Source organism: Apostichopus japonicus, chromosome 4, assembly GCF_037975245.1.
Source record: "Apostichopus japonicus isolate 1M-3 chromosome 4, ASM3797524v1, whole genome shotgun sequence".
In the NCBI taxonomy this organism is placed as follows: Eukaryota; Metazoa; Echinodermata; class Holothuroidea; order Aspidochirotida; family Stichopodidae; genus Apostichopus; species Apostichopus japonicus.
This window is the reverse complement of record NC_092564.1, coordinates 11,325,261-11,613,483: the sequence shown is the minus strand read 5'-3', so window position 1 is coordinate 11,613,483 and position 288,223 is coordinate 11,325,261. Positions and strand designations below refer to the sequence as shown.

Below are 288,223 nucleotides of genomic sequence, written 5' to 3'. Positions count from 1 at the left end.
ATGCCTATTTTGCAGACACAGTGCTAATCACGTAAAGAACCCGAGCAAAGTCTGGGCTTTCTTTATCCTCGCGGTTGGCCATAAAAGGTGATGTATTTTTTTTTCTCGTTAATCTGTGCAGGGTTCATCTGGGGTAAAGTCCAACTCCGTGAATCCTTTTTGTGTCATGATGTAATTTCGCTTTGGCATTAAACAGTTGAACTCAGCCCTTATCATGACACTGCCATTGTGGTTTTCGAAAGCTTCATGTAATTAGCGTTCTCGTTTATGAATTCAAAATATATAATCCTATATGGTAGGGGGAGGGACACAAATATGTTTAATTTAAATCACTGTAAGCAGGCCTAAAGTACCGGTACCACACAGCAAAAGATACCAGACGACGAAATCAAACGGCGCTATACTAAGTAGTAAATTGTTACGCGTTTTATTAGTACGGTAGCTACTATATGCCATCGTAATGTATGAACGTACTAACGACAACCCACTTTCCGCCTTCGATTTTTTTAATAATGAAACGAGTCGAGTGAAGTTTTGCAACTTTCATGATGTTTATTCGCTTCTTGAGAAGCCTCATTTCATTGCATCTGTGCATCATGTCTACTTCACACACACGAACGTATAACACATATAGCATACCTCTCACTATGCAATAACAACAATCTCACCATGTACAGTAGAAGCCTTTGCAAGAAACACTGCGTTAACAGTGTTGTATCACTGATCTGTACACTAACTTAGTGTACAGATCAGTGTGTTGTATACAAAAACCTTAGCTGGCCACACAGTCACAGAGTACATCATACATGGGAACAATCAATGGAATTTGGACAGAACAGTTCGTCGACGTGTCTCGCTGGATTCAGTTTGGTTGAATTGATGCTGCATCTACGGTGAACGGTAGGGACCGTTTGTTACATGCATTTGTAAGATTTGAAATTAATATCAACCGGTTCGTTAAGAAAATAGCAGTCGTATTTGCCTTATAGTCATACCTCATTACTTTTATGTAGGGAGACTCATTCGCGTCGCTGGGCAGACTCAGAAGAGTCTTGTCCCGTACATACATGATGGCTATGACCCTTCAATAGGAGGGTTCAAGTCCAAGGCGTATAATAATCCCCATTAAGTCCATGATTGCTTCGAAATAATCAATTACTAACAGCTTCTTATATGACTTCATCATATCCTGGACCCAACTTAAGCTGGCCGTTTCACGCCGTCTTCTAACCTTGAGATGAAAACGTTTTACAATTTTTTTAAAGATTTACCAGTCCATGCTTATGTAACCCACTTAAGGGCATTGAAGACTCGCCCAAAACCGCATGCCACCCTCTGAAATAGTTAATTTTCCGTTGCTTACAAGTGAAGTATTTTACTTGTCGCTACAAAATGCAGACAGTAATGAAACGTGATACCTTGTTATCTTTTATCTATACCTGAGATGTCCATCGCTGCTATGTACACTGTGTTGTGGATACTGACCGTAGCTGTATGTACTGACTGTACACTAGTGTCTTTTTACCCGACGGTAGCAAGCTGTGTGTGTATTTTCTGGGATCGATTGTGGTGTCTAACACTTTTGTTACACCTCATTCGAAGCTAGGTCAGATTACCGGCATTAGACGTTTCTTTGTGCGCGAGTCTTCACACGCTTTAAGGGTTGCGTTTCAACAGCATTTGTCCTACCCTTCAGTTATATTGACTCCCTTCGATTTATTTTGGAACGGACTGTATGGAGACAGAGAAATGATCTTTTAAACGGAAAAAGGTTGTAATTGACTGAAATTTGCTACAGGACAAGAGGTTAGCAAATCAGTTCCTAGAGATGTTCTTGACTAATAGACCACTGCAAATACGCTAGTGCAGAGATTTATCACACTATACACAATACAGTATGTACGTCGACTCCACATCTATGAGTCATAGCCAAGATCTAACTGCTAACTTGAAAAAACTTGAGTGATTTTAGTGTACAAACTTGTGGCACATTTTCAAGTAGGCTATGCGCAAGCAACTCAGTCTCGGATTGTCACGTCCACTTCACATGTTTAACTCGGAACACTGGGTTGCTCTTTAATAATCGCCAACGCGTGTAGAGCGCCTAGAAATTGTCCTGGAAGCTACAACCGGAAACGAATGATGTAGCCTATATTTCTGTTTTGCCGGTAACAAAAGCTGGTTTTCTTCGGATTGAAAGTGGAGGGGCGGTGGCTCATAATTATAAATAATTATTTAGTTATTGTTATACTTAATAAAATAGGAAAAGAAGTTAATAGCGAAAAATTTGAAACGCAATTTATTTGATCAAACATGCTATCTTAGTAAAAGCGAAAAAAAAAGAGTAATCTTGTGAAAAGAACACAAATCATATACAACCACTCAATGGCTAGTATACTGCACCGTAGTTTCTTCATTATCACTAGTTCAAGCTAGCGCTCATTGATACTTGGCTTCGCTGTGTATTCGACGTTAGTGTGTATTATACTATACAACTGAATTCCAGATGCGCGGCTGAACGTGCTCATCTCTCATCCGACACTAGCACGTAGTGTAAGCTGGCCAAGCTAAGATTAACAAACAAGATTGCCAGCATCAGCTCTCATTGATGGGTCGTAAGCTTTCTGGTGAAATATTGCAATTAATGCAACATTCGATTACTGGTTTGCGAGCTTGAAGATGAACAATGGGTGCTCAGTAAGATAATATTTAGTATTGCTACATATTCACTTTGAAAATGCTTCGTTTTTCGAGTTAAACAACGAACCCACCCTGCAGTTGGCTTATCTTGGCTAGGCTATGTACAATAGTTAGGTAGCGCAACAATACTAAATGTTAGGCTAGCTCTGATTGGTGCGCAGTAGTAATAAAAGTGTAGCCTAAATTCTGTCTACATAACTAGCCTATACTAAGATATAGGCCTAAGTCCTCAGACGATAACATCACGCTATGTTCATTCACGACCATCGAAAGTCATGAACGTATATGGATTCAGCATAGTTTGCCCTCTCATAGGCCTAGGCCAACACGATGATTATTTTAATATGCTCTGAAGTCTGATGAAGCCCAACAGTAAAGTTATGACTAGCTTAGTTAGGCCTAGGGACAGCTTCATTGATACGAAAATTGAAATGTGCCTTGTAATATAATATATTTATATAACCTAAGTTTGCTGTATGTTTAGAATGAAAGTGGACGTAGCCTAGGTCCTGGTTTCCTATTTATACACAAAGTGGCTATTCTTACGACTAGTCGTAAGAATAATTTATAAATACGCATGCGCAGTTGCTATAACATGGCTATTTTTACGACTAGGAGTACTATTTTTACGACTAGGAGTAACAATAATTTCCGGTTAAGGTTAGGGTTAGGTTAGTGTTTAAGGTTAGGGTTACCCCTACTACCTGCGCATTTGCTTTATTTACTTTACTGCGCTTGAATTCGCCGAATTCGTAAGAATAGTTTATAAATAATTGCTACGACTAGTCGTAAGAATAGCCACAACCATTTTTACAACCAGGAGTAACAATAATTTCGGTTACGCATTCGCAGTTACTTTAACGTGGCTATTTTTATGACCAGGAGTAACAACAATTTCCGGTTACGCATGCGCAGTTGCTTTATTTACATTACTGCGCATGCGTAACCGGAAATTCGCAGATGTCGTAAGATTAGTTTATAAATAATTGTTACTCCTGGTCGTAAGAATAGCCACGGCCTATTTTCTTTCAACATCTTCAATGGTGTAACCTGAGCCCTAGGGTAGCCACCCTAGTAATATCCAATTCTGGGATTTCCTTGCAAAACAAGCACAAATTGGTCAGCACTGAAGATTATACCTCCAATTTATCAAAAAGATGTCTTTGAGGTATATCTTGTATAATTTAAGGAGGTCTGTTGGCTCAAACAGCAGGAAAATGATGACAGGAAATCATACAATTGTAGTTGTACTTAGGATTGGGTAGAATCCTTCTAAGAGAAGACACGTGCCAAGAAAATAAATCAGTCTTTACAAAATGAATATTTAATTAATCTTCTCTCATCTTGGACAATTGCTGAATTTGCAGTGTATTACATGTACATTAGCAGTACACATTTATAAACATACTATTGCAATATGAAAAATATCACCCCCTGGCATTTTTTTGTAGATAAATAAAATTGCAAAATTTACCAGGTTTTAAGCAAAGCTTGACAAAGGGATCCTTTGACATCTCAAATGTTAATAATTTAAGCTTAAGTCAAGATTCTCTTACAGTATGTCTCAGTTTGAGAGTTAAGCTAAGGTCCAGAAGGCCTTAACACTCGGTTCTTACTGTAAAGTGTAAGTTAAATTCTAGTTTTTACAATCCTTTTGACAAAAGTGATGAAAACTGACAGGACATGAGTTGGATATGCATGCTACAGAAATGTAATAAGCTTCATTACGCACTAAAACACATCCCCAGCCATGTTCACCCAAAGCAATATCTGAGATTTCACATCGAGTATGCAAATATTGCTCATGACAAGCACGTTTTTTAATCCATTTTTGAGGTCATACTGACAAAGCTACTGTTCATAATTCACACACTTACATACCCAAGCTGATGTCATATAATTGTCCCAAGTTTACATTTTACAGCAATTTGATAATTTGCATGTAAACCAAATCATTTATGCACAATGTTTGGAGTATTAAAATTGCAACCTGCAGCATGTTGCATCAACAGAACTAAAACATATAAATCGTAATAAGTACTTTCAACCTAGCCTTGTACATTACGTGCACTTGTTATGTCCTGTCAAAAACACATCAGACGTACTTAGGAAAGTACAGACCACTTCAGTTACAATCTTCAACATTGTATTTAGTCATTGATAGTTACTGTATTACTTATAGATCAGACACCGTTCTGTACTACTGTATATACAGTAGTTGCTATCGATACTATTGTTCGCACACTTTACATGTATACATGGATAGTCAAACACATCAGTTGTACTTCAGTACATGTATGGATTGTTTCAATTACGATCTGCAGTGCTCATTGTATTGACAGTACTTAAAGTGAGTACAGTAGATGCCAGTTGCTAGGTCTATAAGATTGTACACTATACACACTTTATACATGTACAGTAGGTACGGGAAAACACATCAGTTGTACTCTAGTATGTATGGGCCATAAAAATAATAATGATGTGCAGTGCTAGTACATACAGTACACATAAAGCATATCAATCGATTTGTGTATGGACCATTGCAATTTCATTCTGCAGTTCTAGTAAATTAGTGTTTGCACAGGTTATCTGGGTACCCAACCGACGCGGAACTACAGTACGTACCCGGTTCCTAATTTATTACCGCAATCCTACGCAGTGTTATTTTTTTTTTTTTAAACCGATGGTTAGGCAAGATTTTCCCATTGACTTAGTGTGGTGTTAGGCTACCATGTGGTCGAAGTTACAGCAATATTAAAAGTATTCCATGGATATCTTATAACTGCGTCACAATTTCAGCAAATAAACAGATGGTTAGGCTAGATTTCCCTGTTAACTTAGTGTAGTGTTAGGCTACCATGTCGTCAAAGATATTTAAGCAAATATGAAAGTATTCCAGTATTTGTACAGTGTGTATCAGCTCCCTTCTACAGTACAGTATAGTACAGTCTGTATCAGCCCCCCTTTCTACAGTACAGTACAGTATGTATCAGCTTCCTTCTACAGTACAGTACAGTACAGTACAGTATCTATCAGCTCCCTTCTACAGTACAGTCCAGTATGTACAGTATTAGCTCCCAACTACAGTACAGTCCAGTATGTATCACAGGCCTCGACAAATACAGTAGCCAACTCGCCAATGGCGAGTAGAATTTTCGACTGGCGAGTAAAAAATGCATTACGCTCAACATTTTGGCAAGTGGCTCATTTGTTCACTGCCTTTATACGATAGGGTTACTTTTAACTTGCCTTCTACAGTACAGTATAGTATAGTACATTATGTATCAGCTCCCTTTTATAGTACTTAGTGCTCAATCTTTCTTCTTAATCCTTTTCCCAGACTTGCTAATCTGAACTGAACTACAACTTGAATTACGAGTTGAGCTAACTACAGACTGGGTGTTTACTACTCCTGGTTATGAACTTGGAAGATGTTATTGCCTGAAGGAACTGTTCTTTGAAGAAACCGGTGAACTTTTGGCATTTTGTATTGCCATCTTCTCTGGTTGTCTATTGCATTTTGAATAACTTTACTGTACGGACTGCAATTACTGTTCATGACACCTTAGTGGTCAGAATCGCTTAAGATGCAGTCTCAGGGGCAGACAACGCCGGACGATAAGGGTACCAATCATGTAGTAGCAGATGACCAGGTATAGTTTGCCTTCCTCATTTTTCTTTTGTGCTCATGACAGTTGTAACTTTTGATTTTCTTTTTTGTGAAATTTTATAAAGTGGTTGTTGCAGCTTATAGTAGCTTCATGAGCATAAAGTATTTCACTCTGTTGTAAGTGTTACAAAATATGGATTTTATTTTGAGAACCTCTGTTATGCTTGATAAACAAAACATCAACATGTAAGCTTTGCAGGTCAAGCAAGTGTAAACACTCAGGTGCACCTGAATATCAGGAGCTCCTGCACTGTATGCAGACAACTATAAATACCTCCAAGTAAGCATACTGTAGAGTTACAAGCATAGATTTACAGCCTTGCTTTATTCTGTATCGTAGAAGTTGTACTGTGTGCAATTATGCACGTGTAGTGACATGGTTTTCCTTCATTGTTTAGGAGAAGAGGTATGGTGAGGTCCTACTGAGGAAGCGTGGCTGGTCAGATGGAAAGGGACTTGGCAAACGGTTACATGGTAAGTATATAAATCTGCAGAGGTATTAAAAAAAATTTAAAAAGGAAAATGTCGGACAACTTTATGTCATACAAGTCTGCAGTTAGACAGTCTTTATCGGAAGAGCTCTCGTGTCTAGAAAACAAGAGTGAGGAAAATAGATATCAAAGATCAGGTGATGGATTGTACCCTTACGAGGTTATCCTTAGCTCTCGCCATATCAGCTTACTGCATGATTGCCCAAAAGTATGTAGAGATGCCGAAAAATAGTATGTTAACAAAATAAAGTGAAAGTATTTCCTTGTTGTTATTGACTTTACTGGTGGACTTTTAACTGAAGTCAGTTCAATTGTGCAACAGAGCCATAAAAATTTGCATGTTTATCACCCAGACTATTTTATTTGGAGAGGGCTAATGGAAGGCTCAAGTTCCTGTTCTTAGCATGCCATCAGAATAAATTAAATAAGGACACGTAATTTCTACTCCTAGCATACAAAAGAGGAAATCACGAGTTGTAAATAAGTAAAGAAACGGTATATTTGATGTAGAAGAATTAGCCTACTTTAATGTCTGTCTTTATTCCTATAATATCGGTTGAGTTACCTGTAGACAAAACTGAGAGAGGAAGGAGACTATGCTGCATTAGAGCTCCAAACTGATTTATGAATAACTGATTTATGAATATTGTGAAATGAGACGAGATCAAAGTTTTTAGTTCAAACAGTCTTAAATGCAACAGTGCATACTGTATATCAACCCTTGATTTTATGCTGGTTTCGAATAACATGGTATATTTTGTCTACGAGTGATTAATTCTAGCAAATGCCTAGATCTACTCTACTACCTCGGTCTTGAAGAAAATATACCGAGTTTGAAACAGTTTTTATGCCTAGGTGACATAATATGATTGGTCTGTATCTGTGTGGCTGGAGAGTGGTTAATAAATCAAACGTTGTTCATATGAAAGCTAAGTGGTAGAGAGCTGGCTGCTACAGTGTATGTACCATAGACGTGATCAAATTTCATATCGATCGAGTGCTCTTCGCAGAGAGAATAGAAGGTATTGAACTTAATTAAGAAACTAATAAATTTTGCTAGAAATTTCAACCATATGTTTTTGTTTTGCCAAATGATAGCCAGGACTAATTATTAATGAGCTAGAGGAGAGAATATCTGGCTGAATTGAAGTAAGGGATAAATTATATTGTTAAGGATGAGAAGTTTGGGGAGTGACTTCAAATGCTACAGTAGCTGCAATTCATATCAAATGCATAAAAATCAAGGCATTTGTCTTTGGTTGAAATCCAGTTTTCCTCCTAGTCAATTTGATCCTGTCATTCCCAAATGTGAGGGGGGGAGGGTGGGGACTTCATGGTACCTAGCAAGTAAATTTAGTAGATATGTTCATCATGTGGTTGATTATAGACAGATGTGGAACAAAAGATTGATTTTATTATCTAGTTCTCCAAAATCTGGAATTTGAAATGTAAGGCTGGTTTGGAATACGGAAATGTAAGGGCTTTTAAAGGTCGGTTGGCGGTGAACCGGTATTCTTATGGGTGAGAAGTTTTACTCATGAATGTGAAATGATACATTTGCATTGTTTACATGTATGTCCTACTCAGTTTCATACACTAAAACCAAATATCCTTGTTGGTACTACTCTAGATATGTATTTATGGTCAAAGTTGAGGTGAGTACCAGAACTTAACTTAATCTTGGTTGTTTTGGTTGGTATTAATTAACAGCAGTTTGTGAGTTGTTTGGGGGAGGAGGGGTAAGTATATGCAGCCCATTTCTTGTCTCTGTCTCTCTCTTTATTTTTTTCCCTCTTTTTTTTTTTTTTTTTTCTGCATAATTTTTTCTCTAGTGATGTTAGTCGGTTGCACAGTGGTGTGGTGATATGTTACAGAGCGTTGTATCAGTTGAAAAAAAAATGAAAAAAAGAAAGTCAGGATTGCTTTGTGCCAGGAATGTCATATTGTAAGTGTGTGACATATATTCATTGAGCAACTAAAAATAGAAATATTCATTTTGTAAACAATTGTAATCCTTCACCCTCATGTAGACACTTACCTCTACCCAACATTGTTTGCTTTTTTAACAGTTCTCATTTGTTTGTTCAATATCTTTTAAATGCTTTGGGGTGTGGGGGGGGGTGAGTAGCATAGTGGAACACAAGTGAGGTGCTTCATTTCATTAACACCAAATTTAACTTTTGTGGGGTTTTGAGGGGTGTGGGGTCATTCAAATCAGAAATGTTATACATGTAGTAATCGTCATTTCATGGAAGGACCGAAGCGTTTTTGCTTTTCGCTTAAACTTGTACTATATTTAATCTTTTCTTTTGCAGGTTTTTTATTAAATTTTATCATGTGTAACTATTGTCATATGAATTGAATGTTTGATACTGTTGATGCAGAACGCTCATACCTGTTTTTTAGGTATACATAAACAGTAGGACAATTCTGCTACAGTAATCATGTATACAAATCCTACTCCAATTCAGACACTGCACACTTAAATAATACTCAGTGATAATGCATTGTATTAACTAAGGAAGTTGCCTGAATAAAGACTTAAAAATACAATTTTAAATTGTGCAAAATTGAAGTATGTTGAAAGGGAAATTTCACTGCCACCTTACTTTAATTATATCACAAGAAGTGAAAATTCAGTTTGGAGTCAACTAAAAATAATTTTCATATGTCAGTGATCTCAAAACTGTTGTTATTGTAATTTCCATGGTAAAAGGTGATTTAGCTTTAATGCTGGGGAAAAAAATGTTTTAGCCACGTGTGTAGTTCATGCCTCACAACAGTTGTAATCACACAACCTATACTCTCCTCCCACTATCTCTCTCATCCTTCTTTTAAATGAAAACAGGTGTGCACTATAAGTCTTGTATTTTGTCTTCAAATTGACATATTTCCAAAACTACAAAGGTGAAAAACTATCTGTAATTTTTGTATTTTTTCAAGGAATTTGGGAATTTCATGATTTGTTTGAAGTTTGAGGTACTGCGTATGGTACAGTGGACAAGTGCTGGTCACTGTGAATTTCAAGGCTTAAAGTAATATTAACGTTGGAATTATTGCATAAATTGTGCACCACCTTGATGCGTGCAATCATGGATTGATTGTGAGCTTGCTGCCTGGAGTTAAGCAATTTGCATGGAGGTAAAAAAAAATATTGCAAAACTTATTCCAATATTTTTGACAGTTTACTCCCCCCACTGTGACGGTTCATGGCTTCACCATGGTAGTGGAGCATTTTCCCTGCCGTTAAGTCCTGAAGTTAGTATTGCTGTACGCTGTCTGTGTGCAGAACAGGACAGACAGTTTGGAGTTCAACAGGATGCATGCAAAGATTAGCACAGTTTACTATTGCCATTTCATTTTGGAATTTTGCTTACAGTATTGCAGTATCAAGACAATACTTTTGAAACTAAATGTTTCCTCATGCAGGTGATTTCTGCTAGAATCTGAATTTTACCAACAATTTATTGATTGTATCTATCAATGGCCTTATGCCGATTCCAACTTCTCGAAGCAGTGATCAATTTCAGCATCGTTGCATTTCTCATCGTCGCTTGTACAAATCGGCTTTCTAGCTGAACCCAAAACCTCAAGCGTACTGTAGCTAATACGACAGATTTATGAAACTTCTGTATCGATTAAAAATCCCATAAGAAATGCGATGCATGCGTAGTTTATGTCAAAATGACAAAGTGAAGTGGCAGGATAGTTCATTTCATTTTTTCTTTTAAAACGAAAACAAGAAACCAACCAAAACATTCTTGTTCCTTTGGTACCATCGGTTCCGTCAAGTCTCCTCTCTCCATTCTTTTGCCTTTTTCGTTTACAGCTGTGGATACTATCCTTGTGCCTCCATGGCACTCAATAAGGTTGATTTCCATGCACACACTGTGCTTATATCCCATTTCTTTGCCACTGCTTCCTTTATTTTTTTATTTTTGCATTTATCAGTAGGCTGTATCTGTTTTTTTTTTTCCTTTTTTTTTTCTTTCTCTCCTTCACTTCTCCTTCAGTGTTCCCTCATGCTTCTTTTTTTTTCTTTTTTTATCCTCCTACCCATATTTCGCTATTTACCACTTGTAGTATTAAATAAATGTTTCCACCATGTGTTTGTGGAAGTTTTCTGTTTTCTGTTTGTATCTTTCTCTCTCCTCAACCAAATACCAAAAAGAAAAGAAAAACACAACAACCTATTTTTCACCCTATCCATCCTAGTTTTTTTTTTTTTTTTTTTTCCTTTTTTTTTTCTACGTGTGTATTAACTATTGCATCTGGCCGTGAACTAAACTTGCATGTAATTGGGATGTGACATTCATTATTCTGTAGATGGAATTTACCAGCAGGGCCTGCCTATACCGTAATCCATCATGTATTCTCTGTATTTTTGACCTGACCTTTATCTCTCTCTCACTTTCTCTCCATATGGTATCATTTGTAAAACAAAGAAATAACCAAAGCATGCTCAGGACTACAATAAAAACAAAAGAAAAGAAAATGGATTTTTTTTTATATATTTTTTTTTTTGATTAAACAGACATTAGCCCTGCATCTAACATCCTATATTAACACACTTCATTTATAGATTTGATTTTGGCTATTAATTTTTTAACTTACTGGTTTTTTGTTTTTTTTTAATCGTTTTTTGTAGTTCTTGTGAGCTTTTTGCAATAATAAAGCTTTCAGTTTTTTGGCTATGAGGTACAATACACTCTATTTACCCTTGATATGAGACACAATGTTGACATTTGCGTTACATGTTGCAATCACAGCTTTCTACGTGTGGAGCTATTTCTTTAACGGCTAACGTTTAGGGCGTCCTCAATTCAAGATGGTGCCATCCCTCTCTATTTCTCGGCCTGGAGACGGGTTTGAATGCTCTTCCTGTAAGTTTTGCTAGGATAATTCTAGCCAGAATGTAAAATGTACATAATGGACCAGAAAATGAACAGAGAATGATTCCCTGTGAGTCCAGTTTACCTCAGCTTTGGTCATATATACTAAACCTGTGCACATTGTAATACAGAAGTCAGCATGTGCTATTGTACCTTCTCTCATCTACATACCAAAACTGTCAAAATGATCGCTTTGTAACTGACCTTTGTTTTTTTCCTGCATTGCATCTTCTCTCTGTAGTCTTTGTTTAACTCCATGTATGTTAGACCTCATGCGATGACAGAAAAAAACAAAAAAAAACAAAAAAAAAAAACAGAAGAGTCAAAAAGTAAGAACTGTGCAGAAAGTTTGAACCTTTTCATTTCTAGCCTGGAATTATTTGTGATGAGTTCTTAGATATAGTGACAATGTATTATTTGGTATCATTTCATATGCTATCGTCTGATCCATGTATATAATGGTATGTTTTCGTACTCGCCTCTTCATGTGTCTGTCTATACCACGCTTCCGCTGATATGTACCGCTTAAAATACAGTAGTTGGTTTAAAAACATCTTGCACAATTTACGCCGACCCCAAGTGATAGAGGTCATTTTTGTGGTGGATCAGGGACGTGGGGTGCAATAACCATATCGTAATTATTGGACTGGGCATACTATATATATTACCATCATGTGTGAGTTGTATTCATCACTTTCACTGATTTCATAAATGAATTTTGATATTGTAAAAAGAAAGGAAAATCAGGCAGGCATGATTCCCAAATTTATGAAAATGAAAGGACCGTACTCATTTAAAGACTATTTGTTCAAACTTTAACCAAATACTTTAGTTGGGGATGGGGGGGGGGCAATAATTCGGCTAATTTAATAGGTTTTCTGTCACTGCGCAGCCCTAATTGCTTCCGGTCTCTCTTAAGTTGTCCTGGGGCCTTGTAGGATTCACTTTTAGTTCTGAAGGAAAAGAGAAAGAAACTTATTGGATATATAGTTCTTTCAGATTTATACAACAAGGACAAAAAATTCTGCATTGAGATTATACACTTAAGTGTGTGCTGTGGATGTTCAAAAGACATAAATAATCGGGAAAATTAGGCAAAAAGGGGTACCTTTCAGATAGTCTTTAGACCGTTATCAGTAAATTTGTTAAAAATAGCACTATGAATGGTATTTGAAATAAAGCTTCCTAATGTAGAAATCCCACCTTTCCTCATCGTGAACAATCCCCGACTGATGCAACATACTCTGTATGACGCCTTTTTCCTGAACGATCATCACGGGTCATTGTTATCGGATGCAAGTCAAACTTCATACCTGTATGTGTCTTTAATCTAGTCATCATGTAGTACAGTACTAGTACACTCATTTGCACTGACTTGGCAGTACAGTTTATATACAATATTAATGCTAAAAGTATGGGCTTGTAATGCTGCAATTTGGGCTCACCAATTGAGCTAGGATAACATGTTTGTATGTCTTAATGTAGTGCATGAGGAGGGCAGAGGAACATGCCAGTTTTTGGAGCATCATCTGCTTCTTAAAATGCGGTTGTAGTATCTTCTTAATGTTCTTACCCTTCTATTCATATAAACCGTCTCATCATTTTGCTGCACACTTCTATCTTTCAATTAAAAACAACTTCCCATTTTGTAGATCATATCCTGGGCTAACAGAGATTTGCAGCACAAACTTTGTAAGATATTATTGCACACTGCACATACTTCAGCACATAAAAAGTCAGCCAAACTTTGCAGTGAATTTGTGAAAGCAATTTCCAAAGCCTAGACAAATTAATAAGTTTATTATTGTTTCTAGGTTAACATGCATTGTATCGCAGTAGTTCTCTCAATGCATTAGTGATGTCGAAAAATTCAGAATTTTTAGCAAACTATAGAATTGCGACTCGGTACGACTCGGTACATTGCGACTTGGTTTGTGGCAAATCTTGAAAAATTATTGGACGGCTAGGCAAATTAAAGATACAACCTGTTTATCTCTGTTACGGTACAGTATGTGTTTTGTGTAATATATGAGAAAAGAAAAAACTTTTGAGTACAGTAGAATCTGTTCTTCAAGCAGCTGGTCAAACAGTTGTATGACTTCCATTTTGTTTGGTTACACTCTGCCGTTGTTAACACAATTGCATTTTGTATCTTCAGGTTGTCTACAGTAGATCAAAATTTGCTGCAAACTTGCTTATCGTGCTCGGGTAGTACTAATACAAACGTATGGTACCTATAGTAATAGTATTGTAGAAATAACACAAAGTAATTGCCCCAAGTACTAACAAGAATTCAAGACTGTTTACTGCATAATAGTCTGCTGAAACATAATTGATTTCCAAATAACTTTTAGATATGTGATATTTCAAGAAAGCAGAAGCAGGAAAAAACGTTATAGGACAGATTATAATCTTTTGTTGACTTTGATATTTTCTACATATTATATGTACATATACTGTGCCCATCTACTCCCTGGAGCCCCAGTATCTTGAAGTGTTTGCCTAGACATTTTTAGTTTATCATAATTCTGCACATGTTTTAGCACCTTTTGGAATTTTGAATGAATGCTAATCATTATTGTATAGTTCTGTTTTGTGAAGGAACTTTTTTAACCCCATGTAAACACCTGAATGCATACATGTACGTAGACGAACACGACTGGTGGTAACCTCTCATGTTTCTGTCTCTCATCCAAGAGCTACTTATTGACTACTGTAGCTACTGTAGCTTGGAGGATCATTAGTTGCTTCATTAACATTGCCAAAAACCAAGGCTAGATAGACAGATTTGATTTGGACTGTTCAAATATATGATAGCTATCTGCGTTATTGCATTTACTATACTGTACATAATCTGTACAATTATGATCATTACCTACTGTGCATGTATTGTTCCTGCAGATCTCTAGTATAGATAAATTACTAAATATATCCATAGTGTTATAGTGTAATCAATGCATTTACTGAAACTCTTTTTATGTTTTGCAAAATTTGAGATGTCTATTTTGTAACATCCCTACGTGCATTAAGGGAAAAAAAGGGAAAAAAAGGAAAATTGTGGATTCTTAAGATGGATCTGAGAGTTAATCCTTCATGCATATATACACCATTCAGGGTTTTCATTCGGAGATGTTAATTTCAAATTTTGAAATGAAAGCCCTTCCTGAGGGATTTCTTAGAAAGTTCCGTTTCAAGGGTATGACTAGTTCGTCAGTCACCTGAAGGAACTGCTAGTCTGAAACAGTTGTCTCACAAGATGTTTGTCTAGCCTTAGTTCTTGGTTCATTCAGATACTAACACTACCTTGTTCATTCTCTGTTGTTTGTTTTTATTTTACATACTGAACACAAAATTTAAAACAAAGAAGAGACTCACTGCTATCACAGATCACTTTATTTGCCAACGTTATATATATATATTCAAGCTTGCTTTCAAACACAGTTGATTATTAACTAATTATAACCTGAATTGTTGTGTCAGAGTTTTATGACGCAGAACTTATTTATCTTTAAATCTTTTAGCTTACAGTGTGGGAGTCCATTCACTGAGGTACTGTACCATTGAAAGCAATATTAATTTATAATGTAATAAGACCTTATGCCTCATAGTACTGTGCATATCATAACAATTTTTTTTTTGTCTAATGCACTGTTTATCGTAACATAACACTTCTAAATGAAACCGAATAACAAATCGAAGCTTGCATCCATACTTTGGCAGGTACAGTACAGTAGTATTGTTGCAGACGTACAGTGTATATATACTCGGTATTGTACACATGTCAATTTTTTATTTTAGTTTTGCTTCCTCACTACTAAGCTGCTGTTTGCAAAAGAGAGATTTTGCTGACAGGTTCACAGTCATTGGTGAAGGGGAGGGTGCAAGCAAGGTTGGTTTTTAAAAATGTTGATATCGAACAAACTGTAAATGAGAGCAACGATTAGTGCAAATACTTGTACTGTTCAAAGATGTTCAATGACAGCATGCTACAGACATTTCATTGGCAAGTATCTTTGTCAGGGAAGGTTTACAGTCATTTCCTGAGCCCCTTCCAAGATAAAGTATCAACCTGTAAGTGGCAGCAATAATCATTTTTAATCCTTAGGATTCATAGAGCTCACCAACGCTGTGGTTGAAAAAAATGTCTAAGTACATATTCTACATATATGTAGTTGTCCTAAAGTAAATGGGATATTTCCTGTGATATATCCAGTTTCCTTACAATTCTACCGTACGACCGTCAAATTTAGAACAAAGTAATTGACTGCATTGTTGCTCACTTTTCCCTTTCTCTCTTCAAAAGCATTACAGTACCAGCAATTTATTCTCCATACATGTATCTATCATCTCTGGTTTGATAAAGGTTATTGCTTGCTTGCTTGCTGAATAATGAATGAATTCAGCTGACATGTACTAAATAATTGAGAGCTTGTTAAGGGTATCACGAATACTATCCATGGGATAAATTATCTCAGAGAGGTTTTGAAAGCTCATTAATCCATGTTCATAACAACAATCACCTCTTCTCAATTAGCCAAATATAAATTACCTTCCATCTTCTACAACTATTATGATTACCTTTGCGATCTACTTGACTTGAATATAAAACACTCCTCACACAAAGAGCAATCATTTCAACCAATCAAATATCTCATAAAAATCCCAAATGGGACCAATATTTTTTCCATCAAAGAAAGATAGTAAGTTTTCTATGAGGGTGTGAAATACTGTAATTGGCTTGCAGGCTTGAATTCTTCCTTGCACAGCTTTTAATGCATTCTCAGCTCTACAATGTATCTAATTATATAGTGTTAATATCTGTTTGTGTGTGTGTACCATATATATGTATAGCCTCTAGTGTAGTGTTGCTTCTTCGCTCAGTTCTCCCTGTGTGTTAAAAATTAGAAAGCTGTTTTGCGCTGTAGTTGTTCAAAGGCTGTAAACTTTCCAATCCTCTGAACCGTGCTGTAGACAAACGGTCCGTAGATGAGGAAAAAACTAATATAGAAAATATCGAGTTGCTGGTTAGTGTAAATAGTAGATTAAATTAAATTTGAATTATGGGCAAGTCTGACGTAGCCGCACACTTTGGAGAGGCTTTCAGCTAATATCACTGAGTATGCAGGAAGCTTTTCGACAATTTATTTGCAGTAGATGCTCACACAACTGTCACCGCTTATGACAGCTCAAAACTTTTTTTTAAAAATGGGGCTTTCGCTTTGTTTGAGATGAGTAAATATCATCCATGTTTATTGGTTATATTGTAAATTCATAAAATAACCCTTGCTGCTATCAAATATATTTTCCCATAAAATATTAAAGTCATATTTTGAGTGTTTTAATATCATACTGCATGTTTTGAGGCCTGATTGTAGACACACCACACAGTTATATTGATGCCTCGTTTCTTGCATCAAAGCAGAATTTCATCTCAGCGACATAGACCCAAAGATGTTTTTACCTCCTTTCAAATTTTGTCAAGTTTTCTCTAGTTGTGCATTGCTACTAAAATCGTTTTGGTTCGCAGCCACTCGAACTGAAACCATTTTGCTTCAATAATTTATTACCAGAATCCTCCTCTATTACAGCCCACGGTGGCTAAGTGAGGATTATATGCTGTACGGGGTAAAGTCCAGCAGTATTCATACACGTGTACAGGATGCAGCTCTGTATAAAGGATAGACTGCTAATAGTGGTAATTGGTAATTGAACCAGCTCTGTGTGTTTCAATTTGTAACTCATCGTCATCTATGCTTTGACAATGATTAATCTAAACTTTTTCATAGAACTTGTTTTTCCAACTTGGTACCTTAGTACATCAACAAAGTTCTTTGTTATAGAAGAGAATCAATTAAGCTTGCTCATCATTGTGAGTAGAGTACAGTAGACATTCAAATAGATTACCAGGCCCTCCAATTTGGGCACAGTATTAAGAGGTAGATCATTAAACTCTGTTGTTCTTAAGCATTATCCAGAATGGCAGTTTGAAGTTGTTTGCATATTGTTTGTTTATTGATTTATGTAGTTGTTGTTGCTTAATGCTATCCTAATTCTATGATCCTGTTTAAATGGACAAGACCGATATAGTCAGGTAGTACAGAAGCCAGTTACATTCTGAGTATGAATTAACCATTATGAGGTAAACTGACAAGAAAATCATTAGCACTAAAAAGGGCAAGTGTTTGCTAATAAAATGCTTCCAGATAATATGCAGACCAGTTAGTGTTGCATAGTAATTGTACTGCAGAAGTACTGAAACACTCATTATCATACATGTGTGTTGTACATACCGAAACCCAATTACGGCATTAATTAATTAATTGCTCGATACAGGAATGAGTGGCAAGAATGCTTTATGGTAAGGGCCAGTATCCTTTTGTTGCACTCAGAAAATGCATGTTCAACGCTAACATTTGCTTTTTGTTCATCAATTGTGTTATTTTATTGCCTTTAGTGCTGATGATCATGTTGAATGCTCAACTATTTTTACAACACTTAAGATGAACTGTGAACGAGTTCTCTATGCAATGGTTATGTACTGCCTGCGGAATCTGTACAGTTCTTAATACACATGCTGCAGTTTATTCTAAATTTCTAAGCCATCAGGAAGTAGTTACAGTAGCCAATTAATTTGGTGCACATCTTTCCTCTTCCAAGGTACTGAAGGCAGTGTATATACTTAGCCATGTGAAATCTGAACAGTAGACTACAATATTATAGTGGAGTCGTGATATCAGGATAAAGTTTGATTTGGCTCGCGAGTGTGTTTACTGCCATTGAATATCATTTCCTGCCCAGAATCATTCAATGAGGAGTGGCTTCCTTGAGTCTGTTAATGAAAAAGAAGAAGAAGAAGATCAATATGTTTCAATTTCTGATTTGCATTAACCTTTGAGGATTATTAATTATTACTAGTCTCTCCCTGTTTCTGTGTCTTCATTTTAAACATATATTTCCCTTCGCACTTCTGTGGTTGCTGTACTGTGCTGTGTTGTGTAGTATATTTTTTGTTAAGTAATCTGAAGGGTTTGCACTGTGGCAGTATCAGTTAAAAAAAAAAAAATGTGGAACATGTAATAACATGTGTATTTTAGTACTGTAAACATTCAATAGAATAGCAAGATTTGTGATTTCAGTTAAATTTTGATCCTATGGGTTCAACATTACGCGTCCATTCAATAGGATGTTTTACTTATTTGTGACAGTTCTCATTAGCATTAGAAGTTATCGACTTTAAAGTCAATGTTAGTGTTGGTACTGTAGGTCTTTCCTTACTTTTTGCTTGAAAGATATTCAGCATGTGTGAAATGTGTTATATGGTTACCTGTAATTAGATTTTCCCAGTATTTTTTTTCTTTGTAATTTTGATCCCCATCTGGATACTCCAGACCTCTAAAGGACTGCAAAATGTTAGACTAGGTGATTAGTTTGTCCATGCTAAAAGCTAATGAGGTTGTGGCTTAATCACAATGCCCAAAAAAAATTGACACACTGTATTATACATGTATGTGCTGTTGAAATATTGACTGTTTTGTTCCCTTCTTAATATTCTTCACCTTCTTTTACTCTGTGAATATAATGGTTCCACGGTAGTTTAATAGTTGTTTCATGTCAGTCTTGAAGTGTGAAGCAAGTTGTTAAATGATGCATGGGGTCATTCCATTTTCAGCTCTTCAAAAAAGATGTCCAGTGGATTAAAAGAGAAGAAATATTATTAAGAGTGTGCTGAGACTCTTTGCTATCGAGTGTGAAGTTTTCATGAATAATTGAATTTCAGTTGCTGCAGTTATTGTGGTGGTAGCTTCTGAGTACGACCAACTCAGTACAATTTACAGTACCTGTACCAACACTGATTCCCAGGTGACATTGTAAGGATTCAGTCATATTTAATAGACTAAGGAAGTAGGAAGCTTGAAACAAGTCTCTAATTAACAGATAGTGAACAATGTCCCAGGTTAATAAGTGAGTCTCGAGAATGCCCAAAATATATGCGCTTGTTTCCTGGGTCGAGCTGTCATGCTTCATACAATTCGAAACCAAAAACGAAACCAAAAAGATATATGTCGTTTGAAGCACTGCGCACCTAGTCATGAAAAAAAGCTGTTGATGTAGTCAGAGATTCACTTATAGTGTTGTATTTTTCTTAATGGTCAGGAACCATTCATATCCTCCAGACAAAATGGTTCCCCAAGTACTCTATGTAATTTTAGAAAGAACTCATGTTACTGTACATGTATGATTCCGAACAATCAGTACTCGGATGTTGATTCAGTCGGTTGAGTCCCTACAGGGGGGCCTGTCTCCCATAAACCATGGGGCACTTCACTCGGTGCATGCAAGCCAACACTAAATATGACCAAAGGATACATCTAGTTCGATGTGAACTTTCTTTGCCTATCTGACCATACCACAGTCCATTAATTTGAGTAGCTCTAGGCTCATGTAGGCTAGGCTACTGTACTTTAACTGTGGCAAGATGAAGTTTTTTGACTCTTACCTTCGTATAACCACTTGGCCAAAAACAACTTTTGTTAATGTTCATGGTAAGTCTTCTTGAAAAGCTATTTGGAAAGAGCTGAAATTATTTTCGGAAACTTTGGACAGAATAGATTCTAGTTTAATATGTATTGTGCTGCAGTCTTTCGTCAATTATTAGTATCAAAATTACTGTAGCAGGGTTCAAAACCATTTGCATGAATTCCAATTAGAGCATGTAGTGACTACACACTTCCCTTGTAAAGACTGTCCAAACAATTATATAGTGCATATTGTTACTGTAGCTAGTGGGGTATGACAGATCACCCCAAAAATCACAGGGAGGCAAAACATGGGCCACATGCTCCAGCTTTAACTGAGGTTAATGGAAATCTCTTGTACTGTACATGTACAGGATGTAAGAAATAGTAGTATAAAATTCATCGATCTGAAAATTAAATCAATGAGTACAGTAACCTCCTACACTATGTTGTTGATTTTTTCACTGAACATTGAAAGACAGTACTTCATACTCAGCGGGACCTTCCAGCTGCTGTAGATAGATGTTATTTGGTTTGCATTGATGTGAGAGGTACTGTACTGTGCGTTTAATATAAAAGTAGGCTAACTGTGTGGGGTGCCCCTGTATTATGTACATCCTGTCAAACTATTAATTCTCCGACATCATGTCTCTGTGCATTGCATGTGTCTGCATGGGAATGTAGTTTGTATTATTTTCAGGAAGGATTGCATCAGTGCAGTGAATATAGTTTGTGTGCACATGTGTACGTAGTTTGGTGGATGTTCCTTCACAAAGTGTATCTATCCTCTAACTATTAATGCAGTAGTACTCTTATATGTATTATGATATAGTCCAGCTGTTTCTACATGTGCTGTTAAGCTTGAGTGAACAGCTGCACCTTGTGCTGTAAATGTCAGGCTTATTTAAACGCTGGATTAAATATCAATCAAACCGAATGATAACAGTTAAAATCATTAGCCATCTTTGTTGAGAGGCCATGCAAATTTTATGAGAAAGTTATACAACTTTACATTTGGAGGGATAGGGCAGTAACTGGGAGCATTTTACATGTTATATGTTTAATACATTACACATGTGAATGTGATGTCAACATGGACTATATTCGTATTTACTATAAAGATCAACACTACTAAAATGTTTTTACGCTGTCTGGTATATCTGTCATGAATGGCTTGCAGGCTATCTTCCACGGACAGTCGAATACAAACTCAATGCCCTTTGGATACAATATATACTAGATAAAGTCATAGAAATTCAAAAAGAAATTTGATTGAATGGTTATGAATGTACTGTAGGATGGTTCTTGAATACAAAAGTTGTTAAACTGTTGCGGTTTGGAATATTAGACTCCATCTCTCAAGGAACCATGTTATATTGATTCCCGTCAAAAAAATTGATGCATTTTATCCTGGAAGGAGAAATTGGTTTGTTCAATTAATATTTATCCACTAAGACTTATTCAGAATAATTTGGGAGGAAATTGTGTGTTCAATTTTAGAAGTTACTGTATTAAAGGGTTCCAACACATTTAGTTCTTATGACAATATATTTCTTCCCCTTCTTACATGGTGCATTGAAGTTTATTTAGACATAATAAGACTGTTCTTCTGTATTGACACTGTTTTCTTGCTGCCTGTTTTATCAGTGTTAAGCTTGTGTTTTCAGCCTGAATTGTGTGTAAAATGGAATGTCTATGGAATTAATGTCTACAGTAAAACTTAATTCGTAAAAGTTAAATTTAATTTCTTTAAATACCAAAGACAATTGCCAAGGTCAAGTAATATTAATACATGATGTAACGTTTAAATTGATACCAATTTTATGATCTTTCAGAACTCCCAAATAAGCAGCTGCCATAGGTACTGTACCTTACTTTCATTTGTGTTATATTTCATGTGTACCAAATCCCAAATGAAGTGCATGACCACGCTTTTGCTAACATTTTATTATTATTATTATCTACATTTTTTTTTATTCTCAATGGTTATGGAGAAGGAACGTTAGAAATGTGATCTTGTTATATGTCACAACAACATCATTTCCATTTGTGTTCTAATATTCATCGCTCACATTCTCTGCTTCATCATCATTGTCTTATTTAAGTGCTTTTAAGCTCTCTCAAACTCTCTCTTCCCCCCTCTCCTCCTTTCCTTCTTCCTCCCACATCTCTACGTAATTAATCTCCGTTATTTCTCCGACGATCAGTTTTTTTCCCCACCTCATCACTTCCAGAAACTGTTTGATCACTGGAGCCTTTAGGTGACGGTTTTACTAATCATCCAGCTTTCCGATGGTCTCATTATCAAGTAATCCTCTTCTAAAGTTCTCTGTTGTACAATGTCAGCCAAGATGCCAACATTGTTTTTGTACCATGTGTTCTCTCTTTTTAGAATGTGTCTCATGTCTGTTTGGTTGTAACCATTAAACCTCCAGCACTTTTCAAACCTTTTCTCTTCATATTAAGCAAATTACTTTCCTAACATATCATGCATGCATGGAAAAAGCAATAAATATGGAAATTGACCTGCATTTTTTTTTTCTGGAAAACTCATCTGTATCCTGACGTATTGTACATTTGATACTGTTATTTATATATATTTTTATATATGTAGCTAGTTACTTGTAGCTATTCAGTAGGGCTATTTTGGTGCTTGGGTGGTGTACAGTACTGGTAAATTTAACCAAACAGTCATTGAAATCTAAACCATACTGCTTTTGTTGTGAGCTAGTGGAGAGCTTCATGCTGACATACTGTATATCATTTTTCTTGTAGCAATGGTAAAGTGCATATGTACTGTATGAAGGAAACGCACTTTGTATATAATGTAATCTTCATTGAATAGCTAAAGTGTTTCCAAATACTGTACATAATGTTTGTTTCAAAACTGGTTTAAAATTAAATTACTACTTGCTGACATGGATTTGTAAGTTCTAACTTTCAAATGGTGATGGAATTTGCCAGTCTTTTGCATGTTATGGTCTATGGGATATATTTTAGAAACAAGTTTATTAAACAAAGGAAGAATCTCTCATGCAGTATGCTGATACATGTAAAACTTAAACCATATTTTGTCATTTCTGCAATTACCACTGGTATTTGGGAGGATTTAGTTTGCATTTATTGTTCAGTATTTACTCTGGGTAAGGTGAATACATACATAGCACAGCATTCTACAGACATCACTATTAAACTATACTGGGCAATTGAACCACTTTTCTTGTTTGCATTGTACGCAAAGAATCATTAACAAAAAAATTATGATAAATAATTGATTAATGCTGTGCTTACTGTATATTATATGTACTGTAGCTGTTAATATTAAATGTGTCATGTGGTGAAATCTTTTGATTGAATCTTCAATATACTACATTTATTTTGATTTACTGGATAGAGTTGGGCAGTTGATTCAGAAACATATTACTGTACAATGTAGTATGAACACATAAACTCAAATGACCCAAAATATTTCTTAAACTATTGTATGGAGTCCAACTATGACAACACACTTGCCCTAGACACATTACAGCCAGTATTAGGACTTTAGAGCTGCCTGTGTTTAGGGTTTGTGTTTGCAAACAGTCTTGTAATAAATAAATCCAGATGATTGAGATACCATCTTGTCATTTGCAAAAAAAAAATATTTTTGATCAACACTCAAATGAATTAATGGATGGTGGAAAGATGTACAGTCCTGTTCAAGTACTGTTCAACACAACACAGTGATTGCATTTGGTACTGAATGGTCAAACCAGATGTTGCTGTCTTGAAGTTTAGCAGATGTGCTGAAATTGATAACAGCTTAAGAATGTTTTTTCTTCTTCAGTTAGAGCCTTGTGATATGAGGTCATCCTGCCAACAATCATTATGACTGAAACGCACTTTCGGGGGGCCATTTAAAGCTGCATTCTAGATCAAAGTACAAATTTGATAACAATTACAGTTTACAGTATATATTGTGCAATTCCATCCCATAGGGACAGGTTTATGCATTAGGAAACAATAGTCTTAGGTTAGGGAGAGTGTATTAGCACTTTTACTTGCGACATATTTATGACAAATAGTAAGCTTGAGTTCTGCAAGTAAATTCAACAAGTAAATGCTTGCTTGGTAGCATCCCTCTTGTTTTATAATTTAGTGAATTACATACAGTAGTTTCCAGTACAATTTGCAAAACTTTTCAAACTAAGCTGTGGCATAACAGTGATGCAAACCAAGGCAAAGATAAAAGAGGAACAAACAGCAACATAAATAGTTTTAACCATTAATGATAGCTAATCTTATTTTCTACTGGAACATACAGTACATACAGGATTTTATTCAACTGTACATATTTTCATAAAACTCTTAAACCCCCCCCCCCACAAAAAAAATAACTAATTTCTTTTGTAGACTGTACAGCTTTCAATATTTGTCACTTTATGGAACAATACTTTCAGTGAGTGGAATAACTAAACTTGACATGTTCTCCCTCAGTGATGAAAGCAGGGCAAAATGTTTGGTCATTAGGATATTTGCTATTTTATCCATTGCTATATGACTTTAAATACTGTGCACATAGAACTGTATAAAGGGAATTTTGACATAAAGTGTTCAGCTGCTCTATTTGTTATAAATTGCACATAAATTCATTAATTCTCACTTTTGCAATTCTTCAAAGCTGTTTCTATCACAACTCTTGCTGTTACTCGCTGAATTTGTAGCATAAGATTCGGTTAGAATTGGTTAGTACACCTTAAGGTCATCAATCACGTCATCACAAGTAATTCTTTGATCTTCTGGTACATGTGCAGACTGTCACCACCTCATACAGTGAATCAAAAAGTCAAACAAATATATTGCTCACAAGTGTATATACTGTAAGGTGTCTAACAGGCTAATAGTCACATCGGTTCACACATTTTATCATCTTATAGTGTATTCTATCACCTACCGAGCTTCCTCCATGCAATGAGATAAAATAAATCAGTTCATAGTAGTACTAAATTCATTATAGTAAACCTTTCCCTTACAACATTGTATTATAATTGTGAAGGTATCGAAGTAAGTTCTTCCGAAAGTGATTTAATTTACAGAAATCCTTCCAAGCTCTGAAAAGATTTCAAGACACATGTTTGTGAGTAAAACGTAGCATTAATGTTTGACATCTGTATAAATTCGCTCATCGCATTCCAAGTTAACTTTGGTACAGTATGTACATTACTTTATGCTTCTGAAACTGCTTCTGAAACTTTATCTTCTTTGTTTTGGCAAATGTGAAATAAATTGTGGTCAAATTGGGATGGGTAAATTGGTAGTGAAAATAATAATATTTAAATAAAATGAATTTGCATTCGATATGAAAATTAACCATGTTTTGGCTGCTCTCCTATGGTGTTCACTATAGACGGGTTATAACAAAGGAATTAAAGCAAAAATAATCATATTTCAAATAGCACATTTGGATCGGTGTTCACATTCAGTGTTTTAACCTTTTGGGTATCAGTCTGCTTGACTGCATTCACATACCTTAGTGAAGGTTATAGGTACCAGATTAATATTTTACGGGGATACAGCTTGCAGTTCAACTGGAATTTGGCATTGCTAGACCTTTAATTTAGTGGTAATTCAAATTTGTGTTCCTGAAACATTTGCCAAGCAGTTTGATGTAAGCCTTGAGCAGTTTTACTGTAAGTTGACTTCCAAAAATACCAAATTGAATTTTAGGAAAGATAGGACACACACAAAGTATTCCACATCATTTTCCATTTTTTCTTAATTAAGTATTTATTGATGAAACTATTAAATGATAGCAACAGTCTGTCTTGGAGGCTAATTATACAGTCGAAGGGACAGGACATTGTGCAAGTACAATTTTTTTAGAAAGCTTAATGTTGAATTGATTTTGATCTACCTTCGATGATATCCATTGCTTAAAGACCATAACAATGTACAGTCGGTCATTAGTTTGACTGGTCAATGACTGATCTCATTAGGGCAATTGAGCTGGGGGAAAAAAAAAAAATCTGTTTTCACTAGTTTATTTCAATCATTTAACCACAGAAATAAGTTGCATTTTGATGAAATGGTAACTACAGGGAACATTGACAGCTAAGCAAATTTTTCAGATGTATCAGGTTTCAAGGATTAATCAGAATATTGTAATTGCTAAAAGTAAAGCTATTGAAGAACATTTTCCCTGATGACATTGACATAACAGACCTCTATTGTGATCCACTTCCTAGAGTAAAATAGTTGAAGGTTTAGCCAGCTAATATAGTTTACATTCAATCATATGAAACATATCTCATATCATATTTTCCTCCATAATATAAATTTTGTATTGTCTGCCACAGGGAGGTATCCCTTGACATGAATCTCACAACTTTACTTCATAAAGCTATCCATTCACATTCATCCATGGAATAATCAAGAAAATAGCACATGTTATCGAAATGAGACAGTGGCACTTTCAGTTTATTATTGTCTATGGGGAATTACTGTACAGTAGTAGTTGTGAGAGCCTGACGGGCACACCATACCACAAGGCAAATGCCTGATGTGCATCAGGTAGCTAAATTGAATTTCATTTTCACTCAAATCTTTGTTAATGGTTTTGTTGACACCCTTTATGCAAAAAAAGTGCTTTCAAGGTGCAAGAGAGCTTAAAAATTTTACTTGAAATAATGCAGAAACATGCAATTTTTTGCTGAAGTGCAAATAAATGATATTTTGTATGTTTGTGTTGTGTTAAATATTTTTATGTAAAGTTCTGTTTAAGACTGTAAATACTAGTCACTGCTTAAAAAAACAACGGCTAGTCTAACGATTGAAATTTGAAAGCAGAAATGTATTCCTGTTATCTGATCCTCCATGTAGAAGCTGCAATTGATGTATACTGTACAACATTTGAGAATTTGTCCCTTGATGCAATGTTGGTCATATACTGTACAGTACCCTGTAGTGAAAGTGATGTGTGACTGGTCTGAGAAAAAGTAATTTACTGTCCTCAAAATGTAACACAGTTATTTATGGGGCTGGGTTTTTAACTGATATCCCTTTGCCTAAATTTATTTTTAACTTGGTGTTAATGTTACCTATCGCTTTATTGGGTAGAGGCCAATAGTAAATTTCTAAGAAGGTTAACAATTTGTGGTAGTTGTTATAAAATCTGTTGACCTCTATAGAGTTCTTTGCAATGTAAAGACATTAGGGCAACACATTTAGGTGAAATACTATATCTTGCTAACTTTGTTCAGGTGTTTAGTGCAAAATCTTTGCTGCTAATGTTGATTCTAACCCAGCAGAGTTTAATTTGGCAAATTTTCTGAAAGTTAATCAAAAGCATCAAGGAATTGATAGTCTGTCGTTAGTACTGATGAAACTTAAAATTTTACAGTACAGTAAGACTGTTTGTATGCCATATTGTGTATAAAAGTTTGAATCTCTAAACTTCATCTTCAGAGAATATTGTGCGTGACAGTACAGATCTTATAATAATCGAAACTGGTACAATTTGCATAAACTGCAAGCTACTGTATCGTCCAATATTCAGGAATCATTGCTGTGTTTGAAATATCTAAACCAGTAGTGCAAGTTACAATTCTCTCATGCATCTTATAATTAAGATAACAATATTAACATTTTAATCATGCCCCAAGATCATCTCTGTTCGCCTCATATGTACATGTCAGATTTTTGTACTGTAGAAACTGCAGTGTCTCTTTGATAGTAATATTCTTTCGTACATTTAAATCTCATACAACATCCTTATATAAAAATTTTATTGGACAAGTGATTAGATGTTCATTAGCATAAACTGCTGTTATTATTATTATTTTTTCTGGTGTCTTTCACATTAAGTACAACTTTTATGATTATATATATGTATATGTATATATGCTATCTTTATCCTGTATTTAATAGCACTGTGTGCATCTGCAATACTGTAGTTCCATAGTTTTCTTTCATTACTTCCAACACATAAGTTTGCTCACTGATTTATTAACATCCCATCATTTTCAAGCAAATATATTTACCTAAATTAACCTTGAATGCCTTTAGTGAAACATTCTTAAAAGACAAGTGGATTTCATGTAGAGTATGGATGTATATATGTGTACTGTATGTTTCCATACATTTCTTTGCAAATTACTGTGGTTATGTATACACCCCAACACTTTTGCTCAACCTTGCATGGTAATGCCGATGACACTAACCCTTTAATACAGAATGAGATTTAAAGTATTTTTGTTTCAGTCCTTCTTCCCTTTCTTGCTAGCAATGCACCAGTATAGTATAGTTTTCCATGAAGACTGTGGCAAATTGCTAGTTTGATATTTTTTTTTGTCCATAGGGAAATTCACTGCAGTGCATGTGAACTTCCTTGTTTTAGAGTGGCCATTACATTTAATGAATAAATGCTTACAGAGAGCATCCAATACTCCAAATGAAATATCACAAAAAAAAAAACCTTGAGGTGTGCGATTTTGTTTTACTTCCATGTTGTACTTTTTTGTGTTTTACTATAATTTTTGTTCCCAAGTTTTGTTTGGTTTTTATTAAGGAGTAGGAATGCTCTTTCTGTTGTTTCATTTCGTTTGGGTTGTAAGTTGCCAGCCGTTTCATCCAAGGGTGAGTATATATACTGTTAAAGTGTTTGGTGACGGCATTTGCTGACCCATAGTCCAGTACTCTCAACCTTGCACACCTTTCACATGCATGTACTGTGTACATCCTCAGTTCTCCTCCTCTAGATTGTGTCACCACTCAGTAATTTTCTCGTTTCTCCCACCTTGCAGGTGATGTTGAACCAGTGTTTCTGTCTCTAAATCAGGGTGATGAAGGAGACTCACTGAATCAACTAGCAGCTCAGGTTAGTTTTCAATTTCATTTTAGTGTAAGGCACTCAATCCCTTTCAGTGCATGGCTCAGATGTGGGAATGGCAAAGTTAGTCATCCACAAGTTAGACCTAAAGCATCACTGGCCATCACATTCCCATTGCACCAGTTATAGTGTTGTAACTTTCACCAAATCAGAACTAAGTCCCAGACGTCACCCTTACTGTTAAAAAGCAACCACATAAACAAGTGAGTGTTTAATGTAAGTTTTAACTCAAAGTTATAAAGCCTTGCTAAATTTGGGTGGGGGTAGGTGGGAAGGAACATGGATCAGTCATTTGCCCAAGGTTATCACAAACTTCTTTGTAAGAACTGTGCTTGTTCTTAACCATCAAATTGATCTTGTGCTCCCTACATATAGACAAAGCCACGTTCTAAATATACTTCAAGTAAATTTAACAGGAGTGTAAGTTCATATATTCAGCTATCTTGATTTAGAAAATTCAAGATACAGGCTGTAGGAAAGACATCTTCATATAAAAGCAATGTATAAATATGTACTTCATAAAAAGCCATTCAAGAACATTTGATTTACAGGAAATGATACTGTCATAAATTATTCTTCTTCATAGATACATGAGAAGTGGCTTGAAGAACCTACAAACACCTCAGAGAATGGTGAGACAGAAAATCAGCCCAGCATTGAGAAGGTATCTGATGGTTCTAGCAATATCAGGTAGGTCAGAGATCATTAGAGGCAGGACAAACAACTTACAATACCTAGCTATCAACCTCAACCGAATTATCATGTGCTGGTGCAAGCATTGCACTGGGAAAGTGCACCAAATCCATCATTGCTGAAACTTTTCATTTGCAATTTGATAAGAGATGCACACATTGAAATTTTGCTATACCACTAACTGTACTCAGTTAAAATAAAAAATAAAATAAAGCTAGAAATTTAGTATAAAGAAATTTGAGATATTTGAAAAGAAATTTACAAAGAGGACCATGAACTCTTTTTGTTTGAAGTAATTTGCAAACAAACATTTGACTGAAACAGCAAATTGTACTGGTAATGGTGGTCAGATTTATTTTCCTATGTTTTTACAAGCTTTGCTAACGGGGTGTGTTGGGTTGTTTAGCTGAGCAAGTTTATAAGGGGGAAAGTTCTGTATTTTAAAGTAAAGAAAGCGACTTTGACCATATTTTACAGAAAATGATTCTATGATAAAACAGTAAATATGAATCTATCAATATTTCAGGGGGATATCAGTATCATCAATGTGAATAGAATGATACTGGTAAGAAATCATAAAACAAATATTCTCTTAACCTTTCACAACATTACTCTGCTAGTAAAGAACTGCACAATTATTAAGACAGAGCTTGGAACTAATGTTTTACAATCCAAGACCATAATAGTTAACTAACTTAAATCCCACTTAAATCCCAACTTAAGTCCCATTAGCATGGTGCAGAGTTAAATAAAGAGGTATGTAACGCAACATGCTAATGCTACATTGTCCTACGCACATGGCTTTTTAAATACTAGTTTTGGGTGAGATGTTCTTACATGCATGGAAAAGTATTAGAAACAACAGAATGAATTTGTATGCTGATAATATTTGAAGCCTTGTAAGCCAACACTTATTTTTCTTTTTGCCTGATACATGATCCTAAAAGTCCATAGGCAAGGAATCTGGAAAGAGTTAAACCCCATCCTTAACATTTGGTAGAACATGAACACAATTACATTTGATTGCTGGTTCTGCTGTCATCAAAATGACAATGAATGTGTCTGAAATAATGCAGTGGCCTCTGATATCATTGCTTCAAACAGTCACAGCTTCAAACAGTTTGCATTTGTTGTGGTTCTATGTTGATTATACGAAGATTTTATGCTAGTGAAAATGATAAAGCGATCTGTCCAGTTGAATGGGATAAAGATACTTGTAAATAAAGAAAGAAGCACAACTTCTTCTCAAAAGAATACAAATTTCTTCCAATCCCACAGATGATTCAATTTGTTTGAAATCAAATAAATCATAACATAACAACATTTACATTACAGAGATTTTCATGCTAAATATAGTCAATGTAAAAGTCCCTAACCCATTTCTGGATACATTCTTGCATATGCAGAGCTCAGTGAACACAAAGTATGTTGTTTATCAACAATTACTTGTAAGGTTACTTTCTCCAGTGGATACAGTAGATAAAAAAGTTTGCTAAATGCTTTCATTTGTGTGCACTCAAATATAATAACGCTTGGCCTTGTTGACAACACATTTCAACATAAAAGCATCACTGTTTTGATTGCAAATGTCATAAGTTGAGACAATCTATGAATTTAATCTTTTCATCTTTTTCATCTCACAGTATCTTTGTTTTTGTAATTTCTTGTTGTAAACTTGTTTGCTTTTCACGTTTGACCAGTTATTATTTTTTTTTAGTGCAATGTTCATACATCGTCAAAAGTAGCCATTGAAGCTAAGTTTTTTAATCGACAGTGCATAAAGAGTTATTTACTTACTACAGTGGGAAGGGGAAGAACTGGACGGGTTGGGCCAACTTGCCAAATGTGGTTGGGGAAAAAGAAAACTTTGTTCAGCCTTGAATAAAAGTTACCAGTAAAATTCCATCAGTTGGTAATTGTTAATGGTAACTTACTACAGGAGTTCATAAAAGTTGTGAACAAGTACTAGGCCGTTTAAGGGCATGTTCTTGTGTCTTTGTGATCTATAAGTAATATTTTCTATACACTTTAAGGGCTCAATAAAATCAGGTAAAAGTGCAGTATTTTTATTCTTGCATTTCTCTCTAGGCTCTGTTTTACTATACATTGATTTCCAACATTCAAAGCGTATACATAGCCTACAACAGTTTGACAGAGGTTATGTAAGGGAGGTGTATACTAATACAGTAGCATGCATTGCCTTATATCTAGACTAGCATATGTGGTAACTAGTCTACGGCAAAATTTCTTGCTTTAGAATTTGACAGTAATTTTGTTGTTGTATATTATTTACAGTTTTCATCATTTGATTTTTTGCCGTATGTATTATAGGCCTATCACTATAGGCTTTTGTTGTGCACCAGCCAATGTGATTTCAGGGTTCATTATAGCTAAGTATTTTGTGTTCCTGTAGAGGTATTTTAACGTGCATGTTGTCATGGAGGAGTGCAAGGACGCAAGTTTTCTGAGCGGATGCAAACACTTTAAGATGTGTCCTGTGGGAAGCAACTTTAAATCCTAGTAAAAATACTGGTCTTGTTGAATAAATATGTGAGAGAGCAATTGAACAAACAAGTTTGATATAAATACACTCAACAACACCTTACCTGCTGTTGTTTTGGAGAAAGATGACCTTCATGATGATTTTATTTTCCTTGCCTTCTAGTGAGAAGATACCTGCTATAACACCAAAAGGTAAAACCCCTGGTAAGAAACAAGGGAAGAAGAAGCTGATGAAACCACTCTGGAAATGTGTTCCACCACCAGATGACTATACACCTCGTCCATCCGCTGAAGAAATTCTAGCTAATCAACTGATCAGTGGTGAGAAGATTGATCCAGATGAATCTCCTACTGAGAAGAAGGAGAGGGAAAAGACGAGACTAGCTAGAAAAAGGTTACTTGCTTTTGCACAAGGCCAAAGGTCACCTATTGTGACACCTGACAGGGAAGATACTCAAACTACTAAGCAACAAACTTTACCTGTAAATATTTCTGAGAAATCAAGAAAAAGGATCTTGCTAAAAAGAAATTTTCCAACTAAGGACAAAGACGATAAAGTCATTAAGAAAGAGGACAGTCAAACAAACACAGATAGTACCAATGATCAGAGCAACAAGCTAGTGTTAAAAGAAAAAGAGAATGTAGTACCTCAAGATGGTGAAAAGAAACCAAAGGTAGAATCTGTTCTCAATTTTGCAGAACGGTTACATGAGATTAGGTCAAAGGTTCCTAAAACAAATTTTGTGAAATCTGATTTGTTCCATCCTGCCAAATTAAATGACAGTTTACTTAAAATAAGTAATAATATATGCTTAAAACTTGAAAACACTTCTCAGGGAGATAGCAGCAACATCAAAGACAGTGAAACTGACAAAACTGGAACAGCATCAAAAGAAAAAGAAGGACTAGAACTTGATAAGAGTGAAGAAAGTAAAGAAGGTGATGTTAAAAATGATGATGATAATGATGTTCAGGATGAAGCTGAGTATCTTGCTGAGTTGGAAAAGTTCAATGCAGAATTGTTAGAGCATATGTGCAAGGAACAGACCCTAGGGGAGCCAGCTGAGCTCAAAACTGTGGAGGAAGGTTTTGTTGCTGTATTGAAGCAAGATTTACAGACAACATTGCCGTGGCCTCAATTTATGATTCAGACAACAACAGAAGAACCAAAACTTACATTCAGTGTCAATCCTTTAAAATATGAATTTAAGACCAAGAAAGCTCAAGGGGAGAGTGAGGTTAAGGGAACATCAGGTAAGAAGCATAAGAAAAAGAGGTCCAAAAAGAAGAAGAGGAAGAAGAGCCGAAAGAAAAAGAAGAAAGATCGAGGCAAAGACAAAGAAAAGAGTCCGCGAGATGCTGCTGCAGGCAAAGTTGACAAGGGGGAAGAAAAAGAGGAAGAGTCATCACAAACCAGGAAAGAAGACTCAAGCAGGAAAAGGAAACATTCTAGTAATCGAAGAGAGGATGATACCTCAGATGATGAAAGACACAGCTCCAGTAGGAAATACAAAGACAATTCAGATTACTCTGACTATGAAAGAGGAAGAAGCAGACACAGAAGTGGACGCAGTAGGTCAAACAGCCATTCTTCAGACAGAGACAGCAGATCAAGGTACAGCAAGAGAAGGAGAAGTCGCAGCTGGTCTGATCACTATCATCATAGTTCTCATCGTAGTAGGAGCTATTCCAGGTCTCCACGTTACTCCAGGTCAAGGACAAGGAGTTACACAAGGAGTAGAAGTCGGAGTTACTCTAGAAGAAGCTACACCAGGAGCAGAAGTAGGTCTTGGTCTAAGGATAGATACAGATCCAGAACCAGGAGCAGAACTAGGTCTCCATCAAGATCACGGTCCTATCTCAGGTCCAAGGCTAAACCAAATGTAGTGAAGGCTGGTACCGGTGCAAAATCTGATGCCTCTGGCCCTGGCAACAAAATGAAGGAATGGGTCAGAAAAGCATTGAAAGAATCAAAGGCAACTGATCCTAGCCTGAAGGTAACAAAGCCTTCGGTTCCTGTTGTTCCAAAGCCCAAGGAAAAAATCAGCGATCTCATTCAGACATTGCAGAACTGCAAGGATGCCACTCAGGAACCTATGGGCCAAGGGAAAGGAGTTGTTTTGACCCAGAGTAATACTGGAAAAACACATATTACTGGTAAGACTGTTGTAGAACTTGACAAGCCTAAAGCTAATAATGGAAGTAAAAAGAACAAGACAGAAAATTCTGCAGATAATGGAACTAATCAAAATGAGGCGGAAGATGGTAACCTAGACAAAGATAGTATGATGACAATGGACCCAGCTGAACTTGAAAAGTATCGAGATTTGCAGGAAAAAGCACGCCGTCATGTACAACAGCAGATGCTTCAGGCTCAAGGCATTGTCCCTAGCACTTCTGAGGAAGAGACAGAGATGGATACTTCTCAGTATGTTCAAGAACAAGGATTATCTCAGGAGCATCAACTCTTGCAATACATGTCTGCAGCAGCAGGCATGCAATCTGAAGTACACCAAGATGGCCCTAGGCCACAAGGTTTCATAGGTCCAATTCATCCAAGTATGCAAAGTCAGCTGTCTGAACAGTCTCAAGTTATGGTCACCCCGCAGACATCATTAGCTGAGCAGCTTGGTGTTCGTCTTCAAGGTATGGTCCCAGGTCAAGCTGTTGTTCAAGTGCCTCCAGGATTAAGAGCTGGAAGTCCAGCACCTGCACACCTTCTCCGTCTTCCTGTTTCCAGTCATTTTGGCCACTCTCAGTTAGGACTTCTTCAGATGCCTTCTGGGTTAGATGTGAAGACATCTACTGCTCATTCACCTTCTCCTGATCCAGCATCGTCTCCTTCTGGTAGTCATATCCTCAGATTGACTTCTCCAGTTGATGGAAATCATGGTTTATTTGCTATGCCAGGAAGTTCACAACTTATTTCTGGCCAATTACCAAGTTCGATGGCCTTAGCACAATCTAGTCCAGTTAGTACAACTGTTTTCCGCCTCCCAAATGGTATGTTGGTACAAGCAGCTGCTCCAAGACCGTCAGTCACCCCGTCTCCAGTTCCAACTGGCATAACTTCATCACCAAGGCTGATTAGATTACCAAATGGTAGCATCGCTTTAGTTCAGGGTACCCCAAGACTACCAACAGCAGCTGCCTTTGGTCAAAGCCTACCATTAGTCAGACAGGCCCTTCCGATGGGAGGTACCCCTGGACCTTCGATGGTTCAGAGGATTGCAAACATGCAAATGATGCCAGGTGCAATGGCTGGTGTTCCAGGGATGTCTGGAATGTCTGCAGTTCCAGGAATGTCTGGAGTTCCAGGGATGTCTGCAGTTCCAGGAATGTCTGCAGTTCAGGGGATGTCTGCAGTTCCGGGGATGTCTGGAGTTCCGGGAATGTCTGCAGTTCATGGAATGTCTGCAGTTCCAGGGATGTCTGCAGTTCCAGGGATGTCTGCACTTTCAGGAATGCAGGGTCTAGCAACTATGCAAGGTCTTTCCTCTCATCATGCAGCAGCAGCAGCAGCAGCAGCAGGGATGAGTGCAATACCAGGAATGTCAGCACTGCCAGGGATGTCTAGATTCCCAGGTATGTCCACCCTTCCTGGAGGAATGCGGCTTATGACTCCACAGTTGATGCCTAGAGTTCTCCCCCAGTCTATGCTAGCAAGACCTGGTCTCCAGATGTTCGGTGGCCAGCAGATGATTCGACCACCTGGACCTGGGGTTGCTTCTCTGCTGGGAAAGCCTCTTATCAAGTCTGCTGAAGCTAAGGGATCACCAGCATCATAGTATGTGCTCTGTACAGAAGAGGGGGTGGGGGTTGGTGGCATCTATTTGGAAGGGACCATTGGGATGGAAAAGGTTTAGATACAGTTTAGTGATACACAGTCTTATGAGAATGTATTTATCGAACATTTTCTGAAAGACTAACTTCCAGAAGTTGCTGGAGTACATTTTATTGCTTTAACAAATTCTTTTATGGTTTAATGCAACATAGTTCTAGTTGCAACATTAACTTTTCTATGTAAACCTGTAGTGCAAGTGCAATTTGTTTTCTTATTTTGTCACTAGTTTTTAGTATGTATAAACACCTAAGATGCATTTAATGAAATGTTTGTAACTGTTTGTGTGAAGTCCCCTGAGTTTCGATAAGACCTTTCCTTATTCAATGGGAACCAAGTACTGATGATCCCACACCTTTGAAACTAAGGAGGTGTAGAGGGAGCACTTACAAATACACAAAAGGGGAAATTGTGTATTAGTAAAGCTCTGTTTTTCAGTAGTTCTGTGCATGCCTTTCAAATGCATATTATTTCATAAGTTACAAATAAGGAATGATACCAATACATGAAACGTAGCCCTTTAGTGATCCATTTCTCAGAGGATGTGTCATTAAAGTCATATTTCTGTTCTACTCATACAGTTTGAACAGCGTCAAGTTTATCATAATAAATTGAAGATGGTCAAAATTTCTCAAAACTGTTTCTATGTGCCACTCTTGAACATGCAGGTTTATTATGAGTTTTACCATCGCAGATTTGTATGTCTCGTCCTAAATCATGTAATAGGCAGCATACTAGAGAAGTGTTTTGCACAACGTTATGTTGCGTTCCTCAATCCTTGCAAAAAAGTCACATTGTGATAATATTGTTATAGGGTGGTAGTTATCAATACGAAGAGGACAACATAGGCTGGCAGGTTGCAAATCCAATAACCAGGGATTTTAATGTTAAGGCATAACTCTATACTTGAGGTGTATCTATTCCTGTCCACCTTGCAAGCAGTTTCCAGAATGATGTGTCCTTTCTGTTCAGATTATGCTAAGAATATTTAACCTCAAGTGTCATCCCTTCAAGTTGGTAAGGTAGATATATTAAGCAAACTTTTAACTAATTTTTGAAATAGAGAGATGAATATTCACATGCCATGTTAGAAGATGATTTTGAGTATTATTTGATCCTAATATTCTGACAAATTTGGGGAATATAAACCCACAAAACTATTTCAGATCTACTTGCATCAAGCATAGATGAAGATTGTTGCTAGATTGTCTAGGGAAATCCTTGCTATGACTATCCAGCGACGCAAAATGTCGGTTTGAGTAATTTTCTTGAATGGATTTGCAGTAGCGAAATGATTTGATCCATATCAATATTTAATTTGTTTAGTGTGAAAATGTATAAATTATCTTAATTATGTTTGGTCATTTATCTTTCTGCGTAATGATTCAAGTGTTTATATATTCAGAGGATGGGATACTGCAATTGTCTACAAAGCCAATTGTTCCTGCTACTTAAATATGATTTGGCAGCATCTGCATAAATATAAGTGCCAAGAAAGAAAAAAAAACAGTTTTTATCTGAAGATAACTTGTTCAATAAATGCAGCTATGTCAATCGCAAACTCTTCTTACATTATTGTTAGTTACAACAGTATGGAAAGACATTGACCTCCTTACCCAATGTGTAATGATGACGGGAGTGGTTTCAGGTAGGGGGACCCCTTTTCTAACATTTATTTGAAACTTCAAATTAGTGGTAAACAAAATTTTAGCAATGAAAGGACATGATGGAAGAATGTTGTCTTAGTGCAGACCTTACTTTTAAAGCCGTTTTGTTATGCACTGCTTCTTCTGTAGTGGTTTTGGCTTCTATCCATTCTTCTCCCCGAATCTCCACTTTCGAAAAGTGGAAGGTACCAGCTGGTTAATTGTTATTACCTTGTGCACGTTTCTTTGCTTGGGTAAATAAGTGTTGTTTGGTAACACCGAACGGCCAAGCGTATTTTGCTTTTATCAGGAAATTTGGGTCACTCCATGATTTCCAAATCTGTTACCCTATCTCTGAAATAACACATCTAACAACGACGGGCATAATCTGATCGAAGTACTAAAAAAAAGTCAAGGCAATGAGAAACATCTGTTATTTTATTCCACCATAATAAATTACATGGGTTATTTGTTGGGCAATTATGAAATGATTTACAGTATAAGATTTTACTTTAATACGGAATCAGGAGGTGCGGGATGGTACACCCACCCCTCCCTCCCCCACCCCCATTTCGTCTCCACTCTGTAAGAAACTAAACATGATAACTAAAAGAATACATCTTTGTCGAACTACCATAGGCCTACTCAGTATGTTTGATCCAGCTTAGTGAGTGCAAGAGCCCTATCGGAATTGGTAGATGCCAAAGTAAGTAATCCTTGTAAACATTGTAACCCCAAAACGAAAGCTACAAGTAGCCTGTAAGTTCTCCCATGATTTCTTTGGTCAACATAGTCTGACCATTCAGTTTAATTTTGTGAACGGATCCAATAATAAACCAGAACTTCAGCAATTCATAAATTGTTATCCAGGCGATGAAATTTGCTTCAAAGAGTTGATACTCTTTTGTTTGGGTGCTTTAAACACACCCAATAGGCCCTTATCAGTTTCCACACTCTGAGCTTCACTGGGTTAACAGGGTATCACAATTCTAGTCTGCAATTGCCCCATTACTCTGTAATTTATACTAGATGGCTTTGGCATTAACTCGTGAAAATATTTTACAGTGTATACGTGTCTCATACGTTAACAGTTATTAAAGAGATGGTTAGTGGCAGAGCTGATTTGCTGGCTAAAAATTGGTGAAGAAAATATCCATTTGCTCATAATGTACATCTATGTGTCTATAGTTCAGCTAGAACGACTGTTCTTTATGGAATCTGGATATTGAAACATTTTGGCTACTGCTAAATCCTTACCAGTAAATTACTATTGGTTGATGCCCACAAAGTGAGTGCTACAAATAAGAGATGGAAACCTCTGATATCTCTGGTTCTCAGCTAATTCCTGGACAAATTTATCTCACTTGCTCTACATTATCCAAATATGAGGAAACAATATGGTATGGAATCACAATTTAACTGGCAAATTAAGTCTGGTTGGTAATGGTGTCAGTGACCGTATCCTAACGAGTATAAAGCAAAATCAACATTGTCAGTTCAATTGCCATGATGACATCCCTCACTGTGTTGTTGCCAGATGCATTCACAGAATATTACAACACTTTCGCGATGCGTAAGACTATTAGGATTGTTTATGAGCCAAACATGCTGAAATTTGACAGCAATTTCATTTAGCAGTCAACTACAGACGTACATTGGTATATAAACCGTTAGGGCTGCAGCTACGAGAGAAAAGCTAAGTAGGTCTATTATTTAAGACGATCGGTTGTTTTCATACATTTAAACCGGTCTATGTGTCATGTGTAAGTTTATAATGAAACACCATGCACGCTGAGAAAGCGACAATTACCCTAAATAAATGTTCCAATCAGAAAAAAAACAACGATATGGTATGACAACTACAGTTCCATAAAGCTAGCCACAACAGATGGGAACAAATGGGTTTTATAGTAATTTAAACTCCCTCAGTCACAACCAGAACCATATATCTGGCTCTGATCAGAACCATGCTATAATGCGGGTAAGCCTAGCCCTATATATAGGGTAGGCATATTAAAATTCCATGTAGCTAGACCTGGACAGAGCATTCCAATGGTATACTACTTGTATGTGGCATAAAACTTCCTATAGCCACACCTGATCATGTTGATTGAATGTTTACGGTAGTAAACTAAAACCCTTTGTACCCAATCCTGAACTGAGCACGGTAAGCGTATGGTATAGGTACGCTCAATATAGCGTGGTTATTCCTATTTGATGTTTCAGCGGGTTTTGTTCACAAATCTCACACTTAATATTTTCTATTGCACGATTTGATCTGACAGCCTCGGGTCGGGATTACTTTGATTAACCCAATCCATATGTAGTTGACTACGGTCAAGGCTTAGAGCAATACTGTTGTGATGCAAGTGTATCATTAGGTCATAAAAAAAAAGATGTTTCATGCTCCCTTCCATATAATAATTAATGATATAACTGAAACTGGTAGGTATACTATAACTATAATGTACCCAAAATGAACACATATGGCACCTTATTAAATGTTCGGTAATTAAATTTTTAAAAATGACAATGTCATTTACACTTTACATCGGCCTACAAGAGCAGGAAAATAATCTCCGGAGAAACGAAACAAGATGGTAGCTTAAAGCTAGCAACATTTACATAATGGGCAACAGATTGAAAGTACGATCAACCCAAGGCATATTATGTTCCTTTAAACTGTGACCGCAGTAGGGAATTTTAATTCTACAATATATTCTTGTGTATGACTCTGTCCATTTTTAACGTTCAGATCAACGTTGGGGAAGAAACGGAAATTCATAATTACAAGCAACAAGCTAACCGGACGTTTTGCATATAAGTCATGGGTGTCTATAATTTTAGCAAGGGGGGAAAAATCTAGAGGTAGTACTGAAGTCGGCTGTCGTGCGAAGTCACCGTATGTCGATAGATATATCCTGTAATAGGAATGAAGGCATTGACTACAAGTTCATGGTATAACTGCTTGTCATTGACTAATACTTGGTCAGTGACTACAACAAGTGGAATTTTGTTTCTTCGGTCAGATTGTAATATTCTGACGATACTGTCGGATATAACTGGATGTTTGTTCATTGCACTGTGACGAAGAATTATTAAAAATCTTGATTTCCGTAAGACTGTTCCCAGGTCTGGAGAGAAAAAATAATGATATTACAAAATTGGAAGAACTTATGAAGGGAAATGGTTGGAATCGATTAGTGTTTTGAGTCTCTGTAGATTGTCAAAGATGCAGAACTACTCGATCCGCTCAGATAAATGGTTTAATCCGTCTCTTTGACCAACTTTGACCAGCTTTTCATCTGCTCGTTGTGAATTAATTCTACTCTTGTACTTATGCCATAATGAGATTTGTCTCGGATCCAACGCGCCTGCCTCCCGGCTGTATCCTGGTCGTTTTCATCTTGTTATCATGGATGAGGATTAATGCTTCAGAATTACCAAATGCTATGAATCTTAAGAATGGCAATAATAATAATTGCAATGAATCTCCCAGTGTTCTATTCGGTCCAAATGGGTAAGCTCAGCTCTGCATATTCCATATTATATATTGTCAATGGTTCATTTAAGACTCGGGTAGAAGAACGCATGTTTCTTCCTAGCTGAACCTCGACGATGAATCATGGTGTTCTCCAATATATGTATACATGCATGCTTTGACTAACTCCTGAAAATGACACTATTAATATTAATACTATCAGCCATACGTATTTTCATTGAAATCAATATATATTTGACATGATATTGTTTGCGAATTAACATCATACTGCATTGAGTCGAGATAACATGCGGTTGCCTAATTGTAGAGACATAAGGCGAGTTCTTAAAATTAATTCATATCTAATTTGCATGTTATATCATTATTTGAAGTATTCAAAACCTACAGAGAAAGAAAATCTCTCATACCAAAGCCTACTTCGAACATGTTTACTCTTATTTAGACTTAAATAAGGTTATGATTGTTTGAGGTTACATCATCTTGTTTATGTTCCATATTATGCTTCTAAGCATCAGGCAAGCCCCTCACCCTCACCCCACCTCCAAAACAAAATAGACGTGAAATGATGCATTCTCATACATATTTAAGCTATCAATTAGGTATTTCTATAATTAATTGGGTCTACACGCAATGATCTGCTAATAACTGCTTTCAATTGTTTGTCAGTGTGGTGCCAAATGGGGTGTGTGGGGTGTACACTTCAACCCATGGATCCTCGTCTGAATTCAATCATTATTGCTCGTCTATGTTTCAACTGTAGGCTATAATTCGAGGTCAGTAGTAGACCTATTTGGTCGAACATTTAAAGCAGGTTCACACCTCACATACATAGATATCACAAACACACACACACAAAATAGAGAGAATATTTTCTTTGAGATAAGTTGATGATTACAAGTTCATTTTTTTTTTCAAATGAAGAAATTTGGGGGATACATAAATTAAATTTATAAAGTAAGTAAGTTAGAAATTTTGTGAAATCGATTATCTAAGGATTCTAGTATGCGTTAAGAAGGTTAATTTTTCATATAATTGTAAAAGTTACAGTACTCTACGTCCATAGCCAAGCGTCCGCTTGCTTGATTCTGGAGTTAACAAGCTGCCGTAGAATGTGAAGTTCAGTAGCACTTGTGCATGTTATTCCCTCGAGGCGCCGGATATTCCATTTTGGGGTGGTCTTGGGGGACCCTTCATCCTGACCAGTTTAATATCAACATATCTGTTTGAAAAGGTAATTGAAAGATAGCGAGCAACATCATGTTCCAATGATATTGGCATGTATAAAATAGGAAAGGATCAATTCTTTATGTTGAAAAGTAAAGTAGCAAATGTAAGATATATAAGACACAAATTAAAATTACTCACACACAAAATTGTTTCTTATTTCTCGCTTGCTTCTATACATAGGCTTAATCATATGCATCGACCAAAGTGATATTAAACATGATATTTGTCACGTGTAGGAAATAGTCATTTCCTCTGGGGGCTTAACAATCACCGTTAATTAGTCAATTCACGCGTTTATATATATATAGCGGCATGCATGGTTTGAATAGCATTTATCTTTATGATTAACGCTATTTTTAACTTGCATATGCCTCTGTGTGTAGGCCTAATTATTACAAAGATAAACGGTATATAGCTTACTGGCCAACTACAGCTCTTTGGACTTGTGAACTTCGTGTTGTTAGAGATTATGGAATACCAAGTATTCAATTTATATTAACCATTTATTTTATTAAGAATAAGTAGTGCCTGCACACAAATACGACATTCGTCTGATATGTGGTATCACCACTTCATGTTTGAACCAGACCTTCCAATTTTCATGCATCGTTACCAGATGATTGAACTACAAATGACGGTATTTTGAGGAGTGGCGTCGTAGGATACACTATTATTGAAATATGACTTTGAGATATGTGAATGCATCATTTAATTGTTGTAGATGTTATACACCTAAGAAGGCACCTATTTCAAACATAAACAACGAAAATCTTTCGCAAGTCAGCGAATTTAAAGGAAAGTCAGCTGCAAAATTCACAAAAGTATAGCCTACCTGGTTTGGAATTGATGAGCAAAATACTTAACTTTTGCCTCAACATGCATACTCTACCATAATCTACCATGTTACTAGCATCAGACAGTATACCTTTAACGTAGAGAGCACCACCTCCCCCACCCGCCCTCTCCCCTACGTGATGAATATTATAAAATGCTTGTTGTGTAATTAGAGATGTGTAAAAATTGGATCTCCGAAAACTTGATTATTTTCAAAAATGGTTGTCGTTTTGAATACTCTGTAGCGGAAGCGGGTGTTCCACTTGATTTTATTTTGTTGCAGAGGGTTATTAATCCCCTCCTCCAGAAGTATACGTAGTCGTGTCCCTGCTTGACCGTCAAATGGTGAACCAACAAATTAGCCAAAGGTCTGCCTATTTATAAACTGAGGTGCACCCAGTAAGCTTAAAATAAGCAAGTCATGCAAGCGATTCTTAATTTTAGCAGAAAAGATGTCAATACTTTCTTGGTTATCGACCTTAACCTTCCTAAATTAATTCATGCATCCGATATTTGCGTTGGCTGATTGGAGGATACTCAGGTGACGTCATAATTTTGCATAGCAACACCGATATTTATACCAACAATTGTACGCTGTCTGCATCTGATGAAAACATTTTACATTTGCCTACATCATCACCCAGACGGTTGATATCGTTTTGACTGATCTAGTTTATAGCTATCATTACCTTTGCCCGGTTCATATACCTTGTTGTGTAATACGTCGTCTGCCACACTGTCTGAGGTATTCCGTAATCCCACGTGTGAGTGATGTCCTATGTGACATTGATCGGCCACTCCCATAGAAGTAACAAATCCCTGTCATTTATTAGACACTTTTTGCCCAAGATATCTGATGGGACGTACATTGTCGAGGTGACTCTGAAATGAATTTCGAACAAATTGATGAAAGTGGTCGGCATGCGTGATATTTCAAAGTGATATTTCTATTTAATCCTGTTCTTATGATACAATATAGGAGAACGAAATATTACAACACAGATTTCTTACATTATCACAATATCAGCGAAAGTTTACTCTCATTGAATCGTCGTTTTGAAGTTAAATACCATCATTTAAAACTCTTTAACATATTTTGGTTTCATCATTTTTTTTTTCCTCCAGAGATGAAGAAAAACTGATCTGTTGTACAGGCTGGCTGTTGCTGGATGGTAAATGTGTGAAAGGTGAATATGGATCATTTATAAACATGAAAAGTTACTTATTTATCTAATTTGCATCATAGTGACATCATAGCTCAAGTGAAATTATGTGTAAATATGAGAAAAAAATATGTCTTTACCTTGAGTATTACGCGGTTGACTATAATAACATTCATTAAACGCATGATAAAATATGACAAAAATGATTTATCAATTCAAAACGTCATTATACATGTGTGATTTCGCTGTAGAGGACCGAAAGCGAGTGTTAAAAAGATTTATTATAAGGCCTTCTTTTGTTAAAGGATTCTGTATTGGCCCCAAATATGCTAGATATTCAAATATGGTCACCTTTGGTCAAAATTCTTGAAATGTTTTCATTACAACCGTTGAGGAAATTTTCCTCACTGGGACATTCAGTCATCTTGTGTGTTCCTTAAAAATGTCTGAGAACGATTTGGAGAGTAAAGACCTCAAGGAAAATACTTTTTGAAAACTTCTAGCAATTATAACGTGCTATAATTTGTGGACAATACTGACTACCTTTAAGAACAATTTTGCTGTTTGATCGAATGCCCTTTGATCAGTTTCTCATTACCTAAGCTCATTTGTATTCCAATTTGAAACAGAATATAATGCACCATCGGGAATGTCATGTCTATAGTGACATTAAAAGGGACGGTGACAGGAACGGGTGGGGGGAGGGGGTGGGTTACGAGATTGACCCTGTGTAATATGGGTGCATTGCTGCAGGGTCGCTCGTTTCACCACCGTCTTGTTCAATTAAGTGATTGATGGTAACCAGTGACCACATACCGATATTCAGGTTATGACTTACCCTGAATCGAACGAATAAGATGTGTAGGAAGGTTTGTGTCACTAACCAGTTTAAATTAGTCGTATTACTCAGCGACATCTAGAAGCCAGGCTCATATCCTGTCTGGGTTAACTCATAGTAATACACGACGAGTGAAGTAGTAAGTGGGATACCCGAGGTGACCTGGAATATTATCAATAGCTCCTTGAACCCACATGGAAAGTCAAAATTAAATTAATATTTCAGGGATTTTCCCGGTAACATGTCGGAGTTTATATACATGCTTACATCGCTTGTATACCCTGCTGATTAAAGTCCCCTCCCCCCCAGCCCCCCCCCTTTTTTACTCAATTTAACTTTTGTTCTATCAAACCTGTTACAAACCTTTAAGTGATATTGCTACTAATGTCCCTCCTCCCTATACAATAGAAGAACAATATCCCTATAAAGGATGAGCAAATTGTTTCTTTGTACTGTACGACAGAACATGGTACTGTCGTCAACAACCTTTGTCTGACGTCAACGTGCAAACCACCCAATCAAATGTATTTATCCACCAATATTAAACTATTGTTTATCTACAGGGTAGAGACCAAAGTTATGCATCTTCTCCATTAGGTTCTTTACAATTGATTCGTCTACAAGGTTGGCTGCATATGAAATTCATAATGTTTACATCTTTATAAAACATCGCCATCACTGCTGTAAGCACCTTTGCTCTATTAATGCACAGGCTTCACCCTGTTGTACTGTACTGCACCCTCAGAGTGCATTCAGGGTGATTGCGTATCTTTTCACTTTATTTATGAATAGCGCCGCGTATTTGTTCGTCTATTCTGTAAGTATTGCCGTTTCGAATGAGAGGGTAATGTTTTATCAGGGAAAGTCGAGCAAAATATGATCATTTATCAGTTGTGCGAATCTCTGCTGAAAAGTTTGGGTTTGCAAGTCAAATGGGTACCATAAGGCTCTCTCTCTTTCCCTCAAAGAGAATCGATTGACATCAAATATAAGAAGAGGAAGAACACGAAACATCTTTGTCATATTACTTTGTCGTTCCATCTTCTTAAATTCACCCATGCAATTACTCACATTTACTCTATCCAATCTGCCGTCTCTTTACTTCAGTATTTCAAGCTTCTAAGCAAGAATGCAACAGTGCAGCGTGTCCATGGGGAAGAGTATGCTCACCCTTCGGTGGCCACAACTGCGCATGCCCCAGAGGAAGACTCTCTCTCTCTCTTTCCCTCAAATAGAAGAAGAGGAAGAACACATCTTTGTCATATTTCTTTGTCGTTTCATCTTCTTATATTCAACCAATTACTCACATTTACACTATCCACTCTGCCCTCTCTTTACTTCAGTGTTTCAAGCTTCTAAGCAAGAATGCAACAGTGCAGCGTGTCCATGGGGAAGAGTATGCTCACCCTTCGGTGGCCACAACTGCGCGTGTCCCAGAGGAAGGCGGGGTACCCACTGTAAAGACTACTGTAAGAAAGGATACTACGGATGGGGATGCAGACAGACTTGCTCATGCCAAGACGGAGATTGCGACCCCGTAACCGGAGCTTGTGACTACGATGGAGAGGTAACAGAGAGATTGTATAATCATGATTAAGGACAATTAAAAGATGCATAATTGACAGCTTAAAAAGGTGAATGCGATAAGAAATAAGGACGTTACTCTAGTTCAGCTAATAACAAGGGAAAGTTTTCTCTCACCCACCACATACGCATTGACTCGACTTTTCTTTCTCTATTACTGTTAGTACTGTCCACGCGAGATATATCTTACGTAATGATTACGTATAATAATTGACGTATTTGATTTAATGTATAGTATACTGTATTTAGATGTGCTGTGCTGACACAGAACGTGTGTTCGTTCCACTTAGTGAACTGATGATCATGTATGATTACATGTTACGTCTATACTACTACTGCAATGATATGCAAAGACTGTTATTACATAAATAGAAACTGATCGTTTCACATGTTTTCTTTAGCAGATTTTAAATTCCTTTATCAATCTTTCAAAATGTACTTTCACTGGCCTTGCATTTCTATTCACGATATTTCTGTTAAACCACGTATATAAACTCTGCAGTTAAACATAAGTACATTGCATTTTTACGTAGCATAAAGGACGTACTTATTAAAAGTTTTACACCAGAATTGAACACAGTTGTGTGAGTAGACATAAATTGCAATACACGATCAATAACCAATAACCAGGATCATGTGTATCGTGTCTATATTTCGGTTCACACATGGTACTTTATTTGAGGTAACGTCTTCATAATCACATTAGTTTAATGTATCAATGTTAGGAGGTTGATCAGAGTGGATCAAGTTCCTTAGTTTTTGTATATCCCCAGGATATCTGTCTCGAGTGACTTGTTTTAAAATGTACACCGCTGCACGATATTTGTTTACAGTTTATTAGTGACTATATACCTTGTATTACGCCACATAAATCTCGCATAGGATTGGGTAATAATGAGGGATGATGGATGGGTGGACCAACCAACCAACTAAGATTTTAAATATCTTGGATTAACCTTCAGCAGCTCGCTTACTTGGAATACCCACGTGAACAATATGGCATCAAAAGCTAAACAGAGATTATATTGTATTCGTAGGCTCGCCGGTTTTGGCTTAGATTTTGATAAGCAGCTTTGGCTTTTTCAGACAATGGTGTTGTCTTTCCTTGTGTACTGTGGCCCAGTTTGGTTATCATCCTGTTCTAATGGACAATTAGACTACTTGAATAAATCCATCAAGTTGTATTCTACCATCACCGATGATTTTATTGATCGTATAATACGTCAGTGTGCTTCTTCTATAGTCGAGGATTCTGATCACCCTCTCTTTGATTTTTACATGAAACCACGTAGATTTTACACGATCCCACGTATGCGGACAGAACGGTTTAGGCGATCAATTTTACCTAGAAGTATTAAGACTTTGAATTGTATGATACATAGATAACTTTTTTTAACCTATTTTTGAGATGCTGTAGTCCATTTTATTATATTGTCATTTTATGATGAATATCAATAAATTTTACTTTACTTTACTTTACTTTTAAGCATTCAATCAATGAGACAATGGATGTATAATTACTGTTTACTGCATTATTACTTTTTACTTTTTGTTCCTTTGAAGCCCAACGACGATGATGAAGAGTCCTCCACTACTATGACAAACCGAGCTAGTAATAAAACGGCGGGATTTTGCATCTCTGGTTGCGGGCTGAGGGGAGCTCTTGGCTGCGTTTGTAACGGTGAATCTAACAAATGCGAATGTCCAGGTAAACTATAGAGTCCGCATTCCTGCTTCGGTTTACTCTAATATTGAGTTCAGTAAATTTGAAAATATGCCGGGATTCATATGCTCATGCAGGACCAACTATTTGAAAATGTTTGTTCTTTTCTTTGAATTTGCCTGAAAATAAGCAGAGGTAAAAGTGGATAGATCTATTGGGTATAGGCCTTATGTGAACAAAATGCTACCGACAAAGCCTTGAAGAATTTAGAGTTTGTCTTAAAGATTGTATACGAAAGTGTGTTGTCTACGAAATTGTCACAGGACCCCAAAACGGATTAGGAGGCCTTTCACCAGTCTCGTGTACCTGGGAAATATTACATATAATAATTTAAATCATAATATTAAGTAAGCACAGAAATGCGTTTATTCACCTTAGTAATATTCATATGTTTATGCTTATGTGAAATATTGTAGCAAAATGAAACGTACTACAATACATGTTTTAAAATATCAAACTAGCTATATATTCCTGTTCCGTATGATATTTGTAACATCAACCGCAAAGGAACTAGACAGAATAAGTTGAAAGTAAATTATTCATCTAGCATGTCAATGTAGAAAGCTTATTTGTCATACTGTAATCAGAATGTCATTAAGTCATCAACCATCCTCTTGTCCTCTACAGGTTACATGGTTGCTCTTTTGGTTGTATCTGTGTTTACTTGGGTTTCTGTTGGGAGTGTCATTGCTGGTTTCTATCTGAAAAGAAACGGATTCGTCCAACCACTTCTCGAGCGTTATCGCAGGTAAATTCTAAGATTTCAATTCTAAGATTTCAATATTTCAATAATAAGATTCAATATTTCAATATTTCAAAATTCTAAGATTTCAATATTGCAACGCAATAAAGTACTGACGGCATTGTTATTGACTTAAAGTAACTATAAATCACTACATCTTTTCTTTTCTTTTTTTTGGTCTTTTCCTCTCGATAGGAAATCAGAACGTTATGACGAAGGAGCCGATGATTCGGGTAAGGTTTTAAACTTCACTTGGATTACTTAATAACACATCAACGATTGTTTTATTCATCCACAGGGTCTACCGACCCTCACAATTCCTTTTCTAAAGTCTCCATTGCCCCGATGTACTTCACGATGAACCATATCTCATATTTCAGTTTATGTGCCATATCTATTCACTACCGAACAGCTCCCTCATACATTCATTATAAGCATGATCAAATTTTCAAGAGCTTTGTTGAAAAAGGCTACCAGGTGAATCTTGTATAAATACGAAAATGGGAATGAAAGATATTAGAAGTAGCCACTTGACTAATTAATCATTATTTAATTAGCTACTCCAGTCAGTAACCTTTAGCACACTGTCAACAAATGAAACTTACTGTTTAGGTTCTGTTGACTTAGTTTATATAAACGCCTGAATACTGTGAGGCGAACGATCCGGATCGACATACGATGATTTGTACTGTAAAGACAACAGAATAGTTATGTTAATTATACGAATGCAAATGTATATAGCTGTTCTTGTTAAACTTTGTCAATGCAAGTGTGTATTCACATGTGTATACTGATATGAGAATAGCCTGCTTTATCACATCCCTATGCATTCTTGTACTGATGATGAGATATTCTACTCGATTGACAATTTGTGCAAGAAATATTACCACACATGCTCCCCAAGTGAAGCCTTATATTGGTTCTGAAATTGGGTGGGTTGGTGTGCCTAAGCGTTAGGGGGGGGGGGGGGCGCACGGGACACAGGGCACAATAACATGAGGTGGATATTTTGCGTTGCATGGGAAGAAACATATTCTTTGTTTGAGTGGGTGTTTGTGTATGTGTGTTAACAAATATTGTATGTCACGGACTTCTCTAACAACTTTTGTAAGTCCTATGAACATAAAACATCCTGTTCTCGAAAGTTCAGGGAGGTCAACGGTAACAACAGCATTTTGCAATAAATCGCCCACCAAAATAATAATAGTAACGCATTGATCAATCCCAGGAATCCACTTTCAATGTAACTTAAGGCAATGTTGGTTAACAATTAAGTCAAAGTCACGTGTACAGTGAACATCGCCGGTTAAAAATGGCCAAATTGCTCCCTATCAATCTCCGAAATCAACTTGATTAAGGAAACAGGAAGGAAGCAAATCGATCAGATTTGAGGATTTTCTAAAATGGTTAATGTTCAGTCTTTAGAATCGAGAGTTCCCTTCTTACTTGCCTAACAACATCTTACAGTTGCGATGAATATTCAAAAATACGTGTTTACTTGGTATAATACTTATATAGGTTTTCGTTGGTCTAATCGTAAATGCATATAACACGGTACAATGTCAGTTTTTAAGATTTTCAAGCTTGATTGCCAAGTGATTAAATCTTTTGGTGCGAGTGCAAACTACAGCTCTGTTGAGAGAAAAAGAAGTAACTGCTTTAGAATGTCCGTATATAACAATCGGATGGAAGAACGATATAATGTTCCTAATGGTGAAAGGTATTTGTCTTGACTTTTACAGGATTTAACACAGACGTTGACCAAACGACGACGGTCCTTCCATGGTGTGACTTTCCTCCTCCGATAAGTCAGAGAAGTTCCGGAGAGTATCCTCTTTTAGCCCCGCTGTCCGTTTCACATTTATTTGGTTTGTCATCTTACGTCACTCGAATTTCTCGAGATTCACTGCCAAGATCAACCTCCCATAGCAGCGAAGAGGAGGAGGAGGGAGATGACGAGAGTGGTGACCATGATTACCTGAACATTCCAGAGATAAAGACAGAGGCAGACTCTGATGGAGAAGAATACTCACAACCCTACGAGCACCTCGACCATTTGTCGAGGCAAGGGTCTGTCCATAGTCAGTACGCAATCAGGCCAGACAACTGCGAGTCATCATTCATGGTTAGAACTTGGACTGAGACGGAAGATAGACGAAGCGACGAGAACTCTTACGTAAACGAATCTGTCTTGAAATGGAAGAGGCGGTTCGCAACGAGACGGACCTTCCTCTCGAGGCAGCAACAGCGAAGGTTGGCAGGAGCAGGATGTCCCATTACTCCTCTGTCATCATCATGTTCAGATATGCGGGCTATTATCTCTCCAACCAAAACTGCACAAGAGAATAAACGTTTCAACAGAAAACCAACATTAAAACCAAAACCAGAATTGATCAAATTTAAAATGTTAATGGATATAGAGAGAAGAAAACGTGGTTTAAGTAGAACAAGAGCAGTTAAGAGCTGTGATATAATTCATCCCCCTGAAGCAGATATGAATGTTTCACTCTCCGAGATCAACTCGATTAAGGACCCAGGGGAGGAGGCAAGCGATATTTCACAATATGAAAGGACTAGAAATAAACGAATTCGGCATCTTCGTGCTGCTTTGCTCAAAAAGGGATTGTCGGTCCCGGATTCTGTTTCACATCAAGATAGACATATGTTATTGACACGATTCGAGGATGAAGGGATGGCCGAAGATGAATGTGATGGGGAACATGAACCTATTTATGAAAATGAATTAGTTTTAAAACCAGCTAGACACTCACGCTTGAACAGTATGCAGACAGAAGGACGATAATCTTTCGACAACCTTTCAGCAACTAGCTTGGCTCATATTTAATGAGTAGTAACATGGTTAAAATCTGATGTGATTGTGTCAAGGCAATGTACAATATGTAATATGTGAAAGTAACAAAATATCTGATGAGGATGTCGAAGGGTTCAATTCAATATAGAGAGCATCTTCTCTGATGAAAAGAAGATGCAGAATGACGTTGATCTTTCGACAGACTTCAGTAGATAGCTTGCCTCCTTTCTATGAGTAGGCTAATGAATATGTATCATGATATGATGAATCCAAGTACAGTATGAAAGATGTGAAAGTAACAAACATGATATTCGAGATCGTATCTTGTTGAGGATGTTGAAGGGTTAAATTATGAATCCAAAGTGGCGTTCTCGTCTTGATGATATTATATTTTTCATGTCAAATGAGCAGCAAGGTTTAGAGAATGATTTGAAAAATTATCAATGAACTAAGACAAGCATTGAGCTTTGATGCAAGATGCTAAGATATTTATCGGTGGCCAACACATTAGTGATGTATTTATAATTAAGATTTTCTGTTAGTGTATAAAACTGTAGCTTTTACTCCTTGACCTGAGGAAATCGTGTTTGAATTTGCGCCATAATTGTAGTTTGCGGTATCAATGAAATATATAAAGGAGGCGATGTCTTCGAAATACTGACACAAGTTATATTGTGCAATATTCATGTTGCTTGTATCATTATCTTTGAATAAATATATATATATATGTATGTATGTAAATATATATATACATACTTCCTTTACTCGCCTGAAATGCGTCAAACTGTAAAGTAATCATAATTTTAAACCCATAAATTGTGTGGGAACGAAGTGCCTGATTTCGAGAGGTCGGGATCTAGTCCTTATATACGTTACTTAATAATATACTAAATACGTTGAGCAGTCTATGAAAGTACTTATCTACGTTTACAACATTTATATAAATACAATTTCGAGTTTATAATAAATACTTTCTGTACAACATTAAGTAGTCTGTCTTCGCTAATCACCTTAAAAGGAATGCAAAAGTTCGGAAATATATATCAAAAGTTTATTTTACCAAAGAATGCATTGCTAACATTTAAATTGACTGAATCATGGCGTATCATCCTGTTTCAATTATAGATTTTGTCGTGCCTAAAATAATTGTCTCAACTGGTGTTTTAATATATCTCACAGTTTGAAAAAAATCTATATCACATTTTTCAGTATATTTTGTAAAAAACAATCAATACTTTGATAACTTTATCTGACTGATATAGTCTTTTATTTTATTTCATTTTCCTCTTTATTCAATTAAAAACACATAACAATTGAAGATTTTTTACTATTGTTCTCTTTCATCATTCTTGAATTCGTAGATTAGCAGAAACTTTGTCTCAATGAGCTGCTAATCCATTATGCATTTTTCAAAAATTGTTTTACATGGTTGTTTTTAAACTCGTTGCAACTATAGCAGTTTTTTAAAATTAATATTTATTATATTATTTTCTGTTTCAGCCTTTGATTTCATGGTCAAGTTTAGCCGTTTCTTGAAATGTGTCAGGTTATGCTCCGTCGATAATTAATTCGATTTGTTTCGTTGTCAAAACCAAAAATCATGGAGTCATGATTTGCATAATAATACATTGCATACTATTCTACATGAATTTAGGCTGACGTACCCAACTTTGAAGCAAACAATTATAGAAAAATATACCAACAGGTTTATTATGAAGTAATACATTCATGCAGTGAGCATAAATCATAGGTAATTGCATTGTGCCTTCTACTGTATATCAGCCATCGATAGGCCTATAAGCATTGACAGTTCTGTGTTACTATCTGTCGGTGTTTAATTACTTGGTATGTGCAAGGTTCTCATATCATACTGGTATGTAATATTAAATTACAAAAACCTATTTCAAAATCCTTACCTATTTTACAGCTTCCTTATTTCTTCTATTCAATATTTCATACATCGGGAGTATTTTCTTAATTAAAAATTCTGGGATTATAACTAAGGCACTACCATTTTGTGCCTATGTCGGTTCACGATAACGGACGCATTGCGTCACAATGGAAACGGTATGGCAGTATTTACCATATAACAAATTTCAAAGCAATGTTAAGGACAGTACCCACGCCGATATGATAGATACGGGGACAAACAACGTAACTCACTTCATATAGGCCTACATATATATCCATATTAAGTAGATATCGTTCGGTCCCAACCTGCGTAGATGGGTTCCTCTTACGTCGCCTACTCAAGCCCTAACTAACAATAGAACCCTACCGAACGATCTTGAGGGATGGCTCAATACGCTCTTATGAAAGTACATGTCAGAACAATAGAGGACCATCTATGCTGTTTCCATACACGCAACCGCTCTAAGTTAAAGATGGCGCACATCTTACGTCACCATGGGAACGGCTAACAGTATTTGTATTATAACTCATGCTCAGCTATTGTCAGAACATTGGGCCAGGCGATCAGTGCTATTTTGTTCATATAGAGATGCACTTTCTATCCGATGTACACTAACACTAGTAACAGTTAATCCTGTGATAATTAGGTGTATAGACACAGGCACTGAGTTATGACGTAGCTACGTATTTAAGTCTTACTGGACTGCTTTAATGCAAAATGACATAGGTACGTTTATTTTTCGTCGTCTATGCCGGCTCCGACAGAGTACAGTGAAGACGCGGAAGGATGAATGAATACACTTCAACGAAAGTACATGTGACAACAATACATGTCTTTGTTGCTGTGAACCCTTCCGACTCTTCTTACGTAATATGGCGAACTCATTATGTCACCATGGAAACTTAATTCATGGCTGACAGTGGTTGGCATATAACTTTTAATGCAGTGGCGATCAGGACACTGCGCTAAGCCGTTAAGCTAGATACGGACAATTTGAGCTTTAAGGTAACATAATACAATATTAACTACACTCCTTTAATTCCCAAAGTACATCAATGATATTATTGTATTTCGTCTTTTCAAGCCTTGACGAACAATGGAAGTCCGGAAGGGTGAATGAATGAATACACTTCAACGAAAGTACACCTGAGAGCAATACATGCTAAATATTTTGTTCTTTGAAACCCTGCGATCCTTGTAAGTTTACGATTGCGCACGCATCACGTTACCATGGAAACGGAATTCATGGCTGCCATTCGCACTCATGATGACTATGAAAAGGAGTTTTACATCATATATGATTTCATATATCACCTTAAAATGTGCCTATGTTGTTTTGTATAACATTTTAGTGAATATACATTTTGTAGTGAAACACAGATGGAGAAACAATGAAGTATTAAGCATTAAAAGCCACTTGTGTTGCCACCTGCAATTCTGGGATCATTTTGACCCCTTTGATACAATGGCAATATAATCGGATTAAATGTGAATTAGCGACTCTCTCGTCATCTGCTGCAGCTAAAAGCTGCAATGAGCTCTCACACCCTCATAAAACCAGTATAGCGTCAGCCGTGATAACTTTTAACTGAAATAAATGTTGAAGGTGTGCCGCTAGGTGTCGCCGTCAATGCTACCCGAAATGGAATTTTGGCAACATATTTTCTTTTCGGAACTATTTTCACTCCTCGCAGGGAAATTGTTCAAACATAGGTAGAAAGTTAAAGTCGTATTATACTTATTATGAACCCAAGACTCGTAAAACGTTTTCATAGATGAAGCTGTAGATTTGACTTTTCAGTCATTTTATCAAAAAGGCCAGATAGTTATCTGAAAATAAGTCGGCTGAGCATATCACTCTGAGGAATTTTTTTTTTTTATGAAAGCGCCCGCACCCCTTGGAAAGGGTAGTCATACTTAGTTTCTATGGGCAATACATAGATAAATAGTCAATCACGCAACTAGAACATGAAAAGTAATTTAACCGACTCTCAGGTAGGTCTTGAGAAGGAGTTATATCCGGAGAAAGCGTATAGTTTATTCATTTCTAACATTTACCTCCCCCAGTCACGTATGAACTAAAATAAGTTTTGGAGTAAAATCCAAACGATGCTGAGAGCGAAATTCCTTAACTTTGGATGGAAATTCTGAAGTTCTGGATATCCTTATCGCTCAAGACAGCATCGCAAGAATAAAAAATAAAGAAACAAATATGCTCAGCTGTTTTCAGAGCATTGGGCCAGGCGATCAGCGCCTAGGTGTGTTATTTTGTTCATGGAGATACACCCTCTATCCGATATACCATTACAGTTAATTCTGGGATAATGATATGTATAGACTCTCAGGTAGGTCTTGAGAAGGAGTTATATCTGGAGAAAGCGTATAGTTTATTCATTTCTAACATCTACCCCCCTCAGTCACGTATGAACTAAAATAAGTTTTGGAGTAAAAATCCAAACGATGCTGAGAGCGAAATTCCTTAACTTTGGATGGAAATTCTGAAGTTCTGGATATCCTTATCGCTCAAGACAGCATCGCAAGAATAAAAATAAAGAAACAAAAATATATACAGAAAACCTCAATCCCAGGTGGACCATTTTGTGTCCGTCTTGTAACAGGTTTGACGTTTTAACCAGTCACTGGACACTGACTGTGCACGGTTTGAAAACTTTATGGTCAATTTGTGTAAAAGATCGGGTTTGTTAATGAGAGTACCTACTGGTATACTTATCGATGAAACATACGCGACTCGCATTTACTAATAATAAATCAACTGTCTCGTATTGAATTCCCCTAGGCCCGTATATATGAGCCATTTATATATTTTTGTGTAAGAGAAATAAACATATATGCAATAGATTTCGTAATTAATTAGTTTAATTTTTCAGAACTCACAAAATACTTTATTAATAACAGTAGTATGATGATTCCTGATATTTACTTCATACTGCTATTTCATAGATACTTGAAATTGAAGTTACTTCTTTCCCCTCGGTCAATATGTTATTTATAGTTTGCATTTTACAATACTTTATATAGGTAAGTCAAAATATAAAGTATAGGCGTAGCCTGCAACCCTTATAAACTATCTGTAGTTTGCCACAGATACTGACAATGCAGACAATCTTAATTATAGTACGTTTAATTAATAATTCACAATTGATAAGATTATCTTTAGAACAATGTACTTTGAACACGTGAATTGTTTATATACACATGTAGGCCTACTTAATACGGACTGAAATCAATGCCTAGTGACCCCCTCATATACCAAAAAGAAAAATATATATAAATAGAAAATTAATTTGAAGAAAAGAACTATATATACCTCATGCACCTATATGAAACCACAAAAATACACTTTTCAAATCATATACATTGCTTGCTGTCGGTCGGTCGGTCGGTATACAATATTGACTCTAATTTCTGGTGGCTATGCCAGACCTCCCAAGTGATATCAACATAAGGTTGTAACTGATCCAAAAATAGCTTTTCTAGATTTGTTTCACCAAATAGACGCTAAAATAACTATTCGTTTCAGTAAGTTTTGAAACGTTGTCACCGATACTTGTTAGCTGTTTATATAAGCGACATTTTAATCACATGCAAACCGCAAATGGGAAACTTTCATAATTACGACAAGCAAAGGGGGGGGGGTGGGGGGGCAAACATGCTGTAGTTAGATTCTCTTATATGTAACACTTTCATTCATATATCACGTTCATAATACGCTTTCATTGACAGATATAGAACACCGATGACGAGCGTTACACTATATAGTAGAATCACAGTGACTTAGTGGTACGGATTTAGATCTGTTACTCTAAGGCCCTGGGTTCGATTCCTACCTTCATCTGATGAGTCCAAAAAGGACGAAACCGGTCGTGAAGAGAAATTTGTCTGGTTTATTGATCTTTAATAGTTGATTATATATCCCGGGCCGAATCCCGGTGGAGGCTGCAAAAAATTTCACTGTTCTTGGTTTTTCAACTCACTACAATGTTTTTACTAAACATATTTTGCATATGTTGCCGAGACAAAAAGGTTTTAGTTGAAGGATTTTATACTTCGTTAACTCTTAATTCTTACGCATGAAGTATGCTTTCATCTTCATTATAACGGTGTGTGTCTTTTCAATTCATCTTGGTATCATATTCAACACAGAATACAGTGTGGCAACATAACCTCCTCAACGAGTCAACGCCGAATCGTATCTCAGAGGAAAATGAGTCGAAAATATGGATAAGGTGGCGCGGAGTAAAGCAAACATACTCCAGACATGTAGTATTACATATCTGCTACTGTTTGCTGACTAATCATAATTTATGAATATTCATTTTTTTTATATCACCCAACAACATGAAACGGTGTATTAATTTGTACATTTGGACTCTTTAACCAAAGATAACGTTAGAATTTAAAACAAAAGGTTAGTCATATATAAAGGGAGAAGAACATTGAAGCCAACTTCATTGTCATACAAGTCTCGTTGCAGCCAAAGTATTACGACTAACTAGTACTAGGCCTCAGTCAAAAATAATAATTAGAATTATTATAATTATTATTATTATCGTAACTCAGGGAATTGAATCCGTTTTTATGAATGTCATCAAACTAAAACTTATTATTTAATATAAATCAAAATGGGTGACTCGGGTGAATCTGATGCTGGTCAGACGCTGATTGTTCTATTGAGTGTACTAGTTATTCTTGGTGTCTTGGTTTTTATAACCGTTTGGGGAGTTCAAGGCAATGAGCTACCGATTTTCAGGTCCTTTGGTAAGTATAAACACGTCAATATATACTATTATTTATTCATTAACCTTCCACATATTTTGTTGGTGTTATATTTTTTTATCATGCATGCAAAAACTAATAAAGGGGGGTTGTGATAGAATGTAACAAAAGTACACATAATAATTGGCACAAGAAAACCAAATGTTGTTTATAAGTTGTAATGACCAAAGCAACAATCAAGAAAAGGAAAACAAAAGGGAAATGAATGTAAATATAATGCATGCAACAAGTTGAGACTGTTGACACATTTTAGTCATTACAAGAGTCGAGAAATGCTTACTTAGGCCTAAATATAAATATATATATACACTCTTTTTTTTGTTTGGTGTGGTAATGTGTTCATTTTCTTTGCGAGGCGTTATTCTACGGGATATCGCAACTGTTTTCCGTGGTGCTCATTTATCGTATATGTGCAAGTATGGGTGGCTAGATTAGTTTAGGTTAGTGTAATACCTGAGGTAGCAGCGACGGATCAAGCCACTTAAGAAAATGTGTCTGTGGTCCTTTGGGAGTCTGGGAGAGACCCCCGCCACCTCCCCCCGGAAAAATATATTAAATGTAGAGGTCAAAACGTGCCTTCTTAGGCATATTAAGGCTACAATATTAAGGTCTATAATTATAGGTCCACGCAAGGTGGTGCTTATAACTATTATTAATTTCATCATAAGGCATGTGCCACATACTAACATAACAGCAGATAACCCTAAAAAAAGGTTACTGCGTGGGAAGTGCAAAGAAATATTGGTTGGATACTGAACGGTAATCGAAACAATGTCCTGCAAAACATGACGTGTATCCATAGGTAATGATCTGGTTCGAATCCCGTTTCTAGCCCATAACTTCTTTGCGCTTTCAGTCTCGACAGCAGGTCTTTAACTTTATCAGAATATCTTAAGTTTGGATCCCTGAGTAAAGGGCGGGCATGACATCGGTTTTTCATTGACATGCAAGCGTTGGTGTTAACAAGTTATGTGATTATTCTGATATAACCATCTCACTATGTGTTATAACATTGTGTCGACATATTCTCACTAATTGTCAGGCTAGAATGAAAGACTTAAATAAGAAGTGTATATTGCAACGCATATATGAAATGATGAACTTGCTGTAACATATACCCTCTCTTGACCATATACACACACGGTGTGTTTGCTATAGTTTTTGTAAATGTTTTCATTATTATTATTTACGTCGAAATGGTCAGCAGTTGTACAGACATTTTCATGAAAAAAGTGAACTTGAACCGTAAAATATACAAGCCTTTTTTTCAACGTTATCTTCCCCTATAACAGCAAGTGAAAGCAAAAGTTATATATACGTAACAATTTCATTACTAATTAGTAATAATTATGTATGATCATAACTAACATATCTATAGTGAATTCTTCCAATTTTATTTTTAAATGTTTTATTTAACGTATTAAAGATTTAATAATCGAATTTTAAGACAAGAAATTCCAACTATTTCATACAGGGAGTGAAAATATTTCGATTTCTTGTTGTGATATATATAGCAATATCGCAGTACCTAAACTAGCTTCTCCATGGTGGTATCTGTCGGTTATGCAGACTCTGCATGGTCAGCACAACATATTGCTATTCCATAGAATGGACTAGTGATTGATCTACAGTCTTACTGACTCGTACAATACTCGTTCCGGAATTGATAATTATTCTGATCATGTTTTCTTCACTCTTTCCTTTCCCGCATCATTACTCATAACTGGTACCGTCCGTTGCCATGGTCTGGGTTATACGTCATTCTTTGTAAAAACGGAATGACCTTAAATAAAAAAGTTTCCACAGGCCCGTAGCATGGCCGGGACACAGAGGCCGCCACCCCCCCCCCCCCTCACTGCCCCTCTATGACCCAGGGAGACTAACGTCCCTCGTCTGTACAGCCATGATGTATAATGATGCTGCACCAAACGTCACAAGTTACAGGACACAACTATTGTTCTCTCCTGTTCGTGCCCCTCCGAGTCAGTATGCTGGCTACGTGGCTGCTTATAACCTGCTTACAATCGTAGCAGGTGTGGATATGTACCATATTCTAACGGATGCAGCTAACCGGTTTCAAAAGTAATGCACGTCCGCTATGCGGGCAACGTGACTGCATACGTTTCCAAACGTTCGATTTTAATATGGATTCGCAAACTCTATATCCCAGATGCCCAGCTTTATCATTTATGCAACAGGTCATTACAAAAGCCTAACGTAGGCCTATACTCTCATATCGTTAACTCATATGGATATATAATATAGCTAGTACTCATAGAGCATGTTTGTTACATTTCATAAATGTTGTCTCTGGGGAAGAAACGGACACCCTTATAAGGCGCACTGCCTGCGCTCAAGGAAGCAATCATAATATATATATATAGCCTTTGTTGTGTGGGAGGGGCCGTGCCAGGGGACTCGGGGGTGTGATCAACCTAGTTTTTTGAAATACAGCCATTTCCCAGTGATAACATTTCTTATGTGATTGATATAAAAATCACGAGTATGCGAATTCATAATGTTTTTTATATATGAATAGCTAAACAAGACGTCAGCGGGGCAGGTCATGTGCTCATGACAAATTGTTTATCTAGCATATAGTATGCGATAATTTATACTTTAATTAAAAAAAACGAAAGACCGATTATATAATCAAACGTATAGTATATACGTTGCTTTTTACTGGCAAGCATAAATGTGGAATCAAACTGTCACGTATGTTAGTGCATGATTCACCTATTGTACAGTTGCCGAAAGAACAGTGTTGTGCAGCTCTCTGTACATAATACATTGTTCATATTAAAATGAACAATGAAGCAACGATGCTGTAATCTCTTCTATCTCTACGATTATTTAATCTACAATTGACCTTGAATCTATAGCCATTTAAGAAGTATTAAGGTAAACTAACTGATAAATATAATTTGTATGACTATATACCCGTGGTCATTTAGGACATGAATATTCACACAATAAATAACAAGCTTGGAAGCAGCAGTTCACTCGATTATGAATACAATTAAGCTGTCCTTGACCTTGAATAGGACAACAAAAAGTCCCGCCTATTAAGATCACGTGTAACGATAAATATTACAAGGGTGCCGTTTGGTCACTTATATGCTTGAATATTCACTATAAACACAAAGTCGTCGGACTATTATAGGTTTTATTAATTAGATATCTTAGTTATGAGATAACCACGAATACGGTGCAAGGACATACAGACATAATTATGTATAAGAAGAGGTTGAGACTATAAAAACGCAGTTTCTACCCATCAGCTGGATTAGTTTGGTCTTAGCTACTGTTTGATACAAACAGAGACACCAAATTAAAGAGCAGATTTCAAGCAAAGTTTCTGTCAGATTCAATAATATTTATAATGGCCGACAATGAGAACGGATCGATCTCTAGTGTTCAAGTAGTAGTGTTTTTATGCATTTTAATGATTTTAGGCACTACGGGAGTCGTGTTATGGTATGGACTTACGGAAGGACTTCCTATCTTTCGTACCTTTGGTAAGCAGAGTCTTTCGTGTACTTTATTATAGACATACTGAAATATAACAGTAGATAATTCAATCTAAATAGTGTCCTGCCAAATCATTGGCCATCTATGAGATGTCATGGTTAACGAATAACTTACTTTCTTGCAAGTATGTATTGCCACTCTGGATCTCAAACCTTAGATAAACTCACACCTATAGTCTAAAACTTAGGCAATACGATACTTTGTATAATCCATCATATTACTGAGAATTTATCGACAACATACCTGACGCTCCTGCCTGCATGGTGTTCACTACAACACTGTAACTATAACGAGGTAAGCTTTTTAAAAATAATAAAGACTACTTAGTTTTCCAGTCTAATGGAAAGGCCTTTGCGAGCACAGTATATAAATACAATATATATCTTATATAGTGTATACCGATGTAACAATATCGCATTGCTATATAAACACATGATACCTTGATATTAGTTTGTTAGGGATATGAATTGTCGGTCTACTTGCACGCCCTCGTTCCGCTCCCCCCCCCCCACCCCATACCGCTACCTCTTTTGAACAAGTAGGCTATATACATGAACAGGCAAAGGTGCGCTGTCTGTTACAGATATATTATAAATTAATATAAGCATAACCAAAGTTAGCATCAGGATTGTTCCTGGTGGGAAGTTAGGTCCCTTGCTGAAACAATTGCGTAAAACAGAGATTGAAACTATGATGAGATCGTGACAGGGGACAAGTTGTGCTTCATACTTCCTATACGCTTTCAAAGTTTAAATCGACTAAAGGTTGTTTCAATTTTAAAAGATTTCTTTGCAGAGAGAATCAATACAGAAGGAGTTAACCGTTGAGCAGGCAGGAACTCAGTAATGAAATTTGGTGAATGAGGAGGGGTAAGGGGGTAGGAACTGAAAAGGATTCATGAACGAACGACTTATTATAGTATACTTCACTTCATGATTTTACTTTGCACCACTCCTTCCTTCCGAACCCTCCCAACCTCCCCACCTCCCACCCTTCCATACCAGCCATGGCGTGTATTATGGTGTATTTATTATGTAAAGTCAATAACATGTATGTTTGCTATTACTTATAAAAGTAAATTACAACCTATTTTAATAGAGTGAATTATATTCATGACGAAAATTGAACTGAAAGTGGTTTGATTTATTTTTTATAACATATTAAACTCACTTATGCGCAGAGGACAAAGTGTATGTCAAACATATTGTTTGTTTTTGTAACATATCAAACTGACTTATTCACAGAGGACAAAATATATGTACAAACAAGTTGCATCATTGCGATGGAATGCAAGATACCAAGAACACTTTAAGATTTCCAATTCCGATTAACATTCCAAATGTATTACGTTTTAAGGATAATTCTACAAGCTGGTTATTAAATGAAAGTAAAGCTTTTAAAGAACATCTGTTGTGATAACATCTACGGTAAACAACTCCCGGAAGAACCTAGGTTACATTCAATCAACCACATCTCGTGTTTAGGGCCGCAATACTTTCTCCTACGTATATGTTACATTGGATCCCACTGGAATATCACTTTAATGCAATTACCTTACTGTTTATTGCTACACCAAACAATCATGTCCTGTCGTATGATTGCACCAGTGACTTAATGACATAGTTACATGAAACAATAAGGGACCGATGAAGTTTTCCTTCACATGGCATCTTGTTCGCGTGAACGTTATACTACCCGCTTGTATTACTCAAGTTGCTATTGCTAATATGTAAAGACCCTCTGAAATTCTGTTACCTATCCACAAAAGTACCATAGCATGAATAGTAAACTCAATATGTTTGGTATATGAAAACAGAGGGGCATTCACTGGTTTGCATTCGTTAGGGGAGGAGAGGGGATGGGATGTTATGTCGTGGGGGAGGGATATTAGGAGGAGGGATGACCACTCCTCCCTTGGTTACATTTTGTGAAAATGGAGGGTGCTTGGATGCAAAATGTACGTAAGTTCCGATTAAGTGTTGTATTTTGTTTCCATAGTTACAGACTTGATCAATGTTGGACTTAGAAGGAGATCATGCTAGGATCGAAACGTCAGGCCTTCTCTAACTTTATTAGCCTGTGATGTTTTTAAAGTGTTTCAACCCCTTTATGATCCTCACGCAACGTCAAGGAACAATATGGAGTCTGTTCAAACATTTGTTATAGCGAGAATAGTTACATCAAAACTCAGACAGCTTGTATAGTTAATTACTTCTGTGACGTCAGTCGCATCATCACTTCAGTGTTGTGTAACATTTTGCCCAAACGTTTTCTTAGTGTAATGTAAGAGGAAACACCCCTTCTTCATCCCGCCCTCACCCCCTTATATATTTGATAATTGTTAGTAACCTCAGAACATAAGGAATGTAGTTAATTTGAAGAGTACACTGCAGTTAAAGACATACTTAGAAAGCTTTTTCGAAATGTAAATGAAGGGTGGTGGACGAGGGGGGGGGTAGACACTTTCGCAAGGGCGGCGGAAGCACTTTTAATCTGGGGGGCACCGACATCAAAGGGCACTTTGCAGAAATTCGATTGGACTGATGCAGCCTTACATTTAGTACCCATTATAACTCTTATTGTATTATCTTATTTGCGTATACACATCACTCCATCAACGCCCCCCCCCCCCACCCTAAAGAAAAATATGCATACTAGCACTGCAATATCCAATGTGCAAAATGGGAAACAAGGAACAAGTTTTCTTTTGAGACAAAATGAGGTGAAATCATGCTAGTTGCTAATGTAGGAATCTTCGGAATTAGAGTTTATTTCTCGTTAATATCTTTACAAATTTTTCCATTCGAAATAGCTTTGAGTTTGACCCACAGAAATTCATTAAAAGTCAGGGGCGTAGCCAGGATTTGCAAAGTTGTATGCACGACTATGTGAGCGGAGCGCCACCATCAGTTGGCGCGGAGCGTACAAGAAAATTTTTGGTTTTACAAACCCCTCAGATGGCCCGGAAACGGCCCTTCCCGAGTGTTCATTCTGGTTCCCTGGCCTCTTGCTAACTTGAGACACCTCAATTTTTATGTAGAAAAAGGGCACATTTTTAACCTGAGGAAAAGTGGGGGGGCACGTGCCCCCTGTGCCCCCCCCCCCCCGGTTCCACCGCCCTTGCACTTTCGGAATTCACCTATCGGATGATCCATTGCAGGCTAAACTCCCGTGTCAAATACTGTAACAACTAACGGTCGGAATTCTCTAATTGTAGAAATATCCTCAAGTAATTATACAATTCTGTCTTTACACTTACCCGTATATAACTATTTCATCTGAATTATTTCTAGTAATAATTTCATGAATATTCATCAAAATAGTGACCAATACCAAATGAAAGTAGAAACTCTGCACACTTATAGGTCAGTCTTGGCTAAACTCAATATGCAAAATTGATGGGATAAGACCAACGTGTGAACGACGAATTCCTTATATGAATTCTTATGCCATCCTAATTTATCGTGTGGACTGCTTGAGTGATTATTAATAACTGAGCACCCCTTCGTGACCATTATAAGAAGGCTGTCCGTCTCTCTGTCCATTTTACAAGTAACGTTTTCATTAGGCTAATCTTCTAAACGCATCGATTTGGGTCTGAATTGATCATTGAATATACCGAATAAAGCTGTTTGATTTGTAGAATTACCTTTGTTTTAATTGGAATTTTCAATTTACTCAATATGCCATCTGATAAGGAGGTAGAAGTTTTCGATGGATACCATCCATTCGGGTACACGGGAATAGTAGTAACAATTTGTCTCTTAATGATACTAGCTGTTATTGTCGTTGTATTATGGTATGGCCTTACCGAGGGAATGCCAATCTTTCGTACTTTCGGTAAGATGTTTATGTTTTCATTTTTGTGTTTGTTATGTATACGTGTAAGTTGTATCCTAGGCGATAATGGTATCCTATGGACCGGGAGCCATTGTTTGGAAAACATGAAATAAGTCACGAAATGGCTTGTTTCCATTATTGTATAATATTTACAGCCGGAGAAAAATGAAGGTTTACGGTCTGATATAGCATTTAGCAATAGACCAACGGTTTTAAAATCGCTACCCAATCCCTACGCCCTTACCTCCTTGGGCCATTAGTCCCCCCCCCCCGTTTTTTTATTTTATTTCCTCATATTGAAGTGCATTGCCTATTAGTTAGTGGATAATGGTGTATTGTATACTATACATCAAAGCATGTTACGATATTTTATTCATAAAAGGGAAACCTCAGTTAGCAAACTGCTATAGCAACTTCAAATAGCCTATGTAGGTAAATGCATAAAAGTCAGAGGGCCTGATGATTCGAGGATCTTCTTCAAAGACAAATTGGGAGCCATTGCTTTTGACTTTAATACTGTTACTTCTTCAACTGATCTGTCTATAGGTAACTCGTAGTGGAAACTATGGTTAAAGATGATTTCGTGAGTACTAACTCACGGTAGTTTGACATCTTTGTTACTATTTGAAGAATTGGAAAGATAATCTCCCGCTGTCGAATCTCGGAGAACAAATATTTTTAACTTGTAATTGAAGCATAATTGAATCATCTTAAACCTACTTTAGACTGTACTAAAGCAGTATATATTTGCTGTATGTGTTTATGAAACACACACATCAATTATTATTGGTATAGAGCTGGGCCATGCTATTGAGGTCGTTTGTATTAGGGTTGCTATACGGTTGTGCATGAAATCATAGAATTATTAAAGTAACACTGGTGGATAAATTCCATTACATACCAGAATGGCTAGGAATTTTCTTCTGCTATAACTTATGTCATAACTTCATCTTTAGAGCATTTTTTTTGTGTCGTGGAGATACAAGATATTTAAATATGATCATATTTTATGAATGCAACTGGCAACAGCAGAGTTAGTGATGTCATTATGGCAATTGAGTTGAAAAAGTCTATTATTGTCCACTGGAAGATGAAATAATCTACTTCAAGACTAGTTGCACGGCATTGCTAACATTCATATTGAAGAGAACATTGACAACTATGCAAACGTCACATTTCAAGCACAAATCAAGACAAAAATAATGAATCCTGATAACAAGAGAGTAACGATTTTGAGCCACAACTGTCAAAACTTCATCACAGACCAGCTTCTTTCTTGTCTAATGAACGCCGTTTACCGATGAGTTAAAAAAGCAGCTCAATTGTTTATCTGGTATAAATATATTACACACAAATAACAATATAGAGTTAATGATTGGAGGCGAGGGTATTATAAGGTCGAGGTGGTGGAGGGGAGGGGTTACAGTTTCTGTGGGACAGGAAATCCCTGCCGCCGTGATTACTCCTCAGACTATAACAAACTTCCATGGAGTCATCTTCACTCTAGTAGTGAATCCCACAGCTCACGCTTTAAAGTTACAAGGTTTGCTCCCTCGGTCAATTGGTCGATGGGTCTTCTTTGATGACTTGGATTCTCTTACGATACTGAAATGTTTCTCTTTTCCCTCATGATGTAATACTGCTTTATCAAATGGAGGTGCTTATGAATTTGTATGTAAATGTATGTGCAGGGAGTATGTAGGAGGATGGATGTGTCAGCACTGATTTACATAGACCAGAGCGATCCGTATCTAAGTCGTGACATCGGCAGTGTATTAATAACCTCGACTTTCTGCAAGATGCACAGTATTGTCCAGAAAGGACCTGCAGAGGAATGGGGGAATGGTCTGGGGAGGAGCTGTGTGACAAATCGGGAGTATGTTTTTATTGGCATTAACTGAAATAGCTAATTATCGTTAATGGTTAACTTTTATATAGTTAACAACGTTAATAGCAACGAAAGTAACACTGTAGTACTATAGCTGCACACTAGAGTGACTTCGCGGAGAATTCAATTCTATCAGCTATATTGTTAGGAAGCTCGTAGGCAGCGTACGTTAAGCGATAGGGCCAATTAAGGGGAACGAGGAAATATTTGAATAAAGAAGAATGAATATTCATTTTCAATTTTGTAACATGACTTTACAATGGCTTAAAAAAAGGGGGCAAGATGTTATTATTTTCATAGCGCCCTTCTTAGAACCTGGTTGTGGGTATTAATTAAATTTGAATAATTTCATGTAGTAATGTCTAAAATGGGCAACCATGTATGATCAAGCTCGCGATCAGTGTAAGGGATGTTTTGGATTATTACCGGGCATATCATTTAAAATGTAAACCTAAAAAATTGAGATAAATTAATGTGAATAACCACGTCGATCTATTTAGGTAACCAGCTGGTGATCAGCTGATGTTTAATAAATCCCTGTTTTTATTAATTCAACCTTACAGTAGCTTGTCTTAACTTTGCTATCTTTAACAAACCAAAGGTCATCTAGACACCACACAAGCTGCTAAAAGCGTGTTAGCATTATCAATCTGATAAATCAGTACACGTATTAATGAATTATTAATCAAGGTTATAAGATAAATTCCATTACGTGATGCTTGTATTTGTGATAGTGGGAGATTCATACAGAATTACCAGAAATACCTTCTGAACTTCGTCGTCTATACAACTGCATCTCTTCTGTCAAAATTGTCGAATTTAACTTTATTGCTTAAATTAATGTCACCTATAGTCATGCTAATGGCCTATAGTTGTTTGCGATTATAGAATATTATCGGAGAAGTAGAGATATTGATAATTGTGTTCACCTTTATTAATAACATTTTCATAATATCGTTACTTCTTGAGATGATTCTACACTAAATGATCTCATGTCCCTGTTTCTAAATTAATTTCTTGTTGGTATTTATCAGGTTAATTAAGATGGTAAGGATGGAAAAGTTTCGAAGAAATTCGGTCAGCATAGCTATGTATAGACACAATCAAACATGGCGTCATGTTCATTGAACCATTTCTCAGTTCCAGAGCTCATACACTAGGAGTGTCGTCACGTGATGACAATCATGTAAAAGAATCATGATACATATTCATAAATCTCTGAGTGAGGCCACAATTTCGCGAAACTGAAGTATGTAGTGTTAAACGCAGTGCTCGTCAACCATTCATATTCGTGTTTTCGGTACGTTACTTAATGCGGTAGCATGTAAGTTAATTACAAACATGATAAATAAACTTAAAATTCAAAGTTCATTCTGTCACGGTGAACTGCCTCGAAATAGCAACCTTTGGATTGTTCCGTGGTTTCGATAAGCATCTGTTTGTTTGGTTACCGTTTCAAAATCAGCATTGAGGATAACGGTTATATTGTACACTTTAGGATACACGGTAACCTATACATGATTTTATCGCTGACAAAACGTTACACAAGTAAGTTTGGTCTACAATTATACTGTAGCGTACGACCGAAAGCAGCAACGTGATTGGTTACATCTTCACTGCAGGTGACGCACCATGACTGGTCACTGTTTCCTATGCATATACAAGCACGCTGTACTACTGCACTGGGCCAGAAGTCAGTGGGACAAACGTATCAAGTTTGTTTATTGATGGGGATTAATTATTTGCTTGATAATTAAATGATTAAGCTCGCTTTTAAAATTTAAAAGATTGTTGGCAAGCGTTGTATTGTCTTTGGTGTGGCTAAACAGGCACAGGCACAGGCGAACAGGCACTGTGCCATAGGTTATATGATGTTGTAATAGATGTAACAATAGTGGAGTCTCTATACGATGTTATAAATTGTGAACCGTAGAGACGTCGAGAACCAGGTCGGGTCTCGCTATGATATTATGTCACAGCACCCACGCATTTCACTCTTATACGGTATATTATGCAAATCAAAAAACATATTTCTCCGGGCCTCAAATTAACCTCGTGCTGTAGTCTCGCACTCCCCCCCGTCTCGCTCTTACCCCTCCCCACCCCCCCCCCACACACACACACCCTGTCGTCTTTGCACCACTATCGAATTGTTCTTTACCTGTCATTTGGTAACAAGTATGTATTCCAACAATGCCCCGATTAATGTCTTTACCTCGAACAAACCCAATTACAAAGAACAGGACACCTTTGTTTTGATTTGAATTCTTCATTCGTTTGATCCCTGCGATTTGGCCACAAATTTTGGCCAAAACGGCACATTATCACCGTGACTGTGTGCTTAATTATTACAAAGTATAGTATTGCAAAACAGTTTGTTGAGACCTTCGAGATTGAATGTATATATAATGGGGCAACTGGCAATATCGTTACCAGTCGTATAGTCTTAAACCGAAGCGTACTGCTCGGCTATGACGGTTTTTCACGTAACGACGGTCGAGTTGAGTCGGCTAGGCTCGTGATCCGTCGGGCAGTTCGCGACGAGCTTATCGGTCAATGAACATTAATATTGCTATAGCAACCGAAGAAATCTATTATAGGCTGTCAAAAAAGTTTCGTTTCTGCAGTTAATGAAAATAACTTCCTTTCATAAATTCATTTCAGATTGATCAGGTATGACGGAGTGCCGGACGGACACAATGGATCGAAGCGACGTATGGTGCTAGAAATGATGAGAAACAACCATAAACAGAATCAATACGAAATCAATATAAAATATCAATAATCATACAGATGGGATAATATACCAATAAAGAATCTAGTTTCTCATCATTTGATCGAGAAGATTTCTTTCGGTTTTCATCTCTCTCTCAATTTCATCGACATTGGCTGGCTTTTCCTCATCTTCATCGACTCGGAAGAAACTAGAGATCAAATCATCCAAGAGAAATCTTCATCTGCCGATCAGCTGTAAACCTTTATCGCAAAAGAAAAAACACATTAAATTTCATCTACCTTGAGTAAAAAAACGTAAAGATGTATCATCCCTGAAATATATTTATTATTTCGTTTTTGTAACATGTGTAATGATTAGAACCTTTAATTCTATATAAATGTACGTACTAAACAGTTTTACTGAGAGTTTTGGATTTGATTAACAGTTGCATGTGGAATAATTTCCTTCTGTCCACAAAAGGAATTTCTCCAGTTAGAGAACAACTGCCAAATAACATGATTGGTATAATGTGGCTTTATCAGCCACAGAGAACGATATAAGCAGGATAAGAAAGTTGATAAGATCTCTCATCGTTAAGAGCAGACATTTTAGGGTAGTGAGAGGATGATCCAGATGAAATATCACCAACTAATATGAATTCGTCTTGTTGCTTATGTTGACATGTTTCTTGGTATAAAATCATCTCGAATATATTGTATTTTCCGGGCGGTATATAAATGATGTTGATTAGCAATTTAATTTTCATATTTAATATCTATATGTATTCAAAAGATAATACAATCAATGGTTTGGATTTACTACAGACATGATACAGGACGAAACAAAATAGATAGGTCTGTAATTATTTTAACAACTGATGTTTAGTCACAAACACAAATAAACCAAACAGTTTCTTCAATATTTCCTAATCAAGCAAATCGGTAACATTCTGGAGAGAGAATCTCACCACCTTAATAGTGTCCCCTCCCCCACCCCCTCCCTACTCCCAATGAATAATTGTAATAGCAGTGTATAGGTGAAATAAGTTGCTTGTGAAGATTAAACAAAGGACGTGGGAGATGGAATAAGCCAAAAGTACAGTGACATGGACCCCCCCCCCTCTCCTCCCCTCCTCTTCTCTCTTCTCGATAGCTTAAATTAGTGACACAACTATGATGAACACGGGATGGACTGGACTAGGACACATTTTCTCGCCCCAATACCCCCCCCCCCCCCTTCACAGTATACGTTGCATTACAAAAATTCTGCCTAACGTTGTTACACGGACTAAGAAATTCAATTTTTTCACCGATGGATTCATGTAAAATCTTTCATATATAGCAAAGAAAATCATTCATGAGTTTGTTGAAGAATCCTTTGGTACCTTTTTAAATCATGTTGATGTATTACCTGCAGCCTTAAGACAAACGTACGACTTTATACGGGGAACTTCAAATTATCGAAAGTGACGAAAGAATATATTAATATTTTGCCTTTTTTTCCAGGTTTTTGTTTTAGTTACATTCAGTATTTTTTACAGATAATTTAAAGGTCAACAAACCCTTGATAACTATTTGATGTTTCACGAGATCTAACGATCTCTCTATAACATAATTATTCTTTTGTTGCTTGTCAAGTTTTAAATTAATGAGTTTAATAGGAAGGAATGATATGGTATGGACTTTTATTACGACACTATCATGAATATCCACGAATTTTTGAATGTATATAAGATATAGAAAGTGTAAGAAATAAAATCCGAAATCAGAGCCCCGGTGCTTTCTTTCATTTCTTTTTTTTCTTTTTTATAAGGGAGAGGTGATGGGTATAAGGGTGGGGACCGTAGAAGGGACACCGCACTAGTCCCCTCAGAAGTGATGGACTCTACTAGTAGCTTCTAGTGATCTATAGTCAGTAGATCAGTCAACTAACATTTAGTCTGAACCGTTTTAAATTTCGCAATGATATATACGGAAAGTTCCTGGAAGGGTTTATTTCAGGGACTTTCCAATCGCAAATCTAGATGACGTCACCATGTTATGATGACTCGAAATGTTTTAATTCACAACATCGTCACCCTATCCGGTTCCTGTTCGCAGTTTTAGTATCTATATACGTTAACGCACTGACCAACCTTGCCCCACCCATCCCCTCCCCCTCCCTACCTCCTCTCCCTTCCCTCCTTCCTCGTAAGTTCCTCTCCTTTAACCCTAAATCAAATTTTCACCGACGAAGAACTGTAAACCTGGAATACAGTACAAGTAAACATTAAAAAAATCATCTGTTGTGTATGTATTAGTATTTGGGTTGATATTGATGTCCATACAAGCCTTGTTTTTCTTTTGTAATTGGGAGGGGTTCGGTTTGTGGATGTTATCGACTACCTGCCGGGGGGGGGGGGGGTATACAAGGAATCAAGGGTGCTTACATGTGAATTTAGTGAGATCTTTTGTAACTTTTAAGGAACGATTGTTTGCAAGATATTTCAACAGGTCAATAATAATTTTGTTAGATGTGACCACGCTTTCAGAGATAAACTTTTACGCATCTCATTATTTACATAAGAAAACATATTATGAGCTATTTACAACAAAGGGGGAAGCATCAAGTTAGGTAACCTAAACCGACTACATATATTACTCCCCAGCGTATATATTGCGGAACAAAGATTACAAGAATGTAACCGAAAGTAAAATTAACGTGAAAGACAGAAAGGTGTGGAGAGAAAGGGAAAAGAGGGTTGGAAGTTAGCCCATGAGGCTGTGGATGCAACGCCTTCGCACCATTCAACCTCATGGGCTCACCATTCAGCAAGAATATGACTAACTTTTCCTCTGCCCCCCCCTTCTCCCTTTGTTCCCTCTCCCCCCCCCCCCCCTCTCCATCACTCCTCTTCTCACAGCTCTCTTCCACCCCTTTTTTACTTTCTCTCCACACCTTTCTGTCTTTGTCCTTCTCCAGTTTATTCCCTACCCCGTTCCTTTAATCCTCCCTTTGTCCCTCCACTGTTTATCTCCTACCTCTCCAGTCTTCCCTTGTTGCTTTCTTCTCTCCATCCCTTGTCTACTAATCCCTTACATGTATCTCATCGTGTTCACCGTGCTCATTAACCTGTCTGTATTCTGTGCGTGTTTGTGTCCCTTCTGTTACTGTTACCTGTCATTTAGCCTCTGAAGAAGATCCTGCTAGGATCGAAACGTCAGGCCAACTTACTTTTACACAATGTGATAATCTATTACATTCACTCGCATGATTACATGGTATGAAACTACAATAGTCTGTTATAATCTATTTCACGCACTCACATTATGACATGGTATGAAAACGTTTCTTCATAATCACTGAGCTTTCATCTCTATAAATAGAACGGTTCATGACTTATGTTGTCATAGTTACACAAGGTACTAAACTACGCCAATAATTTCAAACTATATACACAAAAGTGAGGCATAGTTGACGTTGATCGGTATGTCCATAGCCCATAACAGAACGTCTATAAAGTACAGGATATTGCCTATATAACAACACTTTTAATCATATATATATATATAGTATACGGTCTCTTTAAATTCATACAATTTACACAACCGTCGCCGGTTGGCCATTTCACTCCTTGCATGATTTTGGCGAGGTTATTTACACATAATACAAACAAAACGAAAGTCTAAGATCCGCTGTGCAATATATATAACGTTATACCTTCAAGCTCTCACTCACTGTATAGAGTCAAATCTATTGAAACACGAACACCGAAGTCAATGATTAATTTTATGTATATTTTTTACCCGCACGAGTCATTCCTATCTCAGTTTAGGACATAAATCACGTCAACATATCTATCTCCTCGCCTGAAGGAGCGATGCATCTAAGTGACGAATTTTAAATATGTTCTGAAAGACGAGGGCAGATTTTAGTCCTTCTGAACAAATCTCTCGATCGATCGTTCAGGCTTTCACTCTTAGCAGGTTTGTGCTTTGATTTTTAACCGGAGATAATCCACTCACTCGTCCGGCTATATATATATCGTTGTTGCTCAAATCTGATCTCTGCCTCTCAAGATGTCGAGCATCGGTAGTGGTGATCTAGAGGAGGAAGACGAAGAGGTTGCTGAGATATGGATGAAGCCAGCGTGGCAAAGAGGAAATAGACCAACATACATAGTTGTATTCTGTGTTTTCATCATTGCGTGCGTATACGCGACAGTGATTTACTTTGGTGTGACGATGCCTGGACCGGAAGGAGAAGGGAGAGCTGGAAGAAGATGGAGAAAGTTCCTGTATCCATACAGGGTGAGTGGAAAACTTAGACTGGAAATTATCAGTCACAACTGGTTATTATCACCCCCTCCCCCCCCCCCCCAAAGAAAAATCTGATTCAACTATTTTTTTTTACTTCATTCTATATAGTGGCAGATTACAAAACTCAATCTTGTACCGATCATTGTGAATAGATAAAAAAAAACTCACGTTAATCATACCGATCACATTGTAAGGACAGTCATTTTCACTGCTTTTAGGTCTTACTCAGTCCCTTAATATCGATAGAGTGTTTTATTCTATTTAATCGCTATCTAACCACATGACTCTTGAAAGTTATCCAGAGGTAATGTTTTAATGAACGGAAACACCATCAGCAAGATGAATACACTACTAGGTTAGCTTTAAGCGATCCAACATCTCATTTGAACACTTACCGTTACTAGATTGAAATACTCGCTACATACAGACATGTCATCATAAGAAAACATGTATATCTTTAAGAATTAATATAAAGAGATGCCTAGTTGAATATATAGTGTATACTTTAAGGCCGATGGTGAAAATAGATGCTAGAGCATTAGAACTATAGTTTCCTTTTAAATGATATTGAAGGTACTTATTACTGAAGTATCAACACGCAGTAATGAAAGTATTATTTTGTTTGTTCCTTTATGAGACATCTGGAACAGAACTGTTTTGCCCTGTGATAGTTCTAAAGATTGTTGGGCCTAACATATACTCTCTTCGACCGAAGAAGATGCATTGCTTAATAAACAACATTCGGTCGATATAGCATGCATGATTAGATGGAGAGCTTTCTTGAAACCGAAGTTGATACCGTATGACGGTTTGGTTGCTAAGCAACCTGATGTGTCTGACTATATGTACAAAGACAGTACTTGAGATGATGTGCTCTAAAACAACAAGTTTGAATAAACATCATATTAATCTCCATTACAATTTTAAACAAAAATGTCTTAATTAAAAAACCGTATAGCTATGGTCTTTGCGGTTTTATTAGCAGGATATTAACTGTGACGAGTCGGTTGGCTGGGTTATCAGCAGGAATGTTAAAGAGGTGGACAGTTGACTAATAGTATTAGCAAGCAGGAATATTAAAAACGATCTGTCGGCTGGATAATAAGCAGGAATGTTAAGGACCATCGGTTTCCTGGGTCATGTACAGGAATGTTAAAGACGGTCGGTCGGTAGGGTTATAGGATCGAATGGTAAAGGACCGTAGTTCAGTTGGCCCATAAGTCATATTCAAGGAGATCTATTAAACACGGTCGATTCTGTTGGCTATCAGCAAGAATGTTGAAAACAGTCGGTCGTTTCAGTTGCAAGCACGATTGTTAAAGATAGTCCTCCGACCGGACGTTACGTCGGTTCTGTTGCAAGCAGACATGTTGTAGTACATGATACAAATTCCAAACTCAACTTTGCGATAAAAGTTTGGACTTTCATTTCTATTGCTGCATAATGGATACAGGTCTCTCAGACCCTTATAACCATGGACTTAACCATGGTGTACATCGGAGGGAGGGGACGTAATCACCCCACCCCCTCACTGACAGACGAATATTACAGACATCCATAGTGTACAGTACATAAATACATATGACTTTATATACAGTACAAACCTTAGTATTTGAAAATCATTCAACTTGGTTCAAACGTTGCAAAAATAAAACAACATTTTGCATCTAAAGCTCCCCTTAGACACCCCCCCCCCCTCCCCAGTTCGACATAACATATTATCTAAACATCTAAATATCATATCCCCACTTCCTGCTCAACCATCACCGGCCCACGCCGACCATTTAATGTTATATTTGTTTGATCATATATAATGATGTGTTTCGAAAGAATATTCAGTGCAAATCGTTTCATTGTTGTTTTTTGTTTTATTACTTTCATCATTCTGTACGTCCTTCATAAATATTATAATTCTACAATATTAGAATATTCTATAAATCATAAAGGAGGAACAATTACTGGAATACACATAACATATCCAAGAGATAGAATGGGGGGGGGGGGGGGCGGGAGGAGAGATATAACATTAGAGTTTGAGGAGAAAAAGGGAAAATAGATATATTTTTAGCATAACATCGCTTCAACAAAATTACCATTGACTTTGTAGCCTGTACGTGCTTCCTAGATCTTTCTGCATATGTGCAATTGAGACCAAGTGGTTTACTTTCTATTACAAGTTAATTGTCTATTAAAATGCTTCAAAGTAAACGCTGAATGTGTTAGTATGAGGTTATCAAGGCAGAGGTCATGCGGTGAAGCATTTACCAACGACAAGCTTACGTCAGTAATCGTGTGGGATGCAGTTGTATAGTGTTATCGTTAAAGGGATTGTTACCTAAGATAACATGGGAGCTTTGTTTACATTCGCTAAGCCTGTTTATATTTCTGTCGTGTTTATTTCCTTTCTGTCATTATATTTGGTGTATGATTAAAGAGCCCTGTAATCTACGGGTGTATAATTAATTTCCAAAGAAACTAGTTACAAAATTTTAAAATCTCTCATTAAAGTAACAAGCACGAAAGGTGTCTTTGGAACTGTTCAGGTGGATTGGACATGCATAAAGGCTTGTAGCTGTTTACCACATCTGAGTTAGCATGGCGGGTTGTAGCACAATGCGGAGGGTGCCGTAGACGGCTGTTGCACCATGCATGGCATAACCATGGAGAGTGTCAGCAGCATGGAGAGTCCATGGGAGGTTGTAGTACCATGACGTTACCATGGAGGGTTGTAGTACCATGCAGTTGGCATGGAGGGTGGTAGCACCATGAAAGGTGGAGGGGTTCTAGTTATATGAAGTTATCATGGAGGAATGCTGCATAATGGCGTATCCATGGGTGGTTTTACCACCATCGAGTTACCATGGAGGGTTGTAGCATCGTAGGGTTTCTAAGGACGGCTTCAACGCCGTGACGTCACCATTTAAGAATGCAGCTCCATGGAGTTACTTTAGGTAGGGTAACATCACCATGGAGGTACCATGGTGGTTTTAAGAAACTACTATCGAATGTTTTAACACCATTATGTTACCATATGATGGACGGCTGCAATAATCATAGTGAAACCATTAATGTTGCAGCAACATGGATTTAATCACTATGGGGAGTTGTTGGACGATAGAGTTACCATGTATGGTTGCTGCAGCTCCATGGAGTACCATTAGAGGTTGTGTTATGTAGTAATGTATCACATGTCTGCCCTTCACCTGTGTTACATCATCGGTTGCTCTATAGATCAGTGAGTTTCATGTGATTGCATGTTAATATTGTCACTATTTCAATTTTTTTTTTAAAACAGACCATGGTATTTTATAACCCGTGGCATAACCTTTTTGAACCAAATGTGTTTCACATACCACAATAATGTGACAATGATAAGTATATGTCATTTTGTTTTTGTTATTCCTTTACGCCATAGATTCCTGAAGACGACGAATGATACCGTTGGATTTTTTCAGACATTCTCCAAGATTCGCGAAGCGATGAAAACTGCCATTTTTATAGACCTTTAATGAGATGTGAATCTGGTCACTTCACACGTGTTTTACTGAATGAAATTCAAGAACCTGAATGGGACTCCTAATCATTGAGAAGAAGCTATGAAGGTACTGATCAATGAAGATAGAGTCCATTTGAGTTAAGCAAGACTCGGTTGATACAATTGCGGGGGATTTCAATTTCACTTTCTCCAAAATTCCACGAAACGAACAAATTACGCAATAAACTTTTAAATGTCTCTGTATTGCAGAATAAAGATTATTTGTTTTACTTATATAGAGACGTTCGCTTAATGACGTCAACCCGGAGGGTATATATCCCTTGATGAGTGTTGCCTACGACATATACGTGGCGATTCATGATCTTTGTATGCTAAAATAATAGTTTCTGAATTTTCTTTAACAATCTACATGTTTAACTGTGTTTGTTTAACTATATTTTATTCTTCAATAAATGTAATATTTTGCAGTAATTCTCAGTCGATTCCTTCATCGAAAAGAAAAAGAAACACATCAAATTTGAATTCGATTACATGATGAAAATATTTCCGTTTCATTCAAGTTTCATTAAAATGTCACCATTAATAATTCCTATCATTAACGCAGTCCTTCTTCGGTTTAACATGTAAAGTAGCGATTGAGGGAGGACAGGGCAAATGAATCCTGTTATCCTGTTGTACTTAATATTACATATTTTAAGAGGAATCAAGAACAATACTGAGGCCGGTTTTAGACGTGCATGGGGTAACACCGCGAATATACATGGGTTAGGGATCTATGTAGCCCCCCCCCCCCCCTCATACATTATGATTTGGAGAGAGGGATAAACATTCGCGTATATTTTATATAAGACTATATGGAAAATGAAGATATGATATTGAGGTAGTGATTAGATACTGGTGCAGCGCCAACGAAATCGGCATAAGGCCATACCTGTTATGTTTGAAAGCAAATGTGCCCGGAAATGAAGGCCCTCCTACAGAGGAAAGATATGGAAACTTATGGACGTTGTAGCCTATAATTATTAACGGTTTATAGTAAGGTACTATTTTGTCGAGCTGATCAAATGTTGAGAGTGTAATAAATATATATTTGACCGATATCACTCTTTCTTTCTACTGGCAATTAAGTTGATCTTTAACATGTGATCTGTATAAAGTGTCTTCTCGTTGACTCGTCCCCTCCTTTACCGACCAACATCCGCCTCCCCCTCCCTCGTCCCCTCCCCCTCTCTCTCTCCTCCTCCTACTCCTAATTCTTCTACTCTTCTGCCTGCTCCTCTTCCTCTTATTCAATTATACAGGGAGCGGGGGGGGGGGGGCGGAAGGTGAGCGCCCTGAAACTTTTCCCTGATTGGCAAACATCATGACCTGAATTTTTGGTTAAATTTGCCCCGAAAAGTAGAGAGCAAATGGCCTGAATTCGACACTTACTTTTATTTGGGGGGGGGGGGGGGTGATCTTCCAAACCTCTCGCCCCGTACGCCGATGGGCATAACTGTTTGTCCGGTGAATTTTATTCATTTATCGAACATTCACAAGTAAGGAACTAGATTACAGTGTTTATCCTTTAATCCTAATCCCAAGTATAAATAAAGGCGATTGATTTGGTAGAGTGGAGTTCGATCCGAAGAGTTGATGTAAAAATGAGGCAACCTCTCCCCTAGTAAAAATATTGACTTGATGAGCTTGCGACCTGATAAAAAGAAAGGTGTTATTTTTGACGGTTTAAAGGCATTACTTCAGCAATTTATAAATCAGTCACTGATTTTAATTCATTTCGATCACAGTATTCGACTACTTTAACGGAACCACAAAAATATCAGAAACCGACGTACGCTAATAAATCTAAAAATGGCGAAATTAGAGACCGCATTTACAGGAGCTGAAAGTGGGAAAAAGTCAAACAATGGAAGTCACGGATATAAACTTGACAATTCTTGTAATTTACCTGCCAGCTCCCTTACTCTGATATGTCTGTTGGTTATACTTGGGTTCATAGTGTGGATTCTTTACGTTGGTTTAACGGACACGTGGTAACGGGACGAGCTGGAAAACATATAAAGAAAATTCTAACCGAAAAAGTAAGTAAAACAAAATTTAACAAGTAGCCTTTAAGTAATTTATTTCAAGCAAGATATCGGAGGCCACGACTGTAAATAACATTTCTAAGATTGCAAGATAGGGCGAATGGCTGAAATCCCCGGCAAAGAGACTATATGATTTATTTGACATGTGCACGCAAGAAAATCATTTGCAATCGAGTAGAAGGGTGGTTGTGGGAACTAACATAAAACTTTACATTTCGCTACGTTGTTGTGGGTTTGCATATTTTATGTAAACATTGACGGTTTAAGTGTTAAACTTTGGTAGATCGTAATTTTCGGTCAAGGTTTGTACTACGTCCATATTTTTTATCATATATCTTCTCGGAAATATTATTTTCGTATTCTCGAATTCAAAATCTTATATGCAAAACCTTTTGTTGAAAATTTTTGCTTGTACAAATCAGCACTAAAATCATCATGTTAGCTATATATAACTACAAATACTTTATTTAGACCAACTTTGGTGAATTGACTGACAGATTGACCCAAACCTATAGCGAATGTTATTCTGAAAATAGACGGTTTGCGATTGCTGGAATAAGCGTAGAACAGACTCTACGAATTTCCACCATATGAAGATTAATGAATACTGATATGTTGTTTTTACTTTTGAAAGAAATAACCTGTATTATACTTCCTTAATTTATCGAAATAGACTCGTTCAAACAAATTCGTCGCTTCTTGAGCAGACCATATAAAAGTCTTTAGACAAACACGAATCTAGTTGATGATCTACTCAAGTTAAACACGCCTTAAATTACTAACAATCAATTAAGATGAACGCCAAACTAGATAATAGGTTTAGCGTGTTCAACATGTTACCCCGTATACTTATCCATTTACATGTAATACATGAGACTGTCTCTTATAGTTTAACGAACAACACAACTTGGGCGAGAAAATAATATATAGGTGGACAAAAAGGAACATGGCGAAGTTGAAAATGAACCCATCTCACTCACAAAGTGGTAATATCGATAAGAGCAAATCGACTAATTACCTAGAAAATAAACCCAATGTAGGGACCAGTCTGATTGTGTCGCTTTGTTTCCTATTAATCGGTTTAATTTTTGCTTACATTTTGTATACCGGACTGACGCGAACCGATACCACGGATTAGTGAAAAACCGAACCTTTTACGAATGTAAGTATAGAAACAGTATAACCTAATTAAGATTAGTAGGATAAGCACATAAGGGTGGTTAGTTGCCATTTTATCTCTTGTCGGAAACTAGACTTGGGATAAATATTAATGGGATATTTCAGCGGTGAAAGCTGATATAACAGACTGTTTACAGGAATTGCTAGGAATGTTCGTCATCATTGTTTAGGTCCTACTACATTGATATATCATTCTGTAGTGTGGTAATATACAAAGAAAAACATACTACAGATTAATGCATCTGGCAACAGTAGAGTCAGTGATGTCCTAGTCGTGGCAATGGAACTGACAAGTTATTTCGTTTAACTGTTCAAAAACTTAATGACGATAACAAAAGGCATATGGAATTATAAAATTTCTTACAATGAATTTCTAAATTTAAAAAAGAAATCCTTGGCAACCGTGCAAACAGTCCCAATGTATCACATTTCTATGTATAAATACATTTAATAGCAATATTACTATAAAAGGAAAGTAAATCTTTCGAAGAACATTAAGCGTGATGAAGTCACATACCACCTATCATGTTGTACCTTATACGTAGTAATGGGGTTTTCAGGTGTAAAAAAGAGGTTCGTATGCAAACATCCATATGTAGTGTCAGTTGGGAGGACGATATTAACATTGTGTTTTCAAATTAAAAGTAGAGAACAATTTATCATCCATAAAAGTATCGAATTTTCTGCAAACTGGATTTGCTACTAACTGTCGGTACACGTCACAGCAGCCCTCTCCTTGGTCAAAACCAGTCTTTAGGCCAACAAATGAAGAATAATCTCTAATATTCTTCTTTTTCAATTCTTGGAGCTCGATATCAGCACTATATTTTATTAATGTCTTATCAGATTCGATCAAATGTCCACATCAATGGTCTGTGAACTCTATTAAGTATCTATAGCAATAAGCTCATAATTATTTCTCAACGGTGAACATCAGATCCGTCCGTCAATGCAACGTAAGATAGGTTCAGTGTTTCTGCTATGAAAGTGTGGTAGGCCTACACACAGTTTACCTGTTGAACGCTTTTCTGGGAATTTAAGCCCAGCTTTTACTTTTATACCATAGACTTTTAGACTTTCGGGCACTTGAAACATCAGTGGCCGATCAACCAAAGTAGCTGGGCAGTAGCGCACTTTTGGTCATGGTCCTCGTCGGCAATATAAAACGCAATATACTTAACAAATATCTAAATTCCTCGAAATAACATGTTTGCATTCTATTAGAAACTCAAATGATTTGTATTAGATATCATATATGTAATTGCGATGTTGCGGTATGAAATTAAAGGAACATTGGTTGAGTTAAAACAAAAGGATTAACATTAAAATTTTATAACAGGACTGAAGAGCCGAAGTCATCATTGATTAAGACTTAAAGGAGCATCCCAGACGTTTAGCATTGTCTTAAACATGAATATATCAAGTATCTGAGTATAGGTACAAACAAGATAACACTCAAATGTCCATTGTTTCATTTATTGATTGATTTGTTTATCGGTTCGTTGATTGATTTTTTGATATTTGTTGCAATTTGGCATAGCAACAAAATTCTGCTTAAAGTCAACCTTTAAATCTTTTTTTTTTGTGACATTAATGGAAAACACTATACTTTTTGTTCAATCTTATCGTTATGGCGGCGAGTTCATGTACATGTTGCAATTCCACATTTAAAAATTTCATAGGATAAATTGAATCACGTTTAGATCAAGAAAAAAGAAGGCGGGCCGCATTATTTGGGTTGTTGTGAGTTTTTATTAACAGGCAGCAGAAGATCCGCGTGCGAACCGTCCTATTGTCCACCTGCGCTCCGAAGCAACAGGAATGTCCGCAAATCTCTCAGAGCAAATTATAATTAGTCCGCTACCCAGAGTTTCATATTCCAACAAATGCACTAGATATACGAATTAACACCCACTATCTGAATGCATAGCACTGCGTTTGTTACACAAGACCCTTGCATATCATGAGTTAATGTTAATTCTTTGAAGTGTTTCATACATAATCCCGCTGTGTAATAGGTTCGTAGATATATTGTTCCTATACGATCATTTAAGAAATTTCCTGGCGGTCTTCAAGTCAAGTTTCTTTACATGGTTTGATGACTATATGATCAAACACAGTTTACTCTCAGCACGGTTAGAGTCAACAGTTACACTTTATTTTTAAGTTGACGGTTGATGAATCTGAAGTACCATTGTTATTATATCCTATATTGAAGTTTCCTTTTGTTCATGAGTCTTAATTGGTATATAAATTGTGTTTCAATATGTTTTTCGTGAACGCACTTTGCAGTATTTGTACCTAAATTGGGCTAGTGTTTACGTAACTGAATGCAAAGTCGTTTAGCTATATCAATATTTATTTCTGTTGCTATTTCAGGTTCCCTGAGCTACCGTGTGGTGAAGACAACAACTGCTTACAAAATCGCGTAAATAAAAGGTTCTCATCCCATCAAGACAGAAATAATATGCTTTTACGTTTTGACAATATAACAACCATAAACACCGGGGTACCAAATGACCAGCAAAGGAACAAAGACGGATGTGAACTTAATTTGCATATAAACGGAGGGAACTACAGAAAAACTGTTCATCTATGAATTTTACTAGCCGTTCGTTGCCGTGGTAGCAGCAGCGCACTATCATTTCAAGATCTTGAAAATGATGGCGTGATACTTTTATAATGAAAGAAGCAGTTTAAAGTACGAAACTGCCTCAGGAAAAATGAGGGAGTTGTAGCTTTGTCTTTACTACATATGAAGCTAAATTAATTACACAATTAATTATGTTGTATATATCATATGGCTATATACCGTATCTACAAAAAGAAAATTAATTGTTAATATTTTTAATGTTGCCGTCTATGAGTAATTACATCAGTAATAACAAATAATACAATGTCTGCCTTAGGCAAAGTTTTCTTTAAGCTATTTTTTCGTTAAATGTGACTTTTCTGTTATTTAGGCTATGCTGATGAAGAAAATATATCGCCGAGACATTACATAGCGTAATATTCCAATATTCCCGTTCGTTTTTGGTAGCCGTTTTGGCAAAGGCCTCTTGTTTATGCTATACTAGTGCAGGATATGGCATTTTATTTTATCCCGAGTATCAGAGTACAACTATACTTGCACAATTACACCTAATGATATCATCCTTTTGTAACTTTCGTAAAATCGTACAGATCGTTATAATTGTTGTTTTGTTCACGATAATAACATACAGTATTTCACTAAGGTAGTGTGGCCCAAACAAACAATTTTTACTGCCACCTTCTTTGTATGTAGGTGTTGTGTTTTTGATAGTTTATATTGACATTTAAGATTTGAAGTAGGTTTTTGTGCCGGCTGGGGAAAGAAATAAATTTTACTAACGATTCTAGCCCAAATTAAATACTAGATTAAAAATACCAAGACAGCCTCCCACCAAAAATCAGTTCACCTAAACGTTACTTACGTATAAGGTATACCATTTGGGAAATTTATAGTCTCTATACTAAATTTCTTTTCAGATAAGTAGCCTATTTGTCACAGTTTAAAAGGAATTATAAAAGAATACCTACATTTGGAACTGCTTCCTCACTATTTGAGAGAAATCCTGATTTAGTTAAGCTAATGAGGTGGATTGTTGAGATATTTACTATACAAAGTATGGAAACTATCAAAATTCACGCACAAAGTGAGTCTAACATAATAGAACAGATGAAAATAAAAATTAATATATAGAAATTAATGAATAAAAAGAAAAAAGAGATAAAGGTGTTGTAAAATAACTTAAAACGATTGCAAAGAACTATCATCGACCAATTTACAAGCCTTAGTACAGAATTCGTTTTTTTTTTCAATCGTGTTAAGCTTATATACTACGGTGTGTTTGTTTTTGCCTCTGCATATGTTGAGTTTTTGCAGCGCTGCTGTGACTTTTCAAAACATTTGACCAAATGTGTGAACTTTTATGACTGTGCGACATATATTAAAATTCTGACATTATACGAAACTATATAAGACTGTGTTGACTAAAGGCAAACCTTTATTGAACCACGTGATTCTTTACATTATTAATGTAAATTAATTTAGCGGGGAAATACCTCCACACATGATCATCCAATTACAGTCTCGATGTACGTCCTGGACTAGCGTTGAGAGTGGATCAAATCTCTTGGATTTCGTGTCATGTGTGACTTGGGTGATCCACAACCCCCCCCCCCCCCCACCCTTCCCCTTTATCGTGAATGATAAGTCGTCAAATGAAGAGACAGCAAATAAACCAGGGACTGTTTGGGGCGGGGTAAATGCGACGTGAGTTTTTGAGCTCATGTATATTTTACTGATTCAATAATTAACCGAATAAGCAGAACTCTTAAGCAGGCGCGGATCCAATGGGTCAGTGTATATACCGCCCCCCTCCCCCTGGCTCCCCATCCCAGCCCACATAAAATATTACATGTGGTTATAAGCTGAAGACCTTGCGTGTAGACCTAATTATAGACCTAATTTATAGAATATGCCTCAGAATACACCACTGCACATCTAAAAGAAGAACATCTGGGGAGATCCCCATACGCCCATAAATGGGGAAATCTTGGATCGGCCCTGTAAGTACAGACAAAATGATAAAATTAGTTAACATTCATTTTCTTAACACCGTCCATCGCACGAGCAATATATAGCCTATGTTTGATAACGTTGCACTATTGACGATTGTCTCAAGTGTATAAACCCACATGTGAAATTCGCCGCATATTTCATTTGTTTTTAGCATTGGCTCGGGCTCAACCCTGTTTACGTTTGTTCAAATGTATAATTTCACAACCCTGATTATAACAATTACAACCTATAAAACCTCGTAATTTCATGGGCTTTACTGATAACGAACAAATTCTAAAGAACACGAACGAGTCCATAGTCAAAACTATTTTATATAGAATGTTTCCCCGAAAGGTTGTGAGGGCGGTAGTAAAGAACTTAGCATGCATAGACTCCTGATGTGTGACCTGATTAATTCACTTTGGCTTCGGCTTACATTACAACTGTATCCTACCGTGTTGGACGAACCTAACCGTAATAGTACTAACCGACTTTGCAATCTGGGTTATAGTCATTGCCGACTTTTGCAATCCTCGTTCCCCCTCACAATTTGCAAGGTTGGTAAGAGTGACTCAATAGTTTTCCCTTTTGGGAAACTAAATACGTACGGTACAAGTTTATCACACAAATCTCCCGAAACGTTGTGAAACAAATTAATGAGCCACGCGTACTATTTAAATAAAATTATAGATATTTTGCCTAGAAACCTCTTAGAAATAAATGTAAAATCGAATTTGAGTTGAAGACTAGCTCCCTCTATACAAACAATACTTCGTGACTCAATCCGTTGTAATGCTCAATGAATAGGCTCACTAATTTTAACTAAATTACATGTTAACAGCTGTATTAATTCCTTGAAGCGACCATGTAATCAAAACTAAAGACATCCTAACAACTTAATAAGTGCATTACCATCTCTGCAAATGTGCTTAATATACCTGGTGTTGACTTTCATATGTGCAAGCCAACCCTATATATAGGTAAATTTGGTTACCATTTCTCAGCTCAAATTGTAAACTATACTTGTGTCGGGTCTTACAACAGAACATTCTGACAAACATGCTTTATATACATGTGGCGGATTCCAGGATTTTTCGAGAGATGGAACCCGGGAGACGAGTATCGGAGCTACTCTTGAAATGTCTACACAGAAATATCGGTGCAGAAGAAAAAACAACGATAAAAAAAGTATAGGCTAAGGACTGCATGTGAATCGTGCGTATGTTTTCACTTTGTGTAACATGTTCGTGCTTACACAAGATGGTAATAAACAGGTACACGATAACGTACCATGTGACCTTTTGGCGTTCCACAATGTGGAACGCAAAGGGTCCACAACAACCTTCATCGTTCTCATGGGATATTGCAAATCAGATTGGAAAGCGAGAAATTGAGGATACAGATAGAGAGACTGAAAGAAGGCGAAAGGGCCCGGTGGGGGGGGGGGGGTAACTTTCTATGCAATTCTTTATGTAACCGTGTCAGAAAAGAAAGAAAACCATTAAATTATAGACTTCCGGACATTCCACTGTTTCCTAAAAAAATTAAACATAAACATACTAATGAATAACATTTCATGTTACAATAATTAAAAAACAACTTCACACCCGATTCTTTTGCAAAAGTTTGCTATAGGCTAGGTATCTCCGCCATATGAAAATGTGGTAGGTCTATATAATGGAACCTGTTGCCCTTTCTTGGAAGAGCAGGGAGTTTTCTCTGCACTTAAAACATTTGTTGCGACATTGCTAATTAAAGCAGCATACCAATTTAGTATCTCTAATTGCTTGAGTTGATGACAGGATATTTAGCACTGCGAGCCCCATTAATACCAGACGCCTGTATAACGCTTACAATTAGCATAAGACTCCTTGAAAATTGGCGCTTATTAACTGGATAAAATGGATAATAAACATTAAAAGAACATCTTTCCTTTAGGAATATGACCTTTGAGGTCACCAAGACGTTTCAATTAAATCATAAATAAGAACTTTTAATCCTAAATAATGATCAACTTATATTCGAAGTCATATCTCAGTTTGTGATAGAGGTAGTATTATCCTGTCCTGTAGCATGATATGCGATTACTAACCGTGTTATCTTCTTATCGGGGAGAAGATTGCTTGAGCCTGGACAAGAGAAGGCTGGTCTTCTTCAAGACATATTTGTTGTAGGTCTTATTATCATTGTTTTTAATGTTACGTGGCAACGAGGGCAGAATGATCTTGAAGAACGGGGGAAACTCTGCTTTGGCTGTCATATGAAGTAAGTCCTATACGTGAAACCATAACGAGAAGAACTTACTATTCAGCAATACCGTTACGAATGGAGGTTTATAAGTCTCGTCAATTTATGAACCCTAGTTAATCATTAAGTCACGTATATTAGCAACACTATATGAAGTCAGTCAAATGAATGAATGCCGAAAATGATAAATTTAACAGAAAACTTTCCCCATCCTAGATACGTTTGCGCAATAAGAACTGCAAAATGACTAATATTGTTCAAAGAAATTATCATTTGAACATATACACTGTGTATACCATTCGACAATGTGAAAATACAGCTCGAAAATTGTTTCTTTCAAACTGAGCAAATTTAATTTGTTTTAGTTAAAAATTAAATGGTTCTAGTAATGCCACTATAGTTATTTCAGACATTAATTATTTATTTGCTTCGTTCCACTCAGAGGGGCTTAATTCAGAATTGTAGTCTCGATGTGCTAAAGTCCAGGGACAAAAACGAACAAGAAAATGAGTGCTCGTTACGTTTTTAGAGCCATTCCGGTTTTTTGAAGATGTGAGAAATCTCTGGAATACTCATTGATGACTAAAATTATTGTTGGCGGTGACGATGTTGATGCAGATATGTATATCAATATTATATAATTGTATCATAAATGTTACGTTACATTACTGTTTTGTTCTGTTAATTGTCTTGTCGTACGGTTAGTTGTTTTATTATACTGTTTATTGACTGTTCTGCTTTTTTTTCGACATGTACAAACAAAGGCCTTGAGTGTAGTACATCAGCATATATACATACAGTAACAAGCTTTAGTTTCTTGACTTGTACGCTTAGCCACAGTGTAAACAACCGTACTCATTATATTCTTATCTCTCCTTTAAAGTATACAAGTTTGTTTTGTTTATTAGATGCGTTGTCTTCTGGAAAGCGAGAGAGAGAGAGGTGAAGAGAGAGGGGTGGAGGTGGGGATGGGAGGATTCAGTGGTGGTGGGAAGGGTGAGGGGTGGGGTTAGGTAATGATACATGACATATTCATTCATCGTCGCCAATATTTTAATATTAGATCCCGGGAAGGAGTGAGATGATTGTGCTCTGTGCACATTGTCTTTAATATCCAATATGCTGGTACGACCACGGTGTAAAACATATTTTAGTGTATGGTTATGTTACTCTATATATACATAATGAACATGATGCATTTTGGTATTCAGAAGACAATTGAGCTTCAAAAACCCACCTTCTGCTTCATACTGTGAATTGAAGGATTGTTCACCATTTCTTTTGTGTTTTTTGTTTGTTAGTAATGTAGGTAAATACCTTCTTTTGAGTTGATCTTAACACTGGCCTGTAGCTATGAATTATGAGATGGGATGAGGGGTGGAGGGGGGGGGGGCGGGAGGGTGTACGAAGACCTGAAGGAGGGGAATAATATTTGCGCAACGTAACTTGTGAAATATTTCCACACATGGTTAGGAAATTATTCCTCCCCATTTGAGAAACTAAGGTAAAAATAAAGGAGGTTTAGATGCTAAATTTTGTCATTATTATTAGACTTGTGTCTCCAATTCTCTGTTTGGTAAGTCGTGTAACGCTAAATATGATGAATACATATTTATTGATTAATTGGATTCAAGATCACAAAAAGTGACAAAGGTCACGAATTGGAGATTGCACGCTGGTATAAATTTCCTTTATTTGTTGGTTTCTTATCGAGGTCCAAAAGTCACCTCGTATCGATTTACAATGGTGTCATCAGCGAGATAACAACGTTACGTAAATCTTGACATTTACTACAGTAGTTTGGTCCTGACAATTTAGTCCAGAGAGGTATTGACAACAGACCTTTCGACTCGAGCACACCTTGACGCATGTACGAATCTAAAATTTATTGACTTATGCAATAAACACAATCCCGTCGAGTCGAACGCAGAATTAGTTTCTCTAAAGTACATCATGGAAAAGAACGAAAAATATGAAATGAGTGTTCCAGCCGAAAGTTATGAGAGTAAAACAAAGTCGAAAAGTGGCTGGACAACTTTCTTCATCGTACTGGGGGTGCTTATTGTTGCTACGGCTTTTATTTTGGTTTGCTACTATGGATTCAGGGATACGTCTGAAGACGCGGAACCTCTTGAGGGAACCCCTTCATCCTCGCCGGAGATAGGTGGGTGTATTACTGTTAACGTCTTTTTAAATGTCAAATATTTTGCTTTCTCACGTGTTATTGAAAACTTTGTGTTAACATGCAAAATTAATTATATATATTTTTATTTATATATATATATATATATATATGTATATATATATATATATATATTTATATTACATACATTTATATATATATATTTATTTATATTTGCATATATATATATATATATATATATATATATAACAAACATTTATATATTCATATATATATACGGTTACATATATATGAATATATAAATGTTTGTTGTATGTTTTTTGTACAATTTTTCATTTTTCCTGCCTTATGTATGTGTTTCCACATTTCTTTGTTGACGTTAGGCGGTAACTGTCGTCTTCCTATAACATCCGGTCCATGTGAAGCCTACATGCCCCGATGGGCATACGACCCACTTCGAGAAGAATGTGTAGAATTCATTTACGGAGGATGTGAAGGAAACGAAAATAATTTTATGACCAGAGAAGAATGCCAAGAGATTTGTCACGGACAAAGTAAGTTGTCTCGGGACAAGTCACAGGTCACGAAACTCACGTGACCTGTATGATATGTATTCTGGGGAAAATATGAGCTTATATTCTGATGATGTCACACTTTTGCATATCATTACATAATAGACGAACTTAACAAGATTTCCGACACCAAGGTCCAGAATAATGACACTGATGTCCAATGATTCTGTTTACCATCGTCCAGGATGAATCTTTGGAGCAATTTAGATGCCATTATTTGTAAAGGAAACGTCAGGTTCCCGTTGAAAAAATACCGAGATCCCAATTTTCATCAAAATGACTTATTAAAAAACTGATAGTCTTAATGCCCTTTTAACTTGTTAATGCTTCATTACAATATAAGGAACATGTTCGGCGGATCACTCACCGCGAAGTTTAACATTGTTATAAGGGACCGGACACCAAAGTTGTAGATAGAAGTGTTTAGATGAAAACAATGGTAGCTATAATTTCCATAATCTTAACCACATTTGTATAGTATAAGCTTTCATTTGTTTAGCTTAGTTTATTTAATGTAAGACATTTGGAAGAATGTCTGAATTTATTTTTCGTTTCCCCATGCCCCCTGTATCAGTGGCCCGTGGCCCTGCCCAACCCCTCTTCCGTCTCCCCTTAGTTTCCATCCACACGAAATCCCGTACCAACACTGTAATATGAATATAATGGGTGCCCTGTTTGACCCCTAGGAGGGGGGGATCAGTAAAAATGCACGGTATTAAAATAACAACAACAAAACCAAGAGGTAGAGCAACGATTGGTTTTTTTTAAAGGGGAAACGGTTGCTAAGGGGTTGATATGTTGTATTGTCTGTATAACACTGTAATAGCATACAGAGAATGGTACCCAATTAAAAGTACTTTAACGAATTGCTCGACAGTGGAAGACGTATGTACACTTCCGGCTGAGGTCGGTCCCTGTGACGCAGTAGAGCTCAGATGGTACTTCGATACACCCTCCGGGAAGTGTGACGTATTCGAATACGGAGGTTGTGAAGGAAATGGCAATAATTTCAGGAGTGAAGATGATTGTGAGAGCAGATGTGGAGGTGAGAGCTAAAGAGGTTGCTCATATACTTCTCAAGTACCATGATAATATTAATAATAATAATAATAATATCATAATAATAATAGTCAGCAGTTATGATTACGACGATTAAGCGACCACAAAAGTGGGAGAAACCCACGAGGGCTTATGGATGACAACTCACATACGTCATCATTTGTATATATCTTGTTAATTTTCTCTTTGTGCATAGTGTAACTCAACGTGAAAGTTTGATATTTCTGAACTAATACAAAATTGAATATAGCATAACACTAACAGAAACAAGATCAGATCAAAGTATATGAAATGTATAAAGCAAGTTTAATTGTTTATTTCGACAGACATGGGCGGACTGCCACCTACGTGTATACAACTACAAGACTCGATTTATTCAATGAAAGATGTTTCTGGTATATTTGGAACCTCTACGGACCTCAATGACGTTTGTCCTCCAGTTAGGACAGGTAATCTTAGAGAACAGACTGCCTTGCCGACAGGACACTTTGCTTCAAACCAAATTAACATTGGGCCATCTCCAATACGGTTGTTCCCTCATTCGGGTAAGTGTAGGTTATATCACATTTAGTAAATGTCTTACTAAAGAAATTATCATGTCTTATTAATTATGATTTAGCTGCATAGTCGCATAGCAGCATATTCACATATTGAAGCGTTTACGTATTGTTATTAACATTATTTTCACTATTTTCTATCTTTTCTTCATGGGAGTCTTCTGTTTTGTTAAGCCAGCATAGGCTTTTCAGAAGACTTCCATTCACATTGTAATATTTATGTGAAAAAAACAAATAAATGAATGAATATCATTCGTGGTTACATGATAATGTTCCGCTACCTTTCCAAACGTTCACCTTAAAACTTTCTTTAGCTCACAGATTAGGAATTATGTTGCATACTGTACGAGTTTGTTAATGAATTGTGAACGTGTGCAGAATCCCACTGCTGACACCCACCAGTTGGAAAATCTATATAGACTTATGATACCACTGTTGCATAACGTTATTGAGCGCGAGGCCAGAAAGTAGTTGGTATCTTTCCCTGGTAAAGCTTCTCTGGCCATTACTTGTATTTAAATGATATAGCTTATATGCAGGCGAACACAAGCCATAAATATAAACAAACTCACCCGACAGCATCACCATGCATCATCACTGAACAACAATATTGACAATAGCATCAGCCATCGACAATAACGCTCATAAATGTGAAGTGATAAAGAGCAAAGATCAGGCTACAGTCTGCAGACTTTTCATCTATCAGATAATTATATTTGTTTGGTTTTATTTCTCCTAGAAAGGACTAATTCTACAACTTAAACTCATTTCAATGTACACATTATCATTTTTTTTCAATTGTGTTATGATGTCCAATATAGCTATATATCGACACTATTTAGTTACACACAACTTCTTAGGAAACGTGTTATGATAATACAAGCGCGTTGAAAGAAAGAAGAATGACTATATATTCTTTGTTGAATATTCTACACAGCTATCATGGACGAGAGAGGGATAATATATGAGTCTTACACCTTAGACAGATGGACAGATCCCGCGAGAACCGATGAATTTTATCAGCTGACACCTGGAAGGGACGGTATGCCTTGGGATAAAATAACTGAAATTGGAGGGGGCATGCAGCAGACAAATTCTGGGCCAGATGGATCTCCACTCTCAACTTTCTCTGGTATGTAAAAATAGGAAAATTAGTGTATTTCTCATCAGTTCTACGTGAAAATGAGATTCGGTGTTTGAGTCAAACCATTTTTTTTTGGTAAAGAAAGTCAGAAATCTCATCATTATCATGTAAGGTGCTATAATATTGATATTTAAGGTATCTGTACAAATAGATAATCTTACAAACAGTGTAAAAATGAACGAAACTATACCGACAAAACTGTATTATGAATTCAGGTATAGCCATTCATGGTGAAGACACAGTAATGCAAAAAAAAAAGAACAATTACACCATGATGGCAGTGTAGTCCACGGTCATACACTGATGTGTTATAATTAATACAGTGAAAGTTGATTGGAAAAAACAATGCAGTCCATCACACATTACAGCGACATAACACATGTAGTGCAGTGAACATTGCAACGTAATAGTATTGCATTACTCAATGTGTCACAAGGTGTCACTCAAAAATAGAATGTTACACTATGAATGAAAATTTGACCCGGTGTATCGTATATTTCTTGAATTTTTATTATTGTCATGATATTCATCTAATAATGTACGAAATAGGCACAAAATTTGTAAAAATGGAATATAAAATCTTCATAGACATAATTTATTATCTTCCAAAGTCCAAGAGATCTATCAAATCGGTTTTTGTAGCATCATATCAGAAAGCTAAAGAAGGCGAAGAGATATCAACTTTTCCTGATAAATTTTGAGATCACTTGACAATTTATTGTTTATAACACAAATATATACTCTAATAGTTACTATATTTGTTTTCTTACAATGAGGTGACATAAATGTTGCAATCTCAGGGGTTATTGGGTTAGTTATACTTCAAATTTAAAATATGGCATAAGTTTGTAAACTCGTAAATTGTAGAAGTTGTGCCCTAGTGAACACAGTCTTAACGGAAGAACACCTTCACGAGTAGTCAAACAAAATCAATTGTTATATTTGGGCACGCGCATTGTTTTAATCAAACATATATTAACCATTCAATAAACTGTCGTGCGTCGGCGGGTATAGGAATGATACCACGAGATAAAGGCCATCGTGAGGAAACATGTACGTCCTCAAACAATACTCAAACACAAAGTCAAATAAACAACTTTGACTTCTATTGCTTATTAATAATCCATTAAACTCACCATGCACGAGTTAATTGCATGCAGTCCATGGTTTGAGAGCGTGATCAATCTATAGAATGACAAATCACTTTTCCTTGATCACGTAATCTCCAGGAGGCCTGACTCATTGTTTATTCCCATGCAGTCTTATATAAATTCATTTATTTTGTCTGACATTACAATGTCAAATCTCTAGATTGGAAGTCAGTTCAATCATATCTGCAAACTATAAGTATGCATTACACAGGTTAAGTTTCCTTCCCTTGTAACGAAATTACATTGCACTGACAATTACCGTGGTCCTGAAGGGACACGTGAGATGTATTGTATTATTATTATTATTATTATTATTGTGATACAATAAAACGACATCACAAACCAAAAGTGGATCTTTTAATAGAGTAGACGACTTGCAACAAATTTGTGCCTTTTGACAGGAAGTCAAATTGTTGAGTTTTCATATAAACTTGACAACAAGTCAAAGACAAATTACTTGTCAAAATTTTATTTGTAAAGCTGATCTAGCCATTGCAATCTTTAAAAAAAAAACTGGAGTCAACTTGTCGAGTTGCTGTGTTTTCCATAAATAGAAAACAGATCGAAATTAGGAAATATGTTTTGATTAAGCCTTTGTCTGTAGAGTAAAAAGTAAGTTCAAGTCTTGACAAAACAAACAACAATTTAAGCTGTCGACAGGATGTGTTAGATATGTTTAGATTTGTTTACTTTGCAAATTTAACAGTGTTTGAAAATCTAGATCGGAATAGGCCTATAATTTTTCTTCTTGAGATGCTGTGTTGTGCACATTAAATCTATAAAGCTCGTCTGTCATAATTCAGAACCACAGTAAGTGGGTACAGCCATTTTTTTGACAAATTAAAAACTGAAATAGAATTAACCCGGGCATCTTCCGTACGGCTGCCATTGTGATTTGGCACGGGTGTAGTCGTATCTTAGTGATGGTGGTAATGGTGTAAGAGTGGCGGCAGAGGTGTTAGATCGTCCTCTTGGGCCACAAATGTCTTTACACCATCGGGTTACGATTGGTATTGTCAAGGATCTGTAAGGAGTGGAACAGTTGGAAGGGTATTCAAGTCATCTTGTAATACACGGTACAGGGGGTGGATCCAAGGTTTAAATTGTATTATTGATTGATTTGATTTTCAAAATCAAATTCACTTTCAGGATTGACTGGTATTCGAGTCGGGATTCAAGATTCTGGCGATGCTGAAATGGTTGATTTCGATATTATGTATGCTGACTTCATGTATCAAAACGATCAAGGCAGTTTAGAGCTACCATTGGTCAGAGGTAGCGCGATGCTGACCCATATCTTCAACAATGCAAACCCTATCATTACACCATATTGTCTCACCGCCATCAACGGTGAAAACGTGAGCTATGAGTGTCCAGAGGAAGAAACAAGTACGTACATATCATGGTCCATGCGCAGAATAGAATGTTATCTTGCAAAGTTAAAACGTTTGTCACAATGTAATTTTTAGTTGCCTGTGTTACCCACTGGCGGATCCAGGGCCTTTGTTTGGGAGGGGCCAAAGTGGCATTAGAGTGATATGGGGGAGGGGTCTAAGGAAAATTTGCTATTGCTGAATGCCCTCAGATGCAATTTGGTGAGACAAAAGTGTACAATGGTGATGTTAATTTACTTCTAAAAAAATGTTTCCCAGGTGTAATTTTCTAAAATATTTATAAAACAAAGTTGGGATCATCTTTCTCAAGAAATTTTATTTCTCTATAGGTTATAAATTTCTTACAACCAGCCTGTAACTGCAAAATGGTGTTATAAACTGTAAATCCTCATGCTCATACATTTACATAGCTCCCAACTCTTGAGAAGGCAAATGCTGGTCCATGCCACGAATCGCCGTCCTGGGGGAGGGGTATAAGGAACTTTTGATTTTTTTGGAATCCTGGTGATGCCTACATGTAAAATGGTGGCTTTTGTCACCCAAAATTTTCTGAGAAATATGCATTTTTTTGTGTGTAACATCAATAAATTGAATAGTAGGTGATAATTCATTCTTTCCCGTGGCATGAAAATGTTCGCTGCTCGCCCCAATGAAAAGAATTATAGGCTAATTTGAGGTTCAAATGATGCTGTAAAGGAGGTTTTATACTCTATTATGCTAAATGCTAAAGAAATGATGGTTGCTAAGTCAAAATTTGATGCATATTTTGTTATGTATACTTGCCAATTACAATGCGGTTTTTTCGGACGCTTGTGCGGGTCAGCGGGTTTGGGTGTTAGAATGCGGGTCTAATTCCCGCGAATTACGGGTCAGTTGGGAGCTCTGCATTTAATTTTAAAACAGAAAACGAAAAGATTTAGACTAGTCTACCACTGCTATTCCTCTCGATTTTTTTAATTTCCAATCATATGATTTAGCGGATGTTCGGAAACACTTTTTGGCTCACCTTTGGGGGGGGGGGCCATGGCCCCCCTTGGCCCCCCCCCTTGGATCCGCCAGTGGTGTTACCTGTTAGATTTATATATATTATTACCTCCGTTTCATTAACAAAGTCTGTTAAAAGTATCTCTTTCGAGATCCGGCTTTAGGGATCACAAATGATTTCGAGTTGGTTAGCATCGCCATCATGTTTGATCTATAGAGTAAGGCAAAATATGTCACCAAAAATAGAACTAGTATTGTTCGATACCGACGACATACGCCTACAGTGGAATTACCACCTTCCTTACCGGTTTAAAACCTCTGGACATACAATCAGACAATCAGCGTCCATAGTCTAGTGGTTAGGTGTCCACATATAAAGCGGGATGCCCGGGTTCGAATCCCGGTGGAGGCTGGAAATATTTCACTGTTCTTCCAACTCACTACAATTTCAAATACGTATACTTTTATATATATATATATATATATATATATATATATATATATATATATATATATATATATATATATATATATATATATATATATATATATATACAACTATATTTCCATTTCCTTCTTCTCCTTCTTTTTCTTTATTTACAAATGTGACTGCTCTGGGTTAATCTCCTCAACGTTACTCTCATGTATAACACAAACTATAAAATTCATTTGATTTCTAAATATATGTTTACTTCATGTCGACAGAGGCTGACGATGGCACTGCCTATACTGAAGTGTCGTGTAATAGCGACGAGGGTGTCTTATCCCTTGTGGTGCACGCAACTAAACGGATTCCTATGCTCACAGACGTACAATATGCTGCTGCCGTCGAATCAGAGTAAGATTTCGTATTAAATGAAGCAATCGGGTTTAAAAATTGATCATCATTATAAACAATACTCGCCCAAAAAAATGGCTTATTCAATCCTTTTATGAACTTTGGAGCTAGGAACACCTACATATTCACGATTGTGCCGACATCGCAATGCTTTTAATATTTCGAAAATGTTCAACAAAAATTACCGCAAGCCCTGTTTCTAAAGTATCATTCAACACTCCTCATATTTTTTTCATTTTTCGACTGCGTACAATTCCATTCTCTGTTTTGCCACTAATCTGAATTACTCTGAATTTTTTTGGTCTCCTTATAATTCATCATCTTCTTTGCTATTCGTTGCACCTCGTACATTGTAATTGTTTAATATTATATCAGTAGAAGCATTGAAGCATTGAGCATTGAAGCATTAAACCCATTCGTACATAGTAATTGTTTAATATTATACCAGTAGAAGCATTGATGCATTGAAGCATTGAACCCATTCGTATATTGTAATTGTTTAATATTATACCAGTAGAAGCATTGAAGCATTGAGCATTGAAGCATTGAACCCATTCGTACATTGTAATTGTTTAAGATTATACCAGTAGAATAATTGCAGCATTGAGCATTGAAGCATTGAACCCATTCGTATATTGTAATTGTTAAATATTATACCAGTAGAAGCATTGAGCATTGAAGCATTGAACCCATTCGTATATTGTAATTGTTTAAGATTATACCAGTAGAAGCATTGAGGCATTGAACCCATTCTTACATTGTAATTGTTTAATATTATATCAGTAGAAGCATTGAACCCATTCGTGTTTCGTTCTCAACCTGCAGGTGGGATTCCTCTAGTCAAATGAAGATGTGTGATGAAACTGTATGCACTTTGGCCAGTGACGGTATGACTGTTACCATCAACATACCGGATGCAAATGGCACGATGGCGTTCGCCATTAACATCGTGAATATGTTAGTGATCCCTCAGAGCGATTACACCTACTGGTACATACCAAACCCAGCCCTTACAACCTGTGTCAGCACTCCCTCGATGGTTACCATGTACGCTGGTAAAATGCCCGTGTGGTTCTACGGTACCGCTACCATAACAAATGCTCAGTGTCATGGAAATGACTTATCAGATGCCATGGTTGATGTCACACTCTCACTGAGCAATGCTGCACAGTTTCTGGACGAAGTATGTATATTGGAAATGCTGTTGATGCCAAACACATGTCAGCCCCTCCCCCTGCTCCCTCCAAAAAACTCTTAAAACATCATCGTAATCATGTTTTTGGCAATCCACATAAAACCAATAATCATAGCCAATAGATTTTCCTATACTTCTGTAAAAATATTTCAAAATTAAAGACATTACATGGTTTCCATCTCCCACGGTCTCGTTCTTTTTACTATAATTCTGGAAAGACAAAAACTTGATGCGTTACTATGAAGTTAAGAATTATTGTGATAGGATCCCTCCAGTAGTTTCCCCGACCAACATGAGCTGTAAACTAATGAATGCCTGAAATTGTCAGAAAAGTATAGTTTTGGTAATATCTGTCCCGCAGAAAGAAAGAAAAATAACAGGTGGGTCCATGTAGGCCCGTATCATTGCCATTTCCTCGTGGTAAGAACATTTAGCAACAATTGATAAGTATTTAAAAGGAGAACAAGAGGAGATAGTATACTTATATCATCTTGTTTTACTTCACCTCTAGATTGATTACATGTTAGTCGCATCTGATGGTTGGACGGCTGATCATGAATGGATCCCCTGCACCCCGGACGTTTGCCAATTGATCGATGGCGGGATGAATGTCGTCTTTACGTTAACACCCACTAGTGAGGTCACTTATTTTGCAGCCAACGTACATGGTCAGTTTATAATAAAGTCAGAGCCGTGGAACTGGAGGCGTCAACCAAAAGAGGTACGCTTATTCAAGAAATAAAGTTAGTTAGTTATCAAGTTATCAAATTAACTTTGATCGAAAGCTTCGTTTTACTTCCATAACATGGCTTAGATACCCTACTCAGGCCTAGATATACCCATTGTGAGCCATGATGTATTATGGGGTATGGAACACGCCAATCAGTGCATTTCCCATGAATTCAAACAAATCTCTAATTTCATTTATGAAGCCAGTTTGTTTTTGAGGTATTGCAAAAGTTTCCCAAGTATAGCCACATCGTTTAGGGCATCTTTCTGGACTGAGCTTCATCTAACTGAGGTCACATACTTTCGGATATTTTCAATGAATTTTGCCCTTGCAATAAATATATAAATACCATATATTATAGTGCTGTTATCATAAAATAAAACATGCTCAAGAGCACTGTACAAAAGAACCAAAACCTGGAATATAAAATTACCCAACTTAAGAAAACCTCAAAGTAATAACAACAGCAGTAAAAGTAAAACATGCTCAAGAGCACTGTACAAAAGAACCAAAATCTGGAATATAAAATTACCAAACTTAAGAAAACCTCAAAGTAATAACAACAGCAGTAAAAGTAAAACATGATATAAGACAGGGTATAATAAACCACAACAAAAAGAACATAAAAACATAAATTAACATAAATATGGCCACTGTAAAGTGAATAAAACAATATAATGTGAATATGATTAATGCCCATACTCGAGTCTAATAAGTCTATCTTAGTCGTTATACATAGCTGGGGTGATGTATGGTATTGTATTGGACACAGTTGGCAATGGTATCAGTCTCGTAGCCAGGCTAGGGTATGTGAGACGTGTTCCTCTACCTCTCTACATACAGACTAGTGTGTCTCTCGTTTGCCGAAACTACGAACATAGTCATGATTCCCAATATCTTATCTGCAGCGATGGAACAGGTACAGTACCTTGCTGAAGGTGGTGTCCGTACAAACTAGTATATATACAAAGCCATTTAGGATGCTTTATTAGGCTATGACTTATAGCCTATTACATATAGCAAACTTTAATAGACCGAATGGTGATACACCATTTGGATTTATTTCACTCAAATTACGAGACCCAAATAGTGTCCCATCCTATTGCTCGTTCCCTTCTCTTAACCAACTAAATATTCTTTGGTGTGCGGACATGTTTGATTTAAATCGCCAGGTGTATTTTTTTACCATCCTATTATGCGTATATATTTGCATATGAGCGAATGTCGAAAATTCAATAACATGTCGTTGCAAACCAACGCTTGCATGCTTGAAAACTTATAACTCCCAGCAAAAATACCTTGACCTACACACAGTAGAAGTGGATCCTCTCAAACGTTTTCGCTTTTTGAACCAATTCCCACAGGGTGAAATGAGGGAGGGTAGAGTGGTTTGAAGGGACGTGATAACAGAGCTTTATGTAGCATTAAAGATGACACCCTGGTAAAAGGCTTAAGAATTTAGGTCGGCTCTGAAGGCGATGAAAGCGGATGGATGCATCTCGAGTTTGAAGCCAATCCGTGCATCTAAGCTTAGCTGTGTACCTGGCTATTGAAACAATAGTTGTATCTTACTTTAATATTACATTCAACTTCTTTTTTTTTTTTTTTTACACGTTAGATAAAATGTCCGTGGGTTCCAGAGACCACCCAAGATATTTCCATTACAGCAAAATCTTTCATATTTGAACTAAACGAACCAGGAGGACTTGGTTTAACCAATACTCGGAAATTTGTGGCTTATTTCGACAAGGACATGGTAGTTGAAATCAATGATGACGGGTTGTTTGAATTTGAACCACAAGCCGGTGGCATGTTTACTGGACATATGCAACTTGTCTATGCAGGTAAATATCAAACAAGATATATTCAACTTAGGAAACAGGGAATTGTTCATGGAAAACGGCCAATGTCCCAAAGTTGTTGATATGTTTTGATTAATTGTACTAACTTCTAAATGGATGGGGAGGAGGCCACGTGTTAAAAAGAATTCGCAAAATTGTGTGTTATGCATATATGCAATTAGCAGATCAAGAAAGGCTAAAAAAATGCTCCTTAGCAAAATGTTTTCCAAAGTGTGTGTGTGGGCAATTTCAATCATTTTTATTTGCGTAAGGTACCGCACTTTCCAAAAAAGTCAATCAAGTTATAGAGCCTTGGTAAGAGATTAGTAGTTACTATACAAAATTGATTCACTATCAGCCCATCAATATATATAAATATATAAATATATAAATATATAAATATATAAATATATAAATATATAAATATATAAATATATAAATATATAAATATATAAATATATAAATATATAAATATATATATATATAAATATATAAATATATATATATATATATATATATATATATATATATATATATATATATATATATATATATATATATATATTATGTACCGTTACGTACTGTTAAAGTGTTTGATCTTAAGCGTCCACAGCTATTTCTTTACCAGTTTGGTTGCTTTTAATCGTTGCTAGGTACCAGTGCTAAAGGGGACTACACGATGGCGGAAAGATTAGATAAATACGCAGGGGTCTACTCCTATAAACCAAAGACACGTTTTTGTGTGGAAGGAGACGTCGGACGAATTAGCTATGATTGGAATAAACGAGGAGAAGATTTCTTCGGACAGAATCCCAATCATGATTTACTAATGGTAGCACTACCTCATCACGTGAGTATTATGTAATTAAAATTGATGTCAAAAAAATCAACGAAACTTGCGCATGGCCGGATCCACGCTATAGAAAGACTACTAATTTATTTGCGGTTTTCACTACAGTTGGATAAAGAAAAAATGTCAACCTACGCCGGAAATAACGGCCACAAAGCAGTCAACGGTGGCGGACTGGCCACACGGGCATTTAGGCATGCCCGGTGGGCCGGTGGCTCGGTGGACCGGTGAGCTGGGGAGCGTGCAAATTAGTACAACTGGAGTACAAATCCATGAGTATGAGTACGGAAAATGTACTCAAATACAAGCACAGACGCTAGCACTACAATTCTTTGGAATTGTGTGGACCATTGTTATTCACATGTTCGTTTATTAGTATTAGGCCTACTCATCATGTATCCTCTTTCTTTCAGGATGAGCAACTAGAGGCAAGTAACCTCATAGATACCCCATGGGGGTTTAAAGGTCACGTGGGAGACCGATGGATCCTGGAAGAAGAGCTCCCGATATCAAGCCTTGAACCAGATATGGATGCTGTGAACAGAATCAAGAGTACTCCTGACCGTTTGAATGTAAGTAAATTGGACATTGCTATCGAGTTAAAACTAATACTTTGTACTGTTACTTTGTAAATGTTGACGGTGTTTGGAGAGACGTGATATAGGATTCTTGAACCTTTTTAATCCTTTGGGATCTCATGCCAGGACCTTACTATATGATAATGTTGTAGCCGTAAAGATCATGCGTAAAGATCCTTAGACAATACTTTTGCACCATCAAAATAAACTCTTTTTTCAAATTCCAACCACTTTGTTAACGAAAAATAATATGAAAGTCATACAGGTTCCTTACATATGAGATACCATGAAAAGGTAGAAGCAACGCAGAGGAACGGGGTGGGGAGTCACCCTTTAGTCTTGTGCTAGAAGAAATTCCTTTGATATACGAGAAACGTTACGTCCTAAGCAGATCCTTAGATCGGCCTATCTATGGGTAGTAGAAGAATAACCCTTTAAAAAGAGGGTCACGATTATTTAAGCATTCTCTTTAGGTTAGTAGTAATAGCAATGGCGTTCATTCTCTCCTATTTCTCCCCACTCACACACACATGCTCTCACAAAAGAATACGGTAGCCACCCCCCCCCCCCCCTCCTCTCTCTTCCTGAAATTGAAAGTCGGGTTGAACAAAGAACAAGAGAATGAGACAAGTATATATTGGCCGTTTCCCCAACAATAATAAGTTGCTCCGTTCCAATCAATTTCCAAACCAATCATCATATCCACTGGTACGTACTCTTTAATTTCAATCGTTTTCTACCCAACAGCACATTCTCGCGTCAATTGAAAAAGACGCTGCATTTGAGACGCTGGTGGAGGATTGTACCAAATCAGGAGCTCAAAGTTATTGGGCGGGTAAAAGTATCTCTATGGTAACCCGTCTAGCAACCATATCCAGAGCCTTTGGAACGAATCATTATGTGGAACTGGATGAATCCTTGCGAACATGCCTAGATCTTTGGCTTGGCATAACGAGTGGTCTACCAGTCGAAAACGTGTTCAGGTATGACTATCGCCATACGATAACCCTCCGCCCACACTGGAAACCTTTAGAATAGAGGTCCCTTTATGATACAATGGTGTTTGGGAACGGGGTGCGCTTGGGTGTTGGTGGGGTGATATGTTGACGTTAATTTATTCTCCGAAAAGTCAGTTAACATACTCTTTGTTGTCATATAATCATGGCTGCTAATGTTTAAGCTAAAGACCAAAGAGACTGAACAATGCTTGGTCTCTCATACACATTTTCCTTACTAGGTATGATACTGTGTGGGGAGGTATGTACATGCGTAGTGCTGGATTAAACGAACCTATCTTTCCTTGGACAAACTTTGGCTTTGTTTCCTATGCGGATCACCACTTTCATATTGGATATTGGATCTACGCTATTGCCTACTACGCTAAATATTATCCAGAATGGGCTAACAAAGAAGGTGAGTATAACGGACAAGTTCTTCGGAAGATGCTGACGTTACTAAAGACTTACTTTGAACTACGATCAGAATGACTGCAACTTAGTCATTATTTTAGACGTAGGCCTTTAGTGACTGAAAAACAATTCTGATCGATCCCACGGGTATCATACAGTTTGGGTCTTTACCCTCTGCCCCATTTTCTTCAGTACACTTTCTTTGAGATTACACATTTGTCAATGCAGAAAATTAATATCATAATTGTAAACTTGAGCTGTAAATTGCCGCCCATCAAACTACTCTCCCCTAAACACAATAGTTAAAAAGCAATAATATTATGATGACACGTTTTGACGTTCCTATTTACTGAACTCCATTTCTCGTTTGGCTGCTCTGACTTGCATGACATGAGACTTGCTTTATGAATATTCAAGCCACTGTATCAGTTGAGTGTAGGCTATATATATATGCTACAGAATATATATGGTACAGAGATGCACAAGGTATGTGAATAAATTTATTCATACTTAAATATTATATATATAATATAAGAGCTGAAAAATTTGTTTCACAGCCCTTCTTGACACACAATTAGACGGCACATTTTTGCTAGTTGAAATTTGTTGTGATTTCAAAAACTTTACTCGCACAGATAACAGAATTCGCATTACGTCACTCGCCAGAGATATCGGGAATCCAAGTAAGAAAGATGTGTATTTCCCAACTGTAAGGCAGAAGGATTGGTATTTTGGATCATCATGGGCTACTGGGATCGGTGGAGGCGCTAGACAAGAAGAATCAGCTAGTGAGGTACGATTTTTCGACTAATGATGTAATCTTCATTATCCCCAAATATGCGCCCCCCCCCCCCCCCCACATCCCTAAAGAGAAAGGCCAATTGTGGTCAAACAGTTCCATTGTCAACCACACAGCATTTACTTCTGTTAAGCAGTCATGATTAAAATGTTAAGATATTTTGTAATTTTTAAGCCCCCTTGAGAGTTTTACGTTTTTAAAACAATGCACTGGTGACCTTTGACTTAGACCTCTGATGGGGTGTGGGGGCGTGCCGATGGTGGTAAATCGTAGGTCAACGATGTCACGTTGTTTTAATATTTACAATCCCGCAACAAATGTTCGCAAACACTTCCCATTGATTAAACGCAATGGGTATACTTGTACGAAGTCATCTGAATTGCCACATAAGAGGAAATTATTTCAAGTGGCTGGAATCGAGGCTTGTTGAACTGATCAATTCTACTCAGTAATGTTGCTAGACAAACTAGCTCATTAATAGCTAAATAGGGAAGAAGTTGGTAGACAATTTCGGTCAAAATTTCCTTTGATGAAAGCTATAACAATAGTCAAATGACCCGATGCAGGATGATGGAAACTCACGTTACACGCAGTCTAGTGAAATATAAATCAATCTTGTGGATGAGTGACGAATTCCTATTCTGTCCCATCACATCCATCCCTTCCCTTCCTTGTACATACCTTTGGAACTGTCCACTGGACATCATATTCTTATTTTCCTAGGCCATCAACTGTTACCACGCCCTCGGTGCTCTTGGAAGTGCTATGAACGATCCCGTTATGGAATCGTTTGGCCGTCTTATGTTGGCAACTGAGCTGCGGGCAGTTCGTTACTACTGGACCGTCCGAGAAAATAATCGCCACATCTTCCCAGAGCCTATAAAGAAGTACGGCGTTCTGGGACAACTACAGGAAGATGGCATATTTTACTACATGATAAACTGGGAGTGTGATCCCGACCAGTTCCCACAGCGTCACGCGTGTCTCGTAGGAATACAATTGATACCAATTATGTCCATCTCCCATTGGTATGTGGACCAGGTAAGACCCCAGCTTTACCAGAAGTCACTTGGTATTTGGATATTTGGACCTCGACATGCAGGCAAATACATGTTTAAATACAAGTAAGGTCCTATTGGTTTAGAGCGATATTCCGCATACTATAGGGTAGGACCCAAAAGTTGGTCGTGAAAATTGTTCGAGACCAGGCCCTCCTTACTTTCATACCTCATAACTCTCTGATGCCTTTTTGATTCTTTTTTTCAGGAATGGGCCAACAACGTGTACAATATTTGCAGTTGGGCGATTGATCCTAGCTCGGCCCCAGGAGGTGACATGATAGACCAAACTTGGGATACGTCTGAGCCAGTCTCCACAAAATGGGGGGCTTTCTGTCAAACAGTTATGTCCAAGAAAGACGAGACAAGCCAAACGGATGCCGTGGAGTACACAGTTAACCTTGATACCGCAGATTTAGAACCCGGAAGTGGTTTGGCTAGTAACTTGTTGTTCATATATGAATCATCATAATAAGGAGAGGATCATACAGTTCTCAAGAATATTGATAACATTATACTCCCCTAACACACACTCCCCCCCCCCCCCCATCCCCAAGTATATTTAAGGTTCCATTATGGCTGAATTGGATACATTAATTACAATTCTGAAAACAGAATTAGTTTGTTTTGACCAACAGCTTATCAGCAGACGTGTCAAGAGCCACACCGAGCTCTTAAGACAATGTCAGCCGACCCTATTATTAAAATGTCGAATATACCCCCATGACCCACCCCCCCCCCACGTCAGGCCTGTTTTCCAGGATATATCCCTATCATACTTCTAACACTTCCACTAATAATACGCGTACTAAACAAATCGTTCCAACAATCATTATACCGGAGCTATCGAGAAAGTGATTCCATGGCCTACCACAGATTCATTACGGTTTTTCTTTAACAACCAAAGTTTCTCTATCTTTTGAGCATCCTATATTTCATACTGCCTTCTTACATGTGATATTAACAAAGTTATTCTTAAGTTATCACTATATGTCATGATGTCAGCGGGATTCGGTTACATGTTTCAATTATTTTTGTTTCAAAAAGTACTATGTTGCTATTTGACTGATTACTTCAGAAGAGAGGCGATTACTTCCATGGGTTCCCCTCCAATTGTAGTTTCTTGTGCCTATGAAAGTTGAGAAATTAACCGGAGGCCAACAAAATATTTCAGCCAACAATGCATCAGCTAAACATGCAAACGTATCATAATTTAATATAATTTTTTTTTTATCTTAAGTAGAACATATGAATCAAATGACTAGTCAAAGCAACGACAACAAGTGTATGACAAACTCATCATGCCATGTTTAATTAATTAGTTTAGATAACACCTCATTAGTTTGTCTGTCTTTCTCTCTGTCATTCTTTATACAACTGAGGATCAAATACATAATTAGTTTAGATAACACCTCATTAGTTTGTCTGTCTTTCTCTCTGTCATTCTTTATACAACTGAGGATCAAATACATAATTAGTTTAGATAACACCTCATTAGTTTGTCTGTCTTTCTCTCTGTCATTCTTTATACAACTGAGGATCAAATACATAATTAGTTTAGATAACACCTCATTAGTTTGTCTGTCTTTCTCTCTGTCATTCTTTATACAACTGAGGATCAAATACATAATTAGTTTAGATAACACCTCATTAGTTTGTCTGTCTTTCTCTCTGTCATTCTTTATACAACTGAGGATCAAATACAACTGAGGATCAAATACAGGAATCAAATAATGACAAACCCTTTGCAACGTTTGATTTTTAAGACTTATGAAATCATTTATTTCAATGCATTTTATTCAGTATTTATTTAATATGACCAGCTTTATGCCAAACAGAAATATGAAGATAATTCATGTTAAGTTTCTGACATGAATGAAAAGCTCAAGATTTACTGGAGAAAACCATGGAAAATATGACACTAGGGTTAGCAAAGCTGACCTTGGAAAGATCAAGGAACCTTTAACTGATCTTTCAACCCTATTGAGAAAGAGGAGTTCCCTCTCTTTCAATACCAGTCAAATGCAGAAATATAAAGATTTCTCACACAAAACATCCAGCAGACTCAAGATAACCATCATTTTGCACCAACTACTTTAGAAACAGACTTCAGTATTTTCAATATTTTCTATATTTCCCAACAAAATTCATACTCCTAAAAAATAGTCAAGCACTCAATTGTACCATTAAGGTATCAAGCAAGCAAAAGCTGATCTTATATACTCCTTAGAGCAACAAAAAAAACCTCATAATTTTGCAAGGTTCTTAGAGAGTAAACTTATTTCATGATAAGTAAAACACAAAATACTTTTCTGCTGATAATGACAAGAACGCTGTGCTTAAAAACTTAATTTTGAGCAATTACCGTTTATATTTTCATCGGTGTCTAGCTAACTGACGTCATTACGAAATGTTTCATCTGGCATAGCTCATGTAGCATACATCATAGCATCTGGTATAGCCTACCAAAGTGCTACACAAAACAGGCAAATTGCGACATAATTGCGAGTTGCATTGATGCTAAACTAGATGAATAATTTATCTGGTATAGCATACCATAGTACATAGCATCTAGTAAAGCTTACCAAAATGCTACACAAAACTGGCAAAAATGCAATATAAATGCCAGTTGTGTTGATGCTATACTAGATGAATAATTTATCTGGTATAGCATGGCACATAGCATCTGGTTCAGCGTATCAAAAGTGCTACGCAAAACTGGCAAGTTGCAACATAAATGCAATTTTTGTTGATGCTATACTAAATGAATAATTTATCTAGTATAGCATAGAACATAGCATCTGGTACAGCGTACCAAAAGTGCTACACAAAACTTGCAAGTTGTGACATAAATGCAATGATGTATAGCAGCTAAAAAAAACGGTTTCAGCATATTATGAGAAAAAACTCATAAACCTTAAACCAATTACATAAGAGCAGAACATTAAATTATTCCATAGTAGCTTTAATCATGTATTGTTTGCAACCACATAGCCATATGAAAACACAATTAATCACGGTCTGCTTTTCTTGGTGCCCGAGTGTCAAATTTTCCAAATGTTCCACTGATAGTGGTTGGGTATACTTCTTTAATACCAGATACACAAAAATTAATTACCAAACAAAGCTCTGATGAGAAGTAATTAGAGTTAAAGGAGTAATTAGTTTAATTAACAGCTGATCACACCATGTGTGGAATGGACAAGATACTTGGTAGCATTAATATGAGACTGTTCGGTAGTGTGAAATATGCAATGTACGTTATCTACATGAGAATAGGATTGTATCTTTCCAGCAATGAACCGTAACCATCTCCTTAAAACGGTAGTAATTTATATTCTTCCAGTCTGACCATTGACAACTCTTTTTACATCTGTTGTGTTGAGTTCCCATTCCAAGTATTATTTTCATCATCTTTGTCGTCATCTCTGTTTAGTCTGTGAATATTTCCCTCTTGTCTTGCGATCGATCCACCCTCTGGCTGAGGCGGGTTTCTCCTCCTGGCGTAAGAACTTCATGAGATGAGAGAAGAAAGAAGAAAGAAAAAAATCAACAAACAAAACATGACAACCATAGAAAACATTTTCTGTTAAGTCAGGTTCCTATCACGATAACTTAAGAACTGTTAACAATAAGATTAACAATATATTGTAGTATGCAGCAAACACATGCTAACATATATTTTGACACCTGACTGTATATATCCCATGAGCCCTGCTGCAAAAAGATAATCTGCTGTAGCTACAATATACCCCACAGCAGCAGAGACTGATTTCAACAACAAGCAACAGACATTATTGCTACAGACCAGCGCTGTCTCATGTGTGTAACTGGAGAGCACAAAAGAATATGTCCTACACAGCCTGACTGGAGGACGCTACCGCTCCCCCGAGCCCCCTAAAATTGATATGTTGCCTATACTAGACAACTTTATGGGACAGGCCAAGTGCACATATTGCTAAAAAAATTGACAAATGATCTCGCAAAGTGACCGGCCTTTGAAGACCCAATTGTCTTTCTTACTCCATGAATATATATATATATATCATACTCTATAAATATGTCTAATGTCCTGAACTTAACAAGGTTTGCTCTACTTTTGTCAAACTATCTACCGTAATACTTTTGGCATCCTGTCCTAACTTGTTGTTTGCATGGTAGTACACAGCTGTTTATTTCTTCTTGAATGATTTCAAAATACTAGTGATTGCTGCCCTGCCAAAGGAAAATGTTGTAGCTGAGGCATGCCAACATTTCTTTCTTCACATTCTTAGAGATGACCTCTCTGGTGCTCAGGTAGTCTCAATTTATTACATTTTTTTTAAACCTTATCTTTTCCAAGGAGCATGCTTAAGTAAAAGAGTATTAAACCATATCAATATGACATGCATATCATATCAATACTGTACATTTTTGCTCTTGTACTCACCTTTTGGGTCTGGCACCCATGGTGTTGTAGTGATCTGCCTGCGGAGGCTCTTGTGGACTGGATGAAGTTACGTCACCAGAGGCGGGGTGTTCTGTCGGTGTTCCAAAAATAAACGTATATAAAAAGTTCCAAAGATAAATGATGGGAGCAAGAAGCAGGGCTATTAATCCGCCTCCACTTGCCACAGCTGTCGATGCGCTTGATCTCTGCGACCCCTGTTAAAACAGAACGATATAGACATTGTTACCGCAAGCCATTAATTCATTTCTGACATTACTTCCCGAGGAGATACAATATAGAAAGTCACCCTCAAGCAAACATTTAAGTTGGAAATTAGCATCACAAATGAGCACAAAGCTCTAGCTACAGATTGGTACAATAACTTTGTCTGGGAGAAATGATCCTGTGAACACCAGAGGGTTTATCCATCAATGTGCCCTTTTTGTTCAAATGCCTTAAATTAACAACTTTAGAAAATGTAGGACCCAGCATCCTGCACTATATTCATGCTCGTCATCCTTATAGGAGCATTCCTGACAAATAAATATATTATTATGTTGAATGCACGAATCTTAAAAGCCTTTAGTAACGCACTGTTAACCTGTTGGACTTAAGGGGGTACAGCTGTCTTGTACAGAAAATTATTATGTTCTGCACCCTATCAGGTTATAAAGACATAAGTAAACAGCCAGTGTAAGGGCAAAGTTTTTAACAAATGCTTCAAGGCAATCTGGGGTAGTTAACAAACCCGCAAGTTGATCCATCAGTTTGCCTGTCTTTTACAAATTTCTCCTAGAAATCAACTCACTTCTAGAAAGCAGTTAAACTTTTTCTGGACTTACTGGTAAAATGATAACTGCAGCAGATGGGGCAAGCTGCAAGTCCAGCAACGAGGTGTCCATGTCACTCGTGCCAAACTGACGTCTTGGAAAAGCCGTAGACATGCTGAAGTCTTGAAGGACACTGCCAACTTGCTGAACGTAAAAAAAAAAAAGAATCTTTGATACAGCCTGATGGTGACTTTCCAAACCGGAAGGTCGTATTGCACAAGTTACAAGTAACTGCATTTTCTGTTCCTACCTGATTCATTAACTTCACTTATGCATTTATATTTCTGTGCAGACAGTAAGTGAGTACTTTTCCTTCACCAAAACTGGTGTAAAAATGCAAATTCAAGACTTAAGACTACACAGGGAGGAAAGTGAATGGATATACCACAAAGCCTCTCCACAATAAAAATGGAATGTTAGCTGTTGCCAAAGCTACTAAATGATAACAATTTTCTTATAAGTCATTCATCAGAAATGGCCTTTTGCAAATTTTAAAAATTTCTCAAGAAATGCACTTTTGCAGCAAGTTAATATTCTCACCTCGGCGACATATTGACGAGCTTCTCCTAGTGTTGCTGAAGATGGGAACTGATGGAGAATCTTGCTTCCATCAGGGAGGCGAAACTGAAGCCTGGCCGTCTCTCTGCAAAGATAATCAAGATCCAATAGAGACAAATTCATTTCCCTAGTTGTATTTTGATTGGTAATTTCAGTAAACAAAACTGAAAGGTTTGTTAAAAGATTTTATTTGACAGAAACAATTTGATGCCAATTGGTGCAATGTAGTATCTTTCAAATTAAAGCAGTGGCATGCACAAGATTTCAAAGGTGAGGGGGGGAGGGGGTAAATTCTAAATTATCCCATACTGACTTATATATAAAGGGCATAAACCTTTATGGAAAGGTCAGAGGCAAATGAAGGATTTTATAAAGGAGAGGGGTGTGTGACCCTCCCATCACTGAAGCCAACTTTAAGTAGAGGGGTCTGGTGTCTTCCTGAGATAAAAGTAGAAGTTTTTACATCAAGTGGTGCATTCTGAGGCATGTTTAGCCTATATTTAGGTTAAAATACATGTTTCTGATAATAACTTCTCTAGAATTTCTGTGTGAGGTTGAAAATATGGGGGGTGGGGGGAGGGATGTGTAGACAACTAAGTAGTCCACCATCTAATTCTTCCCCTACTGAATGAAAAAAGCAATCCCCAGAGGCCCAGACTAAACCATTTCTCCCTGACTGTTACTGGAGATAACCCACATCAGAGCGACCTGATAAAGTGCTCACCGGTTGGCTGCTGCCCTCGCTATATCATCTGCCCGTTGCTGCTCAACATTTGCTTCCTGCGTTGCTGTTTTACGTTTCTGTTCCTCATTCCTGGCAGTGGCAAACTTGGCATCCTTCTCAGCTCGATCTCTTGCGATCTGCTCTCGAACTCTCTGTCTTGCTATTTTGTCTTCCATCTTCTCCCTCCTCTTCTCTACCGCATTCTGTCTCAATTCATCCTCGGCCCTCTGCTGTTGGGCTTTCTGCATGGATTGCCCCACCTTTCGCCTCTCAAGCTCCTTCTGCTTTAAGGTCTGTTAATTAAGTATCAAACAGTATAAAGCCAAACGTAAATTATCCACGAAGGGATTGTCAATTGTTTCCAAATAACTATCTGCTGCAAAAAATGAAAACAAAATTGATGTTGAATGATTTAAATTCAGATCATCTGACACGACTAAATTCTGTGATCCAGAAAATATTTCAAATGAGGTTGTTAATTTGTTCAGGGGACACTGTGAGATTCAATGATTTGACTCGCAATGCAACTCAATGTGGGGCATCATAGAGTGTAAAACTGGGTCCAAGTGATCCCCTTGACCTTGGGGGCCACTTGATCTTTGGGATACAGTACTACGTAGGCACTTACCTCCCAGCCTATCAGCTAATCCAGCATTGAGGATTCCAATGCAAGATGCTCCTTTTCTAGTGAAATTTGGACACTACATGGATGAAAAATGCACTCTATAGTCAATGATTGCAGGTGAGGCAAGGGGAAGGGAGTTAAGAGTGAGGGGAGAGTTACCATCCAACAAAACAAACTTTCTCACAAACGATCTACAAAACATACTTCTTTCTTTTGGGCTTCTTTCTTTGCATGAACCTCTTCCATTTTCTTCCTTAACCGTGCAGCTCTCTCTTGGACACTCTCTTTCTCCTCTGTCGGGGTTGTCACTGGGACCTCAGGGGTGGGTGAGACTGGAGATGTTGTCTCTAATAATATTAAAAAATTGTTTCTTGTCAACAGTTCAGCGGCAAACTCTGCAACGGTACTAACTAGTATTGTCAAAACAGAAGCCATTGGTAATCATTATTTATTGCCACAGGTTGGAAGTGTTTTCATTATATCTTCTCTACAATATACAGAGTAATATTAAAACATTCGATCTGTCGACAGAGCGTTGATGACAAGCTGTCAACGTGACTGTCAAGTTTGTTTCCATTGCCTGCCCAAGAACCATTACAGTTGGCTGTCTCTAATTAACATAATGTCTCTAATTAACATAAAACCATCATCAACAACTACATGTACTCTAAGCAGAGCTTTTAGCATTGACTGGGGATAAGAAACTGACAAACAGTTCATTGGCATGACCAGTCAAGTTTCAAATACATACTGTATTTTGAAGAAAAAGTAAAAGAAGTTGAAAACTATGGATATGCCTTTGGCATGCCAATTGTGTAATTCATATGCAAAGCTGTCTGAAGTCACCACCCATGTACTCATAAATTACTCTCTGATCAACTACTTCACTAGGATACCTTACTTGGATCAATTTGTAAATAACTTCAGTAACAGTCTCTTGATTTTTTTGTGTAAAGATTTCAGCAAACTCAGGCTGGACAAAAAATGGGCAAAAGTTACTCTAATATATTAAGCGATTTTCAAATTTTACTTCTGAGCTCCGGCTTTACTACTTGCATTAATTGATTTGTATCGTGTCATACATTAACCTGGAAGGAAAGTACAAGCTTGTTTATTGCCTTATCATGGTCCTCAAAAACAGATGTTGCTAGTAGCAACAGCACATTATTGTATACTTTTATTGCATTGATGAGCACAAAATGGGTGCAATTCATGTCTTGACATCAAGTAGACTGTGATAAGGAAACAGTAGTACCTGTCTGGGCGGGTGTAGTCTGTGAACGCTCAGGCTTTGAATTTTTATCTGTCGTTGACGTTCCTTGTCCTTTTTGGATCTGCAAACGAGAAAATGAAAACATATATTGAACCGCTAAATGACCCTGTTGTAGAATATAATGAAAGCAACAGAAAAGAGATTCACCTAGCAGTAGAACACAAAAGATTAATAATTATGCAATATTAACTAGAAATTTGATAAATATACAGTAGTAAAGAAACATTTCTGATACGGAGAAGCATCTAAAACTCTGTTTGACATTCGGTACATATACAACAAATGACAGGAAATCATTACACAAAGTTCACTGAGGTCATAGGCTTCCATCTTTCATGAACTTGGTGCATGTTCAAAGTCCTTGACTACTGGGAAAGTTGGAAACTACCACTGTGCATATAATTATGGCTTTAAATATGGACAAATAGTACACGGAACAGTACTAGAAGATCAACTTGTTTTCTTCCAGGCATCCCGTATCGAATTGACCGTCCAAAGCAAATAAGGGAACTAACCTTCGCAGCAGCGTTGATCCTTTCAATGAATCCTGGAGCATCTACTTGGCCAGCTGTAGCTTCTAGGAGAACGCCATTTTCTCCAGATATAAATGACACAGAAGGCACAATCAACACAGGATCTGAAAGTTTCTCTTATGTTAAAGATGGTTGTTGTGTATTAACATGTACAGTACCATTTTGCCTTTTATATGCAACAATTTGAGTTCAAGTTATGGTGTTGAATATAAATACTGTAGTTTCTTGTTGCAGTTTCACATTGAAGTGTTTTACTAATTTTTTGCACTAACTAGTGTCAATTTCAAAACAAATTGGCTTGAACACTTCCTAATACGCAAAAAACAGGTTGGCGATTATTATTCATGTCACTCTATACAGTAGTATCGTGGGAAGATTCGGAACGATAAAGTAGGTAAAGATAGTCACTCCCCACGAAGAAGCCATGGGACTTAAGTACATGTACCATGTGATGAATGTTAGCACCACTTGATCTGACCTGGCACTAGAACATGTATGAGCAGAGTTGAAGTCCTGAAACGTGTTTAGTTATTCTGCATAGCATCACTTCATGGCTCTCGTTTCAAAATGACATCAGTACATGGCTAAGGTTGGTCAAGTGACAACCATTTTATCTGCTATTAAAATCTTCTCCAAAAAGGGGGAAATTTCTTATTCCAAATGTGGATGAAAATGAGTTATAATTTCCTAAAGAGGAATGATGAGATTAATCTAGCAGAATTGAATTACAATTCAAAATGGATACAGGCAAAGAATGTTATCATAAATCATGGTTGCATGTCACCTTTAATATTCTCTCATACAATAAGTAAACCTAACATTTCAAGTACTCCTCGAAATAACTTTCAGTTAAATACTTCCTATGTTTGTTTCACCTCTAATTGAATACTTTACAGTGAAATGAATCTTTGAGTTTACACTCTGGAGGAATTCATCCACCTGTTGATCTCAGGATTTGCATTCATATTCTAGAAAACATCAAAACATACAATTATAAAAATGCTATTCATACCACTGATGCCAAAGGTGCAACTTTTCCCTCTTTGTTCCATCTTATATCAATTATTGTTTGCACTTTTATATCAAATTTTCTCTATCTTTTGTCTAAGTTTGGCATTCATACAGTAGATTAAGAAAGGATACAGCATTGGGAGAACATCTTGCACTCTGAGCTGTAAACGAGAAAAGAAGAACAAAATGTGACAACTTGTTTAAAGTTTAGTTTCATTCATAAAATTACAGCATGGACAGTGTGGTTGTTGTACCTACAGGTCAACCTTTCCACTTCAGTCAACTTCACAATCATTAGCAATTACAGTATGACTGTGACAGGCCAGGGGCAGCAGAAACTGTAGACTGGAAAATCTCCATTCTTTAAGAAAGGTAAATTTGTGAGAAGAGATGCCCAAATTTATGCCAAAAGCTGTAGAGAAACTTTAATATGACAACTACAGTACTGCTGAACAAAACAATACTTTAGGGCTCAACATGGTGGCCATTAAATAACAGGTCCTGCTAATGTGATACATATGATATAAAATGTAACAACCATTGGTGGACCAGCAGTTATAATAAATTTTGAAAAGAGGTATTTATTTCTTATTGCCAAAGGAGCATGTGACTATACTGTATTTGGTACTAGCACTCAATGAAATATATTTATTACGTTGTGTCTAGCAACTGCTTGGAGACGACAGCTTGAATTTTGTGGCCTGGCACAAGACATACACATCCAAAGGCATTCCAACCAGTTTATGAATGAAATAACTTAATGGCAAAAAAAATTCAAAAGCTGAAATCTTGCCGAACCTTTAATAAACAATATGATTTGGTAAACTAGCACTTTACTCATCAAACAACAAAACTTAATTTTAAATTATTTTTTAAAGTATTCATTGCAGGAAAAAGAATATTCAACCCTTAAATGAGATGAACAATACCTGTCTTTTACAAAACGCATAGCAACCAATCCTAATTTTTTACAGACTGTTGCAACTTCCGGGGATTCCCAAGTTTGATCCATCTTCTTGGAATCATCTGAGTCATCTATAGACATATTGTGGAAAGGGAAAAGAAGTTTGGTTGAGCCAAAATTCATACTGTACATCCCATATTTTTTAACTATTAATATTGTTTATCTTGTGTAACATAATTGACAGATTTTTGCGCCAACAGGAATAATGAAAATTAGTGAAGACTAGATCACTGGTTACAGCAGCACTGTCGTTGACTTAATTTGGTACAGTTCTAAAATCATACATTGCTTCTTTATGCCAATATATATTCCTTTTACAGACTTGCCTTTAATATTGGATGATAAGGTACAAATAGGGAGAATGTGACAAACCCAAGTAGTCAAGATAATGATACAAAGGCCTAGGACTTAAGTCTGGCTAGAGGGTTGGTTAAGGGCCTAAGGTCGGGTTTGCGCAATATTATAATAGCTAACCTAGTACTTAGTAGTATAGGCTAGGCCTATATTACGCTATATTAAAGTACTTTTAGTGTTAAATAACAATAGGCTAATTCACCTCTTATATACACGACAAAAAGGGTGTTCCGCTTCTTCGCTTCGGCTATGCCAGCAGAGATTTCTCCTTCAAACCACTCCATCTTTTCTTTGGCAATCAGCTTGGAACGATTGTGACACCAAGTTCGAATTAATGCTGCTTAATAATGAAGTACTGCTGGTTTCAGTGCACAGAAATTCAACAGTTCTGTGGACCAATGATACTGTACCACAATGATTTTACAATTTAACAACACGTAGCCTACACTGAATAAAAGTGGCATGGGTTTTGCGACATAAACATTCAGACTTGTCTAAGTCGTTTTTTGTGTGTGTGTGTTTTTTTTAAATATATTTTTTTTGAAGAGTAAAATGACTGTCAATGCCATTATAATTAACTTCCAATGGCATACTGTTGTGACGGAAACAACAAGACCCAGAGTTTTTTAGGGCTATGTCTATTTTGGTTTTCTAAAGTTTAGATAACTTGTCCTACTTTTGTAGGCCTACTCATACAGACCTGATGTCGACTTGCTAGCTTATAATTGCTGTAAGGTACCATCATGTACTACTGTACTTTATGCGACCTGATTGCTGCGGACGCTGATGGTGGATGGTTACAAAGGGGATCAGTACAGTGGAAAGAAACCTTTTCACGTTGGGACTTCTTAATAATTCCTCGATAGGCATAATATAAGCTACAGGGACGGATTCAGTATTTTATAAAGGAGGGAGTGTGCGCGCTGGAGTATTATAGGAGCCCACACGAATGTAGGCAGGCTCGTACGTAGCCAGCAAGTTTGTGGTGTGACGAGAATCGAAAAAACATGTTCCTATGATAAGGTTAAGATCATTTAAGTTATCTAATATGATTATTGTATTGATATGACTTTTCATGACTTCATATATAGCCTCTAACTTCTGCTTGTGGGATCGAGAAGCCTACTGCCATGAAGGGGACCCAGTGGCGGCGGAACCGGGGGGGCTTGGGGGGGCTCAGCCCCCCCAATGAAAAAGTTGAGGGGGCAAATGCATGATAAGCCCCCCCAATATTTACCAAGGCTCCGAAACGTGCATCTGCCCATTTTTCAATGCATACTTGTCGATCTGTCCGATGCACACGTATACTATATAGGTGTAATAATTTTAGTAATTGCTGGGGTCCCTCGGACCGTCCCCTGGCTATAGACTACATTGTCACCCAACCGCGTCTTCAGGCCCCGTGAAAAGTGGAAGCAGTTAGTGTGAGTACCGGTAAGCGTAACACAACTTCGTCTTAGGCCAATGACTTGCCTCATTTCAGCCAGTTCTCCAACATCCCCTTACTTAGTGGCGGAGCGTCCATATATACAGTCAGGGGGCGGATCCCCCCCCCCCCTCCTGATGGACTCAAATGGACTGCTGGCGCCCTTTTCAGCTTTTCACTACTTTTAACTTATTCGCGATTATTGACTATTTTATTGCGCTCTCATATACCTATTGACATTTGTCATATTCTGTTGGTGTAATTTTCCGACAAAATGGCGACGACACCTATTTATTCTCCGTTTATCTGCAAATTAGCAAGGCCCGGAAAGGGTCATTTCCTGCAATCTAGGGAGTAACTTTACTCAAAAATTTTCTGTACGCTCCGCGCCAACCTGTGGTGGCGCTCCGCTTAGATAGTGTCGAAAGCGCCCCTACAGACCATTCTTGCCCCCCCCCCCCCTAATCAATACCCCTAGCTCCGCCACTGCCCTTACTACACTCAAAAACGTCTTTGCGAGTACACTACGAGTAATAGCTACTCTCTTAAAACACCATCGAATATACAAATTACAATGTTTTTACAGACTTTTACGTGCAATCTGAGAAATTGCAGGCTTGAGACCCATATTTTAGGGCTAGGTATTCGCAGCATAAAACACTCGGGAAGTGCCGTTTCCAGCCATCTGGGGGTTTAAAAAAACCCAAAATTTTCTTGTACGCTCCGCGCCAACCGATGGTGGCGCTCCGCTTAGATAGTCTCCACACATTAGCCCCCCCCCAATAATTTTTCCGTTCCGCCGCGCCTGGTAGTAGTAAGTTGAGTCTCGTCTATCCGACATGCTCAGTGATTAACCTCCGCCACGTATGACGATCTTGCGCAGGGTTTATTGCTTCCTAGAAAAATTGTTAATCTTAACGTCCTTAAATTGCGACTTTATTTTTCCAAGCAAGGTAGTCACGGGCCTTCCTACTGGTTTAGCAGTATGTCTCGATACTTCATCAACAGTTAGGTCAAAGCAGTGGTGGGCACTAATTGGATCTTGCGGGTCACACGGACATTTTGCACGTCATTTGCGAGCCACGAATACTTGGGGATACACCTACACAGGGGCGGCGATCTGTTTCAAATATTGGGGGGGACATTGGCTTGGATGCAGGGGAATTACTATCAAAGCGGAGCGCCACCATTGGTTGGCGCGCAGCGTACAAGAAAATTTCTGGTTTTGATAACCCCCCAGATCACCGGAAATGGCACTTTTCGGGCTTGAAACTGACCAACCAGATGTACACTTTTGCCTGAGAACCAAGTTTTTCCTAATAGTTTTTTTTCATTCATAACCTTTTTTTCAAGATTGTCACCAGTCACACATCATGTTCGACCTCATTGCATCTCCTGTGGATCATTGCTTTTGTAGGTAATTCTACGTAACGCCCCACAATACCCATCAGCCCCACCTTTCAAGGTTTTAAGCCCATTATTTGTTCAGAATTTGAATAATAAATTCACTTCAAAACATACCCATAATGTTGTACAAAATTTCATCTATGGACAACCAATATAGAAAAACCCCCTCAACCCCTAACAGACCGGTCAAAATTGCACGAGAAGAGGGAAATATGATGAAGAATGTTGGTCAAGGAATTTTCGCAAATTCAGACACAGTTAAATTATCGGTGTACAAATATTAAAACCTCTTATAACGGTTACTATAAAACTTCGATATCATAAAAAATACCCAAAAAATATGCTCGAGGGGGGGGGGCGATCTCCACTCTTCATACCCCCCTTGGCTACGCACCTGCGGTTAGAAATCTTGTAGGAAAGAGGCCAAATGGAAACCCGGTGAACCCATATCGATGTGGATCATATACGTACTTACACAAGATGCAAACCAAATTTCATTACGGATGCGGTCCGTCTAGCTATTCATTTCGAAAAAAAGTAAAAACTACTTTCGGTCATATATAATAACAAATTGTGACACGGTTAGACAGGCGCCTTGCGAGGAATTTGCCAAGAGAGGGGCAAAGCTTGTACCCAGACTTTCTAAGTGTAGCGCCTCCATTAGTTGGCGCGAAGCGCAAAAGAAAATTTTGGCCGAAAATGCCTCCCAGATCGCTGGAAATGGCACTTCCCAGGCATTGTAAGTTGCATCTAAGCATTTTCTATTTTGAAATTACTAGCGATGCCATAAAAAAATACAAAACATATGCTTAAAAAAGACTATGCCACCAAATATTGGGGGGGATATTAGATACTATATCCCCCCACCTAAAATATTGGGGGGGACATGTCCCCCCCGTCCCCCCCATGATCGCCGCCCATGCACCTACATCCGTAAAATGGGAATCTTACATTGTGTGACCAAAAATATATCAGAAACTTCTGCAAGGAGCCAAGGATGGTGTCCATGCCTTACTTCTCTTTTGTGGTTTATGCCAGGGGCGGATCCAGGGGGGGGCCCGGGGGGCCCGGGCCCCCCCCCCCTTTTTGAAAATCCTGATTTTTTTTTTTTTTTTTTACCGCGTTCGAGGGAAAGGGCCCCATGCGTGATCAGTGGCGTAGCTACGGGGGGCCTGAAATTGCAGACATGAGATCCATATTTTCAGGCTAGGTACATGCTGCTAAGAATACTCGGGAAGTGCCGTTTCCGGCCATCTGGGGGTTTGTAAAGCCAAAAATTTTCTTGTACGCTCCGCGCCAACCGATGATGGGGCTCCGCTTAGATAGTCTTACGTTCAGGCGCGGCTGGACCAGTCAGACCCCCCCCCCCCGTCACAAATCCTGCATCCGCCCCTGATATGTCATTGAATATTCCACAAAACAAATTTTTATGTCCACAAAACTGTCAAAACATGATTTTCACTACTGGTAGAGATATAAAATATTGGGAATTCTGAATTTCCTGCAAACATGCGGCTGTGCCTGTTCAATACTCACTACTGTATCGCCTTAAAAAATGATGAGTGGAAATAGTTTCTCCAGGACCGTATCGTATCGTGGGTATCGAGTGCGTCTGATATACGAACGTACGTAGTACGTACGTACGTACGTCTATGATGATATGCACTGTACTGTACTGATAAAAACATAGGTGAATTTCACTCCATGGGAGTGATCACTGAGCACATTCCGGTATAAGAGTGAATTTCCACTCCATTGGAGTAAATCTTAACTCCTAATAGAGTTATATTCACTAATATTAGGAGTGAGGGTTAACTCCAATAGAGTTAAATTTTACTCTTAATTTGAAGTGCGCCGAGTGATCACTCCAATGGAATGAAATCCACTCATTTCTTTTTAGAGTGTTGCTAGATATATGAAGAAGAAATTTACATACCAATACATGTTATCGGTCATCGATTGGCACAAAAAGCCAGATTCTGATGACAGCTGCCTCAAGAAACCCAATAAATGGCCTAATAAGCACCGAGCCACCAATGTGGACCATTACCAAAACATCGATGCGTGTTAGTCTTCCACCCCCTTCCTCTAATGCTATTTAAGTCCACATGTGGGCATATCCTGCAAATCTACCGGTAGCCCACAGGGGTTTGAGTTGGGAGAAAGGCCTTGACAGCTTGAAACGACAAATGATGCCATCTTCCGTCAAGTTAAAAGTCTGGCTGAGTTGGCAAGGCCAGTCAGCATGAAAGAGAAAAAAACTTTTTTTTGCATTTCTGTCACCAAAGTTGCACATCTTTTTGGTTGCTATTTTGCCTCACAGGTGCCATCTCCTGCGATCTGGGGGGTGCTGAAATCTCAAATTTTCTCTGTACGCTCCGCGCCAACCAAGGTGGCGCTCCGCTTAGATAGTAAACTCCGCCCCCCACAAGAAAGAACAGCCCCCCATGGCCCCCACTCAAAAAATCCTAGCTACGCCACTGTGCGTGTAATTTTTTGTAAAATAAATTTGCAAAAAGAGTACACCATCATTCTGATAAAGTGAAGGTGAGAGGGGCACTCTGACTGCATCAATAGTCTCCATCTGGAAGGGGCATCCAAGATGAAATGGCCTGGAGTAGCCTGGTAAAAAGTAGTTTGCATCACCACCTACTCCCCAAAGACGTAAATCCCAGCTCATTGGTCGAAATTGCAAATATATGCCCGGCAAACCATGAATACATGATTTATTGGAAATAAATTTTACTCAAAACTTTCACGAAAAGTAGCACCAGATTGCACCGAGGACCTCCATATTTTTTGAAATTTTCCAAAGGGGAGGGGGGCACCCCCTCCCCTTAGACCCCTCCCCCAGGACGACGATTAGGCATTTCCAATCTGGGCCCCCCCTTCGGCGAAATCCTGGATCCGCCACTGTATGCATATACCGAAGTACCTTATCCAGGCGCGTATCCAGGATTTTCTAACCCGGGGGGCGCGAATTACTATCTAAGCGGAGCGCCACCATCGGTTGGCGCGCAGCGTACAAGAAAATTTCTGGTTTTGATACCCCCCAGATCACCGGAAATGACACTTCTCGGGCTTGAAAATGACCAACCAGATGTACACTTTTGCCTGAGAACCAAGTATTTCCCAATTTTTTTCCCATCCATAACCTTTTTGAAGATTGTCACCAGTCACACATCATGTTCGACCTCATGCATGTCCTATGGATCATTGCTTTTGTAGGCGATTCTACGTCACGGCCCACAATATCCGAAAGCCCCACTTTTCAAGGTTTTAAGCCCATTGTTTGTTGAGAATTTCAAAATTCCCATTTCTCGTGAATAAAAATCACTTCAAAACGTACCCATAATGTTGCACAAAATTCAATCTATGGACAACCAATAGGGAAAAACCTCCTTGAACCCCTAATAGACAGGTACAAATTGCACGAGTAGAGGAAAGTATGATGAAGAATGTTGGTGAGGAAATTTTCGAAAATTCAGACACAGTTAATTTATTGGTGTACAAATATTAAAACCTCTTATTATGGCTATTGTAAAACTTGGTTGAAGGAGCAGAAAAATATCAGATATTTCCGATATCAGGTATATCGAAACCGAACACTACACACACAGGCGTAGGTCCCGTAGGAGGCGGGGGCTGCAGTCCCCACTCCCCCCCCCCCCGCAACCATTTTTTTCGGGAACTTACTGAAAGAAAAATAAATAACAATGAATAGCTTAAAAATTATCTCGTTGGTAATTAAAATAAAGTTCTAAGCTTGGCCGACATTACTACTGTAAAAGAGAGTTTTGACATAAATGGATCTGTATGCTTTTTCTCCATCTATATATACATAAGACATTTGGTTGTTTACATTAGCATCCGGCGGTATACTGTGCAACTTTCACGGACCGTGCGGTACACGATGCCATGCAATGTAATGACCGATGGTTGCTTATATGATATTGGCATCGATATGTTGAACGCGCGCTTTGCGCGCGAAATATTTTGGCTTTTTTTTCGGGCAAGTCGTTACAGCCCCAAATCCAATTGGGCTACGCCTTCGACTACACACATAGACATTTTTTGAGGCTGTTCATCGTGGAACAGGCATTTCAATGCTCACTGATATGATGTTATATAAGCTCTTTGCTTTACAAATTCGAACAGGCGTGTAGCGAGTAATTGCCAAGGAAGGGCGAAGCCTGTATGCAAACTATCTAAGCGAAGCGCCACCATGAGTTGGCGCGAAGCGTACAAGAAAAATTTTGGCCGAAAATGTCTCCCAGATCGCTGGAAATGACACTTCCCAGGCCTTGTAAGTTGCATCTAAGCATTGTCTATTTTGAAATTACTAGCGATGTCATAAAGAAAATTTGCTCGGGGGGGGGCGGTCGCCCCCTTCCCGAAATGCGTCATGCTCCCGACGACCCCGTCGAGTTCAAGACCAGCCACAGTTGGTTCCATATAGCACAATTGTACAATTGTTTTAGGCATCCATACACACACACGCGTTATGATAGACCATATATAGTATTTATATAGATACATTAGTAAGAGAGGAACATGGAAACGTCAAAAATGGAGTTGTCGGTGTAAGGGGTAGGGTGAGGCGCACACCCCTCCCCCCGTAATCCTTGATTTGTCACTGGCTACCCTGTGTATATAATAGGGATCAGCGCTTTAACTATGACTGTTCCTCTTTCTCTTCCCGAAGTCTTGGCTATCTTCTACTCCCTCCTTTTCTCCTTTTTCTCTCTTTTTTCTTCTTCTTCTTTTCCCTTCCTTCCTCTCCTCCTCCTCTTTTTCCCCTCCTTTTCCCTTTTTCTTCTCTTTTTCTCTCCTCTTTTCCTTACCCGGGGGGCGCGCGCCCCCAACGCCCCCCTGGATACGCACCTGTTATCACAATTGCAGAGCTTAGGCGTGAATACACACATCCACAGTATGCATATATTTCCTTTATCATCGTCAAACACTTCGCCGAGGGTCGCCTGCGGTTAATGTTATCGACAACGAGATGAATGAACGTGTAAGTAAAAATAGCGCAATCTCAATCCTTCTATAAGGACATTATTCTGTCCTGCAGGACGCAATTAAATCAATATGCTACTTAGCTTGTTTTGAAAGTATTGCTTTCCCAGAGGTGTAGCCTATAACATGCATGATATCATATAGAAACTAGAACTTTTCTTATATATTTTTTATCTTGATGATTTATTTGAGATTTAAATCTCAACCATTCACATTCGCATATGAAAACGTTCGTTCGGTTTTGTATACATTTATTAAGTTCATAATTTAATTACTAGTAATAACTACTAAATTTAATCAATTTTAACAAAACATTTCGAAACTTAGCCTATACAATGCGAGTAAAAGGAAAATTATTCAATTTCATTGTGCTTCGAAAATCACGGTCAAGGGCAAAACACATCATGAAGTAAATCATAGAAATAACAGCATCTTTACAAAACACACATAATAAAAATAACAACAACACAAAATATAAATATAATTACATAGACGATATTGAATGCATATATATGTCACGGTGTGCCACGGTGTGCCACGGTGTGCCACGGTGTGCCACGGTGTGCCACTGTACCAAACATCGCCCTTCGTTGTGTAAGCCTCGGCGCTGTATCCCCACACTGTGTCCCCACAAATCAACGATAACTTGAAGTTTTGGTTGTAAGCAAACTAGAAACTATTCTACAAATTAAACGCCCTCGTGTATAATGATTGTGCATTTGCCAAATGCTTTCCACCAAGAGAGCCTCGAAAATATTATTACGATTCGTTCCCCCATTTAATTAACTGTTGCTAAATCATATATTATTTAACAAAGTTAGAACAACATTCAATGTTATGAAAGCTGTCGATTTCATCTAATTAAAAAGAAAAGCTTACAAAAATATTTTTGGAAAAAAAAGACTGTGTAAGGCTTTGCTTTGCGAACCCAAATATCCTACATGGTCAAGCAGTTACACATGTAGGTGTCTTTGCTCAATTTTGTTATTCCTCAATAAGACAATTTGAAATGAAAGCGAGGGCAACAATATCACACTTCAATAGATGCAGGTATAAACTGCCATACTATTTGAACTTTTAATTTAAGCCGAACCATATGGTATATATATAATGATATTTGATATTCTATGTGAATGGAAGACTTTTTAATGGCAGATGACCTACTAAATAAAAAAAAAACAGTTTCAAGTTGTTGTTATTTATATACATCAAGAATCGAATTTATGGCAATGATGTCACTAAGTATTAAGTTTAATTGAATATTTGCAATTTTATCGTAAAGCACTTCCCTGTATATTTATTAACTTGATATAAAACGATAGAGCACCAATGCCTAAACCCAGTATAAATCGTTTTTTTTTTCTTTTTTCTTTGTGGTTTCATAGGATGAAGGCATACAGCGGAACCGACTTGATATAATGTAACATAAAATTAAATTTCATGTCAATTTTTTAAAATTAATTTTTGTTATGGAGTTTGTGTTATAATGTTTTCACCAATTTCTCTCCAGTATATGTATATATTTATTATATTCAAATGGGGAAAACATTATATAAGCATAGCGTTTCTTTTTTTCCCCTTTTCCATGCATTTTTATAGCTTAAATATTGTATATAAATGATCATGATGAATGTTTTTCTTATCTTTGTATAGCTGTCTCTCTAGTTTTTGTATTGTTATATCAAAAATATTCGTTTATGCTTTGTTAAACATTCATGTATTGTACAGAATTGCTGGAAATAAATTGTCCGTCATTGTCATTAAATTCAGCCGGTTTGGGATAATTTTCCAGTGCTAGTATATACCCACTCTATACTGTTCTCTCATGCTTTAAAGCACTCGTCAGCGTCAACAGTTCCCACAACCTTCATTATGTTAAACACGATACTCGTACACGCTCATACTGTCAGTACCAGTGCTTTGAAGCGAGACATCAAGTGCAGTATGGAAAATGTCCTTATCGAAAATCGACTTACCCATCCGCGGGATTATCTACACACCAAGGAACAGAAGAATGGAGGCCCAGGGAGTTGGGTGTTGTCACTGACCGACTCGAAGACTCCTACTCTAATTTATGTGATTGTTTCGGGAAAATTGGAAGATAATTTGGGGTACAAAATTTATTCTAATGTTTCAATGCTTAACAAATACTGCACTTTTTGTGTAAGTTATGCATATATTTAATATATTTAATATCCTGCTGAGCATAGTCATACAAATACAAGTCTATGAATTATCGGCTTGAGAGTGTAAGGTAAAAGTCAGGAATTGAAGCGAAGCCACGTTTCTCCTTTCTTCTCGATCATCCGGTATAGTATACCCGTCTGTTTTTTGTCAGATTTCTGGGAGATTGCGGTCTTTCCGTCTATACGTGTTCATTGTCTGATGTAGTAGGTAATTCCAGTAGTTTATTTAGTCGTTGTGATAACAGGGACGTCAGACGAATATCATTGACGTACTCATGAGGTTGATGAACTAGTCTATGGTAATCCATGAGGACCTCAATCTGGCCTACGTATCGCATAATTTCCTTCTCTGTCAAGTAAATAATATAGAAAAAATAATTCTGAAAGTATTCATAGAAATATGTATACTTATATATTATCTAAACAAAGTATAGAATGTAAAGATATTTTAAAGGATGCCCTTGTAAGCAAAAGAATAGATAAGTTCGAAACAATTGAATCACTATATTAGTTCCCCATCTTCACCCTCCTTCACACTCCGCTAGCCCCCCCCCCCCCCCTCCCTCCTCTTCCCTCCGCATTCCTTATATGCCGCGATAACAGAAGTTGAAATGTTTCATCAAAAGCATTGATTTTATATCGAAAATGTAAATTCAACCACCAAGATACATTCTAATGACATTGCAGTAGGATTACAAAACAACATTCCTTAAAGTCAGCAAGCTACTGATGTGCACACTACATATATATAAGCTTGGCTGTGTTGGTAAGTATAAGATTCCACCTCGAAAATAAACTTCGAAGTTGAGCACAAAGTGTGGTCTTGCCCCTTGGTGCAGAGGTAAGGGGGTGGGTACTTACGATCCTCTTCTATTTCTGACAGTTTTTCCTTCATGGACGTGATTATATTGTCAACATTCTCGTTAGATCCTGGTTGAAAAGTAAAGAAAGGTTATCAGAGGTTTGTACACAGAAAAGACTTACACTTACTGAAACTAAACAGGTTTACTTTAGAATGACTCAGTTTAAAACTTTTTACCGATTTTGGTTTGGCGTTGCACACGTAAATACCTCCCCACCGTCCTTATGCATCCCCGTATGGGTATGTACACTCTCAAAACTGTTGGGTAAGACTTTACCCAAACTGGGTATTACTTTTCACTCAACGCTGGTTCCATTATCCATATCATAAAAGGGTAAATAGTGCCCAACGCAGTTACTTAAAAACTTAACCCAGAATTTAAAAACAATTTAAAAAAAGGCAGCAATAAAACCTTTCCCTTGTTCGCTAATTGGTGACTCATTATCCAATCATGGAATGTTTTCACAGTTTAATTTGCATAATTGGAGAAAGAATGTGTTAATACAATGGACGTGCACACAATTTTAAAAGAATTGTTAATACTACCATAATCCTTTTCACAAGCAGGCATTTTTATGACGATGATAGACTCCTTATTCTTACAATAATCATATATCAACCATGTCTGATTAACATATGAATTTAAAAGCAATAACAACATCTAACAACAACATGAGTATAACAACCATAATAACAAATCTCGTTTAACATGTAAGCCATGCACTTATACCCGTATACACACCATTAACATCTAGTTCTACAATATTAACCTTGTATAGCTTATATGGTGAATGTTGTAACATTTATAACATGCATTCAGTCATGGCATTTCGTGTGATGTGAGCAGTTGGCGTTGATCATAGCATACCGTAAAGCCCAGTACCTGTATTGGTTGGTCCATTTTCATTTTTACGATAGTCTTTAGTGGTAGCACTCATCACAGTTAAGTCCCTGTTCTCCTGGATTATAGAATAAATGAAAATGATGAGAAACCTTCTAAAACTTCGTGATACCAAAGAACCTAATAATTACATGTTACCCATTGATATGGAATGGGGGGGGGGGGGAGGGGTGAATTAGGCACTTATCTTAAATGTTTGTCTAATGGATAATCCGATCCTGCAAGTTCGTTTGGCGTGAAATTTTGTCATAATCTTTGGCTGTGGAATCTATAGTTATAAAAGTATATAGATGTATATTAAGGAGACTCAAAGCAAAACGTCTTATATCGTAATTGATATATGAGATATACCTGTCTGCACAAACAACTTCCCCAAACATCTTATTCCATTTGCGAGATATCACGAATTTAATGTTTCTTCACATGTAAAATGTTGGAGACTTGATCAAGTCTAAAGATGACATCATCGACCCACGTGTGGATCAATTTTGTTTTTCTTTTTTTCTTGGCAATGTTTATTTTCTATAATGGAGATGAATTTTGCAATTGTTGAATCTAAAACAATAAAGCTCTTAAGCTGATAACTTACTGATGGCATTGATTTCGGGGTCAACACTGTTAACATTTCAGCTTTAAAATATGGAATTAAATTAAAACAAAGAAGAAAGTAAAAGGTCTCAGATCCTAGTGTCACAATTATATCACTTATTTACAATATAACAGCTCCCAGACACGACTTTTAAGCTATAGGGTATCTCCAAGCAGAGCAAGAGTTTCCTTTAAGTGTTTGGGGATTTGTTCTTATAGCAAAGATCTCTGCCATATAAACTAAACGCCGATGGTTGGGCTTGTGTCCACTTAAATATCAAAATGGGAAAATACCTGCAATCTGATTCAACAATACTGCCATCTTTATTTGACAACATTTTGCCGAAACGATGAACAATGTTCATTTTCTATTGTCTTCATTGATTTTGGTTTAATTTTTAATGTTCCCCTAAATTATAAAACGCTTATCATGCATATCGCTTACTATTCTTGTAATTATAATAGCAAACAAGTACGTGGACTGCTATACGAAATGATCATATTAATTGATATGTTCATGAGTAAATTTCTCTTGTCAGTGTACGCTTTTTGCATGTGATGACTTCACAGCCTCTGATAATATAAATATATTATACTGGAGAATAAGAAACTACAAGGATCTTGATACTTTTATGGCGGCTTATAGACTGATTTATGAACAGCTGGAAAAGAAGAAGAAGTGATGTAGGCAAAGTACAAATCCATAGCATCATAGAACAAAGAGTAACCCAAAATAATGCAGCTTTTACTGAAATAAAGTACTGAGACATGTTCGTAACGATGGCTTCCAGACGGTCCATCTACTTTAATCGACTAGATCCAGGCTATATCTGCTTAGAACTTGTCTTTATTATATTACAGTGTTACTATTTAAAATGAAATATGAGGACTAGAGTCTATACCCTTCTTCTCGTTTACGATTCGGCTGACATGAATTTAATTAGGATACAGCTTTTGCATACTGATTCGAGAATCTAATGTATCAATTAAAATACGTTTAATACTGGTATCCTCATCCAGTTAATATTGGTGAGTATATATATATGTTGCTGAATGGCCATAATAATTTATATGTAAAGCCCTATATATTAATATCAGAGGCAGAAAAGCATCACGAAAAATCGTATTATGTGGCAAGATAAATTCATCATGTGTTTGTATATGATACTCTTACAGGGGCGAAATGGGATGGGTGATTGGGGAGTTTATAAAGGTATATATAACAAATTAATAATAAGTAAACACTTATACGCTTTAAATGAAATATAGTATTAAATAAAAGGTTGGAACTGTGTGTTTGGCCTGTAGTACACAGTTTGCATATACTCATATATTGTGGGTACATACATTCTACGGAGTTAAGATACAATTAGGCTAACTATATACGTATTTTTAATTTCAAAACCGATACAATTTTGATTGGTGCTCAATTACTTACCAAATGAAATCTCTCTGAGAAGGAGAGATAAGCTGGCAAAGATTCAACAATATAGACAATATTTATAACTAGAAACGAAATCAACAGGGCTGCACTTCCAATTTCCATGATGTCATATAGACTGCAGTCATATATACATAGCAAGTTGTTAGTTACTACTGGATTTACTGTACCAATGCTGCACTGTCACTAAAATCGTTAGATGTGAATATTTGGACTGCTGTGAAGTTCTAAACACCTGTAGAATGTAACTATGTATGCCCGGAATAGCTATGGCCTTTGAATGGCTGTAGTAGGTGCTAAATATTGATTACAACAATACATCCATGCCGCATTGGAAAGAAACGGGTGCGGGCGAATCGATCTTGGTGGAAATGATTTACAAGGGACCATGAAAAGGAGGGTAGCCTACATATAGGGACGGTGAATTTTATGTACTTGTGAAATGATGAGCTAGACACAGGTATTAGGCCATGATAATATATATGCACTGACAATTTTCGTCAATCGAATAACTGCAGTGTTATAATGCTTTCAGCTATATAGTTTATGGTGAGATTTTGCGATTAATTGTATGTGCAAGCAGAGGCGGAAAGCCTATATATATATATATATATATATATATATATATATATATATATATATATATATATATATACACATATATATAAACATTTATAAATATTATTATTATCGGCCTATACCGAGTATTACGACAACGCATGCACAAACGGTACAGACAAGACTAATTAACCGACATGTGTGCAAAATACATGACACATTTGTCAGATGAGAATTGTGCATCCTATAGAATGAAATATCATTCTTAGTCATTCATTTGGTTTTACAAAATACAAATGTCAGGATGAATACGTCAGCCTATGTATTGAATTCTATCCTTTTCTCATTACGACATGGAATATTTCCTTATGCTATACGGCACATCATTTGAAACTACTATTAGGCTGTCTGAAACAATCCAGTCGCTAGAGGGAAAACACGGTAGCTAAACTCTGATAAATTTCCACCTCACCTAACCAACCAACCCCCCCCCCTCCCCTCTCTGGCCAAACCAATCAACCCAATATCGTCATTTTGATTCATGTGATGCACATGACATGAGTGAAACGAGCAGAGCAGACAGGCTCAGACAGGGGCGTAGCGAAGGGGTTTTTGTGGGGGGGGGTGTGGAGAATTTGATTTGCCGACGGATCGGGAAGTGGTGACTGAAATGGGGGAGGGGTCTAAGGGTAGGGGGTCTACCCCTCCCCTTTGGAAAATTTTTAGTTTTGAAACGTCCTTAGATGCAATCTGGTGCATATTTTAAGTCAAATTTGGCACGGAAGAAGCTCCCGTTCTCCTTTTCTCTATTCAGCTTTCCTTCTTTCTTCCCCTTCCGCTCTCTTCACCTTTTCTCCTTTTGCCGACAGACCCAAAATTTGCCGACAGCGACCAAATTATTGGGGGGGGGTGTGACACCCCCACACCCCCCCCCCCGCTCGCTACGCCCCTGGGCTCAGAACGAGATCCGAACACACAGTTATATCACAGTAACCGATGTCTGCACTCTTCATTTTTTGTTTTTCGTTTATTACGAAAGTAAGAATGCAATATTCTTCAGGCCCAATATTTTTTCTCGCGCCACTGCGTATTTTACCGCCCCTAGTATTGACTCCGGCACCGGGGCTGTATCTCATGTCTCTTCCTGACAGAAGCCTACATGGGAACAAATGTATACGTGGGCTACTATACAATTGTAAAAAAAACTGGGTCCCAGCAGGTGAGGGAAGGAAACTCTTTACAGTAGGCTAATCTATATTGTGTAACTTATTTCATTACATTTCGCTATATTCAAAAGGAGTATAACTATTTGCACGTTTACAAAAAGAATGTCAAACAATCTAGAAAAGAAAAGGAGAACAGTAAAACATTAACGTTAATTAGATACTGGTAACTTTAACGGCGCATTATACAATTTATAGCGAAATTTGGAGGGCTTACCGGTTTGAATAAATATTGTATCATTGTTACTTAACGAATCATTGCTGGCAACATATGACTTAAGGATTCTTTTAAATGCATAGGTTTCTTTTAATGCGTAAAACATGCGTACCTTCAGTATAATCACAGGCGTAGGAGGCGGTGGTAGGCGGCGTAGGGGTGGGGGCTGGTGAAATTTCGGGCAATATGCTGAGAATTATTCGGGCACCTACTGGAAGAAAAATAAATTGCATTGATGTAGCTAAAGGAAATCAATAGTTTAAAAAAATCTTGGTTATTAAAATAAAGTTCTAAACTTGCCCGACTGATTCGCCATTGCTACAATGTAAAAGAGAGTTTTGACATAATTGGCCCTCCATGCTTTTTCTTCATCTGCATAAGACAGTTCGTTGTTTACATTGGCATGATACTGCGCAACTTTCATGGACTATACGGTACACGATGGCTTGCGATGTAGTAACCAATGCATGCCTATATGATATGTACATTAACATGTTGAACGCGCGCTGAGTGCGCGAAAAATGTTGGTTATATTTTTCAGAGACGTCGTTACAGCCCCCCCCCCCCAAAAAAATCAAATTGGGCTCCTACGCCTATAAGTATAATAATTAGGTTTTTTTGCGATCCTGCCTGAAGTCACCATGTAACAGCAATTTACATTAGGCGATACAGGAAAGAAATATTGTGTAATAACTTCATAAGTCAGGCCGTTCTTAATTGACGTTTTGTGCAGTTTGATCAAATTAAGGGAGAGACCAGGATTTTTAAAATGAGGCGGGGAAGCGATTTCCTGTGTCGGGGTCTCAGTGGGAGTATAAAAAATTAGACATCAAATATGTTGCATTCTGGGGGGAGACATATTTAAAACAGACTTCGCAAAAAATTTTAAACTCAGGCTTATAGGCCTACTTGGATAACTTGCGTTCCCAAATGTACATTCAGTAGTAATCAGGCTACTTATTATATATTAAATTAGTGTTACTGTCGTGAACAATTTTTGTTAGCGCTGCCACAACATATGCAGTGAATCTGTGGTGCTTGCCCAGCTGCAGCATGCGGGGTACGGTGTACATAATTTACTCCAAACGTGTTATTATAGTATAACCGTAGCTATCTCCTATTCTGGAACATTTGAAATTGACAAGGTAATGACAGTGGCGTAGCCAAGGGGGGCGTGGGGGTGACAGCCCCCATGAAAGCTTGTCGCCCCCAGTCGCCCCACTGGGATTTTGGGTGAAAAATATATCATTGGTCTGAATGGTCTCGAATCTCCATGATGATCACTCCAATTGCATGAACGACCCTGCGACCGCAGACAGGCAGTAGGCTATAGTTGCTGAAAAACCGGACGTGACATAGCGCATAGGCCGGGTTTTCACTTCTGGGACGTACCCCGATGCTCTTAAAACAGTCAAATTTTCAAGAAAGGAGACAACACTATCGCTGAGAATCAGTCTATCACCCTAATAATGTTTCAGAGGGATGTTGAGGAAACTTTAGAGCAGCTTACAAGCATGGGCGTCAATCCTGGGGGGGGGGGGGGCGGGGGGACACGTCCCACATATTTCGATGGATGGGACACACTATCAAATGTCCCCCCCCCCCCCCCAACACACACACACACACACACATTTCAGTGTCGTCGCTCTACTTGGTTAGTCAGTTCTATGAAAAGTGACCGAGAGTTTTCACATCGGTATGACCTGCAACTTTGTCTGTGCGTCGCGACGAGCGAAATTTGAGATTGAAACCACAAGTTGTGTGCGGATAATGGTGCGGCCGGAGCCAAAAACTAGTTCAAGAAGTCATGGCACTTCATAGCTAGAGCCAAAGCCGTATATATTTGTTGTTTAGTTGTAGATGATGGCAAAAACGGTGCCCGTCCCCTAATATTGGGGAAATGAAATAGGGAGCATATTCCGTAAAAATTAAGGCCGCATGAACTTTATTGCAGATTTCCTGACTCCTGAGTGACGAATTTGTAATTTTCTCCCGAAATCACGCAACTAGATGGCCGCTATCCAGCCTGGCAAGTGCCATCTCCAGCGATCTGGCAGGTATTGAAATCTGAAATTTTATTGATACGCTGCGCGCCAACTGATGGTGGCGCTCCGCTTAGATAGTACTTGCGGCCGGAATACTCGAATCGATTACGTCCCCCCAAGTTTCAAATCGGATTGACGCCCCTGCCTGCAAGGCCCGGGAAGTGTCATTTCCGACGATCCGTAAGAGGCCTGCGCGCCAACTCATGGTGGCGCTCCGCTTAGATAGTAACAAGACGCCCTCCCAGAAATGGTCAAGCCCCCAGCGCCCCCTCCCCACTGAAAAGTTCCTGGCTACGCCACTGGGTAATGAATACCAGGGAAGTACCCCTCCCTACTAAACCAGAGACTGATCCGTGATCGGATATCCTCCCTGATGATTGCAGGGAATGTCGCAATCGTACTTCTTTTCAGACACCATGGTATTGCACATTATCATGGCAACCGCATACCTGTGCAGTGTGTGTTTGGGCCCCGGAACGGAACGTTGTGGGCGAATTCATTGTAAGACGCCTTTACAAAGCTACTGATGCAAACTGAAGCTGTTAACTAACATAATTCGACAGGTATTGCAATCGAATATATTTAATTCAGATAATAGATTAATCATTACTTTAAACATGGTGACTGATATGTGAGTTCGTGCATGTTTACCCAGCCTAGGCCTAATCTTATGTACTGTACGTGTAATTGTGTATTTAAGCTACACTGTACACCCGAATCCACCAAGGCAAGCTGTATACTTATACAGTGTACTACAGATCAACAAGCTAATTTCCATTCCAAGCTACCCATGGTGAGGGGATTCATCTACATAACGAGGGATGTCATTAAATAATTGTGTTTGAAAACATGTAGGCCTATTTGATTTAATAGGCTACCTACAAAATATTCTGGAGTCATTCTGTAACATTGTACAGGTAGGTGTGTAAAATTTCAGTAGGCCTATCAGCATTCTGAAAAACAAGATGTCATTGCAGAGGTATGCTGCAAGTAGGTCTAGCCTAACCTTGTGCTAGTTGTTAATTAACTAACTACTAGTTTTGATATGAGTAAATTCTGCCTAGTTCATTTTATGTCATTTTCATTTTATTTTCAAAGGCTCTAATATATATAATGTTCACCTAATTCTATGTATATATTGTATAGTGTTCAAACGATTAACCTAATCGGAATCGGTAAGATTATTGCATAATCGGAACATAATCAGAATCGGTAAAAATTACGTGGAATACCAGTTATGTCATACCGATTATTCAAAAACATATGGAAGGTGAAAATATCATCATTCAAAAACATGTGGAAGTTGAAAATATCAACTGATGTATAAGGTTTGTTCTTTAACTACGAAATATTATAATAAAGACACCCTCTATACGTCTTTCACAATGTTATTTTATCAAATTAGGCTGCCAGGGTCGCCGATTTTGCTTCCCTCGTGGTTAGTGACTTCATATTAAGCACAGTAAGCATGGCAGCAATACCAATCCCGCGAATTAATGAATGTGCTGGACAGGGTTGGAAATAAGCGGAGACGACGGGCGATTCGCCCTCGCAAGTGCAAAAAAGCCCTCCTAAAGCACAATTACGAGTGCGAAAAAGAAAAAAAGAAATAAAAGAAAATCGCCCTCGTTATATCAGGTGTCTGTGTAAAATTAATTGTGACATGTGTTTGCTTTAGCTAGGAATTGCAGTTGCAGCGCGAATAGCGCAAACAGTTCTCACATCCCGCATCAAATCATCAAATCCCACACAATCACCGGGAAGTCCCGTGGCAAATTACGGCCTCCACAAAGCAATTTCAGTACCAGCGAAAAAAACCTAAAATCCCCACAAATCTCCGACCACATCAGGGACGTAGCCAGGGGGGAGCAGGGGGAGCGACCGCTCCCCCCCTTTCAGTGTCGATATTTTTTTTTTTTTTAAACTGTCTTTTTTTAGCATGGTATTTTGTCAGTGCTCTTTTGATCTTGAATACTCGTCAGCTCCGTTAACTCGATTGTAATCGTAGTAACATTCACGCCTACTGATTCAACTACTTACTTAGTTTGGCAGATGCAATTAGCTAAATTTAGCTTAAATATAGCCAATTACAAGCCTACAGTTGGCCACTGCGTTATAAAATACATATTGCCTACCTAACCGCACTCTATGGAATGTCACGAACTGTATGCACAACAACGTCGACAACGTTCGTGCAATGAGTCGTCCTAAGTTGTTGCACGAACAGCATGTTATGAAGCTAAGCTAGCAATCGTACGTGACACGCACTTCCTATAAATAATTATTACACTGCTAATACACTGCGATAACGATATTTGTTTTTAGGCCACTGCATATCTGGCTGTATTACAAAATATTCAAGTTTATATAGTCCATCAGTTAAGTTCGTCAAATGTATTAAAGTCCAGACATTGGACAATAAACAAGAATCATCCTACTGGAAAACTTGTAAAAGAGCACTATGTTTGTCTTTCTGATATATTATGTAAAAGAACATGTAAAAGAATTTAAACAGGAAACAAAATCTGCTGATACTGATATCATATGATCAGGGCGTAGCCAGTATGTAGCACGATAGTTTCATTCAACACTCTACCCCCCGAAAAAGACTATAGGATCAGATCTTGTCAGTTTTTTAACATGTAGTTAAGAACCCGTTTACGCAGATAATATTTCAGTTGAGAAAACACTTGAGAAATTTGCATCAGATGGCAATCGTCTGATAGCTCTCGCCTTCTCTTATTAGGCTAACTTAAACATTTACTAGCTACAGTTGTATCAAAGACATTTCTGGACTATCTTTGTATCTACAAGTATCAGAAGTTGAAAAGTAAGACTACTCTGTACATGTACCTTCAAGGGTGGTTAGTGGTTAGTGACTTCATATTAAGCACAGTAAGCATGGCAGCAATACCAATCCCGCGAATTAATGAATGTGCTGGACAGGGTTGGAAATAAGCGGAGACGACGGGCGATTCGCCCTCGCAAGTGCAAAAAAGCCCTCCTAAAGCACAATTACGAGTGCGAAAAAGAAAAAAAGAAATAAAAGAAAATCGCCCTCGTTATATCAGGTGTCTGTGTAAAATTAATTGTGACATGTGTTTGCTTTAGCTAGGAATTGCAGTTGCAGCGCGAATAGCGCAAACAGTTCTCACATCCCGCATCAAATCATCAAATCCCACACAATCACCGGGAAGTCCCGTGGCAAATTACGGCCTCCACAAAGCAATTTCAGTACCAGCGAAAAAAACCTAAAATCCCCACAAATCTCCGACCACATCAGGGACGTAGCCAGGGGGGAGCAGGGGGAGCGACCGCTCCCCCCCTTTCAGTGTCGATATTTTTTTTTTTTTTAAACTGTCTTTTTTTAGCATGGTATTTTGTCAGTGCTCTTTTGATCTTGAATACTCGTCAGCTCCGTTAACTCGATTGTAATCGTAGTAACATTCACGCCTACTGATTCAACTACTTACTTAGTTTGGCAGATGCAATTAGCTAAATTTAGCTTAAATATAGCCAATTACAAGCCTACAGTTGGCCACTGCGTTATAAAATACATATTGCCTACCTAACCGCACTCTATGGAATGTCACGAACTGTATGCACAACAACGTCGACAACGTTCGTGCAATGAGTCGTCCTAAGTTGTTGCACGAACAGCATGTTATGAAGCTAAGCTAGCAATCGTACGTGACACGCACTTCCTATAAATAATTATTACACTGCTAATACACTGCGATAACGATATTTGTTTTTAGGCCACTGCATATCTGGCTGTATTACAAAATATTCAAGTTTATATAGTCCATCAGTTAAGTTCGTCAAATGTATTAAAGTCCAGACATTGGACAATAAACAAGAATCATCCTACTGGAAAACTTGTAAAAGAGCACTATGTTTGTCTTTCTGATATATTATGTAAAAGAACATGTAAAAGAATTTAAACAGGAAACAAAATCTGCTGATACTGATATCATATGATCAGGGCGTAGCCAGTATGTAGCACGATAGTTTCATTCAACACTCTACCCCCCGAAAAAGACTATAGGATCAGATCTTGTCAGTTTTTTAACATGTAGTTAAGAACCCGTTTACGCAGATAATATTTCAGTTGAGAAAACACTTGAGAAATTTGCATCAGATGGCAATCGTCTGATAGCTCTCGCCTTCTCTTATTAGGCTAACTTAAACATTTACTAGCTACAGTTGTATCAAAGACATTTCTGGACTATCTTTGTATCTACAAGTATCAGAAGTTGAAAAGTAAGACTACTCTGTACATGTACCTTCAAGGGCGGCGGAACCGGGGGGCACAGGGGGCAAGTGCCCCCCCACTTTTCCTCAGGATAAAAATGTGCCCTTTTTCTACATAAAACTTGTACTCTTGATCACCTTATTAGGTCAGCGATATTTCAGTAAGAGATCTAATCCTAATTTAGAACTATCAGGGGCGTAGCCAGTATGTAGCACTGTAGGCCCGGGCCTACACTTTTTTTGGCCAAGTTATCTTTTTTATTAAAACACCCATAATTCAAATCCATAAGCTTGATGGACGAGTTTAAGAGTCTAGACAGGAAAAACAGAGGTAATTTGGTACATACAAAAGGATACCTTAGAGCCTTGTATTACAACAAAGCAAAAGGAAACAGGGGAAAATCACAACAATAACTGTTTCTGTCAAACTTTATTGCCAATTTCGTATAAACGGGATATTTTCTCATTTTCAAATAATCAGAATCGGACTCGATTATGAAAAAAATAATCAGTAATCGGTATTTTCTGTTATGCATAATCGTTTGAACACTAATATTGTACATTCTATTTGTAATTTTCCATATTCAGGGAAAATCTTGAGATACATCCAAAATGGATTTGAGGAGCAGAGACCTCTCCAACCCACTTCTGAGGTCATCCTTGCTGTCATCACCATCTAGTATGATACATGGGAAAGAGAAGACCACTACAGAAAACAAGTTACTCAAGGAATATCAACCAACTCTTTTGTGTGAAAAGAAAACAAATTCAACAGGTCAGAAATCCTCCATAAGAAAGACTTCTGATAGTGGCAAAGGTTCAAAGTCTCTTCTTCTTGGTCCGTCATTAACTTCATTAAAACGAAAACCAACCCAAAAGTTTTCTCCTTCAAGTTCGGTAGAAAGCCTCAGTGGGTACACATTGCAGTTGAGTAGTAACCTTTTGAGTCAGAAGACAAGTTCGGCCAAGAAGAGACTTATATCGAATGATACTAAGAAATTTCAACATGGTCTTGTTGACCCTCACCAACAGCAGCACAAGCTAGCAGTCTCCGGGGGGAGTTATTCGTCCAGCTATCTTGGCAGTAACCTCCAGAAACAAGATGTTATTGAGGAGATGCCAGTCTGGGAGAGAACTATATCCTCAGACTTTGCCTTTCCAGAGTATGACTTCACCATGGAGACCGAGGAAGAAATTGAATCAGCAGATATTGATAGTTTTGGCAAGCTCCGTTTTCAAGAGGAGGAAGAGAAATTAGAGTTTGAATCAAAGCTGGTATTTCAAAGGAAGAAGGTGAGTTTAAACTATGTAGTAGAATGTATGTATTCTGATACAGATCTTGAAGAGAAAATTCAGGTAGAAGTTTCATTACTAAACTTGTAAGATACAGTATGGTTGTATTTTAATAGAGATCTGTTGTGAAATTATTCTTCTTGTAACCGTAATTAAGTTTTATCTGTTATCTCAAATTTGCAGCAAGATTTCATCAACTCAGTGAGTGCATCTCTGATTGGTCAAGCAGACTTTCACGATCCAACAAATGCAAACAGGAAGGCAATATCTGCTGCTTTTGAAGAAGTTGTACAGTTTGACCCCGAATTTCTACTCAAGGTATGGTATTTGTTGATTGGCCAATAGACTTGTTATTAGACTGCATGGCAGTATTCTGAGTGATGCTTCATTTATATTACACCTATTGTAGTAATATGCTAACCAGCTCTGTTTGGAAGATCTCGAATCCCAAATTTCTACTCAAGGTATGGTATAGCCCGCACGAACTAGTGCGTTTGTTGATTGGCCATTAGTGTAATACTGCATGGCAGTATTCTGAGCAATGCTTTATTTATATTACACCTATTGTAGTAATATGCTAACCAGCTGCTGCTGAGTGGGATGACCTTTCCCAAATTGACAACCATTGGATCTTCATATTCTCCAACAATTCCAATTAATCCAAACAGTGCTTGATCACCATTGGGTGAAAAACAGGTGAACAGATTAAAACAGATTCTCCGTTTGATAGGATCAGTTCAACAAACGAAAATCCAAAGTGAAAACTGACAAATGTTTGGATTTTCGTAAATTTCTATAAGTGAGGATTTTCAATAGAAAATGCTACAAATGCTGATGAGTGATGTACTCTCAGTAGGTTGAACAGATAGACTGGTACAAATAGTAATATCTGGTTAAATAAGAATAGCCTTAATTTATTACTGTACCCTAATTCTTAACCTGTCTCTTCTGCTTTGAGCTAAAGGTATGGTACTGTATATAACAGGATTTTAGGGGTTGCCTTCTTGTCCAAAACATTTAAAACTTGGTTGTTTCACCAATTCAAATTATAATTTGACCTTGCCATGCAGACAATGGAAATTGTAAGCTTGATCAGGCAGGTCATCAGAAGAAATATTATCAAACACTTTTGACCCATTTTCATGGATGGTGCAAGATATGCTGTGGTAGTAGCAAATGTTTGTGTTGCACCATTTTGTGCAATTTACGACAACCGGTTGAACCAGATGATTATTCTGAGTTTGAAAAACCACATGCTCAGGTGATCCTGGTTCGTTCGTTCTTTTCATTGTTTTCATATCCTGCATAAGGAGAAATGTAATTTACTAGGAAGTACGTGGTTAATTTGTTGTCATTGAGAAGTAGATGCACACTCTAGTAAATTTCCCCCATATTTTCCCCTTAAATTACAATAGAGTAAGGTCTGTAGTATGACTTGAGCTTGCCAGAAGATTCATACCAAGAGTAGAAGAATGTTTAAAATATTTAGGAAACAATTATGGGGACTTTTTAAGATGATGATGAGAAGAATAAAATGGTGCAACTAACAATTTTTACAAAACTGGACAGAAATCTCTGAAAAAGCTGGTAATTTCAAGAAACATAGCAACTGATAAATAGTAGTTTTAGTCCTTCAGTGTGCAATGGAATTGACATTTATATCTTGCAGTGCTCATTTCAAAGTAGTGAATCTTGACCAGGGACAACATTATTTCAGTGTTACATTCACACTCAGTATCACAAACTATTTCACCATCTCCTCTAAAGCCAGAGTCATTTACTATTAGTAGAAGATGCGATATTTTGTAGAAGTTTGTTAGATGGTTAAAATAGGTTGAGTATGAAATTGCTATGATTTTCGTTTCATATCATTATTTTTATCCACCTTTTCTTTTCTTTTGTTATGTAGGTAGCATTGTATACCAGAAAGGAACTCAACATCAGGACCACTGCAAACTTTCTCCTGGCAGCAGCTGCTTTCACCACCCAATGCCGACCTTTTCTGAAAAAATATTTCCAAAAGTCCATCGCAATTCCGTCCGACTGGATTGAAGTTGCTGAAATATATTTGGTATGTATGGGCTTTTGGAGTTGGATTTAGCTAGCAGTTGTGATGACAATCTTAATGTCAGCAAAGAAAAAAAATATTTTGGACAACAGAGCTAATTTCTGGTGGTTTTGACTCTTTCGTGTACAATTGGACAAGGTGCTGTTTATTGTAAATCACAACCTTTTCTTTTTCCTTTATTTTGAACAGACTTTTCACGATGCCTCCATGAGCTTTGGTGCCCTTCCTGCTGCTCTGAGAAAGGTCATGACCTCAAAGTTCCCTGATTTTGATAAATATCAACTCGGTAAGCATTCATTTTAGGATAGTGAAGCTCTAATATGGATTGAAAGAAATGTTACAGTCAACGGAAATGGAATCTCATCTGAATTAAATTAGTCCTTTGCACGACATCGCAGTATGTCCGATTGATCGTAAGATTGTATGCATGAAGAATTCACAAAGAAGATAATGTTTATATGTTTGTACCACTGTTACATTCAGACTAAACTAGAGTAAATTTTAAAACAAAGCTGAAACATCTCACCTACTTCCTTTTCTTAGGAAAATACAACAAGGACAAGAAAAAGACAGGGAAGAAGAAGAAAGATAGGGAGGAATCTAAGAACAAAGCAGAAGATGAGCAGAGAGATGAAGATAAAGAGGAAGATGATGAAGAAGAAGAAGAAGAGAAAGAAGATGTTGAGAAGAGATCCTTTAATCTTAAAGAGCTGATCCGAAAACTGCACATCACCAACCCAGTTGAACATGTTATGTGCCTCATTGGAAAAAGGTAGATCTGATAATGATCGTGTGGCTCAATGGGGCAGAGGTTATATTAAAGCTATTTATAATAATGAGTTCACCTTGTGTTACAGAGGTGCTTATGAGGGGGGGGGGGGAAATCCCTTATACAGCTATGAAACTCTTACTCTGTTTGGTAGATCTCATGACCGCAGTGTCCAGGGAAACTACTACTGTATGGTCTTGAGATTGCATGACAGGTTCACTCACGCTGGCAAATGTGACTATGCTTCCTGTATCAGCAAGTGTAGCTTACATAATGAGAAATGTCAGTGTAACATAAAGGAAGCAATAATTGTTAATATAAACATGATTATTAAACAGTCATCAGGAAGTTTGGAATGGAAATGCAAAGGGAATTTTGAGCTTGTGCAGTTACCTTTGTCATCATATAGTTAAAAATGACATTCTCCCAAGTTATTGACTTGGGAATATTAAAGGGAGCATTGAAACTGAAACTATTCCAGTCATGATCGTATTAAAATGCAGTTTATAAAGTTACTATTCATACTGCAAATAAATGGATGGATACATTTATATACATTTAGTGTCTTTAAATGTGCACTTTATTTTGCATAGAATAATACTCTATATGTAAAATGGTTTATGGGTGACAAATTTGCCAAAATCAAATGGATTTTTTCAGTGACTCGCAAACTTTGTTCGCAAATGAAAGGCATCGAAAGGATCTGCAGTCTAATCATTTGGAATCTCATATCGCCAAAGTTTTTATCAAACACCAAACTTTTGCTGCTTTTCAGTCTTTTGTGATAAAATGTTTTTCGTCTTCAATTCAGATATCCAGAGGATTTAGAATCTTTCTACAAGAGTCGTCTGCCTGGCACATGGGAACCAGAAAGAGCTGGCAAACGTATGAAACTACCCACACCTGAAACCTGGGAGACTCAAGTATCCCTTAAAGGAAATAAAGCTGAAACATGGGAAAGCCTTATAGGTATATTAAGAAAACTGTTAAACACAGGCAGTCAATCCTTTATACAGTATCGCATAGCAAAGTACTTTGCAAAATGGTTACATTGCTACACAAGTGCAAAGGTTTATAGCACATATGTAGCACATTATGTTACCGTATATTTGAACAATAGTTTACAAATAATGAATGGTTATGAGTGCAATAGTGCAAATATTTCATGAGTTGAAGGATGGAATGCTCCATTCAACGAGGCACAGCCGAGTTGAATGGAACAAATTTTGCATGCAATCAACGAGCTATTGACCAATCAAATGACCAGAATACAATTAGGTGTTGTATAATACTTGATACTTGACAAACTTCATAACCTCCAATACTGCTACACTAATTTTACTGTATGTGAGATGATAATGCAAAAGTATATATTCTCTTCATGAACCATAGGTTGTTTCAACTATCAATGGAATTTTCCATTCAAATTATATTAGTAGTTTTATATGATGGTAAATTTCCACGCATATTCAACAATCAATTTTATGGTCAAACAATTGTAAGAGAACAATATTCAATTTCTGTGCACAGTGTAATCATGTACACATTAAAACCACATCATGAGATTATTCCAATTGTTTATCCTTTAAAGAGTCAATTCCATGATGTTCTCACAGCCTCCCCTCCCCCCCCCTTTCTACTTTACATTTCTTTCTGCAGACCATAGGAAGCTTCCGTTCATGGCCATGCTGCGCAATCTCAGAAACGTGATAAAGGCAGGAGTCAGTAGCAAACACCTCTCATGGATCGTCAAGAAGCTCACAGATGAAGGATCTGTCACCCACAGCAAGCAGTTTCCGTTCCGGTTCTTCTCTGCCTACCAGGTCCTTGAAGACATGGAAGAAGATCTGAAGAGAGCTCAGAGTGAGTCGTGGTTCTTGTAATTTAGCACAAGACTTGATTGATTGAGTGAGGATCTATCCAAAGTGATTGATTGTATATGCATGGAAATTTAACATGATCATATGAAGCTTCCATCATATTTTGTAAAAATTGATATATGAAGGAGTAATATGCTCTCTCTCTATGCCATTCAAAATATTCTAAATTAAATTTTGAGTCTGCCTCAACAAGACGGTGAATCTGTGTTTTCCAGTTTCAAAGCATTACCTAACACTCATCATCTATGATCAATGTTACAGATTTTGTTACTGTGTCCTCTTTTTCTCAGCACAACAACACTTTAGTGTGTGTTGCACTATGTAAGAATTGTGTACTATCGTTAATATTATTATTATAGTTATTATAATTGTTACTATTACTATCAATTTTTCACCACAAGTGTTTGACCATTTTATGATCTTGAATATCAAAGACGTGTATTAAAGAGCTTTTAAATATCATATCGATCAATTTTATCCGAGGGTTTTATCAAATGTGTAGTAATCAGGCAAACTTTTGTTCTTGGCAACTTCTGTATAGTTTTCCTCCATTGTGTGAAGGACACTACTTGATATAATTGAGAATACGCTGGTTTAATACTGAGATGCAAATCTGATGAGGTTGATCCATGAAATGGGACCTGGAGAAAGTCAACAACATAAATATTGAATTATCTATCTTCAATTTGATACCTAGTAATATAGACGTCATTTGTAAATACAATCCTGGTAATTCATCTACAGCTCAAGAGGAAAATGCAGATGAATCTGGGGATGCAGGTCGTAATAGGGGGGGCTTCAGAGGCAGAGGTGGCAGGGGGAGAGGCAGAGGACGGGGTCGAGGAGGAGGAGGAAAAGGTGAAACATTCTGGAAGAAGAAGAAAAAACCTGTAACACTGTAAGCCGTTTGATTTGTCATGTAAGATTTAATCACATTAAAAACCATGGCAAGCCATTCATGACAGGTTTGTTAAATTTAAAGCAAATACTTGAAAAGCAAATACTGAAAAAGTTGTGTCCTTGGTTTGTGATTCTGGTGGCACATTTGATGTTTTTATACTTTTGAGAAAGGCTCATACGTTTCAAAAATGACCGTCAACAGCAGCTATCCTAGGCCTGACGTGGCTCTCATGGAAAAGTTAGATGATTGGTCTAGTCTAATTTTGAATGTAAATATCTGATGGTAATTCATTAATTGTCACTCAGTGGTTGGGCTACTTGCCACAAGACTGGACCAGATATTTGAGTTCACAGCAAGGAAACCTTGTTGGGATGTGTGATATGATCATTACTGATGCAACCATCTTGTTTGTTATGTTAAACATGCCCATGTACATGGTATTCAATTCATTTGCAGTGTAGAGAATTTTGCATAGTTTTCTGATTTGCATTTCCGTTGACAGAAGTGACTTCAAGTATGACACTAGGCTCTTACAGAGGTTCCGGAAAGCCTTGGATACGGCTGTGAAAATAGCGACCTCTTACAATGTGAAACCGATCAGGGGAAGAACTCTAATACTATGCAGTGTAACAGAGGGCATGTGGGGGCCCTGTACTAGTGCAAGAGGAATGGGGAAACCCAAAAAAGTAAGATGTGATTATCACTTTAACGAGTAACTCCATGAAAGAGATCAATTTGTTAATTGCCTAATTGGTTTAGCCTCAACAAACAGAAATTATTGTTTGACAAACTTGTGACACTGATTTCACTCTTTCCACTTGTAAACTGATGCATCTCGTTTGTATGACCTCCCTCAGAGCATTTATTTAAAGTTACCACTAAACTCTGAGTATCAGATGGATGGAATGTGAATAAAATGAGCAAAACACTTCATGGCCATCATGCCAAGATTCTCGACAAGATTCTGGGCGCTACTTAATATTTTGATGGGTTAGAAAAAGTATTCAAATAAGTTCAAGTCTGAAGTGTTGTCAAAGCATTGTTACAACAATGATTCTCTGAATTTGCATAACTCCATGGCTATGTTTGGTTTTGAAATATTTCAAATAATGTCATAACTAAAAAAAACAAATTATGTAACAAATTTCAGATGGTCAATGTTTATTAAGAACTGTTTCCACTTTTGAACTTATTTTGGCTGAATTTTTCACAGGTCCTTGAGGTTGGCGCTCTAATGGGTCTGATGTGTAAATACTCCTGTGAAGAATGTTCATTTATCCTCTGTGACTCCGTGAAACATGAAGACATCGAATTGGAACAGGGCACTATTTTGGACAACATGCAAAGTGTAGTAGAACTAGCCAAAGTAAGTAGAATTATTACTGATTGCACATTTGTTTACACTTATACCAAAGTGCATCCGATTAGTTTCCATGTAACTTTACATGACATGGTTTGAAACTTGATCTAAGTAAATACTCTGTCATCCTAATGCCATTGGTAAGTACTTGGGCACTGTAACATGAGATGAGTTTCAGGGCTTTTGGCACTCATGCCATGCTCTTACACTTACCAATACAAGCTCTTCTCTTTAATGGTTAAAAACAATAAAATCTTGGAAACTGTTTTGATTCCCAGCAGTCTGTTTTGGGGGGCTTTGACACTCATTCAATGCTCTTACACTTACCAATGCAAGCTCTTCTCTTAATATATTAAAAAAGAAAATCTTGGTAATAGTTTTGATTCCCAGCAGTCTGTTTTTGCATTTAATATGCTTTGTTTCCTCTTTGCCACACCTGAGGGGCTGACCATTCTTTGCAGCTTATTTTGATCAAGCATTTCTAATTCTAGTGGTCTCTTGTTTGACAAAGCCTGTGGCATTATCTTACATCCACAGAACATGCTTTCTGGAGAATCTAGTTACCAGACGATGAACAGATACTTTCTGGAAGTCATCAGGAATCGAGAAGAAGTGAGTATTGGCTTGGGAACCCCAACATATTATTGAAAGCGTTCAGAAAATAAAAGAGAATTATGGAGTGAATTATGAGGCTGTTATAGCCCTGCCCAATTACCAAACTGTCCTGCAATTGCTGTTATTCTAGCAGATTTTATCTCTCGATAAAATACTTTCACTACTCCTTTTAATAAAGCTAATTATTAACAGAACAGCTGACTTGGCAAATTGTAAACAAGTTTCGAAAAGGACTTGCTTTTGTTAATTAAATTTGAACTTCCAATGGTCCATGGCATCTTATTGTCCTTCTCTTTGCAAACTGAGCTGCCTTATCCTTAATTATTTCAAACATGTTTTGATAAGTTCAGCATTGCTACACAAACTGTAACATAAACTTATTCTGTAAGGGTTCTTTTGGTTAAACGATTGTCTCTTTTTGTATCGTTTATTCCAGATTGATACTTTTATCATCTTGTCTGATGGTTGGATGAAGCAAACACCAGAGGCAAATGATTTGAGAAGGAGCATTTCAACCTATCGTCATATCATTAATAGAAACATGTTATTCGTTAATATTGCCCTGAAGAGCAGTACCTTGGGGTAGGTTTTCTTTATTCTGTTGTTACAATTTGATATGGAAACTGATTACAGAAGTAGAAACAAAGAACGACAGACTATCGTTATTGAGTAGCACTTCTTAATCCTTGACAATGCAGGGGAAGGCACACTGACGTGGCAAAGTGTGTGGGTGAACACACACTCATATGGCAATCTCTGCAGGTGAACGCACACTCTTATGACAAACTTTAGGTGAACGCACATCGACGAACTCTGCAGGGGATTGAACACTTCATTGATAAACGTTGTATGTGAATGCACTATACTTTTATCATACATTCTGCTGGTGAACACATACTGATGTGACTAAACTCTGGAAGTTACTGCACACTAATATGAAAATTCAAGTTAATGCACCCTAAACAGAACAAACTACAGGTGAATACACACCATGATGACAGCACTGTACATGTGAACACATGTGAATGCACACTCATAGGACAAACTAGAGGGCAAACTATAAGGGATTAATTAATGATAATTTTATTATTTATAAGGAACAACGAAAATGTGGTTTTTTGACAGAAGTGACGTAAAAAGTGTGCCTACATTTCATTTTTCATTGAGGGGGAGGGAAGTCCATTATTGTTCACAGGCTTCACGCATCTTCAGTTAATTCAGTTAACATTGTACAGAATCCCACCTTTTACAGTAACAGAATATGTTAAACCTCCACTTTCTGTCCTTGGTATTGAACAAGAAGACAAAGCAGCTATTGTATTAACTCATTGTCCTCATCCACAGCATATCTCCCAACCAATCCAGCGAAGATCATAAAAACGACATATACATTGCTGGATTCAGTGACCAGATACTCAGGTTTATTGCTGAGAGAGGAGATACTGGTCAGATCAACCATGTAGAGAACATTGATAAATCTTACTCTCTGAAGGATGTACAGGTAAGTCTTTTACAGCATTCAGGAGTCACAACATTAACAGATCCAGAGAGGATGTGGGGGTGCACACCCTCTCTATTCAACCACACACAAAAGATTAAAGGTAGTTAATGTGGCAAACTTTTACATTCATACCTAATTAAAGATCTAATTTAAAGCCTAAATATGCCTCACAATGCATCATTTCACGTTTAAAGTTGTCGCTTTTCCTTAGAGAGCACCCCTAGACCTGATGTGGAAGTGAGCTTCAACCACCTCACAGTGACAATCCCTCCTCTTAAACTCTGGGATCGGCCCCTGCTAAAAGGATGTTTCGGACATTGGGGTAAATCAACTCCTGTCCATCAGATAGGGGAATTCAATTGGCAGTCCTTGCAACAGAATTTGGGTCAAAGTGTAAACATCTTTTATGTCATTGCTTGCAAATTACATTAATGACTGCTGAATCAAATCTCAGAAGGAAAGAATGCTTGTTATGTTTTTTTTTTGGAACGTACCTTTGCTTTTTTTTCTTTCTCAGAGAAGCACCAATTTTGACTTTAGTTTCTTTAATATTGTGATGATTAATATCACAACACATAATAGCCAGTCTCTTTATACCAACAGTTTCTTCAATTTAACTTTCTGTTCATTTTTCAGACAGAGAAGCCAGCTTTGAGCAACTCTGTAGATGTGAAAATCAGGGATGGACCTCCAGTTCAGAGGCAAGTTGTTTTTCTTTGCTTGTATTTCATTGTTATTCAATATTATAGAGTAGTTTCCAAAACTAATTTTCCAGGTGGTGTCTCTTTCTTTGTAAGATTAAAATTATTGTTAGTACATTAAGTTGTGCAAGTTATACATAGAAGAAAATAACTTGTGCTTGTGCGAGAATATTAATCATAATAATCTTTGCCAAATGCCTCTATTAAATGGCCATTAAAAAACCATATTTTTATCAAAATCTTACAGTGCTCATTCCGTATTAAAATCGGGTGAAATTCAAGGTCTTTCTTTAAATGGGTCCCTTTTGTTTATGACATCAATTAACCCTCCATAAATCCCTTCGTATATTTTAATCTTCTCCCACAGATGGAGGACTGTCCGTGTGTTCATATCGTCTACATTCAAGGACATGCACGGTGAACGTGACCTCTTGACCCGATACGTATTCCCCGAGCTGAGATCCAGAGCGAGGAAGCTCCTCTTGAATATCGTGGAGGTTGATCTGAGATGGGGTGTGACGGAGGAACAGACCAAACATAATAAGTAAGAACGGAATAGTCCTTACCACAGGCATGAGCTTCTTCCGCGAATTCGGGACAAAAACTATTATCCTAACACACTGTAGCATATGCAAACTGGAGCCTATATCTCAATTTTTGCAAAATTCTGTGATTTTTTATTACCCCAGGCTCATCCCTGTTACCAAGACGCAGCTGTTGCCAAAGTGTTATGACAACAATTTGCAGTGTCTTCCAAAGTTAAAATTATATTCAAGTTGAAGTCTGCATTGCATTCCTTGAGGGAAAAAGGCTTCAATTTCCAGAGAGAATCAAGTTTATCATCACTCAGTAACAAAAATTTGACCATATGCCAAACAATTCTAGTAAAGTACTTAACTTCCCGTCAAACTGTCTCATAATAAGCTGCTGTGATTTGGAACCGCAAATGCCTTGAAAACAATTTGAAGAAGGTCTCAAGAATTGTCAACCGCTATTTATTTAAATTATTAAAGTTATTATTACACATTATGTTTATCATATGACGAGGCGATCTGTTTTACATTCCATTTCCCTTCCATCCTTCAGATCCGTGGAGGTTTGTCTTTCGGAGGTAGCTCACTGCGATTATTTCATTTGTATCCTGGGTGATCGGTATGGTCACATTCCAGAGTCCTACCCGGTCATTCCTGGTTCTGAGTTTGAGTGGCTCTCCTCTTACCCTGCTGGAAGATCAATGACAGAATTAGAGGTTCAACAAGCGTTCCTGAAGGAAGACAAAACAGAAAAGACATTTTTTTTTCAACGGGACTCGTCCTTCTTAGAGTAAGAATTGTTTCTTTTCGGACACCATCCACCGTAATGTGAACTTTTGAGTAGCCTGCATGAAATGTTTCTCTTGAGCCACAGTGTCTGCTTCCATGTTGTTATATATTTAGCAGGCAGCTGATAGCCCAGAAAAATACCCTCCAAACAAGACAATTTGTCAAAGTTTACTGTTTTTTTTGGTAAACAAGGAACAACATTTCTGTTTATTAATTAATCTAAAATGCAGTGTTTAGAGAAAAAGAATAGAAATCTGATCATTTTTTTTTACCCTACACAAACAAATGAAATTTATTGTCAGAAACTGCAATTACTTGTCCTGACGTTCCTGTCCGTCTCCCATTGATCATTGCTGTTTATCCCTCATTACATTATTATTGATGTCTTTCAATTACATAACTTGCTCTTAAAGCAGAAATTGCAGAATATAAACCAATAGGTAATCATAGTTTAATCTCTAATCATTGTAGGTTGCAGAATTTCATTCCAATTCATTTGATCTCTTGGTCAAAGAAGTCATTTTCAAATACTTAATGTAGTTCTTCTTTTGTTGTCTTGAGTCACTGTTTGAAGAAACAACTCACAGGTTTATTCAAGCCATTCCAAGTTTTGGGAATATGTGTGTCTACAGTATCGGCTTGCTACTCCTGTTTACTTGTTTATTCCTGATTGGTCACTTTCTTATCTATTGGACTAGTGGCATCATATGAGTTTATTAATCCTGGAATGAATGTTTTATTGTAAATTTCATATTTTCTTTTCTTTTCTCTCTTTGGTACATTCAGTGACGTTCCACGCAAATGGAAGAAAATGTTCGGAGCCGATTCGGACTTGAGCAGCTTCAGGTTGCAGGACTTGAAGGGAAGGATATTAAACAGTGGATGTGAAACCTTTGTAGAGTGAGTAATCATTGGAACAAGAACAGAATTAAATGAATGAGAAACTATACACTGAATTTGAGTAGTTTAATTGATTGCTCAAAGAAGGCAAATAGTTGCTTTGTTTTGTGTGCAAATCTTTAGAGTTCGTTAACAGAAATTTTTCAATGTCGTCTGGCTTCCTTATTGATAGGGATGTGTGTATTACCTACAGAGTGTTCATCCCTGGCTTGTAAGTAAATGACTGCTTGGGACCAGTCTTTTATTGTTCTGTACTGGTGCATGAGCATATTAAAGTGTTCCTTGAAAGAGTGTCAACAAGTGATAAGAATGTGAAAATTAAACATATAATAAGACAATCCATCAAACGCACAGTTCTATTTGAAAGTTAAGTAGACATTCAGTTCTAATATTCCTTACATACTGGAATCTTTTAACCATTTGCAGCTATCCTTGTTATTGGGGAGGACTGGTTGATGACAAACCCATCACCAGTGGCCTGGAAGAATTTGGGGAGCGAGTTCTCAACAATCTATGGAACAGCCTCTCAAAAAGCTTTGATAATCAGGTTTGTCAACATCAAGGTACTTTATATACGTAAAGATGGGCACTATAAAATGTATTGTGTCCCCTGTTTTGTGAGAAACTTTCCCCCTGCACACCCTTAAGATATTACTGCTCTCTGATCTTTCAGAGCAGTTTGACCAATGCTTGATCCAAACTTGCCAAATGCTCAGTAAGAATGATGTATACATTCTGGTAGATTTTCAATTTATTCTGAACATGAATATGTATCAGTTATGAATATGCAACAGCTAGAAAGTAAATCATTTGTCTAGAGCAATATTGTTGAACCAATCAGGTAATGAAATGATACTGGATTTGTTTACTGACTCCAGATCTCTCAGAGTCAAGCCATCGAGGAGGAGGAGAGACACCACACAGCTCTCATGGACTCATATAATGCTGCCTTTGTTGGTCGCAGACCACAGCTTATTAAAACAATGGAGCTGATCAGGAAAGAGAAGAATGCAGTCTTTGTTATAACTGGACAACAAGGATGTGGAAAGTCAGCTTTCATGGTAAGTGCATACAATGTATTTGGGAGATTAAAAGCACCACTTTAGAAAAGCAGTGAGATTACAATAGAAATTGTGTTTTTTTGAGATAGGTGGTGGAGATGTGACAGCTTTCTTTTGAGTTTTGGTGATCATTACGAGAAAAACATCAAATGTGCCAAAACACTTACAATGTCCAGAAAGAAAACCATCTTTAAAATATTAATGGCTTGTTTGCATGAGTGTTAAGAAAAAGCAGTGAGACCATATCACAAGGTCTTTGAGTTTGGAAGACATATAAAGACTAATATAGAACTACAGGAAACTCAAGGCAGGTACAAGACTGCAATTGAAACTGAAGCTGCTATTTTCAATAAATGCCAAAACAAATTTGAAATAAGTGGTACCACTTTGAGGATAGAGATTGAGAGTGAGGGGGGGGTGGGGGGTTGCAGATAGGGGCAGTTGGGGAAGAGATATACTTCATGGTGAATCTGTAAGAAGTGGAATATGATTTTGTGATGTTAGTAAGTACGACTACTTCTCTCTCCTTTATATGTCATAAAATGCATTAATCTTTGATAATGCTCTGATATTTCATGATTTCTTTTCATGTTATGAAGTTCTTCATTGTAGTTTATATCCATTGTTACCGACAGGCTGCTGTTAATCAAGAGGCTTCTAGTGATAATCCCTCTCATGAGAACCTGATCCATTTTGTTGGAGCATCTCCTGGTTCCGGTCAGCTCTATAATCTTCTTCAAAGGATCTGCTGGACAATTAAATTGACCTTTAACCTCATCATGGGTGTACCAGATGACTACCAGTAAGTTCTTGCTTGTAAACAATGGTCATATAATGAAATTAAGTGGTGACAAATAAATTAGAGGGTGAAAAATTCAATAAATCAAGAAAAAGTCCAATTTTTCATTGGTTGGACTGCTCCCTGTTTTCAAGTTTGTTATAAATTATAGCAGAAGAAAACCTATACTCACTGTTGACCAATCGAAAAGTTTTACAAACATAAGTCAATGTGTCAATTAACTTTTGTGTCCCATCTGTGTATTTAAGCATGTTTTCTGTTTTGTTTAATTATGTCTGCCTCTGCAAAAGTTCACGCTAGTATCAAAATTTCAAATCCTGTGTGATATCGTTGGTGTTGATTACTGCAATTAACATGAAAATGACTACTAGTGGTGAAAAACTTTTTTTTTTTTAAATGGGAAAGTTACCTCTTCATTTGCTTTCGTAATTTTTTTTTCCACAGAAATCTTGTAACGAAGTTGCCTAAATTTCTTGAGCAAGCCAGTGAAAGAGTCGGGTACAGCAAATTTGTTATCATTGTAGATGGTCTGGACCAACTTACTCCACATAATGTAGCATGGAATATGGAATGGCTGCCGCAGTCTATCCCAGATGTAAGTAACACATGACAAATTCATTGTTAATGATATCTGGAGACGTTTATTAATGCCTAGATTCAAGGAAGAATTTGGAGCAGTTTCATGAAAAAATATACATAGGACGGTAAATTTGCTTTGTAGATGAGGTGTTACCAATGTCTAACATTGCAGCTAATACAGCACCTTTAATGTATATTGTATGCAACATTAATGTCCATAATGGTATTAACAAGAGAGAACTGTGTCCACCAATGATCTGACCACAAACATGGGTGTAATACAGAGCTGTCAATGAGTTTGAAACTTTGACCTTTGTAGGGCTACAGACTTATATTAAATACTTTGCAGCATTTCTCCACTGAATTGATCATCTTGCACCTTTTTTCCAGAATGTAATCTTCCTGTTGTCGTGCCTTGAAAGCAAAGAGTGTCACAAGTCACTGCAGAGGCGCACTGATATCTCATTTTTCAATCTCGGGCCTCTGGATATTCTGGACAAATCAGAGATGATTCGTAAAACCCTTGGAATCTATCGTAAAACTCTGGATGAGTCCCCATTCAACAATCAGGTAATGACGTTTTTTGTTGTTGTCTTGTTTGCTTCTGTATTCAGCATCCACAACATAAGTGGACTTGTTTGCAGAATACTTAAATAATGCATTTGAACTTTTAGTTTTTGAATTTTCAGCAGATGTAAAGCAGATGTAAATCAGTGGCCGGAAAGGATCGATAGAGAGAGGTTCTGTCAATTCCAATCAAACACTATAGCCTGTTGTCAGATGTAGTGGCAACAATATCAACTGGTATTAGACTCTAATGACCTTTTGACATCTACAGGAAATAAACATGTGGCTTTCTTGTTTATTTCTATTTGCAGATGAAACTACTGGCATCTAAGAGACAAGCAAACTTGGCTATGTACCTCAGTCTAGCCTGTGAAGAAATCAGAATGTTTGGAGTTTTTGAGGAGGTCAGTAATGTTTTCATAAACTTTGTCATTATGTAGTTCTTCAGTCCCATGGCACATACTTATATGGATGGAACCTAACTACATTGTCAGTGAATTTGTCATGTGGTATATTTGTTTAGCACTTTCAAAGTTATGTTATGCATTTTCTTCATGGTGGCATCTTTAGTTGGCCTTGTGACTATTAGAAATTAGATTGCAAGTTACAATTATTGCCAGTCTCTTCTTGAATGTGTAGCAGCTACACTAGGCTCCCAATTACCTTCATCAGGCTCATTTAAGTTGCTTAGTTGTGGCTATTATGTAATAAGATAACCAGCAAAGTGTGTGATGGCAAGCTTTACAGGATACTGTATATGTTTTTTTTCTCTCTTTGGGGGGGGGGGGCGAGGGTGGAGGTAGGGAAGTGAGCTCTTTGAAACAGGAAATAGTTGGAAAATGGAGAAATGTTCAATTTTCTGATTTATGACCTTAACCTTCATAGACATAGTACTTGAGTAATTTTATTGCTTAAACCTCAACTGTGTCCTGTTCCCAACCATTAATCACCCACCCCGCATACATCCTTCCCACACTCATACACACATGCATGTAAATTAAATTTACAATGTCAAAAGCACTGGCAGGAAGACTTTACCTATTAGCCATTCTCCAGACACTGAGAACTTTCAAAGTTTACGAAATTCAGGATGAAGGAAACATGAACACCACTAACATCCTCTTTAATTGTGTTTGTGATTTGGTTTCTATTGTTGTATTTTTACAGTTGTCAATCTTTAATTGTGTTTGCTATTTGTGTTGTATTTTTTACAGGTTTCGATCTTTAATTGTGTTTGTTATTCGTGTCCTCATGTTGTATTTTTCCAGGTGTCGACTAGATTGAAGTCTCTTTCCCACACGATGGATGCTTTACTTCAGGATGTTATCGGGCGACTGGAGAGAGAACATGATAAGAACATGGTCCAGCAAACTTTGGTTCTGCTCACATGTGCCAGGGATGGTAAGTCTCTGCTGGTATTAATTATGCAGCTAGTTCATCATACTCCATACAAGTGGACCCCCTGTAACTTTACATCTTAAGTCCAGTTCATATATCCTGAAGGATTCAATGAATCATTCCTAGATGAGAAACATGCATTAATTTAGCCGGCCAGGGCTGTGGCCACATAACATTCCAGATGCTACTCTTGGGTTACTGTCACCATCTTCATTCACTTTATTGACCTAGCATTAGCATCTTGTTCTTGTATGGTTGTTTTCTTCTGGTTCTTTTCCTTCCAACATCTAAGGATGTTTGTTATAAATTTAGGTACTATTGTTCTATGAATGACCTGATGATGAGGTCTTTAGGATTTTTGAATTGATTTATTCTTTACTGTTTTCGTTAAGTTTTATAATATTCTTTCATACTGCCCACATATTTTGCTTGATCAGGTTTGGAAGAGGAGGAGCTCCATCACCTTCTCAGTCTGGCTTACCAGGTCAAAGGTCAGAAATTCACCTACGATGGCATCAGGAATATATCCTTAGCTCCGCTTCAGTTTATTCCTACAGCAGTGTTTGCAAGATTGATAAGAAGTGTGAAAAGCTTGATAAATCCAGGAGTAGAACACAGGTGAGTCTCACACAGGCTGTCATGGAACATCACTTGTTACTGTGACAAACCTTTAATAGTGATCAAAACACAGCTTCCTAAGTTTACATTTAGTAACTTAATTTGTATGGTAGGATATAAGATCACAAGCACTCAACAGTATGTAATTAGCCTAATGTTAATGTTTCAATGAGATGCAAGTAAGTAGAAAGTGGAATTATTAAAGATGTCATTTTCTTTCAAAATGTTATCATATTACCTAATGTGAAGGTTTGAATAGTTGTCAAAGACAGTACTTGATGGAGACCATAGATGACAAGAGCTGTTTACTTGGTCATTGGTTGGATATGTCGTCACACTAACTTAGGAGAATTAAGGAGCTTTATCATTTAGAGAGGACCATGCTGAGAAGATTAAATAACAGAGGCAGGGACAGTAATATTAATAGTATTATTGGTGATAATAAGAGACTCAAAGGTTGATTTTTGATTAAATAAAATAGAAATCTAAAGATGTATAATAACAAGTATCATATCATTTAGGTAAAGAAATGGGTGAATTGTATTCAGAAATTAAAACTCACCTGGCTTTATTTTATCAGATCATAATTCTGTTATCAGTGTCTTGTTTGTACAAGTATTTCATTTTTTCACTTTCTTTCAGTTTGTGTCAGTTTAATATATTTTTGTATCTTTCTTCAGCTCCCAGTTGAGAATTCACAGTGACATTATTTCTAAGGCAGTCAACCATCGCTATTTGAAAGGCACCGGGGTCGAAATGAGGATACAGATGCACATACTATTGGCAGGTAAGCTTCTCTTAACAACAGATTCTAATTTCTGTTGACCTTAAGTCTTATTACCACAGTAATATTTTGTTTAGTTACCTCTAGACTGTTAAAGAGTCAATCTATTCGAGGTGAGTCAGATACTTGGGTTGCTGCTTTATGTGTATGTTGAAATAACTTTGATTTGGAGTCTTTTCACATAATTTGAGCCATAATTTTTTTTTAAAATCCTTCATTCTTTTTGGAATACTGAATTATGGAACAATATAAATGTCTCCAATAGTACTTTTGAAGCATTCAAGCTCAGTTACAGTGAAATGTTTTCTTAGATAGGCAATGCTAGGAGTGTTGTAAGATGTTCATGAATTTAGTAGGAGGTGGATGTGGGTGGGGGGGAGGGGTGGGACAATAAGAGGAAAATTTGGTTAATTACAGAAGTCTAGTTAAAGTTTTAAATTGATCCTTAAAGTTTAAGTTTTAGGATTAACCCAGGGACAGCTGGTCATGATTCTGATCCTATTCTTATAGCCTGTATCAATGGGAAGTGCAGATTTTTTTTAAAACCTTTCAATCTTCCATTTGCATTCTTACAGGTTACTTTAGCAAATTAGCCGACCCTCGTGGGGATGGATCATTGACTGGAGCACAGTTGCGTGGCATCACAGAGCTACCGTACCATCTCACTCACGCTGGACTCTTTCAGCTGTTGCAAACTGTCCTCTGTAACCTTCACTTCATTCACGCTTGTGCCAGGTTGGGCGTGGCACCGCTGCTACCAGAGAGCTTTCAGGTCTCCGGCAGAACTACCAATCCGTCACGAATCTATCAAAAGGAATTGGAAAAATTTATGTCGTCACCCACCGTCCAAAGCTACAACAATTTCGTACAAAGATGCTTGCATCTGATTGGTCAGTGCCCTTCACTAGTTTGGCAAGAAGCAGCCAACCAGCCGTCGGCATCGTTGGTATGCCAGAACGCTCTTGAAGAATTGAATGATGTATCCGATAGTGAACATAGACTAGTCCATTGGAAGAATAAAGCAGAAATAGATCACCCGTGTATACAGACCTTGTCTAGCTTTGCTCAGGTTAGTCTTTTGGTGTTGTTATTACTATTTAATTATTGGTTGGTTTATGTTAATATATAGTCACATGTTGTAGAGACTGAATGGGATATATTTAAATGTTCAGACTCATCTACATATCAGATTTAATTTCCCTTTCGGAGTCATTCATCAAATACACAGGAACTATTTGTGTACACATTTTAATATGTACAATTTTGGTCACTGTCAATCTTAAGGATTTGAGGGGACACGGCATCAGAAATGGGGCAGAGTGTGAACAGGGACACATACCCCACTCCCACTCCCCATTCCTACCCCCCTGTTCTGTGAAAAAACCCAAATAGGAAGTGCTCATCTTTGGTAAAACCGATTTAACTTTTTGTAATTAAAACTTGCCCTTTTTCTATTTTAAAAGGGCTATATTGATAGATGGTTTAAATCAAATTAGAAAATAAATGTGACCCGGTTTTGGTAAGTTGAGAGAAACATAGTAAGTGTTAAGTTTCCCTTTGTTGAAAAACTTTCAAATACTGGAATTTGCCTTAGGGAATGCACCGAGCATTGGTTTTGTCGGAATGTTTGAGGAAATACTATAGTTGGCCCTCTCAAATCAAAGTCACATGTCCCACTGTCACTCATACTTTGTGCCCCTCTCGCTTCCCCCTCCACTCTGACTGAACCCTACTCTGTTACTTATATTACTTATATTCAGCAAAGGTTGAATAATCGGCACTCCCGTCTCATTACTGTGTTTGTAATTTTATTCATTATTTAAAGATGTCTTTTGTTTCTCTTGCAGCCTGTATCCTGTCTGGATATATCTCCAGATAACCAGTTCTTTGTTTGTGGATCTGAGGACTCTGCAATCAGGTTGTACGAGCTGTCAACAGGAATGGTAAGTAAATTTCATTATCCCAGCCTCCATTTTAAAGCTGTATAAACAAAGCCATTAGATAGAATAAAACCAAGATTTTTTCTTTTAGTAGCATCAAATTACTAAATTAATATTAGCTGATGTAACCAATCTCCCGCTTCTTTACACACACCAGGAAAAGAGGAGTTTCTACGGCCATGCCGATGCCATCACAGCTGTTTGTTTCGTTGGCAGTAACCGTTTAGTCTCCTCATCCAAAGATGGCCTGCTCAGCCTATGGGATGTACATCAAGGGCACAGGTAAGGGAATAAAATGGAAATAATGGGGGTGTTATAGGGGTGTAATGTGAACATATAATGTGTGCATAGTTTAGACCTAACGTACATACCTGACCACCTTGTTTCAGTTGTGTAATTTTGATTCCACTTCACTTTAAAAAGCAACAAAACCATTTGTATCCTTTATGTGATGTCACAGGGTATGAGCATCATCAGAGTGACATGACATAACGTAATGCAAAGTATCTCAGTGTAAACATAACACAATTATAGCTCATAATATTTTGTGTTTCTTATAGTGATTTCCAAAGTTCACACTGCTTTCACACTGACAAAATGTTTTCCTTGTTTGCTACAGAATATCAGAGATGTCTGGGCACAGGCGTCATGTAAACTGGTGTTGTTCTGATAAGGGGGGCAACATGGTAGCATCAGCATCCTGGGACTGTATGGTGAAGCTGTGGGATGGACGCACCGGCAAACCAGTCTGTACCCTCACAGAGAAACGACCAATCAATTGTGTTGCTTTCCATAGCGGAGGAAGAAAAATAGTCACAGCAAGCTGGGATGCAACACTCAAAGTTTGGGATACCGTAGAGAAAAAGAAAATTGCGGTAAGATTTTCAAATATCTAGTCACAAGGATACTACTCAACATTCAACAATGTAACAATTTAAGTTTGATATGAAACGGAAAAATACAGAAAAGAAAACTCCATCCTGTCGACTTGATGGTTTGACTTTTACAACAAAAAAAGTCTAGATGAATTGAGAGTGTCATTGATCAACCTTGTGGAGAAAGTGTTGGAATTTATTTATTTTGCCAATTGCAATCGTGAAAAGGGTATGTGTTGTAAATATTGCAAGACCCATTATTACAGAGACAAGTAGGTGAAGAGTGAGTATTATTTGATACCCTGATACTAGCACATAAGTTGCTATAACTGTCAGGTTGTTGTAAAAGTGATGAGTGAACTAGTCAGTTGTATCTTAGAGGAGAAACATATACTACATCACACCCTCCATTCACTGGTTTGTATAGTTAAGTGAACTAGAGTCTGGTTGGATTTTGACTAGAACTGTATAACATTAGTGATGGTATACATCAGTTGCTCATATGGTGTAAAACTGTGTCATGACACGAACTGTTGACATTCTCTTCAGGTGTTACGTGGTCACAAGTCAGCGGTACGATCCGTGGCATGGTCCCCTAACGATGTCTACCTGGCATCCGCTGCAATGGACGGTGAAGTCATGATGTGGTCTGCTTCTAATGGTGTTGTGGTAAGTCATTGTTGCTCAAGACAAACAAGAGTAAAAACCAAGGGTACTTTGCAATAGACAGCCCACACACCCTAAGCTTTACCAGTCTACCCTGCACAATATCCATTCTAGGTACAATGGTTCTTGCCTTGTGTGGTTCTCATCTCCTATCATATGACAATCTACAAAGAACGTTGACTAAAATCTGAGCAATGGAGGAATAGCGTCATATTTATAAAATTTCCTCTAAAAAATTTCTCTTTTCTTATACATTCTTAAATGTTTCCCATTAGAGTTGCTACTCAAGGGAAATGTACATTAATCAATGATGGTGGACGGGTTGGAGAGTTGATACGACATGAACTGCACTGTTAGTTTGCTTTGAGAGAGAGATATACTCCACATAAAATTTATTGTACTTTTTGTTTTTTTCTACTACAGGTGGGTTGTCTGAGTGGACATACTCAACCCATTAATCAACTTAGATTTGCTCCTTCTGGTTTGGAGCTGGTTACCGTCAGTGATGATCACAGCTTGAAGGTAAAATACTTAAAGACTTACTTTGGTGCTCATTTAAGCAAAATATTTACTTAGTTTGATCATTTTCTCTGAATCAAAGTAACACACAATCATGTGAAAGTGCTCAAAAGTAAGCAGAAAAGTTTCTGACAGATGCGCTGGGTGATTGAGTAGTTCAGTGTGTTCCGCTTGTGCAGTTTGGACAACAAAAAAGCAAAGTATATAACACCAGTTAACATGCTTTGAACAATATGTTTGACTTGAAAAATATATTCCAAAAGATCTCTTCTTCAGTAAATACAAATGAACTTGTTTGTAGCGCTAGTGATCAACTCATTGTAACATTATTGATCTGCAGTCAGAGACTGCAGCTTGTCAAGTATTTGCGGAACTAGGTAGGGCCGGCATAACAGCGCCCCAACTTGGGCATGGCTGTAGAGTCGCATCACAATATCATTTTGAGTAATATTGTGTGGAAGATTGTTAAAACTGTTAACCAAATTCAAAACACTGCTCTAAGTAAATTAGCTTGCAATGGCACCTTATGTTGACATTCTTATCTTGAAACTTCGGCATATATTTACAATTTGCAGAATGGTGACATATTTTGTATTTTGTTCTACTATATCCCTCAGGTTTGGTCTGGTACTTTGGGTAAGCAGGTTTGCAGTCACAGCCTGCCAGACAATTCACCCAGCACGGTGTGTGTCTTCAGTCCTGATGGTGGCCTCCTTCTAACAGGGTACCACAGTGGTAATCTGTGTCTGTTAGATGTATTGACTGGCCAGGTCATTGTAGAGGTCAGACACCATGAATCAAGAGTCAGTGGTGTAGCATGGTGTAGCAGCAACCAAGAATTACCTGGTGTTATAGTGGGCTACCACTCTGGAGTAGTAGAGGTAAGGTATTCAATTTTGATTGTTCAGAAGTTAATAGAATGAGCTGTTTCTTTATTTATGTGTGCATCCTGAAATCTAAAATGTCTAGGATTATCACGAAAAATATCCATACCTGTGTAGTAATAATAGTTTGAGCCTAAGTAACAACATTAATGGCAGGACAAGAGTCTTGAATAAAATATCATGTGACATTTGTTTGGAGTGAGTTTTCAGGACTACTATATTGAATGAAACAGAATATTGGGGACCAAGAAATATAGCTAATCATTAAATTGTTATGTGATGCTGACGAATTTTGATAAAGACAAGACTGCTTTATTATCTTGATTGTTTGAAAATAAGCTTAGACATTTAAGCCAATGGTCTGTACTGTAATAAGAAAATGTATTCAATACAAAATAGCTGATTTGCTGTGCTGTTGAGGGGAGTCTGCCATGGATTTGGTATATCTGGTTTGGCAAATTGGGAAGTGAGTTTTGGTTCTGTTCTTTCAATGACTTCAAAACAACATAGCTGCACTACAGCGATGATGAAGGGGGCGGGGGGGGGGGGTGTCCTCACCTCCATCTGTATTTCCCAAAGTGGTCAGATGCTAAGGTACAATCTCACTGGTCGGATGGGGATGTTATCTGGCGGTCCCGGGAGCAGGGAATGGGTGCGACAATTACAGGCATGCGTCTTAACTATCTAAACACTCATGGAAAAGAGAAGGCTTGGTATCAGCCAGTGTTCATCCACAATCATCAAATGGATGGGGTTTGATAAGAGTTTCTGTTGGCTTCCTTACCCTGGGGAAATACTAAACAAAGATAAAAATTAGCCATTCATCAGTCATCTCATTAGACTGGTCGATTTCATCACATGACCACCACATAGAGAGTATGTTACTGTGACACCACTTAATAATAATTGCAAGACAAATATTAATCAACAAAGTGCGACCACTCATTTAGTTCGAGAAACAATAAAATCGTTAATTGAAAAGTGTACATTTCATGAGTCTAATATCCCTTCAAATTTATTCATGCAGTTTTTTCACCTTAAATATTTTTCATCATCCTTAGATTCTTTCCAGTGAAGATGGGCGCCTCATCACTACACTCACTTCGGACCACACTCCAGTCTCCTCTGTCACCTTTGCCTCAAGGAACCAGCTGGTGGCCGCATCATTTGAAGATGCATCAATCAAGATCTGGAGACTAATGACTTTGTCAAAAGGAATGAAGAGGTTTGTTTAAAATTGTTTATTTCAATAAAGTATTACCTTCGTAGGTTGCATTTGTAGGGCATTTGCCGGGGAAATTTTCTACCAGATATGTTCTGAATACCGGGTTATTAATTCTAGAGAGGGCTGTGGGTAATCTAAATAAAATGTTTGCTTTAAATTGTAATTGATAAAACTGAGATGGGATGGTGCTATTTCACAATAATATCATATGGTGAAGTAACTTTGGATGTGGTGATTGGGTAGGGGACTGAGAGGTTGTCAGGACTTACTATGTGCTTAAGAATATTAAAAGTGTACATTCATTGACAGGGCTGTAAACTTAATACCAAGATCAACCGGGTGAGTGGTTGGGAGGGGGACATACACCATCAGGAGTGAAATCAGTGTTTAGATTATCGTTATTCCATTTATTTTAGCTAGGTACAATATCTGAGATGTCTTTAATACTTCACATCCAATTTCACCTAGAGCACTTCTTTTGTGGTGGGCTCACAGGAGGCAGGGGTGGGAGGGGGTTCACAAGGCTCAGAACTTTCCCCCCAACGATCCATTGACAGCTCCACCATACCATGCTAAACCATTTGTTAGAACAAATTTGCCAACAAGTGAAAGATTTAAAGTGAGCTGTGAAATAAGAGTGAATCAGCTGAACAGTAATTTGTACAGTAATTGTAGATTTTTAAAGAAACAAAAAGTACTGATCAAGTGTACATTTCATTACGAAAGCAACCGTTTACATTATTTTACTGTCGTTGCAGCTTACCAATACTCTGTACATTGTATGCAGAGAGTTCAGCGCCGGTCAGCTGTATTGCCTTCAGTCCCGATGGTACCCAATTGGCTTGTGTAACCAGGGATAAGGTAAAGATTAATACTAGCTATGTATGCAGCTAATGGCTTAAAGGATGGGATTAGACAGATTCATGTTAGTCTCGATAATTCATAGTCCAAGAAAAAAACTATGAGTGCTGGGAACATATTTCTGTAGCTATTCCAGACTTATAAGATATTCATCTTTAAAATATGTTAATATCTCTGGAATACTCCTTTAAAGCTAAATCAGCAATGACATTGGTTCTCCAGTGAAGGCCTTAATGTTAATGTTATATTTTATTTATTTTTAATATTTATGCTCATTGTGTCTTAAATTATGACATTTGACATTTCTATCTCTGTTCCATCAAAAAAAGATTTAAAACAAAAAGTGGAAAAAATGCCCTTCATTATCTTTATATAACAGCACTTCAATATCACAGTACATAATTTCACAATGGGAGATGTAATGTTTGACTACATAGCTAATTGTTTTTGCTCTTATAGATGTTGATCGTGTGGGCATCAGATGATGGCAGTCTCCGACAAGAGGGAAAGCAACCAACGCTCAAGATACACGGTTGTCATAAAGATTGGATAACGTCAGTGGCTTGGTCCGATAATGGCGATTATCTGGTACGGTTTATGTAGATGTTCTTTAGTAGATAAGCTGTTGTTTGACTTGTTTACTTTGTCTATTAAACGTTATAATTTTTAAAAATTCTGTGTTGTGCATTAAGGCGAACAGTCATAGAGCTTTCCATATTTTTTTATTATATATGAACCATCCGAGCATTTAGAAGTTCTCAATTTTATATTATTAATAGCAATGAAGAACTCAGCTTTTAAGTTGTTTATGTGTTTTGCCTTGAATATTGGAAGCTACCCATTGCACCAATGCCTGATGATCCACATCTTTCAAAACCTCACTAAATGCAGTAACCATTTTATGCATTTGTGCATTTATGCATTTGTGAAGTAGTTTCCTTTTGTGATCGAGTTTCTTTGACTTTGTCATCCATTTTCGTCTCTATCATTTATCAAATTTTCTTGTTCTGTATAATTAATATTCATAAGTCATTGAATAGGACAGTGAATAAACGAGTCTACTGAAATTTAACTTCATCAAGATCTGTGTGATCAGTATTGTTGCATTAAAATCAGTTTATATTAAGAATCATGAAACTAGAGGTTTAAGTTTTCTCTCCCTTTTATGAATGATATCTTTCATTGTGTCACAGGTGACTGGGTCTAATGATTGTAGCCTGAAGTTATGGAGTCTGAAGAAGAAGCAGGTTAAAGTCACCTTTGAGGGTCATTTGTCGGCTGTGACATCCGTTTCCTACAGTGTGAGTCAATGCATTTAATGGTCTCTAGCTTGTTTTAGAGCTCAGGATATCTCTTTTCTACGGTCACCGAAAAGCTTTATTTCAAGTTCTGCTGGTATATACCTCTTCTACAGGGCCTATATTAGTCATCTCTGAAACTGATATTTCCCTTCACTTTAAAGTAATGGCTCATGAAACAAAAACATGTCTAACTTTTGAATTTCTATATCTTTGTTTTTAGCATGGGTGTATCGTATCCAGTTCAGCAGATGGACAACTTAAAATCTGGTCACACAGAGGTGTTGAAATCACTACATTGCATGCCCATGACAGAGGAGTCAACTGTTGTGATATTTTGGTACCAGTCGGCGAAGAGGATGGTGATGAAGGTATCATTTGTCTTTTTCTTGTAATTTGACAATTCTTTATTTCATATTGTCTCATATGTGATATATTGTCTTATGTATCACTTGTACAAAGAGAGCAATTGGCTAAGGCGTTGGACTCGTGATCCAAGGATTGCTGGTTCGATTCATGCCTAGTTCATTACGTTGTGTCCGTGGGCAAGATGCATTATCTCACTTGCCTCTCTCCACCCAGGGGTTAAATGAGTACCTGTGAGGTAACTTGTCATTGGGCGCAGTATATAACTGCTGCCGACTGGAGGGATTGTCTCTGGGACAGGTTATCATTGACCAGGGGTAATATAACGTCTGTAAAGCGCTTTGAGACCTATCGCTGGTGTAAAGCGCTATATAAAAAGCAAATATTATTAATTATTATAAAGCGGGTGTATTTAATCAATCAATTAATCAATCACTCAAAATAATTTATATTGTATCCAATATCCAAAGTCTAAGCAATGTGGAATGTTATTATTCCAAAGAATGTTATCGATCAAATGGAAATATTATAAACCAAAGACCTTAGCATTTATCTGAAATCAATTTGGACAGCTGTTTTTCTTTTCTTGTTTTTTCTTCTTTGCACAGTTAGTGTTAGTTCTAACATTTTAAAGAAATATCTTGTTAAAGTGAATTACATAAAGGCACAGAAAACTTGATCTGGAATGTCATGCATGTTTTCATCTTATTTTCATCCTTTCTTCAGTTTCTTAAACAAAAAAAGACAAGACTCTTCAATGTTAAAGAATAAAATAGTACTAATATCCCCAAGCTCATTGATTTATTCAAACAGTTTACATTCTCTGTTTAACCTTCTGATGTCATTTGAAAAATTTATATTTGTTGAAGTGAAGTTCAAGCCTAAATATGTAGTATTAACTTGATACACCTTGTTAGCATTTCATTAAACCCAATGTGTTTTATAGGTGCTTGTTGTGAGCTTCAGTTCAACCCCTAATATATAATATATATGCTTGCTATGAGCTTTAGTGAACTCCCCATGTGTTTCACAGGTGCTTGTTGAAATGTTTAGCAGAAATTTACAAAAGAGTATGGCATTTTAATACCATTTTGTAGATTAAATTCTCTATATCGTCTTTCATAATTTGCTTCCTCCAGATGATGATATGATCGAGAAAATGGAAGAGAACCAGAGTTGGGCGACCATCATGGCTAAAGATGAATGGAAGGAAGGTCATATGAAGAAGAAAATGAACAAGGGGTCAAAGGTCAACCTGGAGGAAGTTACGGTTGCATCTTCCAGTGAGGACGGGACCTGCCAGCTTTGGAAGCCTCTTCAGGTAGTTTTTAATGTCATGTTTCTAAATTATCGTTAGGATCTGATTAATTATTCTGAAGATTTTAATTCATATCTCATCATTAGTGTTCATTCTTTTTTTTTGATATTTTCATAGAAACTTACTTTTAAAGGCATTGAAGACTCGCCCCAAACCGTATGCGGCAATCTGAAAAAGTTAACTTTCTGTTGCTTGCAAGTGACGTTTTGTTCATGTCCCTACAAAATGCAGACAGTAATGAACGTGATACCTTGTTATCTTTGGCTGGACCTGAGATGTCCATCGCTGTATTGTTTGTATACTGTGCTGTGGGTATTGACCGCAGCTGTATGTACTGACTGTACACTAGTGTCTAAGTACCGACGGTAGCAAGCTGTGTGTGTATTTCCTGTGATCGATGGTGGTGTTTAACACTTCTGTTACACCTCATTCGAAACTAGGTCAAATTACCGGCATTAGACGTTTCTTTTTTGCGCGAGTCTTCACACCCTTTAAGCTGAACATTCTTTCAATATAATCATTAAATATGACAAGTTTGGTTTTATTCTTATTAGGGTAATGAGCTGTGTACCCTGACAGGACATGGAGACAGAGTGGTTGCTGTAGCAGTAGCAGGAAGTGGACAGGTGTTGTCGGCCTCACTGGACAAGACTGTTAGAATCTGGAAGCCAGTGGTAGGTGACATTAACACAGTTCTTTCTAGCACTCTAAATCTGTTGTCTTTATTAAATTCATTACTGACAACTAAAACTCTTAAAGAATTTGTTTATCCACTGCAAAATCATGTATAAAATTTAGAGGGCTGAATCTTTGGATCCTAGCAACATCTAACGTCAGTGTCTTCCAATTTCTTCCCAGCACCATAAACGGACCGATTTCGCTGTTCACAAAGACGCTGTTACTTCTGTTGTAGTATCTCCCTCTGGAAATATTGTGGTCACAATCAGCAGGTAAATATGCTTTATGTCAAAGGTCACTGGTAGAATTAATATTCAGGCTTCATGACAGAAAAGAAAAGAAAAAAATGAAATGATAGGTCTGTGGGATTTCGTCTTAAATTGAGAGTAGGGATAAAGCTATGTTTATGAGTTTTACAGTCAACAAATGTAGCTAGAGTTGGATAAATATTTGATCTTTAAACCCTCCTGCTACAAGATTTATTGATGTAGTGTTTTAGCATTTGAGGGCATTATATTTTTAAAGTTGGAAGAAAGAGTAACACTGGGTATTAAAATGCATTGCAAAGTCTAATGTGTAAATATTTTCTTCCTGTTTTGAAAAACTCTCTCGTATCAAGCTTTATTAGATGATACTCACATTTCAGTAATGTTATTTGTTGATTTCAATCCTCCCATAACCTCATTTCCTGGTTTTAAATTCCAATCGTATCGACCACTGCATCTTTTGTTTCTCCTCAGGGATGGTACCGCCTCTCTCTGGTATCAGAATCTCATGGATAAAAGTCATGCAGCTTTAACCAAAGTACACACCTGGCAGGTGAGTTTGTTTGAAGCCATAGATTGAAAGGATAGATAGAAATGTGAAGACGTGCTCTCTCAACATGGACAGCTCTATCTAGTTGACTAGTTTCTTATCAAAGACAATAAACTATTGTAGTCTGTAACACACTACTTGAAACCTGTCTTCTGTATGTTGTTTAGATGTCCTGTAAACATTATGGAATTCCCACATGAGCTTTGTTTGGTGCCCGTCAATGAGTTAATAACATCAAAATGCTGACAGGAGAGCTTTGATAGCTTCACATATTGCAAAGTTTTGATTGCGGTAATTTCCCGAAAATTGAACTGTTTCAGTCTAAAAAGATATATGCTCTCTTTCAGTACACTTTAGTAGAGACACAGTAAGATTTATTTAAGGAAAGATTTTTCTTGGTCTTCTCCAAGCCACAGTTTACAAGCATTGACAGAAGCCTAAGTGTATATAGTTTCTGGTGTGGATTGAAAATAGAAAAGTTTGATCTCGTCACTGGTGTTAAGACAAAAAACAAATGAATTCACCCAAAGGCATTTTATGAAATACCCAGCTAACTTTTGAAACAAATCAAGACTTTTTCTCATATTAGATCAAACATGAAACTGAATACATAATTGCAGAAGAATCTTGGGCTCTTTTTGGATGGGAATGTTTAAGTTTTGCAACAGACATTAATATGAACATCAATTCTAACTTTTCAATCCCTCACAGTTATTTGACTGCTCTGCCAATTGCGGTGCATTTATCAACGAGAGACGAGTTATATTTGGTAGCAGTAGCGGAGTATTATCTATGTGGCAGATTGATAACCCACACAACTCCAAGGCCATTAGTGTCAAGTAAGTCATTTGTCAAGAACTTTGTTCTTTCCCCACTAAAGTCTGTGAAAGTCTGTGGTCTATTTTGATCCACTCTGCTCTACTTTAACCCTTGTGTTGTAACTTCAACCCCACTATTTGTTACTTTCATCTGCTGTTTTCTACTTCAGTCTATTGTGTTCTAATTTCAATCAACTATTTTCTATTTCAATCTACTGTGCTCTATTTCAATCTACTATGCTCTATTTCAATCTACCACGCTCTATTCCAATCTACTTTATTTTTTCTTTGTCTTACTGCAATCCTCAATGTCCAGCTTAGCTCCACTGCCTTCTAACTTCAAGCTATTGTCATTTACTTCAATCTAAATCTTCATTGTGATATTCTTCTTAGATCCAGGCTACTGCATTAACACCCTTTGATGTATCTTTTATGCAAGTACAAGTACTCTACTGGTGGGGCTATACATTATTACCCTCTAAGCTATATTACACTCAGCTATGCTTTCTCTCTTTGGTTCAACTTTACCATTCATCTCCACTGTTACTTTCAGGAAGAAGCAAGAGAAGTTACTGAAGTCCATGAGTCAGGGAAGAGATGGCCCCCTGAGACCTGTTACTGCTATGTCCTACAATACAGATGATGACATTCTATATATAGCTACTTGGGACTTTGTTGAGACTATTGAGGGACTTGCAAAAGGCAAATGGGTGCAATCTAGAAGGAAGTAAGTACTTGGAGGTTTTTATTTGGAATTCCTTTTGATATCGAATATGAATTCATGTTTTCAGTCGAGATTTGTTTTGTGCCACTTTTGATATCATATATGCAATCGTGTTTCAGTCAATATTTTTTTTTGTATCACTTTTGATATCGAATATGAAATCATGTTTTCAGTCGAGATTTGTTTTGTGCCACTTTTGATATCATATATGCACTCCTGTTTCAGTCAATATTCATTTTTGTATTACTTTTGATATCGTATATGAAATCATGTTTTCAGTTGGGATTTTGTTTTGTACCACTTTTGATAGCATTATATGAAATCATGTTTTCAGTTACAATATATCAAAACAAGTAAAGCAGCTTTCCTTAAAGATAGGAATTTTTCTGTAACCCATGTGCTAGTCATTTTTAACTATTTTTGCAAACATTCAGTAAGACTTTCATTTATATAACCTCTACACATTATAGTGTGACTGACATTTTAATTTAATCTCTGAGCTCTGTTTAAATTTATTCGAGAAATTTTTGTGGAAATTAGCACATCCTTAAAAGGAAATTTGTTTGATTGGTTTGAACATCAAAGTAATGAGATTCTACCAAGGTGTTGATGTTACGACCCAATTATCAATAATTCAACTCATTGATGGGATATCTCTAGTACCTGACTGCCTTTCTTTGTTTTAGGTTAGACCAATGGACTTCTTGCATCTGCTACATGCCAAGGAGGTTTGCAGCGGTTGGACTTGTGGATACGAAACAGACCCTGTCAGTTCAGTTAAATGATAGAGTGAGTGACACAAAGACAAATTTGTGGGATATTTTCTTGTTTTGTTTTTTGATGATGCATAAGTGGTTTAAATTTGGAGAAATATTAAAAAAAAAATCAAGTTTTGCCTTTAGATGCAGTTGTACAGTTAAAATTTCCTTCTGTTTTTAAACTAGGTTAAAAATGGGAACTTCTGGCACAACATGTATGAGTGTTGATGTCAAGCATGAAATAATATATTAATATTATTATATAATATTATTTTGTCAAAAGATAGTTACTATGACAACTGATATAAACATTATGAGCGATAATACTATGTGAATTTCTTCTCCTGATAAAAATAGGTCCTGCATAAATTTAAAACTGACGTTGAGCTGCCCTCAGTGGTTTGTAGCCTCTCGATGTGGAAATGTGATGAACAAAAGATAGGACAGTCTGTGATAGTCTACGGACTGGAAGACGGATCTATTTATATTGATGACCAGCGTATCCAACGGGAGCAGAGAACCAAACAGGTATTACAAGGCAATCAGCTTTATTTAGTAGATGTATTTGACTGAAGGCATCCATCATATGTCACTATCTCTAGATATTAGAGTTCATGCCATGTCTGACTGAAGGCATCAGTCATACATCACACTATCTCTATATACTATAATCATTGCTGTGTCTGGCTGAAGGCATCAGTCAGAGGTCACACTATCTCTATATATTATTATCATTGCTGTGTCTGACTGAAGGCATCAGTCAGAGGTCACACTATCTCTATATATTATAATCATTGCTGTGTCTGACTGAAGGCATCCATCATATGTCACTATCTCTAGATATTAGAATTCATGCCAAGTCTGACTGAAGGCATCAGTCATACATCACACTATCTCTATATACTATAATCATTGCTGTGTCTGGCTGAAGGCATCAGTCAGAGGTCACACTATCTCTATATATTATTATCATTGCTGTGTCTGACTGAAGGCATCAGTCAGAGGTCACACTATCTCTATATATTATAATCATTGCTGTGTCTGACTGAAGGCATCCATCATATGTCACTATCTCTAGATATTAGAATTCATGCCATGTCTGACTGAAGGCATCAGTCATACATCACACTATCTCTATATACTATAATCATTGCTGTGTCTGGCTGAAGGCATCAGTCAGAGGTCACACTATCTCTATATATTATTATCATTGCTGTGTCTGACTGAAGGCATCAGTCAGAGGTCACACTATCTCTATATATTATAATCATTGCTGTGTCTGACTGAAGGCATCCATCATATGTCACTATCTCTAGATATTAGAATTCATGCCAAGTCTGACTGAAGGCATCAGTCAGACGTCACACTTTCTCTATATATAATAATCATTGCTGTGTCTGAGTGAAGGCACCCATCAGATGGCACTATCTCTGCATATTGTAATTCTTGCTGTGTGTGACTGAAGGCATCAATCAGATGGCACTATCTGTGCATATTGTAATGTTTGCTGTTTCTGACTGAAGGCATCACTCAGATGACACTATCTCTACATATTAATATCCTTGCTTTGTCTGACTGAAGGCATCGGTCAGACGTCACACTATCTCTATATATTATATGCATTGCTCATTTATTTGTCAATGTTTGACATCGTCGCTGGTCATCATAATAATGATCTTTTCTTCTATTAAGTAATTATTGTCTGCTCTAGTTATAATGATGCTAACAACGGCCTTTTTAACTAAATATTCATTTTAATCATGGTAATGGTCTCCTACACTAACAAATATGGGGATTCTTTTTCTAATAACAATAATGGTTCCGTGCAGCAGTGATATGGACTCTTGTACTTCTTATAGTAATAATTATGGTCTCCTGTGGTAATAATAGTTATGTATGGTAGTAATAATGGTCTTCCATAGTACAAATAATTGTCTCTAGTAATTTAGCTTAGTACAGAAGTGAAAAAAGGATTAGAAGAGATTGAAATTCCCCATGGAGGGCCCCATAAGAAGAACTCTAATCTAAATAACTTAGTCTGTTGTTCTAACAAACAATAGTGAGTCAAACATACAATTGATCATTATTATTCTCTCCGGCACAGGTTCATGGTGATAAGGTCACAGCGGTGAATACTGTGGAGGGGTACATCATCACTGCCTCAGAGGACGCTAAAATAAAACTATGGAAGGAACGAGAAGAAGGTGACGGCAGTGACCTCATGCAGGTAAAGGAGATCTGTTTGAAGCTGCGACAAGTCCAAATAAAGAAATGTCAAGGCTCTTGTCACAACTCTATGATCAAAGAAAGCAGGCAGCACTTAATATTGATTATCTGTTCACATATTTTATAGCATTATTCCAAGTTATGGAAACAGATATATTTATTATCCTCTGAAACAACACTAAAATCAATAGACAAATAAAAAGATGTGTTATCTCATATACTTTTGTTTTTATCAATCAGAAAGAATAATATCTGATAGTACATTATTTTAATTTTTTAAAGCCATTTACATTTCAGATACTGTTGATATTATAATGAAGATTGACTCCGTCACAAAACCACCGTTGTTTAGGGAGATAGGACCCATATGGCCATATTCTGCATATTCTGTTGTGTAAATTTATCATGACATTAATCTTGGAAATTGCATTTGTTTTTCTTCTTCGTTTTCCCCTTTTCCATCAGGTGGGACAGTTTAATTGTCAAGCTCCTGTTACGTCCCTCAATACGACATCGTTACACAGTGACAACTCGAAGCTAAGACTGGTTTGCGGCGATCACCTAGGGCAAGTCTATATCCTCGAGTTTTGATTCTTTCCTAGATTTTAATCCATTATAATTCATAGCTACATATATTATACTTTGCATGCCAATTTTTTAATACAAAAAAACATGGGGGGGGGCAGGGAGGGAGGTCTTCATGTTTGTAGCAGATATAGAACATTTAAATCATATAGATTAGGTTTATCATTTAGAAAATATCATTTGAAAATGCCAATAATATTTTGTCAATTTTTGCTGCTTCTTTTTCGTTTGGAAATTTTGCAATCCATTTTATTATATTTGAGTTTAGCATAATCATTGACTGTGATGGAGTTTATACAAATGTTTTGGTTAGCTTTCAAAAATAGCAGCAACCATCTAATTCTACATATATTATGTGTCATTTGGAACATAAATTTCTTTATTTCATTGAATGTTTTTATATTTAGTACATTTTGGAAAGAATTCTTTGCGGGCATTTATGGAGCCAACAAATGTCATAAGATGTTGCTGTCATTATGAGCATTTTTGGTCAAAATTGTTTCTGGTCATGAATACTGTATCTTAAATTTGAGAAATCATAAAGAAGACTATCATATTTATCTGTTCTAGTTAAGTGTGCATCATGAACTCATATTCAAGTGTTCTCATATTATCATGTTCTCATATTATCTTATTAACTCATTTGATGCATTAAGTGTTCTTTGCAATCATGATAAAAGTGTAAAGTAAACAGTAACCATGTTTCAGTGTAGTACTTATCAATTATAATTAATAATATTAGTCAGAAAATATATCAGACTAACAAACAGGGTTATAAGACAAAAGCTGTAAGAGTTTCACAGATGTTAAGATTTATTTTAAACGGTCAACAGTAAACCTACATGAACTTGACAATTAAGATTTAAATTGACTATACTAACACTATAATGTAAATTAGTTAAATATTACAAGCGAAACTGTTCTTAAAAACTTAAAGGGATACAATGTACTTTTGTTATTAGTCTTTTGGTTATCTTCTTTACATTGTTGTATTGTAACATTCTATGATTCTTTTAAACATTGAAGTTTGCTCATTACCAAATTATAATAAATCAAAATAAAATAAAACTGTTAGCAAACTGCTTATCCACTAGAGAGCCTGTGTAATAGAATGTGTAAAAGTAAGTTGGCCTGACGTTTCGATCCTAGCAGGATCTGTTATAATAAATAAGTTTTGCTTGTAATATTTAGTTTTGCTTGTAATAGCCTCTGAAGAAGATCCTGCTAGGATCGAATCGTCAGGCCAACTTACTTTTACACATAACCAAATTATGTTAATGAATCAACATCATTTATTGACCATTAATAAGATGTAAGAGAGAACTCTACTGGTATCATGATGTCTCGTCTTCCAGGCATCTGGAATCACCATCTCGGTGTTTTCTTTCTCAAGAACATCTAGAAAAGAGTCCTGAACATTCGTTAATTTTATATATATCAAGGCAAACTTTACTATGGCTACCAACCATAAAAAAAATTACATTTGTTCAAAGTTGATAAGACTGTTGAAATTGATATAACTTATCATATTTTCTTGTTTTTATATTGTTGTTTTTCTTATGATATTTTGTTTTAGGAAAACGTTTGCATAGGTATCAGTAATAAAGAATAAAAACAGTAAAAACAAACACTTATAAAGGGATGCAAATGGCAATTTTAAGTGAAGGTGTGTGAGATTAAATAAGTGTAGTAAAGATTGCTTGAATAATCTGACATATATTGTGTATTATTGTGTATTTCAATGGTTATGACAGTCCCTACTTTCACTTACATATGTGTTCAAAGTAGAGAAAGTATCCAAAGTTGTTCAAGTATATGATTGACTGCTTTTAGCCGACTATAGAGAGTTTAAATTTATGAGCATCACTTCTTTTTTTTTGGGAGACCAAATTTTTGGGAGTGCATATCTGGCGGGTTTTGTGTTTATGATAAAAATTAGAAGAAAAAAATTTGAAAAAAAGTTATTCTTAAACTATGTCTGAAGATAAAGAGTTTATAGATTGATTAGTTTCAAAGATAAAGAGTTTATAGATTGATTAGTTTCAAATATTTTATGCAAAAAATAGGTATTCTCTTTGGTTTATTAGTTGTTGTTAAAGCAGCCTCTCTATGCATGAGCAGTCTTTCTAGTTTTAAAGGAATAAAATATTCAAACTTATTTTCTTTCCACTTTCCACTGTATGTAGATTATCAATAACAAAGTTAAGAAGTATGCCATTTATATATTGAATGTAAACAAATGAACAGATTCTTGATATATAGCTGTTGTTTGTGTTATCTTTCAAACTAATGACTCTTTCAATGGTTTCATTTCTGATGTCACAAATATACCATCATACTTTAATTGGTTTGACAAACCCTGGCATCTTGTAACGATCCATATACTGAAGCTAGTTACTACTGTTGCTGAATATCACCTGTAATAATTTTATGGCCTGTTCTCACATCTTGTATCGATCCATATACTGAAGCTAGTTACTACTGTTTCTGAATATCACCTGTAATAATTTTATGGCCTGTTCTCACATCTTGTAACGATCCATATACTGAAGCTAGTTACAACGGTCGCTGAATATCACCTGTTATAATTTTATGGCCTGTTCTCACATCTTGTAACGATCCATATACTGAAGCTAGTAACAACTGTCACTGAATATCACCTGTTATAATTTTATGGCCTGTTCTCACATCTTGTAACGATCCATATACTGAAGCTAGTAACAACTGTCACTGAATATCACCTGTAATCATTTTATGGCCTGTTCTCACAAGTGTTTGAACAGGTGAAATACTCCTGACATTGGTTCTTCTTTCCCCCTTTTTTGTGCCTCACATTGATATCAACTTTAGTCTTTCAACCTCCAGCTGCAATAATAAGGTAAAAACTGTAATCTGATGTTTTGTTTTATTGATTTTCATTTTATTTGTTCTGTGAATCACTGATAATGGTGATAAGTAACTGACTTTGGGCAAGAAGGTTATAGTGACAGGTCAAAGGTCACTAACACTGTAGTCAGTAACCTCCATCTTTATAAATAAATTTGGTTTATTTTTCCTCATTGACTTGATGCATTCATGAAGTATGTTTTCTTCAAGGATATGACTTTTGAAACATCATGTAAGACATTCATACATGTGTCTAATACTCTCATCTACAATATTTCAAGATTTCCTACAACATTTACAGGAATAAGAATTCATGAAAAAGTAGCAGTTTTATGGAATTTCAGCAAATATGGCAGGGCAAACAAGGTGGATCTCACAAAACTGTCCTCAACTCCCTACCACCATTCCTGCACCCACTGCCACCCACCAACCCCCTCCCCCACTTTCCTTCCGGTTAGAACTCTCCCCACGACAATTTATAACATAAGGAATGCAGAAAACATTTTTTTTTTCATATTTTATGGAATTTATTAAAAATCTGCACTTATATCAGAATTACATACTGAATGTAAACATTGTACTAAATTGTATTAACTTATTTATTACCACACAAACCTGATGTCATTGTGATGTAATATTCAAGATACAGCAGTCCACAGAAGAATGGTTACATTAATATGTTTGAAGCAGAGCAAGCAAGCAATATCCTAGCAGAATTAAGAGATCCCTTCTGGGGTTTTGTAGATAATTTCTGAATTAGGGTATAACATCTAAAATGTTACCGGTAACGTGATCGGCTGTAATGAAATATTTAGGGAACGAACTAATAATTGATGCATTAAAGACACTTGTTACGTGTATGACACTGAAGGTTGAAGGATTAACAGGAACTATGACACACATCAACAAACATGCCATCCTTCATGTTTTTGTAGCCGATGAAGAAAAAAACATTATTAAGAAAAATTATAATAGAAGGAACAACCAGAATGGTAAGGTTCAGGAACTAAATTCTACAAATACTAGGAAGAATTTTATCAATACCCTGAATGGCTATGATGAATTTTTACGAAGTGAATAGACGACATTCATGATTAAATTGAATCAGAATGCATACCAAAGTTGAATTTAAATCGCTGAATCTTCAAGCCTTCCCATTTAGTGGGAACTGAATTCAGATTCTTAATCTTATTTCCACAAACCACACACAAACCACTGTTAATCCTTAATTGTGAGCTTGGTCACTAAATAAATTTTAAATGGTTTTATGTCCATCAAAATAGGTTTATGCTAAATTGTTAGAAAATTCTGTACCCTCAAGAATATTGTTGAAATTTCCATTTTTATTTTCTGTCTGTTACTTTGCATATAACCAAAAATGTTTGTTCTGGTCAGTAGCCAGGGGTGTAGCGAGGAATTTGCCAAGGGAGGGCGAAGTCTATAGGCAAGCTATCTCAGCGTAGTGCCACCATGAGTTGGCGCGAAGCGTACAAGAACATTTTGACCGATCGCTGGAAATGGCACTTCCCAGGCCTTGTAAGTTGCATCTAAGCATTTTTTATTTGAAATTACTAGCGATATCATAAAAACAATATGCTCAAGGGGTGGTCGCCCCCTTAGCTTAAGAAACTCCAAACAATTGGTCCTTTTTAAACGAACAACAAACAAGAATTAATTCCCTGAGATGTATGGCAGTATACCGTAACATCACACATGTTCCATAACTTTGCATACTGACTTTATATAGAGATGTACAGCTTGCAATGATAGACACAATAGCTGCAATGTTTGAAAGTCAAAAATTGTAAACCACTTAACCAAAAGCAATATTACTACTACACAGCCACATTGAACATGGTTAAAATTGATAGAGTGAAATTTAGAAACATTACTTTTCTAGTTTGAGGCACTTTCATGAATTATCCCACACATTAATTACAAGAAATTATACAGTTAAATTTAACCTGATTTAGCATGATGTTAGGTAAGATTCATCTTTTGCTTCAAGCATTCTGACTCAAGAAATTTAATTTGATCTTATTCTCCCAAAATCTGGTCAAATAGTGAAATCATGCAGTTGGAGGACAGAAACTAAGCCACACAGGAAAATAAAATAAATTCATACTAACATATTTTCTTTAAATGATAATTTGCACTCTTAGCATCACAAAGTTACAGTTTACCATCTTAAACAGTTCAACGTTTACAGTTCAGCGAGTCCTTGCTTCCTGATCCGGTTTTACTTTTTCTTTCCTTTCTTACTCTTTCCTCCCTTCTTTCCCGCCTCTGGTTTGACCCCCAAGGCCAGAGCCAGCTCTTTCTTCAAAGCCAATAGCTTGGCTACTTCGAGATCGATCTGTGATTTCTCGGCTTTGTCCGTCTTCAACTTACGAACTTCATCTCCCTGTAGCGTGTAAAAAGCAAAATGAGATGATGATAGCGAGGAAAAAAGTAAACAACTTGAGAATGGAATTGTAGGCATGGACTTTTTAAATTAACACTATGCTTACCTCCAAGGGGATAGTAAATGAAGTAAATGCTTGTCTTGTAAGTACTGTTATATGAGTACAAGAAATGAATAGCTCTGATAATGTAATCAATGACTGAGTTTATCAAAATCACTGCATCCTCTGCACCCCTCCCCTCTTACATCTAAAATAACAATTCCTTACCTGTTTCGCTACTTCCTGTGTGAGCCTTTCCACCTCAGCAGGGTCAACATCCTTAGGAGCAGGGGCTGACTTCTCTGGTGTTGGCTTTGAAGGCTCACTAGGAGCTGGTGTGCTCTGCAGAAAACAATTTGGTAGCATCACAGAATGAAGACTGACAAAGAACACTCTTGGTCATCTCAGAATTAATCCATGCATGTCGTAATTTTACAATCATCGTGAATATTCATTAACCAGAAAAGATGGACTGATCTTTCTCTGCGCTATCATTGTTTTCGTCAAACAGCGGATAGCAATACTTTCACCAACAGTAAGAGGAAATAGTCCATAGAAATGAAACCAAAATAATAAATACATAAGAAGAAGACAGACTACATCAATACAATTAGTATTTCTGAGCTCTGTTGACATTCCAAAATAATTGCAATATTAACAGAAATTTTTTGACTGAACATATTTCATTCAAGTCTCCTTTGGGAGAGAATGGTAGCAGAATTAAACTAAGTGAAACAAGCCCCCAGTGAAACAGGCTCAGTGGAACTAGTCGAACCTCATCAACAAAACCCTTGGTTCAGATGTCACATTACTTGAGACAATTAATCAAGAAACAATTACTAATTAAAATATTCAAAAAGCCTCTGCAGATTTTATTTTTATATCAAGGCCAAGATATCACTTTCAACAACAAACACTACTTCTACCAGACATCTAGTAACATGCAAAAGTTTAATATTTCCTGGTACTAAGATATCATCACGCATAAAATAAACAGGAGTATGGCAGAACACCCACTACCAATATGTGCACACATAAATATAAACATGCACATCTAGGCTATTAACATGGCTCATAGGGAGTTCCATGTCATTATTTAATAAATCTTATTTCATCTTCGTGACTTACGTCGTTCTTCCCTGCATATTGGTTTCTCAATTGGTCTGCCTGAGCTTGTTCAATCTTAGCAAACAGAGGTTTTGGCTGTGAATGAAACATCAAGAGGAATTAACATTGCGGGCTGTGAACCAGCCCTTACCAACAAATAGAGAGGATTTAGAGATGATGAGTTATGATGATAAGGAGAGTAGACATGGCCCCTCCCTCCCCACCCCTCTCCCTCTTTATGGCATACTATATACACCAAATGATAAACCTCTGTCAAAATGCTTTTTTTCCAAGATCCAACGAGAAAGGTTTCTAACATTTTATTTTGCAACATCTTCAGGTGGCACAATAAAGTTTTTCTTCTCATTAACAACAAGGACTTGAAACCACTGAAAGTCCCAGTGGTAACTTGATATGTCAGTGTTTTTCAAAAATGGTCAACTAACAGCAACCCCTGATACAACTCAAGCAACAGCGTTGACCACTGACTTGGCATTGGAACCATAGTAGATCTGTTGACATGTTGAACACATCCTAGACTAACACCCAAACTTGTCATATTTGCTCTTTTTTTGTTGTAAATATGAGCCTGAAATAAACTACAAAGTCAGAAGGCAAAAATGATGGTTTCTTCTTTACCGTTCCAATTTTGTGTCCTGGTTCGAGGTAACAAACAAAGTCTCCAGTGAGGACGTTAACATCGGCTGAGGCATTGAGCTGCTCCTGGATGGTTTTACTCGTGTCTGGCATGTACGGATGAAGCATGACGGACAAGAGGCAGGAGATGTTAACACAGAGAGAAGTAACCGTCCCGGCTCTGGACCTTTGCAGATTAGAAAAGATTAGAATATCACCATATCATACCATATACACTGTGCAGTGGAAGATGAATATAAAATAAGGAGAGCTTTCATTACCTGTCCTTTCCCCCATTTACCCCCCAATCCCCTGCCCCCACTAACCTACTACCCCCCATCCCCCACCCCTCCACACCCCATCTTCTTCCACCAAATCATTAAACCTGTTCAACGGTTTCATAAACAGCAAATATTTAAAGCGGGTAGCAGGACTAATAACTGACATTAATAATTTACATGCTTATAGCATATTTAGTCCTAGATATCTTATGAAAAATCTTAACATTTTGTGAAAAAGTGAACTATTATCAATTTCAACAACAAATTCCTCACACCATGATATACAATTAGCAAGTCTTTGATGTGACTTGTATCAAATACTTTGCATTCTTACTTTTCTTCTGGCGATCCTTTGACAAGGACCCAGGGCTGTGTGACTTGAATGTGTTGGTTACCAAGCCGTGAGATGTTTAGCACATGTCTCAAGGCTTCTTTAATCCTGAAAAGGAATTCAAAGAATATCTGTTGACTACATTCGATAGTTTTAAAGCTGTCAACTGCACTAACAAGCATGAGCACGAAATGTCTTAGCTTGTGGCATTAGCTTCATAGCAGAGCTCAAACATTCATCATGCTCATTCATGTTTGTATGCATAAAGGAGTTGTCAATGTAAGGTTACATACCAACTGAGAGACCCAGTAATTCTTCATAACATTCACATATAACAATAAACAGGTTACTATGTATTAGCACATTCATGTTTTGTTGTCATAAGGAGTTCTTTATGTTCAGTACAGTTACATACCAACTGAGAGACCCAGTAGTACTTCATAGCATACACATATAACAATAAACAGGTTACTATGTATTAGCTCATTCATGTTATGCTGGCATAAGGAGTTGTCAATGTTCAGTTAGGTTACATACCAACTGAGAGACCCAGTAGTACTTCATAACATTCACATACAATAATAAACAGGTTACTATGTATTAGCTCATTCATGTTTTGCTGTCATAAGGAGTTGTCAATGTTCAGTTAGGTTACATAGCAACTGAGAGACCCAGTAGTACTTCATAACATTCACATATAACAATAAACAGGTTACTATGTATTAGCACATTCATGTTTTGTTGTCATAAGGAGTTCTTTATGTTCAGTACAGTTACATACCAACTGAGAGACCCAGTAGTACTTCATAGCATACACATACAATAATAAACAGGTTACTATGTATTAGCTCATTCATGTTATGCTGGCATAAGGAGTTGTCAATGTTCAGTTAGGTTACATACCAACTGAGAGACCCAGTAGTACTTCATAACATTCACATACAATAATAAACAGGTTACTATGTATTAGCTCATTCATGTTTTGCTGTCATAAGGAGTTGTCAATGTTCAGTTAGGTTACATAGCAACTGAGAGACCCAGTAGTACTTCATAACATTCACATATAACAATAAACAGGTTACTATGTATTAGCACATTCATGTTTTGTTGTCATAAGGAGTTCTTTATGTTCAGTACAGTTACATACCAACTGAGAGACCCAGTAGTACTTCATAGCATACACATACAATAATAAACAGGTTACTATGTATTAGCTCATTCATGTTATGCTGGCATAAGGAGTTGTCAATGTTCAGTTAGGTTACATACCAACTGAGAGACCCAGTAGTACTTCATAACATTCACATATAACAATAAACAGGTTACTATGTATTAGCACATTCATGTTTTGTTTTCATAAGGAGTTCTTTATGTTCAGTACAGTTACATACCAACTGAGAGACCCAGTAGTACTTCATAACATTCACATATAACAATAAACAGGTTACTATGTATTAGCACATTCATGTTTTGTTGTCATAAGGAGTTCTTTATGTTCAGTACAGTTACATAGCAACTGAGAGACCCAGTAGTACTTCATAGCATACACATATAACAATAAACAGGTTACTATGTATTAGCACATTCATGTTTTGTTGTCATAAGGAGTTCTTTATGTTCAGTACAGTTACATACCAACTGAGAGACCCAGTAGTACTTCATAGCATACACATATAACAATAAACAGGTTACTATGTATTAGCACATTCATGTTTTGTTGTCATAAGGAGTTCTTTATGTTCAGTACAGTTACATACCAACTGAGAGACCCAGTAGTACTTCATAGCATACACATGTAACAATAAACAGGTTACTATGTATTAGCTCATTCATGTTTTGTTGTCATAAGGAGTTGTCAATGTTCAGTAAGGTTACATACCAACTGAGAGACCCAGTAGTACTTCATAGCATACACATATAACAATAAACAGGTTACTATGTATTAGCTCATTCATGTTTTGTTGTCATAAGGAGTTCTTTATGTTCAGTACAGTTACATAGCAACTGAGAGACCCAGTAGTACTTCATAGCATACACATATAACAATAAACAGGTTACTATAGATACAAACAAATGTTAAAGTGATGCTTACCTGACTTTCTCAAGGAGACTGACATATTGCTTCAGTTCCTGACTCACTGCAGCTAAAAGCTGGCAATCCAACTGTTCCAGCTTCAACTCTTGAACAAGTCCTCCAAAGTTCTTCTCCAAGAACATGAGACCCCTAAACAGTTAACAAAAATTAGGATTACTGTTTACAATAAATGACTGAACACTGCAATTTACAATTATTTTTGAATTACGATGCAACTGTTGCAAAGTGCCAAACCTTGAGGTAAAAAAAAAAGGTGGTGAAATGACTTCCTCATTTTAGACATAAAAATCACTTTAAGAGCAGCATTTTAAAATACAAAGACTGTCAAGCTATCCAAGAACCTAACTTTTCCATAATTAAATTTTCAATGAAAACAGAGTCTCAACTTTGTAAAATCAAACAAAAAATACTTTCTTTAAGGCATGGTGACATTGCTGATCACATGATACAGGCAGTGCCAAAATTGAAACCTTCTGGAGCCTTAAGGCACTTTTAATGCAGTATGCAGGCACAACCTGTAAGTTATGTCTTGCATGGAAGTGCACATGGAGACCGCTAGGCCATGCGGGCCCTTAACCCAATACACTTGCTTCATCTGATTCTATTGGATAATCCATCACTGAAATTCAGGACTAAACCAGAGAGAGATATTTATCAGCCTCTATTACAGTTTAAGCACAACATCCTGGTGTGTATTAATACCAACATATTTCCTTCTGTATTAATTTAAGTAGAGTATATTTACTAACAACTGAACAAAGCACTCTTACTCTCTAACCTGTTAATAAAGTTTCCGAGGTTGTTAAGAAGTTCACTGTTGTTTTTAAGAACAAAGTCATCCCAGTTGAAGTAGCTATCCTGAGATTCAGGTCGTATGAAGAGAAGATAGAACCGCCAAATGTCTGCCGGTATTCCTGTCTGCTCAGCATGATTGCCAAATACACCAACCCCTCTGCTCTTGGAAAACTTGGAGTCCTCATAGTTGAGGTACTCTGTTGCCAAGGAAACAAGAGGATATTTGAAATGTTAAGAACTCTTGGGCTTATTGACTACCTCACACACAAACAGTGAAAACTTGGAGTCCATATAGTTAAGGTACTCTGTTGCTAAGGGAACAAGAAAGATATTTGAAATGTCAAGAACTCTTTGGCTTATTGAAAGCTTAGAATCCTCATAGTTGAGGTACTCTGTTGCCAAGGAAACAAGTAGGATATTTGAAATGTCAAGAACTCTTTAGTTTATTGACTACATCACACACAAATGGTGAAAACTTGGAGTCCTCATAGCTGAGGTACTCTGTAACCAAGGAAACAAGAAGGATATTTGAAATGTTAAGGACTCTTGGGCTTATTGACTACCTCACACACAAATAGTGAAAACTTGGAGTCCTCATAGTTAAGGTACTCTGTTGCCAAGGAAACAAGAAGGATATTTGAAATGTCAAGAACTCTTTGGCTTTTTGACTACGTCACACACAAATAGTGAACACTTGGAATCCTCATACTTAAGGTTCTCTGTTGCCAAGGAAACAAGAGGATATTTGAAATCTTAAGAACTCTTTGGCTTATTGACTACATCACACACAAATAGTGAAAACTTGGAGTCCTCATAGCTGAGGTACTCTGTTGCCAAGGAAACAAGAAGGATTTTTGAAATGTTAAGAACTCTTGGGCTTATTGACTACGTCACACACAAAAAGTGAAAACTTGGGAGTCCTCATAGTTGAGGTACTCTGTTGCCAAGGAAACAAGAAGGATATTTGCAATGTTAAGAACTCTTGGGCTTATTGACCTCACACACAAATGGTAGGCCTTATACTCACTCTATGTAGCCTTCCATTGTTCATCATGTTCATGATGCAAAGCTCCTTCTCTTCCAACTGATAAATCTTTATCTCATTATTTAGTATTTGCTTAGTTGGAGAAAAATGAGTTCTTCAGACAACTTTGGAGGAGGCAAGGAGCAAGCAACTCCAGACATTATAACATGCCAGACTAGTTTGGGAATTCAGTAGTACGAGACAATAATAAGCCAAGACAACTGTAGGTACTGTATATCAGGCTAAGTAATATATTTATTATAATGTATTATATTTACATCTAGGCTACTGTTAGGAGAAGTGATTAGTGACAATGACACAAAAAAAAAAAAAAAAAGATTAATAAAATCTGCCCATAACCGAGTATATGATCTTTCCCTACTTATACCTTCTATAGTCAGTCTTGATAAACAAACATGTCAAGACAGACAACCTGAGATGAATCAGTATCTAGAACCACTATTATAAAAGACTGCATGGGAAGATTGCTACAATACCATCCACAGATGAGGGTGCATGAAACTGATATAGGAGAGGTGAACTTGTAATGCCACTCTCCTTAGTAACACTATGTGATTGTAATTTACCTGTAGCGATCAGATGGTTCACCAACGTCCACTTCTCTCCGCAGCCTAGAAGTGAACAGGGGAATACCACACTGTGGAATGGTACATTATCTTTGGCCATAAACTGGTATAGCTGAACCTGATGATGAGATAACACAAACAAAGATGGAAATGAGAATTGTAATGACTAATCTATCACTTCATCGTGCTTACACTTCAAGCAGAGAAAACTCGTTTTGAGTCGGTACAAAATGGTTTTACATCATGACACAATGAAAAGGAAAGGAATGATATTTAAAGACTTTTTGAACATAATGGCAGACTCTCACTGCCAAGTAGCTGGAGTTTTCCAGTGAAGATGAAACAATGTACACCCTAAGCAGTCAGTGTAGGAAAACAACGAAGTACTTGAATTAAAGGTCAGATCGGAAAATTACTATTCTTTGTGTGGGGCAATAGGTGTACCTTAAACTGTGCGTCAAAGTAAAATTATGAATTATTTCAATTGTCAAAAGTTGAACTGACCAGATCTTTCCATTCATATTCTATAAAATGCTGACTCTTTACATGAGAATAATTATCAAGTTGTTTGCAATAACTCCACAATGTATTACTTGATGCTCTCATTTCTCTAATTATTATCCTTTTCAGTTGCAAACTGCACAGTTTAATGCTTGATGTTTGGTTTACTTTGGTACTGATTTTCTTACCTCATCTGGGTTCTTCCACCATTTCTCCCAATCAGGGGTGTAGTTGGCAGTAATGGAAGGGTAACCGATGGGTGCATCAAACCATACATAGAACACCTTGTCCGTGTAGGGCTCCAGAGGTACGGGAGTTCCCCATTTTAGATCCCTGGTGATGCACCTTGGTTTAAGGCCGTCTCGTATCCAGGACGATGTGATCATCTTGGCATTGGAGGTCCAGTCTCCCTCTGTTGTGGACTTGTCCAGGAATGACTGAAGTCTGGACTCCAGTCTCGGAAGGTCCAAGAAAAGATGATCGGAACTTTTGATTACTGGAGTTCTGTTGCAGATCTTACAACGAGGGTTCTGAAAGCAGATTATGTAATAATTTAGGCAATATTTCAAAATCAGTAATATAACAAATTACTTGTATTTGTTAGGCTGTAAACAGCTTTGGCCTGAGACAATTTTTCTTCAAATCATAAAACAAATATCTTTGAGTTTTCACCCAGTTCTTAGTCTTTATACAAGGTATATATACTATATTATATATATTATATACTATATATTATACAAGCTGTAGCTGGTATTAGAAGTGACTTCATGGCATAGTGATAGAATTGACAGAGATATTGAGGGCACCCTTTCATAACATCCTGTCTGAGCTTGCAGCTTTCTTTATCAGGTTTTATAACTGCCAAATTTAATTAGCAACTTTGAACACCTCTTTTGGAATTTTATTTCTCCACTAAATGGTATGCCCATATCGCCCAGGACCCATTCTCAGTAACCCACACACTGTCTTTAATTTGAGATAAACCTAATGAAAGGACCCAAACCAGCCTGAAAGCACTCCTACTAAAGAGAAATAATCAGTTAGCATAGTTTAATAGTAGATATATGGTGCATAATGAAATGTGAAAACTTACCTTGAGATCTGTTGCATTAATGAGCTTCCCACATTTATCGCATTGATCACCTCTTGCATCGTCATAGTTACACAAGGGACACGTCCCCTCCACGAATCTGTCTGCCAAGAATCGGTCACAATCTTCACATTTCAGCTGTTCGACCTTCTGCTCTAGTAAGTGCTGCTCTTTGTGAAGTCCCCAGAAAATGTCTTGAGCAATTCTAGAGAAGAAAAAGAGTAAAAACTTGTCAAAGTTAGTTAAGAATGTAACAGTAAATTTAACATCAAAATTTATTTCATTTGTAGGATCCTTTTTGGAGGTACCAATTAATTCGTTCTATGGTAGGCAATGTGTATAAAACACTATTCGCAAACTACTCCTTATTTGTCATCAATGTACTCTGGAAAATGTTTTTATTGACAGCAATAATTGAAAACAAAGAAGAAACACTGAAAGAAGGAGGGTAATCTCAATTGCCATTTTTTTTTAATTGATGGCAAACGACAAAGGCGTCTCCAACATCTATGCTGTCGTAGGAGACGTGTGAGTCTACTATCATGTTAGCGAATCACGGTTAGCATGAATTTGATGATGAGGATGCCTTTAGTGAGGAGGTCATTGAGGATGGAACATAAATGTAGAAAGCTGACTATCGGGGAGAGTAAAAGTACATAATTAGCTGAGGGTATCACATGATACATAGATCAAAGGGACAGTGAACTCAGCTGAACTGAATCTTTGCTTGACGGTTGCATTTATGTAAAGACCTAAAGTTCTGTGAACTGTAAGCTTCAAATATCAGAACTTTCATGATCGTGGTGTTTGTCTTACTTTGTTTGTTGCGGCGTGGTAGTTCGGCCAAAGTGGTCACAGTCGATGTTGAACCACCTGTACACATGGTCGTGTAGTTTGAAGTACTTGTCACATATCTGTTGAGGAGTCAGGCCTTCTTCCAGGGCTTTGGTCTCTGTCGCAGTACCATATTCGTCAGTACCACAGATGTATAGGACATTGTAGTTACGAATCCTGCAGAACCTATGGCAGTAACAGATCAACAACTTCTTATGCTAAAGTTCAATGGAAAGCTAGATGCATAATTTAAGATAGCTTAAAATGTGATGCTTATGAAGGCTAAAATTGTAAAGGTACTTCTTTTTATATTAATTACAACATCTGGAAATCATTCACTAGTCTTCATATAGTGTTCGAAATATCTTGGTAAATTATTCAGAATTGTCTTTTAACCTCCACAAATGTCTCGGCATCCCAAAGAACTTTGATTAGTATAGATCCAAAATTACAAATATAAACACTGAAGGAGCGTTAGATGCTGAACTCACACAAAGTTGTAATCTTACATATTTGACAATAACATTTGCCATATTTATCAAATTTAAAACTGTTGCAATCATGACATTACAATTATTCATCACAAAATCAAATCCAGGTCTCTTTCCAATTCAGTTGAGCTAAGGAAATGCCATACATGAAAACAAACTGAACCACTTGACCAACCACATACCTGGAGAAGACATCGGCACTCAGAACACAGCCAACTATATTTCCGAGATGAGGAATATTGTTGACATATGGCAGAGCGCTGGTTATTAGAACATTCTTAGCATCTTTCCTGGGTAGTCTGCAAAAGAACACAAAATACTGGTAAAAGATTACGAACGGTTTGATTTGATCTCATCGTTATTCTTGTCTTAATCTCAAGATAATGCTCATAAAATACACTAAGAAACTAGTAAAAAACAACATGGGATACTGACTGGGAAGTTTTAAACCATGGGAGAGCAAAGGAATGCAAATTTTATTTCTTTGTTCTTTTCCCACTAAAGAAAATCTGACAAAAAAACACTTCTTTTTCACTTCTTAAGGGATTTCAACTTCAGGACAACATTGTAAACTTTTGGTCAAATAATCCTTTCCAAGAAAAGAGAATAGCATTCTAAGAAAAGTATGTTCATTAACTCACAGTGGATGATTCCTTTGGACTGGTTTGGGAGCAACCTTCTTTCCTGTTAGAAAAGTTTCCTTAGCAGCTCTGACTTCTTCCAAAGAAAATTCCTTAGCAACTACCTCCTGTAAAAATTGATCATGAACACATGTTAATATCAGTAACTATGGCAACCAAATGCTTTGATAAAACACATTATGTACAAGAGAACCATTTGGTATTATAGAAAATACTTCAAACAATCATACTTAAACAAACCAGTGAGAAGAGCAGAAATATTCTTAAGAAGACAATAAATCTTTAAATTGTAAGCCTCACCTCTGTCGTTGAATTTTCTTTATCTTTTGATGACTTTCCTTTCTCATTAGACACACTCCTCGCTACTGGAAGAGTGTTGACCAATGGTTGAGCAAGGATGGAGGCTTTCAGTGAACTGCTGCCTTTTCCTTCTGTCACCTTGGCAACAGAAGCTCCAAATGGTGGTTCAGCATGAAGTTTGGTAAACCAGGCATTCAGATTTGAAAAATTTTCAAAGCATGATTTATTGTTGGCATACAGCGGATAGAGGGCAGCAAAAAGGCAAACATCGGCAGCTGATAGTTGGTCCTGTGTTAAAGAGAAACGATCTTGTGAAAATAAAGATATAAACACAATTAAAAAACGTTTGCAGACTTGAATGAATACCTGATTGGTAGAACAGGTTCGGCTTATTGCAAGCACATATTTAGAAACCAGATGGAATTATGGAAGGTTTTTGTGTGCAACAAGTACAGTGTTGTTTTGTTACTTATTACAATTATGAAAATGTTTTTCCAACAGTGAAATAGGCCTTGAGTAACAACCACGCAATATGTCGGCTACAGACACATTTGTCTTAATCCTGTCACTGCTTCACCGAAAACATATAAGTATTTCTCGCACTGTTTCATTTGAATGCATTGTGTATGCTCAATATGCTCAATGCTGTGAATTTGTTAGCAGATTAGTGCAACTAGCAAAATAGTGTAAGCATTCCAAGATTGCTCAACTTTTAAGGCAACAGGGCTTTATAATCTTCCAGTGTGACAATTATGATCTTAATCACAAATCCATGTTGTTTTCTAATTTCAAATGTTTATAGTTGAAGTTGCTTAACCTCCATATGAAACAACAACCAGTGGAACACTGAGAACACTACTTCCATATGATAAGAGTCTATATTGACGATCTGCCCTACCTCCAAAATAGCCTCAAAAACTCCTCAACTTATCTCGCCATTTAAGAAGTGAAAGCAGCTATACTCGCTATCCTGCCCGTTACATAAAAAATGTTCCTTCTAGTGCACAGCAGTTAGCTTCATTAGCAAATGCCCTCTTTGTTGAACAAGGAAGGAAGGAAGCAAATTACCTGGACAATGAATTGGGCTCCACCAAGACTATTGTCTAGTTTTGATAAATGAGGCTGTAATTTCTGAGAATCCGCTTTGCCTCCACCATACAAAGCAGGAAGGTAAGATGATAGTGCTGCCTGGATGAGGAACAAAACCAACAAATGTAATTGAGAATGGTTCTGAACAATATGAAAACCAGGCTAAAACAATGTACCATACACCAGCAATTTGTATCATGTTTATGATCAGATCATTGCAGATGAGCCACAAAAATCTAATTAACATTTATTTATCATTTATGTCTTAGTGCCAGTTAGTTTCATTTTTGCAACGCCTTTAAGTTAGGTTCATTATCCACTGGGTGCTCACCTTTTAGCTGCACAAGCATTCTTGACTTTTTAAGAACACAATGAAAGAGGAAACCATATTAGCTGAGTTTACATTACAGACTACCCACTGCGTCCTATTCCCTGGAGTAGCTGAGGGCTCACCTAGCCATGAATAATTACAATGTAGCTTCAAACAACCACATTTTGAGATGTATATGCAGAAATGCAGTAAGACCAGACAAGTTACGCACAAATAAGTTTGTAACGTTAATATTGTCTTATTCCCTCTCAAGAAAATGAGATTTAAAAGCCACTTAAATTCAACACTGTTTAACATCCTTACTTAGTGTAACTATCTATGAAACATACTTTCTTTGAATTTGACCTGCCTTTCATACAGCTTACAGTACTGACATACTGTACAATATTTATTGAAACCATATTTTGTTTTAGTTCTAAAGGAAATTGAATTCCTCTAAAGGTATACCTGTAAGTCTGTAGATTCCCATTCAAGCCAGGTGGACACTGTGATATCTTCAGAGTCTTTCCCCACAGTAGCAAGTATGTATCTGGAATATATGAAATATTGTAATAATTTATGTGTCCCAGAAAGTCTGTCAACAGCTTATTTACATTCATATACACAACTGTTTCAAGACTGTTCATAACAGAGCTACGTACCAAATTTATAAATGAACTACTGTAGCATAAGCCAGCACTTTCTGCAGAAATTTCAAACTTCACAAAGTCAAAAAATTGCAAAATTTCCACTAATTCTATGTACAGTGATATGCCCATGGGACTTTATTCTCGTACAGTATAATCATGACTAACAAAGAAAAACTACTGTATAGTTAGTCACTGGTATTATCCGCCTCACCACTACAAGAAACCTATTTAAAGCAAAATTTTGGAATTATAATGCATTTACAACATGTACAATATTTCTCATATATTCCGTATACACAATGTTTGGTACAGTAACTACGGTCTTCAACATGCAGTAAATACTACTGTATGATTACATTACTAAACTAATACAGTAGCTTACATGACATCATTGTATGCATACTATACCTTGTAATAGCATTGGCAGAAAACAGATATTCATTTGTCTCAACCTCTAGTACTGGTAAAACATTTCTCTTCAGAAAAGGCACAACTATGGCTGCAAAATTAAGGAGAAAGAGGTTATGCACCATATCTGATCTCAATTAACTTAATTTGTAATCCAGAAAGAAGAAAAACAGACTAAAAATTGTCAAATTCTTCTTCCCAGTGCCTAAAGTTGGTGACTATTAATTTCCTCACATTTATTGTAGTTCTTGCCATTATGCCATAAAAAAAAATGGTCATTTTAACCATAGAAAAAGGTGTGTCGGAAAGAACCTTCTGTGGCGTATTTAACAACTAGTTTTGTTTGGAGTACATGGAATATGCTGTAAGTTTGTTGGAATAACCTTATAAATTGAAAAATAATATTAAAAGAAAAATGACGGAACACATTTTTTTTATTTCTCTTAAAAAGAGCCGCAGTCTGTCCTTGCTAAATGTTAATGGACAGATTTGTAGTGAATTTTAAGAGAGAAAGGCTGTGTTTTTTTAATGTTTTTAGCTGAATTTTAACTTGTAGGTAACAGATTTATAAAGTACAGTATTACTGATTGTATAATTCTAAAAGCTATTTATTTTTTGTTTAGGCCACTAACAGTAGTTATGTATTCAGGATAAAAAATATATTTTAATTTTTTCTTTGAGTTGTGTGTTTTTAAAATGATTTTTTTTCATTGAAATACTTAACAATGGTAACAGTAACAAGTTGATTAACAGTGAATTACTGAAATAATCAAGATATTTAGGCCAACAGCTTTGGAGAAACTTATAATTTGCAACTTTAAAATAAATAAATAAAAGAGGTACCATAAATCTAAGAAAGTTACTTTCCTTCATAATTTGTTTAAGCATTCTTGTTTAGTGTGTTTAGCATGTGTCCCCCTACTGTACGTGTCAGACAATAGCTGTGGCAAAACAAATGTTCCTCCCTCCCTGTTCTTCAATTCACAATTACAACCGCTTAGATGTGAGCACCAACAGGAAAATCACATCAGGCAGAAAGATTACTAACAAAGTAATATTTCCAATTATTAGCAGAAACAGCTTAAATCAACATTTTATATTGTTTTAAGCCCAGTAGAATCAGTAGAACAATTAAATGTTGATATTTACAACATGGTAAATAATTCAGATTACCAGATGATTATCCGCCTCATGTAAATACACCACTTTATCCTATTTGGTCATGAATGTCACAGATCAAGCCTCTACAATTTAACATACATTTATAGTGGCACTGTTAATGTTATGACGAGCTGATCATTTTAGCCAGAGAAAATTTCATTTCATTTCATTTATTTTTCCATTTCCTCACAATGTTTATATAATAATAGGACTGTGAAGACAATACCATGCAAAGAAAATAATAGGTAATAAATCATATAAAAGAAAAATGATGGAAATTACGGAGAGAAAATGGTGGAAGGGCTTGGAAGCCGTAGCTTGTACAAGAAGCCCACCAAAAATAAAGATAACAAGTACAAGACAATAAATTTTCACAATAAACTACTTACTATTTTATATTCCCTTGCACTTACACAATACTGATTATGTATACGTCTTAAAAGTTTAACATTTATCTTAGGCTGCGATACTGCAAAGCTTGATGGATTTCTATAGCCCTACTGTAGCCTAGGGCCTGGCCTAGTACTGTACACAATTACATATGTTTTAATTCCGTAGCGAAATGCCTCCCAGTATAATTCTGCTATACCTGCGCTATCCACATGTTCAATCTCCAGACTGATTCCGGCTAGTTCTGCGGCAACTAAAATCTTTAGAGAATGTTGATTCCCTTTATCTGTAAAGAGCTTCATTTTGCGTGAACTTAGTTCCTAAATTTCTCAGAGTATATGTACTACTACTCTTACTTGTTCCTGATGAAAACCTACAAACATTGAAACAAATATTGCATCAGAAAACGGGGTGGTATTCAAACGTTATGGAGCCCATTGATACCATTTGAAAATAAGCAGCGGAAGACCAACCTGAAGCTATCACAGGATTCATCCCAGGATTCAGATTCATCCCTACTCTGTAGCTTCAGGTGGCATACTCCTATTAGCGTATATATCAATCCGCGGCAAATGTTCTCCTTCAGGAAAAGTGCCAATTAGGAGCAGAACAACTTTTTGCTATGTTATCAATTAGGATGTGCTTTTTTGTGGCTTTGATGTTAAAGAACATGAATGGAAGCATATTGGGTCAATTGAGGCAATTTTAGACCCCTTTAGGCCTCCAAGGAGCAGCGTAGGAAATTTGTTTACCGCTGAGTGGAGAGGTTGTTTACAAGTGACGAAAAGTTCCGGCTCTCGTAGCAAAATAAATCTACATTGTCATGGTACGGAAAATTGATGGTGCTATGAAAGGCCAACTTGTCAGCTATCCAGTGATGGGTAGCGTTTAGCAAGTGAAAACTTCTATCTAGGCTTAGAGAAGACATTACTTTTGTGATTTAGTGTGTAAGTCAATGGGGCTTTTCATGGGCGTATGCTACTTAAGGTGGCATACTCTTACTAGAGTCTATATAAATCCGCTCGATTGTTCTCCTTCAGGAAAAGTGCCGAAAAGCAGCAGGAGAACATCTTTTGTGACCTGTTATCAATCATAATCTAGTTTTTTTGTGGCTTGCATGTTGAAGGGCATGAATGGAAGTACATGTGGTGAGAAAATTGGGTCGATTGAGGCAATTTTAGACCCCTTTAGGCCTCCCAGGAGCAGCGTGGGAAACTTGTTTACCACTGAGTGAAGAGGTTTGTTTACAAGTGACGAAAGCTTCCGGCTCGGAAAGCAAAAAATCTACATTGTCATGATACGGAAAATTGATGGTGCCATGAAAGGCCAACTTGTCAGCTATCCGGTGATGGGTAGCGTTTAGCTAGTGAAAACTTCTATCTAGACTTAGAGACCACATTACTTTTGTGATTTAGTGTGTAAGTCAATGGGGATTGTTAATGGGCGTATGCTACCATAGGAACATAGACTTGTCAAAGTCGTTTTCCTATGGAACGCCAAAACGACTGTATATTTTGGATAATTCACTGTGTCGTCGAATATAATTTGTTGAAGAAAAAAGAAGGTGACCCCTTTGTTATGTTAACATAGCTTTTGTAGTATAAGGAGTCTACAATGGAACGCCAAAAGGACTGTATTTTTTGGGTAATTCACTATGTCGTCAAAATATAATTTGTTGAAGAAAAAAAAAGGTGACCCCTTTGTTATATTTTTTCCTTTTTCTATTCTAAAGCTTTTCTTTCTTTTTTCTTTTTGGGGAGTGTCCTACTTTTTTAAGCCTTGCAGGCTTTATAGGAGACTTCCCGTCACACTGTAAATAATGATGAAACAAATACAAAAACAAATATACAAATATTAACATAGCTTTTGTAGTAAGGAGACTTTGGGGCCTCCAAGCAGATAAGTTGACGAAGATCGACATATAACGTTGGGATTTACTTTATTTCACTTTATTTTCAGCACATTCAAAACCCAATTGTGTACATGACTTTTTGTGACACACGATTTTATTTGTGCCTCACAATGCTTCCAACTTGAAACAGATTTTAATAGATAGGCCCTAGGGAGTAGGGTACTAATACATTTTAAAATACCAGAGTGAATGGCCGTGCATGACACTGAAAGAACAGTTAGGAAAAAGACGTCACCGGGGTTCGAACCACCGATGCAAAAGAGAGTCTCGCTCAAAAGCTCGGACAGTGCGCCAAGCCATCGCGCCACTGTATGGACTGAGATATTATGCCGATTAACTAAGTTACAGCTCCCAATGTAGGCACGAGCTGTAAAAGATCGGCAAAAGACGTCACCGGGGTTCGAACCACGGATGCAAAAGAGAGATGATCATCAGCTCGTACAGTGCGCCAAGCCATCGCGCCACTGTATGGACTGAGATATTAGGTGGATTAACTAATACTTACAGCTCCCCGTGTAGGCACGAGCTGTAAAAGATCGGCAAAAGACGTCACCGGGGTTCGAACCACGGATGCAAAAGAGAGATGATCATCAGCTCGTACAGTGCGCCAAGCCATCGTGCCACTGTATGGACTGAGATATTAGGTGAATTAACTAATACTTACAGCTCCCCGTGTAGGCACGAGCTGTAAAAGATCGGCAAAAGACGTCACCGGGGTTCGAACCACGGATGCAAAAGAGAGATGATCATCAGCTCGTACAGTGCGCCAAGCCATCGCGCCACTGTATGGACTGAGATATTAGGTGGATTAACTAATACTTACAGCTCCCCGTGTAGGCACCAGCTGTAAAAGATCGGCAAAAGACGTCATCACCGGGATTCGAACCACGGATCCAAAAGAGAGTCTCGATCATCAGCTCGTACAGTGCGCCAAGCCATCGCGCCACTGTATGGACTGAGATATTAGATGGATTAACTAATACTCACAGCTCCCCGTGTAGGCACGAGCTGTAAAAGATCGGCAAAAGACGTCATCACCGGGGTTCGAACCACGGATCCCAAAGAGGATCTCGATCATTAGCTCGTACAGTGCGCCAAGCCATCGCGCCTCTTTAATTGGGAGATGAGCCCACTGGCTCACCCATTGTCAACATTATTTACAAAGGTATGTTTTACAGAATTAAAACTTAAGTATGTTATTATTTATGTAGAACATTAAATAATAATTATCTTAACATTTACTCACGTTTAAGTTAAGAGAAAACTAAATTATTAATCACCACAGAAAAAAGAGATTATATACAAAAGACAACAATGTCTAAAGCAAAGTTAAAAGACCAGACCATGCTTACGTCAACACGTACTCTATACAAATTAACCCCTATCCAGATGGTAAGTATAGCTGTTCGATTCTTTTTTAGAGAGCACAATATCGTTCTGTGTAAATATATTAAAAACCGTGAGATCTTGTTTTGGTGGTAGTACACATCAAAAAGTAAACGAATTTTCTTCTTGAGTACATTGTGAAAAACTTTTTTCAATATTACAAAGATAGTTATTATTAAGGCGAGATATTCTACAATTCCAAATTGTACACTTATATATATTGAAGATGAAGTCACACAAAATTCCTACAATACAATTGTTTTTACGGCCAAGACCCAGAAGGGACAACCCCTTCCATTCATCTTAGTTAACTACCGGATGTAAAGTACTCAACTTATTAACCAAAAAGTGCCATAAATTTTCGACTTCAGAACACTCAATAAAAAGAGGAATAGTACTTTCGTTCGTGGTTTTGCAAAAGGTGCAGTAAGGAGAATCGGTTAATCCAAACTTGTACAATTTGTCGTTAGTGTAAAGAATATTATGTAATACTTTGAAGTCGATATCGGCATCAAAGAAACACTTTGGAGAACAATATATGTTACTCCATCTATTAGAAAAATCAAGACTGGGAAAATGCTGCTTCCAGTATTCTTCGCCCTTGGGCGATGTAAGATTGTCACGCAAAAGGCGTGAAGCTATTCTTCACGAAACTGGGGAGGCATCAATAATGTTTTTGCCATTTTGAAATTTTACAGTAGGAATACAGTAAAATGCGTAGATACAATTGCATCAGAAGAAAATATATCACCTAACCAGTCAGAGGGGAAGGCGTGGAGAATGACATCGATATAATTCTGAACATCGATTACTTGGTAAGGGGGTTATCGGGATTACCAAGCTCAATGCACTCATGCACGGCCTTGGCTGGCAGAGAAGTGGGTATAATCTCATACATCAGATCACTGACAGAAACGATACCACCTTTAATGAAGATTAAAAAGTGTTTGACTATCATTGTCAACAATCAGGGTATTACTAAAGATAGGTTGATTGAGGATGTCTTCTCTGGTCTCTGGTAGCCAGAAGCGGCCTTGAATTAGCCGATCCCATGCTAACATGAGTTCACGGTAATACGGGCTTAGCTTATGAACAGACTTGTGGTTAGGAGTAATTTGAAAGATACCACGCCCAAGGCTCATATCTTCATACATATTTGAAAAAATACAACATTAATTTTTGTAATATAATATTAATGTTATTACTTAATATCTTACTACAAAATTTAATTATAAGAGCATCTCTTGTTAATTCAATGTCGCTCAAACTGAATCCTCCTCTGTCGATCGGTAAAAGCAAGTTAAGATACTTATCTTGGAAAGAAGGCATGTTGTATCTATCATGCATAATATGGCAAGCTTGCACGGAATTCAGTACTCGAAGTTGCCTCGTGTTTCTTAAAGGATTTGTTTTTCAGCGTTCATGTGGCACGTTAGTATACACAATTAGATCGCTTTATTTACTCATTTTTATTCAAAGCGTAATTGGTTTTTGGCGTATTCAAGAACCCACACGACTTCAGAGTTACGCACATTGCAGCCGGGTTATGCATTTTTTTCTCGTTGTGTTCAAAGAGTTACAATTATCGAAGGTTATTTGCCAACCAGGGAGTTCCATAACAACTCCCTGGGCCAACAGACAAGAATGGTCACACTGTGCAATTTTCAAATAGACGTTTTTTCCCAGCAAACACAAAACGTTATCATAAAATTTTTAAAAGAGCCTCTAAAATATGTTTTATAACGTTAAATGTGGTGTTAAAAAAACGTCGGCATAACGTTTTTATGAGATATTAATGTAATATTAATGTTTTAACGAAAACTTGTTTTGAAATAATAGCCTGAAAACGTTTTCGTGACATATTTATTACACCACAAATAACGTTATCAAAACAATAGACGAAACGTTTTAATAACGTTTTAAAAACGTTTTTGTGTTTGCTGGGTACTTTTTTTTTTAAAAAGGTCATAATAATAATTATTACGAACTTCAACTACATTCCATTTTATCGATTTATCAAGTTGCCAAAGAAATGCAATACACGAATACTAGTGCATGCACAAACAATATTGCATTTGGGAACAAAGCTTAGTATAGCTATTCTGCCAAGGCTTACCAGGCTTGTCATTGGGGACTTAAATATGCGAGCATACATTTTGTCCAATCACCTTGAATTTTATATCAATAGAAAGGGAGCTTTGACTTCTGACATAAGTCGAGAAAGGGGGGGGGGGGCGTATTGATTTGATTTTAGTAAAGTGTGGTAATCTTGCTTTGAAAGGAAAGATCCCCAATTAAAGGGATTGTTGTACACTGTGTAATTGTATCGAAGTCGGAAAAAGACAATGATATTGTCGGTGTAGTCTTTCTCTTTTAAAGAATAATAGGGATCATTAAAATTCGAACCCTCTTGAGCATGTCATAGTCAGATAGCAATGCGTTCATTAAAGGGTGTGAAGACTCTCGCAAAAAGAAACGTCTAATGCCGGTCAATCTGACATAGTGTCGAATGAGGTGTAACAGAAGTGTTAGACACCACCATCGATCCCAGAAAATACGCATAGAGTTTGCTACCTTCGATAATTAGACACTAGTGTACAGTCGTTTTGTTTGTGTCGCTACAAAATGCAGACAGTAATGAAACGTGATACCTTGTTATCTTTAGCTGGACCTGAGATGTCCATCGCTGTATCGTCTATAGGCTACACTGTGCTTTAGGTATTGACCGCAGCTGTATGCAGTGACTGTACACTTGTGTCTAATTACCGACGGTAGCAAGCTGTGTGTGTATTTTCTGGGATCGATGATGGTGTCTAACACTTCTGCTACACCTCATTCGAAACTAGGTCAGATTACCGGCATTAGACGTTTCTTTTTGCGCGAGTCTTCACACCCTTTAAGTTACTCTTTCAGTTTATGCAAATCCGATTGTCAAAGAACTTTCCATTCGGGATATCTTATGTGCATCAATGTGTGGTTCATGACATTCTGTACTATGCTTGACTACATAAATTATTCAATTAACAAGAATTAATGAGTAATCTGTAATTGTGGATATTATCTATTTGTTTGGAAATTGTGTAGGCTTACTGTACATTGATCTCTTCACGATGTCTCGCAATTGCTGAGATTATGTAAATCTATAAACCAACAATGTAGATGAAGGTTTGACATTGTTTGGATTAAGTTGCAATAAAAGAATGGGAAAAATGATTGATTCAAAAATCAACATAAATATGTTATGAAAATAAAATATAATGAACAAAACCAGCTTAAGTATAGTTTCCCCAGTTTCCCCATTATAAACTGCGGTAATGTTCATACGACAGAGCACAGGCACTTTGAGAAAATGTTAGACCAAGAAATCAAATAGCGCCACCGTTTTGAGGGGAACGAAATTTGAACATAGACATACCATAACAAAAGGGCACGTTGTGTGTTTTCCGCCGAATGAACTACTAATACCATACAACATGTCCATACATGTACAGGTGGAATTGTTTACATAGACGCGTAGCAGGATTACGCGTTAACGTAGAGCTGTAATAACTACGGAATAGTAGGCCTAGTAGCAGGCTAATGGCCTAAACCCTTGATGCACATTTCCTATTAGCATACCTATACTAGCTTAGCTAACGCTTTACATCCACAAGTAAACCTTTTACTGCTAATAAATATTTGTCTTACTAAAGTGGAAAATGTATTTCCTGAAATTGTTGAATATCATCTTACTGTTTGTGTTAATTGCAGAGTCTGAATCTATTTTGGACTGGTTTTTCGGCAGTAACCTTGATGACGATTCACCAACAGAAAATGTTCAGGCTGATTCATCCAAATCAAATCATCCTGAAAGCCTGCAGCTGAGAAACAGCAAGTTTGAAATGCAAACGATCGACGAAAAGTTTGCTGCATCTGGAAGGGATTTGATAGCCAGGATGTCAGAACTAGACAAGTGTCATTTGCTGGTAATACGAAAGAACTTAAAAGTCGAATAGAAGTTTCACTTTGGTACTAGGCATAGCCTAAGCTATACTAATTACTATTGCATAATTAGACTAGCCTATGTCTGTAGATCAGTTACCTTGGCCTCATGACTTTCATGTTTGTTAGTCTTACTTTGGCCCAACTTTAGCCTAGAGGCCTAAGGAAGCTAGGTAATGCCAATGTGTAACTTTTTCGGATAGGCCAATAATTAATTACAGTATACCCTGCTGATGAAGGCAACATTAAATCGATCAAAATGTGCTTGAAAATGTTTCTCCATTTGTAAGCACCACCAAATATTTTTTTAAAAATTAGAAGTGCTTCCAAGTGGGATGTTTTGAAAATGAGATCATACTTTCATAGAACTAACTCATCAGTCTAAGAGTGAATCAAAGCTCATATCCTCCAGCTATAAGGCCTAATTGAATATGTATGTTTCTCAGTCTTACCTTTTCAATGAAGAAGTAGTTTATGGAAATTTATCATAGGCTAGTTGCTGATACTTAGGCCTACCTATTAGTAATCTTGTCAATATGTGTGAGTGGTTCATTCTGCAGAGTTTGGGAATTTAGGGACAAAGTCGGCTCAGATCTTAACAACTACAGGTATGAAAGAGTTTCAAACTTCCAGAGAGTCTGTTGCTGTTTACCAAGTTGGAAAGTGTTTAAGAATTTGAATAAACTTGAGAATATGCGTGTAAGCTGATTGGAGTTTTGGTAATTGAAGGGTGTGAAGACTCGCGCAAAAAGAAATGTCTGATGTCGGTAATTTGACCTAGTTTCGAATGAGGTGTAACAGAAGTGCTAAACACCACCATCGATCCCAGAAAATACGTAAACAACTTGCTACTGTCGATAATTAGACACTAGTGTCTAGCAGTACATACAGATGCGGTCAATACCCGCAGCACAGTATACAAACAATACAGCGATGGACATCTCAGGTCCAGCTAAAGATAACAAGGTATCACATTTCATTACTGTCTGCATTTGTAGCGACACAAACAAAATGTCACTTGCAAGCAACAGAAAGTTAACTTTTTCAGATGGCCGCACACGGTTTGGGTCGAGTCTTCAATGCCTTTAAGCAATCCATTAAGTATTACTAACTAGTCGGGGATGGTTGTGATTTACAATTAAGGATTGATTTGTTCAATTTTCAGGTGGTCTCAGAGCTTAAGTCTGCATGTACAGCTATATCCGAGGAAGACTTAGCCAAACTGGGTGTAGCTCTCTTGAACTGTCAATCCCAAGCCGAAGGAAGAACAGTATATCCCTGCAATCCAGACATGGTATGTAGCAGTAGGCCTCCAAGAATAGCAGTGCATTGAAAAGAAATGGTTGCATACTCAAAAATGGAAAATCAAGCCAAAATTTCTTATTCAATAGCTCAAAACTAGCTAGTTCACCCACCAAAGCTGTGAAGGTCACTGAACTTATTTTCACATAAAGAACTTTGTATTTGAAGAGCATGTTTAATCTGATAACTTGACAGTGTAAATTTCACAGAATGCCCTTTTTATTCTCTCTCTCATGTTGTCTTTAGACCGTGGCACAATGCACCAAACCGATGGATCCTGATACATGGAACGCTTACCTCATAGTCAGCAATAGAGCTAGGTCAGTCTGTTACTCTGTAAGACAGCAACAGTTCCAAAGACAGACACAGTTTGCTGTTAGTCAGCTGGCTAGCAGCGCCGAAGATCAACTTTATCTCATGGAACATCTAAAGGTGATATTTTATGTCCTAAATATGGTCAAAAGATGTTGAATTTACATATAAGTGCTCTCTCACCTCACCTGTTCCCTAAAAACCACAGCATCCTCACTGTAGCATGTCTAGAATGACCTGGTGACCTTTTATCACAACTTTGCCCATGTATGCACCCAAGGCATGTCTTCTTTGGGGGGGGGGCTTTATTGTCATTCTACTACTAGAAGTGTAGTAGACTAAGTACTTGGATTTTCTAACCCTCCTCCCTTTGGACAAAATCTACAAATTTATGCTACTGCCCAAAAGGTATTTGAAGTAGCTTTATTGGATCAATTGCAGTGAACCTATTAATTATTGCTTCTAAACCAGTTTCTTTCTGATATCAGAAGTGCAGCGGGTTGATGATTACACAGTTTCTTCTATCTGCTCACATAAATCAGCTCCAACAGGGTTGGTATAAATTAAGTGATGCCAGGCATTTAATCCCCTCCCATCCAAAGAGTCTACCTTTCATAATGGTCAGGCCACTAAAGAATGCACGGGAATTACAGACCTCTGTCATACAAATTATGATATTAGAAGTAATGTGATGATTTCCCTCTAATAGGAAACAAGATTTAATCATCAGGTAGTCGAAGTTGGAATAAGGATGATACAAGCTTTGACAAGAAATATTAAAGTAGCAATTTGCTCATAAATATGATTAAGGACTATATTATTACAAGAGATGTCCAACAAAGGTTAATTCCTCTGATAAGGAGTCAATGTTAAATAGATGCAAGTTTTGTATAAGTGAATGAATTATTTTTTGTTTTCATCATTTTTGTTTACAGCAACATCAACAGGAACTTGTGTCAGTTGCAGAGGAAACCCTAGAGGGTATGACCCAGGGTCACAAAGAGATGATGACAGCTCAAGAATCTATGAAATTAACTCAGGTACAGGAAATAAAACAAACCATTTCACCTCGGTTTTGTTTGAAAGGGAACTATTCCGTTTGTAAGTCTAGGTAGACAAAAGTAATATAAAGATTGTTTTCAGATATGATATATTAATATTTCATTTAAAACTATACCACCTGATAAAAGCAAATTCAATACATAATGCAACATGAAATGTATAACCATGATTCATGTAAACATTGGAAGTTCAAGATAAAGGTTCATTCAGGTTTTTGGAAAAGTTTCAAAGTAATCGTCCATTCCATAGTTGAAACCACTTTGTTTTGTTAACATTTTCATAAACAGTACATTATATCGTTAACAAATTTGCTAGAAACAATGTAAAACTCCAAATGAAATAAAATGACATATAAAAGGAAGTGGCTTTGAGCTTTATATTACACCATCAATGACAACTGGCATGATTTTGTTTTAGTTCAAAAAGAAAAGGAAAAGTTGCTTACCTAAACAGAGAAATTGAGGACTGCATTTAAACTGAAGTAACTTCAAGTTTTAACTGATCTGGCATTAAGGCTGATTGTAGTTGATGGATTCTGCCAGTCAAATAAGTTGGTAGGTTTTATACAATTTGGTAATTGGATGATTTTGACCATGTCTTACTCTTATATTTGAGATGATGTGAAAGTGGGAAATGAGGCCAAGGATCATTTCAGCTTAAAGCATTTAACCAAAACCCAAACTGTTTGAAAATGTATCGTTTTTAAAAGTAATGAGATGGATACATGTTGCTTGACACAATATCCCTTAATTTGCAAAAGAGGACAGTGTTGTGAAGAGCAAAAGTATCAGTAATTAATTTTGTTACACACGCTCTCACGCACACAGATGTGTTTTACATTCAGACCGAGGACTCCATTGTTTTTTCCATTGTTCAAATCCACGTACCCTAACCTTAACAATACCCTATACAATATTTAGAATTCTTCTGAGGATGTGGTGATTCTTTAGAAATCACAACCCAGGACCTGGAATTCTTTTGTTCAAGTCCTCGGTCAGATTACAAAACAAACGTGCACACCCTTACATAAACACACCAGTAAATATGTTTTGTATATGATAGTTGGTACACATCACAGTGCAAAAGTTGATAGCATTGCCGATCTCCCATTTCTCTGTCACTCCAGACGGAACTACAGGATGGCCTCGCCGGTAGTGTAGAGACTTTAATGACCGAGAAAGCTTTGATTGCAGCTGGACACAAGGAACTGGCTGCTATGGCGTTTAACATTAGTAGAAAACTTGGTGAGCCATATCCGTAGTGACCAGACTAGTGATGAGTCTGTTACTCATATTCTAGCATATTTTGCCAGTACTCTTGCCCACCCTCTCAGATTTCCACTCCTTGTGCGTTTTGAGAATTTTTTTAAATTGAGTATAAATACTATTGGAAGTGTAAACTGGTACTCATACCAAGGAGATGATTACTTGTATTCTTGCTGTTGTACTACTACTACAAGACTGGTAATGCCTATTATCTAATTCATAAAAAGTCCGAGAACAGCTTAAATTGATCCCATCATATGTTTGTAACAATCAGTTTGTAATCATATTATTTAGGATGCTTAGCACCAAGTAGCAGATGTAAACGTGGCAACAATGGCTGCGCTGAAATTTGTGTTGGCTTGTAATCTAAAGAAATAAACACACTGATACCAGCTTAGAATGCCAAGATCCTTACAGATGGGTGAGTGGATGGGGATGCCCATAATACTCTGGCCAAGGAGCACATGAATACAAGTTATGTCTTTCTTCCTCTCCACTACTCCATCCCTCAAGATGCCTTTACTTTCATCTCTGCCCTCCCATATATTCACCAACTTGGCTTGATCTAAATATCCAGATCTTGATATTTTCAGATAATGCCAACCATCAACTCTCAGAACAAGATATTGATCGTCAGCAGTACAGGAAGGACCTCATGAAGGATTTAGCCAGGATTCAGAACCGAACAAAGGCACTTATTGAGCAGTTAGGTGAGACAATCAGCAATATCAAATCATTTCTTCCCCCCCCCCCCTCCCCCTAATGGGCAGTGAGTATTAGGGTCAAATACTCAGGAGTCAAAACCCAGAACTGAATGGGAAATCGTCTAAGATAATTCTGGATGGCTGAAGTTGTTTACTTGATAAAATGTCTGGAAATTTTCTGTATCTTTAGGCAAAAGGCGCATCGATCCTTATAGGATTTTCTATGGCGAAGATATTACTGGTTTAAGTTTTTTGATAATTTTTGTATCTGGCAACATCAGAGTAAATGATGTCATCATTACAGTCCACTTTTTATGATCCATTTCCTGGGGTAAAGGAGGTTTCAACCAGTCAAAATAGGTTCCCCTCATTCAAACATATCTTGAGTTACGGAAAAAGAATTATTTAGATGGGGTTTTCAGCTAACAGTGTGGAATATATTAAGATGAGGTTTGAGCTAGTATTGTGGATTTTTTCACCCTTTTCATTAAAAACTTGTTTTCTCGTCTGCCAACGAGATATTCCGTTAAGCATAGATAGACCGACCATTTCTTATTGAAACTGTTTATTTGTGCAACTATGCCCAGGTTCATATTCTTTTCTCTCTCTTTTATTATTTGTGACTCCAAAATTTCTTGTCGTGCATTCATTCAGCCTTTGCTCAAGTTATATCAAATTAAATGCAGGCAAAGAAGAGGCATATTTTCCTCTCAAAGTAAATTCATCTTCGTTTATATGCTTGAAGCACCTACGGTCAGGTTATGCATTTTGCATACCCCCAAAACAATCAAATGATTCAGTTTCTGGGGGACATAACTACAATACATCTGTACGTTTGTATAGTAAAATCGTCCCAGTAATTCTCTGACTCATTGCAACATTAAGTCTCATTTGGTTCTTTCAGACAGTAACTTCAACGAGGTCCTTAGCTTCCAGAAAGGTAGCTCAAATTATTACCAAGAAACACTAGAGAAGCTCTTAGTGGTCAACCAAACGGTCTCATTCTTGCTGGGTACCGTCGGAGAGATGAAAGTAGGCATTGACCAGAAACTGACCTGGGTCACCTCTCTTCTCGGTGGTGCTGGTATGTACACGGAAACCCATTGGGCCTCACTGAATCCAATGATCTTGTTCTGACTTTCAAAAGCTGGATGTGAAAAACTAAATGTTCAGTGTTTAACTGTGAAAGAACAGTAATGTTTGGACTTGTCAATCCTAAAATCTCTTTGCACTCTGAATTCCAAAGTTTGAAAATATTTGTCCAAAGGAAGACACAATTAGCTTCTTTTGTTTGTTGAATGTGTTTGATTGCAGCCAGATATCAAGATATGGACTCACCCTGACTGCGATTTTATCGGTAACATTGGGACAGGATTGTACATAAACTGCAATTGCCCATCTTCTCTGGGTGGTTGTGTTGTATTCATTACCCCTGGGATGTTTTGGATTTGTCAGTCACAACCTTAAATGATTTAAGGGAGATCAGCAAATAATATCAAACTAACAGCAACAGATCCATGAAAGATTATCTCTCATGGTTGGATTTGAACCCCTTTTGGAAGAAGGTAACGGGTAATCACTAATTCACCATGACCCCATGGTAGTTACTCATGAACTGTGACGATCCATAAAATTAAAGGGATAATGTAAAATTAACTGCTGAATGTGATAGAGGCAATGATGGAGCAGTGTCTTTAAGGTATATTCTGAACAAACCAAATGTCATACACACCCTTTAAGGATATTTATTTGTTTGAAGTGTGTAAAGTAGTCACAGCCACATTTACATCTTATATGCAGAGCATGTCATATGGCCTTGCAGCTGTATAAGAAGCCTTCGAACCAAAACACCCCCTAGTTTGACCTGACCAACATATCAAAAGAAAAGTTTGTTGCAGAGAAACGGCTTGACGTGAAATTTGATTAACGACATTTCGTTGTAGCTACAAAATGCCATCACTACCTGTATATGAGTATCTACAGTAATGTAGACATGTGATTACAATATAGATTAACCATGCTAGAAAAGACAAAATTCTGTTGTTGCCCAAGGTATTCTAGACTGGGGCGGAGGAGGGGGGTTCTCAATACCTGGCCTGTGGACCACATCTGGCCAGAGTACCCTATTGGCCTACCCTTGGCACCTTGCTCAATCTAGGTAAGAGTTTTCATTTGTCCAACCCTTTGCTCTAAGTTATGTTTTTTCCCTGGGGCCTAGCCCATGTAGAAATTAAGTGAAAACATTTGTTTCAGACGGATCCATATTAATCAGAAAATTAAAAATTACAGAACAAAAATGGCTTCATTGAATCTAAAATATTAATTCTTGACCTGGATTAGTTGTAGCCCCTGTCAAATGTGGCAAAATTGTGACAAAAATCGTAAGATGAAGAATAGGTTTTCTTTTTTCAAAACCATACAATTTTCAGTATTTTTCTTTTCTTAACTTTAGGAAATTCACAAAACTCAAACCTGCCAGCTGAATGGGAAGACATTATTCCCTGTGTTAAATACATTGTTGTTATTGCAATATAAGTCAATATGATCTGGACCCTGCTTGTGTCATGAATTTTTAATATATATTCATAGGTAAAAAATCTTGACCTATGTTGTTTTTATGTAATTCATTTTCCCTTTCTGTTGTATTACATACTAACAGATGCTTAATATTGACCTACCCAATATTATTATTTGTAGCATGTGTTTGTTTTTCAATTTTGTTAATCGCATGTTTATAGTTTTGACCATGTAAATTATGTTTTATTGTTTGTTATAATTTATGCGTTTACAGGTAATAGTCTTGACCTGCTGGTGACATGCGTCTTCCATGCGTGTTTCTTTTTCTTGGCCGCTTTCATCCTGACATTTCTTGGTACTCCGGTGACCTCCAGACTTCTCGTCATCTTCTTGGTTCCTCTGAATGCCTTGGCAGAAATCAATCACGGCCACAGTCTGGATTACCCATCCCTCACCATAGTAATCTTTACCATTGTATCAGGTTTGTTCAATTTTAAACATGACATTTTTATTGTTTATTCCTTCATCCCAGCTTCCCAAAATGCAATTTATATACTATATTAACAGAGGTCTGCCCCAATATACAATCTTTATTAAACCCTGGTAAATGATATTTCTACTATTGTAGATTATGTCACTTTCTATTTAGTAATAGTCTGCAGTAAAAGGCCTTCCATTAGCTTTAAAATACAGCAAACTGATTCTAACAATATGATTCTGACAATAATATGTCTCAAGTTTGAAATGTTCACCTCTTTGTGTTAGATATTGGGCCCGTACATTTCGTCACTCTTCTTATCTTTCAGCAAATGTTGGCATTCAATATGGTAGACACAGATCACAGAGCATAGTTCCTCCATCACCCAAAGAATGCCTAACCTGTAGAGGTGGTAGTCCCCTGAAACTCTCTCCTATACAACCTGTGTGAGTATTCTACAAACTATCAACATTAGCCACTTCAGTTCTCTGTATTGTTGTTTCGTTTTGTCTAAGGATCCTTGTATCCATTTATCATACATTCCCCATCGAGAAAGAAAAATCAGGATCCTGTGATAGAATTAGAAAATATATATATATATATTAGGATAAAAACAAATGAACTCAAGATGACACCCAGGAAGTTAGGTTCTCTCCTTCTTGAGACAAGCTGATCCTTGCAAAGGAGATATCTTTCATAGTGTGAACTGCTCAGGATCAGATCCATAGATCGCCCTTTGGGATTTTGTCTGATCCTAAACAAGAGCAATTGATGAACTCACGGGGCTCTGAGATCAAATTGAGCAATCCATTTCTCCTCTTGTGAGGGGGGGGGGGTGGGGACGATCTTGCCAGGGAGATACAGTTCAGTGTAGGAACAAGCAGGACTCATGATCAGATCCACCTACCCCGTAAAGATTGGATCTGATCCGGTCTTACAAGAGATCTATTATTGCACTGAGCTACAACTCTAGGCCAGATCTCCATTTTTGGATTGGATCAAATCTGACCTGAGAGCTGGATGGATCCTTTATTGGGAAAATGGTCATGGCTGAGGATCATATTCAGCATAGAAAGTTCCTCTGTTCTGATCCTGTAAGTGAGCTGTACTCGAGACAACAGAATGGACTCATCAGGATGAGATCTAGCAAACTAGACCTCCCTTTTTGAGTTGAGTCTGATCTCGCAGAGATAGATAACCTCATAGGATGAGAGTATACACCACTCAGGATCAGAAGCAGCTATCCAAGCCCCTCCCAATATCAACTGGCCTGATACTTCATGTGAGCTATGCGTTTGTAGTGTGAAGGGACTAAATGACATCTATGTTCCCTCAAGTAACTACACATGGTGCATATCTCTCTTTCTACCCTCAAGTAAGTCCACACATGGTAAAATGCTACCAAAGTAAACTACTCAGTATTGGTAACTGTTCCATCAGGTAACTCTAGGGTATAAAATCATGTTCCCATAATGTTACCATATGGTGCACTGTTTCCTTGAGTAAATATATCTTATATTCCCTACAGTTTATATACATGGTACAATGTTCTCTCAAGTATCTACACATGGTGCTTATATCTTTCTACCCTCAAGTGAGTATACATACATGGTTAAAATGGTTCCCAAAAGAAACTAAATACTGTATTATTGGTAACTGTTGGTTCAGGAACTTCAGGTATTACTCTGTGGTAACTATATAGTACAATATCTCCTCAAGTAATAGTATCGATTAAATATTTCGTCAAGTAACTACAAATGGTACCGTTTCCCCTCAAGTAAATACAAATGATACATTTAGCGTGTGCTGGTATTTGTTTAGTTGCAGTTTGCTGTAATAATGACTACAAAGTGAGTGTCAGTTGCTCATAACCACTAAAGCCCTTTCTAGATAAGAGGCTATGCAAGCTCGTCTTGATCTAGCAACCTTTTTTTTTATGAATGTTTTCTAGTCTGAGACTAAACTTTCTTGTCTTGTTTTGCAAAAGTGACAAAGATTCATTTGAAGGCTTAAAACATGTTGCCATCTGATTGGATTTTTCTTTATCGTGGACAGAAATCTACATTGCATGATAAACTTGGCTGATTTCCCTTAGGTGGAATATTTGAACAGTTCTCTAACAATGTGTGAGAACTGTCTGTCAGCTGTCACCTGACAATTTCAGTTGTAACTTGATCCAAGTGAAAAAAAATTTCAAATCCACCTTTCTTCATGAAGATCATTTTGAAAGACTATTAATATTTATGACAGCTTAAAGACTGAAGATATTAAAACCCCTATTAAAAAAATCTGCAAATCTGACTATACTTTTCGTTCTTTCATTCCATGAAAGAGATAAAGGAGGGCAAATTTGATGCGGGTGAAATATCCTATCTTGATACTTCTCATGGAACCCGGCACTAAGTCATTGCCTGAAGGAAATTGCTTCCTCTAAGCGGTTTATGGTAACAAGTAACTTAATCCATATTAAGTTTGGCTCTTTATACAAAAGAGGAAATGAAATGGCAAATATATACTCCTTCCAAAAATTTTGCCCTTAAAGTAAAGAAGAAACCCTAAAGCTATAAAATGTAAATGTTTTGAAGTAAGTCAAAGGAGAAGATATGATGTTTTATTCAAAGACTTAAAAAAAGGTAACAGATCTAGTGTGACATCCTTGCCACCTATAGGAGGGAAACTAAAGATCAAAAAAGGTTTGAAGAAGGGAAAAAAATGTTAAAAGTTCCAGCAATATTGCTCTAACTGTCATAGACATTATAAAGCAATAACAAAGTCAGATATGTGCAACGCAGAGGCAGTGACAAGAACCACATTGATGCAAATCACATAATTACTCCTGATTCGATTTGAAGTGGTAGGAAGATAAAAAAATCAAAGCATTTCCACCATTGGTCTAGACATGGTTTGCTCATGTAATGTGTTCTAACTTCTAACACTACCGATATGCGGATAGGTGTGCTTTCCTTTCGGGGAGGGGGGGCAGGGGGATGGACGATGATTTTAAGGAGATAGGGGTGTGTGGTCTGCTGAAGCTGTCATTTCAGGGGGTCCTGGGGTCCTTCCCCTCCAGGAAGGAAGTATAAAAGATTAGAAGTGAAATGATGCAACCTGAGGCATATTAAGGCAATAAATTATGCCCTTATTCTAGGTCTACTTGCAAGGTTGGTATACTAACTACTTTGAATTTCTTGCATGTGGTGGAAAAGGGAGTGTGTACTACAGGCTACCCCCCTCCCCTTCCCCCCTGTGATCCACACCTGTCTCATACCACTTTATGAGAGATTGGATTGGAAACATTCCTTTATCAGATTCAGGAACAGCGCCATCTCACCAATTGTACATGCAGCTCTACTAATGAGCCTGTGTGATGAATCCCATACTCTCATACATTTCAACAAGATGGTGCAATGGTAGTAGTAACACTGGAAAGAAAAGAATACTGTGGTGGGGGGTGGGGTGGGGGAAGAATATACAGATAACTGGTTTTCTTACTCTGCCATCTACTTTTCCTTTTGATAGTCAAATCAATGAGACAATTGCGACTGTAAATTCTACCCAAATTCCTAATACTCCTGACTTTAATAAAGAGGATGATACCGAGGACTATAAAGATTCATCCTTGTGGACGAGAGACGAGACCACACTGACCGCCGAGCTGGCCTCCCTGCTGAGACAGAAAGACAATGATACCAGCAAGTTACACGGTGCCACAATGGTGCAAAATCTGTCAAGGTATAAGCTCATCATCCATCACCAGTGGATAATTGTGGAAATTAAACATTTTACCTCAACATTGTTGGAAATCATATTTTCATTACTAACCCTAACAAATCATGATATACTTCAGCACTGCACGTAGAAGGCACACGATACAAGTTACGATTCTAGTTTGATCAAACTGAACATAGTCTGTGCATAGAGTACAGGGTAACCTATGACAGTAGTATACACTTCTACCAATGACTGTATGGTGCTGGCTATGATGTTAAAACACCCTGTACCTTTGGGTATGGGTGTGTGATGACATTTCACGACAGTACAATGTCATCACAGTACAAAGTGTCTTACACCCACAATAATGTGAAATTGTGGTAAAGTGTGCAGGACTTTCTATGGGTTAGTGGTGTGTTTACCCAAGGTTGGGAAAGTTGTGAGAGTGGCACGTAGGCATGTGTGCAGGATTTTCTATGGGTAAGTGGTGTCACTGGTGTGTTTACGGAAGGTTGGGAAAATTGTGAGAGTTGCAGACAGGCATGTGTGCGGAATTTTCTATGGTTTAGTGCAGCATTTACCAAAGGTTGGCAAAGTTTAATTGAACACTGTCATATGAGGAGGATCTATTTCTGCTTAATTAAGGTTGCTTCCTTGAATTCACTGTATTTTGCAACCGTATGCGACAATTGACAAAGCTAAAGTTAATGTCTCCTGTAGCACAAGAGCCATCGAAAAAGTGTGCGTGCACCCCCATCCCACCCCCATTGCATATGGGCCCTGGTGACTATTTACCCTAAAGAATGTTTGAGTGAAGTACAATCAATACACTATTTGTTCTACTTGGGTGATAGTATGGTGTGAAAAGAAGTTTGACCACAAGACACTCGGCTGTACTATTAGTGGTAGTGACCTCTGACACACTATAGCCTACAGTGACCACCATATACACAATATAGCCTACAGTGACCACCAAATATACTCTGCCATCCATTGCACAGTCTCTCCTATAACAATAAACGTTTCTCTTCATCTTCTTGCTCTCGATGTTGAGAATCTTGTCATAATTCTGTGATTCATTCTAACCTCTGACTGGTAACCTCTTTAAGTCTTCTCTCATCTCATCTGGCCTCCGAGATATAGCCCTCATAATACCCTACTTGTGTGAACAACCATTGTAGGGTTCAGATTGGTCATAGTAACCTCTTCTGTTCAGTACTTGGTCATAGTAACCTCTTAAAGCCTTCTCTCATCTCGTCTGGCCTCCGATCTTTAGCCATCATAATACCATTCTAATACCCTTCTTGTGTGAACAACCATGCAATTCAAATTAAGTAAGTTCATTGTAATAACCTCTGACTGGTAACCTCTTAAGGCTTTCTCTCATCTCGTCTGGCCTCGGAGGTATCATAGCGCTCATAATACCCTTCTTGTGTCAACAACCATTGCAGGATTCAAATTAAGTACTTGGTCATAGTAACCTCTTAAAGCCTTCTCTCATCTCCTCTGGCCTCCGAGGTATAGCCCTCATAATACCCTACTTGTGTGAACAACCATTGCAGGGTTCAGATTAAGTGAACGGCAATGAGCAGCAAATAGATGTCAGTGGTCATACCACTTGTTTTTAGTTAAAAAATCACCGACACCACTTTTGTGACCCTTTAATTAAGTTGTCATTGGTTGAGGTTCCTCCCTCATAGTGATCTTGGTTATTACATTTCAATACTAGATTCAAACTAGATCAGGGCTCAAACATTGTTCAGTGATTTTTCTGAAAGAAAGCAGCTATTAAAACAGCATTTTGGGTTTGGTCGCCATTTTCTACTTTTTTGACATGTCCATCAAGTTTTTTACATATAACAATCACAAAACAGCAAACTAAGATATTAGTTTTTCCCTGCGTAATTAAGGATATTTGAAGATAATGAGAAAAGTGTCCACGACAAATTCCACTTTTAAAATTAATCTCTTACAGTTCCCCCAAACCCACTAGTTTGAATTCAACCAATCAGCGATGCAGGTTTAGTTATGAGCCGTTGCTAAATATAGATCCAAGACTTTGGTACAACCAGGGAGTTGTTATGGAACTCACTTGTACAACTGCCATATAGACTACACAAATCAAGCATGGTGTTGCATTACGTGTTGGTCAATGACGTTCGTAGTGTTTAAATATTCATATTCTGGGTGAGGTTTATTGGGATCCCAACGGAAAATATTTTGGAGAAAAACAAAGTTGAAAGTTGCAAATTTTTTACTTTTATGCCCCAATTTGAAGTAAGACTTAAATAGATAAGCTAGTTATGTATCTCGTTATGGCATAGTGGAGTCAGTACGGTTGAGAAAAATCATAGAAAAGGACGCAAAATGCTGCTTTAAGCAGGGCTGTGTGAAATACCTCTGTATGATATTTCTGTGTTTATCTATCTATCTTTTCTGTCTCAGAATATGCTAATTGTAACATGTGGAAGAAAAGTATTCATGTTCCCATTTTTCTGCCTTTTCTGTAAACATTTTCCACCACTTTGATTTTTTCCTTTGGAAAATTGCCTTCAGCTGAAGGTGAAAAATTTATGTGATATCCTGACATTCCAACGAAAAAAGACGATTGCTTGGAAAATTTGCAACTATTCTTTAACGAAACCTTGTATGCTTGTAATGTGCTTGGTAAAAAAGGATATGTTAGTCCCCTAAATGGATTTATTTTCAGTGAATTTCAAGGTCTACGTATTCAGAATAACTGAGTGAAAATTATTAATATCCTGGATGTGAAATGAAGAAATTGCGCTTTGTATTATCAAACAAGTGGCCTGTACTCATGCCCTCTTGCAATGCTTGACTTTTTTTGACAGGGAAATTGATAGGAAATGGGAAATTGACTACATTTAGAGGCATTGTGAAGTAATATGCATAATTGCCTTTTCTAACGTTTGGTTATTTTACACTTTATTGTTGAAAGTACTGCATGTCCTAACTATTTTCTTTTGAAAAAAAGTCCAAAGCACCTTCATAATAAGCAAGGCCGGATTACCATTGATGAACTCACTAATGTCCATGGCTGTTCATTTCTCTCTCGGTTGGTCATTCTGTTTAGCTGTTTCTTTCTTGTGTGTGTGTGTGTTTAAGCCTCCAGGCTATTCTTCATTGGTCAAGACCAGTTCAAATTAATGGCATAAATGTAACGAAGCTGAAAGGAATTAAAATTTGATAAAACGAACCATTTTGGTCTGTATATCCGAATAAAAGTAAAAAGGTATTTGTTGGATTTGACAGTGGAATAATCCCACGAGAGTTCAATTTCTCTCCCAAATGACCCTGACCAAAGACTAACGATGCATTAATTATTAGGTCACGGTCGATTAAACCTGTGGCTCATTTTATGATATAACAGATGGTCACCTGAAGGTCAAAAGTTTTTTAATTTTGGTCATCTCCTGGGCATGCGTATATATGAGTATTTATCCACCTGACCACTAGTCTGTGACTACACTTTGTCAGTGAACTTTGGAAAATAATTGCATTTAGTTTGTATACTGCATTTGGTTCTAAAATGATGGAAGGATTTGGGAAGAAGGGAATATGTGGGATGTTTGTAGCCAGCTTTTGTTTGTTATTATTGGTATTTTGTCTTTAATTTAAATTTATTTGTTCTCTTTAGATTATCTGCTGCTGCCACTCCAGAGAAAGATCTTGCCGACGAGGTTAACGTAGCCAAGAGAAATCTAAGCTCGGTGTTAGAGAGTATCCCTGTTAGTCCTCACTCTGCGAAAAATACTTCAAAGTAAGTGCAACTGAAAATCACATAGAAAATAACAACACATGCATATGAAAGGGCAGTCCCCTATAAGAGTAACTTAAAAATCTTTTTGAAGAAACTAGCATTTTGTGTATACTGACTTATACCTCCCTGTGTTTTTTTGTGTTTCCATAAATCGTGTTAATTTTTTGTTGTGACGAGCTGATGTCATCGTCCGATTGATTTCGATTTAGCCTTCAAGGAGCATCCCGGATAATCAGGATAATTAAGAGGTTAACAACTTGAAAACCGCTGTTGAATAGTTGTAGAAACATTACCAACACTACATGGTTCCTTGTGTTTTGTCTTGGACTATAATGTATCATGACTAAACTTCTGCCAAAAAGTCCCTCCTTCAAATCTTAAAACCCAGGATTGCTATAGAAACATTACTGGCACTGCCCCATTTCCTGTTTCGATTTTGGTCTGATTTAAAGCCATGCTATAACTCTGCCTTGCTTCAGCCCTTAAATTCTTAAATCTCAGTTTCTGTAAAATAATTCTTTTCTCCTTTTCTGAATTTCATCTATAGGGTGACACCTGTTTCGCCTCAAAGGACTCTTTGTAGTGGCCGAACCAAAATTGGACAGAACTGTAGGCTGCCCTCTACAAAAGGTTCTCCATTCTGTCACCGCCATGCCGTTGATAAATAAAACAAGTCTAGACATATAGTCGTCGCAGGTTCTACGTTCTGCATTTATCTTGTAAGTTTTCCCCTTGTTGAAAGTTGTTTCCATTGTTCTTTCTTTGTTTTTGGTCTAAAATCACTGTCATTTCAATTTAAGAGGATTTGCTTCTTTAAGTTCCTTATGTGTTGCACAGATATGACTTCAGTTGAAAAGAAATTTATTTGATTTCGCCAAATAAAAAATTATTATTATTATCATTGAGTTTCTATATGTTCCTCTTTTTATTGTTCACTCCAAAATTATTACAACTTTGTTACCAAATTTGGTCTTCCTAATGTTTTAGAAATACACCATAAGATATTGCAATCAGAAAAAAAGAAAAATTCGTTGCTATAATTTCATTTTGAGATGATTAATTAAGTGCTTGATATTGTCATCTTTGCAATTGTGGTGTGTTTAGAAGAAAAGAGCATGCCTAATTATTCTATCATATTGAACGATGTTACTATGTTCAACAATGCAGTCAGATATCACAGTATCACCAAAAATATGTATTTGCAGAAGTTGTCCGTAAAATTATTCTGTGACCAAAAAACTTATTCTCCAATAAATTTAGAAATTTGTTGTTTTTATATAACTCTCACAAAGAGATGTCCCATAGAGGGTTCCTTTTTCATTCATATTAACTTATACGACTTAATTCAAATTAATTAACACAAATACTGCAAATAGGCAGAAATTTCATGTGCAATCTGAATATATATATAACAGAGTGAAACTTTAATGTTTACGTAAAACAAAATACTATGAAAATGTGGATATAATATTTATTTCTTGATTAATTTTTCAACCAACATATACATCTATATTTATACACACGACAGATTATTACAATCTCTGTTAGGACAAAGTTCAGTGCAATCAACTTCATAGCCCAAAATGAAGTTTCATACCATGCTAATATAAATAGTGTATAGAATTGTATTCGCCAGGAAATTCCTGGAACTGATTTGAAGTACTCTCAGACTGTGCAATAGAATACTCTAAATATACATGTTGTCATAGTTACAGCTACTTTTGCGGTTGAATTTGTGTATAACATTTGATGTGAAGAGATATCAGGACATTAAAATAATGAATGCTTTGAGAATACTTGCCAGAAGCCATTACCAAAACATTTGTTATTGCATTTTCCAAATGTCCAGTAGGTACTTTTACATGTGTTAACGAGTAATCATAGGTCTGTCCACGACATATTTTTTTTTTTTCAAATTTGTTTCCATGTGAAATGGTGCAAGTTTGCAATTGTTAGTAAAGTTGTTAGTCCTAATATATAGCCTTAATATAGGAGTGCAATAGACCAAAACCTATTTAAAAAAAAAAAGTATTCGAACCGGTATATACTGCTTGTTTATGAAATGTTTGACTTTAATATGCATTAACATATATTCATATGTGCAATGTCAGTATGTTGCATTATTATCTGAGCATGATATATCTTTCTTTTTTTTTCTGCATGAATTATAATAATTATAGTCATCTTTTGTGATTCCATTCACCACCATTATAAGACAAATTATAGTCATTCAACTACTTGAATTGCAAAATCTCAGTATTTTATTTAGATAAAATCATCACAATCACACTTGTTAGCTGTCTCAACAAACAGAGAGTTTTCACAGCATGTTATCAATGCTAATTAGGGTACTTTTGGTAGATGGTATAGTGCTTAGAGTCATTCTTCCGTGCAAATACGTTACATCCAGAGATTGTTAGGGAAGGTAGAGGCATTGAGAGCCAGATGGAGCCCCCAAGGGGGGGAGGGAAAGGGAGTGGAAATTATGTACACTGGCCCCCTTTTAGCTCTCTTCATGTTTCTTTATAATATTCTGAAAATGAGAATACACTAATCTTTAATTCTCCTGGCCCCCGAATTACTCTATATCAACAGATTTTTATCTCCATCTGACCCCTTCCTCCCATCTGACCCTCTTCCACCCCATCTGACCTCTCCCTCACTCTCTCTTCAAGCCTGAGAACATGATAAGCTCTGATTTTGTATGACATTAGTAAACATCCCCCACAACATGTTTAGTCTTAACACATGTTACCATATATATTCTGACGAAGAACATCTTATTTGACGATTCAGAGAAATGAGAAATCAACCGTTTGTTGATTTCAGTTCACTTAATCTCAAAAATAGACTCCAATTCCTTGCCAAATTTTTTTTTCCTTGAAATCAAGATTATGTTATTTGCTGTCAATATTTTGACCTCAGTCGAATTTGATCCCAACTCAGACGAATGTATGTAAGGAAACTTGCCAACTTAATGTTTTTGTTTTTCTTGAGGAATGTTGAGAACAGTGTTGGTCTTTGGGTAAACTTTCCTGCTCCTACTAGGTATATCTCTACTGTCAGTACATAGTCGGTCAAGATGAAGTGTTATGTATTTAATATTGCGATATGTTATAAGGTTTTTGAAGATTTCAAACAATAATGTATTCAGCTAATGTATCAAGCCTCATAATTCTTTCTTCTTTCACACATAGTTGATCAGCTACTTTTGGCACTTAGCTCTCAAATTCTTTAGACTTGAATCAAGGTTTTCCTACTAGATAATTTTGTTTCTAGCTAATGAGGATGATGATTAAGTAGAAATAATGTTAGAATAGCCTCCATTGTTTATATTACATGTTCTTTGCATTTCTTGATTGTTTATGTTTTCCTCTTTGTTGTTATGGTAACCTTTTTGCCAATTTTGCTTTAAAATTTGTTTATAAGTTTTGTGATATAGTGCAGATCATTTATGTCTGTGTCATGTTGTGATATCGCCAATTTATTTGTTTAAAAACTGTCCAACTTTAAAGAAAGAAATCAAATTAAAACCTGAATTATTTTAAACATTTGGGGGGGGGGGGGCGGGCTCGTGGTATTCGATAAAGTGAGATTCATAGAGTTTCTCCAGATTTTTTTTATTCTTCACATTCACATCCTATTTATCATTGAACAGAGTTATTGACAATGTTAGTTTTTCTTCAGATGTTTATAACTTGCTTTTTGAAGTATAAAATGTTCATTTATTGTTCATTATGTTATAAACAATGCATCATAGTAAACATTAGCAATATAACCAAACAGAAGAGCCTGTCAATCAAAAGTGCGCGATGTGTTCATTTGAACTTGTGACCCTGATTGGATGTAGGTCACAACAGTGTGACAGCCTGGACTGTGATTGGCTGTAGGCCACAACAGTGTGACAGCCTGCTGGTATAGTGTAGTAAATAATAAACAGCTCTTCGTTTCTTTTTCTGTCATGATATAAATAACGCCAAGTTTATAAAAATTATAATTAAGAGTCTTATAAGACTATAGTATTAAAAGCACCATTTGATGTCTCCGATAAACCTGTTCCATCTTATTGTTGTCTTATTTGTTATCTATGTGTAAAAGTTAAGGAGGTTTCCTTAACAAATCTTATAATAAAATTCTGATCAACAGTACATTTCATTAGTCCTCAGTTCTCGTCGATTGTCTGTTTGCATTTGAAACCTTAAGTGCATTTATTAACGCTGCCTAATTCCTCGCTCCGCACACCACACTATAAGCAAAGACTGTTAACCGTCAAAACTGAACCGATTAACCATCACCGTATCGGTCGATATAGCTGGGTTGTATTTTAACGAATAACCATTAGTTTAACATTAAGCTTTCCATATACAGGTAGGTATCACTGGCGGGGCCAAGGGGGGCCATGCCCCCCCCCCAAAGGTGAGCCAAAAAGTGTTTCCGAACATCCGCTAAATCATATGATTGGAAACTAAAAAAATCGAAAGGAATAGCAGTGGTAGACTATTTATTATTATTATTATTTAAACATTTCTAAAGCGCACATATATATGTAAAAACAAAAGCTATGGCGCTGTACAAACTTAAAAGAGTAAAGGTAAAAAACTTAAAGAAAATTAAGAAACCAAGTTAATCATAAGAAAGAGGTAACAATCTTAAAAACAGATAACCCTAAAAGACTAAACAAATCCAATAACGATGGAGACAACGAAGTCAGTATATACCATGCCACTCTGTGATAAATAGGATAAAACAATAGTAAGAGATAAATACAAAAAGAATGAGATAATAAGTAAAACTAGATTAATTATATACACGTGTGAAAATGAGTAAAACTAGATTAATTATATACACGTGTGAAAATGAGTCTTAAGACTGGATTTAAATGAACTTACAGTACTTGAATTGCGAATAGAAAATGGGAGTGCATTCCACAATTTGGGGGCATAGACACAAAAAGATCGGTCACCAAGGGACTTGCAGCGAGTACGGGGGGTAGTTAAAATCAAACTGTCATGAGATCGTATGGAGTAGCTCACTGATCGTGGTTTAAGAAGGTCCTTCAGATAAGATGGTGCAGATCCGTGAAGCGCCTTATAAGTGAGTGATAAAAATTTTTAGACCCGCATTCTAACACCCAAACCCGCTGACCGGCACAAGCGTCGGAAAAAACCGCATTGTAATTGTCAAGTATACATTAAAAAATTTGCATCAAATTTTGACCTAGCAACCATCATTTCTTTAGCATTTAGCATAATAGAGTATAAAACCTCCTTTACAGCATCATTTGAACCTCAAATTAGCCTATAATTCTTTTCATTGGGGCGAGCAGCGAACATTTTCATGCCACGGGAAAGAATGAATTATCACCCTACTATTCAATTTATTGATGTTACACACAAAAAAAATGCATATTTCTCAGAAGATTTTGGGTGACCAAAGCCTTTCTAAGTGCCACTATTTTACATGTAGGCATCACCAGGATTCCAAAAAAAATCAAAAGGGGAGGGGAACACCCCCTCCCTCTCCCCTTATACCACTCCCCATGGGCGGCGATCCGAACTTCCGAGTGGGGGGATATGACCTTGTTGACTATCTAAGCGTAGCGCCACCATGTGTTGGCGCGAAGCGTACAAGAAAATTTTGGGATTTACAAACCCTCTAGATGGCCGGAAACGGCACTTGCCGAGGTTTCCAAGCGGCATATATAATACCCAACTTTTTTTATTTTTTTTATTTATTTGTTTGCCACAAAAGTACAAAGTGGAGGGAAGTCTTCCATAAAGCTTAAAAGCTTAACAATGTGGAAGACTCCCTGAAGAAAGAAAATAGGGATATCATGTCCGAAATATCTCAAAATCAGGATCCAAAATACTTTTTTTTTTTTAATTTCGGGTGTTATTTTGGGAAAATTGCCCCTGTCAATCTTGTTTCAGGCGCTACGTTAGAATGTTCGAGAGCTCTTTTATATTATTCAATGAAGAAAATGGTATCATGCAGGCTATTATAGGCCTATACACATGCAATACACAACTTACACATAGTTACATTCCTAGGTACCGATTGCTAGGGCATCCAGGTGAAACGTGTATTAAGCATTACCCTGGTAACATGAGATTCTCAGCTGTTCGAGGGAACATGTTCGTGTGTAGGCCTACTATAGGGCCTATATGAATACTATGAGGGTGCATATATGTACTATATCAATACGGTGGGCGCAATAATACATTTTGTTGTTATAGGGCCAATGAAGCCTACAGTCAATTATTCTTGCTTTATAAAGACGGTTTATTTGAAAAGATCGCACTGCGTTTATGGTAGGCGAGAAATGAAGCTAAAAAGAGCCGTACATTCACGATGATGCATAAATGAAGGCATGAAAAAATTCTTATCCTTGGCATTTGGTGGGGGGAATATGGTGTATTACATCCCCTCCACCCATTTTCATGGGGGGATATATCCCCCTTCCCCCCCAGGATCGCCGCCCATGCCAATCCCCAGGACGGCGATTCGTGGCGTGGACCAGCATTTGCCTTCCCAAGAGTTGGGAGCTATGTAAATGTATGAGAATGAGGATTTACAGTTTAACACCATTTTGCAGTTACAGGCTGGTTGTAAGAAATTTATAACCTATGAGAAATAAAATTTCTTGAGAAAGATGATCCCAACTTTGTTTTATAAATATTTTAGAAAATTACACCTGGGAAACATTTTTTTTAGAAGTAAATTAACATCACCATTGTACACTTTTGTCGCACCAAATTGCATCTGAGGGCATTCAGCAATAGAAACCCCCTCCCCTTAGACCCCTCCCCCATATCACTCTAATGCCACTTTGACCCCTCCCAAATAAAGGCCCTGGATCCGCCAGTGGTAGGTATCTGTATGAATTGATATTTTTAACGAGGGCGCAACTGTTTGTTGTTCGGAAGGGTGGGGGGGGGGGGGTTCATCACATGCATCTTCCACTGAGGACGTCCATGTGTATACTACACCGAGTTTCACTGGCTGATTGTCTCTCCGATAATCAGCGTCGGTGCACGTGGTTGCCGTGGCGTGGGTTTCCATCTGTTTGTTGTTTTCAAATATTCAGTCAATGATCACCCCACAGGGCTGTTACCAGGGGCGGACTGGGTCTTAAAACCGGCCCGGGCATTTTCCACCTAGACCGGCCCATTATTCATTGATATGCTACTTATAAAGTGATCGCCGTCCTGGGGAGGTGTCTAAGGGGAAGGGTGTCTCCTTCCCCATTGGTTTTTTTTTTGAAGTTAAGGAATGCCTAGATGCAAAATATGATGCTATATTTCTCAATTTTGTAGGTTACAATAATCCTATAAAAATGACCCAAAAATAATTTTCCAGAAGCAACACTTGATTAAAATGAGGAAAGTTAAAACGTAAAAAAAATATGTTTAAAACTCTATTAACTACTGTGAAAATGGGCTGTAATTTTTACCAGGCTCCCCGGCCCACCGGGCATTGCCCGTGTGGCCAGTCCGCCACTGGCTGTTACAACATAATAACAATTAATACTACTTGATATGATCTATTCATCGGCATATAGAAGACAATTCTGATTTTACTGTATCTGTGGTAAGTCTATACGTAACTTACCGATATACAGGCCTACGGTATAAAGTCTACAATGGTCTCTTCCATTCAAATGAATATTCGTCTAAGACGTGACCAAAATACTTCTTTTTTATTTTAACCTCGCCAAACTTACAGTTACTATGCTAATTGTATCTAATAGTTATCTCAAGGTTACACATAGACCTTTCATTAGATGCCCAGGGATGATTTCTATCGATTTACTAATGTTTTTTCTTGATCACATTTTATTTTCACTCAGAACCCAGCAGCAACGCGCCTAGCTGTCAGTTGGCATATGCGTTTCTCAAATCCATTGAATCGTTGAGAACTGAAAATATGCTGCGAAATTCTTACATAGATGTTGAAATTCCTTATCCAGATAGCATGGCTTAATGAAAAGTTATGAGTTGTTGGTTATGAGTTTGGTATCACTTTGTAAATCTGTCAGGCTGTCAGAATGGTGTGGGTGATCGATATTATTGTGATGACGTCAAGACTATGATGCATATTAATCGTAAGTCGTATTTTCCCCGAAAGAACCAGAGCTTATGATGAACTTTAAAGGGATATTCCAGTGGCAAGCAAAATGTAGCGCTTAAAAATATTACATACGGTAAATTCACTTGGTAATATTAATTAACATGTACTGTAACTTTGAAATGCGACCCCTGAGCGAGCAAACTCACCCAGGTCCATTTATGTGTAGAATATATTGCTTTCGAAAATAGGTAAATTGAACCAAGAACGGCATAGACTTTGTAATATAAATTATAGGTGAACTTTTGTAATTCCCTATACAGCTATAAGCCTGTATATATATATATATATATATATATATATATATATATATATATATATATATATATATATATATATATATAAATATATATATATATATATATGTTGATACTACTGGATTAGACTAGTGGAACACTAGTAGTTGTTACTCGGAGTTTCACGCGTTATAGCGATCTTCAGACAACAGTTGTCTGAAGATCGCTATAACGCGTGAAACTCCGAGTAACAACTACTAGTGTTCCACTAGTCTCATCATATATTACGCTCTGTCCAATGGACATAGAGCACTCTGCGCCAAGATAGACGCCAACCTACTCTATATATATATATATATATATATATATATATATATATATATATATATATATATATATATATATATATATAACGGTATGCACCAAAGGTATAGCCTATATACTGGTCCGTAGACAGGAATTGAATTGGGGGCAACCACAACTTTCAATAATGGGCACTATATTCGCGTCCTGTAACTTCACGTTTCTATATGTGAGGTGGTGGTTAAATTATACAAAGGAAGGAGTGGGGGGGAGCACAATCACTGCATGATGCGAGGAAACAAGCTCCAATACGCTGCATGCATTATATTTGTCCCTACTGACTGTTTGCTCTCTTTTCTCGTCTTCGACTGTTGCGTGTTTATTTAAACACAGAGCCTACAGAGGAAGTGAGTATAATACTCAGAGCAGCGAGAATCGCGCACGTCGCCGTAGATCGTAGATGTCCCGTCTGCTGAAGCTGCAGACGACGATAGACTATTTACCATTCAGATATAAATCTATGAACAGAGAAGACGTAAATCAAATATTCTAGCAAGATTATAAGAGAATGAAGATAATATAAATCTGATTGAAAATCATCAATCTTAGTGATCTGAATTAAACATCAGAGGTTTTGCACACAGGAAACGAAATGAGTTGGCAATGAGTTAACGCAGAACGAAATCATGAGGAAAATAGACCTGAAGCGATTCTCTGAAAAGGTTGTTAATAGCGTTGTATAGTGCCCCAAATTATGGAATTTTAATGTTTCTGTTGTTTTTAATTAATTCAATATAAAAAAAAAACTTGCCTGCTTCATTGCCAAAATCATTATTACTTTACCATGATCAAGTGACTTGAAAAGTTGAGAAATAATTCATCCTCGCCTTAGACAAGGTGTTAAAAAGAACAATATTTGAATATTACGTGTTTTCTATCCAGTGCAGGATGGAATGTAAATAAATATGTTTGTAGAATAATGAATCAAGAAGAGTCTTAAGATATCTTTAATTAAATATTGCCAAGTGTACGCTTGTTTGCATTTTTAATTTTATTTGGTACACCATGTCTGTACCAGTGTTATAGCTACGAGTATATTGTTTCAACTGAATTTTCTCAATAGAAATTATCCAATGGCTATAATAATCCAATAATATATAAAAGCAAGGTACAAGTACTGTTCATCGCCTCTGGTGAAAACAATCTGTTTTCTAGAACAAATAGCGCCTTTTTTTTTTGGTTTCCTTGTAAACTAGTGAAGGCCATCTCGGATTGCAAAGTCGGCAATGTCTATAAAGCGCGGATCGCAAAGTCGGTAATAATTATTACGGTTAGATTCGTCAAACACGGCAACATATACAGAAATGCTGTACTCAAATCTGAAGACTTCGTTGGTGCAAATCCTTTGGCCAGCGACGGCAGACCATCATTTCTCAAGGAAGTTGCTGTTACTAAAATATTATTGTAAAGGGTCTGCAATTTATGTCAATGTTACAAAAATGGTTCAACTGGAAGAGTACAAAAGAGTATCAAAGGAACATTAAAATTGTCACACTTGGTATAACTATTAAATTAGTAAATGTTGATAATATTATCTTGCGCTTGATACAGAAATTGACATCCCCCTAAAAAAGTCCATGTAAATGAAGCTTTGAGTAGTACCATTACGCTGATAGGGGGAACGTATAAATTGACTTTCAATAGAACAAAATATCTCTATTACGAAAATAATGTCTTGCACGGCAGAAAGCGTACAAGGAACACACGTATCTTGAAATAAAAGTTCTCATTCGACTATTCAAAATGTATATTACATGTCAACCTTACGCATTACGAGTAGAACCCCTGTGACCAATTTTAAGCGGTACAGCTAGGTAGAACCATAGGCGTAGGAACCCAATATGGTTGGGGGGGGGGGCTGTAACGACTTGCCTGCAAAATATAACCAAAATTGTTCGCGCGTTCAACATGTTATTGCGCATATCATACAGGCATGCATCGGTTATTACATCGCATGCCAATTACATACAGTCATTTGCCGTGTTATTCCCCTTCCATATTGGTTAGAATTTTTCGGGAAAGTTATTACAATAATAACGTAATAATAATCTCAGTTTAACCATTGAAAAACACATTCCAATTTATTTTTTCTTTCAGTAGGTGCCCGAAAAATTCGCCGCATATTTCCCGAATTTTCACCAAAAAAAAATATTTGGATGGGGTGGGGGGGGGGTTCAGCCCACTCGCCTACTACGCCTATGGGTAGGGACCATTGCAACGTCATCTGCAAATTAATCAGGTGAGACATCCGGAGTCTATGCATGCAAAGTTCTTCAATACCGCCCTTATTCCTTCCGGGGAAACATTTCATACTGTATAGTCTTGCTTTTACGACCGAGTAGCTGACTTGTTTTTGAGAGAAACATCTCAGTAAAAGGCCAGGTGTGACGTACATGATTCAAATAAGCATATAAATAACTCACCCTCATCTGCTTCATGTCTTTACTTCAATTAAAGATCATCCGTTCAGCATTGTCCTCCCCCCCCCCCTTTCAGCCCACTCCGCCCACCCCTTTCGTTATCCTTGTAGCACCTAATGTGATCAAAATGTTGTCACACCCTTTCAAGGCTCTCTTACAGTCAACCTCACTGAGTAAAGATTTGTTTTCATCCAATAATATCATTTTTCTAAATGATATTACCTTCATTTTGAATTGTTTAGGAGTCAATTTGAGATGGCAGAGATGGCATGAACAAAAACACCTATAATTACTAATTTGTTTGTACACCTGTAACATTTCTAAAATTTCAACGCAATACTTTTGACCTTTAAGGCAACACGTTTTGTGTGTGTGTGTGTGCGTTGCGCGGGAATCCATTATAATGTGTTTATGTATTGACTGTTTGTATGTAATTATATTTCTCATGTGGGGTAGGTGGGGGTCGTCTATACAATTATGAAAACACTTGGTTAAATACCAATACTAACTGTCACATCATATGTCTAGGTATGTTTATTTGTGTGTATAAATTTGATAAACTGCTTTGAGTGATTTAAGAGGTAAAATGCATGATAGAATGAAACATTATAGAGGAGGTCAAACCTCTTTTATTAATGTATCTAGAGCCTAGCAAACCTCATGACCTAAAGCTTTCGCCACATTTTTGAACTTCTTGGCAAAAAAATCTCTTTTAATCCCTTTTTGGATCTTTCTTCTCCAACTTTCAAAATATTACCTGACAACATGTTATACCAAATATTCTACCTTTTATCTCAAAATTTAGACTTTTCGACTTATTTTGAGCTCTTTCTTCATTTATTTCATACAAACAGTTATTGCGATAATAGTTATTTCAAAAATTTCGACAATTTTATTCTCCACTTTTTTTACTGAAAATTTCGATTATTGTATCTCGATATTGTGTTTCTCCAAATTACGTCATTACGTCATATATAAATTTTAATCTCCCATTTCATAATTTCAACTACTTTATCCCAAAACTTCCACTATATCCTACAATAGTTTAATACTAATATTTCGACTTATTCATTACAATTTGACATTTTATCTCAAACGTTTGACTATATATTTAATCTGAAAATGCTCCATTCAGGATGCACATTACAGATTTATACCTGCCGCTGATGTATCCATGGTACATACATGTTAGCATGCATCTCTTATGGCGAGAAAATGGAACATTCCAGTCGACTGCAGTTATTTATTAAGTAATACTGGTCAATTGACGTATAAAGAATTCCCCAATTTAATAAATCAACAAAATAAAACATGATTTGTTATTCGACGAGAAGCGTAAATATATGTTGTAAATAGCCGCGTGTGAGCGACCGTTCTCTCCAGTGGCGTAGGAAGGTACTTTTGAGTGGGGGGGCTGAAGACTTATGGCCGGCCTGGGGGAGGGGTTTAAGGGGAGGGGCAAACCCCCTCCCCTTTGGAATTTTTTGCATTTCCAGGTGGCCTCAGATGCAATTTGGTGTAATATAGCACACTTCAACACCCACTCCATTTTGTAAACTTAATTTTGTATTTTCACCTGGCCTTAGATGCAATTTGGTGCTCCAAATGAGATTTTTTTTCTCATTTTGAAATGAAAAAGGGGTTTTCTGACTTGAGAAGCGGGGGGGGGCGGAATGATACTTCCGCCCCTCCGCATTTTTCACTGGGGGGCTGGCGCCCCCAGCCCCCCCGGTTCCTACGCCCTTGGTTCTCTCACATATTATTTACTCTTCAAACTTGTAACGTTTCAAAATGGTAATATCCTTGTTTGTATCGTTCAGACTATAGGTGTATGATATGGACAGATGGTTGGGTTGGGGTTCAGTTGTGAAGCAGTGGAGGATTAAACGCCTTATTTTACTGTTAATCCTGCGAATTTATCACGCTGTACATAGATTAAGAGCCAAGTTCACTAATTCTTGCTCTCTCCCCTGCCCTTCTAAAGAGTTGTCATTATGGGGTCTGGGCATTTCTTGTAGTACGGCTGTACCGTCGTGTGCGGTGCTGTATGCTTGTTGTGCAAATTAAGGCTTGTTCAAATGTTGAATGATTAGGCCTTTATACTATATTATTATTTAATCGATGAACACTATTGTTGCTATCGTTTTTCTTTAGATATGATAAAGAACTGGGAGGGGAGGGGAATAATGCCCCTGTCCACCCCCCCCCCATCAGGCCCCGTCGTCCCTGCATCATGATCGAATGCCTGACTAAGGATGAGTCTGGACTTATTGAGCAGATATGAAGACGGATGGCATTTATAAATCGTTTTAATCACCCGACTGAAACCTCACAAAATAACAATACCAATAACGATTAAAGATCAATTTTATAAATTTCAGATGGGCGTGGATATTAAATTCAAATGTAACGAACACGCTATACTGACACTGCCATCTTTGACTACCACCCCCCCCCCCCCTCCCCCTATTATACCTTCTACGTCTTTTTCAGACTTCCCTTTGTCAAGCTTAAATTCATGATGTCAAACAGGTTCAGCAAATCTAACAAATGTCGATTTAGAGACTAAATATTACATTAATAGATCTCCATATCAACAATATATAATTTAATATAATTTACAGTAACAGCACATGGCTCGAAGGTATGCCACTCATCATATACACCAAACACAGACAGTGTGGTTAAGATTTTATAACCTCGTGTCCAATCTTGGTCACGTGTACAGACAATAAAGAGAAACGAAGAAGTAACCATAATTGCACAAACATTTTGGGAGATAACAATTGCTCCCAGCCAAACTGATTTAGTTTGATTATTTATGACCAAAGGAGTCACAGTTATTCTTGAGGGAATTACTTGAATCTGTTATGTTTCTTCATTTTGCTAGAAATAGTTATATAGTATACGTTTTATTATCCTGGGATATCAGACTTGTCAGAGGAATAAAATCAAAATGGCATAATGCTATCGGGTGTATTATATAAATAAAATGAATTAAAGTAATGAAAAGGGTCCTCGTAGATTAGGCAACGTTTCTGCCTTATTTTTATATATATATATATATATATATATATATATATATATATATATATATATATATATATATATATATATATATATATATATATATATATATATATATATATATATATATATATATATATATATATATATATATATATATATATATATATATATATATATATATATATATGCAAGCAGATGTCGTTCATCTTGCCAAACGATAAAAAAAGTAGGAAATGTCTGAAAGTGTGTTGCAAGTTTTATTTGGTACTTTTTTTAAACTAATGTTAGCATATTAAGCAATCGTTGAATCACAATCGATATAATCTCTTTACACATTTTCCATTTTCGAGAAATTATCAGTTATAAGTTGTCTGTGATAACTTGATCAATTCCATTTTGGCATGCGCATGATTTGTGATTTGAATGGAGTGGTGGCATCTAAACGCACAAAAAAAATATTGTTATTAATTGTTTCAAATATGATTTATTAAAGTCAGGAAAACACGCAGGTTGAATAAAATCATGCAGCTGAATTTATTTCAATTCAGGCCATTGAATAACCGTTTTCTTATGGAAATTAACTAGCAACTGGGCGAGTGAGGAAGGAAGGGGGGTGGGGGGGGGGGTAGAATTTTATGTACGTCTTTGGCTCTAGCCTGATGTGTATGGCAAGCCATGTGGGACAAACACTGCATAATATATCCGCGTATTAATTGGAATTTATACGCGTATTAATTGGAATATATACGCGTATATATTATTAGCCAATCATATGGCTTAAATATATCCGCGTATTAATTCGAATATATACACGTATTAATTCGAATATATACACGTATTAATTCGAATATATACACGTATTAATTCGAATATATATACGTATTAAATAAAATAGATATGGGGATTAAATCCAATATATGCACGGATTAATTAGAGTTACACGAAAAAAACCATTTCCGCTCTTGCTGTGTACATATGCCAACGATAAATGTTTTGGCGGGTCTCGTGAGATCGCTTCAAAAAGCGAAACTTTACACATGTAGGCTATAACACATATATTCGAATTAATACGCGTATATATTCGAATTAATACGCGGATATATTATGCAGTGTTTGCCCCGCATGGCTTGCCATAGATGTGTAGCATAATTTAATTCCATCGGCCGTTATAGCTGACATTCCTTATCTTCTGTGTCGAACAATGTTTTGCATTTCTGTTCCCTAAATGTAATACTGATTCTGACAGAAAATAAAAAAAGTGTGACGGACAAGTTTTAAGAGAGAAGAAGCTGTCTTGAACAATTTTAAATCGACGAATCGATTCTTCTTATCGTTTTAATAAACGATCAAAAGAGATGTTATAACTCAAACAAGCTTGACAAGTAAGAAAAGATCATGTAATGGACTAACTTTAACATTCGTAAAATATAAGACGAAACGAGGGAACTTTCGCCCCGCCCCCCTCGCCCCCCAATCTTCTCCATCAGCTGCCTAAGTGCAGTATTTTCTAGTTCAAAACTACTATAGGATCACATGGGAGGATGCGTGTGTCCCAGTGCTCCATTACATAAATTGCTACTCATCTGATTTTTTTCGTTATTTCAGGTTTTCGAGGTTTAACTTGAGAATTACATAATAAACTTGGATCACTAAAAAAATTGGGTTAAAAACTCGGCCAAGGGGAATCTCCGAGGGAAAAAGTCAATCGTGCAGTATATAAATAGTAACAAGTGACCAAGGGGGTAACTTGCTATAGGTCATATTGATAATATATAACAAAATCACATGAACAATGCTTACAAGAGGGAATTAATGTTATAGTCAGATAAAAGCAATCAGTACTAAATATCACTATAAATGCATGGGGGGAAATCAGGTTTTTATTTTATGTCATTATGAGTCATAATGAAAACTACAGAGTGAAATTGGGACATGTATATATGGTATCACTTTCAAGTCGGTCAATAAAGTGGAATTGATCTCAGGTTTGATGTATCGACAAGGTAAAAACAAATCACAACTACATATTGATTTAAATAAGGTTGTGTTTTTAAGTCTATATAAATCACAATATATATCATATTTCGGGATTCCCGGATTGTATATATATAACCCAATATGACAAGCGTTGCGCGTTTGATGTTTTAATCGCAACAAATGACAAAGTTGGCGCTTGTTTTTTTTTCAATTATTGGCCGTAAGAAATGGAAAGGTCCGAACCAAACAGCATTTTTTTTTTTTTTTTAAACAGCTTATCAATGAAAGAGAAACAGTAGCTGTGAATTGATAAATTCCTCAAAGAACATTGATTTCAACCATTTCATGTTGTTTATACCGTCGTCTGATGGTTGTATGCAGACCTATACGAGTAAACAGAAACAATGGATTGTGTTCTACATGCACGTTTAAAATCCCCAGCTATCATGAATAGGTGCCATAATGCAATATCAATGCAATTTTAATTATTCTAAACATTATCCTAGCCAGGGGCGTAACCACATATTTGTATTGGGAGTGGGATAAATGTTAAATCGTCCAGGCGAGGGTTCCTTAACCGGGGATGGGGGGGGGGCGGGTGTCCCACCTCACGTTTGAAAAATTCTGGCAAAAATGGATAGATACTTTTGAAACGTAGTTCAAGAACGTTTTCTCAGGTGTTACGGTGTTATATATTTTTTATGTACTGTACACTATAGGACATTTTGTACTATATGTAAGATTTCTAGAAATATTACCCCGAGGCTAAACTTACTTCAAGTCTGTTGCTTGACACCATATTGATCCAACTTGAAGTTTAGTTTGGTATATATGAAATGATTTTGTTTTTTACTTCAACGAATCTTTTATCATTACATTATTCTTTGGCTGTACTGTGAAATAGACATTCCATTAAGAAGTCATTGTCCTCTTGAAAACGTATGCAAAAATCGTGCCAAACTGAATCCCCCCTTTGGGTGTCATTACTCTAAATGTAGCACTGCATATTAATTAATGTGATCAATGTTCAAATTCTCCCCCCCCCCCCCTGGGTGAAGTCATTTCTTTCTTTGACCGATGACCAGAAGGCTGTCAGTAGGAGTTTCTCACTGACGAATACCATATAGATAAGGATCATCGTATAATTAATTCAAGTGTACATTTCACACAGCTATATGACATTACATAAAGTGTGGGTTTCTATTTAGTAATTGTATCAATGAAAGACTAAACTGAGCTTTTTCCTCACATTAAGCAACGTGCATGACAATTCTTAGGATACATTATTTTATAATTGCACTGCTGTCAATAGGCCGCTAGTAATTCTACATTTCACATGTCTCTATTCTCGTGAATAAATGTCACACTCTTGAGCAAATAAATGTCTTATACAATCAATGTAACAAGAAAACCCATTGAAACGTGACGTGAAAACAGAATGTAGTAAAAAAAAACAATCCTCAAAGAAGGATAAAAAAATCTTCATTAGTCCAACCTTCGTCTAACTTCCTCGTATCACGGCAAATATTAATGCGATATTAAGGCTAAGAATGATGTTCAAATCCAGTATTCTTGAAGTAATTAAATCAGATTGAAGGCTTCATTTTTATATATCTTTTGATACCATAAGTTATCTCATTAACAATGCAATTCATTACAAAAGTCAGCTTTCATTTCAAGTAATGACGTAAATGTCGAATCTTTTTCAATTTTCAAACAATATAATTCCAATTTGTCTTGACATGCGCATGACTTATTCTGACATAACAGCTGTAGCCTACATATACTTGATATTAGAACATTCAAAGTGACAGACACGAACATACCACTTGTTTTTCACCGAACTTACATGGTTTTCAGTCTTTGACTTCATTTCTCAGCTTCCCTGCAGCAAAACAATGTTCTTGAAATCACTTAGGTGAATTAACATTGTATGTGAGACCGTTCACAGAGGCTGAGTTTTGAACTTATCGTAGACACGTTGACTACTGTTGACCTCAAATAACCTTCCACCTTCATGAATACAACGTGTTGTTTTTTGTTTAGGGGGTTACGGGGTCAATTAGAGGGTCCTGGAAAATATCGAAAGGGCTCGGGAAAATATAGTTTATTGGTATATGTCGTGTTCTATTATTTTTTAATAAATAGATTATGCTAAATCCGATCCTGCCATAATTTTTGTTATGAAGAAAAGTGCATCGAACCTAAATATATCCCTGTTTTCACGACAGGCTATCACTTCTTGTTCAGCATACGACTGTATGATCCCTGCAATGCAGACAAAACTGACCACAGGACGAAACCTAACTAGCTTCTATAACCAAGTGAGAGATTGCATGGAAATATCGTATATATATATATAATAGGGACGTTAACTTAGGAAGGGGCAGCGGGGATCCCTACTGCAACATGCATCGGTTATGTATACACAATATATATTCGAGACTTACGGCGAACCTTTTGCGTACAGGTGATACATTGATTGTTATATTGTGCCACCCCCACCCTCCCACTATCCTCCACCTGAGCATCACCTAGCTACGGACCTGATAGCAGTGCTTGTCGTTTAATGAGGTATATTTCGTTGTAAAACGAAATCGTGTGATCGCGATCGTGTGATTGCGTCTAATATTTTCGCAGACACTGAAGAAAGAAAAGACCCCCCCCCCATAATAACAAAATAAAAATAATAGGAAGAGGGCGTTGGAGAGGTGGAGGGAGAGGGAGAGGGGGAGGAGAGACTGTATCAATGCTGGAGAGAATATCACACATTTTATTAGTAGTGAATATTGAATAAATTATATAACGAATAGAATAGTACAAGATAACTTACTAAGAGTCCATAACGATTTATTCTTTTCATAATGATTCATAGTAGTTGTTCATACTCGATATGCAACTGTTAAGGTAGCAAAGTAATGTATCATTAACAAATTGACTATTGAAGAGACAGATTTACCCTGACACGTTGACTTACCTAAACACCGGATTTTGTTATAAATGATTTGTATACGTATTCATGATTTCTATTTCTTAACTGCAGGATATTTATCATATTGAACATGAACATTGCTGTAGCAGACATCGTGTGTGATATGATGGTATTGGTGGGTAGGGGAGAGGGTGTGGAGGGGGGGGTACAACAAGTCGAACCTCTGCTAATTGCTTACAGTTTAATTATATTATTTGGTTTCTCCCTAATAAGCATAACTTTTATTCACAAAACTGTGTGTGACTTACGGTGCGCTACACGACAGACGCTGACTTGTGTACACGTAAATGGCATTCACTATTAATGTCATGCTGTTAGTACGTTGATGACTTGAAGACTTGACGTGAAGAATCCACAAGGCCAAACACAAGGCCAAACACAAACAATGTGGAAGATAATTATAATTAGTAGATAAAACATGAAATTACAGGAAACAGAAATTATCTTTGATCGATGACTGTAAAGCTGATAGAAATAGAACATCGGTAAAGGATTAGAGAAACCACGATGCATTACTCATTAATATCATACACTTTACTATACATTAACTTGAAATCTATAGTTTTCTAGATCTTTAAAATTTAGGGTTATAAGCGATAATTCTTGCTGAATATCCTGTCGAACGGACAACTAATCGCAATAAGCCTTAATGGCGTCAATATTTATCGCCGTACGCATACTGAGACATATTTTGTTATTTTCCATGTGTTTACTATATAATGTTATATACATGATGTTATGTTCCATAAACATAATACATTTTTAAAGTGTTTAAAGGTGACCATACATCAAGACAAAATAAAGGAGGGTAAACAAAGAAAGAAAGCAAGAAAGAAAGAACAAGAAATAAGAAAATTAGAGTTATTTGTAAAAGTCGTAAATACATAAAGGTCATCGTTATTGATCACTTTGAGCTCCTTTTGAACAATTTGAGCTTGTGTGTTCAGTTAGACAATTGAAATCTCTCGATGAGAAAGAATGCTCAGACGGCTGACACTGACAGTGTAATGATTGTCCATTACGTGACTTTTCTAACATATATAATGTTCTCCATCAGTGCGTAACCGTCTCTATGTTGTTGCAGTCCTGTTGTAAATGTATTTTATGGAACGCCGTCTGAGTTTAATCGGTTATAGCGTATCCTGTAGTTTGGGCACTGTTGACTATTTAGGTACGTGTATGACACCATATTCATATATGGCACATAGATATTCTTACTTTTGATTTGACCTCGTCATGTCCACTGATGACCTCTCTGGGCTCACACTCTATTCAGTTATTTCATTATCCCCTTCTTCATCAACTAATTCCTTATTACTAAGCGTATATTGTTTCATAAATTCTTGAACCTTTTGCGCTAGTTCATTCTGTTCGCTTCGTCGTCTACGATTAAGCTTTTCTAGGAATCTTTGTTGAGCTCTTACTGCATCTTCTGAGGGATCTGGACTCGAAAACCTCCGACTCATGGAAAGAGCAGCGAATGTCGAGGGCAATATGGAGGTGTTTTTCTTTCGGGCCTCACGAAGTGGTTTATTCCTACTCCAGTCAGACTGTGCAGACGGCGTTCCATAGAGACGTCTTCTCGGATTCGCAGATAGCAGTGATCTCTCTGATCTTTTTGTTGAACTGGCTCTGTCGTCATTCGGCGGAGATGGCAAATTATTTTTATGCTCGGAAATCACAATTTTGGGTATGATTTTAGCTAAGTCATCTTCATATTCAGACTTCGTTTCATCATCAACATCCCCGGTGCACGTTTCAGCATCGATATCAGAATCGCGGTTATCGGTTTGTTCTAATCTGTTTGTCTTACTCTCTAACTGTTTGTCAAGGTTCTGAGTACTTATTTCGTTGTCATGTGATCCTGAAATATTTTCTTCGGCACAGTTAATGGTCGAATAGGTTTTCTCGAGTGGATCCGTATCTATTACAATGTCGTCGTTTTGTTCTGGAACAGCATGAGATATCAGGCGCCCAAAACAGGACCCTGATCGGCCCCTAAGTCTGGCCGATTTCGGCAGTTCAACAGGTAAGATTTCCGGACCGTCGTCTTGATTACTAGACTCATTATTCGAATCATCGATGCGTAACGCATTAAATCGTCGCAGTGACTCAACGAGCGCGTCATTTTCACTGAATCGTCGCCTTTGCAGTGCTGAAGAGTTAAGTCTGCGCAGACTTCGATTTTTGTCAAAAGACTTCGTTCCAATGGAAGGCAGCTTTAATACTTCTACGCCATTTCCCTGTTCGACATTGAATGTATCAGCTAAGCAGGTCCTGGGTCTCGGGATAGAAGATGTCAAACTTCCACTCCGTGACCGGACCATCGAATTACGCGGAAGTGATTTATTACGCTGTCTGCGTCCTAGTTTGACGCTTTGTATCGACTCTAAGAGACTACGAGATTGCGTCTGTAACTTTCTGGTGGTCTTTCGTTCTTTTTCGTTTAATGTTGCAATTTGTACCTCAAGAGTTGCGTCAACTGCGTTATTTCGAAGATGTGCTTCTATTTCTGCATTCCGAATGGCTTTCTTTCGGCCGTGATTGGGTCCCTTTGAATGAATATTCATGATGCTTGAAGTATCCCTTTAGGATTTGTTTCACAGTCGTAGTTTGGTAGCAGAATAAATAGTTCCCCGTAGTGTTATGTAGAGATGGATTAACCAAAAAACAAAATTGACATTAAATAAGTCGCAAAATTGTTCAAGTTGCAAAACGTTTTATTTCCAAGCTAAATAAATAATGCTCTTATTACATTGGCATCACAAAGGTTGTTCTTAAGAGCTTTCTCTTGAATTAAAAATATCGATGACGACAAAATGTCCAACACTATCGAAAGTACTCAATGACTTATCAAATCCTCATCACGTAATTACTCAACTATCGATCGCATATGTAAGTGATAATGGAAAGAACAACAACCCAAATCCGCTACTCCATTAAAACAAGCAGTTCCAACATTGAAATAAACTTCCCATATCAATCAGGAACATTAAAAGTTACTCATGTTACTGGTTTAAATAAAAACAAAATCCCGTAAATCATCCTTCTAATGCAGCGATATTGAAATTTTCCTTGACACTTTCATTAAGTTGAAAAACTGTACACATAATAAGAGTTCACCCGATCTGTATAAATATGGTTGATTTGTACTCAGAGAAGGCGTAAACAAAACTGTATAGGTTTTACTCCACTTCACACAGGCTATACACAAACTGGTACGTGTAATTATCTAAGGAATACTATCTGTTCCTCGAATGGAATATATACTTTTCGGGTTTGAATTATACATACAGTAACCATTGTTCATCTCTGCAGTTGCACGAGGGCTTTCTCCTTCCGTCTGATTAAGTTTTCGCAACATCAGTTCCGAACTGGTCCTTTTTAGTTCAGATATTAAGAACGGTCCAGTTCACTATACATTATATACGGTAGTTTAAAAGCGCAGCATTTTCTGAGAGTCACATATCAAATTAATCGGACGACTTTATTTCAAATTCTTGAAGTTGTCACTCACACGCCCGGAATATGTTAACTTCATAATAAAAACTTTGTTTCAAACTCTCGCGGCATTGTTAATTATCTATTGTCTTATTGAACTCGCTTCTGTGTCTTAGTAGTCTGCAGGCAATATTTGTATATGGCTACTTCCGTTTTCAAGTTACTATAGTTTAATATGTACATATATACAGGCCCGTCGGAAGGTATTTGAAAGTGGTACGGTATTTTTGTTGACCGGTTCGATTTACTATCTAAGCGGAGCGCCACCATCGGTTGGCGCTGCGTACAAGAAAATTTTTGAATCTTCTAACCGCCCAGATGGCTGGAAATGGCACTTGCGGGGCAAAATTTGGCCACGATGTTGTACACTCTCCTCCTGCGAACTCAGTATTTTTTCATTTATAACTACATGAACTGAAGAATCCCATCTTTAGTCATGGATGTTCTACCTTCTCGCGCCCATGTCCTTCACAGCTGCACCGGAAGAGCATATAGCACTTTGAACTTACAAAGTGTATGCAGGGCGGTATAGCTACTAGCTAGGGTCTTATAGTAGGGGTATGAATGGTAGAAATTCCGACGGGCTGGAGGTCTTTTCCAACTTAGTGGCGGGACGGCCGCACCGTCGTTACGCCAGTAAAAATAAATGAAAGGTTCAGAACTGCCTGTACTGTAATAGCAGGCGCGTATCCAGGATTTTCTAACCCGGGGGCGCGAATTACTATCTAAGCGGAGCGCCACCATCGGTTGGCGCGGAGCGTACAAGAAAATTTCTGGTTTTGATACCCCCCAGATCACCGGAAATGGCACTTCTCGGGCTTGAAAATGAGCAACTAGATGTACACTTTTGCCTGAGAACCAAGTATTTCCCAAAAGTTTTTTTCCATCCATAACCTTTTTGAAGATTGTCACCAGTCACACATCATGTTCGACCTGATTGCATGTCCTATGGATCATTGCTTTTGTAGGTTATTCTACGTCACGGCCCACAATATCCGAAAGCCCCACTTTTGAAGGTTTTAAGCCCATTACTTGTTGAGAATTTGAAAATTCCCTTTTCTCGTGAATAAAATCACTTGAAAACATACCCATAATGTTGCACAAAATTCAATCTATAGACAACCAATATAGAAAAACCTCCTTGAACCCCTAACAGACAGGTGAAAATTGAACGAGTAGAGGAAAGTATGATGAAGAATGTTGGTGAGGAAATTTTGGAAAATTCCGACACAGTTAATTTATTGGTGTAGAAATATTGCAACCTCTTATAATGGCTTTTACAAAACTTGGTTGAAGGAACAGAAAAATAGCAGATATTTCCGATATCAGGTATATCGAAACCGAACACTTCACTCATAGGCGTAGGTCCCGTAGGAGACGGGGGCGAAGCCTGTAGGCAAACTATCTAAGCGAAGCGCCACCATGAGTTGGCGCGAAGCGTACAAGAAAAATTTTGGCCGAAAATGCCTCCCAGATCGCTGGAAATGACACTTCCCAGGCCTTGTAAGTTGCATCTAAGCATTGTCTATTTTGAAATTACTAGCGATGTCATAAAGAAAATTTGCTCGGGGGGCGGTCGCCCCCTTCCCGAAATGCGTTATGTTCCCCGACGACTCGGTCGAGTTCAAGTACATTAGTGAGAGAGGAAAAACGGAACGTCAAAATGGAGTTGTCGGGGTAAGGGGTAGGGTGAGGCGCACACCCCCTCCGTAATCCTTGATCTGTCACTGGCTACCCTGTGTATATAATAGGGATCTTTCTCTTCCCGAGGTCTTGGCTATCTTCTGCTCCCTCCTTTTCTCCCTTTTCTCCCTTTTCTCTCTTTTTTCTTTTTCTTTTCCCTTCCTTCTTCTCCTCCTTTTCTTTTTTCCCCTCCTTTTCCCTTTTTTCTTCTCTTTTTTTTCTCTCCTCTTTTCCTTACCTGGGGGGCGCGCGCCCCCAACGTCCCCCCCTGGATACGCACCTGAATAGTTACAGTTTATCCGAATTTGATAATTTTGCTAGTTCTTATGAGTGTTACGATTATCTAAAATGATTCCTCAATTAGTCTACCTTCCTTTGAGGTTAGGGCCTCAAAAATGTTTTGTGGGTGAGCAAAGATTTCGCCGAGTGCGGTTAGTCTCTGTGAGGCTTTTGAAATTATGCAATAAACGTTAACAATGATTATTTCGTTACGGCGTTGGTGACAACCAACACCTGGGTGGAATCCTCTCCATACTGCAGTACTTTTTCCAATTTCCAAATTCCAAGCATTGTTCTTTCTGCAGTTGGGGCGCAGAATATAGGATATTACCCGATTGCCTGTAGCAATTCAGTTGTATAGGATGATCTACTGTATCCTTTGTTAGGGTTGAGGATTAGAGTTGTAGGGTCAGCAAATGTGAGCATTTTTCGTATAATTTAGCCCTCTTTCTTCCTGGAATTAATGCTCCTATAAGCTCCCGGTATCACAACGACTACTATACTGAAGAGCATGGGCTCCTGGGCATGGGCGCTGTTAAAAGGAGCACCGGCTATCGGTTAGTGTGCAGCGTTCTACTGCGAACTCAAATCAATGGAAAGTACCAAACACCGAGCGTCGATGGTCTTTGGCACTGGTAAATTCGTTGGCTGCATCAACTAGATTCAATCAATCCGCATAATCTTTGTGTACATGTAAGATCATAAGGTGGTTGAGTCGCTGCTGGGTCATTGTAGACCTTAAGTAACTCTTTACACTCATAGCACTAAATGAGCGTTCACTTACTGCATTTGTCGCAGGCATCACTAAAATTAGTTTGACAAGCGTGCACACTTGTGAGAGGAGCTCACGATTACCGAAACTCAACCCTCGCATGTGGTCAACAACCTCTGGCAAAGTCCACTCTGATTGTTTGGCCGTAGCTTCCATGGTTTCCCCAAGGGTTTCTAGTTGGACTCTGAGCTCGCCCTTACGGAGATCCTCGCCGTAAAAGTCACATACGAATTTTAACAGTTCTTCGTCAACATGTTGTTGGTTACACGTTTTGAGAAGCAGCTGCTGTAGTTTTGAGTAGATTTTGTAACCCTCCTGATCAAATCTATCGCGGATGCAGTTGACAATGGTGTCAACTGCCTCCAGGTATATTCGCCTGAAGTAGTCCTCCACTGATTCTGGAGGCATGATATCCGCGGCCGAACCAGAAACTAATCTGGCTGGCACTTTCCTTTGCGTTGAGTTGCCGGTGTAGCGCAGCGCGGGGACACGCCCTATACATTGTACGTTGCCCTAATTATCCGGACGGTATTTACTGTTACACTGCTCAACTAAGTAAAACATCTCCGGGTTTGACACCTTCTTAGGGAAATGGGGGGAATTCGGGGGTTTGGGGAAATTCGGTGCGACTCGAATCGTAGGCCCCTATCGCCCCAGTTACAACTTGAGATTCGTTGAATAATTCGTGCCGGCTCATCCGGGGCTCATCGCATCATAGGACACAATGATGGTACAGAGGGTCGGCTTTGGTCATGAAGACTCGTGCATTTTATTGATTCGAACTGTATTTTCTAACTCCCTCACCTATTTTCTTCTCCCCCTCTCTCTTTGTTTTTAGCTGAAAAGTGGTACGGTAAATACCGTACCTACCGTAGCGGGTGCGACGGGCCTGCATATATAGTTGTCATGGAATGATCCTTTAAGCCTGAAACAATGGGGTCGGCTAATAAGTTATGAGTCCGGATTCAATTATTGATATTAACCCTTTGTTTTAGAAATGAGGGGAAAAAACGGGACACTCTCTTGATGATAATATTCAAGATTTCTGTCATTGACAACTTTGTATAAGGCATGTGAAGAATTATTTGAGACCATAAAACCATATTTCCATTAATTTTAGAATAGATTCTGAATAGATGCCCGAATGTTTTGTGTGCTAGACGTGGTAGTCCAGCTACTGTAATTAATGAGTCTGATATTTAAAGGAACGTCATCTCTCAAAGAAATAAAACCGATGGGGGAGTGAAATCGATGAAATAACGTCATAAGAGAAATATAATTAATAGGGAGAGCGGGTGGGGTGGGTGGGTCGGGGGGTGCTAAAGAACATGCAAGATGAAGCAACAACCGCAATATATATATTCACCTTTACTCCCTGGCAATGTATTATACAACCAAAGCATGTACAGTACATTGCTGGTCCGTAAGTATATCAACTACTCCGCTATAAGCAACAACTGTTATTGTTTGGTACAACTTTGAAAGTCTAACTCATTCGAATCATGGCATTTGTCGTACAGAAAATACGCAGAGTACCATTTTGTCGGGGCGTATCTTTTTGCTGTTCTGCTCCCTCAAATCAAAATCACATGTCCAACTGCTATTCGAACTTTTGATCCCCCCCCCCCCCTCCCTCCCAGAATTAGCCACCTTCCGCAGCATTTGTTGATCTCCTTGTGTCCCTTTAATTAAAGTATTCTAGAGTAAACGATACAATATAGGTAGATACACAACCACATCAACCTGATGTAACACATAGGTCTATAAGCACACTGCACTTAAACAGTGGCACAATGATCTCTTTATGGTATAGTATATTATTTACGCCCTGTTGCTCTTACACAATTTCTCGGTCAGTATTTTATCCTAGAAAAGACTTTCTCGATACGCTAGTAGGTATAGTTGTAATCAAAAGGCACTGAGATTGATTACAAAGATAAAGAATATCCTGTTATGATGGTTAGTAGTGGACTAAAATAGAATATATCGGGGACGACAGTTTATGTTACTGTTTAGAAAAATTATTCTTCTATCAGCCCTCCTCGTCTATATATCTCTGTATCTGCGTGATGAAACAAGTACACGTGACGCTGAAATATAATGACCCTAAGCAAGAATGAGCCAAAAATTGGTCACGTAGGTAGTTAAGTTGTCTCGGGTGTCTCCGAGGTCAGTTGTTCTCATATTTTTACTGAGTCTTTAAGAAAGGGATCATTCTCATTTACTATGTCTTTTAAAAGTAGAAAAACCTCAAAGTTGCGGTAAGTGATATATAAGAGATTCTTTCAACCAATTAAATATGATAGCAGAATGACGTAATCATGAGTGTCCTTGACGATTTTGGAGTTGGGAAGACTGTTTTTGATGTTGGTAACTAACAAAAAGTAACTGCATATCATATTCATATCTTACTTCAGATGTAGTGGTAGTTTGATGCCTATAATAATAATAATAATGATGATGATGATAATAATAATAATAATGATGATGATAATAATAATAATAATAATAATATAACAACAACAAGAATATCCAAGTGTTTTAAAGTGATTGTTATTTATCCAAAATTGCAAACGATTTGCATTTCTAAGAACAAAAATAAAATTATACATTTCAAACTATATCTATTTTTTTTTCTGGAGGGTAGAGGAGAATTCGGAGGAGAGGAGAGGGGAACTAATCATGAGAGGCAGTAGGACATGGGACTTTGATTTGAGTGGGCAAACCATTAATTTATACCTCAAAACATTCCGCCGACACATTGTCAAATGGATTCTTAATTGCATTCCGTATCACAAATTCCAGCGAGGCTCTCTTGAAATACGTTCTGTGTTTTTCTTCTCAAATTTTAGAGGGAACCCTTTTAGTTAAATAATAGAAAATTGTACTAATGAAATGTCACTTTGAGATTTTCTCCAAAAGACTATAATGGCACATAACGAATTCGCCTCCCACACCCCTCCCCCACCTCTTCCCTTTCCTCCAGCGGAAAATCCAGAGTTCACTTTTTGCAGGAGTGTATAGAGAGTGTGGACATTTATTTAATAAATATACCGGGTAAAGTAGATTGTATGTAGACAGGTTTTGCATGAAATTGCAGAATGAATCCAATTATAACGCTTAAGTAATGCGAATTACGAATATATTGTTTGGAATAAGAAAATGAAGAATGAAACAATATCACCCTTGCTGTGGCCGAGTGGATAACCGACGGTGGTATTTGAAGCAATGACGAGGCTTAGCAACGGGAAGGTTCTAGGTTTGATCGCCCGGCCGGGCCATAGTAAGGTGGATTTTTCATCCAAGAGCAATCTATACGGTTTTTTCCATCTGTAAATGACTTTCTAACTTCAAAAGATTCCAAATTTGAGAAGCAATGTTGAAGCCACCCGACGTGAACATTGTAATCCGTAAGCCCTTGCGGGGTTCTGCCACATTCGTGGTCGTGAAAACATCTGCCTTATTATTATTATTATTATTATTATTATTATTATTATTATTATTATTATTATTATCATTATCATTATAATAATTTTTATTAAAATGAGGGAGTATTCACAAAAGAAAAAAAGAAGGACTACTAGTATTCGATTCTGGAAACCTTTGTCGCACACTTGTAATTTACAAGAAAGCTACTAACAACTTACCGAAAACGCTTGGTTTTTTGTTCTTTTTATTATTCATCGACTGCGAACAACGTAAAGGAAACCATGTATGTAAGCAGAAGATGACATTTCGTGTGAGCAAAGCCCTGACATCGCTAATTAATTATAATAATTCGCTTTTTGGGGGGTCTCGTTCGAATAAATGGTTCTGCCTATTGTTCTTTTTCCCAGCCTGAGGGATTTTAATCACGACATACTTTATTATTACTACATTATTTTTATGTCTTTGGAAGCTTAAGGTGACGTAAGACCAAACAAATGACAAAACAAGAAATTCGGAGTTTGTCTCGACTTTAATAATCTCGTTTAAAAATAGTCACAATATAACCTATATTCAGTACAGCATCAAAGAATGAATGTTCTGTATTCCAAATGAAAGATGTTTTTTACCCCTAATATATGTGAAAAATTGAAGACTGTGTCAGATAAGACAAAACAGTGTATGCAGGGAAAACTGCATACTACTTTTACAGTTTGCATAGGAATGCCAAAAATGTCAAAAGATGAGCACCCCACCCCCCCTCCAGTCGTAAAAATGCCTCGGATGTAACATGTGTTTGGTACCGCACAAGTCACGAGTAATACTCAGTGCTTCCAAGTCACCCGCTTTGGGCGGGTGTCACCCGCATTTTCGGGTCGTCTAGCGCTCACCCGCCCACCTGTCCGAATCTCCCGCATTTCCAAAAAACTCCCGCATTTTTGAAGAATCTCCCCCATTGTAGGCCCACAGAGTTTTTCCTGTAAAAGTGTATCATTGCTAGCGTGAAATTCATTTCATCACACCAAAATGCGAATTATCTCAGAACCGCCAGGATCGGAAATTACTCAAAGCCGATCGTGCTAAATATGCCCGGCTGAAAGCAACGTTACCTATACGATTCGTGAAAAATAATATACCGTTACGACACACGTGAACGCTACAGCGTCCGCAAAATTTCAGAGATTTTTTTTATTTCAAGAAATTTTCTCCTCTGGAATGAAAAAAAAATAGACACAATACATATAAGGAAACAGTATAGATTCAGCTTAGATGACCCGGGAAGTGATGTTTCCGGCCATCGGAGGGGCCGTAAGATCCCAAAATTTTCTTGTACGCTTCGTGCCAACCCATGGTGGTGCTCCGCTTAGATGGTGTACGTAACCAACAGCACCAGACAATTTTCACCCGCCTAAAAAACATCTGACCTTGGCATCTCTGAATACTTTAATACATGATAACGTAATTTTGACATTAGGATTGGGACCCTGTTTCTACAGCAGAACCTTCAGTTATGATAAAGAGTACTGAGGGGTTAATACTGGGCCAGGTCTATAACGCGGAAACGCGGAAACCGCGGAAATCGAGAAACCGGGTTCGATATCAACGGTTTCCGCGGTTTCCGCGTTATCGACCTTGCTATATAGTAAGGTCGAAAACGCGGAAACGAGAGGAATTTGTCAAGGGAGGGTGACGAAGTCTTTTGGGCGCATTTCAGCCTATATTCGCCAAAAAGGGGTGCGGGTTTAAAGCTAGTAAATGTAGGTCGAAAACGCGGAAATCGTACTTTACAATGGATGAGTTAGATTATTTTGTCAAGGGAGGGTAGTGTAGGTCGAAAACGCGGAAATGTTTTTTTTTTACAATGGCGAAACTAGATGATTTGTCAAGAGAGGGTGAAAAAATTTGGAGCGCATTTCAGCCAGTATGCGCCAGGAGGGGTGGGGATAGAAGATTTTGTTTCACTAAATGCCGGTCGAAAACGCGGAAATGTTTTCAAGAAAAGCCGGAACTAGAGGAGTTTGCTAAGGGAGGGAAAAGAAATGTTTTTGATCTGCGCATTTCAGCCAAAATGCGACAGGAAGGGGTGAGGGGAGGGGGTTGAGGCTTTTATCACTAAATGCAGGTCGAAAACGCGGAAAAAAGTGTTTGCCGATATGTGCAAGGATGGAGTGGGGGTATGAGACTTTTTTCAGTTAGTGTAGGTCGAAAACGCGGAATTTTTTTTTTTTTCACAACATTTTTCACAACTCGATGATTTTGTTAAGACAGGGTGAAAAGGTGTTTTGGGCGCATTTTAGCAAATAGGCGCCAGAAAGGGGTGAGGTTGAGGTCTTTTTACTAAAGGCATGTCGAAAACGCGAATTTTTTTTTCTTCACAACATTTTTCACAACTCGATGATTTTGTTAAGACAGGGTGAAAAGGTGTTTTGGGCGCATTTTAGCAAATAGGCGCCAGAAAGGGGTGAGGTTGAGGTCTTTTCACTAAAGGCATGTCGAAAACGCGAATTTTTTTTAACAATGACGGAAATACTCTAAATGCATGCAGGAAATGTAAAGAAATGTTTTGGGCGCATTTCAGCCAACATGCGCCAAGAATTAGGGTTTGGGTTTGAAGCTTTTTTTCACTAAATACAGGCAGAAAACTCAGTAATGTTTGTTAACGTCCAATTGGTATGCAGGGATGGTTCCAGGATTTCTCCGACACAGGAGCTAAGGTCCCCGGAAACAATTGTGTGCACGTTGTAATATTAATAAAAAAAAAATTATATATATATATATATATATATATGTATATACTTACACATACATATATATGTATATATATGTTGATACTAGATGAGACTAGTGGAACACTAGTAGTTGTAACTCGGAGTTTCACGCTTTATAGCGATCTTCAGACAATCTACTAGTGTTCCACTAGTCTCATCTAGTATCAACATATATTCCGCTCTGTCCAATGGACATAGAGCACTCTGCGCCAAGATAGACGCCAACCTACTCTATATATATATATATATATATATTTTTTTTTTGCACATACAGATACATATCTATGTATATATAAATCTAATATTGCCGAAGCGCGCGGTAATTTGTGGTGTCTTTTTTGGTATATGAGAGAAGTTTGAAGCCCGTATGTCGGTGCGGCTGACACCTGTCGGGGACTGATTTTCCTACATTTATCTTTATCATAGAATGATCATTATGATGATAAGAAATACACAATAATATATTTTTTTCTTCATTGCTCCCTGACGAAATCATAATTTCCCCTACCAGGGGGCTAGACCTCCCCGACGAGGGGAAGGGGACTGTTACCCCGCTTCTCCCTCCCCCTCTGGGGCCACCCCGTCGGTATATATAAAGGTGCGTATGTACAATGGCGGAACTAGAGAATTTTCACAGCTAGGGGACGGCAAAGGAGCTTTTGATCGTTTATGAAAAGAATACATAGAACCTATGTTTTGGGGGACGATTCGGAGGAAGTGTATGAACTTGAAGTTGCGAACTATTAGAAGTAAGACAGTCACATTTACAATTATTTGACCGATTGCGTTACAATAAAACTGGCAACCCTGCCATCTTCCCCAGTATTGGAATACCGGTGTGAAGTTAGATACTAATTCCTCGTTCGACGTTCGCGAATGAGTAACTGCTACCTATTCAGTTACTTATTCGACAATGGTACCGACGTAACACTTATGACAAGACGAATGCATTCTTACAAGATGTTCAACATTTGGTCGTGGAAAAGAGGTTTATCTGGGTCATTTGAACTCTAATGACAATGTAAATGGGTACCATAGTGCATCTTGCCCGGTCCAAAGAGTTCTTGACCAACTAAAATGACCACTACATCATCGGTTCTTAAATTAATGTAACGGAAACGGGACCTGACGAAAAATCACTTTAGGCCCTAATCAAGACTAGCACGCCTTGGACCACCTAACCAATGGGTCATATGAATTCTTAAGACAATGAAGAAGGATATCATAATGCGTCTTGCCCGGTCCAAAGAGTGCTTGACCAATTAAAATGACCCCTATATAATCACTTCTTAAATGAAAGTAACGGGACCTGAAAAACACCTTAAGGCCCTAATCAAAACCAGCACGGCTTGGACCACCTAACCAATGGGTCATATGAACTCTAAAGACATTATAGAAGGGTAGAATAATGCGTCTTGCCCGGTCCAAAGAGTGCTTGACCAATTAAAATGACAACTAAATAATCACTTATTAAATTAGTGTAACGGGACAACGAATGAAAAACATTTGGGTCCTAATCAAGACCAGCACGCCTTGGACCACCCAACCAATGAGTCATATGAACTCTACAGACATTGTAGAAGGGTACCGTAATGCGTCTTGCCCGGTCCAAAGAGTGCTTGACCAATTAAAATGACCACTAAATCATTACTTCTTTAATGAGTGTAACGGGACCACGAACACGCTCTGGGCCCTAATCCATGCAGCACACCTTGGATCACCAAACCATTGGGTAACATGAACTCTAATGACATTGTAGAAGAGTACCATAATGCGTCTTGCCCAGTCCAAAGAGTGCTTGACCGATTTAAATTACCGCTAAATCATTACTTCTTTAATGAGTGTTACGGGACCTTGAAAAAGCTTAATGTTTTAGTTCTATACGTGTTTATATCAAAAAATTTCCATTGTACCTCCGTTTGTGTTTACTCTCTTTCTTTTAAGTTTGTTATTTGAGATATCGTTATGTAGAAAACACTTAGATTCGTCGGGTATGAAGTACTTATATCAAGCTCTACTCAATTATTAGCTTAAGAACCGGTATGCTGAGACTTATGCCATGGCGAAATACTTAAGCTCTGATATTAATAGCCTACGTCACATTTTCTTTGATTAATGTCTGGAATAACCACCACAAAATCCTCTAGTTTCACCATTGTTAAAAAAACATTTCCGCGTTTTCAACCTGTATTTAGTGTAACAGCCTCAACCCACCTCCCCAGACCTTGCTGGCGCATATTGGCTGACATGCGCCGGCCAAAACACTTCATTTCCCTCCCTTAGCGAACTCCTCTAGTTCAGCCTTTGTTAAAAACATTTCCGCGTTTTCGACCTGCATTTAGTATTAAAAAAGGCTACACCCTTCCCGCACCCCCTCGTGGCGCATATTGGCTGAAATACGCTCAGAAAACATCTTCACCGTGCCTAGTTTCTCTTGTTTCACCATTGTAAAAAACAATTCCGCGTTTTCGACCGGCTTTTAGTAAAATAAATTATTTTACCCCACCCCTTCTTGGCGCATTACAGCTGAAATGCGCCAAAACACTTTTTCACCCTCCCTTGACAAACTCCCCTAGTTCCGCCTTTGTTAAAAACATTTCCGCGTTTTCGACCTGTATTTAGTGTAAAAGCCTCAAACCACCTCGCACACCTTTGCTGGCGCATATTGGCTGAAATGCGCCGGCCAAAAACACTTCATTTCCCTCCCTTGGCAAACTCCTCTAGTTCCGCCTTTGTTAAAAACATTTCCGCGTTTTCGACCTGCATTTAGGGGAAAAGCCTACAACTCCATCACCTTCCTGGCGCATATTGACTGAAATGCGCCGAAAACTCTTCACCCTCCGCCTTGACAAATCCTCTAGTTTCGCCATTCATTGTGTACAAAAACATTTCCGCGTTTGCGACCTGCATTTAGTATAAAAAAAAACCTTAGCCCTTTCCCACCCCTCCTGGCGCATATTGGCTGAAATGCGCTCAAAAAACGTCTTTATCCTCCCTTGACAAAATAATCTAACTCGTCCATTGTAAAAGTACGATTTCCGCGTTTTCGACCTACATTTACTGAAATAGCTTTAAACCCGCACCCCTTTTTGGCGAATATAGGCTGAAATGCGCCCAAAAGACTTCGTCACCCTCCCTTGACAAATTCCTCTCGTTTCCGCGGTTTCCGCGTTTTCGACCTTGCTATATAGCAAGGTCGATAACGCGGAAACCGCGGAAACCGTTGATATCGAACCCGGTATCTCTATTACCGAACCCGGTTTATCGATTTCCGCGGTTTCCGCGTTTCCGCGTTATCGACCTGGCCGTTAATACTGTTTGGTAGACGGTTGTATAGTTTAAACAATGCCCTATGTATCCGGCAACGCTCCTCAGCGCGTGCAACACGCCCCCACTTGGATGCATTATTCAAATTATGCCCTATATACCACAATGTGGAGGCTATTTCTCTCTCAGGTGTGCGCCAAATCGCAGTCATGCAGTCTCCTCCACTTGATTGACTTCTTCTTAATACATCTTGTGAACCTCAAGGTACTTTTTAAGTTCTGGTAAACACTGTTTTAGATCCATATTATTAAATTTAAAGGGGCAGACAAGCGCAAATTTTAGTCTTTTCTTCACGGATACAATTATACAATGTATAATAATCAGCTCGTCAATTGATGGTCTCTCATTGCAAAGCAGTTTTAAACCACTTAGAAACATCAATACTTTTACTCTTTACATTAGATCAGAAGACAACAAAATCCCCTTTCAATTGATATAAAATTCAAGCTGATTGGATACAATTTAGGCTAGTAAATGTCAGTCTTATATGACAGGCCTTGTAAGATTTTCAGAATCTTCAGTTGTGTCTTTCTGTTCCCCTATTACTTTGTACATACAACTGTATTGACAAATATGCACAACAATGTAACGAACATTAAGACTATAATTTTAACGCGATTTCAAACTCAGATACCTGAAAGAAGACGTTCTATTACATAATATAAATAAGTAAATGTTCTTTATATGCTTAACAAAAAAATAATTCACAAGACATCCAAACTTGGAGACTAAAGCATGTAGTTTTAGTTTTGCTGCAATGAGGAAGCGTTTCGGCACAGTCAATGTTTATAGAGGGGGTCGCCTTCTACTTGATTTAAATTGTTTAATATTAAGTTTTAATTTTAAGTAAAGTTGATCTGTAATTGCTTATTCCCATTATTTTAACGCAGTTTATTACTTCATGTGCAAATTAGGTACCAAATTGTGATGTACCCGAGGCAGGCGCGGCGGAACGGAAAAATTATTGGGGGGGCTAATGTGTGGAGACTATCTAAGCGGAGCGCCACCATCGGTTGGCGCGGAGCGTACAAGAAAATTTTGGGTTTTTTCAAAGCCCCAGATGGCAGGAAACGGCACTTCCCGAGTGTTTTATGCTGCGAATACCTAGTCCTAAAATATGGGTCTCAAGCCTGCAATTTCTTAGATTGCACGTAAAAAAGTCTGTAAAAACATTGTAATTTGTATATTCGATGGTGTTTTAAGAGAGTAGCTATTACTCGCAGTGTACTCGCAAAGACGTTTTTGATTGTAGTAAGGGCAGTGGCGGAGCTAGGGGTGTTGGTCGGGGGGGGCAGGAATGGTCTGTAGGGGCGCTTTCGACACTATCTAAGCGGAGCGCCACCACAGGTTGGCGCAGAGCGTACAGAAAATTTTCGAGTAAAGATACTCTCTAGATTGCAGGAAATGACCCTTTCCGGTCCTTGTTAATTTGCAGATAAACGGAGAATAAATAGATTTCGTCGCCATTTTGTCGGAAAATTACACCAACAGAATATGACAAATGTCAATAGGTATATGAGAGCGCAATAAAATAGTCAATAATAGCGAATAAGTGAAAAGTAGTGAAACGCTGAAAAGGGCGCCAGCAGTCCATTTGAGTCCGTCAGTGGGGGGGGGGGGCATCCGCCCCCTGACTGTATATATGGACGCTCCGCCACTACGTGAGGGGATGTTGGAGAACTGGCTGAAATGAGGCAAGTCATTGGCCTAAGACGAAGTTGTGTTAGGCTTACCGGTACTCACACTCACTGCTTCCACTTTTCACGGGGCGTGAAGACCCGGTTGGGGTGACAATGTGGTCTATAGCCAGGGGACGGGCCGAGGGTCCCCCAGCAATTACTTAAATTATTACACCTATATAGTATACGTGTGCATCGGACAGATCGACAAGTATGCATTGAAAAATGGGCAGATGCACGTTTCGGAGCCTTGGTAAATATTGGGGGGGCTTATCATGCATTTGCCCCCTCAACTTTTTCAAGCCCCCCCCGGTTCCGCCGCCACTGACCCGAGGTTTACTCTTTTCATAGCTCAGCAAAAAAACTCCTGAGAAATTAATGGAATAGGTCACGGCAGTATACAAGTTAATGCCACGAATTGCTTATCGGAACGTAGATAAACCTTACACATGGCTAGTTTCTTAGGTGAAACAAGCGTTTTGAGTGTGGATGATTCGTTATTATGGAGTGTGTTGGAGGGAGGGGGAGGGGATTTATAATCAACCTTTAGGGTGGAAACAATTGACAGATGTCATAGTGGGTACTTCAACCCTCGCCTCCACCCTATTCCCCGACCCTCGCCTTCCTTCGCCTATTGTTGAAACTTAGGAACGAATTCAATTGCGCCATCGTCAACTTGTCTCAATGTTTGAAATAACACAATTGATTTATTTTCGATGTTATATTAATGGTTTAAATAGCCTGGAACGTTGAATTTAATCTTCGTCTCTTTGTCGATGAAACTTTATAGGACTAATCCCCCAAATGCCATCATAACGGCGTTCCACAGTCGACAACGTAAGCGTGCGTCATTCCCACTTATATACATGTGTGAATGAGGATTACTGTTATCTCATATTACTATATAATGTCGCAGATTGTCTGATCTCTTCTAAAATAGTTCTTACTGACAGGATTAAATAAAGGCTTGCGCGTGATCCACGTAATAGTGTATCAGATGAGGGGGAGAATCAAATATAGATTGCGAACGTGATGCAAATTAAGCGGTAAAACTATGTACACAAGTGTAGGCCTATATTGCTTTCCAACCGTTACTATGGTGATATTTTGCTATAGACTTTCAAAGACCCCGGTCTGTTGCATATTGCAGAGTACTTAGAGTCTATATATATAATATATATATATATATATATATATATATATATATATATATATATATACATTAATGGAATGATTTGGATTACGTTCTATTACGCATCAACATAGAAAGAAGTCCTTGAAGGTACATCGAATGATGCACGCCCTATAAATTGACGTCACTTTGAAGCTATCATTCAGAGACGTTCTTAACTATATACGGCACGTATACTATATGTTTATATACATAAAAATAAATGTCAGAAATTCATGGGCCCATTTCAGTTCTTTCATGCTCCATATTTCAAATCATGTTTTGAAAACCTATACGAATTAAATATTCTTCAATACATCATCCTCGAAAGAGGACTTCTCATTAACCTTACTGTGGACCATATATAGCATTGGTATTTTATTACAGTGGGAAATATGACGTTTACCATTATGATCCAAAACAACACACTTGGCAAAAAACATATATGCACACAAACATTCACTCTCTTTTAGAAACTTTATAAATACACATGCGCCTAAGGGTAAACTTTTTATTTCCCTACACCATACAAGATAAGACTATCTAGGACAACTTAAAATAAATAAAATGAACAATTTTGTAACTGCTTTAAATTTTTAAAACTTTAATCCCCCCCCCTTTTTCCCCTGGAGATTGCTTTCTCTCGGCTTAAGAATATGGTGTCGGTGTCCTGCTTCTGATTTTTACTAACTTTATTACATTTTCTAATTCGTTTACTATAAGGTTTGGTTGTATAAAGGCCCTGGAAATACCCATTGGGGCGCATGTCGGTACTATAAATATCAAACGGTTAGAATTAGAATATAAATGGTTAACACAAATTGACAGAAATATATACAAGAAATTTGGCCATATGATAGTTCTAGATCTTGAGTATAAAAAAGACTAAAACGGGCAGCGGATTGAAATTGCCGAATTGGTCACTGGCAGTTGATTGCGCGAATATAAATAAATATATATATATATATATATATATATATATATATATATATATATATATATATATATATATATATATATATATATATATATATATATATATATATATATATATATATATATATATATATATATATATATATATATATATATATATATATATATATATATATATATATATATATATATATATATATATATGCTATGTTGCCTGAAGTTGATATATCGGCTCCCACAGCCCAATAGTACGTCATAGTCTGGATGGGGGAATTATACGTAGCCCTATACAGCTGCTGTACAAATAATAATTTCCGTTGTTACCAGACCTTTGTTAGTTCTCATTTATCATGTACAAGACGACGAGGCACGTTTTGTTGTTGTTAATGAATTAGAACCGTGCAAAAGAAGCTGTGCAGAAACAAAGAAGTAGACTGTAAATCTATTTGAATAGAGGGACTTGGTTTCACTTTGAAAGATTGATAACGAATCTTATAAGAAGGATATTGATAATATATCAAGTGCCATGGACACATGCACAATTCCATGATTGCTGAATCATTATATCTTTCTTTTTTTCTTTTTTGCTTTTGGTTTTATTTCCGAGGTTGTTTACGTCGATGTTGTGGTTGTTGTTGCCGTTTTCTTCTTAATTAATTACTATTAAATAAACTCCCTGTGTTCATTTGTGATGTTATAATACCGCAACTATAGGGCCCTACCCATGATGCACCGTCCCAAAGATTCATTTTATTTGTCACTTTTGTTAGGTACCGTGTATACATTGTTCTGTATAAACGTATTACACATTATTCACGTTTACGAAATTTAAGCTGACTTTATTAGAGGTGCCACCCATCTGTTTTGACATCTATAGGGAGTTGAAATATTCATTACTTAATTCAAGGTTTTTCGTACCAGATATAAAAAAAATGATAAAAGTTAAGAAAAATGGTCATACATGTTCAAATTAGAGCCAGGTAATTGCCCCTCTTTAGCATTTTCATAAAACTTGCCCCCTGTATGCTTCAGTACACTGGGTGTACCTTAGAAACCTGTGGACTGGTTGGCCCATGTGTGCTTCAGTTCCCTGGTGTACCTTAGCACGCTGTGGACAGGAAGCCCATAGGCGTACGGGACCATTTCAGTTGGGGGGGGCAGAACTTTTTATGCCCGAAAGTTCCTGTGACACTATCTAAGCGGAGCGCCACCATCGGTTGGCGCGTAGCGTACAAGAAAATTTTTGGTACACAATGCCTCTCAGATTGCCGGAAAACGGCACTTCTGAGGCCTTGCAAGTTGCATCTAAACATTCTTTATTTTATAATCTCACGTTTTAGAAACTTACACTTCCCCAAAATTTGGTAAATAAGAAAGAGAAAAATGGTAACATCACTTTGAAGGGGAAAAATGGGACAGTATATTTTTTAAGCTCCTATTTAGTTACCTTATTTATTATTTTAACACAGTACTCAGCTACCTCCAGAAAAACATACATTGTTCAACGACACGTAGGAGGGATAATGTCGCTGTGTCGGGTGAGACTGCAATTTGTCTCACAAAAAAGTATAAAATATAACAAAGAATATGATAAACCTGTACTTCTAGGCTTGTAGGCACCCCCCCCCCACCATCCATGAAAAAGAAAATGTTTCTTATACACACTCATTATCGGGTATGTCCAGGTCAAGGGCGGCGGAAGCACTTTTAATCTTGGGGGCTGGGCACCGACATCAAAGGGTACTTTGCAGAAATTCGATTGGAATGATACAGCCTTACATTTATACCCTTTATAACTCTTATTGTAATATCTTATTTGTGTATACACATCACTCCATCAACGCCCCCCCCCCCCAAAGGAAAATATGCATACTAGCACTGCAATATCCAATGCGCAAATTGGGAAACAAGGAACAAGTTTTCTTTTGAGACAAAATGAGGTGAAATCATGCTAGTTGCTAATGTAGGAATCTTCCGAAGTAGAGTTTTTTTCTTGTTAATATCTTAACAAATATTTTCCATTCGAAATAGCTTTGAGTTTGACCCACAGAAATTCATTAAAAGTCACGGGCTTAGCCAGGATTTGCAAAGTTGTATGCACGACTATCTGAGCGGAGTGCCACCATCGGTTGGCGCGGAGCGTACTATAAAATTTTTGGTTTTACAAACCCCTCAGATGGCCGGAAACGGCTCTTCCCGAGTGAACATTCTGGTTCCCTGGCCTCTTGCTAACTTGAGGCACCTCAATTTTCATGTAGAAAAAAAACACATTTTTAACCTGAGGAAAAGTGGGGGGCACGTGCCCCCCCCCCCGGTTTCGCCGCCCTTGGTCCAGGTATACAATTTACTAGTTAGAAAAAAATTGATCGTGCAAAAAGCGTGGTAGCCCAGATGAACTGCGCTTACGGTGGTGTTACACGGAAATATTCGGGCATCATGCCGCTAAATAAAGAAAATCATGGAATTGTCGGGCAAATATTTGAAAAAGATTCGGGCAAGCTACTGCATATTTATATATATATATATATATATATATTTCCAGAGGACAAGAAATTCGAGCAAAAGTCCTGAAAAATTCGGGCAGCCTAAGAGGAGAAAAAAAAATATATATATTTTTTCTCCTCTTAGGCTGCCCGAATTTTTCAGGACTTTTGCCCGAATTTCTTGTCCTCTGGAAATTTGGGGGGCAGTCTTCCCCCTGCCACCCGCCTCGTATGCCTATGAGGAAGCCCCCTGTATGCTTCGTTACACGGGGTGTACCTTAGCACCCTGTGGACTGATTAGTCAGAGACCTATAGTTTTGATAAAGTTACGCTATTAGGTCTAGTCAGAGTGACATTGTGAAGATTGGCTTCGGTCAGCTTGATTGGCTCCGGTCAGATTGACTTCTGTCAGCTTGCGAGTCTACAAACCTCCATGGCTTCTTTCGCGAGTTCCTGCTTGCGGAAAATCACATATACATACATACCTACATACATACATACAAGATGATCAAAGGTCTTTGATACTAAGTGTGATCATATAGGCTAGGTCTTGCACACTTGTTACTGTTATCACTAGCTAGTATGCTAGTCGCATCGACGACCAGCTGTTCTTTGAGAAAGGAGAGCTTCGTTGGTACTGAATATGCATTTCAATACGTTCCCGGATTGGCTTGTTTAAACCAAGAGTCACGGCGTAACGAATACATGAAAGAAATCTGTCTACAACGGATAAATCTCTTTAATTATTGAAACGTTGTAGGCAAAATTGGCTTGGTTAAACCTTCTAATTTTTTATGGTTCGTCAGATAAGTATAGCTTAAACGAAGTTCCATTTTTTGAAAATGCACAGTTTGATGTATTCCTTTGTCGAAACGCACAAAATTACTTTAAAATTGTCTTTGACCAATAAGCACAAACACATTATGCCTTAGGTAGACCAACCATATTCCTTAATGCTCTCAATAATTCCTTTGCCATGTATCTGTACGTAACTAATCAGTGACATTTTAAAGATATATTATGCTCGTAAAAAGTATTCTCTGATGGATCGCCTGCCATCTCGCATTAATCTACAGAACTAAAAAATCCATATAAAGCCAAAAGTTAACATTATTATGCAAATGATTAAAATGATCCCGCAAAAATGCCTTGGAGAGAAGTTCTCATGAGCGCTAACTTCTACTTAAGAGTTCCACATTTGTACATAAATGTAAAACTTGTTTGTATGGATCGGGTTCTTGTGAAATACAATGTAGATATCGCATACAGCTTTGCTGGAGCATATCAGCTGACAAATAATAGTATGACATGTTTGGAATTGCTTGGTTTTCATCAATATCATATTTAAGTTTACATAGTTATATCACAATTTAGAAAGAAATCACACATTTGCGTAATATGTCATCCATGCACATTATTGGACCACGACACTCGCTGACAAAACATATACAATTTACGAATAGCAATTATACAACAGCGGTAAAGAGATACATTATAGTGATTCTACGGTGCCTTATATAGGTAGGCCTACATTATATACACTGATATCTCATCTCGTAAACGTCTCGTGGATGTCAACAACATCTCTTGATAAAGATGGAACATTACATGTACGGAAGAAGGGAGAAGTGCAAGTACAATCTCATGAGACGAGTTTTGAATGTATGGTATTACATAGTTAACTATACAAGTCTCTAAAGTACTGTCGACAGTGTGACTTATGGTTTCATCAATAATAAAGCAGGACACAGCGTGACACCTCACGCAACACCGAGATGATGCATTGTGACAGATGCCTGCCGGGAAGTGACGAGAGCCTGTCACAAATAATGATATTGCCATATATACAGTGAATATTAACATAGCCATATAGCGACTGACGACCCCCCCAACCCGCCCCACCGTTCGAATACGCTGAGGAAATATATACGATGGTGACAGGCTCACGTGACCTTCCATTGCGAAGAATTATACTACAATTGAGACAGACAAACGCCTTCTAATTCACTGAGTCCGCGAATACTATATAATAATGGCCAAATGCCACTATCCTTCAAAAGTTGAGTACTAATGACGCCCGCCATTGGCTGAATTTAGTGAGTAGAAGTATTTTATCAGTATGTAAGTAGGGAGCTGTGACCGCTACGGCAGTTCGTCGTTGATAAAGGCCGCCGCCCCCCCCCCCCCCCCGGCTCCATACAGTCATATTATTCACTGAGGAAAATCATGCCCGCGCGGATATCCATTGAGACTGGAGCTGTCAGTGTACGTTACAATAGAATACAAAGAAAGAACGTCATATACAGGTTGCCTCGAGTAACTTTCTGTTAAACGGTTATGAAAATATCTCTGCATCAATAGATATTAATAAACAAGTTTGAGAATATTTGAAAGGGTTTCTTTTTTCCCTTTTCCATAACTATTTTAACACTTTTACGATTAAAATAAATACGAGGGGTGGATATAAATAGTTATATGGATATGGATAATGGATAAACTATCAGGATATAATCAGATTTCAACAGCTTCCCTTCCCTGCCCCTGCCCCCTCCCCCAAATAAATTTAAATAAAACAAAATCAATCGTGCTAATTGAACTTGCAAGTTGATATTTTGGAGAAACATCCAGTCATAATTTTTGACAGTTGTATAGCTTGCCCGGTGGGACATCGACCTAGCCTCTAACCGCCCAGTGACGTAACGTTTTCTTGGACAGCAAATATTTGAAGAGTATATAGGAAAGTGGGTTCCATTGACATGGAATGCAGTTTACTATTGACACAGGTTTCGACAATTGACCAGACCTAACTAGCGTAAGGCTTTTTGTTGGAAATATTCAGGGGCATTTACGACATTTTGGTCAGGTTCCGATCTTCCCCTGTTTTAAGTATCGACTCGTGAAATATTGACATGGAATCGTTGATGGAATGATTTACACATGACAGGTACACTACTGCAGGGATGTCGTACAGATATATATATATATGAATATATATATATATATATATATATATATATATATATATATATATATATATATATATATATATATGTATATTTTGACTGATTGTTTATCATTAGAAATGGAGAAGATATTGTTCAAAGGGGAAACGTGTTATTTGTACGCTTTCATGACGTCACTTATTCTGCTGGTGTCGTATACATGCAACTATTTGGAATGTTGTTTTAAAATGCTGTTTATGTAAAATAAAATAAAAAAGCCAAATATGAAGACAATTTATTCTTGCAACCGGTGAATTCCTTGATGGTATATATAGTTAAATAAAGACAAAAATGTTCGCATTGCCTTCGTCTTCCCCTCGTAATACGTCAGCAATATGCCTTGGAAAAGAAAAAAGAAAAGATAAAACCCAAAAGATCTCACAAAAATAAGAGTTAGAACTGATAATGACATTTACACGTCCTTAGGGAAATCCCCTGGCTAGAGTTTTCTTATAAAGAATAAGTTACTTATAGCTTATTAACCGTATGAAAAGATGTGCTTTCACAGCTAGAAACAGACGTTTGTTTTCACTCGTATAGAAGAGAGGAACCAGTTCAATGAATATAGAAGAAAGATAAATTGTCAAGTGAAACTTAAATGAATAAAAACAATTAATCATGGCTTCCTGAGTGAGAGGAAGAAAACAATAGATCCAAGAAATGACCTTGTTGTGTGGAGCATAGAATTATTTAAATCTATGTACCTCATTTTGCGTTTTATGATGTAATTTAAATAGACTATTTCTACATGTGTGTGTGTGTGTTTCATAATAACCACAACTGAGCAAGAAATAGCTATTAAATTAGCCCATTTTTACCCCTACACACACACAAGCATATACACGCAAAAATTGGTATAACTCATTTATTCATTTACCAATTCACTCGATATTTCCTTCAATTAATTTTCCATTCTTATTGAACGTACAAAAACACGACTGTTAACGGTACAGAATTCATAAATACGTATGACTGTGCAATTGAATGGTATGCTGAAGTTTAGTTAATCAAAGGAGAGGTATATAATGTCCAAAGATACGTCACATAATTATCATACATAAATGTACGATCGAGGATACTTTGCATAACTCACCGAGTGCATGGAAACCGTAAGGCTAATATGGACACTACAGGTTCGCGCGTATGGCAAGCCATGTGGGACAAACACCGCATATTATATCCGCGTATTAATTCGAATATATACACGTATTAATTCAAATATACATGTGTTGTACATGTATAAAGTTTCGCTTTATGAAGCGATCTCGCGAGCCCGCCAAAACATTTATCGTTGGTATATGTACACAGCAAGAGCGGAAATGTTTTATCGTGTATATTCTAATTAATCCGTGCATATATTGGATTTAATCCCCATACTACTGTATTTTATTTAATACGTGTATATATTCGAATTAATACGTGTATATATTCGAATTAATACGCGGATATATTTAAGCCATATCATTGGCTAATAATATATACGCGTATATATTCCAATTAATACGCGTGTAAATTCCAATTAATACGCGGATATATTATGGAGTTTTTATCCCACATGGCTTGCCATACGCGCGTAGTTGACACACCTATACGGTTGCTTAGTTAAACATATACACAGATTTGTGTATGGTACGAGGTCGCTTGGAGTTAGAATGGATGTTAGTGGTTAAACCTATACGCATACGTCTACATGGTACGGAATGGTGGGTTGTAATGTATGGTTGCGCAGTAAACCTACGGGAAATTGTTCACAGTATACGATTTTACTATATATATTATTGAATAGTTAAACCGTATACGTATATTTGTACATGGTACAGAGTAGTGCGGGACTACGATTGTGTTAACTCAACCATTTATCAAAACGAGTCTTACCAAATATACACCAGGAAATAGGAATCTTTAGGAGCAATTGGCCACATTCAACGGTGTCAGTTTGGCAATAGTGACGTCATGTTCTGATTTGCATACTCAGGGTTCCTTAAAGCAGCATTCTCAATTATAATCAATTATTGTTAATTCCTTGATCGATGCCATATATTTGTATATGTATTACCATGCTCAAATCACACTATGATGTATTATATTTGCTTGATTAATGAAGCAAAAGGTCACTTTAGTTACATTTTTTCTAGTTCCTTTAGGTTTTTGTCTTTAAGGTCGATAAGGCTGTTATCAATATAAAAATTGTCTTGACAACGAAAGGTAGTTCAATTTTTTCATAGTTTTGTTAATTGACAAAAAAAAAAAATATGAAAGTTTTGTTGTTGTTTGCTTTTGTTTATCAATTGCAATGCTACTTTGAGTAACATCCGGTAAGTTTGGTGAAAATCATAAAAACGCAAACTTGTGTTTTTGTACGAGAAAGTATGCTCTACCTTGAAGGAGCTTTTTTTCTTTTTAGATTATTTGAACCCGTTTAAGCGACAGAACATTTTACTTGCGGCAACCGAGTAAAATTACGGTAAATCCCGTCAAGTAATTATGACAAAGATCCGGAACTAAGCTTATAATTATAATAAATTCTTGATTATGTAGGCTTCTATTTGTATACATCATTGATGTTGACACATATCGTCAACTCCTTAGTACAATGTTAAATTTAAAATTAATTGTTTTCATCAATTCTAATAACTTATCCAAAACTTCTTACAACTTCACGTCAACAACACATATCACAATTGAACGACATTCAACACCATTTCTTGTTGTAACAATTGTATGTCATGTTTTCCAGTATAGGCCTATTGAGTTTTTGTGGTGCATCTGATGAATTGACCCGATGAACTCTGTGTTAGGCTAAGTAGTCCAGCCACTTTCAATGATGCAACGGGGCTGGAGTTGAGAGCGAGTGGATCAGGTATACGTCATTTGGTTTTCGTTGCCAAAGCTCTATAGCTTGACGGACTTTTCTTAAGAAGGTACTTTAAATGACGACCCTCAGATGTGTAAATGGGCATGCCCCAAAGTTCTATGAAGTATTACTAAAATACAACCTGGGCCGGTCTGCAACATATATCAAACTTAAATTTGTGCCTAAACTGAGTGCCGGTATATCCTTTAAAGTAATATTCCGGTGGTCAAATTTGACTGTTTGAAATCAAATTGCTGTAAATTTTGAACTCTGTAACGCAACGAAAACCACATCCCGATAGCGAGCTATTATCACGAACACCAGGATCTCTAAAACTTGTAGTTCTCACTCGAGGTAGACAAGTAACAACAGAGTGAGATATATGTATTTTTTTTAACCTGAAAATATCTTTGTATTTTTTTCTGTATAATTAACAGCCATTTATTCAATTTGCTACAGAATAATATAATCTAGTCGTATTTGGTTGCTTGAAATTCAGAATACGTCAGCGAATAGTTCCATTGTATCAGATTTCAAGAACAACAAATAAACAAGATTATAGAAAGGAAACCCTACCAACTGTTGTAGAACGTGTGTCATGATGACGTCACATACTCCTTACTGTGATAAATTTCCTGGTATTATGACTATTTGTTAACAAAGAACAACTAGCCTATACCTTTACTATGTCTATAGAGTTATATAGGAGCAAATATATATATAATCAAATCATTTTAACATTGTATTCTCCTTCTTACTATATCACATATATTGACACCGGAATAGTCCTTTAAGTTCAATGTCATATTTTACCAGTGATATATAAACGTGCTCTCTGTTTCAAGGAACAAATTCAATTCAATTCAATTCCAAGTAACTGGAGCTATGATATAATAAATGAAACTTTTCATACATGCCAGTAATCAAGGAAGAGGCGAGTAGCTTCTTATAGACAAAATGAAATCTGATCTTTGAGGCTAGTGATTGGATTTAAAATTTCTAAGGTTTAATATGAAATAAGTAATCTATCTCAATTTATGGATGCTTGAACCAAATTTACGAGTTCAAGAAGAGCACGAGTGGTCTCTCTAATTCCACACACACACAAAAATCTAGTCATTCCTTGGCAATTCCCCGGATCTCACCCGATTACCCTCTTTAGTGCCCGTTGCCATAGCAACCGATAGATTACACTGTGAGATTTTGTGATGGTTCATCGGTATTGTCAATAAAAGGGATTTGAACAATTATTATTTCTGCGTCAAAAAAAGATAAGAAAAAAAAAGGACGGTAATAAAAATTTATCTGTAGGACGTAAGCGCTACAAAACAACTGCCACGGTGTAAATTATTAAATTGAGAAATTCAGTGTATAACATTATGAAATTTTACAAAGATTGCGTGCATTCCATTGGGTTACGTCGGTATACGAGGAAACGGAGAAGACGTTTTAACGAATAGGTAGATTTTCATCTCAACAGTGTAAAGGGTAATTGGGATTTAAATATGGCGTGTCGGGTTCTTCAGTATTAGTTTATTATTTTATAATTGTATGAAAGTGTAATAATTGGGGTCCGTAATTTGAAACTTCTATCCCCTTTAGCGCTATGCGCTCTCCCCCCCCCCCCCCCCCCTCCAATTTACTCTTCAACTTCACTACGTTCATTGTGTCATGACAAACTCGAGTCTAGACCCAATATCGCCTGCCTATATACTGACGTTTTGTCGAAGCAAAGAAATATAGTGAATAATTGAATATGTATATATGTTTATATATATATATATATATATATATATATATATATATATATATATATATATATATATATATGTATATATATATACTGTTTAATTATCTTTATCGCTCCCTATATTATATATTCAGAATCGACTAGCAAACACGTCACCGAGAAGATAAGTACTGTGACCATATTTATTGTGACGTCATAACGTGAAAGGCCAGCCAGGCAGCAATGAGGCGTTGAGTTACTTCTGCTATATGAATAGACCTGACAGAAACATCGCCTCATATCAATTGATATGCTAAGTTTCTTAGCTTGTTATAATTGGTGAAGCAAATTAGATGAAAGTGGCGGTTGGTTACGCACTTTTATACGACAATTAAATAACGTCCACTTAACATGGACTACAGGAAAAGGTTAGGAATTGCACTGGTGACAGCATATATGCATATATACGTTCAAGCAGATATAGATCCCCCCACGTATAATGCTTTATCAGGCTTGCTCATATGCAAAGTGAAACGATTCATAACCAACACTTCAAGCCTGCGTCTCGTTATACTGTGTGAACTCTCCCTTCTTTAAATGTCATCTGTACAGTTTCACAAATATATGCTAGAATGTCAAATAATGGTCGCCACAGGCACACCGATACACTTTTAATTGTGTAATTGAACACGCTTCATCGTCTGGGAATAATTATCAGCCGAGTCAAAATCTCAAGAAAAGTACTTTTGAAAACAAGCAAGTTTGCCACAAATTTCGGGCCAGTAAGTATGCACTGATCACTGTTAATGTTGTCTACTGATCAGATATTTGTTGATACGACTGAAAGAACGAAGATTTATGAAGAAGCTTTGCTTTTATAAGTACAAGATTATCACGAACAACTACTGTCAGTGCAGGTGGCATTTGAATACCACTTCAATTTGTATAGATATATATATGTATATTTAAACATATATATATATATATTTAAACATATATTTAAACATATATATATATATATATATATATATGTGTGTGTGTGTGTGTGTGTGTGTGTGTGTGGATTTAAGACACCTCACCACGACAAAGATAAAAGTTCACTACCGTTCATCTGTGGTCGTTTAAATCTGATAAATTTCGCAATGTTTCACAAAACTACCGTGATAAGCAGCGTAATCATCATTAACAAATGTCCAAGATGTAATTTTCAGTGGCTGAAAAACTTTAAATTTCTCAAAACTTGATAAATTTTCAACGATTTCGAGTGAAGAATTTGACATGCCTATTGTCAAAAATGTAAACTACCTTGACAAGCAACGGTTTGAAAGTCGATGTTTGGTAAATTCTCTCCTTTGTTTTGTAAAGATATCTAGACGTCTCGTTAAAAAGAATGATATGCTCTTAAGCAATATTGCATTTATTTCACAATATTTTATAAATAACAACGGTCCAAACAGAGATATATTTTATCTCAGTTGGCATAATTATTTTTGGCTTTTTCATTAAATAAATCCATAATATAAATAACAGGTAATTTACAGACATGCACTTGACAACCGTTAATATGTCTTTTGTGTTATTTCTGTCACATTACATCTCTTCACGGTCAAAATGTTTCAGAAAATACTAGATCAAATTTAATACGTCGATATAAACTCGTTTACCTCTTCCCTCGTATACAGTATATTTTCCAACAAACCTGTCACGCTTTCCTTTAATTTTTCCTTATTTAAATATGCATTTATATATAAAAGAACATCTGTAAAAATAGGAATTTTATCGTGATAAATAAAATCCCTAGTTCACCCTTGGAATTGATATAAAGTATATATCAGATATAAACACTCAAGACAGCCACTGGCGTCTTCAATATAAAAGCTAAGTATCGTCAATTTCCACTTTTTAAACTCATTTCGAACACATGTCTTCCTCAATTGCCACCTAAAACAACAGTTTTTGTTTTGTCTTATTGATTCAGACACCGGAAACCTTTTGGGCCTTTATAGATAAATAAGTATAAATATAGTTGATTGTCAGTTGGACGAATATCATGTTTGACAATGACAAAGAAGCTAAGTTCGTCATATCGCATTATAGTAAGAGATTTCAAAATAAGAGACAGATATTATCCGGTTTATAAATGTGACATATCGTATATTGTGAACGTTTTTTTGAGTTCTGTTTCAGTTTACTTTCTCTCTTTTCAATATTATATAAGATACATACTTTAGTAGGAACACTGAATCAGTGCGAAATTGAAAGGAAGGGGGGGGGGAACCCTTGTGTGCTTGACAAGTAGATCACTCCCTGAAGAAGAAATGGAAAACATATCAAAAATAAGGAAAATTTAAAGCTTCCTCCAAAATAAGGGAGAAGGGGGAGGAAGACTTGGGCATGACTGTCCCCATGGCTTAACGGCCGACTCTAGAAGACCCCTCCCCCCCCCCCGGCACCAACAACTCCATAGCCACACTGAATTCAACACTCGAATTTGATGTCGCGTTTATGTCAACCAACAATAAATATATTGCCGAAGTCCAAATGCTCGTTTTATCCGGACAAATGTGAATACTATGGCAAACTTTTATATGTAGGTGTATAGACCTGTACCGGATATAATCTTATAATACAGACTAAAATCAAATTATTTCGCGTCTCTTATCGGAAAATTAATATTACGACAAACGGTATATCCATGTGAGGTCAAATTATATACATCTTGTACTACTAAATAATATGAAATATATATACGTTACTTCCCACACTGCTCCAGCAAGTGATCGATAGGTACTCAAAGTATGATTTTTTACTCATACATCGATGTGGTATATCTTGCAATATAGGACAGTGAGCCCGTTCAGCACTATTTCTCAGCGTTGCCAGTTTGGAGCTTTAAACGCCAAATATGACAAATTTAGCAAAAATATCATTGAGCGGGGAAAAAACTACCGACATCAGCATTGGGATTTTTTGAGCACGTTTCACGTCCTTATGTTCATCTCAGAGCCCCCCACCCCCATAACAAAAAAAATGCAAACGCATAAAATTCTTATCAATAAACAGGGTTAATAATGTCATAAAATAACATAACAGTCGTATTCGGCGTTTTAACTATACCTGATTTAGCCTCCAATTTGGCCGGTTGCGTCACTGAAAAATTGGCAACCCTGATAAACCTTGCCTTTTCAAAGATGAGAGAGAGGCAAATTCTAACATTCCCTCCAATTTTATATCGGTATAGGATGAATCTCCCACTCTTTGACAAGAATAAATAAATAAAACAGTGTTGCTGTCAGCTTTTGTGCTGTATGTAAGTTTTTTTCTTCTTCTTCTTAATTCCGTTCATAATCCATGTTTACTCGAAACGGTTCGAACGGTCATTATTATGCCCTCAATAGGTTTGAAAGTTTAATACTGGCCACTCATCTTCAAACTAAGAAAATCAAGTTCTTCCAAGTTCCTATTAACCAAACAATGTTCAATATAAACATAATTTCATGTTTTTTTTTCTCAAATGGAGTCACCTCTGTAGATTAACTTCAGGTTGATAATGGAAACTCTTGTAACTCTCCCTCCTCCCTCCTCCCTCCTCCCTCCTCCCTCCTCCCTCCTCCCTCCTCCCTCCTCCCTCCTCCCTCCTCCCTCCTCCCTCCTCCCTCCTCCCTCCTCCCTCCTCCCTCCTCCCTCCTCCCTCCTCCCTCCTCCCTCCTCCCTCCTCCCTCCTCCCTCCTCCCTCCTCCCTCCTCCCTCCTCCCTCCTCCCTCCTCCCTCCCTAAACTAAGCAGTGCAAATGAGCAGCTATGTTTGCTCTCAAATGCTCTCAATATTATCATAGCATATTTATTTCCAATGCGTTTATATTCTGACAGAATATCCTGATGACTGTTGGTAAACTGACTATAGAAATAAAATGATAAACACCCGCCGGCACTTCAGACTTCTATGTGATATCTCCCTCGCCTCAAACCACTATGCTAACATATGTTTACTGTATCATCAAACCACGTTCATAATACCCAATGTATTGCAGGTTCAGACAGGAGTTTGATGATTTATACTATCGGTTTTATCCCCTAATGTTCTCTTTTGTCTTAAAAAATGTCCTCTGAGTCATTTTAAGTTGCTTAGTCTCTAGGCCTTTTGGTGATGTCAACTGCACAAGCTTGCCTTTATTCCACATGACTCTTTGATTGATTTTCTAAGTATTGTTGACGCTTAATTTAATGATATTTTTAAAAACCATTCACCGCGGCGTGTCAATTATAACATGGGACTGAATCTCGAGTGAGCACGTTCTCGTGTTTGCAAGGGAAGTTTGAAGTGAAAACATAAAAACAGGAGATGACTTCAGAGGGAATCAAATCACTTTCAACACGCCTTGAAGAAGATAATAATATACATGCCGCAGTCAATTTTGACATGCGGACAAATTTGAAGTTTAAAGAAAGGTCTAAAAAGGATAAATTTAAATATTTGTCTGTGGGATAATATTTCCTTACACCTACCATAATTATTTACATGAAATACATTCGTTTGTATCATGAAACGGTATTCGTGTTGCTATGGGAACCATGAGCAGTCTCCACACAAAAAAGAAATACAATTTGTTTTCTGTAAAGGTCATTAGTATTACACTCATATTTGATCCTGCTAAGTTTTGGTAGAATTTTTTAAAACAATATTGTTACCAGTTAAACTAAGAGTGCTAAAGTCGACTGGATAAAGGCGGTGGCATTGCAAGCAACGGAATAGACAAAAAAAAGTGTGGGTTCGAGCCCTGGCCTGCTAAAGTAAGGTTTCTCATCTGGAGGTGAAATCCACGCCCCCCCCCCTCTCCCCTCTCATCTGAAATGGTCTTCCAAATTGTAAACGAGATCCAAAGTGAGCTAAACTTGGATAGCCGCCCGAAGTGAAGTGTAAGTTAAAGCTATTTGGCTTCTCTCACAGACATTTGTGTTTGATTAGCCTCGTGAAATAACTGTCATCCATATCTTTATAGCTAAATAATGTAGTGATTGGGTCTGAAATAAAATGCTCTAATACAGACAGAAAGACGAGCCGAGTGAAACGTTTCTATGGGGACCAATTTTGGTATTTCTAGCACAAGCGTGGTGTTGGGGGAGGGATGGGGGGGGGGTGAGGCTAAAATACAGATGACCCTTTAATTCGTGATTCATGAAACTATATGGCACTATATGGCATCACGTGACATGTCATGATATCACATGACATATCACAATATTATACATGAAACTCACATTACACTATACGACATCATCACGGGCCATGTCAATTCATCACGTGACATTTTATGACATGTTATTAGACCTACAATATGCTTCATGATTTTTTTTAAATAAATAGTATATTAATTAATCATTATAAATTAGTTACGTGTAAATTACAGGTTAAAATGGTTTTCATGTAGCATATGCAACGAATAATATCGCTATACTAACTTACACACTAAGCCGTCAAATTAATATGGTCTGTTAATTGATGTAAAGTTTTCGCCAGGTTTATGCAACCATCAATGAATAGCTAACAATGTTGGAGCATGGAGCTAGTCTCTTCTCACTTCATGGTTGGAGCAGGGAGTTGTTCCATAACAACTCCCTGGTTGGAGGAGGTTTCAACTGTCCTATATCACGTCATTGCACACAATTTTAAGCTTTAAGAGAGTTCGACGCTTTGGTCCCTGAATCAGAACGTCTTCAGCCACCAGGGACGAGAGTTTCCGTCACTGCTTCTCCAAAGGCATTAAGTCGTCTAAAATTACCTCCGGTTGCCCCAATTTAAAATATATAATATAAAAAAAAAAGTGGTTGGGGGGGGGGAGCTGCTACTTTAGCAGCTAACTGCCAAAAACCTGATCTCGACTGGTCACGTATACTTTATATATACTGTTTTAATGTCTCTGTATCCGACACTTTCACTATGAGAAACCGTTTTAATGGATTCTGCTATCAACAGTAACTTCTGTGCATATAGATATATGCTATCCTTTACTTATGGAGTAGACTTCCATGCTTTAACTTTGTTATTGGGATAATAATAATAATAATAATAATAATAAAAATAAAGAAAAGAATATGTGCTTTGATAATTGTGCCGCCGTAAATGACATACTTCGAGAAGCAGTGGAACATGTGATTTGAACATGTGAGTGGGCGAATCACAATGGTACATCAAAATCTTCCGACGAAATGGATCCTTAGAACATCTCAGTATTTTATTGTTTTCTAACTGCACTTTCCGTTCCATTTATTGTAATTAATTAGTTTAATAATTGAGGGGGTGGTGATGTAAGTGGGTAACCTGGGGCCTCTCCGGGAATGACAGAATGATAGTAAGTTATATATCTTTTCGAATCATTATACCTTGTGTATATAAAAAATGGCTTCATCGGTCGTCCTTGAATTACCAACGCAGACAACAATAAGAAAAGAGAAAACTTAAACTAAAGACAAAGAAGTGAGCCTAATTAATATTAGGAGAAACCTACCAACGCATTGAAGCATTACGGTTTTGTAATAAATCAAGGAATTAGTTATGGACATGTAAGTGTAGGGACCTTCCCCTTTATTTTAATTCCCCTCTGGTAGAAGAGCGGGCACCGCTTAAGAACCACAATGGTCCGCAAAAGTTGCCAGTTGCTCCGATATGAGTGGAGAAGCCCGGATGTTTAGTGTTAGGATATTTCATTTCTTTTCTTTTCTTACATAAAGAATTAAATTAAGATAGCAGGGGTTCTGCTGGCGACCAGCGGCCAAATTCGGCCCCTGAAAAAAATGCAAAGCGGACCGTTTAAAATTCGGCTCAGAATCTTGCATGTATACTAATCGGAGTATGCTCAGACTTGAGTAATGCACCGGCATACCCTGCATATAACTGAATCCCTCAGTCTATACTTACAAGTGACAATAAGCTTCTCTATGGTCCTTTGCTCCAAGCGTGTGGAGTGTTTCTCTTTGACCCTCACAGAAAGCTACTTGAAAATTTCTTGTGTAACAATTATCCTATGGGGACATTTTTGTAACTTTTCAACTGCAAAAATACTGAGAGGGTTACTATATTTTCCAGGCATACCGTACAATAAACATGAACATATTAATGATGATGATGATGATGATGATGATGATGATGATGATGATGATGATGATGATGATGATGATGATGATGATGATGATGATGATGATGATGATGATGATGATGATGATGATGATGATGATGATGATGATGATGATGATGATGATGATGATGATGATGATGATGATGATGATGATAATAATAATAATAATAATAATAATTATAATAAAAACAATAATAATAATAATAACAATAATAATAATACCCTGACACTGGTATTTTACGACCTTCACTTTGCCTTGCAGTAAAAAAAAGAAGAAGAAAGAATTAAAAACACAAAATCATATTAAAAATATTGCTTAGTCTATAGTATATCATAATGCGACAAATATAGTTTCATACTTTACGTATATTGAGATACGATAGCAGTGCTCGCATATAATATGCAATACTGACTATATGGTCCATTCAGACCGTTGGTATCGGAGAAACTACTAATTTTAAGCTGCTAAATTGTCACGTGATCTGTGAAGAATTAACCCTTTACCTTCAGGCGTGAAATTCAAGTCTTGTCGTGATTGTGTGTGCCAACATGTTTAACTTCAGGTTCGGGAGTTTATTAAAAAATGAAATGATATTCGAGAAGGTCAGTTGTATTTATTTTTCGGGGCTGTTTTATATTCAGTAATAGTTTCAATTGATTTTCAGGCAATTTAACGCCGCATAATTGCAGTATAGATAAAGTTTCGTGCTACGAATCTCACGTTGTTATGCTTGACGTAAACCTACGTAAGAAACCTCTGCGAGCTAATCAAAGAAGGATTGTAAAGACAATATATATATATATATATATATATATATATATATCTATATATATATATATATATATATATATATATATATATATATATATATATATATATATATAATGAAGTGTTATACGTCCGTTTGTTTTCTTGACCGCAATGAAGCGAAAAGTCGATGACAATAACGAAGAAGTTGTGAAGGACCAAACACTATCGCTTATAAGTGAATAATAATAATAGTATGTATATATGTAGCTATATATGGATATATCAATTACTCCAGACTTCATTGAAATTAAAGTTGAACGGAATATTGGGATTGAAGTAGATTTATCATGTTTTGGATTCATATTTTAACATTTTGCGATGATCCAAGGTTGAAATATGTAAGTTTTGAACAAGGGAGAGATAGGAAGAGAGTGATAGAGGGTTAGGGGGGGGGGGAGTGGGTGGGGAGGAAGAGGGAGGGAGAGATATAATTCTCCTTGGAAAAATGTCAGGATAAAACCTGAACAACAAACTGCAGGGCAGTTTTATAACGTATTTTCAGGCGATTAAAGCCCGAATATGCACCACATGTACTGATTGACTTGACCACATATAGAACAAAGTAGGATTTATTATTGAAATAATTTGTTCGTCGATTTATGAAACGTAACTCTCCGAAACGGAATTAATAGGAAACTCATCCAGCTCTCTTATCCAACCTTTAAAAATAAATTGGTTTATACGAAAGATTTAATCTATACTAAAATGATTTCCAATATCCCACGCTAAGTTACATTATAATTAAATCCCATCTGTCGGTAATAAAAATGCAATTATTCCCCCTATATGTATATATATATATATATATATATATATATATATATATATATATATATATATATATATATATATATATACACACGAAATATATAAATATATATATATACATGAAACCGGTGCGTACCGGTAGTGTATTTATTATCCTTTGATTATCTGAGGTTACAAAGAGATACACTTTCTTTCTGTTTCTCATTTCGATTCCCTTCACTTCATGTTGATGTTTGAAATGCCAAAAAAAGAAGAAAAGGAATCCAATACCTTTGGATTATGGTAACCGTAAACCTAAGAGGCCAATCAATTCCCATTTGTAATTTATTACAAATGATGCCATCCGGAAAATTGAAACTTATATACTCTAAGCTTGACCATTATATGCCTCTCGTTCCACCAGTATACGTTCAGCTTTTATGGATTTTGTAATTAGAAGTTACACGACAACAAATTTGTATCATTTTGTGTATACCAATCGTTTTTAAGAAGTGCGTATAGACGGATCTGTATATGACTATGTATATTTGTATATTGATCGCATATTGATATGGATTACTGAAGAAGGAACATTTGTCTCGTGCGACTGTTAGTTTTCTACGTACATTTGCTTATCTTAAGTCCTGATAGAGTTACATAGAAAAAGATAACGTTACAGAGAAATATGTTGAAAATATCCCTCTTAATATATGATTTATTTAATTTTGAAGTTATTCTGTTCACCACCCAAACACTCTTAACAAGTAAAGCAGTTCAGTACAACCTTACTATAGTCAAGTTCCACGCGGAAAATATTCAAAGAAAAAAAAAAAAAAAAAAAAACGAACTGTTGAAATTTTATGACTAACTCTTTGCATCTAGCTCATATTAATATCTGCTAGACGAATTTGCCGAAATTAAGTAGCATCTACATCAGCCTAAAGGGGTAAAGGTACAACTTGAATACAAAGATACGAATCAAACGAAAGCATATCATATGACAAATATCTTTGTGATGAAAAACACCCCCCACATATCTAGGGTAATATCGTGCTCCGTCTGGTAGTTTGAAAGTTGTGATTTTGTACATAAGTGATGTCATATTGCGATTTGGATATGAAACTAGTTCTTTCGCGTTTTCTTTCACATTTTTTAAGGTTGACACTGAAAACCATGTTATCATTATTCATTGTACTATGCTAAGACATTTTAGTATAAACCATTTGCAAAGCCCATCTCCATTACAGAACATAACCAATTGTAATAAGGAAAGACCAACTTGAAATAATTGAACCATATGTGGCTTGATGATGTCATAGTTAAACTTGATTAAGTCATCAGCCTTGTGTTGGAAGGAACATAACATATGTGGTATTTCACACATAGAATGCAATCTTTCTTATAGCTGTTTGGAGAAGTTTTCAATGTCAGTTACCATGATCACGTAGACCAATGATGATGCATGGTTGGGATTTTGTTCATGAATTATTCATCGATTTATAGTGAAAAACAATGAACAGGCGTTTCATACGTTTACTTTTTACATTAAAAAATATATATATATATCTATTCAGATATTTGCATATGAACTTGGTACGTTTGGTTCAAAACAAATAACATTGGCTGCAGAACGCAATCAGCTGATATTTATTCATATAGAATATTAGACTATGCTTATGAAATGAGAAATGACCATTATGTTATCCGCTTCTAGTCCAGCACTATTTTTACATATCATTTTCCAAAAACAAACAATTGATCCGTGATTACTATCTAATTGCTTCTTTTATGACTATAGTTTCGATCAAGCCCAAATAGACGCACAATTCTCTTTGAAAATCGAATTTAATTCACCACTAGAATTCGTTGACCTGTCATGCATCTGCCTCATCAGTGGCAAAGTGCTCGCATGAGTGTTCTGTTTATGATTATAGCCACCTACCTATAAACCCATCTACAGGGAGTGATCTCACTGGGGTTCCCAGTTTTGATATACTTTTCTCACATGAAAGAGAGCTGGATGCGAATAAAAGCAAGTGTGTACCAAAGTAACTGTCGGGTTCTATAGCTATACCCGAACGAAAATTCTGAGGTCAAATAGGTGGAATGGGGACAGTTGTAAAAAAAAAGTAGTTCAATACATAAACGACGTACTGATACATAGGCGTCCGCAAGTTTGCGGGAGGGAGAGGGGGGGGGGGTGAGTAGTAAAAAAGAAGATTATCAACAACTTTGTGCTCTCCCATGAAACTTTGGGTTAACCGGTTAACGGGTTAAAACCTTTGATTTGTAAACCGGTGAACCGGCTAATTCCTTGGATTGTTAACCGGAGTCCCATAGCAAAAGACAAAAGAAATATATGTTGTAGTATTAATTGTTATTTTCTTATATCTTTAATTATTGTGAGGGTATATGCATTGGGGTCTTCCTAACTAACAAATAATGGCAGCTATCGAGAGAGGTTTATTTTAACGATTGAAACTGATGCCTGGGACCTGGTTACACGATCTGCTATGAAGGCCTACGTCCAGGTTGGGACACATGTGGGTGGGAGAGGGGAGGGGGTGGAGGGGCTCCCGCACCCCATCTGTGCCACCATCATGTGTACAAATAGTTCACAAGTTGCAGGTCACGAGATTTCTATACCCATTCCTAATTTGTTGATGCCCCTCATTAAATTGCTGGAGCCCCCTCCACCTCAGAATTTTAGTTAAAGGGCCTGGTGGTATGGTTTAATACAGCTCGCAGTCATCCCTTGGTGCTCGTATACATCTTATGGTATAGATCAGGGACTTTACGTTAGAGGCGATCCTGCTATGTCGGATCCGCGTAAAAGTTGAATCCGGCCCGGCCGTTAATTAAAACCGTCTCGCAATCTTGCAATCAATGTGATATTCCTGGTCAGTCATGTCTGTTCAACCTTACTGACCTTGCTGCACAATTTAGGTAGAGTGAAATTTGGTGTATTTGCTCCAAGCAGTGTTCTCTATTATCTCTCTCTGCCTCTCTCCCCACCTCAATCTCTCACTCTCTCTCCCCACCTGGCCCTTACTTAATTGAGAGAACCCTTCTATAGAACACATGAGTTATAATCCCGAGTTCACTTTTGTGTTTTAATTTACTACAAATTTTATTTATAAAATTACAAAATTTATAACGAAATTTGTTGCTATGAAATGATCTAGTCAGTTTCCCGTTGTTATCTGTGATAAACTGCTTTCTCAAGATGCTCCTACATACATGTTTTACAAACACCAATGTACACATGCAGCAACCACTCATTCAAGTATAAATTTAAAAAAAAAATATTTAACAGATTAAAGGAATTGGAAATATTTTATATTAATGTAAGAATAACTAGTCAAACAAATATTACCATTATAACATATTACGTATAGGTTTCACGTTAACATTTCTCTGGTCATTTAATCAACAAATGCTATAAAAAATAAATAAGAATGTTTAAAATGCCTGAGGGTGTAAAGTCATATTCCTAGCTTGATCGCAAACCACAAGTCTTGAAGATATCACATGTATATCATGCACTAAATGCTTTTCACTTACGAGTTGAAGAAGTTTCACGCCTCCAAAAAGAGCGCACGCGCACTGGTCGTTCAGAGACCATGTCTGAGACGATAGGCAGAATAAGTCCAATCATAAATGCATTTGCCTGAGACAGAGCAACGTGTTTGTTACAGGGAGAAAATCTAATTGGATATGCGCTATTTACCAAATGTATATATATATATATATATATGTATATATACATATATAAATATATACAAGCCAACATTTTGCGATTGGAAAACATTGGTGCAAAGCAAGAGAAGCATTTGATTCAATGATTAAATAATTCAAATTTCTATTCTCAAGTTGGATTTTAAATTAGCCATTAAATGACGGAAGCATCTGTTTTCTATAGTATCTAATATTTCACTATCAGATTTGATACGGTAAGATGGGTATCGAACATTATGCGAAGATTTTTGAAAGCTCATTGATGATATTAAGAATTTATGTCACAAAGACATATTTCTTCAGATGAGGAACAACAAACTTAAACTTTCAATAATTTATTAATATTTTCTTATGGATTATATATCTCGTTGAATATTTGAAAGAGATTTTGTCGAGGACAATTTAGTGAAAACCTACGTCATGGGACTACTGTGGGAAACTCGCTTGTTATCAGTTCAAGGAGAAACTAAATCAGACTACATCAAAGTTCTTACGAAGTGACACTGGCATTCGAAATTTAGTCCACTTGGTGAAAGTTTAAGGAATGGTATGTAGTTGATATACCGTGTCATTTTTAGAGGACATTGTACTTCGCATTGTGACAGGTTGTATTACCCAACGTCGCTTACAGCAATTTAACGGCACTGACTCGATAATAATTGGCATTTTTTATTACTCTATTTTCTTTTTATATATTTTAGAAGTGAACAGTTGGAGACCGAAAGTTGTTTAAGTAATTTTCAATATGTCAAAATTATAGTGCATCTGTCGGAAATTGATACCAGCTTTATTTTAATGACATTTACAGAGTTTTGCGTCAAATTGCTGGAACGTCCGAGTATAGTCACGCACAGAATAGTAATCGCTGCTATCATCTGAAGATGAATACCAAGTAATGTGGCAAATTAAACAGCATGCTACCAATGGATTACTTACACGTATCATTGCTCTTTTTCTTTGGAGAAATCTGCTGATATAAATAATATTTTATATTAAAAATGATAATAGCAGACGTTCTTCGGTAGTTTCTATATATATACAAATATATGGACCCGATTATTAAGTATAATTCATATATAGTATCACTTTAAATTTTACTAGAACGGAAGATACTGCCTACCTATGCATTTTCGCTCCGTGCGCTTTCCTTGAAAACAAATTATGTGAGATCTTTCTTTTAAATCTTTTAAGTCCTACAGGTCTCATATACAGCTATTTTTCAAATGATCAAATATCTTCGGTTTTGAAGAAACATAACAGTATAGCCGATTCAGAGGTCTGTTTTATAGGGCGTTGTGTACGGATAATCAGAATTCTCAAAAAAAAAATAATATATAAAAATGGAGGAAATATTGATAGTTGCACCGAAGAGCGTTATAAAAATTTCACTTTGAGATTCTTGAAGGACGAACAGTAAGAAGAAAGGAAAAGATAATCGATGACAGAATGAGTCAAATTTAAACTGAATCTGCTTAAAATATATTGATATATTTACTTTTGTGTTTTTAACTTTCTCACCTGTGAAATAAACTGCGTAACTATATATGCATATCGCGAATACGTACGTGGTTCATCAAAATCGCTAACTGGTCCAAGGTTTGTTACAGATGAGTTATTAATAAGTGTTAACAGATTTTATTGTTCTTCAAGAACGGGGAGATTAACAGCGCATCGTTATTCCTGTAATTCAACTCCATATTTAAACTATCGATGTTTGTATTGGATTCTTTTTGAGTTCTCTTTCACATGAAGCTTTAAAAACAACAACAACAAAAAACAACTAATCAAAGGAAGAAGAATAGGATCAATGCATTTATGATGCACTTATACAACATGTCAACAAATAAATTTATCAACTTATCGAAGTTTGTCATCAATGCGATTTGAGTAAAATATAACAGGCTCAAAGTATAGAGAAAGGGTTTTCGAATTGTTCCCGCTAGTTGATTTTTTTTTTCATTTTTAAAGGTGGTGACTTGGTTTTGATAACGATGGAAACACAACAATGTACCCATTTGGACTATTCCAACATATCCAATGCTCGTATTCAAGACTTCGAGGTGTTTCTCTACAATCAACGAGAACAGTTTTTCGTCGGTATATTAATGCCTATCATCTTGGTTCCCGGTATCCTAGGAAACATCGCATTCCTCGTTGTATATCAATGCGTCAGGCGCATGAAAACCAGGACGAATATTTATCTCGCTAATTTAGCGGTAGCCGATGTTTTCTATTTGCTATTCGGTGTCGGAGAGAAAGTGTTATCTTTATATTTATCTGCGATACGATATGATTCTTTGAAATTATCGTCTGTTTGGTGTTACACCGTGTTGCCTTTTGTCAAGATGTGCGCTTACGCGTCTATGTTCTTCGTGACCATGGTGACGGTGGATAAATTCTTTGCCGTCTGCCATCCGTTTCGGGTGAGGAGAAGCTCTAAGAGGCGATACCGGTTATTTTTGATGCCCATCCGTTTCGTTATCGGTGGTTGGGTAACAGCTCTCGTCTGCGCCACCACATCTATCCCCGCTTTGGGGAAAATGATCGTTTATTGTATAGTGTGGCCTTCGAATGATCAATTTGCTTCCCTACCAAATCAGTTTGGAATTTGTAGCCCGTTTTATCCATGGTCAGACGCATTTTCAAACTTATTTCAAATTACTCTGTTTTTCAGTGTACTCTTTCCAAATGTCTACATGTACATGAAGATCATCTATACACTGCACCTTCGTGTTAAGAGCGCAGTCAGGAGGGACACACAGTTACGTAACTACGTTGCTAGAATGCTGGTAATTAACGGATCCATATTTTTCCTATGTACGATGCCGTTTTATTTCTTTTCTCTCGCTTATCATGTCGCGGATGTGGTTACGTCAGTACCAGTTTGGATGACTGAAATGTTAAAGGTTGTCAGACCCATTAGTCAAGCGTTGTTATATTTAAATTCTTGCATTAATCCATTAATCTATAACGTGGCTAATCCGCGATACAGGACAGCCTTCTCCGAAACTTTCAAATGTGAAAAAGTAAGACGTCACCAAGGTCAACCCAAAACATGTGATACGACTGTCTATATGCGAGCGGTTAACAAACCTAGTAACTGTTAAATGCTCACACGTTTAGTTGTATTTTGTACTCCGGTCATTTTAGGTACATGATTGTAGTTTAAGAGTTTTGAAATAGTAATCGGAGAATGACAGTATAGTCCTTTAACGTGTACCCTGGATACCACACTATAGAGAATAATTACAAGGCACGACTCATATACTTAACTGACGGGATTAAACTTGCACTGAGGTTGACAGTCAAAGATTTTTAATCTTGCATACAAGATGGAAACAGTATTATAACATTAAATACCGTACCTTTGGGAAGGGGTTGGAGGGGGAAAGGGGAGGGGGGGGGTACCTTGCCACATGATTTCTTAGTAGCGGGGCAATAATGCATTTCGTCCCCTCCCCCACTTTGTACTTTAAAGAACTAACTGAGAGAATCGCTAGTGAACTCCTCCCTCACTTTTGGTTACCTTCATTATTTATTTATAACTTCCCATATATCCCCCTCCACAAACCATTAAAAGCGCTCACACACGCCTTGTTGAAACATTTCGGTTCAATACGTAATAACAGGGACTTTGAAAGCCATCTGTCGGATTGCAGAATAGTTGCCCTCCGGGACACATTTTGCCAACCTTTTGCTTACACCCTGCATGCATCCCCGAGGATTCTATTCAGTTAAACTCCATGTCAGTTACGATGACAAACCCCCTCAAAATCGACGTCCATGCTTGTAGTATGTTTCTGGGTCGATAATATTTCAGTTCCGATGTCAAACAGTCGATTAATTGCCCGGGTCGACTTGGGTAATTACAATGAAGAAAGTAATGTTAAAGTTTCTTTATAAAAAAAAAATTGTTCTTGCCTTAAGAGGTGTAATGAGAATTTCCATTAAAAAAGAAATTCGAGGTTAATGACTAATTATCATAGTTGTCTCGGACTACTTATTTTATTCTTTATGAAAGATCATTGTGATGTCAGTGCAAGTTTTATTTATTCATTACAGTGTTTTCTGCAGAAACTTTAATCTTGATTATCTCCCTTTTTATCACAAAGTTTTTGCATTATTATAAGGCAATGCTCATTTATTAATGGAAGGTATCTTTTACTATCATCAAAATGAAACTTGAGATATCTCACCAAATTCGAATTAGGGTTTATTACCTTGTTTACTCTGAAATATAGCTGCAGCAATTCGGTTTATTCCTCTCTTATTACCATCAAACTAGTACAAGCACCTCGCAGGCGACGAAACTGGTCTAAGGCTAATTTGGAAAAGATTGTAGTCGTCGGTTCAATTTGGTCTGCAGTCAGTTGATTTGCAGTTCACTGGTTCCCTGGAATTTTACCAAAGTTTTAACGCTTTTTCCAACGTCGTTTATCGCACGAAATTTTCGGTAAAATTATAATTCTCTGTCAAACGTTTTTAAACTCAATATTTCCCACTCTTGCTTTATATGTAAACAGTTATACGAGAAAACTTATCAATGTGTTGAATTCATTTTTTGTAGATGTTTGGTAAATTTGGGGGATTTGGTCAGAAGTCAGAAACAAGCTTTATTTTAGGATATTGAATTGGTGAATAATTTAAGGCTGAAACCCAGTGTTCATAATGTCAAAAATTGCAACAAACCGAAAACGAAACAATGAGTGGTAAAGTGATGTTTCTATCAATGTTCCAGTCTTCTGGATATTAATTATATTATAATATGTTCAGATGTCTGGAAAGCTCCTTTAAAAGTAGTCAGTATAGGCCCAAAATTATAGCACCCTATAACTGCTCGAAGTTTTCAAAAAGTACTTTCCTGGAGGTCTTTACTATCCAATTTGTTCTCAGACATTTTTAAGGAACACACAAGATGACTAAATGGCCCAGTGACGAAAACTTCCTCGAAGATTGTAAGAAAACCACTTTTAAGAATTTTGACCAAAAGTGACCATATTTGAACATCTAGGATATTTGGGGCAAATACCGCATACCTTTAAAGGTTAATTTGATGATATCTTTGTCTTCGTAGGGCAGTTCAGAAAGTTATATGTCAATCCATTTTCGTTAAATATAATGTTAATTATAACAAAAGTTGTTCTTTTAACTTAAATATAAACATTTGAGCACCCATTTACGATATTCAACAGCATTTGTCATCGACAAATTTGTAATGCATTTTAAATATTGTATTTGAATTATTTTGTCATTTGTTGTGAGTTTTTGCTGGTTTCTGTCTTTTTTATTAGATTTGTATTGTTTCATATGGGCTGACTTAACAGCGAGCATATTCTAGATCTGGGCCCTGGTCAGAACATCTGATATTTTGATTTTAAAGATAGTTTAAATATACAAACAAGTAACATAGTTAACATAAATTTGTGATGGTCGGATATAACAGTAACCTAAAGCAAATTTAAACGTGATGCCACAGGCGGTTAACCTTCAAACACTATAAAATTGTGAAGACTTCATGAATATTTTAATGACTTTAACCACTTTTTTTGCAGGCTTTGTTTTGTTTTGGGTTTTTATATTCTTTAAAAAGAATGTGTGTATAAAACACTGTACAAATTTAAATCTCTTATAATAATCAAAACTTTATTTATGTATCACCTTGAATTTCGATTAAAAACGCACTCTCAAACTTGTTTACATTATGGTCCTTTTTTTCATATTTATTGATATGATTTTATTCATTGTTTTACATACATCCATTGCCTTTACGTATAATGCCATGTGGCATGATGTGGTTATGAGAATGATTTTTAATGTATTGAATACAGGGAACACGTAGTTGGCTTCATCACACATACCGACTTTCTAAAAACTTTCGAACTTAAAGGCATTGAAGACTCGCCCCAAACCGCGTGCCTCGCTCTGAAAAAGTTAAATTTCCGTTGCTTGCAAGTGAAGTTTTTCTCTGGCCGCTACAAAATGCAGACAGTAATGAAACATGATACATTGTTATCTTTAGCTGGACCTGTTATGTCCATCGCTGAATCGTTTGTACAGTGTGCTGTGGGTATTGACCGCAGCTGTATGTACTGACTGTACACTAGTGTCTAATTACCGACGGTAGCAAGCTGTGTGTGTATTTTCCGGGATCGATGGTGGTGTCTAACACTTCTGTTACACCTCGTTCGAAACTAGGTCAGACTACCGGCATGAGACGTTTCTTTGTGCGCGAGTCTTCACACCCTTTAAGTACAAAAAGCTTTTACCGAAGCTTGAAAACATGACACACAAACTTGTTTGCTCGTAAAATATCCCCGCAGCATCATTTCAGTTCCGCAAGCGACAACAAAAGTTGGGGAAATCGTATATCTGAATGTACTGTTAGACAGTGGTCTTATGGCAAATAAAAGTTGTTGTATTTTATTTGAATAAAATATATATATAGAACCTTGAATCAGTAGGCAGTTTCACTAACAAGCCCTAAAACTCATTGTCTCTAGAAGTAAACGACACAAAGAATAATTTGTTAAGTTTCATTTGCTGAATAGAAAACCCCTTTTCTGTCTCATTCAAATGGTTGGCTATAGTTACAAACTAAATCAATAAAAACAAGGTTAATTATGATTGAAGTTAAACTAATTGGAGAGATTGAGGCTTTAATTATGTTTAAATTAACCTTATTGGCCAAATCAAGGCCGTATAATATTCGTCATAAATTACAAATAAACCACAGACTCCACTTCAAGGAGATCGTATCATCTTTTAAAACATTTGTTATCCTTCATATAATTTATATCCCCCCCCCCCACCCCAACGTGTGTTATCGTTGTTGAAATTTTTTTGGTCATTTCAGTGTAGCTTTAGCAATTTCCCTGTTGTTATTAAATTGTCCCTTTAAAAAATGTTTCTTAATCTTCTGACTCGATCAACAACTGAGCGACTGGTGGAGGGAGCTAGACGGGAAAATGCTTCACAAAGTAACACGCTCAGGTATATAAAACATTCGTAGAGTTTGTTGATGAGACAGGGAAGCTGCTATTCTAACCACTTTGTGAGACATGCAGGCATGTAACCAGGAAATATGAGTTGGGGTGGGGGGGGGGGGGTAGGGGGTGGGCAATAAACAATTTAAGGAGAGGCACCAACAATTTAAGGAGGGCATCAACAATTTAATGAGGGGCACGATAGTCGTTTTGTATACATGCATGATGCGGGGGGGGGGAGCGGAGCGGGTGGACAGTACACTCTTCACGAGGGGTGCCCCACCTAGCTGCGGGCAGTTTGTTTGGGTGTGATACTCATTATGATACCAATTTATAACCCATGGAGAGGCGTGTTATTAAATTTGTTGATGTAAATTTTCCCAGAAACAGGGACATGGGAGGGCCATTAGGGATTTTATAAAGGTAGGAGTGACCCTGGGGTCGTTGAAAACGTTTTCCAATGTAGGGGATTTGGGCGTTCCTCCATAGTTGAAAATACATTTAAATCTTAGACGGTGCATTCTTAGGTATATTTAGATATAAGGTCTAAACGTAAGGTTATGTTAATAAATATTTCTGCCCACACACAACCTGGAACCGCACCCGGTGTCGTCCTGGACCCGGTGGATTGATCTTATGCTTCCCCAACTGAATACAAATTCTCTCGACTAATCATGTCCCCTCCCCCAGTGACGATGGAAGTTTTTTTGGGGGGTGGGGGGTTATGCGCCCCTCCCCATCCTTGTCCTTGCCCTTACTAAATAACGTGCCGAACAGGTATTACTCACTCCCACGCAGAAATTGAGAGAAGTTCAATATTATCAATCGCCCTTGATAACAATTATTCCTTTCGCTTGATTAAACTACCTAATTGGCATGGCAGTCGGACTCCTCAAATTAATGATGAATAATTCGGCCTTGCAGCTTGCAGGAAACAAAGTGACTTCTCTATACTTTAGATATTTACAGTTATAATACTAATAGTAACATATGCAAGCGAATTACCATTTTAACAGAAACATTATCACAGTCACCTTGCAGCAGTTTAAAGCAAACTATCCTAATTTTGATAATTTTCGAAACAAAACGTATGACACTCGCCTAAAGCTTTTGTAAAACATTGCACCAAATGATTCCTGATGAGAAAATTTGTCACGTATCCGAAAGGACCATTACGGAAACTTGCTAGATATTTTTTTTTTATATAGGGGTGCGAAAGAGGGCGGGGAGGGGGTGGGGAGGGGTTGAGGTGGTAAGGAACTGTGAACCTATCGATAGAAAGTTACTTCCCGTGATACAGAAGTTCCTTAAAGGGTGTGAAGACTCGCGCAAAAGAGAAACGTCTAATGCCGGTAGTCTGATCTAGTTTCGAAT

General features: G+C 37.1%; 10 protein-coding genes and 2 long non-coding RNA genes across 24 annotated transcripts in view; 8 read left to right on the top strand and 4 right to left on the bottom strand.

Moving 5' to 3' along the window:
• Window positions 1-77, bottom strand: part of LOC139966447 (cholinesterase-like) — a 9,832-nt gene extending 9,755 nt beyond the window's left edge. Inside the window, exon 1 of the mRNA XM_071969453.1 lies at window positions 1-77. This exon is cut by the window's left edge and continues 305 nt beyond it. The gene's annotated coding sequence lies outside the window, so the exon portion shown is untranslated.
• A 2,416-nt stretch (window positions 78-2,493) lies between these two features.
• LOC139966442 (uncharacterized) lies at window positions 2,494-37,725 on the top strand. 9 transcript variants are annotated; one of them, XM_071969441.1, is made up of 8 exons: window positions 6,291-6,353; window positions 6,769-6,844; window positions 10,691-10,730; window positions 15,275-15,302; window positions 22,105-22,130; window positions 29,050-29,123; window positions 29,722-29,825; window positions 32,494-37,725. In XM_071969441.1, the coding sequence occupies exon 8, from the start codon at window positions 32,561-32,563 to the stop codon at window positions 36,116-36,118; it is 3,558 nt and encodes a 1,185-aa protein (XP_071825542.1). In that variant the 5' UTR covers window positions 6,291-6,353; window positions 6,769-6,844; window positions 10,691-10,730; window positions 15,275-15,302; window positions 22,105-22,130; window positions 29,050-29,123; window positions 29,722-29,825; window positions 32,494-32,560; the 3' UTR covers window positions 36,119-37,725. The 9 variants fall into 9 exon arrangements, with proteins under 9 accessions (XP_071825536.1, XP_071825542.1, XP_071825543.1 ...); XM_071969442.1 differs by lacking the exon at window positions 15,275-15,302; XM_071969444.1 differs by lacking the exon at window positions 22,105-22,130.
• A 2,943-nt stretch (window positions 37,726-40,668) lies between these two features.
• LOC139966438 (uncharacterized) lies at window positions 40,669-54,150 on the top strand. The gene is made up of 7 exons (XM_071969429.1): window positions 40,669-41,337; window positions 44,506-44,567; window positions 46,725-46,948; window positions 48,529-48,673; window positions 49,316-49,436; window positions 49,626-49,663; window positions 51,173-54,150. Exons 1-7 carry the CDS (start codon window positions 41,165-41,167, stop codon window positions 52,231-52,233), a joined length of 1,824 nt encoding a protein of 607 aa, XP_071825530.1. The 5' UTR covers window positions 40,669-41,164; the 3' UTR covers window positions 52,234-54,150.
• Window positions 54,151-58,457: 4,307 nt separating this feature from the next.
• On the top strand, window positions 58,458-72,695 carry LOC139966437 (uncharacterized). The gene is made up of 2 exons (XR_011792665.1): window positions 58,458-58,933; window positions 70,875-72,695. It is a non-coding gene; the product is annotated as an uncharacterized lncRNA (long non-coding RNA).
• Window positions 72,696-80,332: 7,637 nt separating this feature from the next.
• LOC139966013 (uncharacterized) lies at window positions 80,333-84,475 on the top strand. The gene is made up of 2 exons (XR_011792406.1): window positions 80,333-80,801; window positions 84,366-84,475. It is a non-coding gene; the product is annotated as an uncharacterized lncRNA (long non-coding RNA).
• A 6,228-nt stretch (window positions 84,476-90,703) lies between these two features.
• Window positions 90,704-108,630, top strand: LOC139966443 (uncharacterized). The gene is made up of 17 exons (XM_071969445.1): window positions 90,704-90,982; window positions 91,345-91,515; window positions 92,411-92,578; window positions 92,919-93,137; window positions 94,087-94,281; window positions 96,594-96,833; window positions 98,528-98,660; window positions 99,486-99,843; window positions 100,367-100,576; window positions 102,204-102,429; window positions 103,080-103,276; window positions 103,690-103,848; window positions 104,602-104,837; window positions 105,092-105,267; window positions 105,899-106,056; window positions 106,786-107,103; window positions 107,329-108,630. The coding sequence occupies exons 1-17, from the start codon at window positions 90,772-90,774 to the stop codon at window positions 107,590-107,592; spliced, it is 3,639 nt and encodes a 1,212-aa protein (XP_071825546.1). The 5' UTR covers window positions 90,704-90,771; the 3' UTR covers window positions 107,593-108,630.
• A 243-nt stretch (window positions 108,631-108,873) lies between these two features.
• Window positions 108,874-118,804, bottom strand: LOC139966449 (UBX domain-containing protein 4-like). The gene is made up of 11 exons (XM_071969456.1): window positions 118,624-118,804; window positions 118,033-118,138; window positions 117,236-117,264; window positions 116,075-116,196; window positions 115,542-115,620; window positions 114,491-114,633; window positions 113,662-113,954; window positions 112,920-113,022; window positions 112,392-112,523; window positions 111,550-111,764; window positions 108,874-110,632 (listed from the first exon to the last, which is right to left on the bottom strand). The coding sequence occupies exons 1-11, from the start codon at window positions 118,703-118,705 to the stop codon at window positions 110,488-110,490; spliced, it is 1,449 nt and encodes a 482-aa protein (XP_071825557.1). The 5' UTR covers window positions 118,706-118,804; the 3' UTR covers window positions 108,874-110,487.
• Window positions 118,805-128,575: 9,771 nt separating this feature from the next.
• On the bottom strand, window positions 128,576-132,542 carry LOC139966012 (uncharacterized). 2 transcript variants are annotated; one of them, XM_071968651.1, is made up of 4 exons: window positions 132,249-132,542; window positions 130,190-130,280; window positions 129,321-129,389; window positions 128,576-128,808 (listed from the first exon to the last, which is right to left on the bottom strand). In XM_071968651.1, exons 1-4 carry the CDS (start codon window positions 132,354-132,356, stop codon window positions 128,639-128,641), a joined length of 438 nt encoding a protein of 145 aa, XP_071824752.1. In that variant the 5' UTR covers window positions 132,357-132,542; the 3' UTR covers window positions 128,576-128,638. The 2 variants fall into 2 exon arrangements, with proteins under 2 accessions (XP_071824752.1, XP_071824753.1); XM_071968652.1 differs by having other exon boundaries at window positions 130,205-130,280; window positions 132,249-132,510.
• A 4,160-nt stretch (window positions 132,543-136,702) lies between these two features.
• Window positions 136,703-178,482, top strand: LOC139966441 (telomerase protein component 1-like). 2 transcript variants are annotated; one of them, XM_071969433.1, is made up of 49 exons: window positions 136,703-136,857; window positions 141,137-141,841; window positions 142,025-142,159; window positions 143,751-143,912; window positions 144,099-144,195; window positions 144,453-144,681; window positions 145,490-145,647; window positions 146,338-146,541; window positions 147,303-147,456; window positions 147,962-148,145; window positions 148,673-148,825; window positions 149,357-149,431; window positions 149,871-150,016; window positions 150,779-150,935; window positions 151,572-151,636; window positions 152,004-152,180; window positions 152,723-152,959; window positions 153,745-153,858; window positions 154,285-154,405; window positions 154,737-154,919; window positions 155,555-155,721; window positions 156,163-156,313; window positions 156,688-156,867; window positions 157,176-157,268; window positions 158,133-158,265; window positions 158,700-158,880; window positions 159,561-159,667; window positions 160,240-160,733; window positions 161,512-161,607; window positions 161,762-161,886; window positions 162,224-162,479; window positions 163,029-163,148; window positions 163,569-163,667; window positions 164,282-164,545; window positions 165,610-165,773; window positions 166,532-166,634; window positions 167,094-167,222; window positions 167,828-167,935; window positions 168,156-168,303; window positions 169,438-169,619; window positions 170,171-170,290; window positions 170,475-170,566; window positions 171,035-171,113; window positions 171,822-171,949; window positions 172,482-172,655; window positions 173,339-173,441; window positions 173,768-173,938; window positions 175,515-175,637; window positions 176,102-178,482. In XM_071969433.1, exons 2-49 carry the CDS (start codon window positions 141,161-141,163, stop codon window positions 176,225-176,227), a joined length of 7,848 nt encoding a protein of 2,615 aa, XP_071825534.1. In that variant the 5' UTR covers window positions 136,703-136,857; window positions 141,137-141,160; the 3' UTR covers window positions 176,228-178,482. The 2 variants fall into 2 exon arrangements, with proteins under 2 accessions (XP_071825534.1, XP_071825535.1); XM_071969434.1 differs by lacking the exon at window positions 136,703-136,857 and adding an exon at window positions 137,020-137,211.
• Window positions 178,483-178,552: 70 nt separating this feature from the next.
• LOC139966445 (methionine--tRNA ligase, cytoplasmic-like) lies at window positions 178,553-196,715 on the bottom strand. Of its 2 annotated transcripts, XR_011792666.1 has the most exons (19): window positions 196,472-196,715; window positions 194,722-194,812; window positions 194,132-194,213; window positions 193,333-193,452; window positions 192,265-192,552; window positions 191,965-192,071; window positions 191,506-191,622; window positions 190,815-191,018; window positions 190,002-190,203; window positions 189,097-189,438; window positions 188,408-188,525; window positions 186,780-186,993; window positions 185,999-186,130; window positions 183,910-184,014; window positions 183,298-183,481; window positions 182,680-182,754; window positions 181,780-181,893; window positions 178,963-181,511; window positions 178,553-178,638 (listed from the first exon to the last, which is right to left on the bottom strand). XR_011792666.1 is itself a non-coding variant. In XM_071969451.1 (18 exons), exons 1-18 carry the CDS (start codon window positions 196,572-196,574, stop codon window positions 181,347-181,349), a joined length of 2,763 nt encoding a protein of 920 aa, XP_071825552.1. In that variant the 5' UTR covers window positions 196,575-196,715; the 3' UTR covers window positions 178,553-181,346. The 2 variants fall into 2 exon arrangements, 1 of the variants encoding a protein (XP_071825552.1); XM_071969451.1 differs by having other exon boundaries at window positions 178,553-181,511.
• A 6,305-nt stretch (window positions 196,716-203,020) lies between these two features.
• LOC139966436 (protein brambleberry-like) lies at window positions 203,021-222,831 on the top strand. Of its 2 annotated transcripts, XM_071969427.1 has the most exons (12): window positions 203,021-203,535; window positions 204,717-204,845; window positions 205,100-205,285; window positions 206,101-206,205; window positions 207,354-207,471; window positions 208,086-208,202; window positions 209,101-209,280; window positions 210,988-211,194; window positions 211,520-211,637; window positions 214,711-214,923; window positions 218,561-218,683; window positions 219,231-222,831. In XM_071969427.1, exons 1-12 carry the CDS (start codon window positions 203,269-203,271, stop codon window positions 219,349-219,351), a joined length of 1,884 nt encoding a protein of 627 aa, XP_071825528.1. In that variant the 5' UTR covers window positions 203,021-203,268; the 3' UTR covers window positions 219,352-222,831. The 2 variants fall into 2 exon arrangements, with proteins under 2 accessions (XP_071825528.1, XP_071825529.1); XM_071969428.1 differs by lacking the exon at window positions 214,711-214,923.
• Window positions 222,832-281,530: 58,699 nt separating this feature from the next.
• Window positions 281,531-283,222, top strand: LOC139966010 (neuromedin-U receptor 2-like). The gene has a single exon (XM_071968650.1). It carries the CDS (start codon window positions 281,858-281,860, stop codon window positions 282,971-282,973), a length of 1,116 nt encoding a protein of 371 aa, XP_071824751.1. The 5' UTR covers window positions 281,531-281,857; the 3' UTR covers window positions 282,974-283,222.
• The last annotated feature ends 5,001 nt before the right edge of the window (window positions 283,223-288,223 follow it).

Excerpts from the sequence above, each read along its gene's own strand:
- LOC139966442 (XM_071969435.1), top strand. The coding sequence starts at position 6,288 with ATGCAGTCTCAGGGGCAGACAACGCCGGACGATAAGGGTACCAATCAT. Across the intron at positions 6,354-6,768 it reads ATGTAGTAGCAGATGACCAG|GAGAAGAGGTATGGTGAGGT; the intron begins GTATAGTTTGCC and ends TTCATTGTTTAG. Across the intron at positions 29,124-29,721 it reads TGAATCAACTAGCAGCTCAG|ATACATGAGAAGTGGCTTGA; the intron begins GTTAGTTTTCAA and ends TCTTCTTCATAG.
- LOC139966438 (XM_071969429.1), top strand. The coding sequence starts at position 41,165 with ATGAGATTTGTCTCGGATCCAACGCGCCTGCCTCCCGGCTGTATCCTG. Across the intron at positions 46,949-48,528 it reads CTTGTGACTACGATGGAGAG|CCCAACGACGATGATGAAGA; the intron begins GTAACAGAGAGA and ends GTTCCTTTGAAG. Across the intron at positions 48,674-49,315 it reads TAACAAATGCGAATGTCCAG|GTTACATGGTTGCTCTTTTG; the intron begins GTAAACTATAGA and ends TGTCCTCTACAG.
- LOC139966443 (XM_071969445.1), top strand. The coding sequence starts at position 90,772 with ATGGAAAAGAACGAAAAATATGAAATGAGTGTTCCAGCCGAAAGTTAT. Across the intron at positions 99,844-100,366 it reads CTGCACAGTTTCTGGACGAA|ATTGATTACATGTTAGTCGC; the intron begins GTATGTATATTG and ends CTTCACCTCTAG. Across the intron at positions 103,277-103,689 it reads TGGTAGCACTACCTCATCAC|GATGAGCAACTAGAGGCAAG; the intron begins GTGAGTATTATG and ends TCTTTCTTTCAG.
- LOC139966449 (XM_071969456.1), bottom strand. The coding sequence starts at position 118,705 with ATGGAGTGGTTTGAAGGAGAAATCTCTGCTGGCATAGCCGAAGCGAAG. Across the intron at positions 118,139-118,623 it reads TTTTGTCGTGTATATAAGAG|ATGACTCAGATGATTCCAAG; the intron begins GTGAATTAGCCT and ends ATATGTCTATAG. Across the intron at positions 113,955-114,490 it reads AAGAAGCCCAAAAGAAAGAA|ACCTTAAAGCAGAAGGAGCT; the intron begins GTATGTTTTGTA and ends CTTAATTAACAG.
- LOC139966012 (XM_071968651.1), bottom strand. The coding sequence starts at position 132,356 with ATGGAAATTGGAAGTGCAGCCCTGTTGATTTCGTTTCTAGTTATAAAT. Across the intron at positions 130,281-132,248 it reads TCTCAGAGAGATTTCATTTG|GAGAACAGGGACTTAACTGT; the intron begins GTAAGTAATTGA and ends TCTATAATCCAG. Across the intron at positions 128,809-129,320 it reads GTCAGAAATAGAAGAGGATC|AGAAGGAAATTATGCGATAC; the intron begins GTAAGTACCCAC and ends TTTACTTGACAG.
- LOC139966441 (XM_071969433.1), top strand. The coding sequence starts at position 141,161 with ATGGATTTGAGGAGCAGAGACCTCTCCAACCCACTTCTGAGGTCATCC. Across the intron at positions 150,017-150,778 it reads CTGAAGAGCAGTACCTTGGG|CATATCTCCCAACCAATCCA; the intron begins GTAGGTTTTCTT and ends CCTCATCCACAG. Across the intron at positions 160,734-161,511 it reads CCTTGTCTAGCTTTGCTCAG|CCTGTATCCTGTCTGGATAT; the intron begins GTTAGTCTTTTG and ends TTTCTCTTGCAG.
- LOC139966445 (XM_071969451.1), bottom strand. The coding sequence starts at position 196,574 with ATGAAGCTCTTTACAGATAAAGGGAATCAACATTCTCTAAAGATTTTA. Across the intron at positions 192,553-193,332 it reads GAGCCCAATTCATTGTCCAG|GACCAACTATCAGCTGCCGA; the intron begins GTAATTTGCTTC and ends TCTTTAACACAG. Across the intron at positions 182,755-183,297 it reads CAGGACACAAAATTGGAACG|CCAAAACCTCTGTTTGCTAA; the intron begins GTAAAGAAGAAA and ends TTTCATTCACAG.
- LOC139966436 (XM_071969427.1), top strand. The coding sequence starts at position 203,269 with ATGTATTTCCTGAAATTGTTGAATATCATCTTACTGTTTGTGTTAATT. Across the intron at positions 207,472-208,085 it reads TAACATTAGTAGAAAACTTG|ATAATGCCAACCATCAACTC; the intron begins GTGAGCCATATC and ends TGATATTTTCAG. Across the intron at positions 211,195-211,519 it reads AATCTTTACCATTGTATCAG|CAAATGTTGGCATTCAATAT; the intron begins GTTTGTTCAATT and ends CTTATCTTTCAG.
- LOC139966010 (XM_071968650.1), top strand. The coding sequence starts at position 281,858 with ATGGAAACACAACAATGTACCCATTTGGACTATTCCAACATATCCAAT.